A 288,358-nucleotide genomic window follows, 5' to 3' on the forward strand; every position below is an offset into this window, starting at 1 on the left:
TTTTTCGGTTCCGTTCCGGTTCGGGTTCAGCGTGCTCAAAAAATAACGGTGCGGGTTCGGGTTCAGTTCCGGAAAAAATACCGGTTCAGTTCCGGTTTTCGGTTCGGTTCGGTTCTGGCTCGACACCCTGCCTTATTGTAACAAGCACAAAAAGTAATACCGAGGAAAGAAGTACACCTCATTTACGGGAATCTGCTTCGCGGGAAAACGTGCAAAGGCACCGTCTACGCCGCGCTGCCGGGAGATACGCACAAGCTGGTTATACCAATTTCCTCATGTATGAGACGGCAGAAGAGGTTACAAGCCTCGCTTTACGAAAAGAATCATACCATCCTTCTAGCAAGAGGCATCGGAAAAACCAGGCAGGTGGTCAACGTTTATGAGTAAACCAACGTGCCCTAATACGTGTGGTGCCGTGGCGCATAGTACCGGTATTTCTTACGTAAAAAGAGAAACGAATGTATTATCCTTGTGAAAAATGTTGAACACGGTATAGACGTCTGCCCGGAAATGGAAGACAAAGTATGCCGCTCTCGAGTTTTGAAGAACGCACAAAAGGCCACAAATGTAACCCATAGTGTGTCCTGTGTGGGACGATCACCACACAGGAGACAATATGCGTAAGAAACGCTCAAAACACAGTTGCTCCAACAGAACACAGGATGCTGGAGTGACCATCGATAATACGGAGCCGGCCAAAATTTGCGCGCAGTTGAGTTCAACAGCGATCGTTTTTCTGGTCAAAGGGGAGGTGGTGTGGAAGACGAAAAAAGGTGACAGATTGTTCGAGCTGTTTCCTCCGTCTGATCATTTATCATACGAGTGTAGACAACGACACTGGCACCAACTGCAACTGTCGAGATGGAAGTCAAGACGTCGGAACCATAGCACCCATGACCGAAAAAAGTCAAGATTGACATACCGAGGCATCACACACAAGACCCCGGAAAAAAACAGGTGAGCTTGGGTAGCGAGGCCTCCCATAGCTTGACTGCGCAGAACTCAAACAAAAAGGCTAGGAACAAAGCTCTTTTGAAACAGGTATACAATTCGCAGCAGTACAAACTCCCCAAAATTAAACGTGCTGAACGTAGCAGTTTGAAGGTTTGAAGGTTTATTCAATAAACGTTTGGTTTACAAAATGCGTATGCGCGCAAAATGCCCAGTCTATGGAGCGAAAGCAAGCCCCGTAACAAAGCGTCCCTCCAAATCGCAAGCACTACTGCCAAAGTTGGGTGGTGCAAATACACTAAGCTTCCCACAGGTCCCACTAGCTTCAGGCTTGTGTGGCATCGACAAAGAGTCAGGCAGAATATCCACAACGAATCCTATATGGTCCCCAAATAGGACAGAGAAATGGGACGCAGAAGCATCAAAACAATTCGGGGAGAGGCTGAGGGAAATGCTCACAACTAAATTTCAGGCCGCGGTCTGGAAATTTGCCCAAACCATAGGCGCGCACATCACAGCATCCAACGCCACGATAAAAGCGATTGAAGGCACATCACAGTCACTGCGACTTACTGTAGTGAGAGTAGGGGCGGGTCTGATGCAAACCTCCAAGCCTCAGGCCAGACCTATGTATTCGGAAAGCAATAAACCAGTGTGGAAAATTCTTGTCTTAAGAAATACGGCACCAAATTATGAAAAGGACCTAATTTGGCAGTGGAAGTGTGGGTACAACCGAAAACAGGGAAGATACCCTGATTTGTAGACAAAAGAATAGCGGGAGAGGCGACAGACGTGACATGGCTTCAGAAAACGATGTACGGGAAGAACATACGACGCACATAAAATATAATACACCTCGACATACACCAGGCGCCGCCATAAAAGATGAGCAAAATTATTTTGTGCCTAATAAGCTTTTTGTGCCTGCCCAACGCAGCGCTAGTAGTAAACCAAGAGTTTAAAAAATAGGTATATTAGTCCTTTTTGGTAAAATGACATGTCATCACCCCGCTACAAAGGGGACACCAATAGCAATCAATCAATCAATCAATCAACTGGGCACCATAAAAATTCAAGGCATACAAGCGACGCGTATGTTCAGAAACAAATATATGCAATTGTCGAATCCATTTAAAAATATGCACACTCCACCAGAGCCTGAATATTTATGCTTACTCCAAAACTGCATGCTCACAGAGGTATACAACTCATTTTTCTGTGGGCGCAGGTTTTTTTTTAAATACCGTAACCATTAGAGTATTCGTTTCCTAGTCGGGCCAGTTGAAAGAACCAATCGACTCGCCCGCGAAACCACAAACCGAGTCCCTGCAACCACATCCAACTTCAAAGAGATCTGCTCCCGGTGAAAACAACACTCAAAGGTTCCCGATACAACCCTGAAGCTTACCTAATTGTTCGCTCACCCCTTAAAAAAGCCCAACTCTTACTGGGGAAGGCATAAACAGGTACCGCCCTGCCACCGCACTATTGGCCACTTATTAACGGAAAACACTCCGACGGGGATGAAAAGAACAGGCTGCGGTGAAGAAGTCTCACCTATTCCGAGAGTGCGGCTAAGAATCAGCACAAGATATTATAGAACGTTGATCCTAGGAAGAGCATACCAAACATCGCGTTCATCAAGCAGCACTACCGCAAGGAAGACCGACGGGCTCCGGACTTTGACCCGATATCGAGCACAGCTGACATCGCTTCCGCAAAGGAACCCATGACAAGCTATATAGTGGAGTACTATACCGAGGGAAACAAGCGTTTAAGAAATATAAACGAAACTTCCTGTCTATGAGTCGTTCTTGGCTGCGGCAACATACGAGAGTAGAGGTAACGGACGGCATTCTCTTAAAATAAGAAACTCCAATGACTTTTCAATACTATTGTCCTATGAATAGAAAATATTGTCCAGTTGAACACCTGTAAGGGTATAGAAAACTCTGCAGGGTGCGTTCATCGGCGCACCGGACACAGTATGTCGCTGGTGATACCTTCTCGGCTGGGCAGCAACTGAGTGGAGCTGGCCGCCGATGTGTGTGTAGCAAGCCGCTTGTGCACTTGACCTACAGCTCTGCTGCTCTCGTGACTTCAGCACCACACGGGCGTGAGGGGCAAAACCCGACGGAGAGCCCAACTGCTCCTACTATCACCGTTACTGTGTCCGTCATTAGTCAGGCTGTGCGCACAGTTCGGCTCTCTATAGTAGTGCGGTGTTTTTAACGCGATAACGTTATTAGGGTCATTTTTCGACTCCACCGTGGCTCCTAGAAGTCCGCTATCAGCCGTACTCATCAAGCGTCCACGGAAGTACGTCATCGCAGTCACCCAGAAGCTGCGACTGGGGCTGCAAGATTCGAGGGCTCCGCTGAAGCTGTAATGTGGGGCTACGGCAACAGAAGTTTGGGAAGGAGGAGTTATACAACGTCGGATACGTCAAGAAAGGAAAGGACACGCGTTTTCACCAGGTGCCGCGCCTTGGCGGTGAAGTTTGTTTCATGACCAGTCGGGGTAGCATGTTCAGCAGACCGTCTTCAGCCATTCCCGCAACTTCTACCATCACACCATAGCCTGTTTGCACCAGGAGATCAAAAATATAAATTTCCGCTAATTCACGCCTCGAAGTAACTCGTGGGTTACGAGGCGTGTTGTAGTGGAAGTCTAGGGTAGAGTTTTTAACCACTTTAGGACCTTTGACGTGCGCCGAAATCTCGACACACTGGCGCTTTCGTTGTCTGCTTTTATCAGAAAAACGGCCACCGCATCCGGGAATCGAACCAGCATCCTTGGGCTCATCAGCGCAACGCCTTACCCACTGAGCCACCACGCTGTGTTTTTCACCGGTATTTATGCCGGCAGTGGGTGACCTTACTAAAACGGGGACGAAGAATTAACGCCGGTCTCTCAGAAATTAAGGAAGGCAGAGATTATGAGCCAAAAATAGCTAAAATACCGCCCACTATATAGCGTCGAATGACAAAGTTTTCAAAATAGTTTTCGGTATTCCCACAGTCATGTATCCGCTGCAGGCTCGGTTTGGTAAACGAAAGATTGCGCCACACTGCCAAGTGAAAAATCCCCCTAAAAATTGGTACGAATATCCTCCCACAGGACACCCAGGTGAGAATGCTCGGCGGGGTTCTTGACTAGCGGGTAGTTCCCAACTCAAAATGGCCTAAAAAAGATAACCTTTAATCAATAACTGCCCCCAAGCAAAACATCCAACAAAAAGAAGAGCAAGAAAAAGAGAAACAAAAGGATAAGACATGTGCAACCACTGATCATCACCAGAATATTGCAGAGCCTGCCATGCTACAAATTTACCCGCACCAAAGAAAGTGAAAGAAACGGCACCATTTGGACTGCATATAAGGCAATTCACAACATCGCAAATTCGACCGTGAGACGAACTGACCAAGGGGGGACCACCAGGGTAGCAGGATGAACCTGCATAGACGGGTGCAGAAGAAGGGGACGGCTCGATGGAGAGAGGAAATAACAGTATTCGGAGCAAAGAACGTACTCGGGAAGCGCAGGACAACATCGGGTGAAGGTCGATGGGAGAGGCCATCGTCCGAAGTAGGATGTTGGTGATGATGGCAATGAATAGGTCCTCAGCTAGTGTCTTCCCAACTCATTTCAAGAAATCGAAGAAGCACTCTCCTGGCACCAAGAAAGCGGATGTAAAAACAAAATTCGGGGGGGGGGGGGCCATCATACACCCTTGGAAAAGAAACAGGCACCACAAAACGGGCGCCCCCAAACGGGAAAGAAAAGACAAGCACCCTCCCCCCTTCATGAATGGAAACCACTGCACGCCATAATAGACATGGCACCAATCCAGCGACCCCGCCTAAAAAATATGGATACCCTCGTACACAAGTAGGGGCGGCATGGCAGGCTCAAGGTCATTCGGGGAAAGTTTAGCTATCATGTGATCACAGTATACACCGACTCCAGAATGTACCAGAGCGCGAGGCCCCAGTTGTCGCAGTTGACCACACTGGCAACTTTGGGACTGCATGACTGCAAGCGTAACATCATTAAAGACTCATAGACGACATTAAACAGCTTTTTGGAGCAGAATACCAAGTGCTTCGGTAAGATATTTCCATCCATAGTGCAGAAGGCTAACGTCACCTGTACAGCCGCATCCAATGGCCTGGAAGCAAACGACGCAGTATGCAATAGGCACACGAAGTCACGTACCGTGCTCCTTGTAACCACGACTACCATTCTGCCTCTTCGCAAACCGTTAAGAACGAATCCTCGTCCTACCCCTAGTAAAGCAATTTTTCCCCTTGCTACAACGAGGTCTCAACGGCGAAGAATCCCAAACTCTGTGGACGAAAACATTCGCAGTTATCTTAAAGTATATGTGCGTTCAGGTGTTCGGTGGCAACATCAGACTAACATAGAACTCCGCTAAAACAGGGGAAACGTCCACCCTCTTGCGCGCCACATAGCCATGTCCAAGGTTATGGCCAGGGGAGAACAACTCAAAAATAACATATTCCCCTTCTGTGAGGCATGTGAGGGAGATTTAATCAGCTCGTTACCTCAAAATCAGAGCGAGTTGATTTGGAAGGCAAGGGAAGGAGCTGCTGCATCTGGTGCCGTAGACAAAGTTCCACCTCTGAGCTCTCTTTACCTCGTTTTCGTAAACGACCACTATTTCTTCCTGAACAAAGATCGTTTCTCTCTCTCCCTCCTTCTCTCTCTCTTTCTCTTTGAAAAAAAAAAAACAAAGTTGTTCAGCACAGGCTAGATACCACAGAGTAAGAATTTCGATACACTGACCCTCACTCCTCTGCGCTGCTTCTGACCACCACTTCTTATTTGAAAGCTTTCACGATCACATTTTAAGGTACAAAAGCCCAGAGAGCCGTTGCCTCTCCTGTGACACGGCGATTAAAAACCCTGGTTGCTAGTACTTCGCTTTTCGATAACTTTTCGGGCTCTGAAGCATAGATCGAAAAGGCTGGAGCTGCGTACGAACGCGCTCCTTAGGAGTCGAAGTATCGCTATCGTGCCTTACATCTTAGGATACAAACGTAGATGTCTCGGAACATTTTTTTGAACATGGTTTCCAGAAAAGGCTGTGCACTGTTTTACTTCAAAGCATGCCCTATGTAAGACGTCGCATGGAATGAAAATTGATCAGCCAGATTGTGTACTTTCTGTTTCAGGCATCGCGTCTCCTTGACAAGGCGTGCTTTCTCTTTAAAATTTGTGTAACTGATAGCGACCGCTAGTGACTTGTCCGGCTTGTGAATTAGCAAAAGGGATGTGAAACAAGTTAAGGCAAAAGTGTATACAACAAGTAAATAGGATTTCCTTTCCAATGGCGTTCCACCTATCACAAATAAAATGCGAACACTAACCATAGGAACAAGAAATCAACATCAAACAACACAAACACGCACACATTTGATGTTGCTTGGCTGTGAGATGTTGACAATGTGCTCGACATGATTTCGAACATGTTGAACTAAGCATACTGAACGCAAACACTTACTGCTGTAGCTGTTCATCAACTACTGTCAGTTGCTGAATAGTGGGAACCTGATTACAGAAATCGTCAAGTCCCTCCAAGCAGACAAAATTGAACAGCTTCAGGGAACTGCAAAAGGGAAAAAAATAAGAATTACATGACGCTGTGCGGGAAAGATTGCAATGTAAACACACGCAGCCACACAAGTACAGGCGAGTGAGGTATAAATCCGGGCAACAACCCCACATACACTTTTAATGAAGTTGATAATTTCTATTTTTAGCACCGCGTTTCGATGTCATGTATTATGAAAAGTAAATATTGTTAAGGGACTCGCCGCTCTTCCGAGCCAGCAAAGTATATGCAGCGCTGGATACTGCGCTGCCAGACAGGAGGAATAGCAGCGAGTTGTAAGCGCGAGACGATTGGTGCGTGCGAATCGCATGCGCATGATCGTTACGACTGTCGCCACGACTAGTCGTACGCGTGAATTTGAGACACATGGCCCGATGCGCGCGGGCGATGCGTCGTCGGCGCCGCTCCGCCCACTGTTTTCGCTCCATGGTCAACTACGACGATCGCTGAGCTGAATTTGCAGATTCCGCGCGTCTTTCGCAAGAAATGGATAAAGCAGGCGTTCGTGAAGCGTTTTCTGCCTTCGGAAGCAGTACGCGCACACGGCGGCCGCACCTGCCAGCTCGGCACACTCAGCGGCTCGAACCGGCGCTGACCACGGTAGCAACCGCTTGTTGCTGCTCTTCCGAATTAATCTGATCACTAAGAAGAAGTTCCACATGAGAGAAAGAGTGTGTTAGTGTGGTGAAAAATTTTGCTAGGGATTGTTATCAGGGCTTATTTTAAAAGCTGCGATCAGATATCTGCCGCGATGCAAAGCCTACACTGACAGGCGCCGGAGATCCGGTCGCCGTGGCGCGCGGTGCGCCAAGCGGCCGAGAGATAACGCTACCTTCGCGGAAGCATCGAAACAAGCTACGTAGATGACTTAGTCACCCATAGCTCAAACGGCATTTATAGCTGAAATAAAGTTCCACATGCGAGAAAGGGCATGATAGCGTGGTGAAAAGTTGTGTTACGGATTGTCATTCGCAGTTCCACAGACAGCGGCGATCAAATATCCTCCAGGATGCTAAGCCTAAAGTTCTCATCACCCGAGCCAACCCGAGCAACGCAAACCGGTTGCGGGCTCAGCGGTATGGTCCCTAGAAATTCAGCGGGCTCTCATTGGCTGTGGCCTCACGAGGATCGCAACGATGACACGACTGCATCTGGATTGCCAGTCGCACGTCGTGAGCCTCCTCCGACCAGCGAACGACGCCAAAAGAGGTCCTAACGATCAATCGTAACGATCAGTCGCACGGGAATCGTGTGCACCGGTCGTACATGTGTCTCGCGCTTTAAGGTCCATCACTGCGTTCTCTGGGCCCCCAACTCCCTCTGGTGTAACGCTGGGCTAGAGAAAAAGCAGGTGAAACAAAAGGAGACGCGGCCCTTGTGGCCATTGCACAATACTATTTGTCGCTACACACAAGCCCCACTCTCAAAATTCCAAGCTGCTAGCATCACCTCTTATCAAATACGATAAGCTAGCGTTTTCGTTAGAACGAACGGTACCCAAATGACCCCGGAAGTATTTCAACTACGGGGCGAAAAGCGCGACCGAGCTGTTACCATCGCGCTGATACGGCACCCTGCCACAGGCGGAACAAAAGTTGGCAGGAGCATGCACGGCAATTGATAAGTAGCGGTCAGGTTACATTTAGGAGCCGCTCAACGACAGGAGACTACAAATAATGGAAGTCAAGTGATGAAAAGGTGTTGATTCACACAAATAATTTCTAAAGTGGCAAAAGCAGTATTGACATCAATTATGAAGAATAGGATGAATTGGGGGAATAAACGACTAATTTGTGATTCACTGTAACTACTATGCAGGTAAGATTAGGAATAATGTACTTTTATTTACGTAGACTGGGTAGTATAAGCTGTGTAAGATGTATTTGTAAGTCATGAGTGGCATCAAATATATAGCAAAAAAGTAAAGATAAATAAAATTGAGCGAAAGGTTTTCGGATTGCTGTTATATCCACATTAAGATGGGCTAAGCCAGAGTTTCGTGGATTATCCTGTAAGCAGGGCTGGAATGACATGAATAAAAATTTAGGACCGTGAATTGCGTGGCGGTTTTCTCAACCGCTAACACGCGCAACTCCAATAGTACGCCAGGCTTTCCCCTTAGAAGCTCGAAGGAGACGTTGGTGTCTCAAGAGACATTGGCTTCCTTTTGAAATCGCGATATATGCCCTTTGCAAAATACAATCAGGCATAGCGGACAAGCGGAAGGCCAGTAGAGCAACATTGCACGCGGGCATAATGAAGGAAACAGAGCCATTGTACCGGCTGCTCGGCTAAGCGCGCTCACGCATCGCCTAAGCTCAGATTTCACGGACTCGCAGTACTGGGAAACTGGATGCGTCACGGGGCTGTCTTTCATATCACCGGGTGGGACACCAACCTCTTTGGTATACCGCGTTTGAACGACGAGCGCATCGGTGCCGTTTGCAGAGACGCAGCAGTGAGTCGGCATGACTCCTGGAGAACTCGTAACCGCATGTAGTGATAAAATAAAAAGAGCAAGCAAAAGCTCAGAAACCCATCCGATCAGACTGAACGCCGAGGTGACTACGAGTGGCTTTAAGAGAGCGCCGCGCAAAACCCTATGATGGAGCCGCGTTTCCTTTATCATGGCCAACGTTTGCGAATGACCGCAGTATTGTCGTCAAGAAAGTTCGCGTATGTACTATGTTGCCAACTTTTCTGAAAAGGGTCTATGCTTATTAAGAGCATAAACGCAGCCATCAATTTTAATGCCGGATAGCAAACAACGCCGCACCGCTAGGGATCCAAATACGTTCTACATCTCTTAGCCCGCCATTCTGGCACTGGGTCCGCCACGTCAGTGGATAAAAAGGCATCAAGCGGCGTACATGTATGGACCCTTCAAGACATCCGAATTCGAGCGCGTAATTGCCCTTCTAAAAACAGGGTGTGAGTCAGAAGAGGCAGAGACATGGTTGTGGTTTTACACAACAGATGTTATCTCTTTGGCCGGAAAATTTAGCGACTGCGGCAAGCAAAAACGGCAGGGTAACAATTCAGGGCATACAGCATGAATTTTTTTTGGCAATAAGCCATACAGCATAGAGCTCAGTGTTCGTTAAAGTACCACAAATAAAGCTTAAAAACCCCATGATGAATAATAAGCCATCTGGGCCGGACGGGAACCCCCCCCACCCTCCCTTGTGTTCCTGGTGCAGATTAGGTTCAATTGCAGCCCCTCTCGAAAAGTGGGTTTATGTCACCTGAAGCCCTCTTTTCAATTATCTTTCACGAGTCATTCCAGTTCATCCCAGGAATGCCATTGGAAGACCACATGAAAGGGAGCAAAGTCGTGTTGCGCAAAAGCGTCGTAGTCAAACCCAGTAGATTTCAGCCTAGATAACGAGCGTGTGCGTGAGGTTTCAGCCTGTGTAGAGGTTTACAAGTGCTTCGCCGGATATCTACTTTCGTAGGGTACGGTATCGGCCATTTGTAATTATTTTTTTCCACCGCTCTTTACAAAAACTGAGAGGCATGATTGTTGCGGCCAATTAGGCTCAACATTGCTGCACGGACGTCAAATTAACATGCAGTGGAGTGCCCTGCTATCGCGGCTGCTTTTCTAGTAGAGGCAAAAAGTGACAACGTCCCTGTGTTCGAGAATTATGCGATCGTTAAAGGCCACAAGTGGTCCACAGTAATCCGGGGACAACCCCTACGCCACGCCGACTCATTGCAGCGAAGACGCCCCCGGTGTTTGCACTTTAAACTAACTGACCAAAATTCTAGATTTTTTCCACGCATTAATCGCCACTTTAAGATTAAGATTTATAGTGGAATGAAGTCAAGAACCATGTGTTGCAGAAGAAAGGAGTCCGAAGCTGCCGTAAAGAAAGAATAACTCTATTTGAATCACACTGAAATGCTGGCCACTACAATAATGGAGCCCGAAAGTTCCTCTTTTTCCTCCTTCTTTCCTCACTAGCGTCCTGCGGCACAACGGAATTCAACATCCTCCCCTCCCTACAAAAAATTGAGCCCAAGCTCCTGGTGTTCTCCGTACAGCCTTTGACTTAAATGCTACATCACGGTACGCCTAAAACACTTCAAATCGACCTCGTCAAATGGAGAAAAACGTTCAGTAACCCATCTACTATTTTCCCCCGAGAAGTGCAACAGGGTTTGTAGTTGGGCAAGTTGGTACATAACTTTAACAAAACAGCGCGAAGCACGGGACAAAGGGAAGATGAAAACAAAACAAGCGCTGACTATCAACTGTTTATTTGAAAGCAAAGAACGAAATATGTAGTTCGACAAATGTAGTATCTTACGAAGATACAAGGGTCAGCGCACGCGCGAAATTTGTGAAGCGTTTGCGATACACAAAAGAGGAACCTCGTGTGTAAGCACCCCTTCAGTAGCTCTCCTGGAAAAAGAAAAATCATACTTGTCAAGATAGCGTCTTCCATTGAATGTGACTTTCCCTCTGTTAGCAAATAGCCTAATTCATTCACTGATCATGCGCGCGGCTACTCTTTGATAACATTTCGCCTATATATTTCGTTCTTTGCTTTCAAATAAACAGTTGATAGTCAGAGCTTGTTTTGTCGTCATCTTCCCTTTGTCCCGTGCTTCGCGCTGTTTTGTTAAAGAGAAGTGCAACTTTCACAAACTTCCTTCAATCACTGGTGCTGGCTCCAAGCCGGATGAGTTGCAGTTTGGTCGCTTACGACAGTCCCCCTGAATCAGTCATATACACCCACTTCTGTACTCGCTGCTTTTCATCCGTAGCCACTGCTTGTGATGTGCACAGTTGAGGTTCACTCTGTCTTCTGCAGCTTCAGTACAAAATCTTTGAGGCGAGGAACCGTAGTCTGATCTTTTAATTGCTAGGACCGAATGTCGCTTCTTTGTACCTCGTTCCAATTCGTATTGTGCCATGGGCGGTAAATTTCTACATCGAAATATTACGCAGCTGCAATCTTGGCTCCCTTTTTGTCAAAATCATTGGGGCCGGCTACTCTTAGGCTGAACTTCTGAAGATGGCGTACCTTGGCTGCAGCAAATTCTCGTGAGTTCCTTACGTTTCGACTGGGGCTCTGTCGCCCTAGCTGGTCGCTCCTGGTATTGAGCGCTTTCAGAATTACGCATGCGTATGTGAAAAGCTGGACGCCGTTTTCGCCGAGTCTATTTTTTGCTGGCGTTGCCTTGCGAGTGTTTTGAAGGTATGCTCCTTTTGTTGTCGTCATCTAGCGGGTTCGCTTTAATACTTCCGATACTTTCAAGATCAGAATCTCCCAACTTCGCCCACTCTCTCGTAGTTGGTCGTCGCCCGCAGCATGCATACGTTTGATGCAACACTCGCTGAACCGAGTAAAGTGGACCCTGAAACATCCGAGTTAACGGCCCGAGTTAACGGCAACTAATCGATTATCTCTGGGATGACGCCCAACCTCTCCCGTCATTACCTTCCATTGATGGTCAGCTCCGAGCAGCAGGCTAATCCAAGAAACTTCCGCCATGCCTGGCTGAAGAAGCTTGTCCGCAATTGGCTGACCGGTAGCTTCGCTAGATAAAACAAAATCAATCTCCAGTAGTACGTGCAAGATGTCCTTGCAAACGAAAAGAACTTAGATGACTTCCATAGAGAAACGTTCATCGCTGTGCTGATTACGGGCGACCAGTTCCACTAGACGGCAGTTCTTCGCTGGTGAAGTATTCTGACCCAAGATGTTGAGTTGCAGGCTGGTCTTCCTAAGCTCCCGTAAACCAAGGTTACACGAGACATCTCCGATGAAAGAGCGGTGACTTCCCCCATCCACGATGTCACGGACGTACTCATATTTCCGACCCCCATAAATCCAGAGCCGACAAGTCTGCAGCAGTATTTCTGTATTTAGAATGGGTAGATTGCTGCAGTAAAGGCTACTGGCATCCAACTTCCTCGCGTTATCAGTACTGTCAGTTCCTCTGGGCTGCCAAGTATGTTCGCACACCGATGTTACATGTCGCCCGTTGCAGTCTCCGCACTTGACAGAACGACGACATTCTTAAGGAAAATGTCCTTTCAAGGTACACCGAAAGCATCGTCCGTCAGCTGCCAACTTCTTCATTCGATCCTTATCAGTAATGTTGCAGCCGCGTAGCTGCGTGGGGTGCTGGCCGGCGTCGCAAAGCAGACACTTGAACTCGCCTGAGGCACTGTAATTTAGCACCGCAGCCGTTGGCGGCATGCCCAAACCTTCCTTTTCATGTTATGCTTCAGGCCGAGCGTGTTCCTTTTTGCTTCAACCACACTCCGTTCTCGGCACTCTACTTCACTCATAAGGGGGGTCAAAAGCGCTTCAAGCTCGCTGTCCAAGGGCGCCGGTGGCATGGCTGCTCCGCTGACGGAGGACTCTCCCCCTTGAAGGCTTGACCTGTGCAAACTGTGCGCTTTCTGTCGGTGATAAGCAACTACGATGTCTGATAGCAAGGCTCTCAGTAGCACATCAGTCATCATCGAAGAGTACGTGGCAGAAGAACCCTTCCGAGCCGCAAGTCCTCGAATTCGACACTGCACATGGTCCGGCAGTCTCCGTAGTACGCCGATATCATTGGAGGACACCACTGAAGGAAGGGCTCGAAGCTGCGCGAAATGCTCCCGCACAATGCGGCGGGTGTCACCGAAGCGCTGCGGAAGAATTTCCACGGCGGCTGGATAACAATCTTCCGTCGGTTGCAGCCCGACAATGGATGCAGTAGCTGACCCACCCAGCAGCGACCGAAGGTAATGAAATTTCTCTCTTGTTCAGGCTGGGGTTTTCGCGGACGGCTGCTATGAACTGCGTCCAAAAGCTCAGCCACTGGCATAACTCGCCGTTGAAGGTTTGCAGCTGCAGCGTCGGGGGCTCTACGGAGCCGCCATGCCGATGACGTTGGTCACTCTCAGAATACATTACAGGAGCTGGGGTTGCCGATCCGGGCAGGCATTGACCACTCCGAAGCGATTTCTCCTTAGTTTTAAGCTGAACAGCATTCCTTTGGCGGCATCCTCATATCTCATTATTGCTTCGAACTCCGTTGCGAACTCTTCATAGGGTATAGTGTCTTCCAGCTGGGCGTTTAGCTCACTCAAGTCATCATTGTTAAACTGCAGCTGTTCTATGAGTGAACCCAACGTTTGCACATTCGCGGTCTCCAGCACCGTCTTAGCTTCATTTATGAGCCTGGTGTTTTGCTGCCTTCGAGCCATCCCCTTTTCTTTCAGCGTGTGCATGCTGCATTGCCTCTGCCTCAGTCCGTTTGGTACTTGATCTGCCAACTCGTAGCTCCGACTTCGTTCCCCGGTTTCGGCACCGTATGTTGCGGAAGAACAGAGTCCGAAGCTGCCGCAAAGAAATGATAACTGTATTTGAATCACACTGAAATGCTTGTCACTACGATGATGGAGTCCGACAGCTCCTCTTCTTCCTCCTTCTCTCCTCAGTAGCGTCCCAGAATCATGTCCTTTTCTTCATCTCGCTTACGGTTCTATGTGCGACCCAACAAAATTGAACACCGTGCAGGGTTCTTCCTGAGAACCAGTTTCATTGGTAAGAACTTGGCTCTGCAAAAATATAATGAATACACAGGCATCGAAGAGGCAGTCGACACTGTGGCGTGCTGAAGCACTCGTCGGAAAATGGACTGCTGCGGTGTGTGCTGTGCAAAGGTTTATCAAACCGTGCAATTCTTTCTGCAGCTGTCGAATTGGGTCGGGAATGCTGGCGATTAAAGAAAAACATTTTATTCTAGATCCTACATGGCGATTCGCTCTAACCATCAATAAGCACATATTCGCGACATACAAAAGAAAGGGAAAGAAACCCTCGCTTTGCTTCCAAACCGAGATAACACAGATGGGTGAGGCCACACAGTGAAAAAAAGCTAAGTAAATGGCTCGGGGCCTTACCCCGTCTAAGGGTGATAGACGTGGTGCTCAAGTAAAACGGTATTCCAAACAACGAAACCTCGGTCATCTGTCGTGAGAGGAAACATGCGGACGACTTTGGGCCGATGCGCCCTCGTGGTGTGCCGGAGTGTCCATCGGTGGAAAACTCAGATAAGTTGGCCAGCGCGTCCTGGAAGTATGTAGTATCTGAAGTACCGCAGCAGAAGCTGCTCGCTTAGTACGCAGTGACAAATAGGGGACCGAACCGACACAAGATACCTAAGTGGTATTTCGCGACTCTCCTTCAGTGGTTGTAGCACTCAGCATTCACGAGCTGCTGGTACATTGCAGGCACTCGAGCGAGCTGGCGGGCCTCCGCTTTGTGGAGGTACCCTTGGACGTTGGCGTTGAGGTCTTCGTATTGTACGTGCAGTAGCAGGGCGTTCAGCATCGTTTGCGGCTGTCTTCCGTAGAAAATATACTGACGGTGTCATTGTCGTAGTCTTCGGAAAAGCTGTGTTGTACGCAAATTTGACACCAGGGAGAAGTCCATCCCACGTTGGTGCTCAACGTCTAAGAATATGCACAGCATAACCGCAATGGTCTTCTTCGGATGTTAGGTTAGTCTGTTCGTTTAGCGGTGGTACGCCGTGGTTCCTCTGTGATCCGGGTTCGTATAGGGTAAGACTCACTGCTTTAACATCGAAGTGAGTGCTATTCTGTGTCCGTGATTAGGGTTTCACGGGCTCCACACCATCGCACGACTTAGTGGATGAAGAATTCGACAACTTCTCGTGCAGTCCACTTCGGCAGAGCGGCGGTCTCTGCGTAGCACGTCATGTAACTATGTAGGGAGTGGGTATAGAAGGTGCATTCGGGTGTGTCGGAAGAGTCTCGATTGGACTGCGGTCTGCTGCAGGAGTCGGATGGATCTCGTCGACGGGGTTTCGCTTCGGTGGTGGTGACGGGAGCTCCTTACGGAGTGGAAGGCGTTGGATTCAGGACAAGGCAGTAGCGTTTCAGCTTGATTTTCCCGAGCGTCTATGCTGTTCCGAGGTGTCCTGAACTGGTTCATCATGGCATGCTTCCAAGATTTTGTCGTGAATGCCACGGGGGAGGATGGAATGCATTTGGGTCTTGTTGTATCGTCGCAGTTTTTATTCTCAACTACAGAAATGCGTAGGCAGAATGCAAAGAAGTTGCGTTCAAAAGCCATTGGCACGGAGGCTGTGTTCTTCTGGGTTGTCGATCATGCATATGCGGAGTCAGCCCGCCGCGGCGCGGCTAGGCCGTTTTCCGTCATCATGCCTGAAAACATAGCCTTTTTTCCTTATCCTGTGGCGGCTGCTCGACCTGGCTGCAGGACAGGCAGTCGGGGACCAAATGCTTTTTTTTCCGAACAATGATGAGATCCAATTTCTGCTGGCGGAGGCTCCATCGTCCGAGGCGGCATAAGCGGGTCTTCAAAATTTAGAGCCCCCATACTGGATGGTGGTATGTGAACTGCCTAAATCGCCTCTCTTAGCTGTACGCGTAAGAAGGATAAATTGCCCATATTAGGGCGAAGCGCTCTTCTTCAGTGGCCGAATAATTCATTTTTTATACACTGGGGCTGGCACATTCGATTAATTGTGCTCAGCCATTGTGGTTTTCGACGAGGACAGCAATCGAGACTACCTCACTGGCGTGTGTGCGTATTTCAGTCTCGGCGTTTTCGTGGAAATAGACAAGCAGTGGCGTTATTTTCTGGAGCTTTTCGAGCTTCGCAACGCGTCCTTCTGCATTTCCTTCCAAAGAAATGAACGTGTTTTTAGTCAGGCGCGTGAGGGCAATGGTGGGTGTTCCGAAGCTTCTGTAGAAGAATCGATAGTATGAGCACTGTTCAACGAATCTTCACGCGCATTTTTTCTGATTGGGTGTTGCGAAGTATTCAATTGCTGAGGTTTTGCCGGCAGTACTCAGTCGGTGTTGACATGGCCCAACACCTTACGTTTCACACGAACTGGCTCTTTTCAGGCGAGAGCGTTTATGCCAATATTTTAATGACCTCCGGTACCAACTCAAACTTTAGCCGAGAAGTTGAAATTAGGAGGATGACGAAGTCGGTCGATGATGATATTGATTTTGAAGATGGCTCGTTGATCGAAGGCGCACAGCTGACAACGATCTGCTACACGATATTTACACTTTATTACAATATTTACAAAGAAGTTACAACTGCCATCGCAGAGTTGAGCTAGAGACGAACTCGGGACGAGCCCGCATCACGCGGGGCTCACTCCTCCCTTATACAACCAACACCTTCGTTTTATTAAAAAACGCGCCTCCAAGGAATGCGGAACCAAAGAGACAGAGAAGGACACATAATGGGAATATCTGGCCATTCATAGGCCACACAGCCGCCACAGGCGGAGCTCATAATTAGGCAATTGGCCCACCTCTTGTTCCAAACCCCTTTCCCATTCCCACGCAAACTTGACGTCAATACTCGGAAACGATTCGCACCCCAAGACGCGAGACGGAAAACAAAGAAACTACCGAAGTCTGAGGCGTTGTTACACCGATTTCGGAAGTGGCCCCAGATGGCCCGACAAGGCCTACACTCCCCGAACCCCACATGCCAACAAACGCCTGCGGCGTGGCGCCGCTTGTTTACCAAAGGTGCCGCCGCCGCACTATGCCCGTTTCCGCGGCCGACGGTTCTGAAAATTTATGTCCAGTTGTCGCTCCGTTTCCGGTCATCTCCGAATCGCCCATTGCAAAACAAAACAGAGCATGTTACAGTTTCAAAGAAAGCCGTCGCCACCGCCGCCGCCGCAGCCGCTTTGACGTTTCGCGTTTTCGTGACGAGTCCACCCAGCGATTTATGACCCGGCCGCTGCGCTGTCGTCCCCGTTCCCGCGTGGACACTCAACGCGTCCGGTGCGGAACCCCATGGCCCCCGCCCCTCGCATGCTTCTGAGAGTTAGGGCCAACTGTTGCCGCCGAAGCGCTAAGCGGTGTCCGCCGTCCCGAGAGAAAGAAAAAAATTACGCCCATCTTCCCGCGAGGGAACCCTGATGTGATGCGACGCATCAGGGGGGTTCAATTGGCGTTTCCATTGGGTTGGTTCTCTAAATCGCGTGAAACGTGTTGTGAACGCGTATGATGCATTCCATGACATTCGGGTGTTCTCATACGCGGTAAGATGGGCGTAATTTTACTTTTAATGCACATGCATACGCGACATGAGAGAGTACACGTGTTTTAGCGGCACTGGCCGGTACCACCACCAAGATATTTATTGCATTTCAGAATTATAGCTTTATGGTCCATAAAGTGGACCGTCAACGGTTGCCGTAGCAATGCTCGGATCTTGGTGGTATTGGATTGCGTCAGTCAACTTCAAAGGGACTGCCGCTTCCATCACGTCTTCATCGGAAGAACTTGCACGGAGGTATCGTCAAGCAAAGTCAAGTCAAGTGCGACCGCGAGCGCTGGACTGATCCGGCGCCGTGCGCTCCCCCGCTTATATTCCCGCTTTTGAAAGGAGAGGAGCCAAGGGGGGGGGGGGGAATCGCGCGCATGCGCACACATGCGCGCACTCAGAGCAGCGAAGCGCACACGCGCAGCTGTTATGATAATGAGACGGAGTGAGAGTGCGCACACATGCGCGCACCCAGAGCAGCGAAGCGCACACGCGCAACTGTTATGATAATCAGACGGAGTGAGAGTGTTGCGCACAGCTGTCGGAGAGAATAACGGAGGAGAGTTGCGGATGTGCAGTGAGCGTGCGGACAACGCCGCGACGACAAGGGAGGGACAAGGACATACCCGAGAACAACAGATGCGTCGCATCTAAAAAATGCACTCGAAGAAAGGGCTTCCATCTGCGGCGCGTCGCGACCCTCAGCCCCTCTAGGCCGGCTAGTTGACAAGTACTCAGTCCGAGCCTCTACGAAAATGAAAGAAAAAAAACATTCCCGGCCAGTCTGAGGAATTAGGCGAAGCAACCCCCAAACTTAACACGAGGGTTCGTCGAAGCTTCATGCACGGACGACGTAATCGCCGCGGTAGTCGAGGCAGCTGTGCCACTTTGGCTGGCTAGCACAGTATGTAGAACTTGTTAGAATGTCCCTGGGGCCGTGCGCAGCCCAAACGACATCACCCTGGATTTATAGAGTCCACCTGGCTTTTTGAAGGCAGTCTTCTCACTGTTTCTCTCGTCCACATCAATTGGCCAGCACCAAAATTTCCGGTTCATCAATGAGATATACTTCGAGTGGCAAAGATAGCCGAGAGAGACATCGATCCGTGGGTGAGGGAACACCTTTTTACGGGCTCGGTATGTGGGCGTCTCCTGTCGTCGTCGTCGTCGTATCTTGTGCCCTGTGGTCAAGGTACTAAAACACCGCTTCACTCGTTTTCTAAACACGGGGGCAGTCGCTAGAACGTAACGCCTACTAAAAGAACACAGCGGGGCACTTGTTTTCCCATGTCACGCTCAAGCGCGCTTCGTGCTTCAAAGACGCTAGACTTTAGCAGCAAAGGTGCATACCTACAGGCCAAAAGGTTTCACCGGAGAGCGCGAAAACGCCAAGGCACCAAGAATGCACTTGTACACTGAACGCTTCGCCCGTCCCCAGGTTTCACGTTAGCGGAGATGGGCCCCGATTTTTCGTGTCAGTGTGCCATCTTTTGTGTTTACAAGCACAACTTGGCATCCCAGTAACATTTGAATGGTATAACGGTGTCCTAGTCGAGCATGTCCAAGTTGTGTGCCGATCGGTAAGGCGACTGCTGCGTTGCCCAAGAGACACCTCTGGTTCTCTAAAAGACGCGTCACATAAAGCTGCGCAGACCACGAAAAACGTGGCTTGTAGTGGTATACTGATGCCCTCCGGTATTTTGTGTCCTTTGTGGTAGTGCCGGCTGCCGCGCTTGGTTAGGCTCTAAATTTCAGCGTCGAAATTCGCGATAACTTTGTGGAGTTTTTTTGCTTCAAGCACGCAATACCTCCAAAGACAGACTCGAATTTACAGAAGCAAGCTTTGGTCGTTCTTCGTGATAGCGTCGCTCTGATCAGCAGTAGCTCGAGTGCAGAAGGCGCCCATCAGGCTTTCAATGGAGCTAGGGTAACGTGGTCGTCAGACATCCTTGGAGTAGTTCGTTCTTGGGGGCTTTGTTTGGACGTCACGGAGGGATTGGCGCATAAACTAATCGACTTGTGCAGCAAATTTAAAATTGCACCGTTATCAATCAAAAAGGCCTACCAAGAATCACTTCACGGGAGCACTTAGGAAGTATAACGGAAGCAGCGGGGTTCGTGGTTCAATTTCTGGTGGCACGTGACGTGTATGTTCCACTTGGCGTGACGCGGGGACCTCCTGCTTTGCAGAAGTGCAGACCATCCCTGCTGGTCATAACTTTCTTCTGCTCCGTCGCTAGTGATGTGGTCATGACTTAGTAGTAGGCGCCCGTTTTCACGAGTGCGACTGCATCAAAACTTCCAATGGATGACAAAGTCTCAAGGCTTTGGCCTGCGCCGCGGCCTGCTAACGTGACATACCCTGGTGACAGTCGGTCTCGGTGGATCGGTGCAGTTTTGCTATTTATGGAATCGTCATATCTAGTACGCGATCCTTCGTGGGGCTGTGGTCATGCTCGGCGGTCGCGTCTTTGTTAGATTGGGGCGTCGGGTGGTGCGCGCGACGCCATTCGCAGTCTTGCGTGCGCAATTTTGTCTTTGGGGTTTTCCGTGTTTGCTGTGAAGACCTAACTTTACCTCCAGAAGTTGCTGCTTAAAGTTGCCTTTTCCTGCGCTGGGGAGTTTCCACCTGCGGAGTCACCATTGCTGCGGCGGTCCGGTGATTGATATGGAAAAGGCGATGGCGAGCAGTTAAAACGTGCTGGGCCTCTGTTACTGCGGTTGCATAATTTCCATATCGCTGGGGTGCTGTCTATGTAACTAACGCGTTGCCTAGTCGCGGAAACCTTGGGGCCGAGATGCCTGTACGGCTAGCGTAGGTTGATGTGGCCGGCTTCTCCGCTGTGGTAGCACAGCGAACGAGGGTCGGCAGCTCGCAACACATCTGTCTTTCTGGGGATCAGTGTTTCACCATAGGTAAGGTGGTAGAACGGGCCCTGCTGACGAGTAGCACCGGGTGGGCGCGGGCGGCAAACACAGCTGCGTACGCCATAGCTAGCGCCTCGCGGGGTGCTTCCGGCGACCCTGAAGTGACCAGTGTTTGTTGCAGTTGTTCCCTGATTACGTGAAATTAGGGAAGCGATTTGGGGTTTCGGTGTCGCTGGTAAAAAACTTTTCGCAGCTTCTCTGACTACAGCGCGGATGGTCTCGGTAAGTGTATCGGGGCTAGCAGCCCTATTCGGGAAAGAGGAGACAGGCAGCAGCGTTCCGCGTCATGGCTGACCGGAACTGGGTTCTGAGCTTTAATTACATTATGAACGCCATGATGACAATGATCGACCATACCCCAGCGGGGGGATTCAACATTCTCCCACAGCCGCAGTTCACACGTCTGCCGCTAGAAAGTTGAGGCACCAACCACACCATGACACTGAACTTGCTGGTAGTTGACCAGGTGCGCCATCGTCTAGATCAAACGCTCGCGTTGCAAGAAACGACTGGGACTGATGTCAGTAGCAAGCACGTGTAGCTCTGTTGATGATCGCCGAAGTACCCAGATGTTGGTGAATTTTTCATCCGCTCGAAATTGCTCAAAATGGTTTCGACCTTGCTTTTCTATTGTCCGCAAAATCACAAATACACAAGCAGTAAAACCCCAGTCCTAACTTCTGCGTTCAGTCCGTACTGTAGATCCTTGTATACGGTCGTAAAGGTGTGTCCTAAAGCCGGCGGTCCTAAAGCCGGCGTCTCAATCTCAGAAGCGCTGACAGTGGCCAACTTGACGTGTGGCTGAACCACACCTTGTGCCCGGCTTCTGCAGCGAACGAATAGTTTGATTGATTGTAGGGTTTAACGCTCCGACGCAACGCAGGCGATGAGACGCGCCGTAGGAGAGGGCTCCGGAATAATTTTGACCACCTGGGGATCTTTAACGTGCGCCGAAGTCTCGTACCGCGAACGAATAGCGAAGACGGCCTCTAAAGGCTGTACACGGGTTGGCTGTGGTGCGGTGTGGCCTGAGTTGACTACCCTTTTGCTGAATAGTCTTGGGCGTGCCATTAGTTGCCCCTGTTTTCTTTTCGGTGGACTCCGCTTCTATGATTTCCGCGATGGCCGTCAACGCAAAATATGGTTCTGCTTTTTTTCGGTCAAGCTTCGCTGTTTTCCCAATTTCAGCAGCAGTCATGAACAGCGGTGGTTCAGGTTTTTCAACCGCAACGACATGAAACACCTCATACTGGCCCACTGGTGCAACCTCCCGCACTTCCACGATTGAAGCTAGCGGGGTATCAAGAAGTTCCGCAAAGGATTCGCTCTTCGTGAAGTCTGGAACGAAGATGTACTCGAACTCCCATTATGAGAGCTCAATGCGTGGCCCTTCAGAAGCCGTCCATACGTTTAGTTCAACAGGGTTCGTTTGCATTTCCGGAAGATCGTTTTTCGATGACAAATTCTTGCAGTTTCTTGTAGCATCCTCGTGTTGTGTCGGCTGGTACGGAAATGCACTTGCGGTGTCGGTACAACTTACATCCAAAACTCTGGTTCGTGGATTGGTAGGACGATGGTCAAGCTTGATTCGGCATTTTAGTGTAATTCGTTTTACCTAGGGCAGCAATATTTTCTTTCGGCAAGTTATGTAATGAGTAAGGAGTCCTTTTCGCAGTGAAAGCTCTCGGTGTATAAATCAGCATGCTCTACTTCCTCCTCAAGTTCGTCATGGACTAGTTACATTATGTCCGAATCCGATTTTCTTAGGTTTATCCGTTTTAGTTTGATAATTTCGAGGCTCATTTCAAGTTTACAGGTAGCGGGTAACGGAGTAGTGATTCGGTCAATATCGGTAAGAGCAGCCACGAATTCTGAACGGGCCTTGTTTCGCAATGACAAAGAGCGTCCAGCTCACCAGCTTGCTCTTCGGTAGCAGTAGTCTTTCTGGCAAGCATATTGAACTGCACGGAGCGTGGCTTGTCTCCGTCGGTGAGACATTGCGGTTGGTCTTCGCAGTCGGTGTCGGTAGCGTGTGGGTAGTATCAGTTCGGTCACAGCCAGCCATGGAGCCAGCTGGCTCAGGGTGAGTCGGCGGAGAACGGTTCTGGGTCTCGCACGCCTGCAGCCACTGGCATTCCTGCTGCTCTTCCCGTCGGTCCCTGTTTTTCTGCCCTGGTTTCGGCCACAAATATTAGGGCAAGAGGGGGACAGGTAGCAGAGTTCAGTGTCGTGGCTGACCGGAACGGTCTGCTGACCTTTAATGACGTGATTATGAACACGATGATGATGATCGAGCATACCCCAGCTGGGGATGCAACAATCCCCATTACCGGTCATCCGAAACCACCGCATTCACTTGGCGGTCGCAATGGCACGTGCGAATTTCAAGCGCCTTGTCCACTGGGGCCAGCTCAAACGTGACCAGTTGGGAAAATACAGAAAAAAAACAGATGTTTGTATTTGCAACCAAGATGAAATTAAAAACAAAAACAAGCGGAACTTTTTCTCTGAACGTTGTTGTAATGCGACTATTCGTCAAAGAGGAAACTGGTTTCTGAAATCAATTTTTTGACGTCAAATCGTGCGTTTTGAGAGTGGAAGCTCGGCTGGTACTTTTGTGATGCAGCATTTAACAAATATACTCCTTTCAGTGTTAACGGATAACTTCGCAGGGCACTTCTGTATTGATTTTAATGCCACAAGTCTTCGTGATTTGAATGCAAAATGCAGCGATTATAAAAATATTTCACTGCCGCACCCTGTTTGTAGTGCCGTGAGGTTCACCTGCCAAGCGGCACGAATCAGGGTAATTGTTATTTTATTTTTACACACTGCAGCCCAAAGGCCTATCGCACGAGTGGGTAGGCACAACGCATAAGATAAAAACAAGGCAAGCCCACAAACACCATTATACAATATTATTCCAATGATCTCTAGTTCGTACACAAATCCATCATATGAGAGAGAACGGGTTTAGCCGGGGAGAGCATTTAATTTTTTTTATTGTATAGGGAAATCGTACTGAACTTAAAAATATTAATGCAGGCAAAATAGGGGATAATGTTGAGGGGGTGGCAGCTTCGCGTTGTGGATCTTTCAGCGAGGATGACGTAATGATTATCAGAAAGGCGACAGTGGGAGTTGATAACGCGATAAAGAAACTCCAGTGATTCGGTATTGCGACGCACAGCTAGAGGTGTTAGCCCTAAGGAATGAAGTGTTGTTTCCTTCTGGCATGGCGCCCGGTCATCCTTGAAGTCGTCGCACTTGGATGCTGCTCTGGCGACCCGGTTCAAATGCAATTAGAACTAAATGTGTTTATATTGATATTTGATTTATTTATTTTCTCTTTACAAAGGACCATTTTGGTTTTCAGGGTAGCTTTTTGGGTTTAAGGACATATCTCAGGCATTTCTTTAATAAATATGCGGAGTCTTATAGATCTGTGTGCAATTTTCTTTTTAAAACTTCATATTTTCCGGAAAAGAAATATTTTTTTTTTCATGGCCCTCAAAATTTTATGAAAATTTACATCTCTACCTCCGAAAATAAATCGGCTACAATTTCCTGTTGGGTAAGGGGCGGCATGGACGAACCAAGGTGAAAGCTCTGGGTTAACCTTTAGTGTAGAAACTTTATGAACAATCCTCGCTGCACCGATTATAATCTTATCGGTGCCGGTCACCACGCGGTTGCAGCTCTCGCTCTAGCTGATTCATCTTCCTCCATCCGCCATCTTGCAGAACAGAACCACCATTGCATCACCGGGACGTCTCGGCCCTTGGTCTCTCCTTATTTTATATGGGGCCGATAAACCTGGGAAGGAGTACCTGTGTGATTCGGAGTCGTCCGAAATTTGGCCTATTAGAAGGAGGACCCCCCAATGCCGACGACGTACCGTTGTGATGGAAGGAACGACGGTGGTGCTAACCAAAGCCGAACGGCAGGATGGGACGGCAGACGCCGATGCACCCTCAGCTCCAACTACTGCCCAAGGGGTCGAGGCAGAGATTTCAGAAAGGGTGAGTGGAATGTCTCAGAGCATCGCGAAACAAAATACATGCTATCTTTTCGCACGAACAGAGGGCCAATCAGTCTATGATGCACCCTCATGAACTGAAGACCAAAATAGAACAAGAAAGGGTAATTCCTCAAAGACTGTGCACAGACGCAGGAGAAACATTAGTCTTGTCCCTGACAGGCAGTGACGTCAGCGATGTGTTAGAAACCTTTCTGCAAGAGTTACAAAAAACTTAAGTGAGATTGAGAATGCAAATCGCACCGTTTATCGACATTGAGCATATAGGCCAGGAATTCGCTACCAACATCGAATACGAAGACAAAATTATTTACGTTATGTGCCGAATATATTACCAATTGAAAGGAAGAAAATGTGACGTCCTGAAGCAAAGCTAGATCTTCGAGTGATTAAATTTATCAACAAGCTTCATAATGTTTGACAATGACAGAACGATTATATGACCCAGATGATTTGAAGAACTCCCAAGAAGCCTCTATGACAGAAACTCCGCGTGCGTCACAGCTCCTACTGCAAGTAGAGCGTGATAATGCGACAGCTCTGTTGGTTTCACGTCATCTTCAGGCATAAGACGCCTTGGTATCGTGTGCCTTCCAGAGTCGGCCGACGTGACCACGAGCAAGTCGGACATCTCATCGACTCCTATGACGTCGGCGCAAGCTGTGTATCGGGAGTGCTTCTGAACTGAGGTCATGGACGTACCCCCTGGAGAACTAAACGGGAAGAATGAGAGACAGGTGTTGGCAACTAAAAGACAATCGATGGTCGACGCTGAACAGTGGGGTGCTGACCATCATGAGAAATCCCAAGAGGATTGCTGTTGCATGCATCCTACAACACAGACGACGGGTTTGCGGCAAGCGCCCTTCTAAGACACGGAATGCATCACACAATGATAGTCCAACCAGGAAAATGCAAACATTCAGAAAGAAGCATCAAGGAGCGAAGAAGGTGTTTTCATGCCAAGATGTATATGAATTGGTTGAATACATATCCGAGTTCAGAGGCGTCGAAGATCTACTTCGAATTTCCGCCTGGGTACGTCGTGTGCACCGAATCTACCGACATATGCTCCGATGACGGCCCCTGCTGCAGCTTCGCCCACCGATTGCCTCAAATTATCCGGCAGGAACGAACGAACTTAAGGCACCTACTGGACGCGGACTGACAACGGCTTCCGTGGGGGCGGGGAAGATGCACAGATGATGATAATCTTATCGGTGCCGGTCACAACGCGGGAGCAGCTCTTGCCCCAGCTGCTTCATCTTCCTCCATCTGCCATTTCAGATTACAACCACCATCGCATCACCGGGATGTCTCGGCCCTTGACCTCTCCTCTTATTTTATACCTAGCATAAAAAACCACAGATTATTTTCTTCGCTAATTTCTGCGTATACAAGGCGATAAAAATCCTTTCATCTCCTTGAGGAAGATCGCGGCACCTTTCTTCGGGAAGGTTCGTTCGTGTTTCGTGGAAAAATGTGTCTTGTTCAATTCGACACGGTAGTAAACGCCCTATGAATCTTGCTCCGAAATTCAGCCAAGTTGGTTAGAAGGCCCACACGGTTCTCGAACGAAGTTGAAGCACCTTCTAAAAAAAGAAAACGCGCCAGAGGGTTTTGTCTTCGTCCCACCTGTTGGAAGTCCTGACCCGTTCGACCTTCGGCTGGCACCTTTCTTGGTCATCATCAGAAGATCCCCACTAAAATCCCCACGCAGCAGCAGACCTACAGGAGTGCTGGCACCATACCTGCGTCGTTCTTGTAACCGGTCACGATGTCTTCTTTTTCCGGCAGCAGTCTTAGCTCGGGTTAGGTTACCTTGCTGACGCTGGCTCGAACCAGCTGGCTTTGCTTGGCGACTTGTGATGGTTTAGGATGGATGTACCCAGCACCTCACCAGGTGCCACTCGACCGAATACGAGGCAGACTTCCCTAAGGAACACACGTTTACCAGCGCAAACTTGTTCTGCCCTGAGAACTCAAAGAATGCTAACGGGGCAAGGGAGGAATGCATAAAATGGCGCGCACAGATTTGCGTTCTCGAACCAATCCTGCGGCGCTTGACCTGCGTGCATTATTTCCGCCGTGTTATTCGAACTCGAACAACCTACTTACATCGCGAACATTTGTGATCAAAGAACACTCTGGTGTAGCGATGACCGAACGAAACAATTTCCTATGACATTAACATATCCTGCGCCGCATAAAAATGAAATATGGGAACACATCCTGCGCTTTGAAGGTTGATAACAAAACTTGGCACCTGCAGACGCTGGCCCAAAAGTAAACAAACCAGAAAATATGGTTCGCCGCAATATTTACGTCACCATCGCCTCACCAAACCGATCAGTCGGGTTTGTGAACAAACCAGAAAATATGGTTCGCGGCAATATTAACGTCCCTATCGCTTTACCAAACCGATCAGTCGGGTTTGCTAAATTTAACGATTGGAACACCGTGTCACACTTACGTAAACTGGCTGATATTCTAGTTCGTCATGCAATGACGTACGCGTCAGCTGTATGGATCCCCAGTAAGACTGCACTAATAAAAACATCAAAATCGGGAAGAACCATGCTGTGCGTTGTATTTTTAAGATTCTTCACGTCACAACAGCGTAACTTTTTTGAGCCGTGGTACCCAACGGTAAGAGTTATTACGGGGCAGAAAAATTGTTTCTCACTACGTCATAGCGCCACCATCACGCATCCCATAGCGAGGACATCTTTCGGCTACCCTAGCCACCTTTACGCACAGTAATTAGGTCCGATTTTAGGCAAAAAGCTATATTGTTTCTTGTTCTTGTATCGCCCCACTTTGGTATATGAATAAAGGGCTAACAAGGGCTTTTGTGGTGTTTTTATAGGGCCTGCAAATGGCTATTTGTGCGATTATATACGCTTTTTTTAGAGCTACCGCATATACCAACCATATTTACCCTCACGTTTTGCTTTTGAGTGCAGTGCTGATCGTAATTCGTGTTAACCGACAGAATTGATTGTGCGAGGATATTGTGGACTTCAAGCAACTCCTCTAGGCCAACTAACTCCGGGACAATAACCATAGTGTGAGGAAGTACTTGTAACTTTCCGTTTTTGAAGGACATTTCTCGTCAAAGAAGACGGCCAATCTCTAAGGTGGGGCTATGTGCAACGGAAAAAGGAGGTAGAAGAGGAGAGGATTCCGGCCGGGAAAACAGACGGTGGGTGTTCCGGCTTTGCCCTGTGGTGGTCGTGAGAAAGCAAGAGGGCAGCTGCGAACAGACAGACAGACTAATGTTTTTATTTGGGATGGCTCGAGCCCGCAGGGTTAAAGAATGGGGTTAATAATGTCCGGCCATGGCTGCTTCACAAACGAAGTGCCCCAACGCGGCCAATGTAGCTTGGTGCCGATCACGTGGCTTGATCCAGTCCTCATAGGAGAGGACCCAGGCGGGACGATATTTTGCGCGAAGCCGATCTAATGCACCGCAGTCCCAGATGAGATGGTGGATTGTGGGGGTCACGTTTGTTTTGCAGGCGAAGTATCGCACTGGTCTAGGAAACGCAGGAGCGCTACTACTGTTTGGGAGCTTTCCATTGTGGGATGTTGGTTGGGGTGGGTAATTCCGCCATCGAAAAACCACGTCGTCTGTCAGGGAAATGACAGCACGGACCAGCACCCCACGACCCGACCACGTTCCAGAAAGTTCCGCCGGCCCGCCGACGAAGCTCCAGCCAACCTGCACCCTCCCGAGCAGCTCGCCCAACTTGTGAGACAACATTTTTCCAAATTAATTTCCGTTAGAACGGACTTGTGGTTTTTCAACAGTCGGTTTCGCTATTAGTTAGCGGTACTGTATATTTGTTTCCTCCGTCGGCCATCTCTGCGTCCTGGTTCCTTGACCCGACCTGATAACGTGTGCCGTCTTAGTTTTATCATGGTCCATTGTTCAGTCTCATGGCCAATTTGTCTTCCGGCCACCGTTGCGCGAGTGGTATTCTCTTAAACCTCATGAGGTAGGCGTCTAGATCATCTTGACGATTGTCAAACGGGGGAATGAAGTTGTGTGGGCTTATGAAAATAGGCGCCGGTGCTGCCGCTAATGCGCTCGCTTCGTCACTCTGCCGATTGTCCGTGGCCCCTGCCTGCAGTCGTAACTTGAGCTGAAAGTTAGCATGCTCCAACTCTGCAGCGGCATTGTTAACTTCGCTTTCTCCTACCCTCTCAGCTCTCATGCGAGCTTGCTCTTCCCTCACCCATTCACGAAGCTCAGTCCTTGAGACCCAGTTGGGTACCAAGCGTGACTAGTTTTTTAGATCCATGTCACGTCTCACACTCTCCAATCCCTCCTGCTGCTGATGTTAGCTCTTCGGGTTGATAACGTTGATAAAGAGTCCTATCGCAGATGCCAGAAGTGATGAAATATAGGCTCTTTACTGTCATCAGCGTTACGGGCGGGGGAATCATGAGACGAACCCCTCGAGGACACCGACGCCAACACCGGCGTATGTACCATCTGCCTCGAGGGTCACCAGCTGTTGGGCTGAGTATGTGTTTTACTGGGGACGCTCTCACAGTCATCGGCAGAATGACGCCGGGGGACTCTCAGAGTTACCGGAAGGTTAAATTGGCTGTTCTCCACCGATTTGTATTCATTGCTCAGGGCAATAATGAGAAGTTCCGCCATTCAATAGCCGAATACGAAGAAACTGGACTTAAGTTCGCTTCCCTCCTGTCAGAATATTTTGATATGTGGATGGAGACGCCGGGCGTACCAAAAACATTTGAGAGCCCACGCGACAAAATGATAGCCGAGCAGTTGCTGAAGTGCTCCAGCCAGGAACTTCTGTTCATTAAAGAAGGAGACTGCCAGACTATTAAAGAAAATAGCAGAGGTTTCGGATCCTTTCCTGGAAACCCAGTCTCTAAAGAACTTGGGGAAGTTCGAAGAAGGCACTTAGCTAAACGCAGACTCGAGTCATACTGATGGGGCTACAAAGAAAAAAACGGCTTGCTTTATTTGCGGCAGACTCGGACATCGTGTTTGTCGCATGTTGGAACAACATATTCATTGCTTTAAGTGTCGCAAGGCTGGCCATAAAGCTGGAAACTGCCAATCGAGGGATCCTACAGATAAAGTCAGCGCTTGCACTGTAGACATGAACTGTGTGCGGCGAATCCGGTTTCCTAGTTCTAGCGCAAGTTTCCGCAAAGACGCGGCAAGTGGGAAGCGTTCCATTCTCCAGAAATTAGCCAAAGGCCTGTTGTTGGCAAGTGACTTGGTCCTGGGTAACATCCCCGGTGCTAGAGATCCATACAATCCCGACCCGAACTGCACGCAACAATTACAGGAAGATGTGGTTAAGAAGCTACGTGTACACCGCCGTAAGCATATGGACACCGGAGAGAACAAGCCACCGGAGGTAGTCTGTCGTCAAACCTGATAGCTCAACAACGAAAGACATCACATTCGATGAGGTGCCCAGAGAGGAGACGAAGACAAGGCAATGTGAAGATAGAACTCTGTGTAGTTGCTTCAAAAGGCAGGGCAAAGAGATAACATCTCTAAGAGGAAGCACCTACTGTTTGTCTACATAACAGCTTGCTCTACCGACGAGGCCACCTGTCATCAGGTCAACAGTACAAAGAACTGCTAGTTCCAAAGCAATTCCGAGACGCTGTCCTCCCGATAGCCCACAACAACATTAAACCCCGCCACAAAGGCATTCGAAAGACAACAAACACAATTCCTCATGCATTATAGAGGCCAAATATCTACGCTGATATTAAAAGATTCGTAAGATCGTGCAGTGTTTCCCAGCGGACCGCTCAAAATCGTGAAGTTAGTGTTGTGCTTATGCGGAAGACGGCTACTTCTGCGACAGCGTTGCCGTCCTACTGCAAGAGTTCCCGCTGCTATTGTTAGAGCGCTAATCCACAGTGCAGTTCATTAGGTAAGTGACAACGTTGATACCAATTTCCTCAATAGAGTGTGAACATCCACGTGTGTTAATTCCCAACTAGTGTTTTTATCTTGTTGGTGAAGTAGTGAGGGCGTGAAAGTGTGTCTTCGCCAACAACTCCCTAAGGAGGGGAGAGATGTGAAGAAGTACCCGTAACTTTCCGTTTTTGAAAACCATTTCGTCAAAGAAGACGGCCAATCTCTAAGGTGGGGCTATGTGCCACGGGAAAAGAAGGTAGAAAAGGGGAGGAATTGGGCCGGGGAAACCTACAGGGGCTGTTCCGGCCTTGCCCTGCGGTGGTCGTGAGAAAGCAAGAGGGCAGCCTGCGGACGAAACACCGCTGTTCAGCTACCGGGTGCGCGGCCGTGGTCCTCCTGCGACGGCCTAGAAGGCCAGGGCCGGGGAAATGACAGCACGAACCAGCGCCCCACGAACCGACCACATTGCAGAAAGTTCCGCCGGCGCGCCGACGAAGCTCCAGCCAACCTGCACCCTCCCGAGAAGCTCGTCCAGCCTGTGAGACTATTAACGTTTTTCAACTTGACTTCCGTGAGAAGGAACTTGTGTTTTTTGAACAGTCAGTTTCGCTATTAGTTAGCGGCCCTTGTGTATTTGTTCTCCTCTGTCTCCCATTTCCGCGTGATCGTTCTTTGACCCGGCCTGATAAAGTGTGCCGTCTTTTTCCATGCTCCGGTGTCTAGTCTCATCGTTCTCCCGTCCGTAACGCTGGTGACCGTTAGGAGCCTGTATTGCATCACAGATAGTAGCAGTGGAATGAGACGTTCATTCCCAATTACAAGAGACAATTTTTCCAGCGTTATCTCAGTGGACCTTACACTACGTTCTGCCTGTCACAAATATTCATTACAGGGTCACGAAATACCCGTACGGTAAAAAAAACTCCACCTTATCGGTTGGGACGCCTTCCGCAAAATACGGAACGCAGAACGTACCTCATCTGATGTTAGGAGCAACCATTCCATCACAGATGTCTGACATTCCGGAATGGACAGACCAACTGTGAACGGATGCTAAGCAGGTTACTAAAGAAATACCAGCAGATGCAGGCCTTTATCAAGTCGATGCAAAGCTCCTTCACATGTGGGAGGCCAAGCAGAGTTTGCACCAAACACTTCGGAAACAAACTAATCGCAACCTCAGGCGGCTCCTCGCTACTCTCAATTGCGACATTGAAGATTACATAAATCAATTAAGACGTCAAAATTGGCACAGCCCGTGGGATCGAATGGAACATGAAATTGGACTGTAAAAGACCTTGAATATACTACGCTGTCTCATCGACCCCGACCATAGTAAAGCCAACACAAAGAAACAACCTCAACGTACTTCTATACAAACTTAAGGGTTCCGACACCGAGCTAATCAAGATAATTAAAGGTGGATACTTCAGAGGCTCCACAAGTGAGGTCCTCCCTTGCTACACGGGACAGGAAAATGATCTCCTTGATCGACCCATCAGAGTAAGCGAAGTCCGAGGGGCGATCTTAACCCTACGGACTTGCTCATCGTCAGGTCCAAATGGCATCACCCGTGAAATGCTCCGAAATCTGGAAGATGAATCAGTTGAAGCCCTCACCCGCTATATGAACGTGTGCTGGGAGCTGGGCCAAATACCCGGCATGTGGAAAACGGCAAAGGTGATTATGATCCCCAAGCCAGGAAAGAAACTGCAGCTCGAAAATCTCAAACCGATTTCGCTCACGTTTTGTGTAGGGAAATTAATGGAACACATCATACTCAACAGGCTCAACAGCTTCATGGAGGACAACGGTCTTTTTCCACACACGATGATCAGCTTTCGACCAAACCTCTCTGCGGAAGATGTGATGCGTCGCCTCAAATACGATGTCATCGATGGGGTACACTGCTCCCCCTTGACCTCACAAAGACCTTTGACAACGTCAAACACTAGGCTATCCTCACTAACCTAAGCAAACTCGGCGTCCGGAAAAGAGTCTACGACTACATCAGCAACTTCGTTTCAGACCGCACAGCTACCCTCGCTGTTGGGGGAATGAACCGGAGGCGGAAACGCCGCAAGGCTCTGTCCTCTCCCCTTTTCTTTTCAACGTCGCCATGATTGGTCGTCCCAAAATTTTAAACCGAATTGAAAGCCTTCAACCTAGCCTTTATGCAGACGATGTTACGCTTTGGGCCCCCGGAGGCAGTGACGCTCACATTCAGGACACGCTACAACAGGCAATTGAAGCAGTCCAAGATTACACCGGCCCTCGCGGTCTCAACTGCTCTCCGCAAAAATCAGAGCTTTTTACTATATCGACCAACCAGGCGAGGGCGATGCATAGATAAGACCCCTCCGAAAGTCCAACTCTTCACTCGTGGTGGAACACAACGAATCCCCATAGTGACAAGCATACGGGTGGCTACGGTCTTTTCGGTACAGAGCGGTACGGTACAGGGCGTTTCGGTACGGTCTTTTCGGTGCACGGACCTTTCGGGACACGGGTGTTTCGGGACACGGGCGTTTCGGGAAACGGGCGTTTCGGGACACGGGTGTTTCGGTACAAAGACGAATTCCGGCGAGCGCTGCACTCTAAGAAATCGGGGGAGGAGTTGAAGAGTCCAACCGTCATTGTACTCTTGCAAGCGTTGGTGGACTCCCCTCGAAAGCTGCGGGGAGTTGGATGCAATGCCCGCTCCCCATGAGGAGGAGAGCAAAACTGACCGCGTACTCTTCTCGTGCGCGGCGGAGTGCAGCCCCAGTTCTGCTCCCGCACCAGTGAAGAGTAAACCTGCGCATCGTCTCCCATCTCCAGTACGAAGAGTGGAATTGCAATTTCATTCTTGTCCAGTGCGGGAGTAAGCATGGAGATGCACTCCTGCCATCTGCGCACACCAACTCATCAGCGATGTTTTATTTGCATACGAATATATTATATAAAGCGGTTGTGTAAAAAGCGCCCGATTACTTCTGCCGCGCATTCTAAACGTGCAAGAATATGAATTCGTGTAACGATTGCTCGCAGCGTTCAGTGGCGGCAGGCGGCAAACCGAAGGAACTAATCTACGGACCGCTGCAGACGGTCGCTTTGAAAGAGTTTGATAAACGTACGCTTGTCCCGCGCCTAGTCGAGCTAAAAAAACGGATTGTAAATCTGAGATCGATTGATAAAAATGGTGTTGTATGAAGTGAAGTCCGCGCTCTTCTGATAGCTCAAGCTGCAAGCGCAACACGAACCCGACCCAACAACCGTGGCTAGTGTCGCCGAGATAGGCATGTACATACGATAGCTTTTATTAGGTTAAATAATGGAAATCCGTATACATAACTGGTATTAACAGCAATATGGGGCCTATCTGCAAGATCGGAGTGTGAGGAACAGGCGATACCACTGCGAGGGCATCTCAAATACACCCTCTACGGTGAAAACTATCTCGTCGGTTGACGAGCGACGATGAAAGCGTACACACCGATCGGTTGCTGGAACTCAAGCGCCTTTGTTAAGCAAAGAAAAATGATGACCCCCCCCCCCTCCCGCGGCCGCGCAGGCGTGGATCACGATACGTAACGCGTTATACATCCGGGGGATCAGGTAACGCGAACCGCCCGGGCAAGCGTGAGAAAGGGCGACTTACAGGCCGCGCCAGACCGTGATGTCAATGTGCTACGAACGAAGTGGGGTTTCAAGCTGACGCTTCGTGCAACATGGGAAGCTGGACCTGCCCTTATCGTCATACTTGCTTCGACACAGTATACGACGCGTGTTGGCTAACTGCTGGCCTCTTGTGCGTCAGCGCGACATCATGCACACGCAAGTCGTATATTCGTTCATTCGTGCGTGCGTGGTACTAGTTTTTCTTTCGGGCGAACATCACAGCGGCGACAGCGCTGAGGCCGATTTCGGAACTATGCGCACTGTGTAGCTATGCGCGCTCTATGGCCGGACTGTATCCGCGGCCGTCGCAGGCTTCGCGCCTTGAGCTTGGGATGTTTCGCAGCTGTTACGACCTTGGATTTACCTACCGGACGAAGAAACGCTGGCGGGAAGTAGAGGTAAGCCATTAGTTAACCTCGTATTCTTGTCTTGTGTATTTAACGAAGCAGAGTTACTCTCGGTACTTCGGTCCGCGGAAGCGGTTAGTCCTAACGTTTTCGTGACTGATTTTGACCGTTGCTTAGTTTTGAAGGGCGGCTTTTGTACCCGTGTGCAAACAGCGTTGATTCTTGCACCGTTTGAATCCCTGTGATTCGTGAAGTGTTGGTATCCTTGCGGAATGTTTTCGCAGGTAGGAAGCATGGTCGCGCGAGTAGTCGCAGCGCTACGCTGTACTCTTAGCTCGGCGGCTAGGGTTAGAGTGGCGGTCGTGCAGTAGCTGTTGCTACCTGCGCGGCTCCAAAGAATTGCGTACAATAGGCTGAGTGATAGGAGCGCGTCTAGCGCGTGGTAGTTACTAAATTACAATAATTATAGTGACCGCCGCGCGTACAGCAGCAGACTGAAATGCTGTTCAGACAAGATTTTTTACGTTTTGCTTGAGGGCAGGTTGGACGGAAATTGGACTTTTCGGGGCGTACTCACCGCACTGTTAAGGGGTAATTACATGCGTCTAAGGCGATGAGCGACGCGAGAAACCTCACTCAGTGTGTACGGCAAACAGGTATTGTGTGCGACACAGACAAGCGAAATTTTTTTACACAGGCCGCTGACGGCGGCGGCGGCGGCAGGCGACGGGCCCTCGCCGTCGCGGGTTTATTCCCGGACAGAAGCAGCCCACAAGCGAGCGGCAGCAACGTCGACGAAGGGCATTGGCAGCAATGCATTACTTTTTTTCGTTTGTCGCTGTCGCCCACACTGTTTGTTGTACCCATTACATTACTTTTTTCGCGTCGGTTGTCGCCGTCGCTCGAGCGTTCTGATCGTTCAATAACGAGCCTATTGGTTCTCATCAAATGTTGCGATCTGCAGCGTGCATGCAACGAAGCGTACTCGAGAATGAAGAAAACAGTAGCTATATGACCCATAGCAACTTTTCCCCGCTAGTCTTGTGAACGTATAATTGGCCCTACGTTGCAGTCGGCTGAGGACAAAATCCAATGCAAATTATTCAGGGATTATAACCTTATAAAAAGAGTTATGTTTCCGTAAATTTTGTGCAATGTATTTATACCTGGAACGATAGCGGGGTAAACAGTTGAAGCTACGGACACGTAAGCACTAATGGGTTTGGGGCGCAGTGCGTAGGCAGACAGCTGTAGGGTGCGCTGTCTGACATGACATTGGCCAAGTGGTACAATGAGCGTGGTGGCATCCATGGTCACCACATCCGCATCTAGATTGGTTACTGCGCCAAGCAGTATGGCATTCCAATACGGGTTAACTGCGTGCTCTCGGCGCAAAAACTAATCACCCAAAAACTTCATTTAACGTTGTCAAACTCGTTAATATTTTTTTTCATTGTAGAACTTATCTTTGCTGTCCCCCTTTTTCTGTCTATGTAGGAACCACGGGAAGACGCTACTTGCCCGAAGATTTTTTTTTTTTGAGGGAGAGAGGGAGAGATCCCCGAGGCTTCAGCAGCAGTGGCCGTCGCATTCAAGACACTTCTCCTCACACCCTTGGACATCGTGGATGGGTTCCCATTGCTGCTGTCTGTGTTTTGGCCGTTCATTGTGTAATACGCTTCAAAGGCGAAGCGCACCTTCTTGCTTCTGTAGACGTTACTTTGGCTCAAGCACGGTGCCCTGGTCGGTACTGTTCTGAAGGCCGCCACCAACATTATGAAGCAGTCAGCTCGAACGTGTTTGTTTTTAAAGGGGTCCTGAAATGCCTTCCGCCGATGCATGGATATACATGTAACCAAATAAAGCAATGTATTAGCAATCTCCTCCTGCAAGAATTTTGTTAAAGCGATGAGTATTAGCTGAGAAATCGTAAATCAAAAACCGCGAATTATCGTCGCGCCGTCTTTCCTCCTCCTTTCAACTGTTTCTTCGCTGTTGGCCTCCCCTCCCATGATGCTCCGCTCCTCAGAGGTGACGTACTTCCGCTATTGCGCTCCCACAGACTGCCGTCTGCTACGGGCCAGCTCTTTCGGCTTTTTCATCTCTGTAGACACCATGGACACAGGCTGGAAAAGCGAACGAATGACCTCGCCGCATGTGTGCGGCCTGGCCTTGCCCTTTCGCGGTGTACGTAGGTGCAGTTGGTATCGGCGGCGAACTCGCAGCCGCGTGGGGAGAATCGTGCGCTCGTTCCCTTTGGTGCACCGCGCACTGTTTATCCAAAAAGCGCGGTCTCAGATGTGGCCTCGCTGGTGCCGGGTGTTATTTTGCGGTGGTTGTAATTCCTACTACCGGCGGCATGTGAAAAAAGACATTTTCAACCGACACAGAACCCGTGCACAAAACGCGCCGGATCGGATCGCTTTATCAGCGGCGATGAACGTGAAGGCGAAGAGCATGAAGGCGAAGAGCAAACCAACGCTGCACTCGATCAGCGAGAACCCGTGTTCTGACAAGCTGCACCCGTGTGTTGCATTCAACACTCACGGGAAAGCGTTTGTTTGCACTTGTTTGGATAGTCGTAAAATGTCCAAACACTCCGGCACTCCGCTAGCAGATCAGCCGGCGAGACATTTCGGAAAACATTTGACAGATGGCGCCGTATGCATTAGTGTGTCGCTACGCAAAACTGATGAGACGCTCTACTAAAACTCCCATCGCGGTGTCACGTAGCGGGACGCAAAAATTTAGCGTTTAGCGTATGCAAAGGCCACAAACGCTGTACTAAAACTCTATTAGCAGCAAAATAGCGTGCGTATGTGAAACCGCTTGCGTTTACAAAGCTGCACGCCGAGCGCGTACGTTTCAAACCTAGTGACATCGTTTAAATACACTGGCAAGCACAGTGTAACGTAGTTAGATATCAACCGTATGCTCAGGCGACAAGCAAGAGCTTGTTTTATGTGGGGCGGAGATTGCGCATAAAGGCCCCTTCGCACTTGCGACGAAAGCGAGTGAGAGCGGCAGGAATTCCGTCGCTTTGTCGCGCGACGATCGTTTTTGTCGAATGGTCGGGACAAATTTTGGTTGCGCGACAGAATTCCCGTCGCTTTCGCTCGCTTTCGTCGCAAGCGGGAATGGAAAGTTCTGCCGCTGCCGTCTGCTACGCAGCTCGGAGGTAACCGCGCGATCTGCTCGGGCCGGATGAACGCGCACACTCCCGCACGGCAGCGCCCCAAGCGGCAGACGGCCGCGTACATCGCTCCCGGCGCTCGCCTGGAGCCCGCCCTCGGCACACTAGCCAGTATATTTCAGGCACTATAATGGAGGAAAGATTTTTTGCTTCCGATGAACCTAGTTCTTTGCCCCTGTGTTTTTAAATACGTGAAGTGGTTAGCACGTCGTCCTCACGCAGCTCTGTATCGTCGTAGCATCGCTGATTGTCCGAACGAAGCTTGCAGCTAAGCCAATTCAGCGACCGAAGCTGTGTGTGTGTGTGTGCATCGCCTCCTGTGTGTTGTGGACGCGTTCGTTTCGCGATGAAATGCGACATTGTACTTCTGCGGGTGGATAGTGCTTCCCATGGTCTGGATTATCTTTCTCGAACGACGTACCACTCAACCTCGCATGGGGTATGTGCAGTGTGCCTGGCTAAAAGCCTTCTGGCTCGCGCGCCAGAGTTGTGACTTGCTGCTCGTCCCCGCAAACCGGGTGTGTGGTGAGTGCCGAATTTACGACGGGCAGGAGGAGGCAACTCATCGTCTGTCAATCGCGGTTCAGACTTGCAACGCATGTTGTGACGTTGCGTTCGTTCGAAACGCATCTCTGGATTGTTTTGAAGTTGAATAAAATGTACGCGTCAAACCCGGGCATTCGGCTCAGGGCGTTCTCTGCGATTGCACCAAAGAAGTGCCACGGGACTTTCTTTATGGTACGTACTCACGTAAGATAAAATCCACGTCGTGTTATGGCCGTGTTGCATTCAATACAAACGGCTAAGCGGTTGTTTACACTTGTTTCGTTTGTCGTAAAATGTCAAAGCACTCCGGCACTCCGCTGGCAGATCAGCCGGCGAGCCGACGCTGAGCAGACGACTCATCTCTTTGCCGGAAGTGCGTGAAAAAGCCGCCCAATAGCAGGATGTCTAGCTCATGACGAACATCTGGGAATCGATGATGTAGACATGTGAAGATGGCGGCGTTCAAAAACACGAAGGAAAGGGTGAGAAAAAAGCGACAAACTTTGCAACAAAAGTGTGAGCTTTCCGCTGCGCGTAAAAGAGTAATACTTGGCACAGGTGACGTTGGCGACCCAATCTAGCGATTGCGCTAGTTCATTTAGTGTGCTCAAAATGCCTTTCAGGGCCCCTTTAATACCAAGTTATGCCTTTTTAAATCTTACTAGCGCATCCTCATTTGAGAACCACCCGCCTAAAAAAACCCAGTGGGAATGTTTCCTGCGGTTTCCTATTGTACCACCAAAATATATCTGTTGCAAAGTTGCCGTGTCAATGGCTTTGTATCTTTGTGTTGATTGCACCTTGTAATGCGTTAATAGTAATCCACGCTGAATTGTTTTAGTCCCAGATTTTTCTTTCGCAAAATTTATTTGTAAATATTTTTTATGTGTGCTAAATAAGAGCTGGCTTTTCCAGTCCACGTGAAGCACTCACTGATGTACTAAGGCCATTTTGTTTTATGTTAATACTGTTAACTATTCTCCCACTGCTGTATTTGTACTGACGCTTTTCGTGCTAATGCCAGTACCTTTTTATTTGTGGATGTTAATGTCATTTTTATCGTCATAATTTAACGTTTGTATTTCAGTGTTTTCAATTGCTTTGCTGCATTTTTATTTGCATATTTTTCTTGGATGTATGCTAAATAGGCGCTACGTCTCCTGTGTGCATGTGGAGTAGGAACCGTTTTTATGCCGTGATATTTTAATTCCCAATAAATTGCATTTTGTGTTAAATTGCAGAATGAACCGATTGTGGTATTTTGAAAAATAAAGTCTGAGCTTGTTTTTTCTTTTTTTTTCCATGTTTCAAAACAGCTTGTCCTGTTTTGTTTGCTTGTAACTGCCTATAGTACCATCGTGGGGAAGGGGGGGGGGGGTCTAGTAGCAGGCGGAGCGAAAGCACGTTGCCTCGCGGGGAATAGCAGAACGCTCTTGAGGCGTAACGAGATGCTTTCCAAGACAGAGTAGTAGTACCCGTCTGCAGTATCCGGGAACGCCGCCAATAGAGCTTATTCACGCCTAAAGGGAGTGACGGAACGCTGCCTTGGAGATGGCATTGCAATTCCCACACAGGGTTCAAGTACTCCGCTTCGAAAGCAGCAAGTAAATCCCACGGGGAGTGTTTCGCCTCTCGTTCGGCCGCCACGCGCTACTCCTCGGAAGAGTCGCCCAATGCTTCTAAAGGGAGTGAAATATGGGACAAAAGTTTTTACTCCTAGACAGAGAGCCCAGCACTCCTCGAGTTCTTAGAGTGTGTAGGTTGCGCGCGTTGTTTACGTGGTGGTTGCAAGCACGCAGTTTGTACCTAATTATCACAGATGTTCTTGTTCGCAGTTCTGCGTTAGTTTACGCCAGCAGTCGGTCATGCAGCCTTGCCAAAAAACTTCTGTTTATTTGTTGAATATTAGCTGGAATATTTGTAGCATTTATAAAACCTAATTGTTCATTATTCTTTTTTTAGCGACTGATTATCACCAGTATTTTATATAACAAATCAGTGACAGTATCGCCGTGTTTCCTCGCTCGTTTTTTGTCGACTTATTATCAATTTTTTTTTCAAAAATCAGTGAGCGTAACTATTTTCTTTTTGCACTTTGTGGAGTCCCTACGACAACGGCTGCTTAAATGAGTGCTACCTCACCAATGAAGGAACCTGTGATTTTATAAATGACGGTTTTATAAATGGCAATTTTATAATGACGAAGAGGTTGCAATTTCTTGGCATTCTGCAATTGCGTGCGTTGCTTTCTTCTGATAACGCAAGTACTAGAGGCGTTATTAGCAATGCATCACGGAAGGCACCTATTGTAACTTGCCGCACGCTTCCGTCCCGACTTATTCGTAGCTTGCAGGGACTGCGGCGGGTTTATTGTGTTTATGAATCAAAAGTTGGAAATGCTGTGTAAAGACGTTGTCAGCACTCTGCAATGTTTTCTGCAACATACTTAGAGTTATTCACCTTCGCAAGGACTGATCATCTGTAATTCTTAGCGTTTTGCCGCACAGCATAATTCCCATAATATGGTCGCGAGATCTGAGACCAATGTCACCTGCAGCTCCCCATCATCAGTACTTTTTTTAGCCGCACAACCAGTAAAACGATGTTCCCAGAAGCAGGTATCGTATATAAAAAAAACATGGTATATTTAAAACATGGTATATAAAAACATGGTATATAAAAAACAAGTGCCGACTGCAACAGGCATTCTGCAGGTTATAATGAGCCACTGCAAGTCAAATCGCATGGGTTGATGTAAGTGAAAAATCCAGTGTAAAATTTTAGCGCTCCTATTCCGACTGATAATTTGTTTCTAACAGCACTGTTAAACCATTTCATTATTATTAAACAGACAGTTGTTAACTTAGTTTAACAGCACGAGAGAGCGCTTAGTGCGTAAGGAATATTTTCCACAGCAATCATGCACATCAAAGCAGCGTCCCTGAATGGGACCGACGTTGGATCGCGGCTCATTGGTACCTCTGAATGTTCACATTCGGTACATTTGTGAGAAAGAACTTCGCTACTCCAAAAAATTTAAAAGAATGCCCAAGTAATTGAATAATCGATTCAAAGAACATTTATGCCAAAAGTAAACAAATGGAAGGGGATCGAGGAACTATCCTCAACAAATATTTACAGGAGAAATCGCTTGAAAAGTATGCGGATTCACAATCACAAATAAGAGCACAGATGTTTTTAAAAAAAACAGATCCTAAAGATCCTGTCCAAAGGCAAATCAAAACAAAAACAAACTGATATGTTCGCACACTGAAAACTCCTTAAAACCAGTTAATTTTTATTCTGCACCGAGATTTCGGACCCTGGACCCTGCAGTGGGCGTAGACAAACTGATGATGACAATGAAAACTGCGTCAGGCCGACATATAGTAACGTATTTTAAAGAGCCTCTATATATCAGTTTCCATGCCTGTTTTGCTATATGCAAAACTTGAGCAACCGACAGTGTCAGGTGAACGTTAATGTGGGCAGTTCTCATGGTACATCAGGCAATAAATCATCAGTAGTTCATTATTTGTATAGTACAATTGAACGGCTCCTCTCTGTCATCATAAAGAAGAACATTTGTCGTTTTTCTGCGCTAGATGTTGCTCGCGCACGTATTCGTCTGAAAATAATTGCATTGGCCTAAATGAACATTTGTCGTTTTTCTGCGCTAGATGTTGCTCGCGCACGTATTCGTCTGAAAATAATTGCATTGGCCTAAATGTTTTTGATGCTTACCTTTACGACGTGGGATGCGTCAAACGTTTTCTTGCCTGCCTATTACTTTCGGAAACCACGAGGCTTTTATTGCCTAAAAATCCGGCCTCTAGTGATTATGCTTTTACAATTGAACTCTTTACGTGTCAGAAAGAGAATTTTGCTTTGTCGTTCATTCTAAACATAACAATCAAGTGGAATAATTTTCCATTAGACATCAAACAGTCACCGATACAAATGAGTTTTAAAAGCTACTAAACATAAGTGATGGTGCGTAAGCCATTCTTTCTTTCGTCTCAAATTTTTTTTCCTCTTGGTACTGCAACATGGTTACAAAAATTGTTCTTTGGCTACAGTGCCTACAGTGCAACAAGTATATATCTGTTGGTGCCTTGTCCTAATTGTTTCTCTAGACTACTCAGCCCTCTTGCACGTTTATTTGTGATGTTATAGTTGACTGGAAGAAAAGAAACATCGCTTGTGAATTGTGTACCGAGATTACTTTCCTGTTCGTGTTTTCTCATTTTCCATCCTCTACACTTCTAATTAACAATAATTATAGAACGAAAATATCGAACTTTCCGTTTTATTTTATTTATTACAGTTTTCTTTCAGGTCGGTAATGCGTGGATTTTGTGTTTTACCACCCGCAATATTTAATACCCTCCTGAGAGAGGGCCTAGATTGGTATCCTGATTAAACAGTACTGATTTGTTGGGCCATTACTTTGTAACCGGTGACCTAATGATTTCAATTATACGTGACCCGTAGCGAGCCGACCCTCCTGTTGCCAGTCAGTAGCGGCTGTCTTTTCGTTCTGGCTGCTTGGAGTGTTATTATGAATGTGGTCCTGTAGCTGGTGCATCAGCTTTATGGGTGCACGCTGTATTTGCGAAAATTAAAACCAGCAGTCGGTATATGCCGACGTGATTTCAAGAGACGGAGGAAAATTTATCTCTTAATTGTACGAACCTTGGAGCCTCGCATTTCAGAAACAGCTGCGTTAGCCGCTCGTTTCACCTCTGCGCTTAAATTACTTGTGAATCTACCTGATCTAATCTACAAAAACAAGATAATTGCACCGACGTTCTCAGACTAACACAGCGAAGTTACTTACTTGTTTCCCGATGTCGTCAAGTTTCCGCCTGCGTCAAAACTAACGCTGGCAATGCCTTGGATCCAATCCTTAAGCATTTCCGACAGCCGCTCCTGTGAGTAAAGAGCTGGCGTGAAGTGCCATGGATATGGGAAGGCGGTAGAGCTTTTTTACATAAAAACAAGCAAAAAAATAGTAACTCTCTTGCTACAAAGTGTGATGGTGGAAGAAGCCCAAAAAAATTGTCATGTTACAAACTTTCATCAGGGCGTGTAATTGAAGTGCTGGCGTCATCATGGGTTTCGTTTGGTGCGTAAGGTGTCAACGCTTTTTCTAAATAAAAAAATCTGGTACTGTATACATTTTCCCTAGACCGTACCCTATGTATAAAGCCAACGTGTAGAATAACTGTGTAATACGTTTCCGCACTGAATTGCCATTGCTCAATACCAGCGTGTCCCAAAATGTAGAAGTTTCGTCGAAGAAAAACTCAAAGAATTTCGGGTATTACTTATGAACAAAATTATTTGAAAGCAATCATGCCCAACCGTTTTCCTATTTGAAAACTTTTTTGGGTCAGTGTGTATTGCTCTATGTTGCATTTTTTTCTTGAAAATTCATAATTACAGCCACATAATTTACAATAAGTAGCTTTAGGCCCCTAGTAATATGGTTCATATTTGCACGAAACAGGACTCATCAAGTTCAAACATTGTGGAAAAACTGTGGAAGCTTAATAAAGAGTATATTTTCACCTTCTTGATATTTACGCGCTTTTGTTACAGCTTTACGAAGTCTTTCTTTCTCATGGCAAATAATTGAACAGCACCTGCAAAAGGCCTCTAAACCAGCAGCCTTTTAGCAAGCCGGGAGTACGTTAAACGCATTGTATAAGTTGGTTGTAAAGTCAATACGGAACGCCTGCGCTGACAATTTTCAACCTACTTTTTCGCAGCCATTATGATAGAAACGGTTTGGATGGCAGCGTTTACTTCGGACAACCAGCCCCACCTATTTTTTGACGTCTCCTATGACGACAGTTCGGCGTGTTAAAAATCAGTTTAGTAAATTCTCGACTTATTCATTATAAAGGGACAATGAGGCCAAAACCGAAGTAAGTCTTACTGTATAAATTGACATCTCCGGAAAACGAAAGCACCAGTCTAGAGTTCTGTACCTCGAAAATAATCGCATAAATATTCAAAATTGAAGCTATCAGTCGTTCAGCAGCGATGACGTAAACGCCGACTAAGTGGATGTGCCAAGAGTAACGTGACTAACAGCGGAACGAGAACAGCGTGCACGAGGTCTCAAAGAAACAAATAAAATCTGACTTTCCGCATTCACATTCATACCTGATGAAGAATGATAAATGTACAGGTAGAGTTCAAGCCGTGTCGACAGCAGCAAGATGCCGCGCCGCCACGCCGATGGGGGTTGCGATGGTTATTCTAGGTTCGGGGTAGCCATATGCCTGTTATCTGCTTGTTTATATCATGACGGCAAGTAGCACGTCGGTGTTCTACGGTTCTGCTCTTCTGTGGACAGTAGTTCACATCTGATAGAAGAAGTGTTTTCCTCCCTCACGTAGCGCTCTATCCCCGAACTAGGTAAGTTTCCCACCCAGGCCGGCAGAGAAGCTGTGTGTGTGTTGTTTTCGCGTTCGCTTCTCGATGAAATGCGACGGCGGGCTCCTGCGGTGGGACTGTGCTTACTACGTTGGAATTATCCCTAGCGACGTTTAAACACGCACCGGGCATGTAGAGTGTGCGCGAAATGTTTTTTAAACCTTCTTGGCTTGCGGTGGAGTGGAGTGACTTGTTCGGCCCCGTAAATTACAATAAGCGAGCGCTACCCTTACGACGAACGAGAGGCAACCGATCACAAGGTAATTTCGCGGTTCAGCCTCAAAAGTGCATGCCGCTATGATGTGTTTGTTCGAAAACATTTATTGATTGACTTAAAGTTTAATAAAATGTGTGCGTCAAACCGGGTCGGTTGATTAATGGAATATTACGCTGCTATGCTTCCACTACTGTGAGTACTTACGTCAAATGACATTTCTGCCATTTCATACTGGCGCCGAGGCGTTTGTTAGTGGTTTGGGCGCTCGTAAAAGGTCTGGGCACACTTCTGGGAGATGGGCTAATAGGAAAATCGCTTTGCAAAACACCCAACAGATGCAGCAATGAGCTATACCGTATCGCGACGAAAACTGACGAAACCTTCTACTAAACCGCGAGCCGCCGATGTAGCGGGCCGCACACATTTAGCGTAATACGCTGTTACAAGTGAAACTAACGGATGGCGCCCCACTGCTAAGCCTCGTGCATCGAAGCGACTAAAACACCACTATCCACAACGAGAATACAAATCAAATGAGTGCACCTGTCGTTGTCCGCGCTGCGGTTGCGCTGTCCGCAACACGTTTTTTTGGTACAGTAAGCGGCCGCGCGGCAAGCGTCCCGTGTGGCATTGAGATTGTCGCCCAGACAATGGAAGGTTACGGAAGCGTGGGGCGGGCAAGTTGTTTTGCCGTACACTGTAAACGCAAACTAGCCGGAAATGGAGTTTTAATCAAGTAATGTGCCCTGGAAAGTACCCATAGCAAAAAATGTACTCCCTAGGCATGATCTAAAAATGTGGACGAACCTCCATGGTAGTACCGTTGCCCATCCGGGTAGCAAAAGGGAGGATTCAGAACGACTTAACACCATTTGTGAGATGGCGTTCGGTTCCTTGTAAACTACCACGTCCACAATAAACTCCCCATCGGAGGTAATCATCTCAAGAGGGCGGTCGCCATGTTAGTCTTGTGTCTTCCGTGTATCAGCACTTCAACCGTGGCCTAATGCCAATTAGAACGAGTAAGCAGGACGCGATGGTTGCACACAGCTACAAAACCGATACCGTACGTATACCCGTATAGATGCTTCAACCAGCGCGATCACAGGCAGACAGCGCGGCCGTGTTGTTTCAATCTGTTTATTTTGGCGATAGGTGTTGTCAAACTCTTCTGCTAACGAAGAGACAGTTCTCGCCGTTGCAAACAATTGCAATGTTCATCTGTTTCGCTTGCTTGCGCATATATAGACGATATAAATTCTCGTGCCAGCGCGCCAACGCACCCGACTGCAGCGACTCAACTTGCCCTGGCGGCACGACTTACTGCCCGGATGTAAACAACCTCCGTGCTATCAATGCAGCGCGGCCGGTGACTTGGTGCGGCCGGAGCTTCAAGCGCCTCGCCTTGGGCCATCATTTTTTCTTATTTGAGAAGGACTAGTAGTGCCATTTGGTGGAAAGATTTTTATGTGCCCCTGTCACACGACGAACGGCCGCTAACAGCATTTGGATACGGCGACAGCTGTGGACAGCTCGCTGGTAAGTGGTCTGTCATCAGTCAATGCGTTTGTCAAACGTTTGGATAGGGTTAACTGCGAAATACCCGTGCCGCACACAGCACGTACACGCACGGACAAAGAAAAAAGCGCTCACTCGTTTTATTTTACTTGTTTGTGGGTTTTGGGGTATGAATTCGCATTCTTTTGTAAGCCGGTTTGTAACAGGGCATTCGAGATAAAATCGCTTGTCCCGCGCGGCGTCGTTTCAAAGCAACGTGACGGTTACTTCATGCTGGCGAAAATCAGCGCAGTCAGACGGAAGCGGGAAGGAACGTAGAGAGGTCGAGAAAGAGGGCGCTCATATTTAAAAGAAAGCGTAATGCAAGACGAGAAAAGGAACGCAACCCGCCTGCATTTCTCCGAACTTCAGGACAGAGCCGCACACGGGTACGTTGCCACAAACTCGAGCGTACGACGTCTAAAAGTACCGTATATTTTTTTCATTTTTTATTGTACAGGGCCTAATTCTTGTTAAGTCGTCCGATTTATTCAGTTCAGTTCTATTTGCCCCTAGAAAACGCTGGAATTTGTCGAACGAAGCGGCGGTAACGCAATCACTCGCCGGCAAGAAAATACCAAAATAAAAAATTGGCCGCGTATCTGCTCCTTTCGTTGCAAATGCCGTCAAAAGACGATAGTCTTTATCGGCTTTTGCGAAGTAAATGCCCCCCTTCGCTTTCCCGCTCACCTCTCATGTTGTTCCTCTTGCGTCGCGCTCCTCTCAAGGTAAAGACGCCAAAGGTTTGCTTAAATCATTTTAAATTTCCCGCGTTCCACTGCTCCAAACCGGGTGTCTCGATGCGAACGCTGCCGTACGGCGAAGACGCGCGTTAATCGAGGCGCCCTACTTCAGCGTTTATAGAACCGTGTTTCCCTACTCCACGTGCGTTGCAAGCAGAACGTGGAACCTACCTAGTGGAGCTTGCGTAACTGTTGCCGGTTGATTTCTTATAATGGCCCCAGAAGCTATAGTGGTGCGGGCGACAGCAGGCGACGGCGGAGTGAATTCTTTTTCTGCAGTTGATGAAGTATTTAATTTCGAAAATTCAAGCATGTTTGATTTTTTTATAAAGGAACACTGCAAATATCACTTCTGTATTGATTCGTTGTCTCATATTTGCGTAATGCCTTGTTCTTCTTCAACAATGTTGACAAGTATGAACATTCCACCGGACATAGACGGGTAGATTTAGCTGTGACTATATAAGACTATTGCGCAGGCATTGTTTTGCTTTGGCCGGGTGGCTGAATCGGGTCACAGACAGCCAGACGGACAGACATACAGACATACAGACAGACCAAAATTTCTGGGTTTAAGTAGCCCAAGAAAGACTATCGTCTTTAAAACTCCGCTGCTCAGCTTTCACCGAAGCTCAGTTCTGTCGAGGGGGCGAGCGTAGCTTTGCCAGTGCTAAGGCGTGTCGATGATTCTAGAAGGGAGAAAGGCAAGTGGTGCGCTCGTCGGCGGCGTGCGCGTTGCGGTGGTTGCGGGTTGTGCCCTTTATCTCCGCGAAGTGCGCAGTTATAAAAAAAGAGACTCGCGCCGAAGCAAGTTAGCTACGTTTGGGCGTCGTTCACAGGTAGCCGAATCGCCTCCGACAGCGGTGCATCGTCTGGCCTGGTAGGTGAATATTGTGGGACTCTGTCTCTCATATGCATCGAACTGTTCGTGTTCTTTTTAGTTAACTGCTCTACTTTGTAATATCTATTTGTCAACGCTCCTGATTGTACGTTTTGTATTTGAACTGTTGCTGGCATTTGTATTCATTCTAAGTTACCTCTTACGTTCCTGTCCTCGTGCTTGTACCGTGTTTTGCCTGTCCAAATATAAGTCTTTGTGTTGTTTTCGTTCAAGGCTCTGACTCATTCTTACCGCTCTGGTCGGTAAGAATGAGTATTGAAATGAGTAAGAATTTTACGTGTGGAGCATTTTTTTTTTCTTTTTTGCTTTTTCAGGCAGATGTTCCTTTGACTCCCTGCCTGCATTCCGTGAACGCGGAAGTTGGCCTCCACATCGATGGCCAGCGTGTCTTGACTGCATCATCTTTACTGGGAGGACTGTGTAGTCTGTTTGCATCGTTCTGGGTTTTGAACATTCAATATCCCGAGAAGGCACACAGAGCTCTAACGTTTGTGGAACATGCCATTTTGGACCTTGCCAGCACCAAACAACGTGTGAAGGATTTAGAACTAATTAACTTTTATCGCATCAATATCGCTCACTAATATTTTATTTGTTTTCAATCCTGTAATCATTGGATAGTAGTCAAAAAGAATTCCGTATTATGTTTATGACTTTTTCTTTTTTTCTTTTTTTTTTACTGAAAAGAGGATATTTGATGGGCCGTTCTGTATGCTGATAATACAGCTATCTTTTAGTGAAGCAATAATTTTAACAAATTAATTTAAGTTGAAACAATTATCTAAATAATGTTGGCAACAGGTGCGAAATGAATCAACAAAAATTATCCGAAAAACGTGAATTTCATGGCTTTTTGTTCTCACTCCAAAGAAGCTGTCGCGATAGCACCCATTCTGTTCTATATCATTGCAATTAACCCGTCAGTCTCGGTCACTTTTCTTGGCGCATTTGTGTCTTTATCAAAACGCACTGGTATTTTGTGCAGCATATTTTTTGTTCTTTATATTACTCATTTATCCATAGCCATATCACTGCTGTCTGTCTCCTGCATCATTTATCTCTTGTGCCTTTACCACCTACAAAGTGCTCGTTACCTTTCAGTATCAAATCTCTGCACAGCTCTCGCTCATTTCACCACCAATTGAAAAATTGTTTTGTTGTTGTAAACCACTGCAACCATTTTTTCTTCACTGTGTACTGAGTACTGATGCGTACTGATAAGTTCTGATAAGTTCTGACGCGTTCTAGATCCTCTAGTATTATATAATGATTTCACTTACCATGCGGTTGTGTTTGTGCTGATCTCGTTTTTCGTGTATTTCCAGTTCTTGCATTAATATTGTTTCTACAATTTGTTCAACTAGAACACTGCTCTCGCTCATTTCACCACCAACTGAAAACTTTTTTTGTTGTTGTAAACCAGTGGAACCATTTTTTTCACTTTGTGTACTGAGTACTGATGCGTACTGATAAGTTCTGATAAGTACCGACGCGTTCTCCGCTAGTATTATATAATGATTTCACTTACCATGCGGTTGTGTTTGCGCCTATCTTTATTTTTCGCGTATTTCCAGTTCTTCTAGTAATATTGTTTCTACGGTTTATTCAACTAGCATCGTATTGCTGTCTTCCATTTCTAACTGGCGTGTTATTTAGCAATGTACCATTTGTGCTTTCTTATAGGAGGTCGCCTTAAGTTTTTATTTCGGAACCTACTTGTATACACCATGTACCATGTAAACTTGTCTGCGAAAGTTCGTTTGAAATAAACGTGAAATCGAGAAAAACCGTGTGAAATCAGTACTCCCGCAGGGAACTAGAAATTCTCCCTTGTGGCCTCGAAAAACTCCTTTCGGAAGGCCTACAAAACTCCCCAAGCTTTGTAAAACTCCATGCAAAAGAAGTAAATGCTTCCCTTGAACCTCCTAAAAACGCCCCTAAAATAACATCAACCGCCTAAGAATTCCATAAACATCACTTAAAAACGCCCTTTAAAAGTAAAGAATACTCCATTTTGAACTCCTTAAATTCTCCCGGACATTCCTTAACACTCCCTAAATACCTCCTTTCTATCACCTAAAAACGCCCTGTTTTGAGGAGGTAAACAAAACCTCCCTGTTCCATGTAGTAAAAAAACTCCTACAAGGAGGATCACTAGAGGACAGGCGAAAAAGAACCTCTAGGGAGTATATGGGAGGCAAAAAAGTTTAGAGTGTATGCGCCGAGTGCGCGACTAGTAGCTCCTCCGGCAGCGATGGTCCACTAGGTAGGTTTCAGTTTTCCTGCTAGACCACACGGCTGCTTCTCTTGCTTCCGGAAACCGTTGACGGCACGCGAAAGGTTATGAAATGGCGCGGGCAATAAAATTAGTTTTTTAATTGCTAACTTCTAAGCATTACAAGACTTTCACCACCGAAGAAACGCTGACAGGAATTCGGAGCAGTTGGACGTTTGTCTGAAGCCAACTTGCTATTTGACTTGAGTGTCCCATTACCACTACGGCGCGCAGACCGCAAGTCAAAGTTGCAATGAAAGTTTGGGGCATCAAACATTTTAGAAATAAATAGCCTTGAAATACGTTTCCAGGTATTCCTGTGCGACCACAGTAATTGTAAAACCACTGGGAAAAGGGTACGTGGCATTTATCCTCTAAACGAAAAAGAGATAAACTTTGGTTGACACCCTTTTCTGCGTGTCACATTACAATGATAACGAGCAACGTTAACGCAGGCATGCAAGCGTTGAACTTATAAGTCTAGTCCCGTATTTGCTTGGGAACATAACCATCTGAGAGAAACATCATTTCCTTGAACTCGCGATTGCTTCCTGCCTCTCATTTGAGGCGAGAGATGAGGGACGTTCAGAGACGACTGGTTTAGGGGAGGAACTGAATGTTAAGTGGCTGTTACTTCTTCAAATCGGAGTTTAGAAGAAAGATGAGAAGACGGAGAATTGAAGCGCTAGGACAATGGGACAAGTGAGTGGGACACAGAGGGCGAGTGGGACAAGTGCCTTGTGTGTTCCACTCGCTTGTCCCATTGTCCTAGCGCTTCAATTCTCCGTCATGTTATACCAACAGGCCCAAACCAGCACCCTCGTGAAAGATGAGAAACCCTCATTTGTATTCATGAAGCTGTATTTTAAGTACGTGACTGATACGTAGGCGGCCGCCTTTATAACAACATAATGCACACGGCACTGGTGCTTTAAAGCAGTCCTCTTAGCATAATATGTTACGTGTCCCGCTGTAACCTATTAGAACCATAAAGCCGCTAGAGAAGACAGCCCAAGCTGCAAGCAAGTCAACAAAATTAAAACTATTCCACTCAACCTGAAAGTTGTCAAAACTGCAGAGCCGTGATTCGCCATAGGGTCCGGGGCACACTTATCCGCTCATTACTACCACCGCTCAGGCTCTACGCCTTCGTGTCTCACTCATGTCTTAATGAAAAGAACAGAGGTTTGTCCCATATAATGTAATTTTCCCGAATTTGCTTTGCTCGCCCGCCCTCCACCTGAACAGCAGGATAGGGAGTTCTGGTGTTTCATTGATAAGCAGTATATATACCTTTACCAGTCAAGTAAACATTTGAATCCGCGCCAGCTGAAAACTCCTAGTCTAAATAAAAGGAATGACTGGCACCGCCAGGAATCGAGCCTGGACCTCACAGGAGAAACAGAGTGGGAGCCCGTCGTTTAACCGACTAAACTGCGCCAACAGGTGGCGACGGGGAGACGGACGGTGTACTCAACTAGCCCAGCGGCCCGTCTACCACCTACGCTCATTCAAAGCCCTCGTGTGAAGTTGAAGCCACTGAATGTATGATAACGGCGTTCACGTGGTTTGTATTAGAAGCGAACTGAACAGTGTCTGGGGAAAAAGTCAGGGCCTTGCACCGACGCAGAAATCAAGAGTGAGGTGGACAGCTAGAGGGATGACGCGATAACCACGCGATCCGTACTTCTCATAACCCCTCACCAGACGCTCCTCTCCGTTTTCTTTCCGCCGTCGCTGCTGCGTTCTGACAACGCTCCCGCAAAACCCAGGTAACGGCTTCAAGAGTCTCTGGTTTTACAGCTTCACAGTCTAACCACCTCACAGCGGATATTGGAGCCAATATTTGCGCTTGCGTTCATGCGCACGTTCTGGTGTCTTACTGCGTCATTTCGAAGGCGTGGTTTTTTTTTTTTTTTCTTCCGCGGCAACATTTTTCGCTTAAAGGGACACTGAAGTGATATGTAAACATTGCGGGATTACTTGCGCAAATTGTAGTCCGGGGTCCCCGGGCCAGGTTACGACCAGTCTGGGCGCGTTTACGCGCTTTTATTTAGTAGAAAACTTAATTCGAAAATGCTGTCCTCCTCTCTTTACGCTCGCCCATTTTCTGCGGCGTTTTCGTGTGACGTCGAGAGGAGCCGAGCTCGCGATTGGCTGAGCTATCTGCACGGCTCCCCGGCCTTCAGACAGTCAGTCGGCCCAGCGTTTCGTCCGCCGGACGCCGACGGGTCGTCGCAATTCGTTCGCTCAGTTGAAACGAAGCCAGGACACGTTTGTGAATGGAAGAATGGGCCTTTCTTTACTTGGTTAGTTTGTACACTGTATCTAGCTCCAAGTCAAGGTCGCTTCACACAAGCACACATGCGACGCTTCGCTGACTGGTACGCCCGTAGGAAAATATAAGGCCTCTTGAAGGCGGGAGAAGACTCAGCGAAGTCAATATAGGTACTAAGGAAATAAAATAAACTGATATTTTTACCGTACAGCGTAAAAATAGGGTGCGGGACGCACTTTTTTGCGCTGGGCGAACAAGCACAGCGGTCAGCAGCACGAATACGCATCTGCGAACGCTTTTCCGTCTACGAAATGCAATTGCTAGACGTGAGCTATTGCGGAAACTCGGGGGACGCTTACTGCACGAGCACAATACAACAAATAGTCACCTAAGCTGCTTGAAATGCCAAAACTAAATAAAAATGTAAACTTGTTGTACAATATATACCTTATATTACGATGGTCGTCGCAGCCCGTCTCGTGGCCGAGTTGTCTAAGGCTTCAGGTGTGTCGCCGCGGAGTGCTTTGCAAGTCACGAGTTCGAGTCCCCGCGGGTACGTGCTTTTTTTTTTTTTGTAAGTTAACTTTTTTGTTTTCTGCCGATGTTTTCTACATTGAGTTCACCTTTGTTTGGGCCGCAACGTTCATGGCTCCACGAACTAGTTCACAGAACGCGCGCAGGCTGGCACTGGCGCGCTAGCGAGTTCTCGTTGGCGTGCTGTCCATAAGCACCGACTGCTTGCGGGCAGTGGGCACAGGCCAGAATGAACAGACCCTTGGCCTGGTGGCCTGGTGCGAACACGCATTTTACGGTACAGGCATGAGTGAGGCAAGCTCCAAATAGGGGGGGGGGGGTGAAAGCGCATGACATTTGTGCGTCTGCGGGTACTCGGAGGGCATCCATGCACTGCGTAGGCCTCGGCTAGTGAATGCTACGATTCCAAGCCGTCCTGGGAGGCTTATCTTTATGCATTTTTACAGCTGACAACATGGCAGAAGCGCGGTACGATGATTACTGAGTTATTGAGAATGCCCATCCAACAACGCCACAGGTTGTGTTTTACAGAACCGAAACCGAAACCGAAACTTGTTTGGTTGCTCACCTTGGGCATCGTCCAATCACGGTCCCGCTCCTCCCAACGTCACAGCTTTAGTTGGTGCGGCCGCCGCAAACCGCGCATGGTAGTTTTTCTTCTTTGGCGCTTTATAAAATAATTACCGATTTGTCAACCGGATAAACGATGAAAAGTGGGCTAATTTGAGCCAGTCTACGCAGTGCAAGCAAAAACGGGAGCTTGCCAAATTCACTTCAGTGTCCCTTTAAAAGCGTTAAACCCAACCCAACGAACATTCCTAACTAGATGAACGCGAAGACTGCTTGTTAAGTGCATATATTTTGCCTCAAATATATCTGCAGGTTTCTTTGCGGTCACTAAAGGGGCCATGCATGACGAGTGCCAGCACGTGCCCGAGGTTTAAGCAGTTCTACTTACATGAAAACGCTTCTTTATTATATTTCTAACTTTCGGACGGAAGGTAGAATGGAGGGACAACAGAACCTCGGTTTGGGTGCGTGATGCCGCGAGGCTCAGTCTTGGTAAGTCCTGCCGCGTGAGTGCGTTGGCCAGATAGCGTGAAAGCGGACGAGCAGCGACGGCAAGCCGGGCCCCTAAACTGTTGTCGCTTAAAATCCCAGCATACCAGAACCATAAGTCGTCGTTCCAGAAAACGGGAAAAGCTCGGAACACCATCGCAGGAGAGAGGAACCTTCGTGCTGCGAAAGGTTTTTACGGAACTATTGTTTACCAGCTATTGCAGCAGCAAGAGGACGGAGCAGGACGTAACTCAGCATGCAATCCATTTATGCTCACTTAATTTATTATTTTGGTTCACGTCACCTTATTCAAGGAAGGCAACTTGGTTACTTCTGAAGTTTTTATTTCTAATGCATTTCGAAATATACGTATATTTTCTAATAAAACAACTCGGCGTGACGGAACAAAATGAATAGTTGAGGTAGAAATTTTGGACATAAAAAATTTTGATTTTGATAGCCTCGAAACTCGTTTCCGATGCTCGTTTGATAGCCTCGAAACTCGTTTGCAGTAATTTCAAAACGGCTCTGCACACTCCATAGAATTTTTTTAGAGGCGAAGCACATTAGGGGCTCGGGCTGTTGTCATCTCCTGTCGTCGTGTCCTGTAGTCACGGTACCAAAACACCACGACATTCATTTTTCAGCGCCACGCTCTAGAACGTAATGCGCATAAAATAAACGTATAGAATAATACAAGTTCAAAACAAACTAACCTGATTTAAAGATTTGTGGAATGCTCAATGTTCCATTCAGCAATCGTCAAGCACAAGCAAAAGCTGTTTGTAAACGCTTTGTAATTTGTGTTCCAAAAAACACAGAAATCAAACTGCGTTGTGCGTCAATTCAAGTGTTTGATTTGAAGTGTGCTGAAGTACAGCAGGTTTTATCTACTACACCTCGAGATGTCATTTCTTTCCTTTCCGTACGCCTTCTAGTACTGAGGAAATTGGCAGCCTCTACGCGACGACGGTAGAAATTTATAGCATGTCGCATGCAGCAAGCCATATAAATAACGGGTACATTTTTCATACAGAAAGTGTCTTGCCGGAGGATGTTTTACAACTCTTACACTAGAATTTAGCTAGCAGCTTGGAAAGGCATTCCAGCGTTTCTTTCAAAAGAAGGCGAAGTGATTAGATGACAATCTGTTATGTAGTCGTGTGTACCAACACAGCAGCCATCTTGCCCTGTCTTATTGCCATTATATTTGCAATAAAACCTTCGCTCCCATAGTTTGCACGAGTCTCCAAAGCATTAATTTGTTTCAAACCTGCGTACGGTCACCTCGCATAGAAAATTGGTGGCATCAGCCAACCCCGTACCTGAAGACACACATGCAATGTTTTTAACACGAAATTGTTTTATGCCGTAGTCCACCAAGATCTATCTGACGTCATATCCGTCACGGAAATGACATCACCAGAAGAAATTCGATTGACGCCGTTGCGCGGCGATTCGAGCCACAATGTCTTGCGCCGCAACGGGAGGTACGAAACGCGTCATTGATCTATGAACAGACGCGTCAATAGGACAACAAAGCGGCCCTATATCATTCCTTCTAGATGGTGCTGCCATCTAGGAAATGCGAAGCGAAGTAGTGCATCATGACGCTAATGAGCGCCGACAGTTGGCGCCTCGATGCGAGCGCCTACGTGTACGTGGGGTGCGCAGCGTAAGCTGCGGAGAAGCCGACTTGCAGATATCGCGCTCGTGAAACGGTCCGCGCTGCTTTTTTTCGCTGCAGCGGACCGTGTGTTCACCAAACAATTCGCTGACAACCCGTTCGGTTTCGTTCGCAGGGACGGTTTCGTTCGCAGGGAATGCTACGGCGCGAGAAATCCAGTGTCTAACGTTGATGCGTATAACGATGCCATACCGACGAAATATAATAGCGGTGTGCAAGTTCATGTAGATACGTAATATACACTCAACTGCTCCTGCAAAGCCACATTTCGCTTCCGTGCCAGCGCCTTGTCTTGTCCATCTTTCTTTCATGCTGTTTTAGCGCTGTTATTCTCGGTCAAGTTTGTACCAACAAGCTCGCACTACCACGTTTTCTCACTTTCGTGTTTTACCGGTTCCTATAGAAGAGGCCACCCCCACACTTTACGTGCATTCTTGCGGCTTTAGGAGACATTAGAGAGGAATAACCTCTTTTCACTATTTTTACTGCACCCCACAATCTAATTACGTCTCCTAAGCCATTTCTCCAAAGGGTGGTGCGTACACCAGCGTCTAGGCGTGCATTAGTATGCTGTCGTGTAGAATTGGTCATAACCTCAGGAGCCTCCCCAAAACCTTTTGGGCGATTTTGCCATCCGGGGAACTGGCTGCGAAGCCTGCGACACTTGCCTGCGCCAACGCCTCATTCCCCTTATCTGCTAGAGGAGATGGCTCTTCGATGTAAAGTCGGTATTAACAGGCGGCGAGTTTTCTGCGCATTTAGAGCTTTTCGGCATGCTCTAGGTCGTCCAGAAAGTACAGGCTACCGCTTGAATACAGAGATAAGGCTTATGTGACCGTCGACTGGTTTAGTGGAAGCCCAGAATCTCAGGTCAGGTTTTGTGAAAAGAAAATCCTAGGTTAGAACGAATGCTTCTTAGAATAAAAATGCAAAACCTTCTTTTCTGAGCTAAAGCTGTATAATGAGTGCATAACTAACATTTCAGCGGCCGAATATATAAGAGCGGAAGTCACAGTCCCCTGGTGCGTTAGAGCTTCCCTCTTTGCAGTGCACCGTACCATGTCCCTCTGCAACCAATTCGAAGCGAAAACCGCTAAAGAAGACAGCATATTCTGGAAGTAAGTGGAAAAGAAAAGTACCACAGAAATACCATGTGCCGAAGTTCGCGGCGACGGCTGGAACACCCACCACCATCGTAACACTGAGGACCCTTCGTTCTACAATACGGTTCCGCCTAACTGTTGTGGGTCAGATACAGGAGCTGCAAGAGGATGCTACATGACCTAACTCTGTATGCGTATGTAGCTTTCATATTCAAATAATTTATTTGTCCACTCGCGTAAGCTTCGTCAAGGATGGTAACTTGGTAACTTTTGTTCTTATTTTTTGCAGTGTGTAATATACGGAGATTCTGAAATAAAAAAACTACACCATCTCACCGAAGGGAACTATGTGGTGATGCAAAGCAGAATTGTTCGCGTCCATTCAGCTCATCGGACGGTGCAGCGTGTCTCAACCGAAGCAGCAACTGATGAACTGGTGCGCGGACCGGGTTTATTATATAGAGCAGATGGAGTGGAGAGGAGGAGATGATAGGGGAGACGCGCATGCGCACTTATCGCGCAGATGGCGTGTTGCCATTATGTTGAGTGATCTGGTGTTTAGTAGCGCCAGAGGGAATTCCACGTCCAGGTCCACACCGGTTGCATAGGCACCCAAATACTGTTGTGTTACGGTGAGTAGGCGGTGATGCTCGAGGCGCCGAAACTCGTCCATCATGTTCTTGTCGATGTTGTCGTCTCCGTGGTAGAATCGGTAGTCTCCGTCAGCGTTGCTGAGGTAAGGGTTGTTGACGTTGGTGCACCGGCTGAGAGCAACGTACACGCCCTCGTCTTCACAGCTTTGTCTTCTTCTCCTTCTTCTTCAGCGGTTCCCCTACAGCAAGATGACGACGGTGGTTGAACGTGAAGCTATCTCGTGATGGATTCTTTGGTTGACCAATCCCTAGGGGCATCCTGCCAAAATCATCACCAGAAGCGCTGCTGACGGGGCGAGAGCAACGTATACGCTCTCCTCTTCGCAGCTTTGTCTTCTTCGTCTTCAGCGGTTCCCCTACGGGAAGATGACGGCGGTGGTTAAACACGAAGCTATCTCGTGATGGATTCTTTGTTTGGCCAGTCCCCGGGGGCATCCTACCACAATCATCATCAGAGTCGCTGCGGACAGGACGCGGGACATCCCCCCGAGCAAGAGAGGCTAACATCCTCCTCTAAAGTTTTCAGTTCGTCGTTTCTATTGACGTTCAGCTTCGCGTGCCTTCGTTGTATCAGTAGCTTCTTGACGTAGTTTGAATGAGTCAAGGACTTAAGGCGCGTTCGTAGCACTTGCTCCTGTCTCAGTTTTGTAGCGCAGTGGGAAGAGCGCCGCGTACCTCCCGTTGCGGCCAGGGAGTCATGAGATCGAAACCGGCGCCGATAACTATTTCTTTTTTATATAGTGTAGGGGGAGAGGAATGGACAACGGACGGACGCCGGACATAGCCCCGAGCAAGAGATGCTTTGCATTTAAAACGCCTTCCGATTTGGCTACTAATGGGACCCAAGGTATGTACCACGGAGGTCGCCCGTGTTATTATAAAGGATTAGTGTACAACCATAGATTGCATCTGCCGGTGTTCATCACCCCTGATGTTTTCGACTTCAGCTGATCTGTTCGGTGCAGTGTTTGTCGCGGAGTAAACTTCACTATAGAAATTTGTAGTAATAGTGCGGCGCGGCAGGCAGTGAGTTCATTTGGTCGACACTCATTATCTGGTGCCTTCTATGACTGCCGATAGGTAGCGTGTATTTTTCCTTTTTTTTCATACTTTCACGCTTTTCAACGCTGTAATCTTCTTTTGGTTACATGCCAGTCACCCTAGTTATTCCTACAGAAAGTCTCATAGCGATAACGAGCTTTCTACTCACGTAGTTGCACCTGTTTATATTTCCCCTCTAGCACTCTCTGCACGCTGGATCACTCGTATCCATTTCGGAGGTGGCACACATTTGCGAGGTTAACTGAAATCATTGAGCTTTGGAGGTCAAAGTGCTCTACGTTCGTCTCACATGCCCAGTGATTCCGGTTACAAACCAACCTATCATAAATGATATGAATTTTGTTTCGATCAGTATTCGTTACGACATAATAAAATGTCACTGAGACATATGGCTTTAGTTGGAGCCTTCGCTAACCCGATTTGTATCCTTTGAGCAGTCCACCATTAGCTTTGAGCCATGAACCTAGTATTTTCGACACACGTAGCTAAATAATTGCTTCGCATTAAAGCCTCCGAGGCACGGCATCTGTCTAACCACTACGGAAGGCAAAATAAGCAAAGCTTCTCTCTCTCCCTACCTTATTTATCTACGAGAAGAGCTGTAAATGTTTGTACAAGCTGAAAATTTGAAACGCCTGACTAATGCCAGTTATACTGGCAGGTACGTATGAAAAACAAAAAGCCCGCCAGAGCATGGAAGAATAATGCATTCCATTGGTGAAGAAGATAATTTATCTAAGGTCATTGGTACAGCGTATTGAGAGTATTGGTGCAGAGTACGAAATGAAACGGAACACCCAAACAGGCCCTTCGTAAGGCCTCTGCTTGTTATTCCCCAGGTCTGCCGCATCCTCACACCAGTTTTTACGATAAAACTCCACAGCTTCATTAGGAAAATATATAAATAAAATCCCCATGTATTACTTCTCAAGGATACGAAAACGATGAAACAAAATTTCGCAATAATATCAATGACTATAAGAAAACCATATTCCTAACCCCTCAAGCTCACATTGGTACCCACGCTGTCCAAGTCGTGCACCTAATTTGATTTAACAGAGCCACGAAGCAACGTTACAATGAATTCACTCTTGGCAGATCTCTAATATGAATATTGCCGACTCAATTCATCATTCTGTGACATTCCGAAACTGGCCTCTCTCACGATCAACGAAATTGGCTTTACTTTTTCTACACAAGCGAACCTCCAGCACCTCATTGACTGTCAATCAATTTTCTTGCGACCATCTCTTGTATCGAAGGCGCAAGCGCCCAACCAACATACAAATAAAAAAAACTTCATTAAAAAAATCTCAGTCAATTCATTAGATATTGTTCCCCCAAAGTGGCCTCGTACAACCCGTAATCGTGACGCGCAATGAACCCTCACCTCACTGATACCACATTAATTTGAAAATTCTCGATCCCGTCTGCTCTTCCACTTTAAACACTTTGAGCTTGTGGCCTTTTTTCTTCCAAGCAAGGTGACAGAACTGACTATATTCCCATCCCGCAAAAGGAACTGTACTTAATTATTTTGACCTTAACACGAAAAAACGACATTGCAAAGATCTAGAAAGTGGTGAAGAAAAACATGGGCATGCGTTTCTGTCCGTCTTCGTGTGAGGTTAACTCATTTGAATAAAAGAGGGAACATAATAAAATTCCGATTAACAGTCATGTGAGAAGCACGCATGGGTATTGCCTAAAAAGTCTCTGATGATCAGAATCTGCCGAAGTGCGTCCAAAATTTGCGTGTATTGCAGGGCTTGGAAAAAAATGCGCGTCAGTACGCTCAAACTAAAGTCTACTTCTGTTTTCTTTAAAAAAGTATGTATACGTTTGCGTTATTCTTTACTTTGGAAGACTATTTGCAGGCATTGCTAACGTAGGCACATGTATTAAAAAGAAAACCCTTGCTTCCAACGTGGTGCCTTGAAGATGACTCAAAATTATTGTATTTATTGTGAGAATGAAGCGCGGTGTGTCGCTCCAAAGGAACACGGTGTTTATGTGGAGAGGTACAAATTCATTATGCGATGTGATGAACCATAACGTTGGCTGTATGCAGGAGCTGTTACCAGAAAACGATGTGCACAGTCTGCCAAAAAACTAAGAATAAAGTGCAGTACAATACACATCTCTCTACATAGTGACAAAAACTTGGTTACCTTAAATTGCCTTTCATCTGCTTCGATGTGTATCATACGCAAGGCCGACGTTGCCGCGTCTACAATGTCGTCCACAAATTCAACCAAATTTAACTCTGCCAGGTGCTTTAGGGATCCCCACATCCACATAAAAGATAGCATGTTCTTAGGCTGCGTTTTGCTGCGAAATAAAACAAAAAAGTTTGGTTAACGAAAGAACGTAAATATATCACGTGCTTGAAACTAGACGCTTATGCGTCTCATTGCGCCAATGACGCCACAGCACCCGAAGCTCTAAATAGCTCTACTTAAAACGCTTTATTTTCTGCTGACACAAATAGAAACTATAGGCACAATATCCGCGCAATCACCGCTCTAGCAAGGCGAGATTTCACATCATGGGGGTTAAGCGCGTCATTTCTTGACTGAAAGAGGCCATGGCCACTATCGTGGGCTCTCTCCGCAACATTGAATTTGCTTAAGTGTCAGTCCCCTTCTCAAAATGCCCACATCTATGGTTATAACCACACAAGCCACTGGCGCGCACCCGAAGAAGAGCCATAGCGTAATGCCATGATAACGAAAGCCCAGACTAAAATACACTGTAAGCGGTCTACATTACAACACGTTATCAATGGACAATGTAGCCAAAAAAGGTGGTTGTCTATAATACAAAACAAGCAGGCTGTGCTGCATGTATCATGCCAGCCTTTGGTTACGCCTTGCCTCAGTCACCTTCAGCCCCGTGGACCATATGCGATAATATATGAAGACATTGTAACCCCTTTTCTGCAGCCCTAGATTGCGCTATGGCAACTTTTATTATTAGACGAACGCTGTGCATGCAGTGACCTGTTCTTTTTTGCGTGTACATTCCTTACATTTGTTACCCACCAGAGCTGATGTTGATGTTAGTACTGCCCTATTTACCACCAGGAACTATCATTTAAGCGGTATTTTGTCTTTTTTCTTGTTCTCAAGTTGTTGAGGGGTTCACTGAGGTACCCGAATAAAACGCTTCAACGCCGTTAACAACTAGTACTCCACAGGTTACCTCAACATAGATATTTTATTTCAATAACTATCCTGTAAGATGTCGCCAGTTTTTTTTTTGTTTTTTTTAACACGGCTCATTTCTTGTGCCACACAAATAACGTAACTTTAGATTTTAGCGTGGTTTTCTCTCCTCGTGTTTTGCGTCCTTTTTCGCTGGTTGCCGTTCCTTCGATATGTACCAACTGGCGCAGCAAGCTGCACTCATTCCTCCTCCTGACTAGTTCCTCCTCAGGTGCAGTAAACCTATTGTCCATGGTCATGCAGAATACGTGCTCCAAAGAAATGTTACTATTGCAAAAAAGTGGAAAAGTATGCAAACATCCAGCGTCTGATATTTTGAGAGGGCAGTAGTTTCAAATGTATCCGGCCTATCAAAGGGGAAAATATAACAAACAATTGGTGCCGTTTGTACTGGTAGGCTGGAGAGAAACAGCAGAACTTGCTCCCCCTGTCTCTCCGTCGGAGACCCGGCTGTTTATCAGCAGCAGCAGCCCAATTCGTATACTGCAGGGCAGAGGCCCCTCCCGTCGACCTCAAACCACCCCTGTCTCGTGCTTCTCAAGTTCATTTTTGGCACCGAATTCGCCTATTTCGTGCCTCCATCAAGTGATTGACCTTTTTTTCTAGGCAGTCTTTCCGTGTCCACCCTGTTACCCTCGTTGTCCACCGGGTGTGATTTTGCCGAACAACGTAGCCAGCCCAACTCCACTCCTTTTTACTTATATAAACTGTGATATCTTCCCTAGTTAGTCGCCTGATCCAGGAAGCCCGATTCCTGTCTCTAAGTTTTACTATGTTCAATTGTCATTCCATGGCGCGCTTGAGTCGACGTAAGTTTTCTTTCAAGTTGTTTAGTAAAGCGCAAAGTTGTCAAGCTTAGGCCTTTACGTGCCATATTTTTCCGAACTTGCTCCCTAAAGTTTTTTGCTGGTAGTACACAGTCGTTTCGTGCGCAAGGTTTGGCATTTCTCCCAACGTGGACCGCTAACCCGCTGCCAAAGACAAACTCTATGCCCATGCTACGAACCCAACTAAAATGGTGTGCGCCCAGAATGCCATGATAGGCGCCTGTTTAATAACGCGAGGGACCCTAGTTCGTTTCCGACCACGGGAAGCGTGTTTTTTCTATCCCATTGGCTGCGCATATTATTTTTGCACGGCAACACACGGGCGAAATGCCTTGTGTTGCCGTGCCTTGCGTGCTGATTATACGGCCCTTCTGGTGTGGGTGAAGAACACCTATTGACGGACTTATAACAGAGCGGCACCTTGGAGAGAGTCCTCCCTATTCTACAGTTGCCGATTCACCGTTCCACTTTAGTACAAATTTGGGAATCCCATTTAGTTCTAGTTTTGACCGCTGTGCGAGCCAGCTGAACGAGTTCTCGTGGAGCTGGGAGGTCCAGGCAGCCGAGAAGGGCAGCCTCCCACTGTTCCAATTTATGGTAGCCATTAGAGGGAAGAAATCGTATCTCTGGTATGCCCGTACCATTTGGTAGGCATCCGCCATGACGCTGCAGTAATAAATACGGTCAGTAAAAGAAGAAGAGAAGTGCTACACGACGGTCGATCATAGTATGGTATTCGTAAAAGAAGAAGAATTTAACGGTGTGCCTTGTCTAGACCGTTGATGGGGTCAGGTATCGACGACGATTGCGTGTGTAGTCGATGCAGCTGTCTTTAAATGATAATAGTAGATAGCTGTATGGCTTTAGGTATTCTCGGTTTACGCCGGGTGCCCGGTAGATGAGTGCGCGGGCGGCCGAGTTAGCAACCGACCTCCCTGGTTAACCCTGGTCAAGTAGAGCCCAAACGAGATACCGGAATATGGGGTGTTTCTCCCGACAAGCTCTGAGAAGCATTTTCTGAGCTATGATGCGTACAACCCCGCTCAAAATTTCAACAGGCTCCTCGCTATAGGCGGGTCGTTGGAAGATACAAAAGTGATCGCTACTTTTTTCGCGTGCAACGCACTTGGGCCTTAGCAAGGGGCCGCCCACTTGAATTCCCTCCTGAATTCCCCCTGTGGTGTACCATCCCCCCTATGGATGGCCCGGAACGTCCACGTAAAACACTCTGACTTATGCTCTTGCAGATTATGCACCCGCTATTCCCCCCAAGCGTATTCTGGTTACTTTCACTTTAATTTGCCTCATGGGCAACGACAATGCACGAATGAATCTGTTACAAATTTTTAAATACCAGCTAGAAATGTCCAGAATGGTAATGATTACAGAGCATCTCGATACAATTCACAGGCAATAGACTATTCTCGGCTGGGGAAAATTACCATGGTGCTGAAACTATTGCTGCAACTTGAGAATTACAGTTCCCTAACACTTTTCACGTGTTTTTACGAAGGGGATGTGCTGTTTTGAAACAATCTATGTGAAACATGACACAAGCAAATTTCAAGAACCATTTCAACTTAACCAATAAAGACGTTAGGCATGAAGTATACTATAACTAAAATTCAAAAAATCCGCACAAGTACGAAGAAAGTTTCTTCCTGCGGTAGCAGGAAGAATACTTTTGTGAATGTGAAACATGACACAAGCAAATTCAAAAAATTTCAACTTGACCAATAACGACGTTAGGCATGAAGTATACCATAACTAAAATGGCAAAAATCCGCACAAGTACGAAGAAAGTTTCTTCCGGCGGTAACAGAAAGAATACTTTTCGGACATATCTTCCTTTGGTTTTTAGAATGCACCTCAAACTTGTCTAAAATCCCCAAACGGACGAAACGTACATGACCATTTGAGTCGAATCACCAAATAAAAACTTGTCGCGTGCTTAAAAGAAGGGGTACAGGTGTTATTAAGAAACAGGCATCAGCAGGAAGAATATAATTTCGAATAAAGAGTGCACCAAAGGCAATTTTGTATGCTTCATTGCGATAAAAATGAGAAAAACGTGATATGACCTATTTTGGGCCCCAGATGATTAGTTTAAAAAGTTCACAATTATCAATGTACTTTTCTAAGGTGTCAACTTACTCTTTGCGGAAGGCATTGGCGGCGTTTTTGAGCATATACCACATCGTCACCTTGTCCGCGGCCTCCTGCAAACAAAAAGAAACGCGTTTTTTGCTATTAGGTCGTACCCCATATGCACGAGTAAAATCGTTGGGTAACACACCACCCAAAGAAAATGAGGGTGTCCAAAAATCTGCTTTATTGGAACGCTGTCATGGCACTCGCTAGGAATATAACCTTGGAGAAGTTATGTGCTTAGGACGGGCGGCACCCCGCAGCAAAGTTATTACCCATAAAATAGGCACGGATAGTACAGCAATCACATAACAACCTCCGTAACCCCAAAACGAAGTGGCGGAGCCGACCTCATGATTGTACCAATTATCTTCAGAATATCGTGCAGCCTCACGTGAGCACGATAAAGTTGACAATCATCAACAGAACAGTAAATAAGGCACTTTGAACCTCCCGAATTTCACGGCCAATAAGTGTTGCCCTCATATTGGGCCTCTGTGAGAAAATGGAAGACGTCATTGCAATTACACTAAAAAAAGCTCCTCTCAAACCGAACTCATTATGCGCCATCGCATTTAAGATAGGCAGCACTCCGTGAAAAAAAATATTTGGTGCCATAATGGAGATCTCACCGATCTAGAAACTCCATATGACAGCTCTTTCTAGAAATAACAAAGACACGAAGCTACAAAAAGAAAGGCTCAAGTTCCTTCGAGGAAAGGTCAACCCGTTAAAGTGCAGCGTACACCTACGTTGCAAACAACGAAAGTGCGAAAGCAACATTTGTAATATAAAACTGCCGTGGCCACAGCAAGACCATCCAAATTTGAAGGATGGACGACAAAACTGGAACGTCGTTGTGGCAAAAAATCGCAGAATTATTAACTCGCCGAACAAACATGAAAATAATGACGAAAATGCAATTAGATTCTTGGTTTCACGCAAAATAGCGAAACAAGTGGGAAAAATTCTCTCATCAACAATGAAAAACGTTCATGACATGCAGTGAGCACCCGGACACAGCCCAACAATAAGCACATAAACTCGCATGTTATGCTGCTTGCTCGGACGAATACCACACTAACCACCTCTATAAATATCGTTCATGCCTAGAAACCCGATCCTTCTCGACCTACATGAAGGCTCAGCTTCAAATAATTGCCAACTTGCTCAGAATAAACGAACACATAAATCTACAAGTAAGCTTTGGTGGTTAACATTTGGTTGCTAAGATCAGACAATATCCTTAATACAAGATACATTCCGTAAAACACACCTTTGTAAACGCAACCAGGTCATACTGAAGGATATTCGCATGGATAATAACTCAAGCATTACATTTTCCACTTCAGCCCAGACATGAGAAACAGCTTTCACATGTTCGTAATGTCATGATTAGCGTGAGTTGATTTCGAAATCAGCAGAGAGAGGGGCCGCTTTTCCAACACTGCACTTTGGGTTCCGCTCTTGAGTTGCCAACCTTCTCCTCAACGCATTTTCCCAAACTGCTACTACTCCTTCATCACAATTGTCTTTTGTCTCGATGTATCGCCGAATAAGCCAAATTAATCAATCACAGCATTTATTAATATACACTTTGTACCTATAGTACTGTCGGATTCTTGTTCAAACTGATCAACACCCTGGAGCCACAATCTTTTACACACCATGACATCCAATACGAGCGTGAATGGCCTTATTGTCTTTTGCAGGGCGATTAAGGATTTTAAGGCTATAGTCTTGACCTTTCACTACCAGTTCATGGGAAGCGTGAATCAGAAATGTAGCAACTCCGTAGCAAATCTCTCCCTCAAAGTAGAAATAGTGCGTTTCGGCGTCTAAACTTTGTTAATAAAGGCAAAAAAGTTCGCAGGAAAAAGAAGTTTTTAATATTGCGGAAGAAATACCTGGCTGATCCTCGCCTGTTTCGCGTTCGCATCTGGTCCCCAAAAATCGTTCTGAAGCTGCTCAATGGGTCGCATCAATTGTTCGTCGCCAACGCTACATTGTACATTGTTGGGGAGCACGCGCCGGTTCAGCAAGGTGTGGGTACGAGCGAGTTGGTAATCTATTATAACTTTGTAGAGCCCAGCAAAGAGAATACAGGAGGAGGGATACAAGGACGAGCGCATTGTGGTTTCTGTCATTGTAGGCACTTCACCAGGCTCATTTTCGTCCTCATAGTCAGCTGCATCGCCCACAGCTCTCTTCAACAATGTAGGCGTCAGAAAGCATTCCGGTAACGGAAACATTGGCCTCTCACAGCGTAAACTGGCCGTTCACGACCGTGTTTGGCGCCTAGTAGCAGCTAAGCGTTCGGACAACAAAGACCTTATTTATTTTATTTATTTTATTTAGACAATACTGCAGGCCAGGATTAGGCCCAAGCAGGAGTAGTAAAGTGATTACATAATATATCAGCCAAAAGTGATTATACAATCTCAAGAAACATCAACAAAAGTGACAGACAGAATATTACTACACATGAAAAAGCTGCTCAATTGATGCATGCACATTCGGTGAAGTAAAGAGAGTGGCAGGGAGATTATTCCATTCAAATATTGTTCGCGGGAAAAATGAATATTTATAGGCGCTTGTGCTTGTGCGGGCGAACACGGGGGTAAATTTAAAAGGGTGGTATTGCCTCTTAGGGCGGGAGGAAAGAGGGGCAAGGTATAATGATGCGTCAAGGCGCAGTTTGCGGTTCTAAAGATCGGCGACAAATTTTAGTCGATTGCTTCTACTCCGAGATTCTAGCGTTGGAATTCCGTTGCTCTGCATGAGTGTGGTAGGGGAATCATGTCTTTGATAGCGGTTATAGATGAAGCGAACAGCTTGCCTTTGAATTTGCTCGAGTTTGCCAATATATTTTTTTGTATGCGGATCCCAGACCACCGATGCGTACTCAAGGCGCGATCGAATTAATGTGTTCTAAGCCAACAATTTGATGTTGGGAGGAGAGTACTTAAGTTTATGTTTTATGAGTCGCAGTTTCCTTCTAGCCGAAGTGCAAATATTATCAACATAAGTCGACGTGGAGAGATTGCCAGTAATTGTCACACCGAGGTACTTAAAGCTACTTGTTAAGCTGACAGGGGCGTTCTTAATTGTGTACTAGTATTCCAGGATTTTTTTTTGTTAGTTATACGCTTGAACACTGTTTTGTCGGGGTTAAGTGTCATGCTCCATTTTTCGCACCATGTGAGCACGCCATCGAGACTTTCGTTTAGAGAAACCTGATCGTTAACGTTTTTAATACTTTTGAATAGCAAGCAGTCGTCTCCAAATAGCTGGATATGAACATCCTGGTATATACAAGTTGTCATATCGTTTACATAAATCAAGAACAGTAGGGGCCCGAGTACGCTTCCTTGGAGAACTCCGGAAATAACGGGGAGGGTATCAGAGTGAAAATCATTTAGGTCAACAAATTGTTCGTGCTGTGCAAGGTACGATATAATCCATTTAAGAAGCGTGCAAGGAAAACCGAGTTTGTTTAGCTTAAATATCAGTCCAGAGTGAGAGATTTTGTCAAAAGCTTTGCTAAAGTCAAGGAAAATTACGTCAATTTGGCCTGATGCATCTATGGTAGAAGAAAAGGAATGGATAGTGGAAATTAGTTGAGTAGTGCACGACAAACCCTTGCGGAAGCCGTGCTGGTTGGGGAGAGAATGTTGCGCTTATCTAAGAAATCAACTATGTAGTTAGCGATTACGTGTTCCATGAGTTTACAAGAAGAGCTTATCATAGATATAGGCTCGGTAATTTGGCAGCAATGCGTTGTCCCCTTTTTTAATCACCGGTACAACACGAGCGATGCGCCAGTCTGAACGGACAACGCCAGTTGAAAAAGACAAACGAAAAATAGCAACCAGAAAGCGAGCTAATGATTCAGCGTAGCGGCGCAGAAAGGCGTTAGGAATGTTATCCGGGCCAAACGAGCATTTTGAATCTAAGTTTAGAAGCATCGAGAAAACGCCTTCAAATCTTATGAATTCTGCGCTCATATCAACCATGTTAAAACCTAATGTGTTATCAGATGCCTGCAGCGCACTTTGCCATGCGTCTCCTCTGTCAACAGTTTGAGATATCCGCGGTTCCCTGAAAAATTATTTATTCAGATACCCTAAAGGCCCCGAAGGGCATTACATAGGGGGGGGGGGGTGAACAAAGCATGGGATACATTTCAATTCAAGAGCAAACAGTCAATATCCGATATAAAGGGGGACAAATAAATGGCGCCTATGAGAGGTAAATTCCCCGCACGAATAGGTTACGACAAAACCAATAATTACATTATATATATATATATATATATATATATATATATATATATATATATATATATATATATAACACCGAAATAAGGGTTGGCAGTCAAGAACACCTCGGAAAGCAAAGGGGAGGTTGTGTTAGCTCATTGAAACAGATAAAGAATTTGGAAAGAAAGAAAGAAAGCGAAGAAAAAATGCCCGCCAGGTGGGATCCGAACCCACGACCTCCAGAATACCGGTCTGGTGCGATAACCACTACGCTACCGGCGGGGCGATTTTCTCCCCCGCTTTCTGGGGTATTGACCACTGGGGTATTGGTTGACCACTCTCGACATGTCTACGACATGTCGAGAGTGGTCAACCAAGCACAGGAACAAAATTACATCGACATAAATACCCCAGAAAGCGGGGGAGAAAATCGCCCCGCCGGTAGCGTAGTGGTTATCGCACCAGACCGGTATTCTGGAGGTCGTGGGTTCGGATCCCACCTGGCGGGCATTTTTTCTTCGCTTTCTTTCTTTCTTTCCAAATTCTTTATCTGTTTCAATGAGCTAACACAACCTCCCCTTTGCTTTCCGAGGTGTTCTTGACTGCCAACCCTTATTTCTGTGTTATTTCTACGAGTCCCACATTTCCTATTCTGATTCGCTATATATATATATATATACGTAGCGAATCAGAGTAGGAAATGAGGGGCTCGTTGAAACTTGCACAAAAATAAGAGTTGGCAGTCAAGAAAACCTCGGAACGTAAAGAGGAGGATGTGGTAGGTCATTGAAACAGATAAAGAATTTGGAAAGAAAGAAAGAAAGTAGAGAAGAAATGCCCGCCAGGTGGGATCCGAACCCACGACCTCCAGAATACCAGTCTGGTGCAATAACCACTATGCTACCGGCGGGGCAATTTTCGCCTCCACATTCTGGGGTATTTATTTTTAAGTATTTTTGTTTTCTGTGCTTTGTTTTCTATGCCAGCGCCACTCGGACTACTCGGGGTGAAGGGGACCTTTTTAACCCCTGGACCGTGACTTGAGTGTCTACGACATGTCGCGAGTGGTCGACCAGCGTTGAACCCTCTTAAGCTTCCTATGGCACCAAGACTGCCAGAACAGAGGCCCTCGCTATGCATGTAGCGAATCCGAATAGGAAATGAGGGGCTCGTTGAAAATAACACAGAAATAAGAGTTGGCAGTCAAGAAAACCTTGGAAAGCGAAGGGAAGGATGTGGTAGGTCATTGAAACAGATAAAGAATTTGGAAAGAAAGAAAGAAAGTGGAGAAAAAATGCCCACCAGGTGGGATGCGAACCCACGACCTCCAGAATACCGGCCTGGTGCAATAACCACTACGCTACCGGCGGGGCGATTTTCCCCTCCACATTCTGGGGTATTTATGTTTAAGTATTTTTGTTTCCTGTGCTTGGGGGTGGTAGCCAGCGCCACTCGGACTACTCGTGGTGAAGGGGACCTTCTTTTTAACCCCCGGGCCATGACACGAGTGTCTACGACATGTCATGCTCGACCAGCGTTGAACCCTCTTAAGCTTCCTATGGCACCAAGACTACCAGAACATAGGCCCTCGCTATGCATGTAGCGAATCAAAATAGGATGTGAGTGGCTCGTTGAAAGTAAGACAGAAATAAGGGTTGGCAGTCAAGAAAACCTCGGAAAGCATAGGGGAGGATGTGGTAGGTAATTGAAACAGATAAAGAATTTGGAAAGAAAGAAAGAAAGAAAGAAAGAAAGAAAGTGGAGAAAAAATGCCCGCAAGGTGGGATCCGAACCCACAAAAATACTTAACCATAAATACCCCAAATATGGAGGGGAAGATTGCCCCGCCAGTAGCGTAGTGGTTATCGCACCAGACCGGTATTCTGGAGGTCGTGGAGCTCTCACGCGACAAGCCTGTGCTCCCGGGGAGCCCGTGGCCAGCGTGGCGGCAACGTATAAGTAGGATTTCGCTCTGTTTTCCCGCATCAAAGATTTTATCCGTGAAGAGGTGGCCCGCCAACTGTATCTGCTCCTCTGCACCGCAGTTGCACCTTCTCCACTGGCGCCTACACTCGGGAATATGATGCGGGAACAAGTAGCTAGCGCATTACCACCAGCCGAACAAACCGCACCAGACGATGCCCCTACGACCATGGCGTCGGTTGCGGTCACAGCTAACGAGAATGTCTGCCGGGCATGCTACCACTCAGAGGGCGTGGAAAGAACCTCCATGTGGCTGTTGGAAATGTCTGTCCTTCCGTTTGTAACCGCCCTTGAATAATTGCCCTCTTCTGCGTACCTCAGTTGCCGCTGCGAAACATTAAGGATTCAGGTGAGCCATCAAATTCGCTACTTCAGTCTTAGCTTCCCGGTGGTAGCAATCGCGTCTCCGAAATCGAGGCATCGACGGGCCCCCGTCTCGTCGGGAATGATATTAAAAGACATAATAAAGGAGACGCCGACCCCAAGAGAAAAAAAGGAATGACGTTTAGGCCACCCGACCCGGAGCGTTGTTGACCCTGAATATGCAGGGTTGAGACCGGACGGCTAGCAGCCACTGGACAAATTAAAAAAACAAGCCTTATAACGCAATCGCGTTAAAATATATACTGAGGAACAAGCTCCACGTTAACTCCTTTCCTTGCTCCTATATCACAGACACGAAAAGTACAACAGGAAGGGGACCATATGTTTGATATATTTGAGAGTAAGTTCAATAAAACTGTAGATATGATCCTCCTAATTGTGGCTAGTATGTGTCCATAAATATTTTCGTTTCTCGTGTTTTATTTTACGTTTAGGTTTGTTAAATTTTGCCGATGTCAGTACGTACAATAAAGCATGCTAATACGTGGGATGCTCAATGCATTTGCTGCCGCATACATGCACTTATTCGAACAGCAGACGACCATTTGGAAATTAGAGAAATCAGCACTCCTTTCGTTTTCTGGAATACACGGCATTTTTTCCCAGCGGTCGCACGCCACGTAGCGTGCCGATCCGCAAATGCGCACATGGTTTTGTTCTGATAATTCCTTCTTGGGTACTATGTGCTTTGTGCACGTCAGCGCTGGAAGCAGCTCATCTGGGTACTGCGCTCGGCTTTTATTCGCCAATTCATGATACAGAAACGTTGCAAGGTATCTTCCTAATATTTTAAATATACCGACATTTGTAGCTACTAGAGTAGTTATATTTATAACTCCGACAGTGTAAGTATAAAATTCAGCCAAAAAAATACACATGCGCGTTTTATTAATTTAAAATATTACAATAAACCACGCACGTGCTTCTGTTCGGCTAAATTTTGAAGCCATCTCAATAAGGTGTTATTGAAAATCGCTGTGCATTTTTTTTGTTTTTATCAGAGAGAAAATGTCGCCAACGCTGCCGGGTTGCGCCACGTGTCGCCAGAAAACTGTAGTGCACGAGGCCCATCTGTCAGTGGTGTAATAAAGTTTAAGCAAAACCGCGCACTGTGGTGGTCGCAGCGTGTTCCAGGTGCTGATGAACCTGGAATTACATGTTTCTCTTTTGCTACGTTTAATTTAGTTGCCTAATGAGCGGTAACGAATAGTGTATTGCTGATTCATTCGAAATTGCGACCCGTTGCAACTACCAATCAGTACAGGTTACTATACAGATAACTAAAAGCTAAAAACACTTCACATAGAAAGAAAAATGTTACAAAAACTCTGCCTCGCGCTATAGCAACAATAACTTCGATCATTAAAACGTGAGTGCGTTCACTTCGTGCTCAAATAGGCCTTCAATGTTGCTAGAAGATGCATGCGAACAGATGCATGCAAGTGGCTGTTGCCGATTACTAGTTCCGTATGAAGTGCGAGTAGCCCACGGGAGCTGTATCGATTCTTCTCAGTGGATCATTCTCAGCCCAGCCATCTATCTAGATAAAAATTCTGAATAAAACGCTGACAAACTCAATCGTGTAAGTTTGTCAGGTTGAATCAGTAGATAAATTATTGCAGAAGCAATGCCAAGAGCCTACCACACGACACATGTGGTCGTACGCCGTAGCCCATATAGCGCTGTGTTAGGCACGAAGAAGCGCAAATCAGCACAGAAAAATTGGGAAACAACAACTTTGCATGCATTATCCGATGCGCAGACCTTTTAAGACCAAAAACAGTATCTGGATCCGCATTGCAACACCGGCAAGGACACCTGCTTGTTGAACTTTAACAATGCAAAATCTGATTGTTACGGTATGTTAAACATCTGTGAAGAATATTCTACTAAAACGAGGTACTAACATATTGCGACCTGCATACGAGGGGAAAGATATTTATCACCGCATACGTATAAAAGGCGCCACAGGAGTTTTCCAACGAACAAATCTTGGGTGAAAATTTGTATCATTCATTGCAAGTATCATATGATTCTAACACATGTTGAGACATTTTTAGAGAACAATAAAACAGTCACACCGCAGAACGTTTTCGAGGTTGTTACTCACGGTTGCAAGTGTCTGTCCTGCTAATTTCCATTCAGAAGCGCCTTGTGTTATCCCGTAACAGGCCATCATGGACGGATTGACAAACACGGGCTCGCTCAGGGGTACGGTTGAGAGTCCTTCACCTGGAATAAACACTTCTGTGAAAAAGCGAAACTACCCATGGCATGCTTTGTGGTATTGTGCACGCACTGCAGAAACAAAAAATTGCTCACGTGTACCTAGAAGGAACAGCTCGAGCACTTCAAACTTGTAACCAAAGGGGAAACGCCGCAAAGTTGTGTAGATAGGGCTTCCTTGACTGCATAGTTTTGTTTTCAGATAACCTGCTGTCTGGGCTTCTTGTCTCTACTTTTGTCAGAGCTCTTCAGGGCAGTTTTGCCGAGCACTCGTCAGTGGTCCCTGATTTGTCGTTCTTTTTTAAAGGTGATGTGTTTCCGCGGGAGCATGTTTAGCATGGCTGATTCGTATGACTAAATTCCGTTGACTGTGCGGACGGATAGCACGAAAAAAAAAACTACTCTATAACTAACGTACTCATGCTCACAAAAAAGCACTACGAGCACCTAGGTTGCATGAGGAGTCATCTTTTATTCAGGAAAACGAATTCGCTGTGCGTTTGGTTGAAACGTTGGCTTCTTTTGCTGCCTTGCTGCTCCTTTTGGGCGATGGTGTTTTACACCTTTCGACCTTTACAAGTTCCTCGGTATATAATTTAGGACAGCCCTTGTTGGGTAATAACAGAACTTCTTCGGGAGCATTTCGAAGAAATCTTTATTTTCGATCTTCTTAGAGCTCCCAGTGCGACTAGGCGGCACAGGATAACCTGTCGACGAGGGAGGAGGACGCGAAGGGAAGTTCGATGTTTAACAGATGGCAATTAAAAATGGTAAGGAAACGTTGCTAGTGAGAAGAGTCGAGAGCTTGTGGAATTGAAGACAAATTTTTGAAAAGGAGCGGCAAAAGTGTCGATAAATTAGTAACCCACATCTGTAGCTTCAGATATAAAATCATGATTCAAGCTGGGCGAGCGCATTAATCACAAAACACGCCCCAAGAAAGCCATCTTTCCCTGACGACGACGAGGATGATAATGGTTGGGTGAAAGAAAAAGCACGCCTCCCATGGTCGGAATAGAGAATAAGTCCCTCGTGTGGTGAAGACATCGTCTATCTGACAGCGTCATTCCGACACGGCCGCAGCGGTGTGGTATTGGAGAGGGGTGCATTGACGTGCAAAATTACAGCAACATCATGCACACCTCAGTCGTACAAAGAGGATGGTAGAACGTCAAGCCTTTTTTACGCGAAATTGATTGGTGAAGGGTCAAATCAAAGCCACAGTGTGCAGAAGTCGAAACTGCGTGCATTTCAAAGTCAAGGGTCGACGAATCAAAGTTTAGAACGACTGAAAGTCGAAGTCGAAACTCAGGCAACAGCGGAGAAATCCTTGGCGAAAAAACTTTGCGCTAATCCATGGTCGTTATTAGAAGGATGGGTGCCCATTTGTATATCCCCACAAAAATATGTTTTCTTGGCACAAGTTAGTCAAGACGCCATTATCGAGCACCACAACCTTATCTGTGACATTTCAGTGCGCAGCGTGGGAAAATATTACTAAGAATTCCAAATTTCTTTTTCTAGTCTTACGAATACGTGTAGCTTTTCGTGGCATTCAGGAACTCAGTCAGTCATGAGTGGAATGAGGATCTCTAAAATAAACTTCAATGATTTTTCAAATACAGTAGCCAACCGTTTTTGGCATATGCCTCCAAGCATGGCCTCTGGTAACGGTCTGGCTACATGCATGATTTAATATTTAATTTTTATTAACCTAATTTACATTTTGATCTTTTCGCTTTTGCACAAATGCATCAGCGGAAAATGGTTTCTTCTCATTGCTTGTGCCATTTTTGCAAAACAGTGCCAAAGCATATCAAACAGCTCCGTTGAGGCTAGAATTGTGGTACAGCAAAAAAAAAATATTTCTGATGAGAAGAGCGAATGCCGCTTTTTGTCACAGTACGTTTGTGTAAGTAGACTAAATCCTGTATGCGCTGGCACAAAACTTGAAAATAAAACAGTGATAATTGCTTTCCATGGGAGTTCTCCTCAGGCCGCCGAACTGTGCCCTTGCAATGACAGTTCAGGCAGTTTTTCCCAGAAAGATGAAGAGAATGATGCCTGCCGTCATTGCCACAACAAAACCACAAAATCTAAGACCCGTGTCAAGGGAGACAATCATCAACGAAATGTTTCTAAGACTGGTATTCTGGTAGTTAGTTAATGGTGACGTTTGCTACTGTACAACCGCACGTGGCGAAACCTAGTGAAGTTTAGGCGAGGCACAACTTGCACAAATGAAAATAACTGCTCCTTTATCCCCACAGTATGTGGCGTATCACTACACTGCACGAAATGGGGAGTATATTCTTTATTTAGTGATTATTGCACCAGCAGTGCGGAATGGTGTGAAAGATTTTGCTAAAGTGGTGATACTTTTGTTACCTACACCCACTATCAACATGCCACAACGTCCGAACACTTCGCCCTTTCTCTCACCCTAATGTCTTCCAAGCCTCGCCCTTCACTTCTCACCATCCTCCCTCCCGCTGCTCATGTATAGAAGCCACATACAAAAATTCGGTGCCTGGTACGTGATCTCCTTATATACTTATGAGAGGCAAGGCAAATTGTAGTCCATCGCCCTATGAAGAAAGCTGGTGCATCTGAGTTTGTTTTGTGGGCGCGTGTAGAGTAAAAAAGAGACAGAGGGGGAATCACATTGCAGAATTTGAGCAAACACTAGAGAACAAAAATATGTTAAATCTTGCCCTTCAAACATCTGCCACAAAGCAACTGCTACAAAACGCCAGGCATAAGAGGAACAAAAAACTGCGGAGTTAAGTATTTTAACAGTGAAACATTTATCATGAATGGGACGGCTTTACTACATGTTCGGAATTATCATGAGGCACGTGTTTGTGTGATCAAGCATTCGACACCATTTGGGAGGTAGCCCGCGACAAGCTAGCTAGGTAGCGGTACAATAGTTCTGCAATCCGACGCCATATAAGACACCTGTGCCCGAGGGGGGGGAGGGGGGGGCAGGTCGTGTTGCCGGTTTTATGCACTAAACAGCTTGCGGACCATCCGCCACCGCTTCGGCAGCTTTAGTACTCGCGTCCTGGCTTTTGGCGGGTCTCATCTCCTGTAACCACCCGCTGCCGACTACACTCATTACCCACCCGCTGCCGGCTACAGCAGATGATACGAACCCAAGTGCACGCGCTGCCGGTGCACTTGTGCACTTGGGTTTCTATAATCTGGTTCGCTTCAATTGCCCACCTTCGGCGCAGAGCCGACAGGTGTGGCTTTGGCATCCCAAGTGCAACCCCACCGTCCCTTCCTCTTGCACTTCTCTCTGCCCGACTTCGTCTTTTTCACATACTACTCTTCGCTTCAAAGAACACTTTTCTGGATGGCTGGCATGACACGCAGATTATCCACATATAAGTTGTTTGAAGGCAGGCTTTGTTCTGTGTGTTGCTGCCCCAAATAATTTACAAGCTCTACTTGGGTAGTACACCATTTGCGTGTCCGAGAAATTCTTCGTAGCTCAGTCTCGCAAATATACGTTATGAGGAGGAGCATCTGGCCACTTAGGATTAGTTGCTTTCACAGGACACAGATACCCATTAAAGGTGCAATATGCATATATTCCACGAGTGGTTTATCATCACTTGTATAACTTGTCAATGGTGTAAACATCCCGCCAGTAGGTAATGGTCTTCTCAAACTGCCTTAAGCGATGCGCTAACGCGATGCTCTGCAATCTGCTGTTGTGAAGATATTCCTTTTGTTGGTTCGGTATAGCTCTACATCATTGAACCCGTATGATTCAAATCAGTTAAAACAGATACCAAAGCTCATTTTTACCTTTACGCCCAAAAAAACAAGTATATAAAAATACCGTGTGTGCAACAATATATCATGACCTAATTCTACTAACCCGCAGCCCAATTCGCATGAGTCGTTCGATTAAGTATTCCTATGCACTGCAGTGCGAGCTTAATGTCCCAGAAAGCATACTCTGGAATTGTAGCAAGGTAACGTGCAGAAAAAGATCTATCCTGCATCTTACCAGCTTCGAGTGAAAACAACTAGGCTATACGGACCAAGATAAAATTTTGGCGGTCCCGTGGACCACCGCAATCAATCCGCCGCATAGAAAGTATGCGGAAAATGGGCTAATACCCGATGCATGCAAAAATGGATCTTTCAGGTGATTACGCTTTATTATTCGCCTTTAGTACAACAATATTATTTGTCGATCGCTGACTTTTGACGTAAAATGTGTCAAAATATAACGCATTTCAAATATTTCCTGTCTTTGGCGACAGCTGTGTGACGTATTTTCTACCAAGAAAAAACTTGATGGTTGCTACCATCTTCTGTTAGGCTGCGATATAGTGTTAGATGAAAATATGCTACACACTTTGATGATGAAATGGTCTTAAGAACCTGCATGCAGCTGACTCAAAAAACTGTTTCATAGAGGTGTCTTGTCCACTTCAGCTTACCTTTCGGTGGTTTTAACCAGGTCACCTCTACTGAACCAGGGGCGGGAAAGGTACTTGCAGCGACCTTACTGCTGTTTAGAGCAAAAGGAGTTAGCGCGGTCGCACTGGTGTCACTGCAAACCAATTACAAAAAAAGAATATTTAGCCTGTTTCGAAAGACAGAACTATCATTCATAAAAGCTTCAAGGACTTTCATTGTATATTATACACTTCTTGTACGAGCACATTCCTTTAGTAGTAAGATGGTATGTTTACATCATGAGTGGGTGTGTTGTTCCCAAACCATTAACGCTCTGTGCTGTATTGTCTTGACATTTTACTTCCGTTCACAAGATCGAGAAAAACATCCTGTAGGGGCCAATAGGAAACAACGCGGCGATGCTGTATCATCCATACAAAATGAATGTATACCAGTCAAATGACCAGCCTGCAAGCTGCAAGCCTGCCCTGTTAATTTCGCGCACTCTGTACTCTTGGGTAAATGAGTATAGACGCTGGTGCTTCATAGGCTACGCAGATTAAACTGTATCTGTCAGTGCATCTTCTCTCTATATTTCTCTCTATCTACCTTTATACCCCCCCCCCCCCACTGTAGTTAGAAAAAAAACTGTATATGTGTGCCTTTGAAATCTCCCGAGATATTGAGGCACTGGGACACCAGTCAGATGCGGTGGCACCCGAAATTCAAGGGTCACTAGTCCCGCAATTATGGTAACCAACGAATTACCTACTCATTGGTGAGAAGCAACATATCAGTTGGTTTCTTCTCGCCTACTGTATACTGGCATCTGTGCTAGTACAAAGAACAGTGCTGTGCCTTCATGTTGATTTTTTAAATGTAATTGTTATGGAGCATAAGCGTGTTTTCTAAGCTAGAGTTTACGTTAAACGAAATTTCTATGCCACGTTGGTCAAGAAACTACGGGCGATTTCAAATACCAGAAAACAGATTGCGAAATCATTAAAAAATTTTCAATACAGCTAATTTGGCAGTTGCGCTGCTTAGGTGGCGTATGTGTGTATGTCGTCAGGTACGTGGTCCTTTTGTGAATATTAAAGATATTTGCTATTACAAACGCATGGCGAAATCATTAGCAATGTGGGAAACCACCATTCCAGCATAACAGGCAAATTTTGGGCTGAACGTTTGCTTTTCTCGTACTTATAATTTTTTGCCGTATTTCTGATCAAGCAGAGGGGAGCATAACTCCCGATAATGATATTTTCCGTAATAAGACAACGGATATTCTTCAGTTGCTCTAAGGAGCGCACAAAGAATAGCGCCAGAAGAGTTCTGTGGAATGTGATGTCCGGCAGCTATACGGCACTTTGTATAGTAGTCCAGATGAACTTCTTTTATTGACCCGCATCTGTTCGAATAAAAATGGTGTTTCAGAGTTAGTTTTCGTACTGTATTAAGCGGCGTTTCTGTGTTGGTTTGATGGCCGGTGCAAATAAAAATGTGCTATAAATATTGTTGCTGTGGGCGAACGATTGATGACTTTGTTGAAATACACAAAATAATAAATAGCTTTCACGAACAGAATGTTGAGTAAGGGTTATTTTGTCGGATTTTTACTTCTATTTGGAAGTTCAAAAATTTAGTACGCGCTGGAGGCGGTGTTGGAGTTGGCGTCGCCGTGAGGAGCAGAGAATGGTTCTGACTGGACAGCGAAGTGCTTCAAAGCATGATATTTTTGGAGAACTGAGTCCAATTCAGATGCATGAAATAAATCAGATATTCCTGTAATGGCTAGAAAAACTGGGCATCTTTTTTTCTAGAAAAAGTTGCTACAAAATATGTCAGATAACGCACAGCGAACGTGTACGCAGATCATATTCCATATCGAAAATGAGGCAGACCCTGTTGAGGCACAGATCGAAACGATCCATATCCCCAGTGACAGTGCACTTTTATTGGGAAGTTGTATAACCAACAGAGCAGCCTTATTTTAAGTTCCCACGTATAAGCTAGGATTATAAAATCGAAATTATTGAATAGAATTTTGATAAATAATTATATACCCAATAATAGGTATTTATTTACTTCAAATTAAACTAATTTAGGCAGCAACATCCGCCAGCTGACATGTGAAAGTTATATACAAGCTTTCATAGAATTGCGTTGATGTCCAGCAACAAAGTTTCACTATTTACTCAAATTCTGTTTAGGTGGATTTTCCTCATTGTGAAAGAAACTAATCATTTCCCGGTGATATTAAGGACATTTGGTTCGCGCTGCTGGGAAACGCGTTCGCATGCGCTGAGACACGAGGAAAGTCAGGAGTGCAGCTGCGGATGCGGAACAGCGTTAGGAGGTATTTTCCGGCGGACCTCATATTAAACACACTCCCCACTACCATATCAGTGCAGGAAACCACCTTTATTGGCAGGGCGAAACTCGCAGAAGCACTGAACGGCCTCGAACAGGACAACTATGTTTACGCATTCACGGCCGAGAAAAAGCATTTGAATGTCGTCGGAAATTGTCTTGCTGTGTCTCTGGCGTGTGTTTAAGTTTGAAAGTTTGGAAGTTTGGACCTCTCTTGCCTTTTTTTCTTCTCGTGTGCACTGCGCTGCTTGATCCTGGCCGCTCCTGCTCTGACGTCGCTGTGGTGGCAAGGAGGAGCACCCTCAGAATTTCAGAAAGACGTCAGAAGGTGAGCCGGTCCATCGCTACCAACACGTCTCAACAGCCTGTGAGGGCGCCGCAGCCAAACTGCTCAAACTGTTCCCGCAGCGTCGAGAACAGATAGGTGCGAAAGAGTTTTCCCGGATAGCCGATACGCCTGCACTAACAGCTAAAGGGGATGCAGAAAGCGAAAGGCTGCGGGGTATGGTGGGTCTATGACCTGAGTTAAGCGAATTACAGCGTGAGGACAATAAAATACGACAAGTGCGAGAGATGAGCTACATGGTAAAACAGAATAAAAATTCCACACGCGCGTTCGTCCACACGCTGTTTGGCACGACGGTAGTAATACCATGGGAAATCTTGCTTAAACTCTACTGTAAAGAAAAGATCGGAACCTTGACGTAATGGCAATGTAAACATCTTACAAGCTTCGCGCTTTACATCGATTTCCATAGATAGTGGGAACTCGCCGTTCCGTATAGAAGAACGACAGCGATAATTAGCTCTGCGGCATTGAACATCAAATGATCTTGAGGCGCAATGAGTATCGCATAAAATGCAGTGACGAAATCGTTTATAAGCAAACGTTTTATTTTACTGACGTCTTGGAGTAAGCAGTACCTCGGCAAGCGTGCGGTTTATTACGGTCAACCAGTTCATTACGCGTTTCTGCATCACATTGGAGTAGGTTTTTGTACAACTTGAAGCTTCCAAGGCGAAGAAAGACTTGCTGCACTTGAGTATCTTTTCAGGAAAATGATTGACAACTCGGTTAAAACGCCGAACACATGAAATAAATGGGTCATGACTCACAATTTCTCGCATCATTATAGACCAAATAGAAGACCCTAGCGTCTCATCGGGATTGAGGACGTATATAAATGTGGCTGGTTTGAGGGGTTTTCGGCGAAGCGGGTTGCGCACGTGTACTTGGGGTCTTAAGAAAGTGTTTGTCAGGAGGTCGCAGGGCCTCTACACGTTGAATATTTGACTGCTTGAATTGCCCTGTGAACTGTATCCTAGGCAAAATATTCCCTAAAAGCCATGAAGCCTACTTTGAGATTGCACAAGAAACACAAGTAGAAAAAGCACCCCAAACATGATGGGCTAATGGCAAGAACGAAGGTTGGTTAGACCCCTAAAAGTCGCCCCTTCGGCGCACAAGCTGTTCCAGACTTCTTGAGCATGTCAGTAAGAAGCAGGGATGAAGGCGCTGGTAAACGAAGAGAAAGGTTGCATAACGCACTATTTCTAAAAGCCTAAAAGCACGTGCATGGGTACCTGCTGTGATCTAGATTACTACAATTTAGTGTGAAAAATAAGTTTCTGTAACGTAAGAACACGGTCACCCGAAACGCTATGTACAGTTTATCATTGTGGCATAGGGTTGTTTATAACACGACCGAGTTCATTTTTAAAATAGCTTCGTTTTGAATCCAGAGGTTGTGCTAAGAATGTGTGCCCGGAATTAATGGTATTCGAGTTTTTTTTTACTTTGTATTTTTGTGTGTTCTCGTTTCAGGCATTCTTTCGAAATCAGTCGAGGGAGTCTTTCCATGGGTAAGAAATTCTGTCTTGGCGCCTTAATATTAAAGCAGTTTCGACATAGTCTCTCAAAGTTTCAGTTGCTCAATTCGATCTCCTAATGAGCCCTGAAAAACCCGATACATGTAGGTTGCGCGCTGTTAACGGTATTTGATATTGTGGGAGTAACTATGAAAAGAAGATGATCATCAGTTCTAGAAATTTCAAATATGCCATGCCTGGGACCGTGTTCAGTGTTCCAGAAGTCAAGTTGGCTTCCAATGTGCATAAATGTTTCAAACCATAACCAGTACACATTCCTTACACTTATTAGTAGGAGTGGCGGCTGCAAACATTGTGCTCTGGTATTTTTTACGCTAATGGCCTTTTTTTAACAATGAATGCATGTATGACGTAAAGCTGAAAAGCACTTGTAATAACTAGAAGGAAGCTCACACGAATGCGCAAGACTTGGAGGTGGCGGGCCTGTACACAACTTGAAAGATCATCGCGACGACGGTATAGGTCCACGATTGCAGGCGATTTGCTTCTCCATCGCTGCCGCACTGACCTTTACTCCATCATTGTTACTATAAGTGTGAGCTGTCTTCATTTTTTTGAAAGCGATAATCATTGGACATCACTTTGGAGGAGCGTACGGAATAGAATGAACACTGAAGTCTTGTTTCCAACAATTGTTGTTATGACTACTGCGTGCGTTGGAGTTTTTTGGCCTATCTTGGCCAATCTCCCTAAGTCGATGTGCTTGTCTTGAGTAACGTCTGCCGTGGACACACGAGCGCTCGACGTTTCTTGTTTCTATCTTGCAAGCGTTCGCCTCAATCATGGCCAATCTCCACAATTGGCTAAGCTTGGCTTAACAAACGTGCGCAGGGGACTCTGGGCGCCACTGCGACGAACACCGACACGAGCGCTCGGAATTTGGTTACTATCAGTTCCACCCGAGTAGTGCAGAAGCCTTTATAGGCGGGCCAAATAAATCTCTCTCTCTCTCTCTCTCTCTCTCTCTCTCTCTCTCTCTCTCTCTCTTCCTCTTTCTCTCTCTCTCTCTCTCTCTCTTCCTCTTTCTCTCTCTCTCTCTCTCTCTCTCTCTCTCTCTCTCTCTCTTCCTCTTTCTCTGTCTTGGTTTTGTTAACGGCCTGGCGGTCACCCCGAGGACCGGGGTCACGTGCACTCTGCATTTTCTTGATATTTTTAACTGCGGACACGGAAGTCGAACGATTTGCTATACAGCTTCGCTGTTAAAACGACGGCGAGCAGTGAATGACGCAATAAGCAACGCATTTTCACACTGCCAGGCTGTATTATTTGGATATAATCCGAGCACATTTCCCTAATACTAAAATTAAGATGCCTGGCGTAGTATACAGACCAAGAATGTATACTGCCACGCCGCCATGGCAGCTATTTCAACGATTGATCAGCTGCACAGCAAGGAAAGTAGTAAAAGTGTGTCGTTTTGAATATAAGGATGTCCCGCATATGAAAATTACTAGAAGTGGTTTGCTTTTAGGTGGTAATTGATGATGTCACGCAATGCTTCCTTAGGGTTCAGACATAGCAATATATAAGTAATCTGCATGAAACTCACAAATGTGAAGTTTGAAATAAAAAGCTAGATATAATTTCAGTAGAGCCAATTAGTAGCTGGTGCAAAAAGGAGTTAACAAAAAATCGATACTTTCGTCTCACAAGCAATGCGGAAATGCTTGCAGGCTTCAGGATATTTTGAACCTATCACCGTATCAGAAAGAAGCACCTTTTTTTGTTTTTTTGCGTTCGCATATTTTCCCGAAGAATCTTCGTCATCTAGGAACCGATGCCGTATGCAGAAGTTCGGTCTTTTTTGTGCAAATTAAGGTGTCGATTATCCAGTTGGTCTTTTTGTGCCGCCTTTGAAAATTTGTTCTTCTTTGGCCCCGATAAATAAGTTACATATGGCTTTAGATGTGATATACGAACCATTGTATTATATTTGTACAATTATTACTGTATCTTTGCTTTACGACTTCGCCAGTTTTTATACTCTCACTACTGCTGGCCCTTTGTTTTCATAACAGTGATATTTAGAATTGTAGGTTTACCGTGGATTACGATGTACGTTAAACTAATATGCAAGGATTCATTTATTACGCGTTAAATTTACTAGGTGACAACACCTCGACCAACAGCGTATTTATGCCCTTGTAACAATGTACCTGGAAACCACCTTAGCGGCCTTGTAACATCTAGAATCATTTTCCTGGGAAATTAAAACTAAAGTAGTATGACACCCACTGTTGTCATCAATGAAAAGGGTGAGACCCGTCCTCTGCCACTCGTGATATGAAAGTCCTAATGTATAATGGTATTTGTGTGTTTTTACCCCGCCACTAAGGGTGCCCGAAGGTCACAAAACTCTATAATAGTCATTTTAGTCTCCGCGCCGTTTATCGCGTATTTTATCATTCAAGTGCGCCATGAGAAACCGGGCCCAAAAGGCAAGAGGCCGATCCCGGAAAGGAAAGCAACACATTATAGACTGCCACCATCAGTGTCTCGTGCTCGCGGATCGCGTACTAGAAACAAATAGGGTATTACCGAAATTCATTATGTTCATTTGACACTGATATAAGTGGGCGTCCTTAGCGCTGAGAACCAGTTGGGCTTGTTGGTACATAGTTAAAATGGTTGCAGCGCAGAAACGACGACGGACGAGTAAGGAACAGACGGGACGAGCGCTAAATTTCCTAACTTTACTATAATATCCCCTTATATATTTTTTTCCCTTGCAAACCGCCAGGTGTAGCGTTCAAAGCACAATCGTATTTCTGGCGTGGTTTCTTTTTCCTGAGCAGGTAGGACACAGCAGAAGCTATTTCCACTGTAGGCGGCAGGCGGAAGAGGCGCTGTAAAAGGAATGTTTCCTCCTGGCATATTCTTTGTCACCGAGGAAAGTTAGCGCTCGTCCCGTCTGTTCCTTACTCGTCCGTCGTCGTTTCTGCGCTGCAACCATTTTAATTTTAGTCCTTAGCGCACTTGGGGTCTCATGGAAGTATTTGTGACGAGGCTGCAGGGACTTTACACTTCGTTACAAAAATGCAGTTCGTCCCCTTCAAAAAGCTGTTGCCAGCAATGCGTTCTGAAAGAGTTTTGAAGACGGCTTTAAAGGTGCCAAAATTATAGCACAAGAGTGTACACATAGGCATTCCGAACAGTAGCATGGTGGCGGTTTCAGGAATGTTTCGGCAAGCGGAGGCGACATAAGCTGTAATACAGCGGCTATGGCGGGTGCAATGCGCCGAGCCAGTCCTATGATATCAGCGGTTACCTTGCTTTCATTAAAAACTATTTTTTCGAGATACGGTTTCTCAAGTTGTAGATGTCTGTTAAATTAAAGTACTATATATGTCGACTTGATTTCTATGCTCCTGCTTTGCCTCCCACTTGATAACTGTTGTTTGTCCAAATGATAAGGCTTATGTTCACCTTTCCATACTACCAATAGATGGTAATGATGTTAGGAATGGATACCACAGAAGGTATGATTAAGACGCTGCCCTTTCAGGGTCGAAATTAGAAGGCGGTCAGGTTCTGAAAGGTCAAGTAGGAACGGCGACTTTAAGAGATGGATTTATTGTGATGCGGCGCTTTGTCGGAAAGACTACAGCCAAGTGAGGCCCGTCCACTCTTTTCAAAATTCAAGCAGAAATAGCTCGCATGCAAGCAACTTGCCTCGATCCGGTTGTATCAGCGACGTTAAAATTTGTGCTTGCCCCACAATGTGAAATAAACCATGGCAAAAATTGCAGGTAGCTAAAATAAAAGTGGTTACACGCAAGTGGTGCGACAGATAGGCAGGGCAAACTAAAACGTTCCTCACAAAGTACAAGATGCCTAATCCCACGGTGTTCCCGTAATATCCCCTTATATATTTTTTTCCCTTGCAAACCGCCAGGTGTAGCGTTCAAAGCACAATCGTATTTCTGGCGTGGTTTCTTTTTCCTGAGCAGGTAGGACACAGCAGAAGCTATTTCCACTGTAGGCGGCCGGCGGAAGAGGCGCTGTAAAAGGAATGTTTCCTCCTGGCATATTCTTTGTCACCGATTGAAGGCAATGGGTCGGAACAGGGTTCAACTTTTACAAGCCATTCCTAAAGTCAACGAGAGGATTACGTGCCCACCTCGAGTAATAACCCACATAGCAGAACGCTAACACGAATGCGCGACCGACACCGACCTAAGCCTTACAAAAAACAACCTAGCCAGATATACGGCCGCACCACGACATCATGAATTTTAACGCCCTACGTGAGTACACATAGCCAGAGGAGGGGAAACAGGCGAGAGAAGACTAAAGCAGAAGGCATGTTCCAACGGTGGTAAGCGTAACATTGCTTCCTTGAAGTGATGAAACAATAGCGCGTTTTTTTCTCCCTATCGTGGGCTTACGATGCGTTCGCCCTTTACCTTGCAGAAGAGAAATTGTACTGCCTGTCCGCAAGACGAGGACAAAGCATCTCACCACAGCATCTCCATTATTTTGACACTTTTATTAGGAAGCTCTGTGACCCAAAGAAGTATTTGGAGTGCCAGATTCTACGGAGCACCTTCGCTGCTCCAACGTGGTCTACATGAGCAAATAATAGCGTTGTAGCCCTCACTCACAATCGTACAATGTAGTAAAACTCCGAACTTTCTGATCACCTCAACGCCTTTCGTTTGACCAATAAGCATACAATATGTATGTGCATTAACATTTGGACCACGCCCATCATTGTGCATAGTGAGCTCCTTTTGGCTAGCTCCAACAAACAGGTTCAGTGTACGAACCCCATGGGGCTCGTAAGCAAAATGCGTTCATTTTCCAGTTGCGTTGGTGGCGCTCACGTTGGTGGCACTCACAGCTCGCAGTCGTTAGAGTTCCTCTTTATAGCTCCCGCAGGGAGCTAAGAGTTGCGCTACCGCCCGCCATCTTGTTATCCGAATTGCTTTGGGAAAACCGCCCGACGCGAGTGTAGGAGCCTCGCCGCCCGGCGGCCGACGCGCGGTGTTGGCGCTTCGGTCGGCGGCGCCTTTTGGCGGCGATCATGGAGGAAAGGCGGCGACGCTGGATTCCGGCGATGGCGCTCACGCTGCTGCTACTACTGCTCCCGGGCGGGGAGAGGTGCCGCCCGCGTCGGTGGCTGCGGCGGCGCCGTAGCGGGGGCTTCCCTGCGCAGCTTTGATAACCGGAGTGACGTCATCACGGCGGCGCGTGGAAAGGGGTCGCGCAACATTTAGCTCCCTGCGGGAGCTATGTAGAGGAACTCTAAGAGTCGTCAGCCTCTAGTTTTTAACCACGGTATTTTGGGGATTTCATTTCTTTTCGGTTTTGGAGCAGAATTCCAAATGAGAATAGATGATAAAACCGACCTACGAATTCGCACGCGTGCCGCAAAACTCAGTTGAGTATTCACTTTGGGAGAGTTCCCTGTTGGATACGTAGATAATCTGTGGTAGCTCAGTAAATATATATTGTAATAAAAATTGTAACACCATTTTATATATATTTGTGTTGGGTCTGCCACACTTTGCAATGTGTCCTTTTCTCTCGTTTAAAATATTGATAATGCCATTTTCGGTTACCTAAGCAGTACAGCGCATATAACTTATTAATTGCATTGTAGCCAGCTTTCTCTATCATGCTACAAAAGCCATTGTAGTTTTGTGTAACGCGTAGACGACAAAAAGCGTGTGGTTTATTGCAATATGCATCCGCAAATAGGGCCACAGCTTACTTGCTGTCCCAGGTGACCGTAACTTTTGACTGTGCTCTTTCCAGAGTGACCGTGTGGTATCGGTAGGCCATCCATGGTCGGATTTTCTCTGCTGGAAGAAGCTGAAATGACCAATGAAAGTGCAATGTTAAGTCCATCAGCTGGTAACTAAATAGCTATTTTAATCACAATATTATTTTCTTCCGGAATATGTACAACAGCTTTTGTTCGAATTAGGTATATCCATTCTGCCAGAACTACTCTGTGATAAGCCTGGGTTTGTGAAAAGCCTTTGCTCGCAGTAACAATTGCCGAATTCAGCATGATATGATCAGTACACGTTGTAGAGCTGATGAATTAAATTCTAAGGTGTGACGTTTGCTAAAAATTTCTAGTTTGCCCTGTCTATCTGTTTCACCACTTGCGTGTAGCCACTTGTATTTTAGCTACCTGCGAATCTTGCCATGGGTTATTTCGCAGTGTGGGGCAAGCACAAATTTTAACCGAACAAAATTTTAGATTTTGAAATACTTCTATTAGAACCCTCATGGTGTTCACATCTACCTGCTGAGATTCATGTTGCCATCAAGGGATACTTCTTATACCTAAGCAAAAGCACGGGAGTATATTTCGAGGGAAAAGCACAGGTTCTTTGTTATTCAGTGGTGAGTGTGGCTTGCAGCTGTGCCAATAACCATACCAGGGCACTTGGAGACGGAACAAATGCGCACTTTAAAGGAAACACAGTGCGCATCAAAACACATGACTACAGAATGATTACTTCCACGAGCCTATTACAAGTCAAGTTTCCATCAAATTTACACAACCATAAGGACTACCAGTTCTTAAGAAAATACAAAGAAAAGTCCACACGAAACGTTCGCCGTGATGAGCTGCCGGCCGAAGGGCATCGTGGGTTCTTGTGACGATGCCGGACGAGGTGCGACGGGTCTACGATGAAGGCGTGTTGCCTGCCGGGACGTCGATGACGAAGGCGCACCGTTGTCCTTGTAGCAGCGACCTCCTCGGTACGCGCTCACGACCTGGCGCCAGGCCGCAGTATTCAGCGAGCACCAGGCGGCAATCGGCCGCTGCCTGCAAACGACGAGCAGCAGGCACCTGGTCGTCCAAGTGCGGGGCACGCCAGCCAAAGTTGAGCGCCTTCACGAGTCAGGATGCCAAGGTGCCAGGTAGACCCCTTTCGAGCCAGCCTCCCGAAAACCCAAGGAACATTTGGTCTTCCGCCCGGCTGTCGCCATCTTGGAACCTGCCCCGTCCCCTCCTCCGGGCGTTCTCCCGTTCCAGCCAGGTATTTGCTTGCTCCTGTCTTGTGGCTGCCTGCTATTGTCCCACGAAATACTCTAATGTTGCCTGCCACTTCTTTCTTCTCGACGCTAACATAATAAGGGCAATCTCCGCTGCCCACATTCGCTTCATTAGAACTGCGTGGGCATGTTCCCGACACGTTGTCTCGGTCAAAACAATCGCCTCACATTACATATGGCCACCAAAAAGTTAAAAAAGAACTGCAGAGGAAGCTAAAAAACACTTCTGGATAATCGCACAGGCGTATCCATTTCACAGAGTTGTCATTTACAAAGCGAGCACCATCACGCACTTACGGAGGATATAATTACGGACAAGTGCGCACAAAAAGTATTTTTTGTTCCCCCAAGCACTTCTCACCTAAAAGTGTACTACACCCGTGGCGATTACAAAAGAGCATGTAGTGCGACAGGCTATTACCACCTCAAGCCCTTAGACGGCTCTAGTGCCTCAACACACAGCTTGTTTTCTGGGCCTACGTCGTCGGAATCTTGAACTGACAGCGGGGTTTCTGTTACTAAACTTCTTGGACTAGGAGGACTCTGGAAGCTACTCGTTCTGAAAGCTACTCGTTCTGCCATTGGAAGCTACTCGTTCTGAGCCGCTATCGATTAGCGGTCTGTGTCCAAAGGGTGTATTCACAGCTATTTCTTTTGCGACTGCCATCTTGAAAGCTTGGCGCGAACGAACGAACCTCCGGACCCGGGCTTGTACTCCCGGCCAATAAAAAGCGTTCGAAACCGGACGTGTAGTGTTTTTCACGCCGAAGTGCCCACCCGTTAGAATCTTGCCTGCCTGGCTCACTATTTGGGCGCGGAACTGTCAGGGAACTACAACTCGCTGAAAAATGTTTTTGTTCGTTTTGCACTGCCTCCAGCGACGTCCGTTCTTTACATTGAAACTGTTGCCACTCAATCTCTTGCGGGCTATTCCCTTGTGTCCTCTTTACACATACGCAGAGTTTCATCGTTTGATTATTTATTGTGAAGCTCCTGCGTGGTCATAAGATGGCGCTTAAGACCCCTGTTAGGCTTGAGAACATGGCGCTGTCCTCCAACACTGGGTTGGGATCTGAGGCATCGCGTCCACCGGCAACATTGCCTATGATGATGTCTTATATGGTGGTGGCCATGCACTTGGCGATTTCCTTTCCTCAGAAAAAAAACGCGATGATATTTCTACCAGTACACCTTGGATATCGACACTACTTCCGTTCGCTAGGCGCAACGTGGTTCTTGCGCCATTTAGTGCCGAATATAGAACAAGACACCAACGGACCACCCGAGCGTTTCTTTTGGTATCCCTCAACAGAGAAATTTCTTTCCAGAGACATCCCCTTCTGTCACTGGAAGTCGCAGCAGTCTGAATTTATTCTGTACTACCATGCCGGTAGCTGTCACTCCTTGATCCTACCGGGAACAGGACTACTTATCAGGAGCTCCCTCCATCCTGTCCTTCAAAGACACGCGTTTGCATTATGTTGGTGAAATGAGCAAGCTGCCGTTTTCTTTTCCTGAGCGTTTTTACGGCAACAGTTGACGTCAACCAGAACAATGCGGTTGCTTCGACCTCGAGTGGCACGCTAGTATCTGTGCCCTGTTTTGCCACGTAGAAAGCAGCGGGGGGTCTAAGCTCCGTTCGTAATGTTCCTCCCCTTTTTTGACGACCCAGTGTCCTGCTGTCTGTTAAACCACATCAGATTGTCTCGATGCTGGGCCTCGAGGAACTGACCGGCAGCTGTATCATTTCCGAAATTTTCTTGCAGCAACGTTCCGGTAGGAACACTGTTAATGAGCTGTAGCATTTAGTCAAAAACTTTTCTCTGACTATCATGTCTCACACTCCGTCATAGTGTTCAGTCGTGGCGGATGTATATACCCCATTGTCGAAGAAACTAATTTGGTAGCAAACGGCTTCGCCGTCTCACCGTCTTACAGCTCACATTGGCGGAATCTTTCCCGGTATCCTTCTGCGAAACGGGAGCGTTGCAGTAGCGCCTGTTTGGTCTTATACTAGCCCATGGAGTCCTGAAGAGAAAGTAAAGCCTTAAGGGCTTCTCTTACTACACACATGTTAAGGGCTATGGCATTTTTCTTCTTTGGCCAACACTGTCCCGTGCAAATCCGCTCAAAGCTCTTTCTGTAAACATGCAAGTTGTCACGAGCTTCAATGAAGATGCGGTTTAAGTTATGCGGATTTACGTCAAACACGGTGCTTTCCACGGTGCCGCGTCAATAGAAGTCCCCCCTACCACCTCTACTCTCCATAACGGACAGCACGCGGGTGGTCGTCCAAGGGAGGGGCACGTCAAAGCTGCGGGCCTTCACGAGTCAGGAGCCGCGCCGCGACCACGGGGTGCCAAGGTGCAAGGCAGACCCCTTCGAGCCCGCTCGGAACCCCGACGAACGTTGAGTCTTCCGCCTGCCTGTTGCCTTCGAACCTGTTCCGCTATCGAGGCATTGTCCCGTTCCAGCCAGACTTTTCCTTGCTTCTGCCTACTGTGCGCCTTTTATTGGACGACGACATCCATTCGTCTGGTTTGCTATTTCTTCTCGGTGCTACAGCAATAACGGCTATCTCCGCGGCCCGCATTCGCACCACGAGAACGGCGTGGGCTTGTTCCCGCCACGTTGTCGTCGTCGTCGAAATGAGGGCCTCACATCACATTGATTTGTCAACATTTATCTACCAATTATTCTTTCGTAATGCTCTCACTTAATTTCTCTACGCATTTAGAGCAGTTCCAACCTAGCTTTTTCTGGGGTTTAGTTGAAGGCTACCACACTTGAATCCTGCTCATGTCACAGAAGTCACGGTCTATCTAGTCGTCAAACTTTGCTCACTCACAGCATCATATAACGGCGACTCATGTACTTGTTTTCTCGCCGGAATCGCTCCCCTCGGTGTATTTTCTACCATTGTGAAAAGCAGAATGCGGATTTGAGTTTTTTTTAGGCTACCCGGGGATATCTGTCCTGAGCCTTAGGTAGTCTGAACCGTCCTTAAATTTTCATCCGCCCATACGCTGATGGTTTCATTAACAGGGCTGACAGTTTAAATATAATTTTTGAAATAGATACGCACATCGTTATAAATGCGTTAAGGTCAATACACTGGCATTGCCTACAGCGATTTACAAAAAGGCTGGTTCTCTGTGGAAAAAGGTGAGCTTGGGCGGATTGGTATGAGGTAAGTGACAATCCGTCGACGCAAAAGTATAACTAAATAAGGCCCTGATACCAGTGGGAACATCCAATCTGGCACATGCAACAACACAGCCTTCTCTTCAGCGAAAAGATAGAAAGGCGAAACGAAAGCCTGAAGTAGATTTGGCCGGAATATATGTACACCTCTGGAGGCTTCTCTGAATGTGCAGGTGGTGACATAGCAATAGCATGTTGTTTTTACCGCACTACAAAACACCCGAGAAAAAACGCTGTTCTTAAAAACCCGTTAGTCGGGCACATGACGCGTAAAAATACGGGAAATGATGCCGTACTAAAAAGGTCTGAAGGTCTGACTCGTCAAGAGGTTTAGCAGCGCATTCAAAAATTGATGCACAAGCAAGCTGCAATTTGGATTGTTATCCGTTTACAATTGTCGTAATCCCACAAATCAAGTTGGCCGCGTTTTCTGTACGGCGTATGAACGTGCGCTGACAGCCAATGAACAGTCAAGGGCTTCATCCTTTCTTTGTCAAACAAAAAAATGGGGAAAGCAGCGATATCTTGACCCCCTCGGATATAAAGGAAGGCAGTTCAGATCTCCTCTTTGAGCAGGTTAGGTTAGAGCCCATTCTAGGCGAAGCGGAAAATAATGACTTGGCAAGGTTCATTCCTGAGTTTGAGGGTGTCTTTTCTGATCGGCCCTGAAAGACTACAATAACTTAGTGCTCATTGAGTTAACAAGTGAGGAGCCGATACGTAGCAAGGCATACCGCTGTACTCCCGCACCCAAACAAATAATAGCTGATGAGGGTAAGCGCACGGGTGACATTGGGGTCATTCTTCGAGAGAGAGGGATCCAACATCCCCTCTTACCCATAAAGGATCCCAGGCGTTGCGGTGATAACCGGCGTCTCAACGTGATAACACGACACCAGGCGTAATTGATTCTGAACCTCGAGGACAGGGATAAACCGTATGAAATCGGATTTACAGTTCCACGATTGACCTCGTGCTAGGATATTTGCAAGTGCCCCTTTCTTTCTAAGCGACCGAGTTGATACGCTGCTTTCGTTTTCCTGTTCGTACATTTCCTTCCCTCCTGGTGAGCTTCCGACTCAAAAATGTTTCTCGAAGCTTCTTTGTATCCTGTCTGAGTGCGCACTCTCTTACCTGGAAGATGTCGCCATCTTCCATTAGGATGACCACATCTCTGGATATGGAGCATATGAATCACACCTGTCGTACTGAACAGGCTTAAAGACGCAGGCCTAAGGGTCACCTAGCTTCCGCCGAAGTAGCGTATCTAGGGCTTGTGGAGGGGCGCGTATGACGCCGACCGTAAGAAATCATAGTATCCGCATTCCGGAACTTTTGCGACGAACCAACGAGTCCGAGCTAAGTGTGTTTCTGGATTGGGCTGCCTATTACGAGCGTTATGTGAAAGATTACTCCACACTTCCTACCTTTTACCTGACGCACTTAGAAAGACTCAGCCAGAAAAGGTGAAATGGAACGCAAAGAAAGGGGACGCTTTCCAAATGCTGACACGAGCCTCGAGCGATGAGCCAGAAGTAATGGTGCCAGACTTTTCAAAAGGTTTCGTGATTCAGTATGATGAGAGTGATCGGGGCATGAGAGCTGTATTAAGCCAATAGGACACGAACCGCCGGGAACCAACAGTTTTGTACCTGAGTCGTGAGCTACCTTGCACAGAAGGGGCTTAAAGTGCATTCGCAAAGGGACTCGTCTTCATAGTGTGGGCCGTAAAGAAGGGGCCTGATATGTAGCCGGCTCCCAGTTTGTTTTAGAGAATGACTATTACCCGCTAACACGGCTAAATAAGTCGTCTAAAGGCGGTCGTGGGCCAAAGTATAGTACGATACTCCAGAAGCCCAATGTTGTCATTCATTTTAAGAGAGGAAAGCTGAACGCTAACGCAGACCCACTAAGCCGTGTGGTGTAAAGAACGTTGCCTTCCACCTCCCCGTGACTTCCGTTTCCTTCCTTCGCGATCAGCTGTTAGCTTAGCAGAGAGTTGGGAGTAAATTTGCTGCCCTTCTTTGCTGCCTCAGTGGACTATTTTCCCTACGACAGGATTTGAGGAATCATCATTAGTTTGTGATAATTTCATATCGTGTGTTAAATTCATCCCATAGGTTGTGTTAAGAATACTGCGCTCCACATGTGTATCTCGGTGTAGAGGGTATAAAAGGGGGATAGACACTTGGCTAGGAGGGATAATTTTGTTTTTTTGGATGACATGTTCTTACGGACGACAAAATGGGCTTACTTGCCCTAGGCGTTGCCTGTTCAAGGTTGGTATCTTGCAAGCTTCAGAACGATCAACGACCGGTGCTGAGAAACGAGACCGAAGAACCGGGGAAGCTCGTCCAGGCACCAGGACCGGACTGCGGAGTACAGTGATCCGGTCCTGTGGGGTGGGGCCTGGCCGTGGGAAGGAGTGTGGAGCCACCTAACCTCTGGAACACTAGACGGTAGCCTTGGTGGTCGTGGTGCACTGTCTGGCGGCGGGGGTGCTGATGTGCCAGAAGTTTCGACACAGGTTCACTTTGCCAGATAACGCGCCAAACGCTTGGGCTGCAGCTCGCACCGCTGTCAAACTACCCGCGGCAGAAATTGACCAATATGCCTCGCAGCATCGCCGAGAAATCATATCCCCCTTCCCCTCTTTGGCGGGTCGTCTTAAACAACTCCCTCTCGTTCATTCGTCGAATTCACACCGCGGCCAGCGGAGAGTACCGATTAGAGGTATTTGAACTGCTCGTAGATGAAACGGACCCCCGCGTTGTAAAAGCCGGAGGCGCTGGAATGGTGGGGTGGGAGCATTGATCGACGTAGACACCGAGCTGAGATGCGCTCTCGCTTTCGTACGAGCCATGCAATGACCTTGTACATATATAAATGCTGCTTTCTTTACGTGTCCTCGACAGCTTCATTGCGCAGTTATGCGCCCAACTGGTAGCTAGCTGAGCAACCTGGCGACATCACAACAGGCCGCATACCCATTTTTTAAAAACCACCCTTCAGTTCTTAAGAAAAGGAATGGCCATAATCTGGAAACCATAAGCAATTTGGACGTCGTTGTTTATAGCTGAGATAGAAAATAATATATGTTGAAGACGTTAGCTATGAACTCTTAGAGAAGGTAAAAAGGTAAAACTGTCGGCACGTCCTATCTTTGCCTGTGGGAGCGGAACCTGCTTACCATTTAACTTCCTTTTTTGTAGCGTACACAATCTAACATCACAAGCTGCTGAAGTGTTGAGTTTTCTGGATTGAATAATGGACCATGTTAAAATAAAATGAAATGTAGATTAGGGTGCTTAAGATGCTCATCAAATGTTCGATAAGAGAACACCACTATGATAAAGCAGCTAAATCGGCATTTTCAAGTTATAAGTCGGCGGAGCTTCAAGTAACGCGTTTGCAAAATAGTCATTGTACAAATATTCATAGTCAACTGAACAAAATTTTCGGCAATAATTGACGACCTGAGGTATTACAGATTCATGGGTAGGAGTGGTATAGAGATACATTATAATAAATCTAAAAAAACTAACAAAACCAGAATAAAGGCGAAAAACAATGACACAGTGGTTAAAACCTAATGTAAAAAGCGAGAACAGTGACACCCATGCCTATATTTTGGAATCAATTCGAAAGGCTATAAAAACCAGAAGCTTATGAGATACAAACTAACAGTTATTACTAATGACTTTTGTAATGCGCACTTAGAGACGAATCTTCTAATAAACACGGAGGAAAAGAATTGCGAAAAAATTGTATGCCAAGTCAGCAACGTTTGACGAGGGAGGTGTACTGAAGTACATTGCTTTTTTAAAGGCGTTACAAGCGCTGCAGAAAAGGAGCTTAAGAAACGGAATGGAACCAACGCCGCTGGTTACGATGAAATACAGCAGAGGCACTCTATGGCGGATGTTGTGGTTTGAGTGAAGTCAATCGAATTTACACTTATTGAACCTGTGAACGTGTGCCAGTTCCATGCAAAAATGCGATCTGTAACGCTGTTAATTTGATTGATTGTAGGGTTTAACGCGCCGACGCAACGCAGGCGATGAGGCGCGCCGTAGAGGAGGGCTCCGGATTAATGTTGACCAACTTGGGATCTTTAAAGTGCGCCGAAATCTCGTACACACGCGCCACACGGGCGCTTTTGCTTTTAGCCTCGATCAGAAAAGCGGCCGCCGTGGCCGCGAATCGCACCCGCGTCCGTGTGCTCAGCAGCGCAACGCCCAGGCCCCTGAGCCATCGCGGCGGGTCAACGCTGTTGATTTAAATGGTGAACCAGGCTCATCTCACTTGCGCGGAATAGGGCGACGTCTTTTATGCCATGCACACTGTCGGGTGAGCGGGTATGCTCGCGAGTACTTCGAGCTAGATTGTGGGTATTGCGCCTGTGAGGAACTGGGAGTGTTCGACGGCATCTGTGTTTTCACTGGCGGAACTTCATGTCTCGAAGTCGGGGGTCCACTGTTGGATGACCTACTTGCTGGCGTCGAGGCATTGCGAATAAAAAGGAGTGTGTAGTGGCGCAATCTAACACATGAATCTAGCCACAAGGTCTTTGACCCAATCGGAGATTATTTGTCATTGGGTCCCGGAAGTGTCTAACCATGTTGTAGGGGCAGAACTGAAACCGCTTAAGGACATTTAATAGCTTTTTTATAAGTAGCGAAACACGTTTCACCAACTCCTAAAAAGTGCCCCTTTTCATCTTGCTGATGGTTAAACTTACGCTTTGAGTTGTTCAGGCTGCTGCCGTACCAGTTCTGGTAACTAGCTCCCGTAAACCAGCCCAGCACACGATGCAAAATTACACACAGAAACTGACTAGGAAAACTGCGAATAATATTACAGGCGCGTTCATTTGTCTACACATGTACTCTACGTTTGTATATGCTATCTTTTTCAAGGGCAACATCAGACTGTGCACTTCAGGCTAGCGTGCGTGCTCTATTCGGTCAGCGCGGAACCACGTGAGCATAAATGTATTTATAAGAGGGTGAAACTGCGGTCGTGGGGGTACGTTCAATCGCTCAGGCACGCGCGAAGAGCCACATGTCCCCCCTTTGCGCTCTATGTTTATATGCCGTGAGCACTGCGTCCTGCATAGCGTCCGCGTGGTGCCATGCATTCCATTTCCATCACGGCCCCTGTGTTTTGTTATAAAACGTATTTGGGACCATTGCCGGCTTTTCTGGACACATATGTTGACGCCAGCTGCTGGAGCGCAATCAGAAAGATACCTAAGTAACGCTACTACGTTAAGAAATTCTGGCGGAGTAGTGCCTTTCTGTCAGTGCCTCTCGCGCTGTCAGAACATTAGTCTAAAGAAAGAAACCACTTCACCAATGCTTCTGGTGATATCAGACCACAGTTCATTGCGGTGTTTCGAATACTTGCGCGCGTTTCCCATACATGTTTACAAATATGCGCTTCTTCATTGATTTCTGTTGAATAACAATGAAAACATCTGTGGACGAGCAATGACTTTACGATGCAATGGGTTAATCCACAGATTTGTCTGGAAAATGTATTTGCACCTAGCAAACAGAATTATAAAAGACAACAAAGTGGTTTGACCAAGCAGGGCAAAAAATTGGTAACGAGCAAACGTTTTCACCAACATATTATTACTACGTATTGTGGGCTTACCGGTTTCAGGACGAGGTGACATAGTAGATGTTAGCTAATTTAAACCAGTACTGTTCGGTTACCACGTGCAACCAACCTACTACAATCTGTCGCATCCTTCTGCCGTACCTATGCATGATAGGTACGGCAAAAGACTACCAACGTTTGGGGCATTCGTGTATCTTATTGAAATAATCTACATGGGCTTAGGAAGAATATAAACTTTTCTCTTACTGAAGAGAAAACCTTGAGCTGGTCGTCGGTTGTGGTCTGCATGAAGAAGTGGTCTTTCACGAACGTCTGTAATCAGGAACAATTACTTTTGCAGACGGAAAAGTATCATGCCTAAATGTCGCTGCAGTTTTTATAAATGTTTTTGAATGCTATAGACCAATTCCACAGATGGTGCATACTGTACCTTCAGTGCCTCAAGAAACACGTTCCTTCCGAGCACTAGTGAGACCATCCGTAAGGCGAGAACTTCCTGTATAGAGCAAAATAGAAAGATAGCACACCTCACATTTTGAACGAGAAGTGATTACCAGCAGGGAATTTCTATATGGCACATGAAACAAAAAATCACACATCTCCACGCCGTGCATGATGCCGAGGGTGCGAAGCACTGGGACGCAAGTTGTGTATTGCCTCTGTGATGAGAGTCCGAGCGTACTGATGCACTCTGAGTTTTAAATGGTTTTGATGCGCAGAAAATGCACTGTAAATTACAAGCGCCATTCGCCTCCCAGTGCTTTGCACCTTCGGCATCGTTCACGGCGTGGAAATGTGTGATTTTGTGGTCCGAATTGGGCTGAATTGACACGAATTGCCGCGCATTATTGCAATAATGAATGGACAAATGTGTATTCAGTGTATATGTAGTGTTTTTTGACGGTATTGGTGATACGTTGTGACGAATTTCGGGTTGCGTTTCCCCTTCATGATCACTGCCTTGTGATCGGTGAAGTGCAGAGACAGTGGTTCTTCGAGCCGGGCTAGATTGCAGTTGGCAAAGACGAGAGAGAGAGAGAAACAACATTTATTCAGGCCTGCGTAAACCCGGTGGGTTACCTACTGGCGCTACTCGCCGGACCCCGTACAAGGGGTGGTGGAAAGTCGCACTTTCGGCTGCTGGCGTTCGATGGCCGCGAGCGCGAGCTCGGCAGCCATCTTTTGGAGTTCGTAGTTGACGCTGGTGACCGCGTCCCTCACGCTTGGTGGGAGGGGATCATCGTCCTCCTCCGTTGTTGTTGTCGGTGGTTGATTGAGGCAACCCCACAGCACGTGCTGCATGGTCGCACGAGCGCTCCCGCACAGCGCACACTCGTCCGTTGGGTATAGTTCCGGGCACACGTGCTTGGCGACCACGGGCGTTCATATCGCCCGCGTTTGGAGCTGTCGCACGAGCACCTCTTCCCTCCTGGTGAGTTTACGGTGTGGCGGCGGGAAAGCGCGCCTAGTCTCTCTGTACCACGCAAGCACATCCTTGTAGGAGCTGACCGGGATTGCCTCCTCTTCTTCCCTGTAGTAGTCTTCCGCGTTCGATGGAGTAGGAGGAGGGGGCAGACTCGCCTCGGCCGCAGCCGCCGCCCGAGCCGCCGCCGCACCCGCCGCACCCGCCGCACATGCAACCCGCCTCGCCGGTGGGGTGAGCCCCGCCGCATAGCTTGCAGCGGGGGTTGCATTCCCGCTCGTGCGCGGGGCCCGGGTTAGACGCTCCGCACGCAAAGCATATCTTAGTGTTTGGGTAAGGGCACACGTCCGCGCGGTGCCCCAACCTGCCGCAGCACCGGCACACTTCGTAGTGCTGCCTGTATAGACTGCATTTGGTGATTGCCACTCCGAACTTTATTGTATTTGGTACCTTGGTGCCCTCGAAGGCTACGATCACCGTGGTGGTATTGCCTATTCTGTGCGCTTCGAGCGCCGTTGGATTCTCCTCGCTGACTATAATTTCCTGCAGGTCCTGCTCCGTATACACGGTCGGAATGCCCCTGATGACTCCTTTCACGGTGCCCTCGGGTGCCGGTGCGTACGCGAATACTTCGTGCATCCTGCCCGCTATCCTGAGCGAGCTGATGCTCGAGTACTTCTGAGCTCTCTGCTCGTTCGGGGTGCTAATGACTATAATATTCTGCGAGTCGTTGGTGCAGATCGCGTCCTCCCTAGACTCTTGCAACGTGGTACCCACCATCTCGAAGATGGCCTCGATGAGTAGCGGTGCCGCCGTGCGAGCTACGTTAAGCCCGCCACGTGGCCGGAGTATTACCCTAAAATCACCCTTCGGTAGCTCGCGCGGCATGCGCGCTGCCTTCGTTAGCCTGGCCGCGACCTGCCTAACGAACTTTGCCTGATTCTTAACGGGGGCTGCGGCGGGCGCGTGAACGGACGCGACCGCGGCCGCGGAAGCGGCAGAAGAAGAAGTGGGGCCCGACTTACCGCCGGCCGCTTCCTCCCCGGTCGTCCGCCGCCGCATCCTTCGCCTCGCTTCCTGCCATCTGCCTTCTCCGCCCTCCTTCGGTGTTGGATCCTCGCCGGCAACTGTGACCGACATCCTCCCTTGCGTGTAGTTGACTTGCATCGTTGGCGCTTGCCGGTGGTTGCCGTCCCTCTCGAACTCGGGAACCTGGGTGGTTGTAGTAGCGGCGGTGGTGATGGTAGTAATAGTAGCATTGGTGTCCTCGATGTCGGTGTCCATGGAGGTGGACATCTCTCCTTCCAGGATGGTCTCCGTCTTCGCCGCAGCGGCCGTCAGGGAGGCGCCAGAAAGAAGATCGGTTTGCGCCAGTGGAATGGGTGCGCTAGCGGCCACAGCCGCATCATACGCACTGTCCAGCGTGGGGCACGTGCCGTCGGGCGCGAGGCTCGTGCCGTCGAGCATGGGGCCACCTCAGCGCTCTGCTCACGTGCTGCAAGCAGCCGGCGAAGCTCCTAGGCCTAACCCACCGAGTGGGCTAGAACTTGCCCGGTAAAGCGTCTACTCACGTGAAACGTCCGGGATTCGGTGTCGAGGTGTGCACTAGACAACCGCGCACTCAGAAATCACGCGTACATGAGCCTGAGATGAAAAAGACCATTGAAAAAGTCAAATTCACCAGAGACCGATGTGAGCGCATCTTCACTTTCCTCGCCCCCTGGCGGGGAAACTGGCAAAGACGAGGTCTATGCACGTTTACCTGATGGTCGTCGGTTGATTCCGGAACGCGCTTATGTACGCACTCCACCGCAGCACCCTCTCTTGTAGCCTTCTCTGTAGTTTTAATTGTATTTGCAACTGCTCCTTTTCCGGGAATTATCGTTGACAGTTTATGGTTCTTGCTTTGTTTTTGCGTTTTGTACCCTTTGAAAGTCGCGCCCTCTGCTACTGCAGTTTGCGGAGCTTCCCCCAGATGGCGCGCGGACGGTGCTACAGTGTGCGCTGCTCTCGATAGCTGGCTTACAATGATTTTTGATTGATTGCAGGGTTTAACGCGCCGACGCAACGCAGGCGATGAGGCGCGCCGTAGTGGAGGGCTCCGGATTAATTTTGACCACCTGGGGATCTTTAACGTGCGCCGAAATCTCGTACACACGGGCGTTTTTGCTTTTCGCCTCCATCAGAAAAGCGGCCGCCGCGGCCGGGAATCGAACCCGCGACCTCGTGGCTTACAATACTGTGCGCACGGAGAACTGCAGGCAAAGGTACGGACATTGCGAGGTCCTAAAGTGCTTCGCACTTAAAAAGGTGTACTCTTGAAAGGTATAAACGACACCCATTGTGCAAACCAAGTTATAAGAAACACCCAAACATGAGGTCATCGATTGGCTAGACCGCATATTCTCCGCTTTTGTATTTCAGCCATTCCTGCAATCAAATTATTACACTTTTTCTCACCTGGTTAGCTTTGGGTTAATGACTTTAAAAAGCAGCAGTGTTTTCCGGCTGTTCACGTCGGAAAAGTTCATTAATTCAACAGCGCTAAGTCGGGGCAGAGCTGAAATCGCGAAAATATTTGCTACTATGTAAACTGACTCGCCTTAGCACTCCTTAGCTTATCCCAGTTTTTATGACGTACGACAAGAATGGATTGAAAAAAGTGTTGAACTGAGAGTATTTGAGTTAGTACGTCTTCGCAGTTCTTCACTATTTTCTTATTGCGAGAGAGAGTTCTTCTTTGAAGTGTAGCGAGATCGATGAGATAGTGACAAAAGCATGCTGCAATCCGGGACGTACCCCGTCAACAAATTTATGCCACAGTAGGAGTATGTAAATTTAGTTATGAAATAGCGATCTAGGGTGTACACACGAAATAGACGAAAAGTCCAAACATCCAACTAACACGATGGTATCGCTGAGAAACGTGCAACATCATTGAAGTAGGAACACTGCAAAAATACATTAAATATTAACAGCGTCGATACATTCCCTGCCAACAAGTCTAAGAGGGCAGGGGAAGAAAATGTACCGTGAAATCGGAAGGAAAACGGCAGGCTCAACTAATGCTTTAAAGCGCAGATAATAGCTTTGGCTTGGTGGAAATAAATGCATCAGGCGGTTTTTGTACCTGTACTTCCAGGTATTTGTGCGGCGGAGTCTGTTCCCAACTACAGTGCGCTGTTTCGGACACAATTTTATCTCTGCATTCGGGCCAAAACTACATTTCAATGACAGCTTTCTAGTTTTTCTTATGCCTTCTGCCCTGTACTTGTTGCGCATATGCTTTCTCTCTTTCAACAATTATCTCAAGTAAATGAGCAAAGGACGTTTCTTAAGAACAGTTTCGCATCCGCAATGGCAAAGACTAGGGAACAACGTAGCAACTACGATGAAGCGGGTTCCAGTCGTCGTTGCCACCTTCGGTTGTTATGTAAGCATGGTCATCGTCCTACTGGCCTGTGTCACGCTGAATGAAACCCACCTCGGTGCGCCGTCTGGAGCTGCAATTCTAAACAGGTGGTGGCAGAATGGCTGACAAGCCCCTTTTGTAGATGATGAAGTAACTTCGTACAATACCAGCGACGTCACTTTTTGGTTAAGCCTTGTCAAGCAGTCAAGGCCAATAGTTAAAACGTAACTAACAGCTTTGTCACTTTCGGAACTGTGGTGTTCGGTGAGATTTATTACCGTTGTGGTAGCAGTTCACAAGTGACAAAGCAAATTACCATTCCAAAAATGCGAAAGTAGTCATGCAAAAGAAAAATGCGGAAGAATATAAAGCTCTGCTATATAACGAGCCCCTTAAATTCGGCTGCAGTACTGTGCACAAACGCATTGCTGGGACATTTGTTTTCGGCAGCAGCATACGTAGCATTATAGAGTACAGCCCGGTTATCGCGAACGCATCGGGAAACACAAATCAGTTATATCCGTTTTTCGCTATATCTAAATATAAAACATGTGTGCAAACGGAAACGGGAAGCGAAATTTGCTTTTTAATTGCGAATGCACTTTATAAGCGAACCCAAACCATCCACCACCGGCGGCGGCGGCGTCGGCGTCCGCAGTGCTCCTCTATATTTAAAAAAGAAACAGCATCCGGCGCCAGGTTTCGATCCGAGGACTTTGCGGCCGTAGCGCGACGCTCTACCGACCAAGCCACGGACGCGACGGTGATATTGTCAGTAACGCGCCTTATATCTTTAATGCATTCAAACTACGTCGTCAGTGGCGTGCGTTGGCGACTCAGCGGCGTTATAGCGGCTTGATAACTGCGTGGTGTACACGTGATACTACAAACCCGATGGAAGAGATGGAAGAGAAGGCGGCGAGGCGGTGGGCTGCGGGGGCCGAGCGCAAGCGCCGCAAGCGGGCCGACAACCGTCAATTCGCACTTTCACATTCTCCCCCTCGGGGAAACGCGGGGGAATTTTTTTTATTGCCGGGAATTTATTAAAACCGGGTTCGCTCTAAGTTGGCTATAGTGTAGTATCAAAGTTTGAAGCCCCAAAGGCCCTTTGAAAGCGAAGCTGTCTATGCCTCAGTGATGACGTCCGTCGTTACTCTAAAACGCACACAGGAAAGCCGACTTACGCAGCGAAAGCTTCAAGAAAAACTCTGGGACCATCTCTCTAATGTGAAACCTGGGGAGGGGCGAAGCATGCAGTGTGCGCGGTTGTTTCCCACAGAAATCCCTGGTAATGGGCAATGAGAGACAGCACACGATTTTGTTTTAACTATATACACGCGTACATTTATTATATACGAAATGCAACGGCGTAGACAATCCCAGTCAATATGCATAATGTATTTCTTGGGGTCTTCCCACTCGCCCTAATGCTCCTGGTGTGGACGAGGCTCTCGCGCTTGGAAGCCATACATCGTGCTCAATTCAGATAGAGGTATAGAGCTCTGCTGTAAAAGACTCGTGCCTCTGAAGCACGAAGCGTTCTCGCCGGAAAAGAGTGTGCCGGTGTTTTAGTACCGTGACTACAGGACACGACGACAGGAGACGCCGACGGCCCCAGCCCCTAAGGGGCTTCGCCCCTTAAAATGTAGAAAGCAAACTAAAGGAATGACGAAGTCGGGCTGCCCGCCGGAACAAACGACGACCAGCAGAACGCCCTAATGTCAATTGGTCTGCGTGGATTATGTACACCAGGTAACAGCTCAAAGCTTCGGTGAAGCCGACGGAGAGTAGGTCACCGCGGCTGACGACTACCGCTGTCGGCTAGTACACTTGATGGGGTGTGGTCAAAGAATGCTTCCTGAAACAGCTAGAGACGTTCGCCTGGCAGGCACATGAGCAATAATTGTGGTACCGTCGCTGTAGAGTACAATACTGCCGCTGAGACACTGGGTTTTGCCATACATTGGCGCACACGCAGTCCTCTCGACTTCCGCTTGCCTACCAGGCTGCCGTGGGCTGGAAGGTCCGTCGGTAGCTGTACATTGCTTCTCTATTTTTACGGAAAATCTTGGCGTTTCGTTCCTACTCATCTTCCGCCTCTCGTATGCTCAGCTCTTCTTCCACTTCGTCTGCCACCAGTAGCCACTGGCGCGCGCTTGGTGCGTCTGGTTTCCCACTGGCAATTTTTATTGCCTCTATGAAGAGAATCTCATGACATCACCCTGCGCACGAGGAAGTTGCCGGGTGACAACACGAGCACTCTTCAACTTTTACTCGCAAGAATGGGCAGGGGTACTAAAAAACGCAAAGGTAATGCGCCGAATATTGACGGGGCCTAAATCGGTGCTGCAATCTGTCCCTACGTTCTCTAAACCCTTGATGTATTGGACGGTGAATGAACACTACTGGAACTACAGGCTCCATTTAAGTACCCGGTTGTTCGAGTTCTTGGCAGACTGGTGGTACTAGAGAGGCTGAAGCTGCGTTTGCAGGAAGAATTACTTCCCACTTATGTGGATGTTGCACTTTCGGACGACCCCCACAAGCGCTGAGCATTCGCGGTCAATGGTGCCCGCAAACTTCTTGATCTCATTTGCCCATCTGACATTCTGCCGCCCACTGCCACGCTTGCCTTGTCTAGGGATCCACTCTGTTACCCTAAATAACCAACGGTATCTTGCCTTCGCACTACATGCCCTGCCCACGCCCATTTCTTCTTAATTTTTACTAATATGTCCTTACATGCGTTTGTTCTCAGACCCACTACGCTCTTCTTGTCCCTTAATGTTACACCTATCATGCTCAGTTCCATTTTCGCTGAGTCGTCCCGGAATAAAGTTGAATCCTTTTAGTAAGCCCCCAAGTCTCTGCATCGTGGGTGAGTACCGGTAATAGGAAGATGTCCTACATTTTCTTTTTCAGGGACAATTGCAGGCTGCCGTTCATTATCTGCGAATGCCTGCAGAATGCACTCCACACCAATCTTATCCTTCTAATTATCTCTGTCTCATGGTTTGGATCCGGGGTCACAATTTGGCCTGAGTAGATATATTCGCTTACCACTTACACTGCCTCGCCACCTATCTCAAACCGCTGTGCTCTGCTGAGGCTATTGAGCATTACTTTAGTTTTCGGCCTATAAATCTTTAGGCCCACTATTCAACCCTGCTTGTCCAGTGTGGTAATCACGCTTTGCAATTCGTCCCCCTAGTTACTTAGCAAGGCAACATCATCAAATCTCAGGTTCTCCATTAACTCTTACCGCCACCTCTTCCCAATTCAAAGTTCTGAATACCGCTTGTAAACAAGCTTTGAATAATACTGAAAAAAAAACCGCACAATGCGGGTTCCTAAATCTACCACGATGAAAGTTCTCATCCTGTAGACACCCCGAAGAAAGGGTCCGGAAGGGAATGGCGCAGCCGATGAAGATCCACGAACAGTAACATACCCTGCTTCCTTTTCATGACTGCCACACTTCCCTCCCCACAAAATATTGAGCGCACCTCGTCATCCTTCACCTGGGATAACCATCCTTCCCGTGCCACACGGGATATTAACGCGGAAGAATCGGAAACTCTGCGCACGATACAAACCAACCCATATATCCTTAAGTCGAAATGAGCGAAGGTGTTAAGTGGGAATCGTGCGACATTATCCTTAAACTTTGATAAACACGGGAAGCACCTACTTTCTTTGAACAGCCTGGTCCTATTGCAGAATATACACAGTTGTAAAAATTCAAACACCGCATATTACTCATACAGCGACGCATACGAGGCCGTCTTCGCCCGCTTTTCACCTCAAAATCAGTATCAGCTCATACTGCGCCCTGGACTTTGGGTTCTACCCTTGGAGTCTTCCTGCTGTTTACCCCCTGTTCCCAAGCATCCAATAAATCTTGATCAATTAAGGTCTCCCTCTTTCTGTCTCTGCGGGTTCTTGTTATAACAATATAGTGAGGGGACACGACGCTAGAAACACTGCGAAGGCCACAACCTTTCACGCACACATCTTACACGACAAAAGAGTCGCTGGCCTTTGCTAATTATGGCTCTCCTCGCTTAACTGCAGTTGTTGCAAACCATAACTGGTGAATGCACGATCTTCAATCCAAAACCCTCCTTCCTCTCCGAAGTGACGCTATAGCGGCGTACATCTTTACGCCTGCCACTATTTTTGTGCTCATGTTCGTGCGCATTATTTTCACGTCCCTCTTCTTCCCTTTCGACTTCTTTAGTAGACCTATGCTCAGCCAGCCGTTCCTTCCTTCTTTCATCCTTGTATCCCGCAGTTTACTGTTATCAATTTTTCGGGGTATATACTCAGACTTTTAAATTCTTCTCGTACGTTCTGCGTTTTGCTCTTCAAGATGTTAGGAAGAGTCTTGTTGCGACTCGAATTGTTATGTCATGGCTAGTTTATGGCCGTAGCGGTAGCGGTTCCCAAGTAAAGCAGACGACCATTTCAAGTTGATGTATATGTGCAAACGGTAAAACGAAAACATACAAAGCGGACGACGAAGTTGGGCTCAACGCGTGAACAAACTACTATACCAGCAAAATGTTCTTGTGCCGATTGGTATGCAGGATAACCTATACGAGGCAATACACCGCCGTTTGGCGGCAGCGGTAGACAGTAGAAGTTAGAGTTCCTGTATATGCTCCCTACGGGTGCAGAGTTGCGCATAGGTCCGCCATCTTGACCTCCGAGCATCGAAAGCAGCGTGGGAAAGCCAACCGTCGGGCTTGAAGGAGTCGTGCGCACCGCGCGAGGGGAGCGTGAGCGCGCCCCGACGTCGCTGCTTTTTCTTTTTTCTTTTTGTAACGCGCGCTTTGCTTTATTATTAGGGGTGTTTTCCTATAACGCATATCCTAATATCGGGAAGATATGGCTTTGCAAAATGTTCCGAAATTTCCCTCCAGGTCTTAACAAACATATATGTGCTACTATAAATTTAACGAAGACGTGACTCGTTTTGCTCAATAAACCTCCATACTGGTTAGATGCCTGGTATAGAATCAGCACGCGCGTATATACACACTGGGTTATTTGGAACTCAACCTACAGTTTTTGCAGTCTATAGTGCATGCCGGCAAACTTTCATGCCTTGACAACGTAAAGTGATGTGACCAGGCATCTAACCAGTATGGAGGTTTATTGAGCAAAACGAGTCACGTCTTCGTTAAATTTATAGTAACACGTATATGTTTGTTAAGACCTGGAGGGATCTTTCGGAACATTTTGCACGGCCATTCGATATTCAGATATGCGTTATAGGAAAACTGCACTCAAGAGGAGGAGGAGGAGTATGGGGAGGAGCGGAAAACTTTGTTTAACAATTAAATCGATCTGGTTAGCCTGGGGAGGGGCCAACCATGCAGTGTATAATGGTATCCAAAAATTGCAGGTCTCTCTCTTGCCACACGGCGTGTTTCAACCCTTCCAGGCGCGAAGAACAAATCCTATTCTACTCGGGATGGCGTTCTATGATTTGAAGAAAATTACTTTTACTCTCTTGTCCTGGACAGAGGACCCGGCCCACTAACCAGATCGATTTAATTGTTAAACAAAGTTTTCCCCTCCTCCTCTTGAGTGCAGTTTTCCTATAACGCATATCCGAATATCGGGAAGATATGGCTGTGCAATATAGAGCTAGGCGTCAGCTTCTCATGTAAGCATTCGAACAAAAGGAACAGTCAGCTGCTAATAGCCGACAACAGTGAAAATGGAAGACCAAAACAAATTCTAGGCCTTCAGGGCTGTCGGCTTGAATGCGTACTGAAGTTGTGCAACAAAGATACTCTTCATGTACTAGCGTGCTGCGGCTTGTCGCTCTCGCGCTACGAACTACGAATGCGACATGGCAGCGGCTCAAAATGTACGAAAGACGCCGACAGCAGAGGGCAGCAGCGGCGTTGCAGCCGCATCGCCGTCTTCTCTGCGGTGCGTGGATGCTTTTTGTGCACGTGACGGCGATCAGCGAATAGGGTCGTGAGCGGCGAATGGAAATCAAAGGCGCAACTCTGCTCCCGTAGGCAGCATATACAGGAACTCTAGTAGAAGTCACCGTCGATGAAGACTACCGCGGTCAGCCAGTGCGGTTGAGCCGGCGTGGCCCAGAGAGATTTCTTGGTACAATCACGGTGCCACGGCGCCGACACTTTAGTAATGAAAAGTGGCTCCGGCGTGGGACACAAACGTAGCTAGAGGTATCAGCACCAGTAGGGTCGACTGGTCGTGGAGCCCAGGGTCTTGGCTATGAATCGGCGCACCCGTAGCCCACTCGAATGTCGCTGGTCCGTAGGTTACCGTGGGTGAGACAATCCGCAGGTAGCCTTCCACCACTTCTAGATCATACTTTAACACTCCCGTGCATCGTTGTTCCTCTTCTTCCCTCTCTCGTATCGTAACCCGTGCTGATGCGCACCTCTTACTTTTCGTCTGTCACCCATAGCCACTGGCACGTGCTTGCTACCTGTCCTTTCCGCGATTTGTTGCGGTGTTTCTTGTGATGAAAGGCACCTAAGGTCAGGAACTAACATGAAGAGGTTACCTGCGGAAGTAGCATACCGACTCAACACTCCAGAGTGTATTGTCTTGAGTATCTCGATTGTACCTGCCTCCTCAAGAACCGGAGAACAAGCCAACTTTCCCGAAGGAGATTGGTTGCGTATCAAAATATAAAATAAAAAAGCCACTATACTAATAAAAAGGCGGTACCTGAGCCAACTGCAGCATGTTGTGTTCAGAGGGAGCCTGCCCCTTGCCATGTTAGAAAGAAGAATACGTGGCGCCTTAAGCGGAGGAATTCGCATATCGGCACGGATGGCGGATAAACTGTATCATTGCGCACGTTGTGGCGAAGCTAGTTTCAGCGACTATGACGTCGTCACCCCATGGTGGTTAGCCAATCCCGCGTTGAATTTTCCATTCGGGCTCCATTATTCAGGTAGTAAAGATTCAGGGGCGAAGCATCTTAGGGGCTTTGGCTCTGGACGTCTCATGTCTTCGTCTCTGTCGTCGTCTCATGTCCTGGTCGATGTAGTCACGGTATTAAAACAGCGGGACGCTCGTTTACCCCTCGCGCTATTCAATTTACGAAAACACCCGGATACTCGTTTACGCCTCTGCCTACAACGTAACGAGTGCTAAAAGTACAGACAGCGACGCTCGTTTTTTAACGTTTATGCTTTGTGCTTCTAGCAGACCAGTATACCTGTACCCCCATATGTATCTCCGTTGTCAAAAATGCCAAGACGCCAAGAATACGCTTATACACGGCATGCCTCGCCCCTCACCAGGTTTCACTTTAGTAAAGAAGGCCCGGGATTTTTTTATTTCAAATAATATCCGCGAGCCCTAGTTTATTAGGAGTGCTGGCTTGGAGGGCGTCTTCTATCACCGATACACGGCGCGGGCCACTTTTTGAAGCGAAGCTCAGGCTGGAATTTTCACCGTTGTATTTAAAGGGGTCCTGAAATACCTTTTGCCGATGCATGGATGTACATGTAATCATATAAAGCAATGTATTAGCAATCTCCTCCCGCAATAAATTTGTTAAAGCGATGAGTATTAGCTGAGAAATCGTAAATCAAAAACCGCGCATTATCGTCGCGCCGCGTTTCCTCCTCCTTTCGCTGTTGACGGCGCGCGAGCCTTCCCTCCCATGATGCTGCGCTCCTCAGCGGTGACGTACTTCCGCTATGGTGCTCCTCATACTGCCGTCTGCTACGGGCAAGCTTTGTTGACACCATGAATCTCGCACTCCGCTCAAGGCTGGAAAAGCGAACGAAAAATCTGGCCGCATGTGTGCGGCGGCCTGGCCTTTCCCTTTCGCGTTGTACGTTGCTGCAGTTGCTATCGGCGGCGAACTCGCAGCCGCTCGGGGAGGATCGTGCGCTCGGTCAGTTTCATGCACCGCGCACTGTTTATCCAAAAAGCGCCGTATTTATCCAAAAGCGCCGGGTCTTTATTTGCGGCGGTGGTAATTCCTGCCTGCGGCATGTGAAAAAGACATTTTAAACCGATACAGAACCCGTGCACAAAACGCTTAAATCATGTGACCAGTTCAGCTTGGGGCGACGCGTGGTGGAGAGCGGCAACGTTGGGAAAACATGCACCGGCGCGGCTCTGAGCTTTCTAGCGCTCGAGCGAGCGCCATTTCTTTGACAATCTCAAACATCGGTTGCCTTGGCAACAAGGCACAAACCACTCCAGAAGTCAGTTACGGTTGCGTGATCCCGGTTCAGCTCGGGGCCCCACCTCGAGTCATGTGGGCACTGCAGGCGTACCACTCACTCCCATTGGGAAGTGCGAGATGCGTTTGGCATTACAGGAGGCGATGGTGTGTGTGTTGTGGACGCCTTTGTTTCGCGGTGAAATGCGACGTTGTGCTTCTGCGGGTGGATAGTGCTTCCCATGGTCTGGAATATCTTTCTCGAGAGACGTACGACTCAACCTCGCATGGGGTATGTGCAGTGTGCGTGGCTAGAAGCCATCTTGGCTTGTGCGCCAGAGTTAAGTTCGTCCCCGCAAACCGCGCGCGAGGTGAGTGCCGAATTTACGACGGGCAGGAGGAGGCAACCCATCGTCTGTCAATCGCGGTTCAGTCTTGCAACGCATGTTAAGACGTTGTGTTCGTTCGAAACGCATCTATGAATTGTTTTGAAGTTGAATAAAATGTATCCGTCAAACCCGGGCATTCGGCTCAGGGCGTTCTCTGCGATTGCACGAAAGAAGTGCCACGGGGCTTCAACGCTTTCTTTATGGAACGTACTCAGGTAAGAGAATATCCATGTCGTGTTATGGCCGTGTTGAATTCAATACGAACGGTTAGGCGTTTGTTTACACTTGTTTCGTTTGTCGTAAAGTGTCCAAGCACTCCGGCACTCCGCTGGCAGATCAGCCGGCGAGCCGACGCTGAGCAGACGACTCATCTCTTTGGCGGAAGTGCGTGAAAAAGCCGCCCAATAGCAGCATGTCTACCTCATGACGAACATATGGGAATCGATGATGTTGACATGTGAAGATGGCGACGTCCAAAAACACGAAGGGAAGGTTGAGAGAAAAGCGACAAACTTTGCAACAAAAGTGTGAGCTTTCCGCTGCGCGTAAAAGAGTAATACTTGGCACAGATGACGTTGAGTATCCAATCTAACGATTGCGCTACTTCATTTAGTGTGCTCAAAACGCCTTTCAGGGCCCCTTTAATTACCGAAAATACTGTTCCATCGATGCTCATATCCGATAAAAGATTGTAAGATGCCAAAGGAGAGGAGAGCTCTTGAGTTGCCGCTGACAACCGTCAGGAGCTGGAAGGTATTGAAGGAGCGGTATACAATTTTTTTACTGATTAACTGTTGGTAATTCGGCAAAGGTGATGACAGCTACTTAAAGGTGCTCAGCTGCGGTTTACAATTAATTTGTAGGGATTCGACGTTAATATACAGTGTCTAAAGTTGCCCGCGAAAAAATTTTAGCATTGTCAATGAACAGGTTACGCTGGAGGAATTTCCGAGATATAAAAACCGCATATCGCGGTCGTTTTACTATTTACCAAAATAACTGCTTGCATCAGCTCTCGTCGCTTTCATTGAATATAATATAAACTGGCAACTTACCCATACTTCAGAATCAGGGCTGGCTGCTTGCTGCATACATTTGTCGAGGTAGGGCTTTAGCGCAAGAAACTGTAAGGCAATAAAGGATCTCAAATAAAATTGAAACTTTTCTCAGTTCTATATGAAGTTAAAAACATCGCTTGAATGTGTAAAGCACATGATAATACATGATGCATTATTCTGAACAGTTCCCACTCGCTTAGGTAAGGAAAGACAAGTTCTTCACGTAAATTTTCTTTTGTCTGGTTCCCCCCAAAAGAAAAAAGTGGTGTGACCAAGAGAGCTGCACTGCCACTTATCACGTAAAGCGCCAGTACGACTTAAAAATTCATAAGGCTAGACAAGAGCTTGCTACGGTGGCTCCGACAGCTGTGCAAGTGGTGTACTACCTATAGTCGGACATTGCGGAAGGGACAGATTTGGTTTTGTAGATACAAGCCTGGCTTCGTTTATGTATTTATTACAGAAAATCTTGACGCAGCATTTTAAAATAAATCTCAGTGTTCCTATTATCAACAAACCTTTCAGCGCTGGCTATGTATATTGCAAGCTTTGGGTTCCGGTATTGCAGTCAACTCGTTGAACTCGGTAAAAGCGTCATCCGGCGATTCCCGTATTAGTGCGGAAGCTGACTTTTCGACCACTTTTTTATCTTCGGGTACTTGCGTGGTCGTGCTCAGAGCTAGGACTTTGAAGGAGCACCTGTGCGCTCGCAATCTTGATTGTGGACTATACCTGAGCCGTCACCATCATGTTGCCGCTTTTAGACCGCAAACCGCAAGAGGCCACACAATCAGTCTACCATAATCAGTGGAAGAGTAAGAAGAGATTCGAAAACACCTCGTGTGAAGTAATGAATGCGGAAAAACAAAGACCGGGTAGCCTGCAATGAGAACTCAATAAATGTGGGCCCTCCAAAATAGGCGGTGACAGACCAAGTGTAAAGAGCACCTTTATGGGAACAAGCAAAGTCGTGTACCAAAAAAATAGTACGTCAACTACTCTAAATGTTAGGATGCTGCTGCCATGGACGTCCAACAGAGCCCCAGTAACACTAAGCAAACAATTCTGCTTCATGACCATTACTGAAAAAATAAAAGCCCAAATTCAGCCCAGTTCACAATATAGATTAGATTAAAGTTTTTCAGAAGAAAAATGACTACTAAGTAAGCTTGCGCTTTTTACCAGTCCGTATAAAACCTCTAGAAGGATCGGTACCGGCGCGTACTTTCAAAGCAGACAGAATGGCGGATGAAGAACTGCGCTAAATGAAATCCCCAGTTGGTGGGCCCCAACTCTCCAGTATTTTGAGCATGCAGACTACATAGTAAATGATTCAAAGCCTTCCCTATTAGGTTGGCGAGCTAGTCAATATTAGCGCATTAGTAATGGTAGGAAACCCGAAACCCGAAGCGAGGAAAATAAACGAGGAAAACACAACAAATCAAACTTAGTCAATGAAAGAAATACTATTTATACTAGCGGTTTCTTCAACACCTATCACAACATTAATCACGATAATGAAAAAAACTACATAAAACAACTGCTTGCCCTCCACTCACGAAAACCCAACGACGCATCACATTTTCGTTTAAAATACCATATTACCTTCCGTAAAATAGGAACGCTGAAAAGTATGAAGAAAAAAGTCACATATAAAATAAAACAACCGGCTTGGCCAGTGAAAACCCATTGCACATTCTGAACTAATTTCCCACAGATGCAATTTTTAGATTCTGTGGTAACTCATTCCATGTTACATTGAGCAACAAAAATTTTTGGTCGCGTGTGGACGGATAAAAAATTGCACAATTTTTTGTCGTCATTGGTTCTTGTAAAGTGCGGATAGAAATAATAACATGGTATTACGAGAGAAATAAGTGGGCTATAGCAAAATAATTCACAGACTACAAAGCACCCGGTCATGCACAAATGGGGTATATTTCTGGTGTTCGTGCGATTTCAGCAGCTGAATAAACCATTGCTTCATTTAATGTCCATGCCCTGTGTCGTGAGGTTGCGCAACATGTTTATATTTTCATGTAGCCAAAGACGACGCAGTTGTCTCTAAAGGAAAAAGGTTGATTGGAAGGAACTTGTGCTCGCTCATCTAACAACTCAAAGAATACACAGCCGGCGAAACAGCGTCAACAAAGCGACGTGCGTAGGCGAGTGCCGTCGAATCGTATTTCGCGGCGTCTATCTGCGGGCATTTATCGTTCGGCGTGCGTGTTTCTCGAACCGTCATATTACATCGAGAACACTGTAGAACAAAGAAGGATATTCTAGGCTAGTGACGGAAGGGCTAAACATTCTCCCTACCAAAAGAGGTAACCAGTGCGGCGTAAGAAAGAAAGAATGGAACAAGCGCTTCGCTTGGCAAACAGATAACACCGCCCGGAGTATAAATAAGCAAATGGAAAGCATAGTCTGCCGCATTGCCCCCCCCCCCCCCCCTGTAAAATTCTATCACTTCGATGCTAAAATAAAACGACAGTCGTAAGAAACAAAAGTCCGTCATCTTGCGTAGTAAGGCTTTAGGTGAACAACGTGGCCGACTCGGAGCCGCGTGCGTCGTCGTGATGTTCTTGAATCACCATCGGGGATCACCTCGTAGGTAAGTTGGCCAACAAGTTGTAGAATCTGGTAGGATTCTAAATGCCGTCGCAGAAGCTTCTCACTGAGTCTGCGCCGTCTAATGGCAATCCAAACCCACACATGATCCCTAGGGTGGCACTCGGCATCTGGGCCTCGGAGGTGCGTAGTCTCCGGCATCAACCAGCTGCTGGTTCGTTGTACGAACTGGAGCGAGCGGGCGGGACTCCCCCGCAGGCTGAAGGTGTCCTTGCACGTCATCGTTGGGGTCGTCGTCTTCTACGTGCGGAAGCATGGCGTCAAGAATCGTAGTGGGCCGTTCTGTGTAGACAAACTTGAGAGGTGCCATCTGCGTAGTTTCCTGGCGTGACATGCTGAAAAACTGCGTCCCAAGTCCTATGTTCAACGTCGACGTACATAGCATATTCGCAATCGTCTTGTTCAGACGTTCCGTTAGTCCATTCGTTTGGGGGTGGTACGCCGTCGGTTTTCTGTGATCCGTGGTGCTGTAGCCTAAGATTCCTTGCATAAGCTCCTGAGTAAAGCCTCTTCCGCGGTTGGACTTGAGGAGTTGTCTGCCGCAGCACAACTTGTTTTATGAAGAACCTCCCAACTTGTGCAGCCCCCTCGGAAAAGCGGCGGTCTATGCGCAGCGCATCAAATAGTCTGTCGCAACGACAATCCCCTTCTCGTATCGTGACGTCGGGGAACAGGCCCACAAGGTATATTCCAATCTGTTGAAAGGGCCTCGATGGGACGATGATTGGCTACAGAAATCTCGCGGGTCTCGTCGGTGGCATTTTTCGTCACTGGCAGTCACAGCAGTTCCGTACGTAGTGGGACACATCAGTTGTAATGTGGGGCCAGTGGTACGTCTCCTTGATTTTTCCAATAGCGTGTAATGTGCCCAGATACTCGGAAGACGGCTCGTCGTGGCACGCTTCCAAAATTTCGTGATGCAGCACACCTGCGGGGATGGCAAGAAGAACATTCGTTCATGTTCCGGGTTTGAAATATTCCTTCACAAGAACGGAGTTTTGAGGCTGAATGCTGGTGAGTTGTGTTTGAAAGCCTTGGCATGACAACGTTGCGCCTTTCTAGGTATTCGATCATGAAGCGTAACTCAGGGTCGGCGTTCTGCTGGGCGGCTGGGTCGTTGTCCGTCACAACTCCGAAGAACGCGTTCTTTTCATCGGAGTCTTGTCGTGGGGGGTTGACGGCAGCACGAGACAGGCAGTCGTCGTCGGGTGTGTTTTCTGTCGGATTTATAGACGATTGTAACGTTGAATTCTTACTGGTGCAAGCTCCACCACCCAAGACGGCCAGAGTGGTCCTTCAAATGGGCGAGCCAACACACGGCATGATGGTCTGTCACAACCTCGAATGGACTACCATACACGTATTGGCTAAATTTTAAAGTGGCCTATATAATAGAGCGGCACCCTTCTCAGAGGCTTACTGGTTTTTCTCTTCTTCTGACAGACCACCGCTGGCATAGGCGGTTACGGTTTCGCTCACTCTGTTATGCCGCGGGTAGCTTGTACCGATTCTCCGTCGCCATCGGCGGTTTCGAAACCCTTCCGGACCCTAAAGCAATCCCTTTGTTAGGCCCGCCTCAAAATTGGTGTCCCCGCAAAAGTCGTTGCTGCCTAAAGTTTCCTTAAGCTTCGTCCACCGTACGCCTCCGTGCCCGACATTCCTTACAAAGGTAAGGTCCAGAGCAGTGTTGCGGAATGGGCATCCCCATTCCATTCCAATTCCACTCCGAGGAATTAAAACTTGCCGTGATTCCATTCCTTTCAATTCCTCAGAATTACAGAATTGTGCCCATTCCCATTCCTGGAATGGCCGGGCAGTTCAATTCCATTCCTTTAATTCCTCAACGTAAAAACTGCCTCAGATGCTCTATCGAGTTATCGAGGAACGCAACAGCAGCAGCGGCGGTAGCAGCGGCGGCACAGTCAGCTCGGCACTCAGTTCTTCTGTATTATTTCAGACGCTGTATTCCATGCTTCTGGCCGCCACGGAGAAATCAAGATACTTCGTTTGTCGACCCGGCTGCTGAAGAAAAGAGCAAGTGATCTGGGAAGACTGCTGCGACTGCGCAGTGCGAACTTCACTACCACTTCAGCGAGCCCGGCCCTTATAAAAGAGACAGCACTCGACGTCCCCGGCATTTGGGCAGCAGCGGCGGCACAGTCAGCTCGGCACTCAGTTCTTCTGTATTATTTCAGGCGCTGTATTCCATGCTTCTGGCCGCCACGGGGAAATCAAGATAGTTCGCTTGTCGACCCGGCTGCTGAAGAAAAGAGCAAGTGATCTGGGAAGACTGCTGCGACTGCGCAGTGCGAACTTCACTACCACTTCAGCGAGCCCGGCCCTTATAAAAGAGACAGCACTCGACGTCCCCGGCATTTGGGCAGCAGCGGCGGCACAGTCAGCTCGGCACTCAGTTCTTCTGTATTTCAGGTTTGTGATTATTTTAATTGCACACTTCAAGCTTTCGATTGTATTTTGTGCTGCTGAGCTGCTGCCCAAGAGAGTGTCAAAATGAGTGATGACAACTTTTGCTTCGACTGCGACTTGGCTATTGGTTCTGACGATGCTTGCGTGGTGTGTAACGAATTTCTATGCACCTATCACTTCGGAATTTGTTCTGGCCTGTCAGAAAAACGTACAAGTCAAGGGGGGATGCCGCTCGAAAGCAGTGGCGGTGCCCTTTTTGTAGAGGGGCGAAACAAAAGAGGGCGATTGATAGCGTCACAGCAGCATCAATCGCAGAGCTGCAGGAAAAGGTGAAGCAGGTTCAAGAAACGGTCACTGCTATCGAGGCAAGCGTACCAATGGTGTCCGATAAGTACGACTCCGTTCTGGCAAAGCTAACCGAAAACGAAAGGGATGTAGCAGAAGTGAAGCGGCGAGTTGATCGAGTTCAGGCGGAGCAAGGTGGCGAGGCCATCAGTGATGTAAAAAAAAGACATCAATGAACTTGAGTGGCACAACCGGAAATTTAATCTCGAAATCCATGGCATCCCAAAGAGTGAAAACGAAGACGTTCTTTCTAAGGTGAACGAACTAGCTACAACACTGCAGCTTCCCCAGCTCGAGATAAATGACGTCACGGCCGCTTACCGCCTGCCTTCGAAGCCCGATAAAACACCCGGTGTTATCGTTTGCTTTACTCCGCAGACAGTACGTGACGACTGGTTTGAAGCTAGAAAAAAGCTGAAAACGGCTGACAGCGACGTGTACATCCAGGAAAACCTCACGAAGCAGACTAGAAAGCTGTTGTGGGAAACTAAGCAGTGGGCACGTGAAAGCGACTTCCAGTTTGTGTGGCACAGCAATGGAAAGGTTCTTGTGAGGCGAACAGAGGGCGACAAAGCGATTGTTGTCAAGTCCCAAAGGTCTCTTGAAACTATAGAATAAGTCCCGACCACGACACGAATAACATAAGGCGTTCATATGCAACCTATGTACGTCACACCGAACGAGCTATGCGCGCACCTTGGTAATGACTACTTATCAGGTTTAAAAATTTTTCACTTAAATGCTCAATCTGTTAGAAATAAACACGAGTCCTTAGACATATTTTTCAGTCAAATTGATTTTGAGTTTGACATAATTATGCTGTCAGAAACATGGTTCGCTGATGGTGATGATGTTTTCACAATGCCAGGATATAACGCATTTTTTTTAAACCGCCCAACTCGGCGCGGCGGTGGCGTAGCAATATTAGTCAAGAACGAGTACCGCTGTGAACTTCTTAAAACATTTACTTGCCCACATAACGACTATGAAGTGTTATCACTGAACAGGAACAAGTACGTCATTTCTGTTGTATATCGCCCTCCCTCTGGATCACACACAGCTTTTCTCTCGTATTTAGAAAATCTATTCCGGTTTTCCGCTCAGAATAAGCTTGAGACAATCTGTGGCGGTGACTTTAATATAGATTTGATATGTAATAGTCCTATAAAAAATGAACTAACCTGGTTGTACCAAAGCTTCGGTTTAACTAGTGTCATCGACCACCCAACCAGAGTAAGCACTAACTCTTCGACCCTGCTTGATTTTTTTCTTGTGGGTTCTCATGTTACAAATATTAAAGCTGCAGTCATAGCCTGTGATTTGAGTGATCACCTTTCCATATTTATGGCTGTCAAACAATCTAAAAAGTCTCAAAAATCGGCGTCTTTCGTAAGAAACATTTCTTCTACAAATTTGATTAGCTTTCGAGAGCAATTGCCCACAACCGACTGGACAGACGTTCTTTCAAATGAAGATGCGTCGTCAGCCTTTGAATCCTTCCTAGGAAAATTCAAATCACTTTATGACGAAAACTTTCCATATAAGCGGATAAAGACGCCTTGCAAAATTCGCAAACCTTGGATGACGCCTGATCTCTTAGGTAAAATTAAAGTAAAATGCTGCATGTATAATGAATTTCTCACCGATCGTGACACTGATCTACTTAAGAAGTTAAAAAAATATCGCAACAAAATTAACAAAGAAATAGCGAAGGCTAGGAATAATTACTACAATACCCTTTTTGAGAAATGCAGCGGTGATTCTGCTGCTACTTGGAGGAACCTCAATTCAATTTTCAACGTTTCTAAATCACCCACGGTAGTAACCGAAGTTACGATGGATGGCAAGCAGGTTAAAGGAAGTGCTCTTGCGAATGCTTTGAATGACCATCTTGTAAATATGACTTTTACAACAATTACAGGCGACAGTTCTAAGTACATGAATCCTCCATGCTTAGATACAATATATATTACTCCTGTAACCGAGCAAGAAGTTTTCTCAGCAATTATGCAACTCAATAATAGTAATTCTTCCGATCCATTTGATATGCAAACACATCCCATAAAACTTGTTGCGGATATGATTGCTACTCCATTAATGCATATATTTATTATTTGTTTTTCTAGCGGAACTTTCCCCTCTTCTCTGCAGATAGCGAAGGTTGTCGTTATTTATAAAAAAAGGCGACAAGAACAATCTTGGCAATTACAGACCTATTTCTATTTTGCCCATCTTTTCGAAGGTATTATAAAAACTTCTGCATTGTAGACTTGCCTCTTTTACAGATAGACAGCACACACTAACAAAATCCCAGTATGGATTTCGAAAAAACTATTCCACCGAACTTGCACTTCTGGACCAAGAAGAATTCATTCTTAAAGCTATTGAAGACAAGAAATTAGTTCTTGGAATTTTTGTAGATTTCTCCAAGGCATTCGATTCCCTTAATAGGAAAGTCTTGTTGCAAAAATTGGAATCATATGGTATACGTGGCATAGCGCACAATATCATCGAGTCATATTTAAGTAATCGTACCCAATATGTTTCAATAAATAATCACCATTCCTCAAAAAAAGAGACTGTGTTCGGAGTCCCCCAGGGGAGTAAATTAGGACCTTACCTATTCAACATTTATATCTATGACGTTGTTCAAATCGATCCTTCAGTTAAGTTCGTAATTTACGCAGATGATACAAGTCTATTCATTTCAGATACTAACTGTGAAGTTTTGTTTAAACGAGGAAATGAAATTTTGCTTAAGCTTGGTGAATGGGCATCGTGCAACGGACTAGCTATAAACACTGAAAAGACCAAAGCTGTTGTATTCCGAGCAAAAAACAAACAGCTGCATCAAAATCAAACTCTTTTCCTGAACGGCTCCCCCATTGAAACAGTAAGTAGTTTTAAGACGCTAGGAGTAACATTTTCTGAAAATATACTTTGGGACTTACATACAAATCAAGTAGTCACTAAACTATCACGTGTCACAGGTGCACTTTACCGTCACCGAGACTTGCTTCCAATGAAAACTAGACTCTTACTATATAAATCACTGTTCTTACCATACATTGAATACTGCTTTCTTGTATGGGGTACCACTACTTCTACAAATATACATAAACTTACTAGATTACAGAATAGAATAATAAGAAATATTTCAAACGTCGTCTCTGACCACCCCGTGCGTCCTCTGATAGAAAAACTTCACCTGATTAGCATCCCAAACTTCTATGATTACCGTCTCTGCAAGAAGCTAATTACAGAAAGAAATAAAGGTACAAATAGCCTGGTTATTATGTCTAAATTATTTAAAAAAGTTCATGCACGTGTTACGAGACATCCGGAGTTATGGTCGGTCTCTTTCAACAGAACCACTTACGGAGACAATATGCTACGAAGCAGAATTCCGGTATTGCTAAACGGCCTTCACAGATTGGGGAAGGACATAGATACTTTATCTGTTAAACAAGTGTTTGAGCTATACCTTCATGATGAATTATTTTGAACTTTCTAATAATTTCTTGTGTCATACGCCTGATTTTATTAAATAAATTGTGTGTTTACTGGAAGATCGATGCCGACGTATAAGTATGAAAAATTGTATTGGTCTTTCTTGCATTCGTATGTAGGTGTAAACACTTGTTACACTTCTGACTTCCAATCATTCGGGTTACATCGGAATTTTGGCATGCATATCAAGTTTATTTTACATTTGCGTGTGTATGTATCTACTGTATCTGCGCGTAACTATGTATTTATAAAATGTTGAAAAATTGACAGCATATTCTTTTGTCTATGGTTGACAACAACATGCTCTTGTATGTACTGTGCTCAATGTTGTCCATGTTACAGGAGGCAGGAGCCTCCTCAAGCTACCGTTGGGTGGCTTTTTCTCCCACCTCCTTGTGTACCAAAAAGCGTGAAATAAGTGCAGACTTGAAAAAAAAAAGAATCTGACGTTATCATAGGCGTTGAAAACTGCAAAAGTATGCAAACTGTGCCACTTGTCACCGATTTGGGAGGTGGTAGCAGCTTCTTACGTATCTCGTGCAGAACCACTACCCTTCTAATGCAAACAATTACTACCCCTTCCTAACGAAAGTAGAGTAAAGTGCGAAAGCTGTCTCCTCTTCCTTGTGCCGTCGTGTTTAAGCGCTGTCAACCCTTTATGAAAGCTAGAAGTTCATCCAAATTTCGCTGAAAGTGCATTCAACCGATCGCCAAATATTCAAACACCCAAATTGAAAGCTAACAACGAACCCATGCGACGATTTCTCGACCCCAAGTAACGCATCTACGAACGATCTAGATGTACACGGTTACGTGGTTTATGAGATAGAAATATACTATTGCACTGTGTCTTCAGTATCCACTGGTGTGAAGTATTATTTAACACTGTCCTTTTTCGCGATTTTCAAGTAACCATTTTGACACAATGGAAGCCCGGTTTCAGAGAGAGAGATAGGAAGACTTTATGTGCGGTCCCCGGTTTCACGCACGCGCCGTGCGTCCGGAGATGTTATCAGAACTTTTCGGTACAGCAACCGGTATATGTGGAAATGTCATAATTTCTTTTCACCGAAAGCCATCGGTCCCACTAAGAAAGCTTTCGTGCCAAAGAGCATAATAATTAGCTGGATCCCGCCACATTTTTGCTGTTTGCATGCTCGCATGTTTTAACGGTTTGTTCTTGCGCGACGCGAGGTGAATCAGCTATTACGTTATTGTCCATTAGCGTTGCACAGTCTGTCGCGTGCTTCCTTGCTATCTGCTTTGTGTAGCGTCATACCACCATGATTAGTATGCTGTGGATAACTCACAGGCATGTCACGCGGAGCTTTCTCACACGTACACGCATAAATGCTTACTTGAATGATTTCAATTGAATTTACAGCATTGAGCACTAATGCTACTGTACCAACGCGAGAGACGGGAATGCAGCATCACGGAACACCGTTAACAGTTTTACATTCACATTAGGAAAGTCACCACCGCTTCTACGTTGACCTCTATTTCGCTTGTTTATTGCCCTGCCACTACCTCAGCGCAATCCGTTCAATACACGGCATTATTTATGACCCCCTCATTTAAAGTGACAGAGCCATATCCTGACGAGAGCCCTGGAAAAATAACGAAGTATGGTCAGGCAGTTTGTTTCCGTGAACCCGTAACCAATATGCACGAGGATCTGATCAAATTTTTTTAATAAGGCATCCCTACCTGAATAGTGCCGATGCTCCAACTATCACGCCGACGACTAAGGCTTCAGTAATCAGGTATGTTTGTACCGCGGGCGCAAAGGCCACATGCACAGAAACACAGCAATCAAACCACGAGCCAATTTGGAGCAACTGGAGGAGAAGGCTGCACTTTCGCATCGAAGCAAAGCACGGTGTCGCACTGCTGAGAGCTGTCAAAGCACTCGCTAACAATGGTGCTGCTGGAGCCGGAAATGTAGGAACAAACGCCCTTTGGCCGCCGTGTCTTCTGCATTATCGTATTTTATATTTAGTGCAATCGTTTATCCCAGCTGCCCACTACCGTACCAGAGCGTGGAGGTAGAAAGCTCAGTAACACATCCGAAGCGCGCTTCTGATGCATATGTCGGGTGTCAGGCACACAGGGCCCTCACCCACAATTTTCTTTTTGCTGCCTCGGTTTTGATTTGCAGGAGCGTCGGGGCCGCACTGCAAAAGACGGAGAGAGGGTCCACAGGTTGGCGCAGTATTCCCAGGAGATGCCTACCAGGTCGGCTTAAAGCTACAACGCTCTTCATTGCGCGCCGGGCACGGAGGGTGGGAGGAAAGCGCCAAGGAGACTCGTTGCTTTATGCTTCATGCACCAACGGTTATATTTCTAGCTCCGAGATTTCGCAGCATCAGCTTGATGTGAGAAACACGGCGGCTTCGGATGCGCGCTGATCGTATTCCCCACCCCCTGCTTCTTGATGATATATCCCCGCTTTCTGGCCTGGGCACACGGCGCCACCGGTGCCACAGACGGTTGTACAGAGAAAGTTATGCCTCAAGAGGCACGAAGAGGCGACCTAACGTCGTAACCGGCCCGGCGGCCAGACGCGCTTGCGCTGCTCGAAGTTCAATTTCACCAGCGCTGCCGCAGGCTGCGCAGGTTTGGTTACTTAAGATGCCGAGTACGCATTCTCGTTTTCTTCGCCGGTGCTCCGTTTGAGATATACCGATGCAGTCGTCGTTACAGACTAATTAAGTAGCCAGAAGGTGCTAGCGATGGGGACGTCATCGTCGAAAAATCACCATTCCATTCCCATTCCATTCCGGGAAAAATGCGATAAGTTCCATTCCCAATCCATTCCACCAACCATTGTCCTAATTCCATTCCATCTCAAAAAGGTGGAATGATTCCGGAGTGATTCCAATTCCGGAGTGGTAACTCCGCAACACTGGTCCAGGGTGGTGTCTACGCTTACGCTGTTTCCCATGCGTGTGGGGCACCCGGGATCCGTCACGAGTGTGAGGATCTCCGGTCGAGAGTCCAACCAAGCTGTCTCCCTTTGATCAATCCCTTCCTGTACCCCCATGCCGCGTGCGGTACAAAAACGCCCGTCCTTCGCCACGTCGCAGTCAATTACGGATAAGAAATTATGTTTCCGGATTAGAATACTGGTTCTGCCCGCTCGGGAACGTGTGAGGATGTAAAAACACCAAAACTGGAGGTAAACGAACTTACCAATTTTGAGCATCCTCTAGAGAAGCAATTTTAGTTTCGTTGAAAAAAGCAAAGTCTATTTTTTCAAACCATAATGAGGTCGACCAGCCAATGATTCATTTCATGTGTAGTTAGATTTATCACATGCAATGTGACAAGCGTGACTGCTCTCTGGTGTGGTGTCGTGGTATGAAAAATTAGGAAGAACTGGCCCAGACAGAACTGGCGTCCCAGAAACTCGTAAACTCTTGCTAACAATTTCTTGTTTTTTAAAAGCGTGAAATGAGTTGACCAAGCAAAAACACTAGCCTTTTTCATCCATTCATGTTTCGGCAGAGAAAGTGTTGGTATTTAATATAAACGAAATGCTTTTATTGGCACTAGGAGTGCTTACATGAGATAATCATCCCGCCCAGGAACAAACCTTTAAAATGATCGAGGTAGGGGTAGCGGGAACACTATACTTCCTTCGAATTCTTCGTGATGGTCTTCCTCGATACGGCATAAAAACCGCATGGTGAGAAACTTAAACTAGTCGACTACTTCATATACCACATGTTTTACCACATGTAAAGTACCAGATCTTACATTCCCAGAATAAAGAATGAACATGGCCATAGCACTCATAGTATTCTCTCCAAGAACGCTTGCAGAAAGTTTCTGTCGCATCTCGTACGAACAAAAAGAGAAACGCCTCTACGGCTTTTTAACCGGCTTTTATTTTTATACATCAATGTCCCATAAGGCTACCCCACCCAACCTCACCCCCCAAAAAAAGTTCATAGTTGAGCACTGCCACGGAAAACACAAGATGTATTCTCTGCACATGAACTCTTGAAGAACGAAGGACATGTGCAGTTTCCACACGCTGCCAGTGTAGAACAAACGTTTTTGTTGATGTTCCTACCTACATGGCCATAGGAACTTGGGAGTTTGGCCAGGTTTCGGGAGCTATGAGGGACAATGTATCTGCCTAACGAATAGTAGAAAACTAACAATTTAAAGCCTGACATCTGTATACGAATTCAACCTGCAGAAACGTGACCAAAGTGAATTATGCTAGGCCAGCTGCAGACCCGCCGTGCAGAATAATGATCGGAACGAAGCAACGGCGTGTGCCCGTCTGCTTGGGGACGCCATTACTGCGTAATGGGCAAAAAATAAAATCGAACAAAATGACGTATAAACGTAAGTTATCTTCGTGATGTTCTTTTCCCCGGGGCTTCTCCTCCAGGCTGGCGTAGCGCTGAGGATCTGACCCCGGGTATCCTCAACCGACGAACTCAGCCTCCGATACAAAACTGTACATTTATTTACAGCCCGGCGGGCGACTAAAAAACAGGACTCGCGCGGAGCTCGAAGACGACGGGCCGAGCTCTCCTGCGCCCGGACCGCGTCTCTCCGTCTTCATTTTCCATTCCTCCTGAAGCTGAGGGCCGGGGAAGAAGGAAAAGCCAGTCGTCTTCGTCGGTGGCCATCCCATGTGGTGGCGGTTAGGACATCTGGTGCGAACAGGCACGGTGTTTGTCGGAATGCGCGGCGTTCGAAAGCGCCGTGCAACACGTGCTTTCCGTTTCCGCGCTGCTCGCCCCCGGGCCCGCGCCAGTTCGTGCGTCGAAGCGCCCGACAGCGTAGTAGCAGAAAAACCACGGTTGAAGTAATTAGCAATCAGCAGATAAGGTAAACAGAAGGCGGTGCAACTGCGATGATGTAGAAAAGAAGTTTTTTAGCACCACGAGGTTCTCGCCTTTAAATAAGTAAGCCCAGTAAGGGGCCCGGGGGAATATTTAGACTTCCCGCTGCTTGTGGCATTTTTTAAATTTTGGCTGTATTTGAGCGAAGTTGGTAATACTTCGCGACCGTATACCTGTAGTTGATTGTGTGGTCTGGCTAACTGGAAAAAGGAGGCAAATATTAAAGAATTTGCGAGAAAATACAGCGTTCGTTGTTCTATTCTGCTACATCAAAGTTTATAATATATATATATATATATATATATACAGGGTGATCAAAGTTAAGTCGACAGGTTTTTTATAAATTAGCCGCTGAGCTGTACGAGAAGAACACCTCTGCTGTAAGGTTACGTACCCAGGGGGACACAGATTGAGGTGGTAAATATTGATGTCGGTGGCTTAATTAACTAAAATTGCATAATTAACTTTTTAGTGACTGCAGAAAACCAACATGTTTATATTGAAAAGTTGGGCGCAATCGTGTTTCTACACACTTTCATTTGGCAGAATTTTTCTAGCGCATCTGTAATTCGAGATATCGAATTGCGAAATTTAATTGCCGTTTGCGTGATTACGCATGCAAGGCGGTGGCAGCCGGCGCAAAGCTCCTCCCTTTCGTGACGTACCTGCTGCGTACGAAGTTTAGTTTGACAACGGGGTGGAGGCATAGGCAAAAGCGATAAGTGGCACACTTATTGCTTTTATCGTCTTGGCTTTTGAAGTCAAAGAACAGCAGTGTGGTGTGACATGCGCAGTGACCTTTACCGGGTTACAGCTGGGAGCGGAAGATAATTTTACGGCACATTTTCAGTGCGGTTTGAAACCGCTGTGGGAAATTATCTTGTCAGAGTGTTAGCTTCTTGACCGTGGCCTGATGCTTTATTAGCGCTGCCCGTCGAACGACAATCAAGAAAAGCGTTGAGACCCGCTATGTTGCAATGGCTGCTTCCATCGGCACAAGGTATTCAACAGAAACAAACGTTGACGTGGTACTTGCAATGGCCAAGACGGATGGAAACGCCCTGTTAGCGGCGCGGCTGTACGGGGCTCGGTACCCACACCGTCCACTTCCGTCTAGGTCAACGTTTACAACCACGTTCCGGCGATTTTGCACAACAGGCTCTGTCCACCGTCAGCGTCAGAAGAGTGACACCGTCATCAATGAAGATTTCGAAATTGATGTTCTTGCGTGTGTAACGTCTATGCCAGAAATCAGCATCCGACAGATTGCCAACGAGTCAGGACGCAGCTTCGGAACAGTCGCAAGAGTGCTAAAAAAGCATGGGTTGCATCCGTACCATGTTTGCCTTCACCAGGACCTAAGTGAGGCAGACTTCGAAAGGCGGCTGGACTTCTGCAATTGGGGCCTCATCAAAATTGAAGAAGAGAGTGACTTCCTACAAAGAGTAATGTGGACAGACGAGGCTCGGTTTTGCCGGAATGGCACCGTAAATGTTCACAACGCCCATTATTGGTCACAACAGAACCCACACTGGCTGCGACAAGACAAGCACCAAGTTCGCTGGAGTGTGAATGTGTGGTGTGGCATACTAGGAGACAGGATTATTGGACCCTACTTTTTTGAGGGCAACCTCGACAGCAAAAAGTACACCCAAGAAATTCTTAGTATTGTCGTCGACAACTTTGCCTGCGATCTTTCCTTAAATGACTTGCAAAAGGTATGGTTCCAGCATGACGGAGCTCCACCGCATTTCTCCACCTCTGCAAAAAGATGGTTGGACCGCCATTTTTCAGGACAGTGGATTGGGCGCGGAGGAGCGATGTTTTGGCCACCAAGATCCCCTGACCTTTCTCCGCTCGACTTTTTTCTTTGGGGCTACGTGAAAGATCAAGTGTTCGCAACGGAGCCAATTGACATCAACGATATGAAGAACAGGATAACATCTGCCTGTGCGAGCATCCGACCAGAAGTACTGCGCAGAGTTACCCAGTCAATGCGAGAGCGGTTTATGTTTTGCATTGCTGTCGAAGGGAAGCACTTCGAACATTATTTAAAGCACTGATACATTAATAGGTTTCCATAAAGACCCGGCAGTGGTGGGTGAGAACAACGACTTTTAAATAGTGCTACACCAATATTAGCTGGCCACTTCGATGACGCGAATGGTTGATCGACAAAAAACTACGACGTAATTTTGTCTCGGGCTGTCAGCTGGACTCATTAGCGCTGGAACAACTACTGTAAATAGCTCATGTAAATAGTTTATTGCTCATCCGCCTCTTCATTCTTGTCCCAATGCCACAGCAAAGAATTCATTAGCGTAGGCAATACCTTTGTTGATTTCAATAAAGATTTCAATGTTGAGAATTGAACACTGAATTTATTTTGCCTATCCCAAGTTAGCGATGTGACCGCTCATCTAGATACCATCACGCATGCGCAAAGCCTCCTCCTTCTCCCCCACACCGCCTTCAGCGCTGGATCCCTTATCTCGGTATTGCAGTTGCTACCATCAAGACATGCCGATCGGTTCCGTGTTTTGATAGCGGTTCGAAGAACTGCAGCTTGCGATTACGCAAGCGGTGTCAGTTATCACATTTGCCTATGCCTCCACCCCGTCGTCAAACTAAACTTCGTACGCAGCAGGTACGTCACGAAAGGGAGGAGCTTTGCGCCGGCTGCCACCGCCTTGCATGCGTAATCACGCAAACAGCAATGAAATTTCGCAATTCGATATCTCGAATTACAGATGCGCTAGAAAAATTCTGCCAAATGAAACTGTGTAGAAACACCATTGCGCCCAACTTTTCAATATAAACATGTCTGTTTACTGCAGTCACTAAAAAGTTAATTATGCAATTTTAGTTAATTAAGCCACCGACATCAATATTTATCACGTCATTCTGTGTCCCCCTGGGCGCGTAGCCTTACAGCAGAGGTGGTCTTCACGTACAACTAAGCATCTAATTTTAAAAAAACCTGTCGACTTAACTTTGATCACCCTGTATATATATATATATATATATATATATATATATATATATATATATATATATATATATTGTAACGAGAAGAGTTAACGCTGCACAACAATATTAGATGCCGAAGCGCCATTTGCCCGATCGGGTATGCCCTGAGGATTATCATGAAGACGACGAAGGCCCGACTCGGACGTTCACGCTCACGAGCTGATACCGGCTGGACCTACGCTCGGCCCGTTGCCTTACGCTACGCCTCAAATAAACCCACACGATCAACTACCATTGTGACTGCTATTCCCCTTTACAAGTGGTGGAGGTCAAGGGTCTCGGTTCCACACTGGAGCTTCGCAACCGGACACTGCCCGAGATGAACCACCGAGAGACCAGCCAGCACCCTGCGCCGTCGGGCGCACCCGTGATCTGCTCTTGCGCGATGCGACAGCGGGACCCAACCATATTCACTGGCGAGGACGACACTGATGCCGAAGACTGGCTGTCGTCCTATGAGCGTGTGAGTGCCTACAACAAATGGAATGATCCGACTAAGCTGCATAACGTGTTTTACGCCCTCGATAAGCTCGCCCGGCGGTGGTACGCGAACAATGAATCAGACATTTCTACCTGGTCTGCCTTCCGCACCCGCTTTGTGGCAGCATTCGGCCGCCCAGCTGTACGCCAGCTCCATGCCGAGCAGCAGTTGCGTGTACGCGGCCAACAAGCTGGGGAAACATTCACCAGCTACATCGAGGACGTGGTTGACTTGTGCAAGCGGGTCGACCCGTCGATGACGGAAACGGACAAGGTCAGGCACGTCCTTAAAGGAGTGGACGATGACGCGTTCCAGATGCTGCTGTCCAAGGATCCCCAAACGATAGCCGACGTCGTACGTTTGTGTCAGAGCTTTGACGAGCTTCGAAAGCAACGGGCCCTAACTCGGCAAGCTTGCGCTCAAGCCGAGCCCCTGTCGAGTTTGGCTGCGACCTACACAAACGACCCGACGCTGTTCACCCGGATAAAGGATTTTATTCGGGAAGAGGTGGCTCGCCAGGTGTCCCTCCTGCCGTACACCACGGAACTGTCGTCCCCTCTAGCTCCTGCACTGAGGCACGTGGTACAAGAAGAGGTCGCTGAGGCGCTACCAACTGCCCACTACCAGGCGCCGGTCGCCGGTCCCATAACGTACGCCGAAGCTGCATGGAGGTCACCTCTGCGGCCTGCTGCTTCGGTCAACCCTCGAGTGATGCACCCGCCTGCTCCACCAGCCCAGCCTGGTGTGCCACTGCGTCCGTTGCAGACCACTCTGATTCCGAATGTCGTGCCGGCGAGTCGTCTTCAAACGGCTGTGGGTAGCCCTCCTCCCACGCGCACGTGGCGTACGCAGGACAATCGTCCTATATGCTTTGTATGCGGAATCGCTGGACATGTAGCTCGCTACTGCCGCCGTCGTACGCCGCCTCCGAACACCTTCCAACAGGCTCCGTACTACGACCCCCCTTACGCCCAGCCGTATATTGTTCCGCAGCCAATGTATCCAGTCGCCTCTGATCCGCCGCTGACGTCGCTGCCGCCTGACCGCTCTACTACGTCCACCAACCGCCGATCTCCTTCTCCACGTCGTCGCTCGCTGTCGCCTATGCGGCGCCGCTCTGCCAGCACTGGGGAGGAAAACTAACAGCCGCAGTTCCCGAGGCAAGAGCTGCGTCGCCCTCGAAAGCTAAAAGTCCTCACGTTCCGCCCGAAAATGTTATTGATGTATTTGTTGAAGGTATCCCCACTACTGCCCTAATCGACACTGGGGCTGCTGTTTCTGTCGTTCACGCCGACCTATGCCGCTCAATTCGAAAGGTTCTGACGCCACTTTCCGGACTATCCTTGCGCACCGCCAGTGCACAACAGATTATGCCCATAGCAGCATGCACGGCCCGTGTCGTTATTCAGAATATTCTCTACACCGTTGAATTTGTCGTGTTGCCGTCTTGCTCTCATGATGTAATCCTGGGTTGGGACTTTTTGTCGCGCCATCATGCCGTCATACGTGTCACCTGCCGAAGTCGAGTTTTCGCCTCTCTTGGAAGATTCTTTCTGTGCTCCTAACGCCAAGGTGGTCATCGCCGAAGACACTGTCGTCCAACCCCGTTCTTCCGTTCTTGTTCCTCTTTGCTGCACATCTATTCCTGAGGCCACGGTGCTTTTTACGCCGTCCGACATTTTCTTCCGCCGCAGATGTGTTCCGCTACCCCTCGCCCTTTTGACGATTCGCAATGGCGCGAGTGCAATGATGATTACGAACCAGTCGACGACTTCGTACGCCCTTTTACAAGGCGAAACACTCGGCTTTGTAGAGCCGGTCGATCCCCGTCTTGTTACGGAGCTTCTTGATGATGCGCCCCATCTCCAAGTCGACGAGCTGAGCGCTACTACGCCATGCACACGGGACGAAACATGTCCCGAGATTTTCTGCCGCTCAATCGACGAAAATTTGGACGCCACCCAACGAGCGCAGCTTACTGCACTTCTGAGCCAGTTTTCTTCGTCTTTCGATAGTGGGCAAAGTTCTCTTGGCCGTACGTCCGTTGTGAGCCACGCCATCGATACTGGCTCGCATGCCCCGCTTCGACAACGGCCGTATCGTGTATCACCGGCAGAGCGACGCACCATTGAAGACCACGTGAATGACATGCTTCAGCGTGACATTATTCGTCCCTCCAAGAGTCCCTGGGCGTCACCCGTGGTTCTTGTGAAAAAGAAGGATGGGTCCATTCGGTTTTGCGTCGACTACCGCCGTTTGAACACCATAACTCGCAAGGACGTGTATCCCCTCCCCCGCATCGACGACGCCCTCGACTGTTTACAGGGAGCAGAATACTTCTCGTCGCTAGACCTTCGCTCCGGGTACTGGCAGGTCCCGATGGCGGAAGCAGATCGAGAGAAAACTGCTTTTGTTACCCCTGACGGTCTTTATGAATTTAATGTATTGCCGTTCGGGCTTTGCAACGCTCCTGCCACCTTCGAGCGAATGATGGACAGTATTTTGAGCGGACTAAAGTGGAAGACGTGTCTTTGCTATCTGGACGACGTCGTTGTTTTCTCTTCGGACTTCAAAACGCACATCGGCCGCCTGCGGCAAGTTTTTACCTGCCTTGCAAGAGCTGGGCTGCAGCTGAATCTGAAAAAGTGTCGTTTTGCTGCGCGGAAACTGACGATCCTGGGACACGTCGTTTCGAAGGACGGCATCCTCCCAGATGATACGAAGCTGAGAGCCGTAGCCGAATTTCCGAAGCCGACCTCTATAAAGGCGCTTCGGAGCTTTATCGGTCTTTGCTCGTATTTTAGACGCTTCGTACGCAACTTCGCCAGCATAATTTCGCCTTTAACTCAGCTCCTCGGTGGTGCCAGTGACATATCTGCATGGTCACCCTCCTGCGACGAAGCATTTGCGACGCTACGGCGCCTAGTCACATCCCCGCCGATACTGCGGCACTTCGACCCGTCCGCCCCAACCGAGGTCCACACTGATGCTAGTGGGATCGGCCTCGGTGCCGTGCTTGCCCAACGAAAGCCCGGTTTTGACGAGTACGTCGTAGCATACGCGAGCCGTACGCTGACGAAAGCCGAGTCGAACTACTCTGTAACAGAGAAGGAGTGCTTGGCGATAATTTGGGCACTGGGCAAGTTCCGCCCGTACTTATATGGTCGCCCATTCGATGTCGTCACCGATCATCATGCGCTCTGTTGGCTCTCCTCCCTCAAGGATCCATCGGGTCGTCTTGGTCGGTGGGCTCTTCGACTGCAAGAATACGACATCCGGGTCATTTACCGTTCAGGTCGCAAGCACTCTGACGCTGATGCTCTTTCACGCTCACCAGTGCCTGCTGAAGTTTCCTGCCTTGCCTCAAGTGGCAGTGACTTACGTCTGTCGCCTCTTGCAGTCAGCAACATGTCAACCGAGCAACGCAAGGACCCGTGGATTACTTCTCTTATTGAGATGCTCTCCGGTACATCGCCTGCCGGGGGATCTCGGGCCCTACGCCGGCAGGTTTCTCACTTTGCCCTCCGTGACGAGCTACTCTACCGCCGCAACTACTGCTCCGACGGCCGAAAGTGGCTGCTGGTGATACCCCGTCATTTGCGCAGCGACATATGCACCTCATTTCACGCTGATCCAAGTTGCGGTCATGCTGGCGTACTAAAGACCTATGAGCGTCTTCGCCTGCGATACTACTGGCGTGGCATGTATACCTTCGTGCGCAAGTACGTGCGCTCTTGCCCTGAATGTCAACGCCGAAAATCGCCGCCGCCCCGCCTCGCCGGTCCTTTGCAGCCACTACCATGCCCAGCAAAGCCATTCGAACGTGTGGGCATCGACCTGTATGGCCCACTTCCGTCTACTGCAGCCGGAAACCGATGGATCATTGTCGCCGTGGATCACCTTACTCGGTACGCCGAAACAGATGCTCTTCCGGCCGCCACGGCTCGCGACGTAGCGTCTTTCCTGCTTCGCCGCTTTGTTCTTCGACACGGGGCACCTCAGGAGCTTCTCAGTGACCGAGGGCGGGTTTTCTTGTCTGAGGTTATTGAAGCACTGCTCTCTGAGTGCCACGTCGTTCATCGGACTACGACATCATACCATCCACAAACGAACGGGATCACGGAACGCTTCAATCGCACCCTTGGTGACATGCTCTCCATGTACGTGTCTGCCAACCAATCGAAGTGGGACCTCGCACTCCCGTTTGTAACATTTGCTTACAATACGGCAACGCAGACGACCACGGGATTCTCGCCGTTTTTCTTGTTGTATGGACGAGAGCCGTCCTGCACAATCGACACGATACTCCCCTACAAGCCCGACGCAACAGAATTTACGCCGATTTCAAATCTTGCTCGTCGCGCCGAGGAATGCCGTCGACTGGCCCGTTCGTTTACATCGACCGATCAGCAGCGCCAAAAGCATCGTCACGACGAATGCGTCAAAGATCGCAGTTTTGATCCCGGCTCCCTTGTGTGGCTTTGGGTGCCCTGCTCAACACCCGGTCTCTCGCCAAAACTTACCACCAAGTACCATGGCCCGTACAGAGTCATTGAGCGGACTTCGCCCGTCAATTACCTTGTGGAACCAGTTGCACAAACTACAGATAATCGCCGCCGAGGGCGTGAAATTGTTCACGTGGATCGGTTAAAGCCATACTACGACCCTCTAGTTTTGTCGGGCCCTTGAGTAGCCAGGATGGCTCCTTTTGCACCGGGGGCAATTGTAACGAGAAGAGTTAACGCTGCACAACAATATTAGATGCCGAAGCGCCATTTGCCCGATCGGGTATGCCCTGAGGATTATCATGGAGACGACGAAGGCCCGACTCGGACGTTCACGCTCACGAGCTGATACCGGCTGGACCTACGCTCGGCCCGTTGCCTTACGCTACGCCTCAAATAAACCCACACGATCAACTACCATTGTGACTGCTATTCCCCTTTACAATATATATATATATATATATAGAATAAGGGTTGGCAGTCAAGAAAACCTCGGAAAGCAAAGGGGGAATGCGTTACGTCATAAAAGAAATGAAGAATTTTTTGAGTCAGAAAGAAAGTGGTGAAAGAAAGTGCTGAAAGAGTGGCGAAGGCCACTCTCATACAACGTGGGTTCGGATCCCACCCGGCGGGAATTTTGTCACCATTTTCTTTCTGACTCAAAAAATTCTTCATTTCTTTCTATGACGTAACGCATTCCCCCCCTTTGCTTTTCGAGGTTTTCTTGACTGTCAACCCTTATTTGGTCTTAAGTCACTGAGCCCCTCATTTCCCATTTCTGATTCGTTCTATATATATATATATATATATATATATATATATATATATATATATATATATATATATACAGGGTGTCCCAGCTATCATGCACCAAGATTTAAAAAAAGAGAAATTGCGTAACTCGAAGAAAACCTAGTGCATAATGTTTGCAGTACTGTGAAGAAGCGGAGAGTAATTTTTTCGTTAATGAGACTTAATTAATTAATTTTAATTAATCTTCTAACTCGAGAAATACTGCCGTAATCACTAAAGTGTCAATGAGGCACTTGTAGGTAACCGCGAGGGGCATCTAACTGCGCTATTTTCAGCAATGAACTAATTGCGTACACATTTATTTTGACTGATAAAGGAAACCCGCGAAATATGAAAAATACCACGTGACGACGCTTACGCGCGCATTGTAAAGCAGCGTCCCCAAACAAAGCTGATTGAAAGCAACTGCTTCGCGTGTTACCCGCCCGACGAGACAGCGCATCACCTTGATAATAGCATGCATGAAAGGAGCAGCAGCAGCAAGATTCGCGGGACGCGTGTGCAGATAAGGAACAAAATCGGTCGCGATTTCTTCTTTCTTTCTTTTGTCCATTTCATTCTGGCTAACTCAGAGGCAGCCTGTTTGGGGGCGTTGCTTTACGGTGCGCGCGGAGGCGCCGTCACGTGGTATTTTTCATATTTCGCGGGTTTCCTTTATCAGTCAGAATAAATGTGTACGCAATTAGTTCATCGCTGCAAATACCGCAGTTAGATGCCCCTCGTGGTTATCTTCAAGTGCCTCATTGACACTTTAGTGATTAGGATAGTATTTCTCGAGTTAGATAATTAATTACAATTAGTTAATTAAGTCTCATTAAAGAAAAAAATACTGTCCGCTTCTTCACAGTACTGCAAACATTATACACCTGGTTTCTGTCGAGTTACGCCTTTACTCTTTTTTTAAATCTTGGTGCATGATAGCTGGGACACCCTGTATATATATATATATGTCAGAAGATGATGCAATGGGCCCGGTGAAAATACCGTAGAGCGAACAGACGCACGGGTACCAAACAAACTTTATTGACATTTCGGCCTGGGACAGGCCTTCGTCAGACGAAGGCCTGTCTTCGTCAGACGATTCTGACGAAGGCCTGTCCCAGGCCGAAACGTCAATAACGTTTGTTTGTTACCCGTTCGTCTTTCGCTCTGCGGTATATATACATATATATATAAAAAATATATATATATTGTACAGACGTGAAACATTGCGAAGGAAAACCTCAGGGCAAGGTGACCGGCCAATCCACTACCAAACAAAGGAAGACGGCGGCCGACTGGATGCGAAGGAAGAAGAAGCGGGGAGCGCGTTCTGGCAGAGAATAAACATGGTGTCTTGAGAATCGGTCGCAGGTTCATGACAAGTGGCGTAGCTGACAAGTTTTCAAGCCCCGAGGCGACCCAGCCCCCGGACCTGCTCTCCCTCGCGGCGATCCAGCCGCAGGGACGGCCCTCGGCAGCGGCCAAGGCCTGGCACGCCTTCCAGCCCTACTGCCCGAGGTTATCGGTGGAGCCGTAGTCCCGCCGCCAGCGCGAACGCCAGCAACGCCCAGCCCCCATGTGAGCCAGCCTTGGGCGCGACCTTCCCCAGCGGCCGACGTCTTCTTGACTCGCCACTGCGCCCGCCGTTCGCGCCGTGATTTCTGCAGTTTGGATTCTCCTTCGTAAGCGAGCAACCTCTCCCGATGACGACCACTGCTGCGAACGCTAGCCACCCTTTTAAATGCAGAGAATTTCAGTAACTCACGATGTCACCCGCGTTGACGTCCGTAGGCGTCCGTAGTCGTAGTCCGCACCCCTCCACCTACACTATATAAAACAAATACTATCCGGCGCCTGGTTTCGATCCTTCGACCCTGCGGGAGGAACGCAATGTACATGGCGCCACAAAGGCGACACAGAATGGGAGGCTACGAACGCACCTTATATCCTTGACTCATTCAAATTACTGCTGACGAGCGCTCTCTCGTCATCAGTTGCCACAAGTGCAACAACATTAACGTAACGCAAACTACTTAACGTCGTGCGCCCCCGGAAATGCTCTGCATTTGATCGTGTCCCTCGCGAGGGGGATGTTTGACGCTACCTCTTGCAAGACCGAGTGCAACCGCCGAGAACAAGGTCCCACGAGCGGCGCGCGCGCCGTGGACTGGTGGCGCCATCTGTCAGCTGCGACGCGAACTACCATCAAGGCAGTCAGAAAACCGAACGCGCGAAATACAAACTGGGCTTTTTTGGACTGCCCAGGCCCTCAAAAAGATGTGTCAGCAGCTCCGCGATACCATTCCGAGCCCGTTTGCATCGCCCGCCCACACGGGAGTCCCCGTCTTCAGAGGGTTCAAGGACGATGCTGTTTCTTGGGTAAAGCTTACCGACGCCCTTGCTACCCATCACGCCTGGCCAGATCACACCAAACTGTTTGTTGCACAAGAACGCCTGCGTGACGCTGCCCTATCGTGGCACCTTTACGAAGGCCACTCTCACCCCACTTGGGAAAGCTGGAGCGGGGCATTAATCGCGGCGTTCAGTGGATTGTCAACCAACTACGACTCTCGCTTCATGGAAATGCGTGTCCGGTTGCAAGGCCCTAGCGAGAACGTCGCGGTCTACATCTACAACAAGCTCCGCCTTCTCGCAGGCTGCGACTTCGCCTGGGCGTCTCCTGTTGCGAGGCGGTACGTCATAGATGGCCTGGCCGACCCCGTTCTAGCTGCATTCTTGACTGTGCAGCCACCGGATTTGAGCCCACAAGCCTTTGTCCCTCTGGCTGTGCGACTGCAACAGGGAGCAACGCTGCCGGCACAGGAACCTCACCTGCAAGCCTCGACGCAGACCCTGTCGAAAACTTTTGACCCTGGCCCTGACTTGCGTGATATGGTGGTGAAGGAGGAGGCAACCAGCAAGGTGACCACAATTGGGACTGAAGAAGGAGCCCCGCGTGCCGAGTTTCCGTACCAAGCCGATGACCTGCCTGCGGTTTCCTCTCTGCTGACGCCGGCCTTTCTCGCCTGTGAGCCACCGTCGCCGTGTGGCACGAACTATTCCAGGGAGCTGATCTTATCCTCAGGGGCTGGAAAAACGACAATCGAGAACCAAACCCCGAACAACTCATCCCCTCATGCTTCCCAGGCAGCACAGGACTGTTAGGCCTAAAACAGGCCGGTGTACTTTGGCCGGTGATTTTCTGTCCGGCCGTTTTCTGGCAGCCATGTTCGGCCTATGTCCAAATGTGGGCCTTTTGGCCGTATACGGCCGTACTCCCATGGCTGTCCAACGGCCAGTGTCCGTCGGCCAGTCGACCGGCTTACGGTCATACGGCCAGATTCCAGCCGTAGGGCTCCGGCCATTGCAAAGCAACCCGTGTACAGCCGAAGTACGGCCGCCTGAGGACAGCCGAGATGCGGTCGTCGGACTCCAGCTGGACTAAAGCTACCGGAAATACGGCCGTGCTACGGGAATTGGAGTTCAGCCACAGTACGTTAACTGTACTGAGGCCGGTCACTGCATGTCGCGCAAGCAGATGACTCATTCGCGCAGTGCAGAAGCAGCACAAACCCAGCATTTTGGGTCCAATGCAGCCACATCAAAGTGAGCTCGCGCGCAACCACCAGCCGTCAAGCTTTCAGCGGAGCCTTGCTTAATTACCAGCCTCAGTTGACAGCAAAATTCATTTATTAAACAGTGCTCACAAATTGTCGTTCCTTTAATTGCTGTGCCTCTTTTACTGCCGAACACAAAAAATATTCAGTTCTTTGTAGAGCTTGAATAGATGTATTCTCCAGGTCCTGATATCCTCTGTGGGGCGGCTTACCTGTAATAAACGGGGAAAGGGGAGGGGGGGGGCGGCGGCGGAGGGCGCATACTTTAGTGGGTTGAATTTCAGACAGATAAATAGCGCCGCTTTTAGCCAATTTCTTTTAGGGCAATATTCCGGAACACTTTCATGCTATGACTACATAAACTACTTTTATAACAGTTGCTTGACCAATTTTGATGTATATAAAACCGGCGTGAATGCCTTTACGAAGCGTTTTGGTTCTCAACAAAACACTCAGGAGCATTTAATATAACTCCTTCACAAAAAAGTATGTCCAGTTTTTTCTCATTTTTCTTGCAAAGACATTTTCTACTCGATCAACTTTTCTGATGATCTTGCGCAGGGCTGATCCTAAGAAGGAGCGAACAGGTACTTTCACTTTCAATCTATTTTAATGTTGTTTTCATGAGTATACGTACACACCACTTAATAGTCCAAAAGAACTTAATTTTCTTCTAATGTCGTACTACGTTCAAAAAATTCTAGACGCGTTGCGAATGACGCCCTGCTTCAGGTGGCTGCAGTTGTATCCCTCTGTGTTCCCGCAAGGAAAGGCTTAAAATTACAGTTACATAATTTGTTTCAAACCAATAACATAGCAATGGTAGCATGCATACAGGAAACATTGCATACTGCAACGAATGGGGCAATAGATATTTTATTGGTCAAGGTTGAATGCGTAGGGTTCCCAACCCGTCGGAGGCAAATTTGCGCCTCTTGAAGTTTATTTATTTATTAATTTATTTATTTATTTATTTATTGTTTGTTTATTTATTTATTTATTTATTTATTTATTTATTTATTTATTTATTTATTTATTTATTTATTTGCTGCCTGCTTGCCTTTGCATGCATTACAGAAGGGAGATACATAACACTAAGCATTAAATATGAGACAAAATAACAAAATAATTCTACAAAGCGCGGTGAAAATCGTCAATATAAAGAGTTATTGCAATCATACGTGGACGATAATTACACTACAGTATTGATGTAAAATAAAATGAATCGCGCAAGGCGTCACCTTTAAAGGAAAGTTAATAATTTGCTTTAAGCTAGCGGTCTCACTTTGCGATATGTAGAATGGCGCTTGGTCATACTTCTCCCCTTCTACTCTAGTTTTCGAATGATAGATATTACGAAAAAAGTTCAACCTGTCGTTTCGTCTGTGATCTTTCACGTCCTGTCATTTCAGTTTACTTTTACTTTCTCTCATGCTAAGTTGAGCGTGCAAATTACCTAATACGAATCGCACTGACATATTCTGTATGTTTTCAAGCGTATCAACCAGCTCTTTGGTGTAGGGATCCACGAAAACACATGCGTACTCCAAGATTGAGCGCACATGAGTGAAATACGGTTGTTCTTCTCAGTTAGATGGATGTTCACTGAAATTTCGTCTCAGAAAGCCAAAAACATATGCAGCCGTAACTTTTATGGTGTGAACCTGCCTATTTAACCTCTAACCACTCCCTAAATAAACTACTAGGTATTTATAGTCCTCGGCCGTTGTCACAGCAGCATAATTTACGGTATACGTATTCAATTGGAATGAGGGTTTTCTTGTAAAGGTGCCGTTAACACACTGTTTAACATCTAAAAACTTTTCTGAATCAGTACACCAGGATGTTATTTAATTCTAATAAAGCTGCAGGTATACGGATTCACGTTCATTCGCTATAGTCCGGTAAACTACACAGTACTTTTGAACAAAGCTATAGGGCCAATAGTAATAGCAATGCGAAAACCGATTCATTCAGTTCATAGGATAAAATGTACTACGCAGAAGGTGATATGGAACACCATCATTTGCTTTTTTGCTGTCCAAGAATATACAGTCAACCACTTTAAGCTAATCTATTCCAAGAGCCAAATCTTGCGTGAACTCAACAATCTGCGTTGAGCAAGAAAATCCTGACAAAATCCGTGTTTGCTAGGATGCTGGCGATTATGTTTAACCAAATGAGTCATATCCCAGGAGTAGCTAAGCTCACCTTGAAACATCGGAACTAAATTAACAGCTAGGCTTCGTCAGTGACAAGGCTCTGCTGTTATCGCAAATTTAAAATATTTTTTTTTCTAAACAGGCAGTCTTAAAATTCCATCAAGTAACAGTGCAGGGCATGAAGTTGATCCTACCAATGCACGAGCGAGTCTCTTCTACGTTCATCACCAACAACATAGTGCAACATTGCTTGTTGCAGTTTAATTGTAAGCAGAATAACTTGCGCTTTTGCCCGCACTTGCCTTTCTTTGGTAAGGAGTCCTTGACATGGTGGCGGTTTAGCTCCTGCGTGGTGGCCGCTTGCTCGACGCCCTTGAAGGCCAGTTATTTTGCTGAACCATCTCCATCTCGGATCGCACTTCTGTGCCGGGTCGATGTCTCCAATGCTCTCCATTTCTTGAGGGGGCGAATAGCCTCGAGCTGATGCGTCGACGAAGCCGGCGGCAGAGGCGTGGTAGCGACGATGCCTGGCGAGGCTTAGCTCACCCGTCGGTGTGGCACAGTCTTTTTGTGGCAATAAATGACATTTCGATGGCCTAAAAGGTTCCCTGCTAATTTCCAGTGAGTCCTTGCACCTTGCCCGTTCACCGAGAACACTCATTACTGTTTGACAAACGATGTTCGTTCATTTAAAACGTAGAAACATGGAGCGGATGAAAAACGCGTCCCCGTCGTTCGGCTCCCTAACGGCTTTTTCTCCCCCCAGGAAAACACCGGTCGGTCTCCTTCCAAACACGTCTGTGCATGAATTCTCGGCGCCCAGGCGCGTGCCGTTGTTCGGCTGTATGCCGTTTGCCGAAAAAATGACGTATAACCAGATACCTAACGTAGGCCGGTCTCCTCTTGAACATCGGTTGCCAAATATTCTGTGGCCATTCGCTGGCCGTAATTCGGCCGAGGACAGCTAACCGAATGGAAAACGTATATTCTGGGGCCGTGCGTCGGCCGGTATCCTTCATAACACTGGTTGCCTGAAGAAAACGAATATTCTACCGCCGGACGCGCGGTTCACCGTTGAAACAATGAATGCACGGCAGCCGCTCTCCGGCCGGTCTCCTTTCGAACACCAACTGCCGCAAGAATACGCATATTCTGTGGCCGGTCGCTTGCCGTGCTTCGGCCGATTACCGCTTCCCGAAGAAAAAACGGATGCCCTAAGGCCGTACTTCGGCCGTTCTCTTTCTCAACATCGGCAGCCGTAAGAGAACTGAATATCTGGCAGCCGGTTAGCTGCCGCTGTGCGTCCAGACACGGGCGGACGGAAAAATACCGAAGCGCTGGTTGCCGAATGTTGGCCGTTTCAAGCATGATCAGTGGCTACCAGAACCTGGATGCTGGCCGGACATGCCAGAAAGCAGCCATAGACGGGCCGGTCTTGGGGCGGTATACCGACAGAACAGTACGCGACGAAGGGGCACGCGACAGAAGAGCACCGCCATAACAGCCCGGCGTCAAAAGAGCACGGCGTCAGAAGGGCACAGCGTCAAAAGCGCACACGACAGAAAAGCACAGCGACAAATAAGCACATCGACAAAAGCGCACACGACAAAATAGCACGGCGACAAAACAGCACACGACAAAACAGCACACCGTAAGGGCACAGCTCTGAAACAGTTGGGTGCGGTGGCGTCTGACGTAGTACACTGGCGGGGCGGGCTTGGGCCGGGTAGCACGCATTTTCTCTGTCCCGGGCCGGGCTCGGGCTTGAACCAAAATTTTCGGGCCGTGCCAGCCCGAGCCGCCCTGGCCATCCCTGAGGCCCGGCAATCCTGTGCCGCAATTTATAAATTGTTCACAAGAAAAAAGATTTTTGTTGATCTTTCAGGTTAAGTGATAACAAAAAGAAGCGAAGTGTGAATTCATTACGGCGCTGTTAGAGATAAAAGGCGATTGCGCTTAGAAAGCCTTTAAATCAGTAAAAAATATATGGGACCCATCAGCATAGTGGCAGAGAGTGAGCCAGAAAACGACGACACTCTAATCACATAGTACAACATGATTCTCTTTTCCCTTTTCTTTTCAAGCAAACACAAACAGAACAAACGTGGCCTAAACATTGGACTATGTGCAGAGTCTGAAGGACCAATTTTTGAAGCAAAGCCCGTGATTTCTTCCGGAAGAATTTTTTCAAAAACATGAAAAGAGGCAAAAAAGAACAGAAGCGCCGATAAAATATTGCTGCCAACGCAACTAGAGGAAAATACTAAAATGAAGTAGTGAAACCGGACGCATCGTCAGCTGAAATTTCAGCAAATAATGGAACAGCGAAAGCTGCAGTGTCTGCTGAAGAATTTCGGTATTGCAAAAAAATCCACTTGCTCCGAATCATTTAAAGTATCCTCGGTGTGTCTTTATTTCGAAGACTGGGAAACGAAGTGGCTAATAAAGTTCATGACTACTGAAAGAACAGTTTCTAAGTGAGAATATTGAAGTTGTACAAAGTTCGGTCCAAGTTTAATGGAAATTTAAATCAAAATTAGTCGTATTCGCTTTGTGCTTGCGCTTTTTAAGCTAACAGCAAACTTCTTCGAGTTCATGTTTATAGCCTGTCAGACTAGGGAGGGCATTTAGCAAGTCTGGTGGAGTCGTGCTTTATCCAATTCTGCCGGGCTCGGATCTGGCTCGGGCCCCCATTTTAGAAGTTTGCTGGGCCCAGGCCATGTCTCTATCGGGCAGGTTCGGGCCGGGCCTAGAAATTGCGGCCCGGGTAGTGCTCTAGTTAGGCCAGAGCTCGGGCCCGGGACGGTCCAAAAGGACGAGCCGGCCCGGCACGCGGACTGTTCTTGGGCCGGGCAGCTCGCATTCTCTCGGGCCCGGGCGGGGCTTGGGCTTGAACGAAAACACTTTTTGGGCCGAGCCGGCCCGGGCAGACCCTGAATTCCGGCAGTCGTGTGCCGCAAATTTAGACTGTTGACAACAAAAATATTCGGCTCATTGATCGTTTGGGTGAAATGAAAACAAAAAAAGCGAAGTGCTGGCAGTCTGTCACCGTGGCGATGCTAAAACATAACGAAATGACGTATTGCGCTTAGAAAGCCTTCAAGCCAACGAAGGAAAACGTATGCTTCATCAGCATAATGGGAGAGAACGGATCAGAAAACGAGAGCACTCTTGTAGTAAAGTACATGATTGTCTCTTTTCTCTGTTTTTCAAACTAGAAAAAAAAACAAATGTGACCTGGACATTGCACTTTGTGCAGACCATAACACCAAAGATTAGCTAACGTACCCTTGGGTCTTTCTTAAAGCTTTTTATAGATATGTCTTTTTGCCCATAAAGCGAGTTTTAAGTAGAAAACTTTGTGAGCATGGCAGGAACTTAGGTCTACTTGGATAGACACCTGGTGCAAACCGACAACGAACCTTGGCAAATTAAATTGAGAGAAGTACAAGTTAAACTAGCTCTCGACAGAGTGTGCTAGCGTCAAAAACAAGTAAGGAAAGAGTTCTTTGGGAAACGAATTGAATAAAATAACGAAACGTGGAATATCTGTCGAAGAAATGCATAAATAAAAATATCCACTTTTCTCAGCATCATTTAAGCAATCCTCATTGTGCTTTAAGTTCAGAGACTGTCGCAAATGCAGCGCCTGTTTTACCAAAATTTTCCGTAAGGATGCATTATTTAGGTTAGGATATTTGTGTTGTACAGATATAGATCTAATTATTGAACAAGTGTAAATTCAATATACTCCCTCTAGGCTTATTTTAGGCTAAAAAGACCAAACTTTGAGGGCTCATGTTTGGGGTCTGGTGGACTCGGGCTGAGCTTAAAAAACAGTGCGCGGGCTCGGGTTTCTTTTATTAAATGCTGTCGGGCTCGGGCAGGGCTCGGACTTTTGTCTTAATGTTTTGTCGGGCTAGGGCCTGGCCCTGGCCGGCCATGTCTCTACCAGGCGGGGTCGGGCCAGGTCTAGAAATTCCGGCCCCCGCACTGGTCTAGTCTCTGTCATCCAACGATTGCTGCCCTCTCCCACACGACCCGAGAATTACGCGGTCGTTTGAGGCACGCGTTCGCTCAATTTGCTTTTTTTGTTGTTTTTGTTTTCAACACCTCAATTCACGGGTACGACAGGGGCACGCGCGCCGGCTCAAACAGCGGCCATGTTGATTTACTCGCACCATTCGTTCACCGGTACTACACAACACCCGGTTGCGGACAAAATGGGGCCGGAAAAAATGGTCCCGGACAAATGGTCCCGGAACAATTGGCTCCGAAACAAATGGCCCCGGAACTAATGGTTCAGGAACGAATAGCCCAGGAACAAGTGGTCCCAACTTCAAAGTAGGAAAAAATGATCCCACCACTGCACCTATGCATGACCGCCTCTATGAAAGAAGGAGGGAGGGGGTCAGTGTATTTATATTTATATGTCTGTATTTGTGGATAATGTATTTTGCATCTGTCTATATACAGGATGATCAAAGTTAAGTCGACATTTATTTTTAAAATTAGACGCTTAGATATACGTGAATACCACCGCTACAGCGAGGTTATGCACCAAGGGGACACACAGTGAGGTGTTAACTATAGATGTCCGTGGCTTAATTAACCTAAATTGTTTAACTAACTTTTTAGCGGCTGCAGTAAGCAGGAATGTTTGTATTGAAAATTTAGAGGCAATCGTGTTTCCACGAAGTTTCATTTGACAGAATTCTTTTAGCGCATTCGTACTCTGAGATGTCGAACCGTGAAGTTTAATTGCCGTTCGCATGATTACGCATGCAAGACAGTGAAGACCAGCGCAAAGCTCCTCCCTTTTTTGACGCGCCTGCTGTGTACGGTGTTTAGTTTCGCAACGAGGTGGAGGCACAAGAAAATGTGATAACTCGCACCCTCTCAGTCTTGGCTGGAGTTATATCAATCTGGAGTTCTCAGAGCTGCAATCGAAACAGAACAAAGGGAGGAGCTTTGCGCCGGTCGTCACTGTCTAGCATGCGTAATCGTGCGAACGGTAATTAAAATTCGCAGTTCGAAATCTCGGAGTACGGATGCGCTAGAAGAATTCTGCCAAATGAAACTACATGGAACTTCTGAATACAAGCATGCCTGCTTACTGCAGCCACAAAAAAGTTAATTATTCAATTTTAGTTAATTAAGCCACCGACATCAAAATTTACCAGCTCATTTTGTGTTCCCCTGGACGCATAACCTCACTGTAGAGGTGGTCTCCACGTAAAATTAAACGCCTAAAAAATAACCTGTCGACTTAACTTTCATCACCCTGTATAATATATTTGCTAAGGCTGAATTTACTATCAGTTAAATGCTGCATACAAATTTGTCGTCGTACGTGCATGTTGTGCCATGCTTCCTTTGCTTGTGTTCTTGCGTTTAATAAAGCTTGTGAAGCGAGTCCCACTTGAGCCTGTGCGGGGAGCCTTTTTACAGTGGCAGTAATATTTAGGTCATGTGGAGTATCGAAAATGTGAGTGGGCCGGTATTGCTGAATATCAAACAACATAGATCTGTACTAGTGCATCACGCTCGCCGATTTATCGCTATTTCAAAAAGAATTTTACATTATGAATGGTATATTTCGTTAGCAAGGCTGCGTTACGACGTTCTCCACATGAAAGGCTTGAATATCTGCTTGAACGGCTTGAACGACGTTCTCTTTAATAAAGGCTTGAACGACGTTCTCCACATGAAAGGCTTGAATATCTGCAGTTCGGATTAAGCGAAGTGGCGCTAGTAAAGATTTTGGATCTTGATAATTTGGCAGCTTGCAGCTTAGATACTTTTGTTTTTCTCTATAAATATGCAATGTAGCTATTATTACGCCTCGTATCTTGCTGCAAGGTTTAGAAGACTGCTGCTAACATGATTTGTTAATTTCGCCGGCGTGTTGCGGGTGCGTAACATTTGCTAAGGGCAGCAGGTGAGCCCATCGAAACTGGTCACCCACCATCAAGAACAAACTTTATTGTTCGGAATTGCATTTGAGCACAAATATATACAGTTTATTTGCGCATATACGAAACACATCTTTTCGCTCGTCTTTCTGACGGCTTTACTTTCCCAGAAATTGCGAGAAACAAAGACAGTCACTTGTCATAGTCCAATGGAAAGCCAACGATTGATGCAGGTTGATGCACCACGAAGCCAGACTTGTCTTTTTGGGACGCCCCTTAAAAAGCCAGATCAAACAGGAAGGAGCGGGCGAGGGGGAGTGTAAGTGGTTCGCTTCGGTAGAATATTTCTTTGGCTTCAGCTGGCCCTCGTTGCCCTCTTTAGAAGAAATTTGTCATGGTGCTGAATGTCGTGATAGCCACGTTGGACCAGCGGCCCAGCGGATGGTGCGTGAGGTAGTCGTAATCAGGCATGCCTTTGTCTCGGAACACTGCCTGTCACCAACCTCTCTCATTCGCGGCAGTTCCTCGCGACAAGTGCGCCTTCCTGGAACACGGCCGGACTCAAAAACTGTCTTCCTGAGTCGTGGCCTCCGCGATTTGCTGCCGGCGGAGCAACGGCGCGCCGCCGGCAGCCGATGGCGGAGGCCGTGCCTGAGTGAGAAAGGCGCGTGGAGTCTGGCCGTGCCTGGACGTAGTTGCTGTTAGTGTAGTTGCTGTGACAAGGAAAACCTCGGAGAGGGGTGCGAAGAACTAGCGAAAATATATAATTAGTGGATGTAACGGTTTAACCGTTATAATAGCGTAAGTAGAAATAAACTGTAGTGCGGAATTTTAATAAATACAAAGTAAATAAATAAAGAAATAAATAAATAATACGAAAGAAATACAAACAGGAAAAAATATTACAGACTAAAGAAATAAAAATGTATTTTCAAACATCTACAACAAAGAATGAAATGAAAAGCCAACGGCGGAAACACAGATAAAAATAACAACAGGTCAACTCTGTTACGCCATGCATTTGCATTTGCGCAAAAATGCATAATCAAAAGATGCGATGGTTTACTAACAGCTTTTCTTACAAAAAACATCTACAACAAAGAATGAAATGAAAAGCCAACGGTGGAAACACAGATAAAAATAACAACAGGTCAACTCTGTTACGCCATGCATTTGCATTTGCGCAAAAATGCATACTGAAAAGATGCGATGGTTTACTAACAGCTTTTCTTACAAAAGGCGATACACCACTCCAGCAAGATGCAACAAATTTAAACAAAGAGCCAACGTAAGGTTTTGTGGAATCATTTTGCCCAATGAAGTGCCCAGGACCATTTCTTCCGGGGCCATAAGTTCCGGGACCATTTGTTCCTACTTTGAAGTTCGGACCATTTGTTCCGAGACTGTCACGCGTCTCACGCGGCGGAGAAATGAGGCTCAACTTGATTCATTTGATGACCACACAATATATTTACAGAACCAAAACCTCAAACGAACGCGAACATAACACACTCACAAGCATATCACACTATACAAAAAAAACAGGCACAACCTCACACTACCAAAAATCTACTCCTAAAGTCACTATAACACATTAACTGCATCTGTCACATTCACACAAATCCTACCGCCGGTACCACGGTGCGATGCAGATGACGTGGCCCAGTGGGTTGGTTGGCTTCCGCGTCGCCGAACGTCGCCGAACGTCGCGATGGCCCGTTCTGGTGCGTCGTGGTCCGGCGGACCGCGGTGCAATGACTCGGCTTCGCTGAGCAGCGCGCTCAGCAGGGGGCCAGCAGAGCGAAGCTGCTGGTAATCGGTGGTCTTGAGCTGCCCGCTGCCAGACGGTGCGGTGCCGCTGGTGCGTCGTGGGGCACTGCTCGACGGGTCGCCGGCGGTGCGATGCCGCCGGTCAGCAGGAGGCCAGCAGAGCGAAGCCGCTGGTAATCAGTGGTTCCGGGCAGCCCGCTGCCAAACGGTGCGATGCCGCTGGTGCGTTGTGCAGGCACGGTCCGAACTTCCCACCGTTCCTCCAAAGAACCCGTTCCACTCTCTCTACTCCAACTTTGTTCTCTTCCTCTTCACCTCGCATTCTCTCTGTGAGGATCCTATTCGCTGGTCCAGCCAACCTCCTCCCCCTCTTAATCACTCTGTGTATGTCCTGCATTGGTTTCTTCCAAATCCTTCTTGCCATCCCGTACTCTGATTTTCTTTCTCTTCGTATTTTCTTCCGTCATCTTCTTCATGGGCCAATCCCCCTCCGGGTATGGGTTCTTACCACATGACAGAGACCATAAGTTGTTTTTACGGCAAGCAAATCAGCTAAGGCATTTGTGCGGTGTTCACTGCGGTATAATGCGTTCTTAATGATATTTGCTGAAAATAAAAGGCACTCTCCCTTTACAAAGAAGGCAGCTTTACAAACATTCACTGTCCCCAAAATTGCAGAAAATCTTATTAAAAGTTTTAAGTAAACTGCGTTGTCAGGATAAACTGAATTTTCATACACTGTTGTCCCTAGTTTATTCACCAGACAAGCCTACGATATTGTCGTGGAGGAAGAACGGACCTTTTTGAAAGCACAGGCACGCATTGTACGTCCCCGCGCACGCCCTGTAATACCCGTTTGTTGCTGTTGTGTCGGGGGGGCGTGGGGGGTGGGGGAGGGAGCGGCAGGTCATTGTATAGTCTCGCGCAGGGATGGCACTACCCGTTTGTTCCTCTTGGGTGCAACAAAAGCCGGCCCCCACTCGTTTTCACTGAGGAGAGGGCGCAGTTGAGGTTACACGGACGGGGGCAAATGCTGACGTGCTATTTGAGAGGATGGATTGTGAACACGAGCGCAAATAGCGCGGTTAGAGGGGGATTCTTAGACTGGCACAGGGCCTTCGGGTTGTTTCGTGGTCCACCCACCGCAATGTCCGTGCACCGAAATGTCCACCCCAAAACGTCCTGCACCGACATGTCCTGATTGTCCTTCTACACCGAAATCTCCGGACACCGGCTGAAGCCCCCCCCTCCTTCTTGCTTGTTTTTCCAGTCATTTTCATCACTTTAATTAGCGGGCACGACATACCCATGTTCGCCAGCTCAAGCAGCGGCTGTGTTGATTTACTCGCGTCATATCATTCGCTTTCTTTTTTTGTGCGGATTCCGTGACCCCCGAGGGGGACACTGGGACTCGTTGCGGCTGCACTGATGATGTAGACGAGATTAAACTCTCCGGCTCATTATCTCATGATTGTTTGTGCCATCACTCGTTTATTACAAGTTTGTTGGCGTATTGCAAGGCGATAACTACTCTCTGGCAACCCGCCAGCTATCGGCTCAAGCCGGCTGGCCTCTCTGGTCAACGTCTTCGGCTACACTCCCATTTTCCCATCTCATCATGTTTTTCCCCTCCAAAAGATGACAACCCACGCCAATGCAATGACGACCGTCACTGGCCCGCGGGGCGCCCGGAACTCCTTCCTTGGAATTTGGGTTCGTCGACCTTTCCCCTCGAGCCGAGGTGAAGTTGTCGAGTGTTAAGTGTCCTGTACAATAGCGTCTCAACTGTTTCTCTCCGGATCTTCGGCCACCACCTACACTCCCTCCGCCCCCCCCCCCCCCTCTCATCTGCGGCATTCCTGGCAGAAAAAACCTAAAGAGACTTTCGCAGGCACTACGAAAGCATATACGCCCAGACTAAAACAAAACAAGCTGACACATTTCAGCTTTATAGCAGCGTGACTGGAGGCAGTTGGTCCAATGAAGTTTTGAACGCCAAAGAACAAACTTACAAAAATTACTTAACCAAATAAAAAGTGTGCATCTTAGATATTCAAAAATTAACGAAGACTGAAACAGAAAATCCCGGAAAATAACAATGAAAACTTGATTGAAATCGCGAAGTTATAATTGCGCGTATTTTGAAACAATAGCTTCTGCGATTTTTTAACGAGGATCGCTCGTAGATCCTTTTTCATTGGTTGAACTTTCTTTTAAACGATATTTCAACAGGCCGTGGCGCTATATTGCTCAGCTGTTGTCGCAGGTTGCTCAAAGCTTTGCTAAAAAAAATACGGCAATAAGTCGTTACAAGAAACCAGTAAAAAAAATACACGATGATACTGTCACTGATTTGCTATATAAATTAAGTCCCTCGAAAAAAAGAAATAAAGAACAATATTGACTGAAAGCTTCAAATATGTCGGCTCATATTCCACAATTAAATGTACATTTTTCGAAAGGCCGCATAACCATCCGCTGGCCTAAAATAACACCGAATTGCGAGCAAGAACATCTCTAATAAATAGTTCAGAATGGCGTGCTTTCTGCATGGAATTATACTCCAAGCCGCTCTAACATCTGAATAAGTAGAATTTAAAGAAACGAATCGTAAGCGCACACTTTCTTCATTTAAACCAGAGAAAGCTTGGTGTTTCAGCCGTCTTCCTCATTAAATGACTTTGATTATTTTTTGTGTCCTGGAGCGGTGTTTGCATTAGCATTTGAAAGGCAGCAACTGAAACAAGGCATACATTTTTGCCATGTTAAGAAAAATGCATGCAACTATCCCGCAGAAGCCTAAAGAGCTAAGACCTTCATAGTTATAAATTCAACAAATTAAGAACACAAGATTGCTGTCGAAATACCAACTTTAAATGCAGTAAGCGTGAATATAATACAACAACCTCGCTTATCTTTTGTCCATCCGCGCAAAAGGCGCTTCTCTAGATGTGTACGATTTAATTCAACGAAACGTCTTGACAGAATCCTCCTTCTACAAAACGCCGTTCGCTAAGAAATGCATTATTTGGTAGCGGTTTATTTCAGCGCGTTAACTGATTGTAGGTTTACTTGTTTAAAGACACCGCTATGGTTTTATGCACACGGTGGAAGGGTTTCGCCTTGAATGTCAGCTGTGCAAGAATAATTTGCGTTGAATTGAATAACTACATTGCTTCCCGCAGTGTCTGCGTATATACTGTTTAGTTTGCAACCTGCTACACTGAATGTCATTTATGGTAGGTTGGAGCCATTGATCTGATTCTGTTTTATTCGCTATCGCTGTCCTGTACCTTAAGCCAATCATTGGTCTCTACTTCATCGTACTAGGTTATGTGTATTTGCTCGATGTTTTTTTAGGGGCTCGGGCTTTCTGCGTCTCCTGTCATTGTCGTCATTGTAGTCACGGTGCTAAAACACCGCAACACTCGTTTTAAAACGACTTGCGCTAGAAAGTGACATCACCATGGGGAAAAGCGCGTACTAAAACAACCCACCGGGACACTCGTTTTCCAACGCCTCGCTCTAGAACGCTTCCTGCTTCAAAGAAACGAGACTTTTTCAGCAAAGCTGTATACCTCTAGGCTCTACCCCTCAACGGTTTCATCTCCGTGGGCATAAAAGCCAAGCTGCCAAGAATACACGTATACACTGCATGCTTTGCCCCTCCCCAGGTTTCACGTGAGTGGAGATGGTACAGGATTTTTTTTTTCTTTCGCAAACACTGTTCGCTACTATGTTCAAACTTTGTGTGGTGGTTGCTATAACTTCTTATCCTCGTATCTAGCAATCTTGAATTTTCCAATTTTTTACAAGGTACACATTCGAGGGAACATCGTATTGTTTATAGTGTAAATATTTCGACACTGTAGGTTTACGCAGTGCCATGTATTGAATCCTTGGTCCCAGTCAAGCTATGTTTAAAGCTTTTGTGCCTAGGAACCCATCTAGGTCTTTTAGAAAATAGGTAGGTAGCTAGGTTAACTGGTTTATTCAGAGGAAGGGTTGGAAGCCAGTAAACCCCGGCTACTCCATGTCGCTGAACGAAGGGCCATAGACCCACTTTAAGAAATCACAAGTATACGACAACGTCCACAAGGTTCCTGAGGTTTAGTTGGTCTTTCTGGGTTCGTATTTAGGAATTCGCGAGGAAAGGCTTAAACTATGCGTTATTAGTTTGAAGGGATACCTGTTGAGTTAAAGAATGCATAGAAGGCACGGACAACCTTATTTTGACGTCCAGCGTGAGGTCATATACCTAACAGTATCTGGACCCACCCCAATATGGTTAGCTACTGCTATTGTTTGTGGTACAGTTCATGTTTTAGCCTGGAGTATATTGGGCAGTATAAAATAACACGTTGGAAAAATCTTCCTTGTGCTCTCCGCATGCGTGGAATGGTGAATTTTCAGTCATTTTAACAGCAAAACTGGTTAGGCCGAGCTTTGTCCGCCAGTCTCACCAAAAAACATCGAAGCCTGAGAAATAACTGTGGCTCGGGAGGGCATGAAACCACAGACCAGAAACGCCATGAAACCGGAAACCTTACACTGTGTAACCCCAAAGGCCCGAAGGGTGGCACGGTTGTAGCGGCGACAGTGAACAACACAATAACAATAATTGGAACGAAAAAAATCCCCGGCCACCTCCACTAACATGAAACCTGAGGTGGGTGGTGCATGCAGTGTATAAGACTATAAGTGTATTTTGGCGCCTTGGCGTTTTTGCCAATGGAGATGAAACCACTGGGGGTAGAGAAATACAGCTTTGCGTAAAAGTGTCTTGTCTTTGAAGCACGAAGCTCTCTTGCGCGAGGCGTAAACTAGTGCCCCGGTGTTTTTTTTGGTACGCATTACGAAGCGCTCCAGCGCGAGGGGTAAATAAGTGTCCCGGTTTTTTATTACGCATTACGTTCTAGCGCGAGTCGTAAACGACTTTTCCTGTGTTTTAGCACCATGACTACGTGAGCCGACGAGTACGACGACGAAGACGACGACAGGAGACGCCAACATCCCCATCCCCCAAAGGGCCCCTGCCCGCGGTCGGTGTCGAACCTGGGATCAACGCGTTAGGGATACTGATTGAGCATCGCATTCCAGGCGCACCGCATTTCCTTGGGGTTCGTAGCGTGGGCGTTGACTTCAGACTCGGCCGCCAGTTCTAGCGCGGGCGGCCCACTTTGGGAAAGATGTGGAAGCCTGCGGACGAAACGTTCCGGGCCTGCCAGTCTTGGAGACCTTTCAGTGGCAAATTGGAAAATAAATGTGAGACGCAACAGACTGGTCTCCGACGAAGGAAGGGGGCCGCCAGCTCTGCTTTTTCTCTTGCAGTGCAAGCTGCGTCATTTTTTAAACAAGAAAAAATGTGTAGGCAACGCCAAGTCGCATAACGTGGAAAAGAGCTTCCACATATTGTGGCACCTCTACATTCAACCGGAACTGCAAGGGTGGAAACTATTTGAATAGAATCGAAAGAACTGTGATACGCAGAGACTTCCAAAAAGTTTTGTGAGGGGGTCTCAAGGGAACCGCTTGTTATTATTATTATTAATTTTATTATTATTATACTCTAATATTACCAACAAAAATTGAAGGGCTACTTCAAAAGAGATTAGTGTAAGGGACCGTTTCTATAAACCTTGATCTATAAAGTCCAACCTTTCGTCTTTTCTTTTTGAATTTTTTGGTTCTATACAAGTTTGTTTTCTCTCGGTGTCTGAATAGTTTTACCAAATGACGGCAATGGCCTTTGCCGCTTTCATTTCAAACATCCTACATAATGTAAAAATTAAAGCCGGAACATGTTTTTCGAAAAAGAGTAGCGGAAGGTAAAGAGAAACCCCGCAGCGTAAGAGTGTAAGAGAGTATCTACAGAGTATCTTGCGCCCTCTATAATGTTTGTATACGCTTTAAAATCTAAACAATTGTCCAGTTAAGAATTCCATAAAATCGTGCCCTTCTGTCGCTGTGCTGTTTTGACGCTGTGCTGTTTTGTCGGTGTGCTCTTCCGTCGCATGCGCTTTTGACGCCGTGCTGTTTTGTCGCGTGCTGTTTTGTCGCGTGCTCTTTTGACGCCGTGCTGCTATGTCGGTGCTCTTCTGTCGCGTGCCCTTTCGTCGTGTGCTGTTTTGACGGCGCCCCCTTGTGGCACACTTTCTGTGCCGCCTGGGTTCTGAGATCTCTGCTAAGAAACAAGCTGACCTTTTAGTTCTGCCCGAGGAGAATGAATGCAAAGACATGCCACCGAAAATCAGCCACGACGCTGCACCAAGCCTTCCAACGGGTTATGAAGGGCGTGAAGCACACAAAGATGCAGCTGTCGCAGACGAGCACATTTCAGCGACAGTTTTTGAAGCAGACCACGACGAACCTGCAGGAGGCAAGGACACTGAAACTAATGCAGAGTCGCTTTTCAAACAAAACAATGACCAAATCTACAATAGAGGCAAGACCAACCTGACCGACACCTACTGCAAGGACCGTATGACGCGCCTGTTCAGCGCACAGGACAGTTTTCTGGAAGTCATCATGGATTCCCCGTCAACAAAGGTCAATGTAGCCCAGGCACAAGCCCGAAAGGACAAGATGAAGAGCCGCGAGAGCCCAGGACCCATACCAACAATTTGCTGGGGGGCGTCTTCGCAGTGTGGCCGAGTGTAGAGACGTGAAATATTGCGAACGAAAACCTCAGGGCAAGGTCACCTGCCAATCCACTACCAAACAAGGGACGACGGCGGCCGACTGGAAGCGAAGGAAGAAGAAGCGAATAAACATGGCGTCTTGAGAATCGGTCGCAGGTTCATGACAATATATATATATATATATATATATATATATATATATATATATATATATATATATATATATATATATATATATATATATATATATATATATATATATATATGTAGCGAATCAGAATAGGAAATGAGGGGCTCGTTGAAAGTAAGACCGAAATAAGGGTTGGCAGTCAAGAAAACCTCGGAAAGCAAAGGGGAGGATGTGGTAGGTAATTGAAACAGATAAAGAATTTGGAAAGAAAGAAAGAAAGTGGAGAAAAAATGCCCGCCTGGTGGGATCCGAACCCACGACCTCCAGAATACCGGTCTGGTGCGACCGGTATTCTGGAGGTCGTGGGTTCGGAGATTTGCTTTTGGTATGCTGCTCGTACATCGCGATGAACGGCTTTAATATACATGTCGAGGCATGCATCGCGCTGCTTGGGAGGGGTCCAGTGCTTATGGCTAGGTAATGTAGTTCGGGCTTCGTTGGTTGGGGGACGGTCATAGAAGTACTCTCGCAGTCTCATATTCCTCGCGAAGTTATCCAAGTCTTTAAAAAAAGCCCAGTTTGTATTTCGCGCGTTCGGTTTTCTGACTGCCTTTATGGTAGTTCGCGTCGCAGCTGACAGATGGCGCCACCAGTCCACGGCGCGCGCACCACTCGTGGGACCTTGTTCTCGGCGGTTGCACTCGGTCTTGCAAGAGGTAGCGTCAAACATCCCCCTCGCGAGGGGCACGATCAAATGCAGAGTATTTCCGGGGGCGCACGACGTTAAGTAGTTTGCGTTACGTTAATTTTGTTGCACTTGTGGCAACTGCTGACGAGAGAGCGCTCGTCAGCAGTAATTTGAATGAGTCAAGGATATAAGGCGCGTTCGTAGCCTCCCATTCTGTGTCGGCTTTGTGGCGCAGTGGGTAGAGCACCATGTACATTGCGTTCCGCCCGCAGGGTTGAGGGATCGAAACCAGGCGCCGGATAGTATTGTTTTTTATATAGTGTAGGGGGAGGGGTGCGGACTACGACTACGGACGCCTACGGACGTCAACGCGGGTGACATCGTGAGTTACTGAAATGCTCTGCATTTAAAAGTTGAAATTCGTCGAAACCGCCAGTTTCCGGGCAAAAATTCAGACCTTTTGACAGGGCGCTCATCTGATCTGGTGACAGAGTAATACTAGAGAGGTTCATCACATTTCCAGTGAGATTTTTGTTAGCGTTGATAGCCTTCTTCTTTGGACCTTCTTCGTTCCGCGTGACAAATTTTTTTGCCCTTGTCAAACACGTGCACGGGCATATCTTGTTTTGACCCCTCTTTCACCCTTGTTGCCACGGGTGAGGGGGGAATTACCTTGTTATTAGATGCGACGGCATCTCATTCACTCGCCTTGTCCCTCCATACGGCGTTGTCGTTGTCCGTCCACACCCCTACCCCATTCTTCTCGCCGCGCGAGCTGCGCTCTCCGCCGCTCACCCCCTCTCCTTTCCGATAGTGAACACTCTCTCGCGAGGGGCATTGGATTGGATTCGATTGGATTGGCTTGGCTTGGCTTGACTTGGCTTGGCTTGGATTGGATTGGATTAAAGTGGATTGTGTTGGATTGTGTTGCGTCATAGCCGCACCACGTTGCTTCATAGCTGCGGCAGAGGGTTCACGGCACGTTTCACGCGACGGGAGAATCAACCTAACGGAAACAACAACGGAACCCCCTATGCGTCGCATCTACACAGGGGTTCCCGCGAGGGGAGGTGGGAGTAATTTTTTTTCTGTTTGGTTCTTCTCGCTTTCTTTCCAATGTTCGTACCGGGTGACTGTGTGTTATTATCCTTTTATAATTGTTTTCTGCTCTCTTCATTATTTTTCTACCAACGAACCATGATCCAATTGTAGAAACTCTCCCTTCTCTTACCTTGCCCTCAGCCTTGCTACATTTTCTGTATATATATAACTCTGAAACGAAATTATTCTGTACTCTGAAGAAAGGAAGTTCTCTTCCTGAAACGTCAGTAAACTTATTTCTATTTTCTAGGTCTTTCTGTTGTGTCTCTGTCTCTACTAACCTGATATTTTTGCGCTCTGATGTGAGCTTTTATCTTTTAAGACTATATTATATATATAAATATATATATATATATATATATATATATATATATATATATATATATATATATATATATATATATATATATATATTATTTATATATATATATTGAGAGGGATTGAAGAGACAGGTGCAGGAGGACGTTTATTGGGAAGCGTCGCAACCACCGCGGACTCGGAACCAGCCTCCGATGACGATGATCTTCGCAAGAGGAGGGTTGGTAGGATGGTGATGAGGATGATTATGAAATGAAGAACATGAAGCACAGGATGGTGCCCACAATATACGAGCCGGTCACTGTAAATACGACGCGATGCTCAGAACATTACTTTCCCCTCCGTTTGAAAGCGGCCTCCTGGCCGCGGTTCGTCAAGAGGAGCGACGCACGAAAGGCATGAGTCGTGAGACGTGCACTATTTATGTGCCACGGTAGCGACGATCGACAGGAGCACTGCATGGAGTGACGCGGTAGTTCACGAGCGAAGTTTCTTCTAAGATGGTGTACGGGCCTGTGAAACGATGAAGAAATTTTTCGCAGAGCCCAGGTTTGCGTGTGGGCGTCCACAGTAGCACCTCGTCACCAGGGCGGGAGCGGATGGTGCGGTGACTGGAGTCGTAGCGGTCCTTGCGATCTCCTTGGCTGGCTTCCGTATTGAGTCTAGCAAGCCGACGGTAGTAGTTGAGGCGGGAGATGAACTCCTCGTGTAACGGGCTGGAGTTATGCACAGGAGCACTAAATACACTGGCGTCCAGCATGAATGAGGGATCGTGGCCGTAGTCGAGCAAGAAGGGTGAGTAACCAGTAGTCTTTTGAACTGCCGTGTTGTATGCAGAAGTAACGAATGGTAGAATTGTGTCCCAGTTGGTGGGGTCAGGCCGGATGTACATAGAAATCATTTCAGAAAGAGTCCGGTGGAAGAGTTCAGACAGACCGTTCGTCTGCGGATGGTAAGCGGAAGTGGTCTTATGAACTGTGTTTGCAGTGCGGAGAACTTCTTCAACAGTGCTGGAGAGAAACATCTTGCCGCGATCGCTCAAAAGAACACGGGGCGCGCCATGGCGCAACACTATGGCACGCAAGAAGTCTGCTACCTCGGCTGCACCACCAGAGCGAATGGGCGCTGTTTCTGCGTAGCGGGTTAAATGGTCTACAGCGGTTATAATCCACCGGAAGCCGGAAGCCGTGCAAGGCAAAGGTCCGTAGACATCTATGCCAACGGTGTCAAAGGGCTCCGAAGGGCAAGGAAGCGGCTGTAGAAGTCCAGCAGGCGGAGATGTTGGCTTTTTCCGCTTCTGGCAAGACAGGCACGAAGCGATGTAGCGGGCAACGTAGGTGGAGAGGCCAGGCCAGAAGAAACGAGAGCGGACGTGGTCGTAAGTTTTGTGGAAGCCTAAGTGAATCGCTGATGCATCGTCGTGGAGGGCTTCTAATATTTGCTGTCGAATAGTGCGTGGTGCGACGGGGACCCATCTGTTGCCCGACGAGTGGTGATTGGAACGGTACAAAACACCATTCAAAAAAATTCCCCGCATTTCCCCGAGGGGAAGAATGTAAAACTGCGAATGCACGAGTTGAATTTAGTCCAGAGTTTGACGGAATACCGTCTGGTCAGGTAAAAGCATGGTTGTGACGATGAAACGTAGGTCACTAACCAAGTCAAAGAAGCAGTTTGACGTTTCGGTACCCCTACGGGTACCTTGATCACAATGAGCATGTGCGTGGAAAACGAAGCTATATATTGGGCATGAGGCGTCGCAATGAGGTGGCATAGATACGGTGCAGATTGCCGTCTGTTCTGTTGATAGTGTCGGCCGTCGTCTGAATGATGAGGGATTCGAGCAGCAATCGGGAAGACAGACTGCGCTCGGTTGTCAGAACTTTCGCCTCGTCCCAGTCGACCACGTGTCCCGTTTTCTCACAGTGCTCCGCCAGTGCGCTTGTTCTTGCATGGCCCTTGTTTACGTCGTTCCGGTGCTGCGTTAATCTTCTGTGAAGATTGCCCGTTTCGCCAATGTACACTGATATATAGCTTCGTTTTCCTCGCACATGCTCATTGTGATCAAGGTACCCGTAGGGGTACCGAAACGTCAAACCGCTTCTTTGACTTGGTCAGTGACCTACGTTTCATCGTCACAACCACGAGTTGAATTTTCGCGGTTCGGTAATGTTCGCGAAAGAGAGATCACACACACACACACAACTACAAAGAAAGAAAGATGCATTTATTCACAGACACCTATTTGTGTTGTCGTTCTACTTGATTGCTAGAGCGGATCTCATCTTTGAAATTTCGTGTCAGTACTCCTTTAAGCGGGTGCATTAGCCCTTCCCACGCCCGATTCCTGGCCAATCCCCCACGTGGGTATGTGCCATGTCAGCGGCCAGGCAGCGCGCGCCCATCTCCCCCCGTTGCCAAGGAAGACGAGGAGATTCCTGGCCAATCCCCCACGTGGGTATGTGCCATGTCAGCGGCCAGGCAGCGCGCGTTCATCTCCCCCCGTTGCCAAGGAAGACGAGGAGCGCGCGCACCCGCAGCTGTTGCTATGCGGACGGCGGCGGACGATTCAGGCTCGCTTAAGAAGTGCATTCGCACTTAAAACAAACTGCTGCAGCTGCCGACGCACCCGACTGTTCTGGGGTTGGATTGAGCCGGTAAGCCGATCGATTACAGTGCGGCAGTATGTGTCTGCTCGTTGAAGAGGAGGCAAATGAGACAGGCTGTTATTAAATGCTGCGTGGTTGACAGGTGTGATAGGGAGGGCGGTATCGGGTGACGATGACGCGGAAACCATAGACGACTCAAGATGGCACCGAGAAAGTGCGTCCGCGTCGAGGTGCTTTTTCCCGGACTTGTAAGTGACGGTGAACTCATATTCCTGAAGTCGTAGAACCCAGCGTCCGAGGCGTGTCTGCAACCAGCATAACGAGTGTCTGCAACCAGCATAACGCATGGTGGTCAGTCACTACTGTGAAGTGGCGTCCGTAGAGATATGGTCGAAATTTCTGGACGGCCCAAACCACAGCGAGACACTCCTGCTCAGTGATGGTGTAATTTTTCTCCGCAGGACTTAGGGAACGACTGGCGTAAGAACTAACGCGCTCTCGATCGTTACCATCTGACTGCAGTAGAACAGCCCCAAGTCCGTGGCCACTGGCTTCCGTGTGGAGAATTACAGGTCTGGACTCGTCAAACTGGCAGAGGACCGGCCCAGAGGTCAGCGCGGTCTTCAGCTGCTGGAAAGCTCGTTCACAATCATCCGTCCAGGCGAAGGAAGTTCCAGAGTTAAGGAGTGTGTTGAGGGGCGAAGCTATGGAAGCGAAATTCTGGACAAAGCGCCGAAAGTAAGACGCCAGACCAAGAAAGCTACGCAGAGATTTTTGCTCCTGGGGCCGGGGGAAGTTAACCACAGCAGCAATCTTGTCTGGGTCGGGCTGAATCCCGTCGTGGCTGATGACGTGTTCGAGAACTTTTATGCTTCGAGTGGCAAAACGGCACTTTTTGGTGTTGAGCTGAAGGCCAGCATTGGCAAGGCATGTTAGTACCTCATCCAGCCGTTGGAGGTGTTCAAGAAAGGTTGAAGAAAAAATAGCGATATCGACGAGGTAACATAGACACGTTTTCCATTTAAGGCCCCGGAGAACAGTGTCGATCATCCGCTCAAAAGTTTCTGGAGCGTTACATAGCCCGAAGGGCATCACATTAAACTCATATAGTACATCCGGGGTGGCGAACGCTGTCTTTTCTTTATCCGCCTCATGCATTGGAATTTGCCAATAACCAGATCGAAGATCGATACTTGAAAAAATATTTCGCTCCTTGTAAACAGTCCAAGGCATCATCGATTCGAGGCATCGGATAAACATCTTTTCTTGTGATTCGGTTCAGTGTGCGATAATCAATACAAAATCGAACGGACCCGTCTTTTTTCTTCACTAAGATAACAGGAGATGACCGAGGAGTGTTAGATGGACGAATAATTTTGCGCTCTAGCATGTCGGCGACGTTTTCATTAATCACTTTCCACTCCGAAGAAGAGACGCGGTATGGCCGGCGGCGAATGATCTGTGACCCGTCTGTTGCAATTCGATGAGTAGCTACGGATGTTTGACCGAGTGTGATACTCTGAGAATCGAATAGTGATTTGTGCCTTTGTAGGAGGTCCAGCAAAGAATTAGCTTGTTCCGGGGAGAGGTCGGAGCTGATAGTGGCGGATAAAGCACGTTGTGGCGGGTCAGAGGGCGAAGTCGACACTGACGGAATACAGCAGAGGGGAAAAACAGACAGCTTCAGATTGAGCAGTGGTAGCGATAGTAGTGCCTTTCCGTAAGAGGATTGCCTCAGGGCTAGTGTTCATGGCAACGAGCGCGGCAGACCCTTGCGTAAAGCGCACCAGACAGGTGGCTATTACGATGCCGCGTGGGAGAAGCCGAGAGCGGGGCACGATGAGCACGTCACCATCAGAACACTTGCCACCACGAACAAAAATTGTCGTATCATATCCAGGACTCAGAAGGTAATCCGCACTAGCCACCAAGCACTGCTCTTGGATATCCGAAGTGTTCATACGGTCTGTAGTGGTGATTTCAATGTCCGGGTACTGGCAACAGATGACAGCGGAGGCGGATGAGAGAAAGTCCCACCCTAGAATGAGTTCGTGAGAGCAACTGGACAAGACTGCACACTCAACGTAGTGCCGAATTCCCTCAATAAATACACGTACGGTGCAGTATCCGGATGGCTCGAACACAGCTTGGTTAGCACCGCACAAAGTAGTTCCAGTAAAGGGGTTCTAACTTTCCTGAGCCGCGAACACAAATTTTTACTAATGACTGATATACTGGCTCTAGTGTCTATGAGGGCATCAACATCAAATCCTTCAACTTGTACGTGCAATGTATTCGACGGTTGCGCTGGAGGAGTTTTTGCCTTTTCGACGAATGCAGTTTCCCCAAAAAAACTGCAGGCTGTAGTTTTCCGGATGGTGGTCCAAGGCGTGAGACGCAGGGCGAAGAGGTGATACAGAGCGGCGATATGGAGAGGGAGATCGCCGCCGTGAAGGACGATCACGCTGAGGCGTGTCCACAGGGGATGGAGGTGGGGAGGAGCGGCGAGGGGGTGAAACAGGTGTGGTGTACCGGGTGCCATAAGAAAAGGTCACGTCGCGTTCAAATGGTGCATACCCTCGTCGCTAATCTTGCTGACGTCGCCTGCAGAAACGGGCAATGTGTCCCCGAATCCCGCAGTAATAACAGACAGGGCGATCGGTCGAGAAAGCCTGGCGGCGGGGTCGCATGTTGGCGTAATAATAGTTCCGGAACGTAGGTGCTGGAGAGATCGCTGTCAAATGCTCATGAGCCAGCGAAGCTTCTTGGTGCAAGGGTGGCTTTGAGGCGATCGCCGAGTACGACAGAGCGGGAGTGGTAGGAATATGAGACGAGGTTGGCAACCGACTGCTCATGGATGCCAACTCCTCCTTGACAAGGTCGCGCAACTGAGGTCCATCCTTCCGAAAGAGATCCCGTGGAAGGGTAGGCTGGTCATGGAGCTGCAGCTCTTCACGGATGATCTCGCGGATTAGAGCCCCTAATTCCAAGTCTCCATGCGGCTGAGTAGCCCGGGCGTCCTGTGGCAAGCGAATCGACTGCCGTTCGTCAAGGCGTTGACACGTTTCGCGCACATCGCTGATGCTTTTAGGATGTTGAGCCACCAATGCATTGAATGCAAATGAAGAGATGCCTTTGAGAAGGTGGCGTACCTTGTCGGCCTCTGGCATGCTTTCGTCAGCGCGGCGACACAGGGCAAGGACGTCCTCGATGTATGAGGCATACGTCTCTTCAAGGTGTTGGATACGACCAGACGGCTTCCTTTTGGCCACGTCCGAACGATTGGTTGGAGATCCGAAGGCCTTACGCAGCTTCTAGGCAAAGCTGGCCCAGTCATCAATGTCGGCTTCATTGTTGAAAAACCATGTTTCTGTAGCTTCCTTTAGAGAAAAAGATACGTTATGCTGCTTGGCCGTATCATCCCAGCGGTTAAATGCGCTGACTCGAACGTAGATGTCGAGCCAGTCATCGACGTCCTCACCGCGGGACCCGTAGAAAAACGGTGGGTCGCGCTGCCGGGTGGTCAAGGCAAACGCCAGAGGCGGGGCAGCAGCGCCAGAGGGGTTGCTCCCGGTTTCACGCTGCATGGCTTGAGCCAGTAAACGGCGACCGGAACGGAGCTCCAGGGGTGCTATCAGAAGGCGTAGAGGACAGGATCGAAGTCGACCTCCATCACTTGAGAGGGCCTGAAGAGACAGATGCAGGAGGACGTTTATTGGGAAGCGTCGCAACCGCCGCGGACCCGGAACCAGCCTCCGATGACGATGATCTTCGCAAGAGGAGGGTTGGTAGGATGGTGATGAGGATGATTATGAAAGGGAAAAGACACAGGACGGTGCCCACAATATACGAGCCAGTCACTGCAAATACGATGCGATGCTCAGAACATGCTCACAATATATATGCTGTGGGATGACAGTGTTACGTAGGACGGGCATGCTAATCCCCCGCCTAGGTACGTGCCGTGTGAGGCGGCACAGCAGAGGACGAGGAAGGAGCGCGTTAGCTAGCGGCTCGTGTGCTCTGTTCTTGGTCGCCATATTGCTTGCCACCAACCGGTGCTCTCTGTATGTTCCCCTGACAAATTAGGCATCTCGCCTAATAAATACTTTTGCCCCTGCGCCTTCGCCAAGACAACTTCCCTGCGCCCTGTTTGAAAGGATGCAAGAAATAAGAGTTGGCAGTCAAGAAAACATCGGAAAGAAAAGGAGAGGATGTGGTAGGTCCTACGTACCCCATGACCTACCGCATGACCTACCACATCCTCCCCTTTGCTCTCCGAGGTTTTCGTGACTGCCAACGGTTATTTGTGGTATTTTCAACGAGCCCCTCATTTCCCATTATGATTCGCTATATATATATATATATATATATATATATACTTGAGAAAATGGTAGACGCACGATTAAAAACAAAAACAGTGGTTTACTGACGTTTCGACTGCGGGACCAGTCTTCATCTTGAGTATATATATATATATATATATATATATATATATATATATATATATATATATTGAAAGGCGAAGATTCGAGGCAGCCTTTGATTCAGGCGATCGGGGCTGAAGAACACCAGATCACACGATGATGATGATAATCTACAAAATGAAGAAGTGGCGGAGGCCACTGTGTGATGATGGGGATTTACAGGTGATGCATAGAAATGCGCCCTTGGGAGGGGATTGGCCCTCACACTAGTTCGTCCCTCCAAGCGATGCAGCCACCTGACTCAATCTGTCCCCACACTATTTTCTCCCTCTTCGCGAAGGCAGGCGCCCGGCTGCACTCTACCGTGTAACGCGGCGAATGAAGGGTTTCAAACGAGAAACGTGCACGATTTCAGTGCCACGGCAGCGGCGGTCCGTGGAGGCACAGTTAGGAGTGATGCGGTAGTTGACGGGCGAAGTTTCTTGTAGAACGGTGTACGGGCCGAGAAAGCGATGAAGAAATTTTTCGCTGCGTCCGGGGACCTGAACAGGAGTCCATAGCAAGACCTCGTCACCAGGGTGAAAGTGAACCACTCTGTGGGAAGCATCATAGCGGTGCTTGCGGTCTTGTTGGCAAGCTTGGGTGCGCAGACGAGCTTGGTGACGGCAGTGATCCACACGGGCGACGAACTGTTCAGGTAACGACTTTGAAGCAGGGGGGGGGGGGGGCGCCAGGAAGAAGCTTGAATCGAGTATGAGTGACGGTTGGCGGCCGAATACAAGGAAAAATGGAGAGTAACGGGTGGTGCTTTGAATAGCAGTATTATAGGCAAACGTTACGAATGGCAGAATGGTATTCCCATTGCTGTGGTCAGGTTGAATGTACATAGAAAGCTTGCCTGATAGGGTGCGATGAAAGCGCTCGGTGAGACCGTTTGTTTGCGGATGATAGCTTGAGGTCGTCTTGTGAACAGTACTGGCGGCTTTTAGGACGTCGGGGACAATTTGGGCGAGAAATGGCTTCCCTCGATCACTCAAAAGGTTACGAGGGGCGCCATGACGCAGAAGGACCACCTGTGAAAAGAATTCTGCCATCTCTGAAGCGCAGCCGGTACGGACAGGTGCCGTTTCCGAATATCGCGTTAGGTGATCAACGGCTGTTACAATCCAACGGTACCCTCGGGAGGTAGCAGGTAGGGGTCCATACAAATCAATTTCGACTGTATGAAAAGCTGCTTCAGGGCAGGCAAGCGGCTGCAGTGGTCCAACAGGAGGCAACGTAGAGCGTTTTCACTGCTGGCAAGGGACGCATGAAGCGACGTATCGAGCGACAGCAGAAGACAGGCCAGGCCAGAAGAAACGCATGCGGACACGATCGTAAGTCTTCTGGAAGCCCAAGTGACCGGCGGTAGCATCATCGTGTAGAGCAGCCAAAATGTGCGAGCGAAGTGATCGGGGCACGACGGGAACCCATTTTGGACCATATGGTTGATGAGTGGACCGGTATAATGCGCCATCGATCAGCTTAAAGTGGCTCAGCTGGCGGCACAAGCGACTGTTGGGAGGGTGTGAGGTTCCGGTGATGCGGTCCATTAGCGTACGGCAGTAGGTGTCTGAGCGCTGACGGTCCACAAAATCGGAGTGGCTCTGGACATCCACGGCGTCGAAGGCTGCTGCTATAGTGGGATGTGCGCGTAGCGAAAACACGCTTCCGGAACATGGGAGCAATGGGCAGCGTGAAAGGGCATCTGCGTCTAGGTGTTTCTTTCCGGACTTGTACGTGATGGTAAAGTCATACTCTTGTAAGCTAAGAATCCAGCGGCCGAGACGGCCGGAGAGGTTCTTCAGGGACGACAACCAGCAGAGTGCATGGTGATCCGTCACAATACTGAAAGGGCGGCCGTATAGGTACGGGCAAAATTTCTGTATTGACCAAACAACGGCAAGACACTCCTGCTCAGTGATAGAATAGTTTTTCTCAGCAGGCGTCAGTGAGCGACTGGCATATGCGACCACCCGTTCTCGATTTTGGGAATCGGGCTGCAAAAGTACAGCCCCAATTCCACGCCCACTGGCGTCTGTATGAAGAATGCAGGGTTTTTGCTCGTTGAAGTGGCTGAGGTGAGAGCGGCTTTGAGCCGTTCAAATGCCTCTTCGCATTCGTCAGACCACTTGAAAGGGGTGCCACGTTTTAAAAGCTTGTTGAGGGGAAAGGTGATGGTCGCGAAGTCCCTAACAAAGCGACGAAAATATGACGCCAGTCCAAGAAAACTCCGAAGTGCTTTCTGATGTAGAGGGCGGGGAAAGTTAAGTACAGCAGCAATCTTGTCCGGGTCGGGCCGAATACCATCCTTGTTGACCACGTGGCCCAAAACTTTGATACTTTTGCAAGCCAAATGACATTTCTTCGTGTTGAGCTGCAGACCTGCTGTCGCAAGGCATGCGAGGACTTGGTCGAGGCGCTTAAGATGTTCAGTAAAACTCGTTGAAAAAATGATGATATCGTCCAGATAGCACAAGCATGTTTTCCATTTTAAACCACGGAGCACGTTGTCTATCATTCGCTCGAATGTGGCAGGAGCGTTACACAATCCAAAGGGCATCACGTTAAACTCATACAGGCCATCCGGAGTTGCAAATGCTGTCTTCTCTTTGTCGTCATCATGCATGGGAATCTGCCAATAACCGGAGCGGAGATCAAGGCTGGAAAAATACTCCGCTCCTTGCAAACAGTCCAACGCGTCGTCGATTCGGGGCATCGGATAGACGTCCTTGCGGGTGATCTTGTTGAGGGCACGATAGTCTACGCAAAAACGCGCCGATCCATCGTTCTTGCGCACCAAAACGACTGGGGAGGACCAGGGGCTAGAAGACGGGCGAATTATATCGCGGCGAAGCATGTCCTCAACTTGTTCACTGATATCCTGACGTTCAGAGGAGGACACAAGGTAGGGTCGACGGTGGACAATGCTGTTGCCATCTGTGTGGATCCGGTGAGTGGCTGTTGAAGTAGTTCCTAGCGAAGTAGCATAGCAATCAAAGGACGATTTGTGTTTGCTCAATAGGTCGAGTAAAGAGTTCTTCTCCGTTGGTAAGAGATCGGAGCTGATTGTGGCTTCAAGAGCGTCGAGAGGCGCTACTGTACTGCCAGGACGGGACCCTGATGGTAGGCAGGAGAGTGGGACAACAGAGAGAGCAGCCGTGTCCACAACAGTCGCTACAGTGGCGCCTTCCGGAATGAGGATTGCTTCGGAAGAGGTATTGGTTGCAGCTAGTAGGGCCGTCCCGTGTGAGAAGCGGACCAGACAAGTAGGAATGAGGACACCCTTGGGAAGAAACCTTGCGATTGGACTAGTAAGGACGTCCCCTTCACGGATGGTGTCGGAACGAACCGAAAAAATTTTCTCTTCACCATGGGCGATGTCAATTGCAACACTAGCAACAAGGCGATGAGGCGTGATCTGCTCAACGCTGGAGTACCCAGTCTCTGAAAGATGTATTTCCGGTCGATGACACGATATTACAGCACCCGCTGAGCTGATAAAGTCCCACCCTAAAATAAGTTCGTGGGCGCAGGGAAAGATAACTGCGCACTGAATGTGAAGCCAAATACCGTCTATAAAAACACGCACAGTGCAGGTCCCAGATGGCTGAATCATATCGTCGTTGGCCCCACACAATAAAGGTCCGGTGTACGGAGTTCGAACTTTTCGGAGACGCGCACACAAATCTTCGTTTATAACTGATACAGCAGCTCCGGTATCGACGAGGGCAGTGACATTAATACCTTCTACAACCACTGACAACATGTTCCATGGACGTTGCGGGGAATTTTCAAATTTTTCGTGTAAAGCAGTTTTCCCCCGAAAAACTGCAGGACTTAGTTTTCCGGCGGGTGGTTGGGATCATGCGATACCGGGCGAAGGGGTGACACTTCCCGGCGGAATGGTGATGGGGAACGGCACCGCGGGTTTCGAGAGTTGCGAGTAGGGTCAGCCGAGACAGGTGGAGAAGACGGACGACGTGTTGGCGGCGAATAATCGCGTTGGCGGTACCCATAACTAAAACGCGTGTTGTCACGCTCATAAGTGTCATATCCACGTCGTTCGTCTTGTTGACGCCGGCGGCAGAAGCGGGAGATATGGCCGCGGATGCCGCAGTAATAGCAAACCGGGCAACCAAAAGGTGCGTCTTGGCGGGGTGATCGCCACATGGGGTAGGGAGAGCGCGGTCCCAGCACCGGAGGGACGGCTGCGACGCAGCCAGCAGCATGTGGAGACATGACCGGCGCCAGAGGCAGGGGTGGTCGCGCCGCTACGTCAGAGTACGATGGCATCATTACTGGAGCAGGAGCAGGAGGAGAAGAGGGAACAGGCATTGCCGCAAGTTCTTCTCTAACGACCTCTCGGAGGCAGGTCGCAGGTGGACCGGAATGGACACCAGGGGCACAAGCAGCACCATAATCGCGGAGCTCTTCCCGGATAATAGCGCGTATAAGAGTCCGCAGGTTATCGTCTCCAAGGTATTGCGGTAGAGCGGTCTCCTGCTGGAGACGGATAGACTGCATCTCATCCAGCCTCCGGAAAATTGTTGTCACATCAGCCACGGTGGCTGGGTTTTGAAGGGCCAAAGCCATGAAAGCGAAATGGCCGATGCCCTTAATGATGTGACGCACCTGATCCGCTTCCGTCATGTCCGTGTCAACCCGGCGGCATAAGGAAAGGATATCCAGGACGTCCTGGATATACGCAGTGTACGTTTCCTGAGCCTGCTGGACGCGGGTCTCCAGTGCCTTCTTTGCGCCGTCGGAGCGAGCTGCGGGAGTGCCGAAACTGCGGCGCGGCTGTGCGGTGAAATCAGCCCAGTCGGTGATCGAGGCTTTGTTGTTAAAAAACCACGCTTTGGCCACTTTATCCAGATAGAAATTCACATTTGCGAGCTTGGCGCTGTCGTCCCAGCGATTAAACGAGCTAACTCGGTTGTAATCATCCAGCCATTCCTCGACGTCCTCGCCGCGAAGCCCGGAAAAGAAGGGGGGGTCGCGCTGGCGGATGGCCACGAAGCACGGTGGAACGGCCGAACCGGCAGCGTTGGATGGTTCCGCTGTCATTGGCATGGCCTCCTGCTGTAGGCGACGACCCGAACGGAGCTCCAGGGGTGCACTCAGAGAGGTAGCCCAAGGGATCCAGTCGCACACTCCACCACTTGAAAGGCGAAGATTCGAGGCAGCCTTTTATTCAGGCGATCGGGGCCGAAGAACACCAGATCACACGATGATGATGATAATCAAATGAAGAAGTGGCGGAGGCCACTGTGTGATGATGGGGATTTAAAGGTGATGCATAGAAATGCGCCCTTGTGAGGGGATTGGCCCTCACACTAGTTCGTCCCTCCAAGCGATGCAGCCACCTGACTCAATCTGTCCCCACACTATTTTCTCCCTCTTCGCGAAGGCAGGCGCCCGTCGCCATCAGTCCTCACACTATATATATATATATATATATATATATATATATATATATACGGAAAGAAGTCCTTGAATGTACCGCAAAGCTCCGAGTGAGTTGCACACGCGCATACCCCCTTCTATTCTGTGAATACTGACCTCCGCAGTCGGAATGCTTCAAACTATACGGGCTGTTGCTGTTTACGAGTTTTCTCTCTTGCACACAGTTCAGTAACCTTGTAATTCCACCTACAAGACGCCCCTCTCGTCCCCGATGTTCCCGGAAGCCTCCATTGAGGTCGCCCGGCCCCACCGCAGCCCAGCTTAAGCCGTTCCCTCCTGTTTTTTCCGACTCTCGCGTAGTCTTCCCTCTTTCTCTACGGCGGGGTCCTGTCACAAGAACGACACCTCCCTTTCTCTCTCACTATTTCGCTCCTTTCAACCGACCGTTGACCTACTCTGCTGTCCTCCTTCCGGCCCCGCTTTTAACAACCTCCCCCCTTTCTCTCCAACTCAATCTGTAACTATAAAACAGTGTGCCAGAGATGAGCCCTGATGCCTTGAAAAAGACAAGTCTCCTTGTCGAAACGTTGGCAGAGGTCTGAGGCCGCTACCTTCTCCAAAGTATAATTTCTATAGATATATATATATATATATATATATATATATATACATGGAGGAAAGAAAAGGTTAGGAGAGGCCCTGACGTCACATTTGTGAAGCCGAGTCCCGCCATGACTTGAGCCCACGGAGCCCAGCACTCTATCCCATCATCCTTTGCTATCTCCGGTTTGATTTGACTAACATGGCGTCGCCCTGCCCTCCCGCTTCGAAGCGAAAACAGCTTCGTCGCTAATTCCTCGGTGCGATGTCATGTTCTAAGCTGTTGATTTCGCCTTCAATTTGCCCATTCTAACCCTCACCCGAAGTTTCAATCGAAAAACGGCTTTCGTTTTTGAGATAGAAGGACGATTTTTCAGCTCTTAAGCCAAGCAAAGTAGCGTTTGTCGTCGTCATAGCAACAGGCTCGCGGGATGGCGAACGCAGACGGGAGCATTGTTTGGGGTGGTACATCACTGCGGTCTTTGCGCGCTACGTCTCAGCAGCGATAGATTTCACTTCACTTCACAACGAAGGAACACACAGTGAGCAAAGAACGAACTGTGGCTCTCGCCAACGCTGAGCGAAGGGGATTTTCCCGGCAGGTCGCCGGCAGCGGCAGCGGCTCGCTCCGCCGATCTCGACGCGACGTAAGCACCCTTCGGCCGTGGTATGAGTTAGGGCCGCCTCTGATGGCGGAGTTTTCAAACTGGCCTAATCTAAAAACGTTTGTCGTAGCGACTGCGCTGGTTTGCAAGCGTAGCGAGACAGCCACATACCAAGCGCCTTAAAAATTTGTTCGTTCTATTTGCCCAAATTTGGCCGCCGCAGTTGTAAACAAGTAAGCAACATTGTCCATGGGCTCAAGAAAAATGACATCATTTCCTCTACACTTTTCGCAATGCATTGGGATGCTAGGGGCCTCTCCTGAGTATTCTTTCCTCCATGTATATATATATATATATATATATATATATATATATATATATATATATATATATATATATATATATATGAAGATGGTAGAGAACACAAGAGAAGAAAAACTTCGAACAAGGTAAAAGCACGATTGTGGCCTACGTTTCAGCAAAGAGAACTTGCTTTCCTCAGGGCCCTGAGGAAAGCAAGTTCTCTTTGCTGAAACGTAGGCCACAATCGTGCGTTTACCTTATTCGAAGTTTTTCTTCTCTTATGTATATATATATATATATACATATATATATATATATATATATATATATATATATATATATATAGTCTGGAAACAAAACCTCACACAGAGCGCGAACAAATAAGGTACGTAGAGACAGAGACACGCGAGAAAGACATTAAACATAAAAATAAAAGTTTACTGACATATTATGAAGAGGAATTCCTTAATTCCTTCCCAGCATGAGCCCCCTTCCTGGAAAGGAAGTCCTATTCCTGAAACGTCAGTAAACTTTTGTTTTTATTTTTAATGTCTTTTCCTGTGTCTGTCTACTTACCTTAATATATATATATATATATATATATGTATATATATATATATATATATTATGTGACGGGGATGTGGTATGCGTCAGTGTCTGTGCTAGAGAGAGGGTCTGATGAGAGCTCAGCAGCTAGAAGAAGTTGACGACGATCGATTTCGGCTTGGTTCGTGCGTGAATCTGGACACTCTGCTCTGGCTTCCCCTTGTAAATACCTTTGGTTAATACAATACCTTGCCCGTAACATTTTTGGTGTGAGGTGCGGGGTACGACACGCACAGCACGGAGCTCTGCAGCGGACGGCAAGTTCCCCGACCAACGATGGCGCCCGAGGGAGCTACCGCGACTGCATCCCCATTCATCGTTATCTCAAAGCAGCGTGACCCGGGCGCGTTCTGCGGCACAGATGATGTTGACCTTGAAGACTGGCTGAAGACGTATGAGCGCATTAGCGCTCAGAAGAGTTGGGATCCCACCATCATGCTTGCGAACGTGGATAACTCTCTGAGGGGAGCGGCGAGGACTTGGCTTTGAACTAACAAAGAGACGGTAGCAAGTTGGGACGACTGTAAATCCAAGCGGCGCGAGCTGTTCGGGAACCCTGTAGACCGTCAAACCGCCGCGAAGAAGGCACTGGCTTCCCGTGTACAGATTCCTACCGAGCCTTATGTGGCGGACATTCTGGACGTGCTATCCTTGTGCCAGAAAGCTGACGACGAAATGGCGGAAGCGGACAAAGTCGGACATATCCTCAAGGGAATAGCGGACGACGCTTTCAATTTACTCATCTGCAAGGACTGCACAACCGTGCAATCAGTCATCAAGGAATGTCGCCGGTTTGAGCAGGCAATAGGACGTCGCCTGACTACTAATTTTACCCGACTTCCAAACACCGCTCCAATGTCGTCATGCGAGGATCGTTGTCCTACCGAACATCGACCCCCGGAGACTGACATGAGCCCAGCTACGACGGGAAGTCTGACCAGGCTTATAAGACGAGAGCTCGAGGCTATGGCCCCCACGACGCTTCCCCAATCGGAAACTTGCCTTCCGTCCATCCCTCTGATCCAAGCGGTCGTTCGGGAAGAAGAAGCCAAGCTCGCCTTTCAGCCGGTTTGCGCTGTGAGAGGCCCAGGCGTTCACGCGCCTCGCATTTCCTCGAGTTATGGCGGCCGCAATGAATATAAACCGTCCACCTATCGTACGCTACCTTTCGGAATGGAGGACACCCGACGACAAGCCGATTTGCTTCCACTGCCGCCGAGTCGGGCATGTTGCACGGTACTGCCAGAGGCGTTCACCATTCTCATTCCGGCAAGACCTTTCAAGCTACACGCACCCTGATCAGATGCCTCGTCGCTTTACTCCGCCGCAACCAGTAGACGTCAACGCTCCGTTCCGCCGATACAGCCGATCGCCGCCACCGCAACGCCATCAGTCCCGTTCGCCACAGCCCCGGCGTCCACTCTCACCGACGCGGTATAACGACTCCCGTCCGGAAAACTAAATGATGCAGCTCTCAGAGGTGATGCTGCATGTCCGACGACCACCGAAAATCCTCTGTTGACGCTTTGTACACGGAAAAATTTATTGGAGATTCGACGATGTGGCCGTTACCGCCTTGATTGACGCGGGTGCACATATGTCGATTATGAACTCAGAGCTTCGCCGCCGCCTTCGCAAGGTGCTTACGCCCCCCACTTCACGTGTTGTACGAGTCGCTGACGGAAGTACGCCCACTGTCGCCGGGATGTGTGCAGCGCGTGTAACTATAGCTGGCCGACAAACCGTCGTGTTGTTCACTGTGCTAGACCAATGCCCTCACGACGTTATTCTTGGCCTCGATTTTCTCGCGGACGACTCAGCACTCATCGATTGTTCGGCTGGAGTCCTTCACTTAGAGCTGCCTTCTTATCACGGCCACGACGACGTCCGCAGGAAGCACTTCTGTTCCTCAGCCGACGTTCGTTTACCGCCCCTAGCCACTACACTCGTGTCCTTGCAACTGCCCCCCCTTGTCCCTGATGGTGATTACCTCGCTTCGCCTCTTGCTGACGTACTCTTCGCGCGTAAAGTGATGACGCCGCACGCTGTCGTAATGGTTTTGGATGGTCGGGTCCGTCTGCCGTTCACAAATTTTGGCTATACACCACCGGTTATCCCAAAGGGAATGTCGCTAGCTACACCATGTACAATTTCACAGTGCGAGGTGAATGCATTAGCCGATGACACTGGCCTAGACTGTAAGCGCGAGGCCAAGCCCACTTCACCTCTGCCGCTCGATCTCGAACCCATCATAGCCTCTGATCTGCCAACTGTACACGCAAGGCAACTTCGTGATTTATTGTCATCGTTTAGAGACATTTTTGACCTTGACGATCGCCCTCTGGGACAGGCCACTGCTGTTCAGCATCGCATCCACACAGGGGATGCCAATCCCGTACGCAGACGGCCTTACCGGGTGTCCATGACGGAACGCCAAGCCATTCAAGCGGAAGTGGACAAGATGCTTCGCAAAGACATTATTGAGCCTTCCACTAGTCCATGGGCATCCCCGTTATCCTGGTCAAGAAGAAGAATGGTACATGGCGCTTTTGCGTAAACTATCGTCACCTCAACAAGGTTACTACTAAAGACGTGTACCCCCTTCCTCGCATTGACGACGCGTTGGATTGCCTCCACGGGGCCAAGTACTTCCCTTCCATTGATCTCCGAACTGGATATTGGCAGATTGCCATTGATGAGCTCGATCACGAAAAAACAGCTTTCGTAACGCCGAATGGTCTTTATCAATTCAAAGTAATACCCTTCGGCTTATGTAATGCGCCAGCCACGTTCGAGAGGATGATGGACTCCCTGCTCCATGGCTTTAATTGATCTACTTGTCTCTGTTACCTTGATGACGTCATTGTTTTCTCGCCCACGTTTAAAAGCCATTTGGAACGACTTGCGGCGATCCTTGACGTTTTCCGACGAGCAGGACTACAGCTGAATTCCAAGAAGTGCTGCTTCGGGTGACGCGAGATCACAGTACTCGGCCATCTAGTTGACGCCACTGGAGTCCGCCCCGACCCTGAAAAGGTTCGGGCTGTCAGAGAGTTCTCTCAACCTCGCTCGCCAAAAGACGTCCGAAGCTTCGTAGGCTTGTGTTCGTACTTCATTAGAAATTAGCCGCTTCATTAGAAATTTCGCGACTATCGCCCAGCCGCTCACTGATCTCCTTCGCAAGAACGCTACCTTCTCGTGGGGCCCAAAACAAACGGAAGCCTTCAAAACGCTCACAAACATACTCGCTGCTTCTCCCATTCTGGGACATTTCGACGCGGCGGCACCCACTGAAGTCCGTACAGATGCGAGTGGACACGGCATTGGCGCTGTTTTACGCAAACGGTGACCAAATCATTGCTTACGCCCACCGTCTTCTCTCGTCGTCAGAGCGGAACTACGCTATCACGGAGCGCGAATGTCTTGCTCTTGTATGGGTGGTAGGAAAATTCCGTCCCTACCTCTACGGGAGGCCGTTCACAGTTGTCACCGACCACCACGCCCTTTGCTGGCTCTCCTCCTTAAAGGACCCCACAGGCCGCTGGGGGCGTTTGGTTTTGACCTTACAAGAATACTGCTTTACTGTCCCCTACAAATCTGGTCATACACACCAAGATGCGGACTGCTTGTCCCGGCATCCCGTCGATCCACCTGGTTCCTCTGGCCAGGACTCCGACGCCTGTGTCCTGGCTATTTCTGATTTGATTCATATTGAGGATGAACAGTGTCGTGACAACACCTTACGAGCCATCATAGACAATCTGCGCTCATCGGCACACGATCCTTCGCTGCAGGCGTACCTAGTACAAGATGGGGTGCTTTACCGCAGCAACGTCCGCCCTGACAGCCCTGCTTTGCTCCTGGTTGTTCCGCAACACCTTAAAAGGTCCGTGCTCCATCATCTGCACGATGCACCTACTGCAGGCCATCTAGGTCTGACACGCACCTATGACCGCGTCAGGCGGCGCTTCTTCTGGCCTGGCCTATATAGGTCGGTTCGACGCTACGTCAGTGCTTGCGACGCCTGCCAACGACGGAAAATGTTAACAACGGCACCGGCTGGTCCCTTACAGTCCCTCGACGTGCCGAGGGAACCGTTCTACCCCCCGCACGGGGCACCTTGAGCAATCTTGGTGACGGTACTGGCGATACCGCGGACCCCGAGCCCCCAAACATAAGCTGGATTCAACCGTGGCGATGTGTTAATAGGTGGAGGGTTAGAAGCCACGAACGGTGGCCGTCGGAGCCCAGGTCAAGCTCCGGCGGATGGGCTCCCTGTCTGTTTACCAGGCAGGGAGCTCCGGGACCTCTTTGGCTACCAGGGTAAGGTCAAAGAAGAAAGTACCCCAGTCTCCCTGCTTTTATACTATGCTATATGGCATTTTCAAACCACCCCCCCAAACGTGATCGGCCCCCTAAAAGGGGCCGCACCGAAGTATCGTTGCCCCCATTGCCATCTTTAACATTTCCTGAACCAGATCATTACTCTCGATTTCTTGTCATGGAATCCCTCAATCCAACCCACCCTCTTGCATCTCAGTCAGTCTTCTTGATCGCCAAGTATCTTGAAGCCATAATAGGAAAATCGTATAAATGCAAAAAACAAAGACCTGGTGAACTCCTAATCGAAATAAATGACAAGCAGCAGTCCACAAAGCTTCTAGCTCAGACAAAACTGGCTGATCTAGACATCAGGGTCACACCCCATCGGAGCCTCAACAGCTCGCAGGGCGTGATATCAGAGACAGATCTCTTGAACGAAACCGATGCGGATCTCCTTGCCGGCTTGAAGGATCAGGGCGTCACTGCCGTGAGACGCATCACCATCCGCAGAGACGACAAGGAGATTCCCACCAAGCACATTATCTTTACCTTTGACCACGCAGTTCTTCCACAACACATAAATGCAGGTTTTATCCGTTGCTCCATCCGTCCGTACATCCCGAACCCGCGGCGCTGTTTTAAGTGCCAGCGGTTCGGGCACGGTACGAACTCTTGCCGTGGCCGAACGACGTGTGCAAAATGCGCGGCGCACGATCATCCGAGCGAGAACTGCCCATCCGAAACCCTCACTTGTGTAAACTGCGGGGGGCCGCATGCAGCATACTCCCGCAAGTGCGAAAAATTCCAACTAGAAAAAAAGATCATAAACATTAAGGTCACTGAGAACATCACCTTTCCAGAGGCGAGAAAGAGGTTCGCCTCTTTCCCTCTGGGGAGGTACGCCGACGCAGCTCGCCGGGGGGCGGAGCGGCGTCTGGTTTCCACAGGGACCCAGTTCAGCGTGTCTGACCTGGTTCCTCCCCCACCCCCCCCTGGGTTGCCTCTGGCAGCCCAACCCGCCACCACGCCGCTTGCTGAGGCAGCAGCGGTTGTGGTGGCAACATCTTCCGTCGGGACCGGTGCCGCTCCTGCCTCTGTCTCCCCATCCTCCAGTGCGTTGGAGGGTACCGAGGTGATGGACACCACGGGCCCCGCACCGGCTCCCACCGCCACCGCACCGCCCGTGCTACCTCCGGCGCCCCGGACGCCCTCGGCGATGGCGGCTCAAACGAAGGGCTCCCGAGGGGGGGCCAAGTCCGGGGGGCCCGGTCCGTCGGGCACCCCTCGGACATCCGACGACGAGATGGACGTCGGGCCGTTCCTGCCTGCAACGCAGCGCAAGGAACGCATCCCGACGCCAAAGCCTCCCGACAAGCCAAAAAAGGCGAGAGTCACAGCCCCGAAAGACGACACATAAACAAACACACACACTCCAGTAGCTCTCACACTAAATAATGGGAAGAGAAAACATAATTCAATGGAACTGTAGAGGCCTTCTTAAAAATCTTGATGTATACGAACTACTGCATGCTAATCAGCCAAGTGTAATGTGTGTTCAGGAAACACATTTGAATTCCAAGCACACAAATTTCTTGAATAGTTACATGGTCTTCAGAAAGGACAGGGATGGCTGCACACACTCTTCTGGCGGTGTGGCCATAATTGCCCGGAAATCCTTAGCCTGCCACCCTGTCACTCTGAACACTGTCCTCGAGGCTGTAGCAATCCGTACGATAATATTTAATAGATTGATAACGGTATGCTCCATTTACATTCCTCCTGATTTTGCACTTCTGAGCTCTGATTTCGAGGCACTGGTTGACCAGCTGCCCGAACCATACATACTAACAGGCGACCTTAATGCGCACAACTCTCTTTGGGGCTCATCCAGGACGGATGCCCGAGGTCGCCTGATAGAGAAGTTTCTTACATCCTCCGGAGCGTGCCTTTTCAACAAAAACAGCCTACATACAAATAACTTAGGACACAATACATACTCGCATCTTGACTTGGCGATTGGTTCCGCAGTTCTCTTTCCATGTCTTGAGTGGGGTGTGGGCACGGACCCATATGGTAGTGACCATTTCCCCACTTCATTAACGTATATAGGTACAGGCCCGAGCAGTCCATCTTCCCATAAAAGGTTTAATGAAGCAAGAGCTAACTGGAATACATTTACAGAGACATCCAAACTACACCACACATCCATAGGACACCTACACGTTGAAGAAGCTACCCAACTGCTCACGGCGCACATCCTCGACGCCGCCGAAAAGTCCATTCCCCACGCCTCTGGTGCCCCGCGCAACCAGCGGAGGCCGTGGTGGAATGAGGACTGCAGGCGGGCACGAGAGGCCCAGAACAAGGCGTGGGGTGTCCTTCGTCGGTACCCCACGTCGGGTAACCTCATTTTGTTCAAACGGGCCAAGGCGTTAGGAAAACGTGTGCGTCGTGAGGCAAAACGAGAGAGTTGGCGTTCCTTCATAACATCAATAAACTCATACACAGACACACGCAAGGTATGGACACGTATACGCAAACTCAAAGGACAACATACACACAGCCTGCCCCTGGTCAGTACAACAGGGGACACACTGGAAGACCAGGCTGACACACTCGCACAACACTTCCAACACGTGTCCAGTTCAGCACACTGCACGAACACTTTCTTGAAGTATAAAGCCTCTTGTGAAAAGAAGTCCCTACACGACAACAACAAATCACAGACTTCTTACAACTCCCTGTTTTCACTACATGAGCTGAGGGCTGCTCTGAGCACGTGTAAACCCTCAGCTCCAGGCCCAGACAACATTACATACACAATGATACAACACCTACACGCAGACGCACTTGAAGCACTTCTACATCTATATAATAAAATATGGCTTTCGGGGCACATTCCACACTCTTGGAGGGAGGCCATTGTAGTGGCTTTCTTGAAGGAGGGAAAGGACCCGTCGTCCCCCTCAAGCTACCGTCCTATAGCCTTGACGAGCTGTCTGTGCAAGCTCTTCGAGAAGATGATCAATCGCAGGCTCGTGTACTTCCTCGAGTACAATGGTCTTCTCGAGAGCTGCCAGGCAGGCTTTAGGGTGGGGCGATCGACAAACGATCAACTGCTTGCACTTGACTCATACATCAAGGATGCCTTCGTGCATAAGCAGTACTGCTTAGCTGTCTTTTTCGACCTCGAGAAGACCTACGACACCGCTTGGCGTTATGGGATCCTTAGTGACTTTAGGTCATTCGGTGTTTCGGGTAATATGTTGAACACCCTTGTTAGTTATTTGTCGGAGAGAGCGTTCAGAGTAAGAGTTGGTTGTGCACTTTCAAAGGTTCACATCCAAGAAAATGGCATGCCGCAAGGTGGCGTGTTGAGTTGCACTCTCTTTATCGTAAAGATGAACTCTTTTGGTAAGGCACTGCCACCAACAATCTCTTATTCTATGTATGTAGACGACGTGCAAATATCTTAAATCATGTAATATGGCAATATGCGAACGTCAAGTCCAGCTTGGTGTCAAGAAGCTTGCCGGGTGGGCAGACAAGAATGGGTTTAAATTGAATCCTGCAAAAAGCTCTTGCGTAGTGTTCTCCAGGAAGCGCGGGGTCCATCCGGACTCAGACATTACTCTGAATGGCGTGTCGCTTCCTGTGAACAAGGAGCACAAGTTCTTAGGTGTTGTGTTGGACCAGAAGCTCACATTCATTCCACACATCAAGAAACTTAAACATAAATGTCTGAAAACAATTAATATACTTAAGGTTCTCTCCCATCAATCGTATGGTTCCGACAAAGAACTCCTACTACGGCTCTATGCTGCTTTGGTTGGGTCTCGTTTAGACTATGGCAGTGTGGTATATGGGTCGGCGACTAAAACAGCGTTGCGAATGCTTGACCCAGTGCTACACTTGGGGCTGCGGCTTGCGTCGGGTGCTTTTCGCACTAGCCCTGTCGAGAGTCTGTATGCCGAGTGTAATAAGTGGAGCCTTGAGAACCAACGGACGTACATGGACTTACTTTATGCTTTTAAAATTTCATCGATGAATAACCATCCTTTTTATCCTATCTTTAACGACACATCCACATCTGTGCTTTTTGTAAATCGCCCATGCGTTCCTCTGCCCTTTTCACTTAGAGTGAGAGAGCGAGCCTCGGATCTGAGCGCTTCGTTTTTAGATGTGTACAGATCATCCTTTTCAGACATTTTACCTCCTTGGAAAGTTCGTCCTGTTTCCTCCGACCTTTCTTTTATGAAACTTGACAAAAATCGGGTACCGCGAGCTGCAATACTGCAGCACTTTCTTTCTCTGCAGTTTAAATACCCACTTGCAGAATTTTACAGTGACGCGTCTAAAACCTCGACTATGGTCTCCTGCGCTGCTCATGGTCCGAATTTCTGTGCAGCCAGAACCATGAGCGTCCACACGACAATTTTTTCAGCAGAGGCGTATGGGATTTTGCTGATTGTACGACACATACTTGAAAATCAAATTCCAAATTCTATCATCTACACAGATTCCTTGAGTGTTGTTCGCGCACTGTCATCGCATACACCCCCCAAAAACCCCATAGTTAATCTTGTATTTAACACTATCATGTCTGTGTATGCAAAGAAGCATCAGCTGCTCCTCTGCTGGGTTCCAGGACACGCTGGAATCGCTGGGAATGAGTTGGCAGACGAGAGGGCTGCTGCTGCTGCACTCGGGAACACTGTAGACATAACAACCGTACCCTACACAGACCTCAAGCCACACATAAGACAACACCTGCGGAGAACATGGCAAACACACTGGGACGAACAGACAGACAACAAACTACACGTAATAAAGCCACACTTGGGACGGTACACAGCTGACTCACGCAACAGACACACGGAAGTCGCCTTGGGTAGGCTGCGGATAGGGCACACCCATGCGACGCACTCGTATCTGCTGACGGGATCTTCTAGACCCCAGTGCAGCAGGTGCGGAGATGCCCTATGCGTAGTGCACATACTAATCACATGCAAGGCACTTCACGCAACACGACACAAACACTTCAGAGAACTCTACAGACAACATATTCCCCTACATCCATGGTTTTTTCTAGGTGATGATGCCATTGTTTCAGTGAAACGTGTGTTTGAGTATTTGTCAGAAGTCAAGTTTCTAAACCTCATTTCCTATCATGCATAATGAAATCTGGCCCTATACACCAGCCATGCCCATTGCCGTTTTCTGATTTTACTTTTGTTTTTGCTGACTTTACGTAGTGGTTAAGGTTTCACACATATATGACTATTGTTTTGGCGCTCTTTGCCCTAGTTGGCCTTGCGCCATAAACATCCAACCATCATCATCGAACCGTTCTACCGTGTAGGGATGGACCTCCTTTGTCCCTTTCCTTTCTCAACCTCCGGGAACAAGTGGGTGGCCGTGGCAACGAACTATGCTACCCGTTTTGCTACTACCCGGGCGCTACCTACATGTTGTTCAACTGATGTCGCTGACTTCCTCCTTCACGACGTCATTTTACACCACGGCGCTCCACGTCAACTTCTCACCGACCGGGAACGATACTTTTTATCCAAAGTGGTCGCTGATCTCCTTCGTTTGAGTTCCACGACACACAAGCTCACCACTTCATACCATCAGCAAACCAATGGACTTACGGAACGTTTTAACTGCACCCTTACGGACAGGGCGTCTATGTATGTCTCCGTGGATCACAAAGATTCGGACTTGGCGTTGCCGTATGTGACTTTTGCGTACAACTCCTCGCGCCACGATACGGCTGGTTTTTCACCCTTTTATCTCCTCTATGGACGTGAGCCCACTTTGCCGCTTGACACCTTGATGCCCTCATCGATCACTCCACCGACCGAATATGCATTCTAAGCTATTTCTAGAGCAACTCTAGCCCGTGAGGTCGCCCGCGCCCGCCTTTCGGCCTCCCAGGTTTCGCAGAAAACACGTTATGACCTTAAGCACCGCACCGTCTATTATCCTCCGGGAACGCTCGTATTCTTATGGTCTCCTTCTCGCCGCGTGGGCCTCTCTGAAAAGCTTCTTCCACCTTATCATGGCCCTTACAAGGTCCTCTGGCAGGTCACCGATGTGACGTATGAGATCAGTCCTGTTGCAGCGTCCACATCGTCTTCCACGCCGAATACCGACATCGTGCATGTACTGCGGCTGAAGCCCTACAATTCTCCCAGCTTGGACGCAACACCTTAGTCAGCACCGCCTCGGTGCTTTCCCGACCGGGGGGCTATGTGACGGCGATGCTCGGCTATGTACTGAGCCGACGGGTATGCGTCAGTGTCTGGGCTGGAGAGAGGGTCTGATGAGAGCTCAGTAGCTAGAAGAGGAAGTCGACGACGATCGCTCTCGACTTGGTTCGTGCGTGAATCTGGACATCTGCTCTGGCTTCCCCTTGTAAATACCTTTGGTTAATACAATAACTTCCACGTAACAATATATATATATATATATATATATATATATATATATATATATATATATATGTGTGTGTGTGTGTATAAATACGATAGAGAAGTAAAACTGAAAAACAACATTTATTCTAACGTTTCGACCGGGGGCCGGTCTTCTTCAAAGATGAAAAAGACCGGCCCCCGGTCTCCTTTGAAATTGACCGGCCCCCGGTTGAAACGTTAAAATAAATGTGATGTTTTTCAGTTTGACTTCTCTATCGTACAGCTAACCTCATAGCCAGGAACCTTTTCTCTTAACTATATATATAAATATATATATATATATATATATATATATAGAGAGAGAGAGAGAGAGATAAAACTTACAAAGCACGACAATATAGTATAATAGTATAAGTAAAGAGTAGAATACACAGCAAGCCCAATAACAAACAAGGTTTACTTACGTAGCGGCAACGGGACTTGCCTTCATCTAAGTAGTTACATAATTTTGCTGTCACAAACATTTGCAACACATTTCTAATATAGCTTTGCAGAAAACTGTGAGAAGGAGCGGAAGATGTTTCGGAGACGGAGAGTATGCATGCAGTCGGGCTATGCCTATTTACAACAACAACAAAAAAAGGAGAGAGAGCGAGAGACACAAAGGGGTCGTATTAATAAAGCAGCGCTCAAGGTTGCACCATGACGGGGCAACGTACGTGGCGTGGGCTGCAAGTTCAGAAAGTGCGGAAAACTGGACAATCGCGGTTTCAAAATGAAGGAAAGAGTATGCAGTAAGGTATTCAGAGGGTGGGGAGACTGGTTGGGGCGGAAGCGAAGAAGGGTGTGCCTCCCGCGGATGGAGAGAATACATACAGGGCACAAAAAAGCATTTCACAGGAGCTAGCAACTGAACAGGAAATAGGTAGGGTCCATAGATCACAAAGGGTTTAACATTCCTAAGTGGTGGTGGGAACGCGGCCTCCTTCCTAAGGACAAATGGCATTGTTGAGCCGCATTAGGCTAATAAAGCTGCTGTATTTGGAGAGTTTCTGCGAATTCTGATGGGGAACTTAAGGGTAGGTTTGAAGATTATATGAGGCCATCAATTTTAATCTAGGGATAAGCACGGTAGTTTTCCGTAACTTTCGTTAATACCAAGCGTCGCTGACCTAAACTCATAAATCAGTTAAGATTCCCGAACCTCGCAGTCGTTGGGGGTTTTGAAAGCGGATTCTAAAACTGTTGCTTTAAAATGTTCAAATGTATGCCCGAGACTGTTCACAAGTCTTGACAGGGGCAAGAAAGGGCAGCTTTTTGCATTAGAGTGGTAATTATTCAACCGTATTCGGAATGGGCGTTCCAGTTTGGCCGATATATTGTTACCTACAAACAGTGCACTCTAGAAGTATATACGACATTATTGGAGTCACAGTTAAAGTTACCTTTTATATTTACGTAGTAGTCTGAAGCCGTGCTGGTGCTGCGCTGTGTAGTCGTCATGTGTGGGCATACTTTACTTCGCAGTATATTACAGGGCATGCAGCCAGTAGTTTCCGGTCGGTTGATACGAGAGTTAGTAAGAAAGTCGCCTGAATTCTTATTACGCTGGTAGACAACGCGTGGTGGTTTGGGTAATATGCTTTTTAAGCGGTTACTTTGCATTAGGATATTGTGATGTTTTTTTTAAATGCGACGCATCTCTTGCTCTGAGGCATGTCCCTCCTGCGTCGGCGTTGTCCGGCGTCCGCACGCCAGCTGCGCATGCGCGACTCTCCTCCCGTCTTCTCTCCGACAGCTGTGCGCGCAACGCTCTCAGTCCGCCTCATTATCATAACCAACAGCTGTGTGCGCGCGCTTGGATCGCTTCGCTCCGCTCCCGTCGCGCAAGCGTGCGCATGTGCGACTCTCCTCCGTTGTCTCCTCTCCTTGAGGCGCTGCGAATATAAAGCGGGTATCACGCTGCGGTGGTTCAGTCAGCGCTCTCTCTCGTTCGACTTCCCGTCAGTTTGCTTGACGACTGCGTGCTTGACTTGATTCTTCCGATGAAGACGTGATGGAAGCGACGGTCCCTTCATGAAAAGTAAAATTACTCCCATCTTCCCGCGTATGAGAAAACCCACATGTGATGGAATGCATCATACGCGTTCACAACACGTTTCACCAGATTTAGAGAATCAACCCAATGGAAACGCCAATTGAACCCCCCGATGCGTCGTATCACACCAGGGTTCCCTCGCGGGAACATGGGCGTAATTTTAGTAGGGTTGACCTTCTTGGAGCGGAGGATGAGTGGGTTAAAACTAAGTTAGTTTGCGGGTTACCGTTCGGGGCTTCTTTCTTACAGATTTCGTTACGGTCAAATTGGTTGGCTCACACAATAGCGTCGTCGATAACTTGTTCCGGGTATTTTTTATTCAGGAGGGTGGTCTTGAGTTCTCGACAGTTTGAGTCAAAGCCGGCTTGGTTTGGACAAGTTCTCCTAAATCATTGGGATTGGCTGTAAGGTATTGCTGTCTTGCAGTGTCTGACATGGCTACTTGGGAAGTGCAAATACTGCCGCGTGTCTGTCGGTTTTCTATACAGTTTAGTTTGAAGCCGACCTTGGGAGGTATTAACGGTGACGTCCAGAAAGTTTACAGTGTGTTCGGAATAGGAATGAGCAAGGGAAATACTAGGATGGGCTAGGTTAAATGCCTCAATGAAAGTGAAGAGATCCACGTCACCGTGTTGCCAGATCATGAATATGCCATAAATATACCTTTTATAGTACAGTGGCTTTAAATTTTGGGTGTCAAGAAAGCTTGATTCCAGGTGAGCCATAAAGATATTGGCGTAGTTAGGTCCGATTCGAGTTCCCATTGACGTTCCGCTGACTTACACCTAATGAACTCCGTCGAACTCAAAATTGTTAAGTTCCTACCATGACCTACCATATCATCCCCTTTGCTTTCCGGGGTTTTCTTTACTTCCAAACTTTATTTCTGTCTTATTTTCAACGAACCCCTCATTTCCTATTCTGATTCGCTACATGCATAGCGAGGGCCTCTGTTCTGGCAGTCTTGGTGCCATAGAAAGCTTAAGAGGGTTCAAGGCTGGTCGACCACTCTCGACATGTCGTAGACACTCGAGTCACGGCCCGGGGCTTAAAAAGAAGGTCCCCTTCACCCCGAGAAGTCAGAGTAGCGCTGGCTACCACCCCCAAGCACAGGAAAAAATTACATTGACATAAGTACCCCAAAAAGTGGAGGGGAAAAATAGCCCCGCCGGTAGCATAGTGCTTATCGCACCAGACCGGTATTCTGGTGGTCGTGGGTTCTGATCCCACCTGGCGGGCATTTTTTCTCCACTTTCTTTCTTTCTTTCCAAATTCTTTATCTGTTTCAATGACCTACCATATTCTCCCTTTTGCTTTCCGAGGCTTTCTCTGCTGCCAAACTTTATTTCTGTCTTATTTTCAACGAGCCCCTCATTTCCAATTCCGATTCACTACATGCATAGCGAGGGCCTCTGTTCTGGTAGTCTTGGTGCCATAGGAAGCTTAAGAGGGTTCAAGGCTGGTCGACCACTCTCGACATGTCGTAGACACTCGAGTCACGGCCCGGGGGTTAAATAGAAGGTCCCCTTCACCCCGAGAAGTCAGAGTGGCGCTGGCTACCACCCCCAAGCACAGGAAAAAATTACATTGACATAAGTACCCCAAAAAGTGAAGGGGAAAAATAGCCCCGCCGTTAGCGTAGTGCTTATCGCACCAGACCGGTATTCTGGAGGTCGTGGGTTCTGATCCCACCTGGCGGGCATTTTTTCTCCACTTTCTTTCTTTCCAAATTCTTTATCTGTTTCAATGACCTACCATATCCTCCCCTTTGCTTTCCGAGGTTTTCTTTACTGCCAAACTTAATTTCTGTCTTATTTTCAACGAGCCCCTCATTTCCTATTCTGATTCGCTACATGCATAGCGAGGGCCTCTGTTCTGGCAGTCTTGGTGCCATAGGAAGCTTAAGAGGGTTCAACGCTGGTCGGCCACTCTCGACATGTCGTAGACATTCGAGTCACGGCCCGGGGGTTAAAAAGAAGGTCCCCTTCACCCCGAGAAGTCAGAGTGGCGCTGGCTACCACCCCCAAGCACAGGAAAAAATTACATTGACATAAGTACCCCAGAAAGTGGAGGAGAAAAATAGCCCCGCCGGTAGCGTAGTGGTTATCGCACCAGACCGGCATTCTGGAGGTCGTGGGTCCGGATCCCACCTGGCGGGCATTATTTCTCCACTTTCTTTCTTTCTTTCCAAATTCTTTATTTGTTTCAATGACCTACCATATCCTCCCCTTTCCTTTCCGAGGTTTTCTTTACTGCCAAACTTTATTTCTGTCTTATTTTCAACGAGCCCCTTATTTCCTATTCTGATTCGCTATATATATATATATATATATATATATATATATATATATATATATATATATATATATATATATAGGAAAGCAAGTTCTCTTTGCTGAAACGTAGGCCACAATCGTGCTTTTACCTTGTTCGAAGTTTTTCTTCTCTTGTGTTCTCTACCATCTTCAAAGTTCTACTACTCCCTATATATATATATATATATATATATATATATATATATATATATAGAGAGAGAGAGAGAGAGAGAGAGAGATACGGGACGAGGGACTCGGTAAAGATACATATCAAGGTTGCAGTCGTCATTGCCAGTGCTATTCGGCTTTTTTTGAAAATATTTAATAGGGCCGAATGACGTGTGCTTGTCACGTTTCTTTGATTCATTGATAAATAAGCGAAAATATAAGTCGAGAAAAAATCCGCCGTTTTTCCGGGAGCGGGACTCGAACCCACATCTCCGCATAACCGGTGCGGTGCGTTCGCCATTACGCTATCCCCACAGCGGCTTCTCTCTCGACGTTAAAGCGGGGGTTTATATTTACAAGAGCTCTGAGGCCGGTCGACTAGCGCCGCCCCTCGACTACCGCGGGAGACGCAGAACGTCTTCTTTCCCAGCGGCCGCCACGTAGAACGTGGTCGGAGGTCGGGGTTAGCAATTGGCATATCCGAACTGCTGGAGCCAGTGCCTCGTAATGCATGTAGCAGAACAGAGAGATACGGGACGAGGGACTCGGTAAAGATACATATCAAGGTTGCAGTCGTCATTGCCAGTGCTCTTCGGCTTTTTTCGAAAATATTTAATAGGGCCGAATGACGTGTGCTTGTCACGTTTCTTTGATTCATTGATAAATAAGCGAAAATATAAGTCGAGAAAAAATCCGCCGTTTTTCCGGGAGCGGGACTCGAACCCACATCTCCGCATAACCGGTGCGGTGCGTTCGCCATTACGCTATCCCCACAGCGGCTTCTCTCTCGACTTTAAAGCGGGGTTTATATTTACAAGAGCTCTGAGGCCGGTCAACTAGCGCCGCCCCTCGACTACCACGGGAGACGTAGAACGTCTTCTTTCCGTCTTCTATATATATATATATATATATATATATATATATATATATATATATATATATATATATATATATATATATAGGGAGTAGTAGAACTTTGAAGATGGTAGAGAACACAAGAGAAGAAAAACTTCGAACAAGGTAAAAGCACGATTGTGGCCTACGTTTCAGCAAAAAGAACTTGCTTTCCTCAGGGCAATCTCTCGCCTGGCAGGCACGGTTTATATAGGGGTAGGACCCCAGGTGATAGGGGAGGGAAATTGAGCAAGCTGATTGGTTTGGGAGTGTGGCGGGGAGAGATTGAGGGGCCAAGAAGGTTGTCTAGTTTAAGCCGTGAAGTAGGTCACACGGAAGTCAGCTGGTGGTTGATATTCGTGGAATTTTTGGAGAGAAAGGATGAGAGGGTGTTTATTGACCCGCCGCGGGGTATAGGGAAAGGATCTCGGAACCGCCGGAAGCAGACCAGGCGGTGAGAGTTGGGTCCTTATCAGAAACTATCTGCAAGCCTCAGGTCAAAAGAAAAGATAGAGATGGGGGGAAAACTAACTAAGTCAAGGAAAAAAGAAAACAAAGGGAGAACAAAATCAGGGAGGGAAACCACATAGACTCACACACAAAAGAAAAAGCAATGACCCGGCAACTGAAATGGCACGTGTCACCCACGGCAACATTCCTGGAACAGGCCTGTCCTGAAACTCAAAAACGAAAAGATAAAGTTAGAGTGACGTACGGGGCCCAAGACCACGCGAAGTAAAAAAAAAATTGAATTCCAAAAGCAAAGGTTGGAGGGATGAGGGCGAGTATTAAGCTAGACGCTAAGTAAAAAATATATATATATATATATATAAAAAAATAAAAAAGGAAATTAGGGGACCAGGTGACCAGCAGGGTGAACGTTCATAGTCTTTGGATGAGGTATATGCACGAAAATGCCTAATGCTGTATTCCCGGTGAATATCGCAAGGATTCCAAGTTGCCCTTAGACGCATTAATTCCAGCAGGTTCCATGGAGTTGAATTTGTGAATTAGGTAGGATTCTCGGCATTTCCTGTCCCTAGGAGACTTAAAATTTGACTGAAGTATATATAACTTAAGGTCATCAAAATTGTGGCCTGGTTGGTTGAAATGCTGCGCTACAGCTATGGAGGATTTGCTAAGAGTATCTGCCCGGTGACCATTAAGCCGTAGGCTCATAGGTTGACTCGTTTCGCCTATATACTGTTTGTGGCACATTGAGCATTCCAACATATACACAATGTTGGATGAAGTGCACGTAAAACTTGAATTAATCTTGTGGACATAATTACTGGCTGTGCTTTTTACAACGCAGTCTGTTTGCAGGTGCCTACAAGTCTTGCATCTGGGGCGGGAGCAGCTGGCTATGACTGGTTGCTTTGAAGGCCCTGTTTTAGCATGCACTAAAATATCTTTTAGATTCCTGTTTCTCCGGTAGGTAACCCTTGGTGCTTCCGGGAAAGTCTTTTTAAGTCGGTCGTTACTGGCTAAAATGGGGTAGTACTTCCGCAGTATATTGTTTACGCTTATTGTTTAGCGTAAACAATATACTGCGGAAGTACTACCCCATTTTAGCCAGTAACGACCGACTTAAAAAGACTTTCCCGGAAGCACCAAGGGTTACCTACCGGAGAAACAGGAATCTAAAAGATATTTTAGTGCATGCTAAAACAGGGCCTTCAAAGCAACCAGTCATAGCCAGCTGCTCCCGCCCCAGATGCAAGACTTGTAGGCACCTGCAAACAGACTGCGTTGTAAAAAGCACAGCCAGTAATTATGTCCACAAGATTAATTCAAGTTTTACGTGCACTTCATCCAACATTGTGTATATGTTGGAATGCTCAATGTGACACAAACAGTATATAGGCGAAACGAGTCAACCTATGAGCCTACTTAATGGTCACCGGGCAGATACTCTTAGCAAATCCTCCATAGCTGTAGCGCAGCATTTCAACCAACCAGGCCACAATTTTGATGACCTTAAGTTATCTATACTTCAGTCAAATTTTAAGTCTCCTAGGGACAGGAAATACCGAGAATCCTACCTAATTCACAAATTCAACTCCATGGAACCTGCTGGAATTAATGCGTCTAAGGGCAACTTGGAATCCTTGCGATATTCACCGGGAATACAGCATTAGGCATTTTCGTGCATATACCTCATCCAAAGACTATGACCGTTCACCCTGCTGGTCACCTGGTCACCTAATTTTCTTTTTTATTTTTTTATTTATATATATAAATATTTTTTTTTACTTAGCGTCTAGCTTAATACTCGCCCTCATCCCTCCAACCTTTGCTTTTGGAATTCAATTTTTTTTTTTACTTCTCGTGGTCTTGTGCCCCGTACGTCACTCTAACTTTATCTTTTCGTTTTTGAGTTTCAGGACAGGCCTGTTCCAGGAATGTTGCCGTGGGTGACACGTGCCATTTCAGTTGCCGGGTCATTGCTTTTTCTTTTGTGTGTGGGTCTATGTGGTTTCCCTCCCTGATTTTGTTCTCCCTTTGTTTTCTTTTTTCCTTGACCTAGTTAGTTTTCCCCCCATCTCTATCTTTTCTTTTGACCTGAGGCTTGCAGATAATGTCTGATAAGGACACCACCCTCACCGCCTGGTCTGCTTCCGGCGGTTCCGAGATCCTTTCCCTATACCCCGCGGTGGGTCAATAAACACCCTCTCATCCTTTCTCTCCAAAAATTCCACGAATATCAACCACCAGCTGACTTCCGTGTGACCTACTTCACGGCTTAAACTAGACAACCTTCTTGGCCCCTCAATCTCTCCCCCGCCACACTCCCAAACCAATCAGCTTGCTCAATTTCCCTTCCATCTTTCCCTCCCCTTTCACCTGGGGTCCTACCCCTATATAAACCGTGCCTGCCAGGCGAGAGATTGCCCTGAGGAAAGCAAGTTCTTTTTGCTGGAACGTAGGCCACAATCGTGCTTTTACCTTGTTCGAAGTTTTTCTTCTCTTATATATATATATATATATATATATATATATATATATATAAGGCCGGTCCTTCGGCCGAAACGTTATTAAATCTGTTCTCTTTTTTTACCGTGGTCGAAACAATTTTTGTATATATATATATATATATATATATATATATATATATATATATATCATTCGAGAAAGTTAGAGGACGCGCCAATTAAGTCAAACAGCGTTCACCAGTCGGCACGGAGCCTCTATATTGAAAATGGCACGCCTCTAGCACACGTCTCCTGGAGTGCGTCTATTAGTTAGGGGTTCAGGTTATATCTTCTTTTAAGAGGTGTTTAGCAGCACTATCTAAGCTGTCGCTCGTAAACAAGACTCTGCAAGTCTTCATACTTCTTACCTCATCACGCTGCTGTGTGTCAAGCATAATGCAGATAATATTGACGCCTGCAGTTCCGAACCACGTCTTGGGTGCAGAGGAATAAGGTTCCAATGGATGTATGAGAAACTGCAAGAAAAAAGGCAAAACTAAGAAACTCTAAAAGGCTCAAATTACAAAAAGGTATTCTATTCAGGTAGGTCTTACCTTGCACGCTGTTCACATTCGATTATAAGCCAATAGCTTAAGGTAAATTCGACGTTCCTTGACAAAATTGAAGTATTATAGTACAACTTATTAACACGCAATATAGCGAACGAGAATCTTGTCATTCGACCCAAGAACAACATTGAAGGATCAAAGGCGACGGATGCTTCAAAAACGAAGGGCTTATATCGAGATGGCCTCAACATCTGCAAACTCGAGCGTATCGGTGTCCACTTAGTTTCCCGCCAGAGTTTGTGAAGTCCACTTTTGCCGGTGGCGTAGAAATTAAAACCAACAAACAACGTAGCAAGATCACCAGGCGCTATTTGGCGAGATTGTCAAGGTTCAATTGAAGTTTACAAAAAAAATTAGTTCCCTGCCACTCTGTGAAGAAGGATGACCTGCAAAGCTGGGCGCAGTCCACGAAGTGCACGAAAAAACAGGTCTATCGTAATTTCCGATGAAGCATACATCCTAGCCTATTAGCAGAATGAACCTCTGAAGGATCCAAGCTTTGTTCTTGCAGATGAACATGAACTGCCTGTGTGGCTCCCGCGTCGTAAGCGTCTTTCTGTTTTTGCAATGCCGGTCCACTTTAAATCACGTCCCAGCCAACCGAACTGCGTGACATGGCATTTTTTACGTCCATAGATCACAATACGGGTTTTGCGTCGGTAATCTGAACATAGCCTAACACACAATCTTAATCCGCTCTACCCCTAAGGACTCCGGAAAGGTCCCACTGGGCCGTTTAACGTCCGCGTTTAAATCCCGTACTAGCACAACAGACATGTCATCCATTAATACGGGCAAGAAACCTACAGCTGCACGTGCACGCATCTCTTCCTCTACTATTCTTCACTACAAACCTGCGCAGGCATAAACCGGCAACCGGTCATGTGCACGTGCTTAGAAGTGACAGACGCCGCGACGGCGGGTTTCGTTCGTTTTAGGAGGCAGCCCTTTGGCAGCCGTTACCTGGGCTTCGCGGGAGCGACGTTTGTTTATGTCCGCCTGACCGAGTGAGCGATCGTAGCAGCGACGAAGGAAAGAAAACGGAGAGGAGCGTCTAGCGAAGGATGAAGTGGAGTACGACACGTGCGGCTACGGCGTCATCTCTCTCACTGCCTGTCCCTCACACATTTCATGTGTCGCCACCGAGGACCGCCTTCCTCCGGACACTTTCCCCAGACGATGTTGCATTCTCCGCTAATCCAAACCGCGTGACGTTTTCGCGGGAGGTTCAAGCACTATATGCAACAACATGCTCGCTGCTCCCTTGTTCGGGGATAATACGAACCACGTGACATTTGCGCGGGAGGTTAAAACACGATTTGCAAGATGCTGGCCGGCGGCGGCGGCGCACTGCGAGGTAGCAGCAGAGTAGCGCACGCCGCCGTACGCTCGTTGATAACGCGAACACTTTCCGAGACGCAGCGGAAATGCGCCGTGACCGAGAAGACTGCAGGTCGCGCTGCGCACAAATTTCATGTTATGGAGTGTAGTAACCGTCAGTGCATTTTTTACGCCAATCCATGCTTAAGTTTATTTTTCGCAATCATCTGATCACCCCATACCGCCGTTAGCTGCCGACCGCGCAACTTGCCAAAGGGGCATCGGTGGAAGCGAGGGGGAAAATAGTTCCGAAAGAGGTGTCAGCGGAGTTGAGGAGGAGCCCCGGAGTGGGGCCGAGTAAATCGATGACACCGGAATGAAAACTGGGGAGGGGGGGGGGGGGGTTAGACATATACCGCTTTGCAGTAAAATGAGACCGTGTGGGAGAGGAAACGCACTCCTCTGAGACTCAGAGGACAGTCGGCAACGGCGTTGCATTTGTGAGTGGTCACACTAAAACGTTCATAATGTGAGAACGGCTACGTACGTTTTCCCACATTGTTTGCTCCACTTCTTTCTGTATTCGTAATCATATAGCCTGGTCTAGTACATTTTCTGGATTAATAGACTTTCGTCATCACCGTGAATTAGATCAGCTTCAGGGTCGCAGTTGCCCGAGTAAACTGTTCTCCTGTTTATAGGACTGGCCGTAGACCTTATCACGTTAGACAGACCGCTTTACAAATTCTATTGATGGAACGAGACATCAGGCCGTTTGACACATTCCTTGGGCGAACCCATTGATGGTCACAGGTCGCCATAGCGATGCTCTCGTCTTTGCTGGCCTACGAAGGAACTACGTCGCAGACTGGCTGGACTAGTACACCGGTGTGGAACAATTCGCCGGTTGGTCTGTTTTTAGCAATGAAATGTTATGTTCGAAATTAGGGAAGGGGGGGGGGGGGCGAGACGTTCTTTTCATAGCAGAAAAAACCAGTAAGTGCACTGCATTTACCTAGCTACTACTCCACATCTTCGGCTCGATGCGCTCGTTCGGAGAGGGGTTGAGAAGTAGAATTCGCATTCACAACTCGCCAAAGAAATGCCTGCGTCCGAAATCTAGGGCGTTTTCGGTATTTGCGGAAGCGTAAACCATACCTTGTGAGAGAGACAAGGTGCGTCACCTTCTGAAGGATTCACGTCATTTGCGTTATGGGGACCAAGCCCCTCAAATCGGGGTGAGAAGGCGCTAGCGACGTCCTCCTTGGTGGGGCGAGGGCGATCCTCGCGCGCCTCCCTCCTCTCCCTACGAGGCGACGGGGGATGCGCGCAGGAGACTCCCCGAGAGACCGCCCTTGAGACGCGCAGCGGTCGCACGGTACGTAAACGCCCTTCGGCTACTTTTGGCCGTATCTTGCATTGGCCGTTGTTTCCCACTTCCGTGGGTCACGGCACCCACCGTGTCGATTTGCGCATGCCTCGATTTGCGTCAGTGCGTTTATCTAGGATGCCCGGCGAGTCTCCGCGGGCATATTCCACTCATTGGTGGGTTGCCCCCGCGTCCGCGATGTGACGGCTTGCGCCGTCTGAGGTCAGCGGACGAGCGCCGATGCCGCCCGGTCGAGTCCAGTGGCTTGAAATGTGTAGCGGCCACAGAGCCCCCTTCCCCTACGTCAGCGAGCGTTGCGGCCGGCCAACGGGCTCACGCTGACGGCTGTATGCCCCAGGGGCTAGGTGCGTAGTGCAGTGTAGCGTTTGTATCGTGGTTTCCCGCGTAATAAACCCCTGTACTATGAAATATCTCGCTTCCCGGTGAAGTGACTGACAACGTACACACGCGGCGAGAGTCGTGGCTCACTCTCGAACCCGTTGTGGGCAGAGTCTCTCGGCAGGACAAGTTCGGTACTGCGCGAGAGGAGTGAGAATAACGATGGCGCGTTATTCCATTGTTCTATTATTCCTTAATGATAAGGATTAAGAATAGAAGGAGATGCCCACAGCATTTAACGCCCTTTGCAATTCAACTTGCGATGACCACCAGCGATGTGCAGTGACCTGTCAGCGTCCTGCACGCAGGCGTCTCAACGCTGCAACCCGACACTTTGAAATCCCGGACTAGCGCATCGCGAGAAGAACCACCATTCATAAAAAACAGAAGAAATGGAGCTCGCCGGGCTCTCCACGTAACCTTTGTAGAAAAAGTGCCTCTCAGTTTTCATTTCTTATTTTATTTTATTCCTCTATACTGCAGCCAGCTAAGAGGTATTGCAGAAGTGCTTAAAATACAGAGCGGAGTATGGAAGGGGAACACTTGAAAGGCAAGAGAAAGAAAAAAGGAACGCTCATACACACCTATACACTTATTGTAATTTTTGCACTCTAGAAAAAACACCGTGCATTTCCGTTGAATTCAAAAATTCCCAGTCTGGTAGACGCCAAGGAAGATGTGAAATAAACGTTTAATCGAAAAAATATGTTGTTGGGTTGACCGCATGAAACAAGATAACTGTCATTGTACAGTGAATGGGTGGGCCCTGTAGGAAGCTTGTGCACACACAAACAAAACAAAGTGAAGAATTTGTGTTTAAACACGAGCTTCAATATACATCAGAAATTGATTTATCGATAAGGTCCTAATGCTACCCTGAAGCAAGTTCCACTGATTTGTAATTCTTAAAAAAAAAACACTTGAAATGATTGAGGTTGCAATGAAAAAGGTGAGATTTAAGGCATGATTGCTTACGAGACTTGTGGCTTACTGCTCTCGCCAACTTGTTGACATTTATTTCTTGAAGCGCGCATTCCCAAACCCTGCCGCATAGTTACGTTAGAAATTAGGCTGATACCGGAAGGGAAGTTAAACGCAAGGGTAACAAGAATAACAACAGAAAATACAGATTGGAAGTATACAAGTACTCATGGAGGTATTCTGGCCGTCACTCAGAGCTTCGCCGTTAAGCAGGAATGAGGAAGTAGAGTGGCTACTTGGGAGAACTGATGTTCACAATTTACGATGATTGCTTTTGTATAAACAGTGTAATTGTCTCCGAAAAAAAAAATATTTATGTCTTCATTGCAGCAAATGGTTTTTAAACTATGTGAAACTTGTTTACGCTTTCGGTTTTATAAGGGTTATTGGTACATCTCAGCCTTCGTACTAGGTTCTTGGTACTCCTCTGTCCATTTGAGATGTAGTTGAACGAAGCAATGAATGCAAGATGTCGCACTTTGAAAGCACGTCACAAGAGTTTCAACGTCACTAGTACTGTTCAAGAATTCGAATGGGGAAAATAATCACTAATGGGTGCATTCAAAAGTGTAGTATCTTTAGCACAATTAAAATCTGGGAAACTGTGAAAGAGTGCAAGGCTTTACGCAAAGGATAGGACAGAGTCGGGATGACCGCCTTATCATTGACTATACCTTCTGTAGTTGAACATAAAACCTCACCAACGGACGCTGTCAGAGAAGGCCCCTCAATTCCGGGTGCATACACATATTTTTATTTATTTATTTACTCAGGTTACCCCTAAAAGCCCTCTACAAGAGGGTATTACATAGGAAGGGGGGGGGGAGGCGGCAATACAACATGGTGTGAAAACAACAAAAAAGCAGTACAACGAGATACAATACAACTTGACAACCGCCACAAAACGCAAAGCATGGCGTTATACAATAGTTTAAAAGAGAAACAAAAAACAACAAAAGCAACAAAACAAAAATTAAACCAAAATTAGTCACCGCAGTGCGCATGAGATCTAAAAACTTAGCTGAGTCTTTCTCGGTGGATATGTGTGCGGGCAAACTGTTCCACTCAATAATAGTGCGCGGGATGAAGGACTGTGCGAAACGAAGTGAGCGAGATAGCGGGCGCTTAACTTTGTTAGGATGATCACGGCGTAGAAAGATGGAACAGGGGGGTTAAAAAAACTGTCATATAATGATGGGTGATCGTAAAGTTTGTGGAAAAGTGATAAGCGCGCATATTTCCGACGAAGCGCCAAATCCTATAGTTCGGCGCGGTTTTTCAAGTTAGCGACACTGGAATAGGAAGAATAATCTGAGTAAATGAAACGAGCAGCACGGTTTTGCAAGGATTAATTCTTTGATACGATGTATGCTGGATGAGGGTCCCAAAAGCACTGGCGTATTCTATTTTAGGCGAATTAGAGTGGTAAAAGCAAGCTTTTTTATCTGCAATAGAAACTGTTTAAGATTTCGTTTCAATAACCCGAGAGACCGGTTAGCAGCTGCAAGAGTGAGTTCTATATGATGGTGCTATGATAGATCCGATTGAAAGAGGAGGACGAGATACTTGTAGGTATATTTTAACTCAAGTGTCATGTTATTCAACGAGTATTAACTAGGAAAACGGGTAGCAGCGTTAGTAAAGGACATATACTTTGTTTTAGAAACATTTAAAGACATAAGCCAAGTTGAACACCAGTGATTAATTTTGTTAAGGTCAGGTTGCAAAGCTAAGTGGTCAGAATCAGAAGAAATGTTACGGTATATTACGCAGTCATCCTGTCATCCAGTCATCCGGTATATTACGCAGTCATAGTAATGAATGCATCGATATTGCGGCTATGAATATACCGAGAAAGATTGTTTATTGGCTCGACGGAGGGGCCAGTGCTGGAGAGCAAGCACCAACCAGCAGAGGACGCTTACGTATATAAACTTTGCACCACACAGATTCGTCATCTGAAGCCGAAGGATAAACAGTAAACATCCAGTGTGACACAACACCGCCATTGACCTTCCGTCGATCATAGTGAACACGGCATAACCGGGTGGAGTTATGTCAGGGTCATACACGCGTACATTGCATTTTATTTTTATTTTCACTTTCATTTATTTCATTTATTTCGTGCGTTTTGATACACGAGTAGGCGGGAGAAAAAGTCAGTATTTCGTCACCAGTTGAAGCCAATATTCAGTTACACCTACTATGTTTGGGGAAAACGTGGACATTAGCAGACAATGCTTGGAAACGTCGCTTCCAAGAAACGTCGCTTCCCCTAATGCGAAAACAATTGGTATGATGGAGGCAACATCCCTGTAGTATAAAGATATTAGGTTAAGCAATCTGCCCGCGCTGCTGCAGCCTAGCCCACTGATGATCCAGAGAATTTATGGTCTACGGTGGTGGCGTAGATGAATGGCAGCTGACGATTGGCTGCTCGAATCTGTGTTGCGCATTGAACACAATGGCCCCGAAGTCACAGGACACACCACAGTAGCCACGCGGGCATGTGACAGAGGAGTCCATACGGCAACGGTCGATGCTGTCGCTGAAGTTTTCAAAGAACAATAAGACAGCTGTGGTGTGTACTTGCTCGAAGAACGTGGGTACACAGGAGGGCTAATTCGGGACTGCCAAAGATCCAGCGAGAATTAGGCCATTTTCACCTGCAAACTCTGCTCACAATACTGCCAACTTGACTGATTTGCAGAGGCCGCTTCACTCAATCCTTTGCGTGTGACAGCCATCGACAGAATCCCACATGTATCTCAACCATAGCACACCCCAATGGCCTCAACTGCCCGCTTACTAATGCATTCTCGCCCGTGTCAGCTACACTGCCGCATTAGTTCCCGCTTTGTCGAGGACCTCGACCAGAGAAGCACCAGTTCGATTTGCTTACGATGGAGATAGAATCCGCTTTACCTACGGTGCGCATGAGGTACTTACGCTTTGGTATATTGTAATTACAAATTTTTGTGTGTTTATTTCTAAACCCTCTCATGCTTTGTATTCGCCTTCATGCATCTGTTCCACTCAGGTTACCGCTAGCTGGTCAGAGTTTTTCCTACCGGCGGGTTGTAAAGACGTCTGATGCACAGAAAGGAGTCATTCGGGACCATGTTTAGAGACAGGTGGTTACTAGCGTTGCCAGCTAGCGACTGACTAAACTTTGTAGCCCTGACTACTTAATGCTGGCATATACCTGTAAGCGCTAATTATGTTCTGACGAACCAAAACCGTCTTCAAGCCATCAATAAGGTGCGCCAAGTAGTCGAGCGTAAGTGGCGACTGTTACGTATGCGGGGCACTGCGCATGCACCTTTGAGATGAAGTTCTAGCAACGGAACAGCGGCATTGGCTACGGCTAAATATATGCCTCACGATGCAACTTCTCTTGTGTTAGTGCCTCTAGCTTACGTCGAATATAATCGGTGCGCTTGTCTTCCTCTTTCTTTGTGTTGGCCCTGTCGTCTGCACAATCCTTGACCCGCAATGTCCGCCTGCTGCGTATTGTAACCGCCCAAACAGCCAAATACAGCCTTGCAATGTGTTCTGTGATGGCTGCAGTGTGGCATGCGCTCGCGCGGCACGGCTGTCGATCGGCGACAACACGCAGCCCTATCATGGGCAGTCCTGTTAAAACATTGGGATGAGAGAAGCTTCATATTCTAACTTTCTCATTTACTGTTCGGCCAGTAGCCCTGGGGCAAAAACTTGCACATTTTTCTTTTCGCTCCCTTTGTCGCCGCCCTGTCTTCCGCGCGGAAAGGGGAGCCGACGGGTCTCCCACCACATGGACAAAGCGAGATTATCGGGTGAAGTTCTATGGCACACATGGTTGCTAAGATAAGTATACATCGTGCATTGCCACGGTAACCAGTAGCGCTCCTCATGCTAGCGTTCGAGTTCCTGATTTCCCTATAGTGGGATAACATGCTTGGGCTAAGTTTACGCGGTCCCACAGTCTTTGGCATTTGTATTTGGGATGCTAGGATCTGTCAGCGGCGCACGTCCAGTTCCGAGTGCCCCGTGTTGTCAAGAAATCGCCCTTCTGTTTTCAGCAGAAGACGGCGCTATGGTAAAACAATAAAATACTTAATGGCGATGATGGTTGAAACGTGAAGCCTTCTTGCGTGCGAGGATGCAAGTGGGAAATGCAAAATTCAAAGCGTCAACTATCAAAGTGAAAACTGCCTGACAGTAGAAATTAAAGCGAAAACTATCAGAGTGCAAGCTGCCCGCGAGAAAAATTTAAACTCCGACGACGCCAAAGGCATCCTTCTGTAGCGAGCCAAGCGCCCACACCACCCACATAGGTCGTGTCGGAAAGGCGCAACCGGGTATACGTCGCCTTCATAACGAGAGGTACCCATGTTTTATTTCGAATATGGAAGCGTTTTTTAATTGTGTTATTGTAATCATCATCGACATGTGCACTGCTACTCTGGAAAGGTATCACGCGCAGCGAGGTTTGGTTCCGCAATGGCCATCAGTAAGACCGAAAAAGCTTCGCTTTAAAAAAATTGGCTCCAATCTACGCTGTGAAGCTGGTTGGAAAGCAAAGCTTTGCGCAGGCACCGAAACAATTAGGTATGTGAGCTTAGTTATCCTAATTTATACCGATTTAAACTTAGTTTAGTAAGATTGCGAATTGTGAGAAAGCTGAGGGAGCTGTTATAATCGCTATTTATCCCAACCAGTTGCTCCTTTCACCTTTTCTAATACTTAATAAAACAACCGAATCGGTAGTATTCGGTACTCACGAATTTTAAAAACGGAGTCCCATTCGTGGCAAGCAGTGCGCAAAAGACAGCGTTTCTCTAGCGGCCACATTTTTGTATGTAGTTTCTACATTGTGTTTTCCTGCCCTGCAAACCAATTAACGTATAACGTATCTTTGCCGTACGAACACGTAATTCCGTCGGGTGCGGGTTACCCAGGAGGTAATGTCGAACAAGTTAATCAAGTCGTGCGAAGGAAGCGCTCACAACGCGAACGCGAAGCTGCGCCAAAACAGGCCCAAAACAGCTTTAGCTTAAGCAGACGACAAAGCAGTACCGTCGACGCACACGCCGGTGACCAGACATTATAAAGATGATGAACCCCTGCTTCAAACAACGGCGATAGAAGTAGGGCTTTCTGTGTCCGAAATCAAATGACCGAAGGTCAAAGCTTAAGCCGCTGAGATCAGACATGCAATGTGCGTGCGAATAAAAGTCAATGTTCAACGAGTCAAAGTTGATTGATTGATTGATTGATTGATTGATTGATTGATTGATTGATTGATTGATTGATTGATTGATTGATTGATTGATTGATTGATTGATTGATTGATTGATTGATTGATTGCAGGGTTTAACGTGCCTACGCAACGCAGGCGATGAGGCGCGCCGTAGTGGAGGGCTCCGGATTAATTTTGATCACCTTGGGATCTTTAACGTGCGCCGAAATCTCATACACACGGGCGTTCTTGCTTTTCGCCTCCATCAGAAAAGCGGCCGCCGCGGCCGGGAATCGAACCCGCGACCTCGTGCACTGCAGCGCAACGCCTTAGCCACTGAGCCACCGCGGCGGGTGAAGTTAAAGTCCAAATATTCTGCGGTGCAATGTCAAAACTTTGACAATCAGAACGTAATCGCTGACGAGAAAGCTTCGCCTTCAACCGCCCTCTTAGTTTTAGGCAGGGCTTGCTAATTTATAACAGCAGGTTTGTTGAGGTGTGATGACACGTAGCGACGTATTTGGACACCGTTCGAAAGTAAGAACTTCAAAGCGGTAACGAAGTTCGCAAGCGAGCAAAGAAACATTCTGACATTTTTGATAATGGAGGCACGAAATATAAAACGAAAGACATTTTGCAGAAACTTGACGTAGAATCTTTGAATAAATGACTAAGCGCCTGTGCCCTCACCGATACCCATGCATGTTTGAAAATGTGTGCTTAAAGAAGACATAAAACAGTAATAATGCCGCACGAACATGAAGTGCCCTTTAAACATGTATTTTAAAATCATACACAGGAGCGATTGCTGAAACTTCGGTCATTTACGTATTACCTAAGCCGTCTCAATTACAATTGCTATTTGTGCATAATTTATTGGGTAATCAGATTTTATTCTATAAAGAGTTTAACGATAAATCAGTGCACCACCTGCTTACGGCGCAATAGCAAGAGCTGTCATGTAACCGGACGCGCTAAGAGTTGCGGTACGATTGGACAATATTTGCGTTTTTAATATGCGTCGACGTGCACATGTTTTCTTTCAGCAACAAATTTATTTACAGGACCTGTATTTTCGAATGTTGTCCCTCCCTGGCGTTGTCGCGGGACTTTTGCGTAATTCTGGGAAAGGTAAACTAGAATATGGGTAAAAGCACCAAAGGTGGCCACTGGAGCCTTCGTCAAGCTTCGCTGTTCCGGTCCAATTATTCTTGCCAGTGAGGGAGTCCTGGTATTCTACTGGATGCCAAGGTAACCCCAGCCAAATCTATCCCGATCCCTGCGTTTATTCAACTTTGCATGTATACACAACCCGAATCTTTTCCGGTGAGAGTGACAAAACGGGTCGCAATAGACCAATGCTTCATCCCTTGTTTTTCGTTGTTCTCACCAACCAAGGAAAAATCCTACACGTTTCGAGGTGACGCAAAGCTTTTTCTCTCACGAATCCTGTATGTCACACCAAAAACCCACTGCGAGAAGGACAACATTCCCAGACGACGGTGATGATCGGGGTTGAGGAGAAAGAAAACGATTCCTATGGTCGGAATCAAGCTGGGTTTCTTGCGCTATGAAGCCGACGTACAACCCATTGCGACACTTGAACGCGATTGAAGCAGTTCCAGATGGGTGCATGTACGTGTAAAATCACACAGACAAGCTGAACATGAACCCTTTCTACTGACGACGACAATAGTTGAACGCGGAGCGTTCTTCGCAAAAAATCGAATTCCTAGAGGTCAAACTCAAAGCTGCTCCGACTAAAAGTCTTAATTCCATGCGAGTCAAAGTCAAATCTGTACGAGTCAAAGTCTGAACCGTCCCGAGTCAGTTCGACCATGACGACAACGAAGAGACCCCTCAAGAGATGATTTTAACCATGCAGACGAAAGGCACCGGCATAACGAGTAAATCTATGTTTATTATACAAATATTCCGCCAAAGTATGGTTGGAAAAGGACAAGCCGCTTGCAATAGTCGTGCATAGCTGGAAAAAATAATAACTACAAAAAAATAAAAGTTAGTGCCCTTCCACTCTGTGAAGAAGGATGACCTGCAAAGCTAGACGCAGTGCACGAAACAAAACACGTTTATCGTAATTCGCGATAGAGCGTACTTTTTAGCCAACTAAGCTGAGTGAACCTCTGAAGGATACACGCTTCGTTCTTGCAGATAAACATGCAACTGCTTGAGTCCCTCCCGCCTCGTAACCATCTGAATGCTGTGTAACGGCCGGGTTCAGACTCTTGCCGCAATTCCCGTAATAACTTTAAGCATCCCGTTATTTCACGTCACAGCCAACCAAACTTCATGGCATGCCATTTTTTACGCCCATAGATCACGATACTGCTTTTGCGTCGGTAGCCTGAATATAAGCTACACAGAAACCCAATCCACTCTACCACAAAGGACTCCGGAAAGGTCCCATTGGGCCTTTTAACGTCCGCGTTTAAACCTCGCACCAGTACAACAAACTTGCCTTGCCATCCGTGAGCAAAGGCACGAAACGCGAAGCTGCGCGTGCATGCCCTCGTCCTGCCTCCCACTACACGCCTTGAGCGTTGCGATCGCTGCGCCGCCTGCCGCCGCTTCACCGCGGCGCTTGCGGGATGTCCGGAGCGCAGCTGATAACGGCGCGTGTAGTGTTTTGGTTCTCTTCGCTTCTTTTTGCCTTTCCGCGCCTTAAACATCTTTTTATCGTGATGTCTGTAAGCAAATTGTACGTTTAGGGCACTTTAAAAAACAGCTGCGTCCTGAGTGCTCCAACACCAACAAGAGCTAACCGGGGACGCTTTACTGCGCGCTTCTTCGCCGCTCTTACGGGCGTCGGCGACAGCAGCGGCATATCATCATGGTAACCTCGGAATATCTCAGGCGCAAGTGAATTCTATTGACGCCTCGTTTACACCTGATATTGGCCCAGTGAGATGTAGGTTTCGTTTTGCAGCGCGGACAACGAATTCGGCCTTGTTTTGAAAGTATACGTCGTCCAAAAATATCATTCGGGGAGGTAATTACCTAATATACCTGGCAATAACTTGTGCCTTTTATAGAAATATAGGCCACGCGAACATGTTAAGTAAATTCCAAGTCTATGGGCCGTTAAATATGTGCCCACTCCCGCCTGATAGAACGGACCAAGGAGAATTAATGAAACCACGGAAAAATAAATGGTCTGCCAAGTCTGGAAGCATTATAATAGCTCGTGCGAGAATGAAAAAAAAACAGTGCAGCTTCGCAAATCCTAGAGACGTTTGTCTTACCTTAAGCAAGGTTGAACTCACTAGACCAACTAAATGCGGAAGGCACTGATGTTTTCCAAGACAGGGAGGAGGCGGAGGGGGCTCTTAACTATCGTTGTGTACAAATGCGGAGTGAAATCAAGGAAAGACCGTTTTAGTAAATCACACACAAGCTGCGCGTTCCCCTTTATTTTGTTTTTCGACTTTAACGAACAGGGGATCACTCGGCGGACACATTTTTTGAAGTACAGTAAGGAAGTTCACAAGCGATAAAAGGTGTCGGATTGAGTGTGGTATCTGATAAGGCCGCCTGATTTCACTTCTGTGCTGAATTCTGCAGGCTCCCTGTGTCATATGATGATGTTTCGAAAAAGCGTATAGTCATGGCCGCGGATATAAGAGGAGGATATATGTAACCGATGACTGTTTGGGGAAGCTCACCTCGCGACAAGATGACCCAGCCGTAAATTCTTTGGGCTGACTCCCACATGTAACTTTCCAGTATCAATATTACTTATCGCGTAGAATGTCCGTGATATTTATGCCACATTGGCTTGTTCAGGGTACTGATCAATATTCGAGATATTAATTAAGCGTAACTGGCGGGCTGTCAGGTATGAGTGCTCCGCTAGATTAAACCACACGAAACCGATTTATATCCCAGTGTATAGCCGTAGAATGAGCACCTGAACGAACGCTGCTTACGGAGTTACTGTTAGTCAATTTCAGGGCAGTGAAATTTCAATCAGATCCATGATCCATGCATATATGCCGAATTCGTGATGCCGGCTTGTGACACACACCTGGCGCTTATGCGGACCAAATGTGCCACAGTAAGATCGCGTCAAAAGCATTTACACTCTCGTAAATGCACCACGTTCGCGAACAGAGTGACTGCTTTACATAAATATGTATTTCCAACGCATACAAATGCAAAAAATATCACTCGCGAACGTGCCTCAAAAGTAACGGCGACAGTGGGGCGCGGGCCGGCAACTCCCGCGACTGCTTTCGAAACGGGCCGCTAGGGGGTTTTCAGTGGCGCCCCTAGAGGCAGCGCTCGAGGCGTATTCTTCACTACAAACCTGCGCACGCGTAAACCGGCAACCGCTCATGTGCGCCTCCTTAGAAGCGACAGACGCCGCCGAAAATATCCCCTGAAAGCCCTCTGAAGAAGTAATATTGGCTCACGCCGGTGTTCCAAGCGGGCAATTTGATGTTCATCCGGGAGGGATTCGTCTCTACTCGACGAGCTGAACTTGAGGGGGTAACGGCGGCGCCAGCAGTTTTCGGTTTTTTTGCGCCCATTCGCGCTTGTGAACGGGCCAATGATTTAACTCTTGCTAGCCTTCCTTGAAACAAACTGAGGGTATTCGATTCATAACGTTATAAAACATGGGTGCCCTTGATCTATATTCTCGAGTACAAACATGTGGCTGTCAGTTTTCTTCCCCCTGGTATACATCTACCTGTTTGTGTAAGATGTCTGCGTAACAAATCAACCCACACCCAAACCACTCTATTAAGGTGCACAGCCGACTGACTAGCTGCACTGAGCCATGTAATTTTGTCATCTACATTTGCCACCAGCACAACCCGCATTTCATCGGTAGCGGCATGAATGCTAGGTGTGCGTGCACGCCCCCTTTTCCTACCCGCGAACCGTGCACGCATAAGCCGGCAGCATAGTTAGGCGTGAAACACGCCGGCAAAAATGTCGCTAGGAAGGCCTTTCCAGCTGAAAAAAAAACATACGGGCTCATGCTGGCGTTCCAACTGGGAAAGTTTTTCTACCGGGAGGGATTCGCAGCTACTTGAAGAAGTGGACTTTGAGCGAAACGGCGACGGCGGGTTCCGGTCCTTTTAGAGCCCAGCCCTTCGTCAGCCGGTGCCTGGGCTTCGCGGGAGCGGTGTCTCTTAAAGTCCATGTACCCGAGTGCGCGAAAGTCGCAGTGACGAAAGAGAGAAAACCGAGAGTAGGGTCTTGAGATGTGTGAAGTAGAGTACGACACCTGTGGATACGGCGTCATCTCGCGAACCCCCTATCCCTCACACAAGTCTCGTGCGTCACCACGAAGGAGCGCCCTCCCCCTGAAACTTTCCCCAGACGCTGTTCCATTCTCTTCTAACCCAAACGAAGTGATGTTTGGCGGGAGGTTCAAGCACGATATGCAATACTATTCTCGCTGTTCCCTTGTGCGGGGCTAATCCAAACCAAGTGATATTTGCGCGGGAGGTTTAAACGCGGCGGCGCATTGCGAGGTAGCAGCCGAGTAGCGCACGCCGCCGTACGTTTGCTGATCACGTGAACACTTCCTGAGATGCAGCAGAAATGCGCTGTGACCGAGAAGACTGCAGCTCGCGCTGCTCACAAATTTTGCATTACCGAGTGTAGTAATTATCAGTGCATTTGTTTACGCCGATTCATGCTTCTGTTTGTTTTTCGCAATCATCGGATCACCGCACTACCACCGTTAGCTGCCGACTGCGCAACTCACCAAAAAGGGCATCGGTGGAGGCGAGGGGGAAAATTGTGGGGAAAGAGCTGTTAGCGGTGTTGAGGAGGAGCCCCAGATTGGCGCCGAGTAAATTGATGACACCGGAATGAAAACTGGGGCGGTTAGACATATACTGCTTTGCAGTAATAACAAGTACGCAACACGCAAAACACTCTAGGGGACATACATCATTACCCCCGACAACAACAACTACTATAAAAATCTAGCAGCTCCGCAAGCTGCACGCGACACGCGCAATGTCCTCAAACATCGTTACCCTCGAGAACAACTACTACAAACAAAAAAAATTTCCCCGCACCTCCCCGAAGGGAATCGTGCAGAAATGCGAATGCATTGGGTGCACCGATGAGTGTGTTGCGAGTAATGGCGTAATTAATGACGAGAGTGTGAACGTAATCATTTATTCATCAGCACTTCTTTGTGTTATCGTTGTACCTGACGGCCACAATCACTGCCGTGTGATCGCTAAAGTGCACGGTCAAAGGGTCTTTGAGAAGCATACGCGCGTCACAGTTTCGCATAAAGACTAGATCAATGCAACTCCCGTGAATGGTAGTGGGGCACGTGTCGAAGCCGGCAGAGAGACAATGCGTAGAGTGCCTGGTCTGCATGTACTCGACCAGCCACTCGCCACTCTTCTTGCGCACGTCAACGTTGAAGTCGCCAACCAAGACTATGGGATCAGAGGGTTTGGAGCGCACGCGCACACTTTCCATAGCCGCGTCCAGCTGCGCGGCAACGGCGTCTCGAGCGAGGTTGGGCGCGAGGTACACGGTCACCACAAAGACTCCGTCTCCGGTGTAGGCAAGGGTGTACAAGTCCTTGTACGGAGACGTGTCTCGAACGGGAGATGTGGCAACGGCGTGCGATATCAAGTTCCCTCGGGCGTGTCCTCTCCCCTTGCCCTCCGCTACTCCCGCCCGAGCTACCACCTATTAAATATCATCATCACGGCGCTTGAAGACGAAGAGCAAGGAGACTGCTCCTTCGCGCGAGCGCGTGCTACTTCTACTTCTTCATTAAACGTTCGTTGTTCCATGCCGTCACTGGTCTCGCTCGTCTGAACAAATGGTGCCGTGACCAGGATTCTACCTCCACGCCAACAACAGACGTCTACCTGCGACTGAGCAGCAGAGAAGGAAACGGCGGCGGAGCAGCGGACCGACCTGGATAGCGCGACGAGACCGGAGTGGCCAGCAGAGGCATCGGAACGGCTAACAAGTAAGGCGTCATCATAAACCGCGGAGAAATGAACAAAGAAGTGATAACGAAGAAAAGGAAGGCGCTTCGCTGCCAGATCACGCAGCTTATCAACGCAGCCGAGCAGCAAGTTAATGAAGCAGCCAGCAGAGAACAGCTACTCGCGACTCAGGCGCAGATCAAAGGGATAAGCGAAAGCCTCAAGAGTGCCAACGAGCAAATGGAGAAATATCTGACCGAAGAAACAGCCGATGCCGAATTTGAAAGAGTAATAGAGTATGACATGAAAATAACCGCAATTTCGTCTACCATCGAGTTCAGAATTAGAGAGCCTGTACAAATGGAATTAAATAGCAGCGCAAGGCAGGTGGTAGCACCAAGTACCACTCAAGACGCAACGGAGCTAGTTAAACTGCCCAAGCTGGAAATGATAAAGTTTGGCGGAAGAGCTTTGGAGTGGCACCGCTTCTGGGCTCAGTATGAGTCAGCGGTTCACCTCAGACCTAATATGACCAAGGGACAAAAATTCAATTATTTGTTAGCATCTGTCACCGGAAAAGCAGCGGCTGCCATAGAAGGGCTCCAGTATTCCGCAGAAGACAATTACGATGAAGCGATAAAAATATTACAAGAAACGTTCGGAAATCGAGAACAATCGGTGGAGCTGCACATGAGTGAGCTGTTGAACTTAGACACAGTAAGATCGGCACATGAAACGGACGATCTCCGCAGGCTTGTGCAGAGAGTACAGATCAACACATTGGCACTGAAGTCACTGAAGGTGGAACCCGAGAGTTACGCACCGATGTTGTTGCCAGTGTTAAAAAGAGCGATTCCATCGGAGTTATCAGTCCAGTTCAAGTCAAAAGAAGCCATAAGGAGCAGCTCAGCCACGGAAGTTAGCGCGCAAAACCACTCAACGGGAAAAGAGTACGCTGAAACGTTGGACAGGCTGATGACATTTCTACGGGAGCAGTTATGCTTTCGGGAACAAACAGAGCGTGAACAGGAGAAGACAGCTGCGAAAGCCAAAGATGGCATCAGGCAGCTGCGCACAACTTCCAGCTTCTACAGCTCAGCGGATAGAATCTGCCTGTTCTGCAAGCAGAAAACCCATGCGACTGAGGACTGTCGTAAGAGCATTCCAATGACTGAAAAGAAGGCCATTCTCACAGAGAATAGAGCATGCTTCAGGTGCACCCGACCGAATCACACTGCACGGATCTGTAGAGCATGAGTGAACTGCAAGCAATGCAAATGACGACATGCTACGTCTGTGTGTAGAACAGTGCGACAAGAAAAGACGGTGCAGGTTGAAGCACAGCAAGCGAAGGCGACGACGTCTACTCTGCACGCTACTGATAATATACAGCATGGTTCTGTGCTTTTGCAGACGGCTGTGGCATGGATAGGGGGACACACGTCTGGCAGACATTGCCGTTTGCTGTTGGACAGCGGAAGTCAGCGGTCATTCATTGAAACTGGATTGGCAAAAGAAATTGGCGCAAAAGTGATACGTCAGGAAAGGCTAACAATCGGTTCATTCGGAGGAGACGAGAAAATCAAGTACATGGACGTAGTTCAAGTGACTATAGCACCCCGAGACAAGCAAACAGAAACAGTAATCGAAGCTCTACAGGTTGACGTGATTTCGCACAGTAGGCTTCCTGCTCCCAATCAGAACATCAACGAAAAAATGGAACAACTGCAGCTACGAGTAGCGGACGACAGGACCAAGACGACGGCCACAGATGCGATAGGACTACTAGTTGGCTCCGATTATTATTGGGAGTTTCTCACTGGTAGAACACATCAACTTGAAGGTAGACTGATGGCAGTCGAAACGACCTTAGGTTGGGTAGTGCAAGGTCCTTCGGAGAAAAGTAAAACGAGACTAACGCAAACCCAATCAGTCATGGTTCTGAAAGTTGAAGCTGCGGAAACAGAACTTCAACAAGACCTACAGAAGTTCTGGAGCCTGGAATCATTTGGCATCACAAAACCCAGTTGCAATACTAAAGAAAGCGAAATTATAGAAGAATTCGAGCGGAAGATAGAGCAGCTAGAGGGTCGCTATCAAGTCAGCTTGCCGTGGAAGGAGAACGTTAATCTAGAAACCAACAAGGAAAACGCCATGAAAAGACTGTTACATGTTACGAAAAGGATAAAGAAAAACGAAGTAATGCTGCGTCGCTAAGATCATGCGATCTCCGAATATGTGACATTGGGAGTCGCTGAAAAGGTTCAAGAATCCTCGGAACCTCTCGCTGGGCTATGTTACTACATGCCACATCACGCGGTTATTCGCGATGACAGAGCCACGACGAAAGTTCGCGTAGTATTCGACGCCTCTTCACACACGCAGAAGGGTATGTCGTTAAACGACAACCTGGAGGCAGGACCTAACTTCAATGAAGACATGCTGTCGTTGCTCATCAATTTCCGCAAAGAAAAGGTGGCCCTAGTTGGAGATGTAGAGAAAGCGTTCCTGCAGATCTCTATACATGAAGAGGACAGGGATACGTTGAGATTTCTGTGGTGGAAGCACGACGCTGACGGAAACCTACTGAACGAGATTCAAACCTGGCGCATGACTAGAGTCACGTTTGGAACAACGCCCAGCACGTTTCTTCTTGCCGCAACAATCAAGCACCACCTGAAACAAGCGTCTGAAAGGTATCCCGAGACGACAGAAATCCTTCGAAAGGCGATCTACGTGGATGATGTAATCCTTGGGGCAGCAACGTTTGAGAGTGCGGTCAAGCGGTACACAGAGACCAAACAAGTGTTCAAGGAAGCTGCGATGAATTTGAGAAAATGGACATCCAATGAAAAAAGACTTAACCAAATTATCGATGAAAACAAAAAGGATGATGATCATGTGAAGATTCGCTCGAAAGGACATACGATGCTTCTTGGATTGATGTGGAAGCATGCAAAGGACGTGATATCATTTCCTGTGGAGAAATGGGCTTCCTTACCAGACGACACATGCTCGACCAAAAGGACAGTATTACAAGCAGCAGCCAAGATATTCGACCCGCTTGGTTTGTTATCCCCGTTCACGATCCGCGCCAAGATAGGCTTTCAAAGACTATGGAAAACTGACGTCACGTGGGATGATCCACTCCCTAAACAAGAATGCGACGAGTGGAGGAGACTGATGTCGGATGCGGAGGAACTGCAATTGTTAGAAATTCCACGATGTTACGCAAGCAAGGACCAAGTAGTGGAATCGTACAAGCTTCATGTATTTGCCGATGCGAGCCCAGCAGCATACGGAGCGGCAGCATACATAGTAATGATGTACAACGATGGCACGAAAGAATCTAAGCTACTGACAGCGAAAAGCCGCGTAGCTCCAATTAAAGAGTTGAGTTTGGCAAGACTTGAACTGATGGCAGCAACGTTAGCATCAAGGCTTAAAGAATACATAACGAGTCACTTCAGCGAAGCAATTCAAGATATAGCCTGCTGGACCGACTCGATGATTGTTCTTTATTGGATTAAGGGGACAAGCAAAAGAGATTCATTCGCCACCAACAGAGTCGCAGAAATAAGAGCAAAGACATATCAAGCAAGCTGGTCTTTTGTTCAAGGCGAAGACAATCCGGCGGACCTACTAACACGTGGAATAAGCGCAAAATCGTTGATGGAATCAAACATCTGGTGGCACGGACCTAAATGGCTGACCTCAGATCAGCAGGGAAAAGCAAACATGATAAGTACGAAAATGACGATGGATTACCCGCCCGAAGTACACTGCCATAAATGCACAGGTATGACTGAAAGCAAACCAATCATGGACGTCGAAAATTATTCATCATATGGGCGGCTTCTACGAGTGACTGCATGGGTATTCAGGTTCGTAAACAACGCCAAAAAAGAATATCGTAAAGGGCCGTTGACTGCGAAAGAGGTGACAACTGCGGAGACATACTGGATACGACAAACTCAAGGGTTAATCTGGAGACAAAGTGGCGGTAGTGCGACAAGCGTGAAGACATTTAAAATCAGTGGACAGGAAGTCTACTTGGACGATGAAGGACTCATCAGACTAACAGGACGCTTGCAATACAGCCAAGTGTCAAGCCGGCATGTCGTTGTACTGCCAAAGGACGCAATTTTCACGAATTTGCTGATACGTCACGTTCACCAACTTGTGTTACACGGCGGCGTTCAAGCAACACTCGCGCAGCTACGCACCAAGTTCTGGATTTTGCAAGGTCGCCAGGCCGTGAAGCGAGTTCTAAACAAATGCATGGTCTGCAAGAAGCACAACACCAGGCCGGCCAGTCAGCCAATGCCTCCACTACCGGCGGACAGGGTCAACGAATCACTACCGTTTCAAGTCACAGGGCTTGACTTCGCAGGTACGCTTTATGCGAAGTACAAAGACGAGATTATAAGGCAATACGTGGTAGTTTTCACCTGCGCGGTAACGAGAGGAGTGCACTTGGAGGTGTCCAATGACATGTCTACGAGCAGTTTTTTGCAGGCTTTCAGGCGCTTCACAGTCCGAAGGGGTATTCCTGCCATAATCTACTCGGACAACGCAAGAACCTTTAAAAGAGCTGAGAAGGAGATCAACAGAATGCTCGAAACTATCAGGCAACAACAAGTGAAGGATTACTGTAGTTTTCGAAGCATACAGTGGAAAACGATAGCCGAGTGCGCCCCGTGGTGGGGAGGTTTTTATGAGCGCCTGATTCGAAGCCTGAAGACGTCGATGAGAAAAATAATATCAAGAAAGACAGCTTCAGTGGAGGAGCTGCGAACAATTGTCGCCGAAGTGGAAGGAGCTCTTAACAATCGCCCTTTGACTTACGTGTATGGCGAGCCCAATGAGCCCATGCCACTAACGCCGGCAGTCATCATAGGTGGACGGCAAAAGCTACACGATGGACAAGCGAAGACACACGGAGTAGATGTTGAAGAGGAATGGAAAAGTCGATGCCGACTCGTAAGAGCTTGGTGGAAGAGATGGCATCAAGAGTACGTAAAAGAAATAGGAGCGACTGTCAAGGCCAAGGCACGCCACGCTAAAGCACTGTCCGTAGGAGATGTGGTGCTAACTGAAGACCGGGGCCCAAGGACGTTTTGGAAAATGTGCCGAATTGAGAAAGCGACGGAGTGACGAGGGCTTGCCTCCTTCGGACGGGAAACAAAGAACTTTTCAGAAGATCGGCGAATCACATCTATCCCTTGGAGGGCTGCTTCAAATGACCCGCCAAAATGCAGCGTGATTCAACTTGGCCGGGCGGGAGCTTGTTAAATATCATCATCACGGCGCTTGAAGACGAAGAGCAAGGAGACTGCTCCTTCGCGCGAGCGCGTGCTACTTCTACTTCTTCATTAAACGTTCGTTGTTCCATGCCGTCACTGGTCTCGCTCGTCTGAACACCACCTGCTCCGGTTGCTAGGCGTGCCACAGCTGTTGCTAGGGGCGAGGAGGAGCGCGGAGAGATAACACCTGCGGGCGCACGCCGACGGAGCACGACAACCCCCGCCTAAGAAATGCATTCGCATTTACGACGTCGACGACGACGAAGGCAGAACTACGAGGCGCGCGCTCACGTGCGCTCGCGCTGGAGGAATGCAGGCGCACGCCGGCCAACGGAGCAAGACAACCCCCGGCAAATAAATGCATTCGCATTTAAAAAATACTCTCAACTCGTTAGCTACAAGTGATGCCAGAAAAACCAGGAGGAGGCAGATATCTTAACCCGAGGCAACAAACAAATTACGAAGGCGGGGCGCGGCCCAAGAAACACTCTACGAGGCAAACGTCTTAACCCCAGGCGTGGCAATGTGTAACCGCGAGCGGAAAGTCACGGCGGACGGAAAGTCACGGCGAAGTCGAGTCGGCTTCGCCGGGCAGCCGCTTACGTTTTCCGGGGATCCGAGGTGCGGAGGCAGGTCGGCCTTGAGACCCGCGACGACGAGGCGAACTCGATCCCGTAGATGAGGCGCTGGTCGTTCCGCCGCGGGCCTACCGACGGACATCCGCTAAAACCGCGTCACCCCCAGACCCTTCCCAGCGTATTGCACGTTCAAAAATCTCCAGCCGACTTCCCCCCGCGACCGCTTGCTCCGGCCGCCGGTCTGAACCGCAAACCTGCTCTGTCGTCGTCCCCATTGTTCCTCTTTTCCTCCTTCCTGGGGCCTTCGCCCACTCGCCACCATCTCACGCGGGCGTCCGAGCGCGCGATCGTAACGTCACCCCTCGCACCTGATCGCGCGCTTGAATGTTGCAGCCCGCTTTGTCCTCGTAGCAGGCACATCGAAAGAAATGAAGCAAGCACAAAGCCGAAGGGGTTGCCCCGGATCCCGCAGCGTGACGCAGAGGCCCGCATGTCGGCCGCCCGAATGTAAAAAATGGAGGGCCTGGCCTGCAGTTTGTGACAACGGAACAGAAGTGTGGCATTACGATATTAACAACGGAACGGTAGGGTGGGCCAGGCGCCTGCTCTGTTTCCTGGAGGTAAGGACCCTCCAGCGCGCACATAAATATCTGGCATTGTGTTACCTTTGAGAACGCGACGCACTTCAAACCGTGCCTTGTGCCCCCTGCCGAGAAGTGGAACACGGGGCTTGGGTGCATGAAATCGACCGCGGAAGCAGAAGTGTGCTCACTGTGCTCGCAACGGAAGGCACTGACAGGCTACGAGAGTTTCACGCTGGAATGAGGTTGTGTTTGTTGACCTCGGAAAACGATTAACAGCTGATTGTCGGTACGCAGCGAATCAATGAAAACAGACAGATTTTGCAGTAGGAGCTCTGCATGATTATTGGGCATTTCTTTTCCGCCGTGTGCAGTCGTGAAGTTTGCGAAACAAGTTTTTCGGCTCTCTGTTGTCGACGACACTAATAATTCTACGGTTCAAGTGTCGGTGTTCCCGCACCGTCACGTCCATGGCATTCACCAATGTTTAGGAACAAAGTTCAATAACCCAACTACGCATTTGTGCCATTTGTCTAAATTCGGATGGCGCGCATCGAGCATGAGCGGCTCGAGAAAATTGCCGGGGAAACACCAGCTTGCGTTGGCCCGCCATATTGGCAGCGTGACTTGCCGCTGGATCACCGCCGCTCAGCGACGCCTCCGCTCGCCACTTCGCTCTACGACTACTACTATGTGATTCACGTGAAAAGGGAAGGATATTGAGCCCATATGGGGGCTCACCTGCATACAACCCAGTGCGGGGGGGAGGGGGAGGAGGGGGGATAAAAGAGAGAAGAGAAAGAGGGTGGTAAAGCAGATAGGTAAGCTAGAAAAGGAAAACGTGGGGCCTCTACGCAAAACTAAGCGAAGCAGCAGCAGCAATGGCGCGGACAGCAGTCTGCCGTCTACAGGCGCTTGGTGAGTCCGGCGGCCTCAAGGTAAAGCAGGAGGTGTCGGAATACGTCACGGCGGGTGCCGTAAGGGCGCTTCTGGTCAAAAGGTCCAATGAGTCAAGAGGTCCAATAGTCACGTTACAGCCGAGTCAAGAGGTACAACGAGTCAAAAGGTCCAATTTGGGTCAAAAAGTACAACGCGTCAAGAGGTCCAACGCGTCGAAAGGTCCAACGCGTCGAAAGGTCCAACGAGCCTCCTTCAGCTCACTTTATAAAATCGCTGGATCCAATGAAATGTCCTAGTAATATTTGGCTTAAGTTTTGCGGGTTTAGATTGCGATAAATTGGGGCTTGTGATGGTTACTGGTTGTTCTAGCTATTGTGACGATTCTGTTATATACGACTGCTATATGGTTGTTGGCGAAAAGTAGACAGACTGCTAATAATACCCTACTTACACGGGCGCAGTTAACCACGGTTAAGCGAACCGCGGTTAGACAAAACCGCAGTTTGCTGCGTTACACGGCAGACGAAACTGCGGTTATCCTGCTAACCATGGTTAACGCCAACTGAGCTTGGCCACCTCAGTTAAGTCACGCTAACCGCAGTTGCCGCAGTGCTCAAAATCACGCAAGTCAGTTCGGACGCAAGTCGCGGCGCATCAGTGGAGGTGGAAAAAAAATAAAAAATCACCTGGCGTTCGGAGGAGACGAAGGTTCTCATATAGCGGGCGCCCCAAAGCTGTGCCCAAGAGCGGTTTCGTTCTTTGCGTCGCTCTCGCAAGCAGCGCGACTGCCCGTCAAGCGGCTCGTTTCCCGATCCAACCGATCAACTACGACAAAAGCCGTGTTAAATTTGTAAATTCCGCGCGCCGTCCGCCAACAAAAAAAAAAAGATAAATCAGGCAATCGTGAAGCGTTTTCAGCACTCGGAAACGATCGGCGCGCACGTCGGCCGTGCCTGCAAACACGCCGGCGCGCCTGCCCGCACGGCACTGCAAGCGGCTCGAACCGGCCCAGACCACGGCAGCAACAGCTTACCGCCGCTCTTCGAAATCAATCTGATCGCGGAAGAGAACTTCCACATGCGAGAAAATGGACGTTAGTGCGGTGAAAAATTCTGCTATGGATTGTAATTCGCAGTTGTAGAGATAGCGGCGGTCAAATATCCACCGCGATGCTAAGCCTGAAGTTCCCAACACCGAGCAGACCTGAGCAAACCAAGCCGGTTGCGAGCTGTTGGGGAAGCCCCTCTCCTCCCCGCGCGCGACTGCATTGCGTTTAGGTCTGAAGCGACTGCTTTGAATATATTTCCTTTTGTATTCGCTGCTTCTCTTTTGTTTTTTATCGTGAAGTTAAAAGTGTGGTCATTTATTTTTGTTACGCTCACAACCAAGTGACCGCGGTCACCACACTTGGAAGTTCGCGTGTAACAGCCAAAATCGCAGTTTGTGATAACCGCGGTTAAAGTTAAGTAACCACGGTTAAGCTTAACTGTGGTTACTTCCGCCGTGTAACTTGGGTATAACGGTTCCTGGTGACGGTTACTAACTGCTTGAGAGACATATTTTGGTCTTTAAAATTTTAGGGTCTGTGTTCCAGCATACGCGTTCTATAACATATTATACTAATTCTATAGAAATTCTCACTTCAGCATCTTACGTTCAGCCTTCCAGTTTAGTATCTCAGTACTCTTAATCGACAATACTCCCTTGCATAACTCTGACCAGTCCTTGGATCTCGTGCGTTCTGTTTTTTTAAACGTGACTAGCAATCGGGGCCCCTCTCAAAGGTTGCCGAATGCTGTAGTCCCCAAACCGAATTATTATTCTTTCAACGCGTAGCACAGAATACGCGTTTCTTCGTCCCTGTAAAGTAAAATATTTCAGCTTCCATCTAGTAACTTCCTGTTGCAAATATTAGAGAAAGAAGAGGTGGCTATCGGCAGCTGCCCACCAATATCACCATCATTGCCTCCATTAAACGGAATCCCTCACGTCCCGCGGTCCTCGCCTCGGTTCTTTAACAAAATGGTGCCGTGACCAGGATCAAAGGATAACACAGTTGAAGACCTGAGTGCGCACCGCCCCACAACGATGACGTGAGTGACCGCAACGATGGGACTGAACTGTTACCGCTGACCATTGACCGCAAGCGTCCAAAAGAAAACTTAAGGAATTGAGGACGAGCCAAACGTGCATGTACCGAATCCCACGCCCTCAACCATTTTCCCGATTCTTGACGGACGCCTCGTGGAAACCAGCGAAAGTCAACGACAACGGCTTCAAACTTTCACCTCACCGATTCTTGGCGAAAGCCTTTTGGAGACTAACGGACAACTGCTTCAATTACACCGACCATGACCGTTCTCGACGACCAACCGACACTAACGACGCCGAGCGCGGGCATGGAGTCTCTGTATGAACGACGAACCCTTATCCGAAACGACACAATTGCACTGATTAAGGACATCAGGACAGAGATAAATGCCGAAGCCCCATCGATTCGGAAGCTGATTTTGCTCAAGAAAAGCCTAATCGAAACACTCGCGATTATAAAGCAGCTGGACGGCAGGATTGAAGAACTTGTCGCCCTGGATGCTTTAGAGAGAGAATGTGAAGCATCATACGAATTCGAAGACTCTATCCTGCTGACAAAATTTAGAATGGACTGATTGTTCCCGGAATTGCAAAAGCACTCGACTACACTGTAAAAATAGCCCCGGAGGAAGAGTACGGTACCGTAAACATTAACGAATCGGCTTTGCAGAACGGCGACCTTCTAAACAGAAACAGTTATTTGACGACGCCATTGAGAGAAACTCATCAGGAACCAAAAGTCACCCAACCAGCTGCTTTCTTACAAGGAATTATCAAATCAACTGGCGAAGTAAAGGCAGCCACTTCTGTTGATTGCTCAGACAATTTCGCTCCCAACGATGAAGTTTACCAAACTAGTCATAAGAGTAACGACAACGCAGTGGGGGCATCTGACCAGTCGCCTTGTCCGTGCAGTCCTCCCGAGGCGGGGAGATCAGCGCGCCAGGAACGACTTAGTGAAAGCCCACAAAAACCACAGGTTAAGAAAGGAGCACATCTCATAAATATCGACAACCTAAAGAAAACCTAGGCTCATCGATGGAGACAACTGATAGATGTTATCACAGCAGCACAGCTTCCACGGGGATTGTTTGGGCCAAGGCACAACGTGCAGATCTTAAGACCCTGGTGTCAAAACGTAAAAAGCGAATAAAGCTGGACCCACGAAAAGCAGGTACAAGTACCACAAAGACGGGTCCACGGAACTACATGAAAAATTGCCGACTGAAGGGGACAACGAGGAAGAAAGAAAAAGCCCCGTGTAAGAGGATCGCTGCCCGCATAACACGAGCCAACCGATACCAGATATCCTCCAAGCAAAGAAAAGCGATCCGACGCGCATGTCTCGAGACGCCTGCACGTGCATTGACAAGTTATCCAGGACAAGCAATGGTCGAGACAAGCCACTTGTCCTGGCCCAACTCCACAAAGTGCAGGTATCACCGACGCACCAAGCATCGGTGGAAGCAAAAGTACAGGCTAGCAAGGGGCGGCTACAACGGACAGGACATCGCTTGGTATCGTGGACTGATAAACGAACTTGAACTTCAGCCTGTTGGGGCGACAAAGGCATTAACGCGGAACAAAGGCAGTAACGCGGAAATTTAAACATCTTCCTGTGCTAATCGCGCGCCCGGGAGGATGTTGCAAATATTAGAGAAAGAAGAGGTGGCTATCGGCAGCTGCCCACCAATATCACCATCATTGTACAGTTCCATCCTCCATTAAACGGAATCCCTCACGTCCCGCGGTCCTCGCCTCGGTTCTTTAACAAAACCCTGTGAATTAGCTACTCTTTCAGCGCTATGCTAATTATTTTACTGAAGAAAGGTATAGTGAGGGATTTTTATTGAAACAGAAACGCACAGTTACAGGAACCATTCATTGCACAGTTTAATGATATTGAAATGGAATGAGATGTTGTCCGCAACAATCAAGTTAACACAAACGTCGAAGAAGCGCCCTACAAAGTCACGTGCATGGTCGAGCGTCGTCGACTAAAATGTAGCGGTGTTTGCCCAGTGAGCATCTGATTTTCAGCGTTATTATATCCCGAACCATCAAACTGTATAGGAAACATTGTCTATCAAAGAACCGTTTGATACACAAAAGTATCGACTAAAAGTATCTTCATATTAAATAAGGTCGCCCGGAGCGGTGCACAATAAACAGAGGAAACCTCGGGTCAGCTTTAAAAAGCTGAAATAGCCTGGCGCGGATAGGCGCTGGGAAAAAAAAGGCTTTTCGACATTACACCGCGACTAGAAGCCCAAACGTGGCAACCCTATCGATATAGTTGATGTCCTGGAAGGTCGGGGCATTTGCCGAGATATAGGAGGAAAAAAGGGCCATCTCTTCACGCAATTTCTCATTCCTTCCTCGGACTTGCCGCGATGGCGCCTTTGCCACAGCAAGGGGGTCCCTCAATAGGCCTTGAATCCGGTTTTGTGACGCGACCTGCGCGACTTGGAGGAACTGAATGAATTCAGCGAGGGCTGGGTGGTGAGCACTTAGCCGACTGTGGAGGCCATTATGCCACCCCTCTACCATGTTCGTGGTGCGGGGACCTTGGTCCTCAAACTGCCCCCAGTCATCCTTCACAACCTGGTTTGATAGCCAAAACCCCTCTACATAGTTCACAAACTGCTGCAGCCGTGCAGCCTGTAGTGGTGCCAGCGGTGTTCGCGCTGTGATGAGGTCCACCGCGAATTCCACGCGGAAGCTGTCTGGGATGAACGGCAGGTGCCGCACCATCCGCAGCCACTCGTTGACCGATGGGTCGCTGTTGCAGAGGCCCCGAAGTGCGAGCTCACCTCGCTTCGTGTTTATAGCCTTTGCAAAGTGGAAAGCACAGCCCTTGATCTGGAAAAAAAAGCAAAAACACCAAGTCCAGTTCACGCTTATGCTCTAAATTTAATGGGGCTAAATTTAAAACGGTAGTTTTCACTTTTCGAGCATGCATTGAAAAACGGTCAAAGCGTACTAGTTTCACCAATCAACTGGAGGTAGAAAGCGCGAAAAGCATGATTGAAACAACGAAAAAAAAATTTCTGCGTTTAAGTAGCCAAAGACTATCGTCTTTAAGAAACATCCCCCTCGCGAGGGGCACGATCAAATGCAGAGCATTTCCGCGGGGGGCGCGCCTGCAACTCCTATGGGTTACGTATTGGTTGTTGTTGTAATTGTTGTCTTCCAGCGTAGACATTGTCGATGAAGTCGATGGTGAAACGTGAAACGTGCCGTGAACTCCCTGCCGCGGCTATGACGCAACGTGGCGCGGCTATGACGCAACACAATCCACTTTAATCCAATCCAAATCCAAACCAATCCAAGCCAAGCCAAGCCAAGCCAAGCCACGCCAATCCAAGCCAATCCAATCCAATGCCCCTCGCGAGAGAGTGTTATAGCGCCGAAATCGCGTCACCACACGAACACGTGATGTTGACGTCACGATCACGCCACAGATGTTAGCGACCGGAGCACGCGCGAACGACATGTGTTTTAAGCGCGAACCGACCGCGGCGAGAGAGCGCCATGCGAGCGCCCCCACCTGTTCTTGCGCGCGAACCGACTGTTGCTCAGCGCGAACCCAGCGCGGCGAGAGAGGGTGTTGCGCACGTCCCCACCTGTTGTGCGCCCGAACCGAACGCGGCGAGAGAGGGTGTTGCGAGCGGAGAGAAGGCGAGGAGGACGCGGGGGAGAGGGCGCACCTGTGGCCGACGGTTGAATGAGTCAAAGATATAAGGCGCGTCCGTAACCTTCCATTCTGTGTCGGCTTTGTGGCGCAGTGGGTAGAGCGCCATGTACCTTGCGTTCCGCCCGCAGAGTCGTGGGATCGAAACCTGGTGCCGGTAAGTATTATTTTTAAATGCAGAGCATTTCAGTAACTCACGGTGTCAACCGCATTGACGTCCGTAGTCGTAGTCCGCATCGCTCCCCCTACACTATATAAAAAAATAATACTTACCGGCGCCAGGTTTCGATCCCACGACTCTGCGGGCGGAACGCAAAGTACATGGTGTACTACCCACTGCGACACAAAGCCGACACAGAATGAAATGTTACGGACGCGCCTTATATCCTTGACTCATTCAACCGTCGGCCACAGGTGCGCCCTCTCCCCCGCGTCCTCCTCCCCTTCTCTCCGCTCGCAACGCCCTCTCCCGCCGCGTTCGGTTCGGGCGCACAACAGGTGGGGACGTGCGCAACACCCTCTCTCGCCGCGTTGGGTTCGCGCTGAGCAACAGTCGGTTCGCGCGCAAGAACAGGTGGGGGCGCTCGCATCGCGCTCTCTCGCCGTGGTCGGTTCGCGCATATGTCGTTCGCGCGCGCTCCGGTCGCTAACATCTGTGGCGTGATCGTGACTTCAACATCACGCGTTCGTGTGGTGGCGCGATTTCGGCGCTATAACACTCTCTCGCGAGGGGCATTGGATTGGATTCGATTGGATTGACTTGGTTTGGCTTGGCTTGGATTGGATTGGCTTGGATTTGGATTTGATTGGAATAAAGTGGATTGTGTTGGATTGTGTTGCGTCATAGCCGCGCCACGTTGCGTCATAGCCGCTCCACGTTGCGTCATAGCCGCGGCAGGGGGTTCACGGCACGTTTCACGTTTCACCATCGACTTCATCGACAATGTCTACGCTGGAAGACAACAATTACAACAATAACAACCAATACGTAATCCATACGACTTGCACGCGCGCCCCCCGCGGAAATGCTCTGCATTTGATCGTGCCCCTCGCGAGGGGGATGTTTACTTTAAACATCGTGAGGTACAAAACATCCCCCCGTTTGTAGAAAATGTTCAGTACACCCGTGTAAAGTAGTATAATATACCAACAAAGTTGGGGGTCTTTTTATATAGTGTAGGGGGAGCGATGCGGACTACGACTACGGACGTCAACGCGGGTGACATCGTGAGTTACTGAAATGCTCTGCATTTAAAGAAATACTAATAGTCTTCAGTATACATGGAGTGCACATCGCGGGACTGTTATAAAGCGAACACGATGTCGGCGCACTTTCGCAGTTTTACTGCGCACACCATGTGCGAGACGGAAATTTCCTTGCCGACACGAGAGCCACAAATGAAGCACTTTCCGTAGGAATATTAACTTCGATGAAATCGGTTAGTTTCGAAAAAAAACGACGATCGCTTGTTCGCGCTAGCAGTGTCACGTCCTGTACAGTTCATACGCTCAAATACAATGTGCAAAATTTGAAATACTGACCAGAGCTAAGCAGCGCACTAGGCACTTAAAAGGTTACTCAGGTGGTCACCCGAAGAAATAAAAAGGAAAAGAACAGTAGATAAAAAATGGAAGGGGGAAGGTAAACAAAATACGACATTTCCACTTTAAATTATTGGCAGTAGAATCTTGCAATGGAATAATGTAGTACTTTGCTGACCTGTGTCTGCTTTAATATATTCTTACACCATAGCTTAAAGGCATATTGGCGCGTCTGCTGACCGATTTGTGGCCCGCTGCTGCTTTAACCAATAACTACTCACTATTAACCAATAACTTTGCCTTTGCTTTAAGGCACTGGCAAAATTTAGGTTGAGTTTGAAGCCAAAAAAAAGCTGCTTATATAACACTGTCTGGAATCTACGTACAGATACAATGGGGTTTTTTTTACGCTGAAAAAAGGAAGGACCTACCTTTGGTGTACTAGAAGACGTGCCAAGCACACTCTTTGTTGCCATGATTACTGCTGCCTCGTAATCGAAAATCCACGTGGTAGTGGTCGCAAGGGCCCCCAGGGACCCAAACCTTCGCATCATGGCATCTTTCAAACATGTCAGCAGCACCTCATACGCACGTACGTGCAATGCCTGCGTGAGCGCGTACACGACTGGTTGCCCTTCGCCGTTGACGACCGCATGAAGGGTGTAGAGCTGGCCCGTGTTGTGAAACTCATTTGGGTTGTACTTGAATTTGCCGTCTCCGAGCACATACTCGGCGTTTTCCAGCGCATCCAAGTCTTTGTCTGCGAAGCATATAAGCATCCGCCGCCCTTCAGTGTTGTCTTGAAACCGGAGGAAGGGGCTCATGTCATAGGTGATCTGCAGCTATGGCAGAATCGCGTCCACTGAGTTGCCTTTCAGCACGCAGAATTGACGATTTCTCGGAAAAGCACGGCACTTTGCTGCGAAGCCGTAACCAGTAACCACTTCTTTCCTAATGGCCTCGTGGACTTCGGAACTCTGCTCACTAAATCTGTCCTCGACAGATACGACTGCTTGATCAGACTCGCGCGGGCGCTTCCGGCTCTGTCGGATGTCCGTACGTACTTCCATCATGTACCGACTGACAAGTACTTTGGCCGCTGGGCCGTCGTTTTCCGGCTGGCAGCTGTGGGGTGTGGTTGGGTAGTGTGGGTCTGTCGTCATTTCTCCGTTCTCAAGAGTGATATGTGCACGGGAATCTTTTCGCCAGATTCTTTTTTTACTCAGTCGGTGACAGCTGAGGCATCTGTAGTATTTCACTGCTGGGTTTCTAGGGTTGACTCCCTTGAAAGAAAACTCCAAGACGGCGTTGTTCCATCTGCGACTCTCATACTGTATAACCGGCCACTTGGAACGGTGGTTAGATGGTACAAACGAAAACAATCCAAAGTTTCGCGACATGGCATCGGAGGGTACGGTCATGGCTTGGCAAGGAACAAGCAGGGTTGTGACCGGCGTTGTGACCAGCGTGAGGCCTTTACCGAGCCCAGGATGATTGCTCAAGCGCCTCTAGTTTTTTTCAATTTCCAGCAACGTTGGCGCCGCCGCGCGCCTTTATTCCGAAGCTGTTTGTAGATGATCGGAGTCCCGGGCGAAGGCAGCCAGAGCGTTCGGCAACGTGGGGATGAGAACGCAAAAGCAAAAAGCAATCAAATGTACAGTGAGCAGCAGTATAGAAATCGCTCAGTGCCGGGAAAAGTCAGCGTTCATACTTTTCGTAGAGATAAAGCCCGAAAGGTTTGGATAACTATGCTCCGCATTGGAAAAGGTGTCAGCAACACAATGGCGTTTGCAGTAGTCACTTCACGAAAGGTGACTTCTTCTGGAGCAAAATCTGTAAGTTTAGTTCGCTCTCTCGTTATTGATGGTGTGGTTTTCGTGCAAGTTGAGTGTGTCGTTTATTAATAGATCGTCTGCAGCCTCTGAAACCGCGGTTGAAGAAAGGCGCCTTGCCGCCACATAACATTCCTTTGCGCATGCACGAGAAGAAAGTGAAGCGAAGAACAAACAGGAGAACGTCATTGTTCTTTCATTAACGTGCTGGTTTCTCTTAATAAATGCTGCGTTCCAGTTGCATTTCGTCTTTGTTGGGTTGTTTGTGCTTCGTTCTCTTTTCAGCATGTATGTGTGATTGCTATTTTGAATTTGTTGCTTTTTTTCTTTCTCAAACCCCCAAAGGAATGGACGATGTAGGTATTTTTAATAAATAAATGCACTTGGGACTGTGGCACAGCTGATGTGACAGGCCCTTCCGTAGAGGCGTCAGCGTTTGATATTTAGTTTCGGTATTTTTATTACCTGTAACCTGCATAAACGCCGTTGAAGCTTTCTTTGTAAAAACAGCCAAAAAAATTATTATTTACTCGCATTATTCGCTCTTAACCGAACACAATTGCGTAAGTGGGAATAACAAAACGCTGTGCTCGGTTGCGTCTACCGAGCTCTGCTTGACGCCTAATAAATATTCGTAAAGTGTGCTTGAACAATTCTACGAGCATGGATGGAAGTGTAGCATCCTTTATAGAACCTGCAGTTGCAACAAACGTTCACGCAGTGCGGTTTGCACCTTGCGGTGATTTGTTACAGCTTGGACCTCTCGACTCGTTGGACCTTATGACTCGCCTCAGCCGCGTCAAGAGGTCCACAGTGAGTCAAAAGGTCCAAAGAGACAAAAGGTCCAACGCGTCAAAAGGTCCATTATTGGACCTTTTGACGCGTTGGACCTCTTTACTCATTGTACCTCTTGACTCGGAAGCTTTACCTCGAGTAAATTGATTTTGTTATGACGAGGGATTACGGTATATTTTTGTGGAACGTTGAATATAGATGTTTTGATCAAACCGGGGTGTATCCTTGACATACGCAATGTCCATTTCTGGTGTCTCCGGGATATCTATGGCACGCAATACTATTTGCTAAATAGTGCTCCTCGAAAATTTTGATCGCCTCATTTTATGGATGCTTGTTTCTATTATATTACCATATACACAGGACGATAAAATCTCTCGCAGTATTTCTACTTTTTCAATGCAACAATACCAATTTCTTAAAAGTAGCCTATATTACACAGCGAAACGCTTAGTGATTGCAGAAGGGCGTTATTGTAGGTTTTGATCCGTTTAAGCAGAGTAAATAACGGCTATTTGCCTTTCACATGAAGTCTAAGTCTATGGGAATGCACAAACGTTTTGGCTGCTAATTTCGTGTTCGGCGATGTCCGAATGTTTATAGTTTCTATTGGCGGGTAACGTTAGCTTAAGGTTAGTCTAACACTAGAGCAAGCAGAGCCACCTCGCTCTGTGCCAGCGTGCAGCGGGCATTGGGTATGCAGGGAGAGAGTGTGTTGCTATATCTGCGCCTTCACAGCTGCTCTGCTTAAAAATGGCGTTTTTAAAACACGCGGCTTGAAAAGCCGAGTTCGCAGTGCGAGTAAAGTCGAAAAAGCCCTGAGGCACCAACTGTCACAATTTGCACAATTGACGATTTTAATTAGTTTACAATTATTTCTAAAGCAAAAAAAAGCTGTAAACACTGCAAATTTTTAACTATGTGTATGTTCCATTGAGGAACGTTGTGGGCTCCCGTTATATTTTTAAATATAACTAGAGTTACTTAGGAGTTGGAAGCTAGTGGTGAGACTGCACCCGTCCTGTCCCTTTTGTATTGTCTCGTCTCACACGCGCAGTTTTTCCACCTTTAAAATTAATGGACACCCTTTTCTCCCCAACTAGGGGATCGCATGCCTTACACGCACCAACACTACCAAAGTAGAAAATTTGCATTCATCACGAATATTGTGTGCAACAATATTTAAAATCAGTTCGCCTGTTAACAAAAGAAAATATTTGCACATCGGCTTTATTGTAGCGAGAAGACGCCTGTCACTGGTAATCCCTTTACTCTTCAGGAAAACCTATGCCTTCACTGGGTATATCACCTTTATAAAAGGCGTTCCTTTTGAGAAGTAGTGCTTGCAGGGCGTCTTATCAAAGATTGTACATGTTTGCCACTTAACCGGTTGCAATTGTGAAAGTGTGCCTGCTGAAGCACACGTCACTGGCTCCCCTTCCCAATGAACCAACCTGAGCCATCGTCCGGCCTGGTACAACCTTAAAGGGGCACTGACACAAAATTTTGAAGGCGAGATAACTTCGGAGGTAGATTCGTGTGAACACATATACATCATCTGCAAAATATCAGCGGCGAATACAGCCTAGAACATATTTAAAGTCAATTTTTAAAGTGTGCGTAACGCAACCGCGCAGCCAGCAGAGGACCACGCGCAATCGACATCCCGCGGATATTTTGTAAATAAACAACATCCAAACACGTCACGAGTTTGTGTTTGCCGCTTCCGCACTGCCGGCATTTTTCGCCGGCTCGCCCGGCTCGCCGCTCCAATCGGAGGGCCGGAGGGCGGAGCTTCTGCTCTCGAGAACGAACGACCCGATCGTTGGCGGCGGAGGCGCTGTGATTTCGTCAGCACATCGGGCAGCTGGCCGCGACCAAAGTTCTACAGCGATTCCAGGCACTCTGTTTCTATTACTTGTTATTTACATTGGACGCGAAAACGCGCCGGAGACACGAAAAGCCCACTGAGCGAGCCGCACGGTCGCTGTGCAGGCGGCGGCCACCGCCGCGAAGTGGCCCAGGCCGGCGCAGGTAGCTCGAGTGATAGCTTGTTACCGCTGCACGAAATTTTGTACCCAAGTGGCAGCTTATGAGAAAGGAGTTAATGATGCGATGGCGGGTTGCATTAAAAATTGTCATCTGCACCGCTTACGAGAGCGGCAATCGAATATCCGCCGCAGTGCTAAGCCTAACACATCTGTAGGCGGACCTGTAGGCAGACCGGCCGGCTGCTCCCAGCGCGCGTCTTGCCACCCACTGTCTCGAGCGTCGCGCGTCGTTCTTTAGCCGCGGTAGCATTTGCACTCAGAGTCACAGCGCCTGCGTCACGTCCACGGTCGCTTTTTAATTAAGCGGCTCACAAGATCAGTACGTGGGGGCATTCACAGAAACTGCCGGCGATACGGATTCGACAGTGCTACGGCAGCTCTGCTCTGTGATATCCCTCCGACGGTCACGTGGTCAGCTTTGTTCACATAAAATCCATCGGTTCGCGGCACCCGCTGAAACCGAAATTGCGACTGGCCGCATTGAAAATGCCTCTGATTAAACAACCGTCGCACGCTGAAGCAAATGAGGTTTCTACAGGTGATAAGTAGGTCACTAGCTACTTATCGCAACAAAAAAAAACAAGATGCAAAATTTTTGTGTCAGTGCCGAGAAGCAAGCATGAAAAAACTTTGCAGTCAACCTTTGAAACGCATTACCCGTTCTTTTCTCTAAATTTGAAGGCAGGCACTGTCACCGCCCTGAATCAGACACAGATGCTGTGCAGGAGGCAGCAACTTACCTTTGCTTTTGCTGATCCGTACAATTGTTGGTGCGGAGTATTGCACACAGTGGAGGCAACCAACTTCAATAAATATTTTTTCAACCCGATAGCCCACTTTTATTCGCAATTATAACAAGCACAAAATGGATGAATTCAGGAATTTGTGCGAATAAAGGTGGTAACAAAATATGGTATAAGTTGTGTTAATCATTAAAATATGCCAATAAATTTTTAATGAAAAAGTTCCCTATAAGTGCTTATGTGGCCATGAAGAATCGTCACCCCAGATAATCAACAACTTTCGATAAACGTGAGTCCGACCAGCAATATACGCAAGCACTAATATTTACGCACCTGACCCAACACCGTGGTGCACATGTCGTGATCTTGGCTAACTTTCTTCAGAATACCAAGTCCGAAGCTGTTCTGAGCAGTGTTCTCGGCGGTGACCAAATCTGGGGGAATTTCAAGTAGAACATCTTCAGTGACTAAACATCAATTCACATTCTAGGGGGCTACTGGTTTCCTGTAATGTAGACTTTAGGATTACAAAGAGGCTCGCTAATCCTCCATCATTGCCACATTACCACGAGGCGCTAATAAACCAGAGAACAGAGCGACCAGCATAGGAGGAAAACCAACACCAATAAAAGCAAGCAAACATGTAAGAATATCCCTGTGTACCATTAAAATACGTTCCCCGTAGTCAAGTATGTTTTACGCATTACGGTGTGTCCAGTTAGTTCTCTAAGCTGGCACAAATATACCAGGACACAAAAAGGGTCTACTTCAGGGCTTTAGTGCATCATATAGTGTAAAGGAACCCTGCAACACTTTTCGTGCAGTGCAAGTAAACCTGCGCAATGGTTAGATTGCACTGCCAGGAATACCTGAGGCAAATATTACACGTGCACGTGAAGCGGTAAGCGCGCAAATCGCCGTGAAAGACGCAAAAAACCAACCGCGTTCTCTTCAATTCTCATTATGCACCCCTGGCATGGCCTAAACGACGTCATTTGGGCCATGGCTGTCCTATTGGCTGTCGCTGGTCAACTTCGCGGCTTATTTCTCGCATTTCATACGACGATCCGCCGTCGACGGCGCCATGTACCAACCTCTTCTATGACAACTTGTACGCATACTTTTGGTGTTTCTTTTGTGTTTTGAGTGCGCGTGGAGTTTGAGTGACGGACTCAATACTTTCCTTTCAACGATGCCACTCGACAACAAACGTTTATTGCTTCAAAAATGCCCTAACAGACCCCTCCACGCTGGGGCGAAAAGGAGAAAACTCGCCGGCCTGTGATATACCGAAGACTTCCAATCAGAACGCCGCGAGCAGCACCCCTCTCCGGGAGAGAGCGCGCAGCTTTCGTCGCGTTGTCCGTGGTCGAGTTGAGAGGGAACAATTATGCGCGATTTCTCATCACGCGTAGTTTCGGCTATAGTGAACGGATTTTCATAATTTTTGCGGGAGGAGTTGGCTGGGACAGTAGACTTTACCTCAAAATACATTACGAATAGTCGATGGCGCGTGTTGCAGGGTCCCTTTAAAAACAGCGCGGAAGAAGGCACTAAAGAAGGAACAGGCGACACCAGCGCTGCGAACAACTGTGCGCATTTAAATTCGCAGAAAATAGACATGAAAAGCAAAGGGAAGAGACGGAAAGAAAAAATAAAAGATGAAATAAACTTTTGAAATAAACGGTGACAGCAACATATTAGTTATTCTGGCAACACTTTTATCCGCCGCGTGACGATTTGTAGACGACTAGTCACGTAGGTAAGCGATTTTCTTATCCAGCAGTGACACGTATGGTTCGCTGATGCAATCGCTCCCTTTCCTGTTGATTTGGTGGGGTTCGAAGATCTCCCTCTCCTTCGCCCGCGGTAAGTGGTGAGTGTCAGCGCTTGTGTCGTCTGTTCCTTCTTTAGTCCCATCTTCCGCACTGTTTCTAAACGATACCAGGACAGAGCGCCATCCAATAGCCGCTAATAGGCGACCAAGTAGCAAGAGCCTAAACGCAGGCCATCACAAATTATAGCGAATGTTACAAGCGTCAAAATGTTACAATCTCCAGTGGAGCTGCCAATTAGGCTTTGTAGTAAAACGGGCGGAAAGGAAAAAGCCCCACCACCAGTTGCGACAAGATTGAAAAAATGGGCTGACATGTGCAGATTGACATAGAGCGATATAAAAAAAAACTGATTGCAATTATACAACATTGGCTGGCTTTGTTAAGTCTTCCATTACGTTGCCCGGGCGTAGGTCTCTTAGCACGCATGCCATGCTATGGCAAAGATTCCGCACCGACAAACGACCGACTACTGCCTGATCGAATGAGAGCCAACTTTTCCTGCCATATGCAAGTTCCCAGTTATGCCACCACCTTTGTGATAACATATGTGGTCAGCTTCTTGCAACTTTGTAATTAGGTTACTTGTTTACTAGCTGTGTAGATGCCCTTTGTTTACGTGCAAGGATGTTTCGTTACAAATATTTTTTGACTGCAGCCCTTTGGTGCAGTTTGTCACGACACAGGAAAAGCTTTTGATACAAGCGGAATTGCTCAGTAAAATGGTAAAAAATCATAATACGTCAATAAATTGATCACAAAGATCTTCGAATTATCTCGACCTCTGCCTTCAAGACAATTGAAAGTGCTTGAGGCTTTGAATGTGTGCCTCAATATAGTGCTGTGCGTACTGCATCTGTTCTGCAGTAGTGCGAGTGTCGAACAACCGTACCCCGCACGTAGAGGGCTTTGAACCCCACGACCAGCGACTCAAAAAATGAAAACAACGTGTTTTCCCACTACTCCCTACGTGGTATTACAATGAATAAGTTTGAGTTTAAGTTCTACACATCACTGAAATGTTGCCTATTACTTGTGCAGGACAAACAAACGCCAGGAATTCTGCAGTTTTGATTCCCCAGAATTTACCTAAGGACACTGGCATGGAAGCGGCCAGCTGCGAATATTTTAGGGGGCAATGATTTCGTTAGGTCTACCGTTCTTCCACGATGAAAAAAGATGTTATCCTCGCAATGGAATGTCTGCCTTAGTGTGAGGCCGTCATAAACATTGGTGAGGCCTAGGTAGGCCATCGGGAAACCAGACTCAAGAGGAGCTCAACCAGCCGGTATGTGCGCGGTGAGTGGCTTAATACGAGTTCATCATGACGGCTTGATCATATTGATTTGGCACCGTGGCATCCTGCATCTCATGCAGCGCGGACGGTGCGTCGTGCTGCATATTCCACTTGTCTGCAAGCAATCTGCCGACGCCGAATGTCTCATGCGTTTGCCCTGTATTTTCGACAGCCTGCCGTTAAGAAAACCATGCACGGGCCCCCACGCATGGCGAACCGGGCCGCCGCTGCCTCTTCCTAAGTACAAAGCACAGAAGGCTGTTTTCCGCTACACACTACAACCAAACCAAATCAATGGACACTCCAAACTTGTAACAGACATCTCTCTTTTCTCAGGAAAGTGCTCAGCCATCTTCCATATAATGCAGGTGTACGAAGACCGCTTTCCTTTCACTACAAATGTTCGTGAGCCGCCCCTGACGAAAAGCGCCAAATTTACAAAACAAACGACGAATCTGCCATACCTCCTAATGTGACTTTAGTAATGGCCACAATATAATACCGAGGAAGTACAGCAGGTGGTAGAACACCACTTAATAGCAGTTTATGGGAGACCCTTGGTGTTCCCCGTCACAGTCATTACAAAGGTGGGACATTATGGTTGCGTGGATGGCAGCAAGTCCCACCAACTGACAAATACGTGCATCTATTGCCTGTAATGGCCGATTCTCTCCAGAAACGTGCCCACGCTATTTGCGTTTTTAGTAAAGACATTAAAAGCTGATATTTCCATAGATAGGCAATGAGAGTGCTTTTAATGCAAATGCAACCGCGAAAAAACCGCTTCCCTTGGACCTGTTGCCTTTCACTGTATTTTCCACCTCTGCTGGATATCGCGCTAGTCATCAGCGAGAAGTGAAGAAGAGACTGATGAATGGAAGATGAGTGCTGGGAATTAAAGGCCATAATCACCGAGAACAAGAGGAAAAACGCAAATGAGTGGGAAAGGAGCGAAAACAAACGCTGAGAGCGAAGCGGGCCGCGGCAGCAGACGTCTGGAGAACCAGTGCAATATCCACCCTGCTGCCGACCGAAACTTGAACTTTGGTGCCCCGGCGGCATCGGATCGTCTAAAACTCTTGTGACGTTAACCGTCGCGAGGCCACCACATGAGCGTAATACCGGCGTAGCGGCTGACAACCGTGGGAACCCGGGTGCGAGGTTGGGAAGTGTTCGCACGGCGGCTGCTGAGAGACACTGCACCTCAAACCACCGGCGCGAAAAGTTGACAAGTGCGGTACCCCAACGGCGTCGCACCACCGACCGGTTGCGTCTCCGCCATATCAACACTGACATGCCCGTGTGACCAATAGTGTCAAGCAATGGTTTTTCTAACATAACAGGCTGATTTTGATTAAGCTTTGTTTAGGACACGAGTAATAGGTTTTGAGGAACATATAAGTATCAATTTTTAAGGCTTTCGGGACATTTTGCATTGTATGATTTTTTTTTCTATTCCTTACGTCTATTATTCTCATGTTCCCTAATGGGATTTACTACATTGTATTTGTTTAGTTTACCGTGTTAATTTCTGGGGTTTATACTTTGCTCAATTTGCAAATATTCTCTTCGTCATTCATTGCATGTGTCGCGCCAAGTGACAATATTTGGCGAGACTGGCTGGACTGCCACACATTCTATCACTGATTTTGTTGAGGTACAGATAGAACAAGAAACGTCGGTCACCTTCGCTGTCACAATACGGTTCAGAAAAAGGAAACCGTTAGAGTGTGCAAAAGGGAAAAATGAGCTTTCTGAGTAGAGGGCAGAGCAATGAACGAAACGAAGCGAAGACGAGACAAACACAAGCGCTTACTAACAACCAGAAGATTTATTGCATCGGGGCGGCAGCTTTATACATGCTGGTCGACCAACAAAAGCAACAAGGACGAAAAGAAGGGCAGGGAAAAAGGAAAAAGAGAAAGCCGCACCAAACTGATTCCTAAAAAACGCACAGCACTGGTTACAGGAGGCACCTGTCAGGTTTTCAGATAGTGAATCTCTTTCTCGATGAGCACGACGCTCGGTGTACTGACACAATCTTCACCGTGCTGTACAATGCGAAAAGCCTTGTAAATTTCGCGCGCCTTCTGCTCCCGACAACGGCCCAATATACGGCATTTATCAAACAAAGGCTTGCAGCCACAACTGTTCCAGTGTGCAGCAAGGTGCCCGCCAACAGACCGATTGAGCGCACTGGCGTGTTCACAGAAACGGTCGTTAATGCAACGCCCCGTCTGACCTATGTAGCACTTTTTCCAATTCAGTGGGATGCTGTACACAACTTGAGATTTACGCTCAACATAAGGCCGAGCATGTTTCTTTTCGCAAGTCTTGGCTGGACTGTGCTTGTGATTAACATTTGTGCACAGGCGTGAAAGTTTGTTCGGCGCGGTGAAAACAACGCGAACTCCGGCTATACCAACTACTTTCTTGATATTGTGCGAAAGCTTATGTACATAAGGGATCGCAGCCGTGCTGTTTCGGGCCACATCGGGCGGTTCCCGACTGGCTTTGTTGGCAGTAGTCATCTCACGAAGAAGTGAATCTGCCACACCCGCCTCGACCAACCTACAGACCTGGGAATTGAAGCTTGCCTCCACTTAGTGCTCGCATGACCGTCTAAGGCCGTTTAATGTGGCAGATAGGCTCGAAGGTTCTTTTAAGTGCGAAGCACTTCTTAGTCGGGCCTACTCCTTCCACCGCCGTCCGTCGCCCGCAGGTGTTATCGCGCCCTCCTCTCCTTAGCAACGGCGCGGTAGCGGAGGAAGGCGGCTATAGCAACGGTGCAGTGACGTCACTACACCATGTGATGGCGCGCGCTCTCGCCGTGACGTCACGCGCTCGCGCCTCCCTCCCCTTCCGCGCGCCGTGACGTCACGCGCTCGCGCCTCCTCTCCCCTCGCTCGGCTGCCGCTGCGCCGTTGCGCGCGTTCGCTGCCCTCTCCCCTTCGCTCGCCGCGCTCGCCCCGCGCCTACTCTCTCTCAGTCACCTGGCTCGGCGCGGCACACTCCCCTATATATGCAGCAATAAACGGCCAGACCTCCGTGGGTCGGCTCGCGCGTGCTCTCTCGCTCGGCTCCTGTAGTCGCGCGCGCGTCTTCGTCGAGATCGTTCGTTCGCTAGTTCAGCATTCCCTCACGTGACTGTGCCTTCTCTCCCTTAAAGGGACACTGAAGTGAATTTGTCAAGCTCCCGTTTTTGCTTGCACTGCGTAGACTGGCTCAAATTAGCCCACTTTTCATCGTTTATCCGGTTGACAAATCGGTAATTATTTTACAAAGCGCCAAAGAAGAAAAACTACCATGCGCGGTTTGCGGCGGCCGAACCAACTAAGGCTGTGACGTTGGGAGGAGCGGGACCGTGATTGGACGATGCCCAAGGTGAGCAACCAAACAAGTTTCGGTTTCGGTTTCGGTTCTGTAAAACACAACCTGTGGCGTTGTTGGATGGGCATTCTCAATAACTCAGTAATAATCGTACCGCGCTTCTGCCACGTTGTCAGCTGTAAAAATGCATAAAGATAAGCCTCCCAGGACGGCTTGGAATCGTAGCATTCACTAGCCGAGGCCTACGTAGTGCATGGACGCCGTCCGCGTACCCGCAGACGCACAAATGTCACGCGCTTTTCCCCCCCTATTTGGAGCTTGCCTAACTCATGCCTGTACCGTAAAATGCGTGTTCGCACCAGGCCAAGGGTCTGTTCATTCTGGCCTGTGCCCACTGCCCGCAAGCAGTCGGTGCTTATGGACAGCACGCCAACGAGAACTCGCTAGCGCGCCAGTGCCAGCCTGCGCGCGTTCTGTGAACTAGTTCGTGGAGCCATGAACGTTGCGGCCCAAACAAAGGTGAACTCAATGTAGAAAACATCGGCAGAAAACAAAAAAGTTAACTAACAAAAAAAAAAAAAAAACACGTACCCACGGGGACTCGAACTCGTGACTTGCAAAACACTCGGCGGCGACATACGTGTAGCCTTAGACAACTCGGCCACGAGACAGGCTGCGCCGACCATGGTAATATAAGGCATATATTGTACAACAAGTTTACATTTTTATTTGGTTTTGGCATTTCAAGCAGCTTAGGTGACTATTTGTTGTATTGTGCTCGTGCAGTAAGCGTCCCCCTAGTTTCCACACTAGCTCACGTCTAGCAATTGCATTTCGTAGACGGAAAAGCGTTCGCAGATGCGTAGTCGTGCTGCTGACCGCTGTGCTTGTTCGCCCAGCGCAAAAAAGTGCTTCCCGCACCCTATTTTTACGCTGTACGGTAAAAATATCAGTTGATTTTATTTCCTTAGTACCTATATTGACTTCGCTGACTCTTCTCCCGCCTTCAAGAGACCTTATATTTTCCTACTGGCGTACCAGTCAGCGAAGCGTCGCATGTGCGCTTGTGCAGCGCTAGAGTGAAGCGACCTTGACTTGGAGCGAGATACAGTGTACAATCTAACCAAGTAAAGAAAGGCAGATTCTACCATTCACAAACGTGTCCTGGCTTCGTTTCAACTGAGCGAACGAATTGCGACGACCCGTCGGCGTCCGGCGGACGAAACGCTGGGCCGACTGACTCTGTCTGAAGGCCGGGGAGCCGTGCAGATAGCGCAGCCAATTGCGAGCTCGGCTCCTCTCGACGTCACACGAAAACGCCGCAGAAAATGGGCGAGCGTAAAGAGAGGAGGACAGCATTTTCGAATTAAGTTTTCTACTAAATAAAAGCGCGTAAACGCGCCCAGAGTGATCGTAACATGGCCTGGGGACCCCGGACTACAATTTGCGCAAGTAATCCCGCAATGTTTACATATCACTTCAGTGTCCCTTTAACTCCGGCAGGCGCTTCGCAGTTGCGGTGCGCTGCGGACCGCATAGCATCACCCCGTGCTTCGCACTTCCTCATACTCCCCTTCGGGGAAATGCGGGGGAATTTTTTGTAGGCCCAGTCATAGAGCTGTCAAGTTCAGGGCAGCAGGCTGCTGGGACCAAGCATCGCCGATGTGCTAAGTTCTTCACAAAAAAAAAAGACACTGTGTAGAGTACTTACGGCTTTGTTCGCAAAACAAGGTTCCCTGTGCTATCCACCCACAACCAATATTGACGTTTTGTAGCGTGAGCTACTGGTTGAGGTTGAACCGTTTCGCGTGGCTCCTGTACAGCTGTGTTGCGCACGCGCGAGCCGCCACCACGGTGACTGGATTGGATTGGATTGGTTAAAACTGGATTGAATTGGATTGAATTGAATTGAATTTTATTGGATTGGATTGGATTGGATTGGATTGGATTGAATTGAATTGAATTGAATTGAATTGGATTGGATTGGATTAAATTGGGTTGTATTGTTTTGGACTTGTCTGGAAATCGTTTTAGCAGCAGTAAGCAAGATAATCAGCTAATCCTAGACAACCAGGAAACCTAAGAATAAGCATCTGAACCCTTCGGCAGGAATTGAAACAAGGTCTGCTGAAAAATAAAGCCTTCTTCTTTCAAAAAAAAAAAAAAAAAAACCTTAGCTCACGCTACGTATATCCTGGCATAGCCGAGCTAAGCCACTGCCAATTTTTTTACACCAAAGCAAACACATGGAATGATTGGTGACCGATTTCCGCGATTAAGCGCAGTGACGAAGGAAAGAGCGCCTGCTAATAACGTCTTAGTGGTGAAGAAAGAAATAGGTAGTTACTGTGTTACACTTCTCAGAGATAGTGTCCCCAACATAGCGCTATTTAAGAGCCCTTCGTCAGACGAATGTCCCTGTCTCACCGGGAACGTTACTTTCGTTGTTTTGCTAGTTAGCTCGGCAAAATATCTCCGGAAAGCAAAGATTCAAGCATCTAGACTGTACTGCTGTTGCGTTCTGGTGGGCAAATCTCTGGATGAACCTCTTTTCGGTCGCATATAGTCGTACGCCCACTTTTATACACCTAATGTTAGTAAACGTGCACGCCACCGGTTGTGCATTCGGTAGGGGGTAAAAAACTCGATCCAAATGATTTCAAAAGGCTGGCCCGTGCGTAGTGTTTTTTTCCAGGTTTGCCTTTAGACACATATTCGCTGCGCACGAGCTCCACAGGAAGTCTTGCTGCTAGATTGCGGTGTCCCGTACAGCGCCTACTTCGAACAAATAGTCAGTAGCCCTGCCTTGAGGACGTAGCCATGGAGGAGGGAGAGTATTTTGTGCCAACGCTTTATAAAAACGTGGCTGCGCATTCGCTCGCTGCGGACACTTGTAGAGCGGCAACAGTCTCCCGCCCATCGTTCTGACGCCCTTCTACCTCTTCTGTCTGCAATACGACGCCCGCCCCTTAAGCCCTTCCTCGTCCGCCCCGTTTCTCCCACTATAATCATGGTGTAGGGTTTGATCAAGTCACTTCAATTTTCCGCGATCCAGTGGTCGCGTGCCATCAATGAGAATTTTCGTTACTGTGAAACTTAGAATATCGTCACAGATTGTAAGCATTGGAACAAGCTCCTTCTGTACTTTTGTGTCGAAATACTGTTTTTAACACGTTATTATTTTTTTACTATCGCAACTACTAGGTGAACATCAATTTCAATTTGAAAGAACAAAAATTAGGAGCACTTAGGTATTGATGTGTTGCTCAAATATGGCTAGTGTTTTATTTTTCCTGGATGGGGACAAATATTAGGTATGTTACCAGATTTTGTTAATTGGAACCAGTACTATCTATAAAGTCCACTTTTCAGAAAAATATTTCTTCTGGTTGGGTGCCTGATTCGGGGGACTGACAGACAGACAGACAGACAGACAGACAGACAGACAGACAGACAGACAGACAGACACGCACGACAAACAGAAATAAAGACAAACCAATCATATCGGCTTAAAGTAGCCCAAGAAAGATTGTCCTAGTTGAAGGATTGTCGTGGTTGAAAAAATTATCGTGATGGGCTGCCAGGTCCCACACCTTTCATCTGTTATAATTGCACAAACTTCAATAAATCTTATCACCATTATAACTAGGGCGAAATGTGGTAATGTCGCAACACAAGACAATTGCAAAAATGCGATATTGCAAGATCTCTAAGCGTACGCGCTTTCAACTATGCCGACTACTACTGTCCGCTTATTTGTATGTATGTATACTCAAAAAATTTATCTTAATCTGAATTTTTTGTCTCGTGCCTTCAAAACTGGCTCATTATGCGCTCTCATTATCAGGAGCTAAGTCCGCGGCGACCATAAGTATCTTTAACACGCACCAATTTTCTGGTCGAAGGAGTCGCCAACATCCAGGTGTCCGAAGGCATCTTCTACAAACGGTAACATACGCATCGCTTCTTCCGCTGAAGTGCCGTAAATCCAACACTGTAAAAAAAATGCACTCGCCATTTGTACAAGTGCGGCACGCGCACACACAGCTGGCTGGCGCCGCATCTTTTCAAAGTGGTACGACTTGTGCCGCGCCTCGGCCAGATGGCGCCACGGGTCCCACGACCGAGAGAAGACGCAGTGAAACATCCCCCTCGCGAGGGGCACGATCAAATGCAGAGCATTTCCGCGGGCGCACGACGTTAAGTAGTTTGCGTTACGTTAATGTTGTTGCACTTGTGGCAACTGCTGACGAGAGAGCGCTCGTCAGCAGTAATTTGAATGAGTCAACGATACAAGGCGCGTTCGTAGCGTCCCATTCTGTGTCGGCTTTGTGGCGCAGTGGGTAGAGCACCATGTACATTGCGTTCCGCCCGCAGGGTCGAGGGAACGAAACCGGGCGCCGGATAGTATTTTTTTATATAGTAGGGAGGGTGCGGACTACGGACGTCAACGCGGGTGACATCGTGAGTTACTGAAATGCTCTGCATTTAAAAGGAGGTAAGAGTTCGCATTCTTGAAGGCAAGCATTTGCATTCGGGTTAAAATCTTAGGAAGAAAACGGCTGGGAAACAATGAAGAATTAAAAGCAATACTTGAGAGCTGGGAATACTAATTTATAAAGCCCTATACTGGGCTACGAGTTAAACAAGCGACGGTCCCGGATGTTAGCGCGGCTGTGAATTTTGAAAGGACATTGTGCTTAACGCATGATATCCACCTGCTTTTTAAGTGCAAATGCACTTCTTAAGCGAGCCTGAAGCGTCCGCCGCCGTCCGCATTCCGCCGCCGTCCGCATAGCAACAGCAGCGGGTGCGCGCGCTCCTCGTCTTCCTTGGCAACGGGGGGAGATGGGCGCGCGCTGCCTGGCCGCTGACATGGCACATACCCACGTGGGGGATTGGCCAGGAATCTCCTCGTCTTCTTTGGCAACGGGGGGACATGGGCGCGCGCTGCCTGGCCGCTGACATGGCACACACCCACGTGGGGGATTGGCCAGGAATCGGGCGTGAGAAGGGCTAATGCACCCGCTTAAAGGAGTACTGACACGAAATTTCAAAGCTGAGATCCGCTCTAGCAATCAAGTACAACGACAACACAAATAGGTGTCTGTGAATAAATGCATCTTTCTTCCTTTGTAGTTGTGTGTGTGTGTGTGATCTCTCTTTCGCGAACATTACCGAACCGCGCAAATTCAACTCCTGCATTCGCACCTTCACATTCTTCCCCTCGGGGAAATGCGGGGAATTTTTTCTAACGCAGTTTGTCATGCCAGCATTAATTTACAAGCAGAATAAGTGTAAACAATTACTGAAATGGCTCTCGTAATATTCAAAATACTTGCAGCAAGGCGTGCTTCGCCTCGCGCGGACGAACAGCCGGCTGCGGTGATGAGGCGCAATGGCAACTTACGTTGTCGTCGTTAACTTGTACCCGGGTATCGTTCACGTCTCCCCGACACAATTCAATTCGACGCAACGGAAAGACACAAATAATAAACGCAAGAGAGACTACGATTTATCAAGAAAATACGGTTTTACTACAAGGACTGTTAGGTAAAAGTATAGAAATTTTCTCACAATGATAACCGAATCGAACAATCAAGATTTCCCAACACTTCCACATACATTTTACACACAGTTGAACGTTTTCCAAAACGCATTTAGCAGTTGAATAGATTTTTGGTATAAAAATTCGCGTTATAGCTCATCGGCTGTGTGAATTTTAAGGCATGAAGAAACGCAGCTGTGCAGTGATGTTTCGCCATTGGATATTCAATATGGGCTCTTTAAAAAAAGGCATGTTCGCTGCTCACACGTTGCGTTGAAAGTAGATTTTAATTTTACTATGATACTAGAAACGATGATGTCACTGCTCATGTTTGAAGAAATATGATTGGAGAGCATGCGAACGCAGTCTTAGAATAACTGCGAAAATTGTGGAAACAACGGCAAACTACCACCATCTCTACTTTTTTTCTCAGAACTGTTCCTCTTGTCACTGAGAATCCGCGTCCCATTCTACTGGCGCTAGCGATTGTTTTCCGGGGGTTCGTTGAACTGTAGAGGATTAATTTGAACATAATAGAGTTCTGAACAGTCAATGCTGCCCTGTGACGTAAATAACGATCTCAAACTGCCACCGAAAGCGAAGCTCGAGGAAAGACATTTCATAAAGACGCGGATATTGAATACAGGCATTAAAAATACAGCTTTATAGAAATTTATGACCACTTCGGCACAAACGCGAAAATAGGCATGAATAGGCACCATAAAAACGCCATTAAAGCCCTTCTTAACCACCAGTACATGCTAACATTTCAAAAAGACGCGATAGGGGCACAAGGACCCGAATTCACATGTTCGTAAAATCCGGTCTCTATTGATTACCTTATGATTGGATAGCCACCCTATGTTCCGCTGAGGTACACCACGGCTCAATGGCGTGTCGTGCCCGTTCAAAATAGGCCGATGGTGCTCGACGCTAAAGCTCGGTGGTGAGAAAGCTTCGTATATTTCATGAAAGCTTTCCTTACCACCCTCACAATGATATGCCACAATGCCTGTCGACTCGATTTCAGCAATATGTAGATGAAGTAGCGACGTTCGTTAGTTCAAACACTTCCTGTTTCTTGTCTATGGGTGCGCGCACCTTTTTTAGCTCATGTACGTCTTTAAGGAAGCTACCACCAGAGGGCTGACACAGATGAACACGCCTCGTTTCGGCTCTCGGTTTTCGACTCTGCTTCGAAGAATCTATGTGATCTATGCTTTATTCACTAAAAACCACCACGAGAGCATGTGTAACGTGAACAGACACCGTCTAATACTATGGTGAGCCAACTAGACAAACCAAACCTGTGATTATCGCCCATGACAGCTTGGCCACCACGCCGGTTCCTCTAGGCCTACTTTGCGGCCTAGCCACCACGACTCGTCGTAGCAATGCCGGCTACCCGCACGACGAAAAAAAGCCCCCACCTACGCTGCCGCAAGCCAAAAGAATGAAAACCGACTCTTCCAACGGGCGGTGCACACAGCTACGCCAATTCATGGATCACAGTACTTAAGAAACGAAGCAAAACGCAAGCTAACAGCACGCCGCAGTCGACGCAAAACGACATACAATGTACGATGATAGCGGCGCCGGGCTGCGCCACTGAAGCGCAGCCTCCTCGCCTGCCCTCAAACATGGCATGATCGCCTACGGGCGCGGAAAAGGGATCCATGTACCATCCCTGACAACCAACGTATTTACTGCAGCCTTCGCACACGAACGCAACCTCCTTCTCCTCCCGAAATTCTTCTTCAAACCTTAGGTGACTCTCCTCCTCCAAAGCGTTCCGAACGTCCTCGTCGCCAGCGCACCGGACAAGCACGTGCCTCAGCAAAATAGAATCCCTACAAGTCTCCACCCGCCTACTTGAGTTCTCCGCGTATATGAAGCCACCCCTGGTTCAGCCGCGGTGTTATTCACGGCCTCTACCCAGCGGTCACCGAAGAAAACCCTTTGGGGTACTTTTAAAGATATGAACCAGCTTAGCTTCATACCTGCATAATGTTTAAAAAAGGTCAGCACTACTCCCACTCCGAACGAACTTTGTTCCGTTGGACGTGAAAGTGGCCTGGGTTGATTTCGTGCCGCCACTTAAGCTGATCGGTGTGTAGTGCACTTCGACATCGGGCCACATGTGCACCACTCCCGACCATCCGCAGTACGCGCCCGAACTGCGAACAACCCAACCCACTACCAAGTCACTCGTGTGATGCGAAGCGCCCGCTGCGCCCCTAATCTCCAAATACTTCTCATTTCTTGGAACTGATGTTTTTTGTTCAGCGTTGGCTCTGATAAGAAAGCTTTAAGATGTCCGTTTGGCAATACCAACATCAAATATACCTCCATAAAGGTGCTCCTGAGCTAATACTTTTCAATTTAATCTACGTAGAAGAACAGTTCCCAAAATAAACTCCGACCGTCGTTATATATCCGCTATGAAATTGCTCTGTGAAGCGATAGATGACCTGCAAACCAACGCGTGTGTTTCGCAATGCGAGCATGAAATTCGAAATGCTTGCTTGGCTTCGCTCTTGAACCAAAACAATGACCTCACTTCTTTTGATAGCCCAAGAATTTTTCGCAAGGAAAGCATCGTAGATTGTTTCAAATGAATAGTGCACGAACGATGCCGGAATCCATGAGCGCTACTTAAAACACCGGGCTGAGAAAGACGCCTTTCACTTTATTGCATGCGAAGTCAAGACGGCGTTTGGCGATACACTCGTATGCGAGCCCAAGGTCTTTGAACAATTAAAAAATGCAGAAATCCTCGGTTTGCAAAGCAGGAGGAGGAACGTTTCGGCTTCATGGACGGCGTAATGTGATAGAGTAGAGATATAACAAAAGAAGAGGAAAACCACCAATAGCCTAACATGCAGTAGCATTATATTCAGATAAAGTTACACATGACATGTTTAAATTGGAGCTGGTGTGATGCGGCCTTTGGAAAGAGTACTTGGAAGTCAGGCGTTCGAGTTCTGTACAATAAGCAAAACGCAAGCTAACAGCACGCCGCAGTCGAAGCAAAACGACGTACAATGTACGATGATAGCGGCGCCGGGCTGCGCCCCTGAAGCGCAGCCTCCTCGCCTGCCCTAAAACATGGCATGGTCGCCTACGGGCGGAGAAGGGCTCCATGTACCATCCCTGGCAACCAACGTATTTACTGCACCCTCCTCCGCAGTTTAGTCGTAAGCAACTCCCTAAAGATACCCTGTGGAATTTTTCAAATGTATCAACCACGATTCACGGTGCTTGGGCAAATCAGTTCAGGACGTCAGATTTTTGATCAGCACCTAAATCTGCAGAACCCCGGTTTTCCTAATAATGTCATCGTATAGATACTGATAAAAATTTGTTGGTCTTGGTCCAGGCGTCCACGTTTGACTTGTCATAGTTCCACACATATACAAGCAGCAATCGCCAACGACCGGTCGCCTTACCAGAGACGGAACATGCAGGTGCGCTGGGCAGAGGTGGTCTCTCCCAATCTTCAGATTCTTCACATCTCCTTCCTCTTCACTGGCATGACCGCCACGCATGCACACCGTTCCGTCAAAATGCCTCGAAAGCTCGAAATGTCACGTTGGAATATTCTCCACTGGATGGACCAACTGCCGAATCATCTCCGGAGGCAGTTTACTAATTTGGAGTGACCTCGGATAATTTTTGGGATTTTACGGACAAAAGTCGTTTCCCACCGCTGGAGACCGACCGATGCCTTACACCGGATCCTACCCGCCGGGAAGCGCCGGCCCCGTTTAAGACCCTACCATGCGATACCAACTGATTTAAGGAATGCGTGTACAACATCCCGGTACAACATCCCAAGGTGCCCAGTGTGAAAGGACGTATGTCCCGACGCTCTGCATTTCATCGCCAGTCAAGAGCTCTCTTCACGTCTGTGCTTCGAGTGCTACGGGTCATCCTTTTCGCCATCGCACCAGGAGCCCATCGAGGTGACACTCGACACGGTAGCGTGTTTCAAGGCCGTTTTACGGCCACCCTTTCGCCGCCGGCGACGGCTTCGCTAAGCCTACACCATGGAACCGCCGGGGACGACCGCCGGCCAGGTTGCGCCGACACCACCGCCATCTGATGACTACAGACAACAACAGGCGACGCCGATTCAAGCAGAAATGCCGCCGAGTTTACCACACCAACAAGAACGGCAAGCACGTGCCGATCTCGAAGCAACTCCTGGCGCGAGCTCTGAGGCTTGCCGCGAAGGGCCACACCAGCATCGCCGAGAACGCTCGAGGAAAGACAAGCAACGCTATGGGAGGAGCCGCAGCGCTCGCCGCAACTGCCACGACAGGAGGGGCTCTTCGAGCGCCTCAGACAGCAGTACAACGGGAAAAAGAACGCGCCGCGGCCTCCTGACGCATTCGGCTCAAGAAAATGAATCGGCCATCTCAAGTGACGAAGACGGCATGGAAACATACGTGGCGAAAGAGCGCGCCGAGAAATGCGGCCATGATGTTACAGTGCCTGACCCAACAATGGAAGTCACCGGTGCACATCTCAAGAACTCCGTGCTCACCACTGCATCACAGGCGGACTGGCCTGCAACCGATTTTAACGTGTGCGACGGTGACGGTGTTGACACCGGAGGAGCCTACCAGGTTCAACAACGGCGTAAACGTAAGCAACTAAATCCTTATTCTGAACCTCCCGTGGAAACGTATGTCCTAGTCATACGCCCGCGCGCCCACGAGAATCTCAGCACTTTACCAACTAGGGACCTCCACTTCGCACTCATCTCCGCAGCACCCGCAGAGAATGTTACAAAACCTATGACGTACAGAGTTCATCCTGCGTCGAACACAATCACGGTGCTGGTCCATGACAAAAAACAAGCCGATGCCCTACTCAAACTGACGAACCTCGAAATTCGGGGTAAAAAGGTTGCTGTGCAAGTCTACCAGGCTCCCGGACGAGATATGTGCCGTGGAGTGATCTATAACATCGACTGCAAAGAAAGCAAGGCTGAACTTAAGGCGGCGTTGTCGTGCAACCGTCAGAGAATACTTGACGCACGCCCAATGGGCAGCCGTGGAGCATGCCTGTTGACGTTTGAGGGGCGACGCCCACCTAGATCTGTGATTTATTACGGCCGCATTTCTCGAGTCACGCTCTACGAACCCAAATCGGTCGTATGCAGTCGCTGTCATCGGTTCGGCCACAAGAAAGACGTGTGCCCTCACCAGGAAGTATGTGACACATGCGGCAAGAACCACGGAAACGATACCCCTGCCGTCACTAAATGCAAGGAAGCAAATATAATGACCTGCCGCAACTGTAAGAAGCAGGGACATGTGGCTACCGACCCAAAATGTCCGACTAAAATTAAGGCTGATGCTGAACTAGCCGCAAAGCGCCGACCTCGGTCACAGACCCGAGGGAACAGATACGGTCCCCTTCGATCACCAAGCGGTGGCAGAACACCCGGACAATGCGATGCGGACTTATCAGATCATGCCTCAAAGAGCGTACCACTACAGCGCTGCCGTCATCAGCAAATGGCGCAGCGCGCAGACAGCAGCAACGTTCGAGCAACTCGCAACCGGCGCATGTTGAGCGTAAACGGCATGTCTCCTACGCCGCGGCGACCACAACACCCAGCCAGATCGAAGAGACTGCAAAGACATCAACTAGTGCTACAAAGGAACAACCTTCACTGAAGGGCATCCTGCAAGAGGAAGCCACTATTCAGGCCGAGTTGGAAAAGCTCGCGCAGGAAGCAGCTGACCTTCGACGACGACTCGAAGAAACGGAAGCGCGCCATACCGCCCTCCTCAAGCGACTCCGCGCTGCACGGCGGGAACAGCCGTACACCGGGCGACCACCTGCACAGGAGGATTCCGCTACGGCAGCGATGCAGCCAACGGGCCTGGCACAGCTGCTTCATCAACTGTTTCAACCGCTTCTTCAAGCCCAAGAAAAGCACTACCAAGCACAAGAGCAACACTTCCGTCGTCAACATGAACTCCTTCAGCGGCTTGTCACGTCCCACGCTTAGCTACGCGGCCTCGGACCTGCCGCCCGGCATTCACCCTCACCTGGTGTTCGTGAGACTGTCAGGGACAGGGTACGTGACCTTCGATCAATCTACGGACTCGACAAATACTGTTAACTGGACATGCCTCCGCCACTTATAGTGCAATGGAACTGTCACGGACTCCGCCGTAAAATCTCCGCTTTTAGGCTTTACCTTCAATCCCTCCCACACCCTCCATCTATCATACTCCTTCAGGAAACCCACGGTGTATACAACATTGCAGGGTACGATTCATTCATACAGCCCAGTATACCGACTCGCCGCGATCCCAATCCTCGTACCTATGTTGTGACATATGTCCTCCGCACATTACCAACTCACCAGGTAGATGTTTCCGCATACAACTCTATTGTGTCGGAATCGGTCCTTACTATCACTCAATTTCCTGGATGCTCTATCCCACTAGTTGTCATGAATTCGTATTGGCTTCCTAAGGCGAGACCCGCTTTGGGGTGGTTAGGTAAGATCCTTCGCTCCTACCGCGATCATGCTGTTATTTGGGCTGGGGATTTTAACGCTCACCATCCTAATTGGCTCTACACATACACCTCACCATCAGGTCAACTGCTAAGGCGGGTCACTCAGCAACTCCGATTTTCTCTGCTTAATGATCTAACCAGCCCTACACGACAAGGCAATAGTTGCCAAAGAGATACGATTCCTGATCTCACTTGGGCAATAGGCTTGCCTTCGGCTATATGGGAAGTCCAGGATAATTCTCTAGGCAGCGATCATCACATTATTCACACAACTGTACCCTTGAATGGTGCTTCAATTCCGTCACCGCGAAGTGCTCACCTCACTAATTGGAATGGTTTCCGGGAATCAATCGATACGGCTGCCATATCTGATTTAAGCACCTGGAATTCTGCAATTCTCGACGCCTATGGCCATAACACCAAGCTTATTGCTCTTTCTGACACACGTCCGGCTGTTGATACACATCTTTTACGCCTTTGGGATCAGCGTCATGCGCTTATGCGCCGATGGAAGCGTAATAAGCGCAATCGCCCCCTCAAAGCACGCATCGATGCTCTCACAATCGAGGCTCTAGAATATGCGCGCACTCTTGAAACATCCAACTGGCTGTCCTTCTGTGACTCTCTGAGTGGAACACTGCATACAACTCGGATTTGGCAACTTATCCGTTCCATGTCCGGGCAGGCACGGCGATCCACGCACATCACATCGTTGCGGTTGCAGACAGGTCTTAGCTTGGCTGATTTGGCTGACGAACTTCAAGCTTCCTTCTTTCCTTTTCCTTCTTTGCCTCCGCCGCCTCATCCTGTCACTTGTCCCACTCAAGAACCTATTGACGCAGATTTTACATTCGCTGAACTCCGCGCTGCACTCACCGATTGCAAACGACACACAACACCAGGACCGGACCTGATTACATACTCCCACTTAAGGAACCTTCCGGACTCCGCTCTAGAAACTCTTCTAAATTTCATCAATGAAGCATGGCGAACAGGCTGTATCCCCCCTGAGTGGAAGACTGCTAACATCCGCCCTATTCCAAAACCAGGCAAATCACTTGCTTTGAACAGTCTACGCCCAATTTCACTTACGTCCTGTGTTGGAAAACTGACGGAGCGTATGGTCCTGCATCGTCTCACTTGGCTTCTTGAACATAGCCAATTCTTTGACTGGACTATGACTGGTTTCCGCGCTCACAGGTCAACACAGGATACAATGCTGCGAATCCAACAAGAGGTGTACGCATATCCGAGCGCAGCCCAACTTAGAGCAATCGTGAGTCTAGACTTCCAAAAGGCGTTTGATGCAGTTTCGCACTCTGCAATTCTTGAACAAATCCGGATACTTACGCCTAGCTCCCGACTGTACAACTACATCCACAATTTTCTGACCACACGACTACACTCTTTGGTGTTAGAGGATTACCGCCAAACCCCCTGGACTCCTACCAGAGGAGTTCCTCAGGGATCTGTCCTTTCCCCTACTCTGTTCAATTTAGCACTTCGCCCCCTGCCTCGTATGCTACATTCCGTTCCTAATCTCTCGTTTGGACTGTACGCTGATGACACAACCCTTTGGTGTTCTACCGGAAGCCCAGCTGCACTGTCCGACACACTTCAGGCTGGAATTGATGCGGTCCACTCGTTCGGGTCAAGCGTAGGTCTCACACTATCTCCGCAGAAGTCTGAGTACCTTGTGGTCACTGATGAGCGTTTGCGGGCTAAAGCTAGCGACCAACGCTCTCAACTAGAACTCGTGATTGATGACATTCCTTTTCCACGTAAGGCCTGGCTGCGCGTCCTCGGCTTCGACCTACAGGATAATGGGAAGGCCTTAAAGTGGCTCAATCGATGTAAGGCTCAAATTACCCAACTAACTCACATAATCGGCAGGCTGACCCGACGTCGCCAAGGCCTACGAGAACACGATATTACGCGACTTGTGAACTCTCTAATATATACTCGCGTTCTTTACGCACTGTCGTACGTAAAATTAACGTCATCGCAACGATCCCAGCTTGAGCGGCTCCTCCGGCCTGCCACCCGCTTGGCTCTAGGGGTACCTAGATATACCCCCCTCGCTAAGTTGGAGGCTGCTCAGCCGTTCGCATCATTGTCAGATCAAGTTGATCTTCATTTGGCGGCACAACACACTCGTCTCCAGCTTACTTGGCATGGGCGTCTTCTCCTATCCTCACTTCATTACGAGGTAGCTTCGTTACCCGAAATTACAGCGACATACCCCCCTTGGTATCCACTCCCTCGCATAAAAGTTCCTACCATTCCAATCAATGTATCCGCAACCTCGCATGCAGGACGTCGTCGAGCTCGAATATGCACTCTTCGCTACCGCTATGGTGATCTAGCAACAGTGACGTACACAGATGCCTCCTTCTCATCCAAAGACGCACGCGGGGTCACAGTAGTTGTTCCTCCTACCCACCCGCCCTTGCAGAAAAGATACTCGGCCGTTCCTTCCGTCCTGTCTCTAGAGGCTCAAGCAATAACTGACGCAATCTTATCGATAGCCACTCCTGGTAACCACGTGATCCTCAGCGACAGTCAGGATGCTCTGCGCTTGTTCCAGGAGCAGACGCTTCCCATCAATATTATGCATGCACTCCACACTCATCTGGCCAAACACACTGGTACTAGCTACGTGCTGGACTGGGTTCCTGGTCACGCAGGCGTTCCGGGCAACGAGCTGGCGCATCAGCTCTCCCGTGCTCCGTCCCAACCGGGAGACTCGGAGACGCCCTGGCCAAATCCTTTCCACCCACCCACGCAAGCGCGACAAGCCCGTCTCCATCGACGCCAGACTGTGCAACAGTTAATCAGGGATAGGCAGACTATTCCGTCTCCCTCTCACCTGTTACCCCGGGCAGATGCTTGTCTTATCCGGCAAGCTCAAACGGACAGCCTTCCAACTCCGCACATACTGCATCGACTACAAGGCCACCGCAGCCCTGCGCGGTGCTCCAAGTGCTCTGGCTTTCCCAATACGCCGCATGTTCTTTGGGACTGTTCTGGTTCACAACCATCACTCGCAATTCATCTTAAATCCCTTACACCTCCTCCCTCTTCTCTCCAAGACTGGCTCGCGCCACCGGAGGGAACAGACCGAGTGGCCTGGTGGCGAGCTTTGGTGGCTCACGTTCGTCAGGTTCTCCCGTCTGTATAGATAATTTTGTTCCTTTCAGAACCCCGGACTTTGGGGGTCTTTTTCTTTGTTTTTTGTGTGTCAATAAAGTTTACCAACAACAACAACATCCCAATAATTGTGAGCCACAGATCTGTATTATCGGAGCGGATGGAATTCTCCAACTCAGTTAAGTGGTACATCTGGCTCTGCACGGACTACTAAGCCTAACAGCAGGTCTCACACCAGAAGAAACAGCAGGCATGACGACGAAAATCAAGCCTTCCAAGAATACCCTGGTAACCACTAGCGACGCCGCTACCGCCATCAGGAAGCTACACTGTAAAAACAATCCGTAATTTTACGGACAAACTACGGACCAGATGGCCGTAATAACACAGAGCCGTGTTCCGTTTCATGCAAAACAAAGAAAACACCCGTAATTTAACCGAAGTGTGCTCCGTCCCTCAGTATGCGGATGCTCTCTCCGTTACACGTTAAACGGAATCTTCTTCTGCTTTGCAAAATACGGGCGTTTCCTCTGTATGACGCAGAACAGAAACAGATCAGTTGATTAATAACTGCAAAAAATATATTGTGTCGATCGTCCGGAATCGATAGAGAAGCGAAAACTGCGCCCCGACAACATTTGTGGCGTAATGAATGCGGCTCTGTTTCGTTAGTGCCTAAAGTGTAGTAAACGTGAGGACCATGAGGCCCATACCGCTCAACACGAGGGCTGTATCTTGTCTTTACGACGCTCCGGCGACGTCGCTGCCCCGGACCTGCAAACTGCACATGCGTGTGTGACCGGCACACTTGTAGAAAATATAAGGTCATTTGCGTGCAGAAGCAGAGTTGCGGAAGGTAATTTAGTTATTAAGGAATCAATTTCGCCGAAGTATTTAGCCTAAAGCTTAAAACCAAAGCACAGCAAGCACTATTCATGCAGTGCGAAATCACAGTCGCAGCCAGTCAAACACATTTTTCCGAGCACTTTCTCGAAACAGCGGAGTTGATGGCGATCAACTATTGTGGGGGCTTCGCGGAACCTTACTGCGGAAGCGCTATTTAAGAAATCGCACTTTATCAGCCAGGAAATCTGTAAGCCAGCTAGTAAACACCAATGTATGGCACACTCAGGGTGGGCATCCATGTAGTATACAGGTTGTTCTGCGCAAGTGCAGCGTTCGTGCGGTGGTGCGGAGCGTCGTGCCCATTCCGTCAACGTCGCGGGTTCGATTCCTCGTCGAAGTATTTTTTTTCTTTTCTGAAGGTTCCATCAATTACGGAAAGACGTGCTTTGTGAAGACGTGCTTTGTGGAACGAAGTGATTGTTTTGTTACGGCCTTTCCGTACTACGGAATGTCCGTTCTTAAAATTATTGTCGTTGTCTAAATTACGGAAATGTGTCCGGCAACAGAGTGTTTTAGCATATCGTTATCGCGTTTGCGTTACCGTTTACCGGGTTTCCGGGAGTCGACTGCGCATGCGCGAGAGTTACCGTGAACGGTAACTTACCGGCACAGGCTTTACCGCCGCTAGCGAGCTTCCTGAGCAGACGAAGTATACCTTCGCGTATTGATTACAGCAAATGCAGTGCGGTCGGCGCTTTATGCTTGGTACGGCCGAATAAAGTAATCTTACTTGATGCTGTTTATTACGTGTTTCTCGCTAAATAATGCTCAGGAAAGCGACAATCGACCATTTTTCTCAGATGGGTGAGCAAAATGGCCGTCCCTACTGGTTCTAAGCCTTGCCCGCCTCAAATAGTTCAGATAGGTTTCTGAGCTCGCAAAGTGCTTTTAGGCCTCCAAACTTGTGCTAGGCAAGGTAGTGTAGGTTATTGAGTAATTGCTACGACATATTTTACTCATTTCTTGCCTAAATAATTAGCGCGGGGGCAAATTCTATTTCACCTTGATTCTAACTCTCCTCAGTAGATGGTGCCACCAACTCGTTTTCTTTTTAAAGCTCTACAGATGATGGCTACACTATTCTCAAAACAACTACAGTTAGTGTGAATACTTTACCTCAAAAGTGAAATATTCAAGTTACTTTAAACGAATGCAAATAGATATGAGCAAGAAAATTATGAGTGCTTTGCTTTGAGACTAGTTCATCAGATGTCGCTACCTGCGCCTCGGCGGCCGGAATACGCAAACCGCAAACGGTGCGCTAAAACTTGCCCTACCGTTTTCAGCGGTAACGGAAACTCAGGCTTCCGGTAACACGGTAAACGGTAACGCAAACACGGTAACGATATGCTTTACCAGCAGCTTTCTCCGTAAAATTGGCCATTTTTTTACAGTGTACTTAAGTTACTCACCCAAGCTTCAGTCAAGTGAATCACGCTGTCAACGTTTATGCCCTAGCGGCTGGTGAAGCGTGCAAAGGGGCTATCGACCAAGTGGAACGCGGAACGGACCCAGCAACCCTGAAGCAGCTCCTCATACTGCCACAAGGATATAGCATTCTGCCCACAGGAATGATGCGCAATACCACAGAAGCGACTATCATGTTTTCAGGAACCTTCATACCCCTCACGGTCAGCATAGGTAGCGTAACCTTCAAGAGGCTATTGACCGTCTCGAAAATAAGGACACAGCACTTATGTAGTAAAGAAAATAACCGCGCTTATGGACCATGATGAAGTTGAGCGCGATTACTTTGACGCATTGGCTTACCGGGGACCTTATATCGTGTCATCAACCACCTGTGCTCCGTCTCGAACTCTCGGAAGGCGCCTGGCATAACAGTCACTAACAACGGCACATCAGGCAAGCGAATTCGCCCTCGTTCATTTCCCGGCAATCCATCGAGGCGACTCCTCTGACGTCCTCTCACATATATCGACTTCAGAAGTTACCCTAGCAACGTTGCAGGTTGCCACATGTAGGCGTGAGCCACCTGAACTGCACAGTCTTGGAAATCATTTCCAGGCAATGTTTTGCGACCACACGAACTTGTACGACGTGGAGCAGCGAGATGAGGATTTGATTTTTACGTCCATCACACAGAGAAAACCTAGAGAGAATGCATTATACCGTTTCCTAAACATCGCGGCGTCAGCAAACTCTACTTGTATTAACGTGGGGCCTAAAGTTGTCATCAGACTTACACTATAGAATCAGTTTCGGCATGGTATGTGAACGTCTTATCATCGAGAAGTAATTTATCAAAACGAATTTTGAATGAGGCATTACATTGTTGGCCATGCAAGTAGTTATTTTTCTTCCATCCGAACTCGAGCTGAGTTGTCTCCGCGAATCGAGATAGGCGAGCATTTCAGCTTAGGTGAGGAGGAGAGAACATTAGATTTATCTCTAAAGTAGGTGAACTTCGAAATAATCGGTCGAATTTCACCTGGTTCAAAGCTACCGAGGCGCATGCGCGTTCTATGCCCGAGCTTTCTATGTTCAGGCCTAGCCTTTCGGAACATGGGGGCGTTATATGTAATTCAGGTTCTGCCCATGTTTTACATTTTTTCTCTGCAATTCCAAAGAAAACTAGTAGTTTTGAATGGCGCAGACGGTTTTCCGCGTCATCACACTCACAGCTACCGTTTTGATTTCACAGTTTAGCTTGTTGAGGCAGGAACTGGAGCTTGGAACGAAGCTACCGACATACGACTGATTCGCGTCATCGCTTTTTTTAACGCGTCGATACGTGAGGACAGACGGTTCACTATTTCCTCAAGGTTATTTTAGGCGTGTCGAATCGCCTTCAGTTCAGCTACTATTGCGATTTGCGTGACTTCCATGTTTGAGAAGACATGTGCCAGAGACTGGATAGTTGGAGGTGAGTCATCACCTTCGGGTCCGGAGTTTACTTCCACGTCGCCTGACAGCAGGAGCAAGAGGCATACAACGTGAATGTTTGCAGAGAAACAACAAAAATACGAGCACAGAACTACGTGCCAGCTATCCAGAAAACCAGGGGGACACGACACCGCAAGTAGGAAGTGGTCACTTGAACGAAAACAAGCCGCTTTGGGCCGGTAACTGACCTGCACAAGACAGGGCATTGTAACCACACTGGCGGCAGTGGCGTGCCCCGACTGGCTCCGGGACGGACGCTCCTTAATTAAGTAGTACTCCGTCACTCCCTGTTGTTGGCTGCTGCCATGCAGACGGGGCTCAGGATTGACGCTGGCTGCGGCGGGTTTGTTGAGGGAGGCTTTCGCTGTTGCGTCCGTTGGTGAAACTCGAAGAAGGCTAGGCTCGCGCAGGTGTGTGTTCAGGGGGAAGTTTTGGTCGGCGATGGGCACCGGCGTTGGCGTAAAAGATCCATACGAGTAGGGCTTGCACAACCACAGTCGCGATGGTGGCGTGGCCCAGAATGCAAGCCCCGCTAACAGTTGGAATTCAAACTCCGCATTAAGTTCTCCACCTTCTTCAGGGATGTTTCGATCGGTTTGCATAAATATTCAACATCGCCAACGAAGATGCCAACCGTCTCATTCAGCTTCTGCATTCCCCTCGAAAGCAAGTTTCACGTTATCTTTTTTCGCTGCCACTGTAAGTGTTGAGCTGCTGCGGCCGAAATTCTGGCCAGGCGGGGGTATAATGTTTTCTGTTTTCCATAGCACGTCCCTGTCAAGAAAAAAAACATGATCCTAAGCTTCCACTCGTTGCCCCAATGATAGAAGGCCCCATCACAGTTCTAGCTGTCAAGCCAGCTATTCGCTTCTAGGAACATGTGGTCGTCAAAGGATCACGACATGCTGAACCAATAGCAGAAAACTTCCCATTTGCAAGCCCAACTGGCTCGCGATTGAAGATATCACGGGCGTGGGTGGTGTTACTAAGGGCTTGAATGCAGGCCGAAATGGCCGCAGGCTGTGGCTGGATCGGCGGGCAGGTGTCTCGGTCCACCGGAAGCCAACCAGAAGCAAAGGAGCCTTACGGATGGTAGTGTTAGGGCTGCTATCTGGCACACTCCAATTAACTATCATGAGTTGAGATCTTCCCCAGGTTCAAGAAGTTTTTTAATAAGCGAAGCACAGGGTCTGTAAAAATAAATTAGTAATTTGTATTATTGAAGGGCACTTACCTTTGCGCCACAGAAATCTTTCCGCAAGTGAATAGAAAAAGCTACCCATGCGAGCTTGTGGAGCGGCATCGGTATTGATTCTTTGAAATGGTAAACTTTTCGAGCTCCCGCCCTGCATGGCCAACATAATGAAATCGTTATCGGAAGTGCATGACCCGAGCACGAACACTAAATATTCTTAAAACGCAGTTCGAGAGAGCAATGGAAAGCTTAACATTTTCTGCACAATTTACCCGAAATTTCAAATGGTTTATAAACTCAATGCCTTGCGATATCTACCTCAGCTCATTCTATTGGACGGTGACATTCTGAACCTGAGTCACTATCTAGGTTTTAAGTTGCCTGACAATTCAATTTTTTTGGCATTGTCTACGTTTCTTGAACTAAGTTAACTGACGAGAAAAAACATTTCGTCCTTTTACAAGTCATGTATAAGTCGTCCGGCCATTCCTACTCACGAGTAAGGGGGGAACAAGCCTCGGCCACCTTTTTAACTCCAAATTGCTGAACGTACGAGTGGTGTCAAGACTGCTCAAGGGTGGGCCACTCATGATGAGGGAGCTGACACACTACAGTAGCCGACCAAGCCATCTCCACGATAACCGGCAACACTTATTATTGGCCGCTATTAATGCAAGAAGACTTGCGGCTGGGTCAGTCGGTTCACAACATATGTTGCAACAATGCTAAGACGGGAGACCCCACACAGCGCGCGTGTTTTCCCCTCTTCACTTTGTTCTCTGTTAGGGCATGTCACGTTATGCTGCTAACACTATTCGCTTTCGGTAAAAACCCGCAAATGGCCACTCAATTACAGGTACCTTTCGCTCGTCGCCCAGTCACTAGTCGCTGCAGAACAAGCCATAGACTGGTACCCGTAGCCAATTGTCTTCAATGATTAAAAGAAAAGGTCCGTTGATGTATTAAGCCACCGTGTCATGCAGTATTTGATTATGCTGTACATTCACACACGGTTCCGCAGGGCCTTTGAAATTTTAGGTGTAAGCGTTCTCAAAAAAACTGATCAATGTTTTTTGTCTTATTACCGGATGAAACAAACACAACATCACCCCACAGTCATGGCAGAGTGGAAGCCGAAAGGCACCAAATATGACTGATTGCTTAGTCGTTAGTGAAGAAACAAACAAAGGGAGTGGGCACTGAAATTGTTTCAGGCCGCTCAGGAGCACAGGTGTGGCTCTGATTTAAAACACACTATGAGGATGGTATGTCTAACAGGCAGTGCGAAGTTCTCAGAACCTTTTCAAGGTGGTACTTCCGGCTGTGAGAACGCCCATGTCGGCTTGCATTGCATTAAAACACCGATGTCTGAACAGAGCTACTGAATACCAAGCCTTAAGGCATCTGCCCAAGGTGTACCCAAGACGCTGCTCCATGGTTGTATTCTAGTATGCTGGTGTGCTTTCGCGGCGCAGGTAGGTGTCGAACACAATTAAAACAGATCCTCCGCATTATAAAGCGCTTCGCGACACACCAGTCTGGCTTAAAAGAACATGACCTTAGACACCTCACTCACACCCTCCTCATTTCACGAGTCATGTATGCCTATCCTTACCTCAATATTACTAAAAAGCAACAACAAATCCTTTGAATATTTAATAGAGAAAGTCTACGACTCATTACCGGCCTACTCACTTACACTAGAATCCATGACCTTTACGACTGCAGTAACATGCCTACATACGCCGACAGGGCATACGCACTCCGTAACTCGCATGTACAACGACTGTCCACCTCACGGTACGGACGACACATCCTTGAAGCCATTGGCCACAATACCTCGCAGCTGCCAGACATTGGCAACACATCAGAACCATGGACCACCCTATCATTAACGGATCCTAAACCCGATCCCCAACCACAAAACAAGCGGAAATCTGCAAAACAACACCAGAAACGGTCTTGCCACCCTAATACACTCAGCATCTACACTGACGCATCTAAAACAGAATCCAGCACAACTTCGGCGTGGCAAATACCGGCATTTAACTTCAATAGCGTTCATTCCTTGCCACCAGATACCACCATTAAAGGGGCATAACTAGAAAGTATCATCCTCTCACTTCGTCACATTGTTCATAACATATCTTTTTCCATGTACAAACTTATACGCATTCACATAGATAGTCGGGAAGCTTTCCTGGAATGTCGCCATCAACTATCATACAGCCTACGAGTTAAGAAGATCCAAGAACTCAAGAGCATCCTTCAGCGCTCGTCCTGTTTTTGCTCTTCTCTGTGTTTCGTCTTCTGCGCTGTTTAGTCACCATGTCGCAACACCAACTCGCCCAACTTTCCATCCTGCTGCATCCTTCATCAACAGAACATCGACGTCACCATCACGTGGGTGCCCGGCCATGCCGGAATCCCCGGAAATGAGACGGCCCATTTGGCGGCACGTGCATCGTGCACAACCGTGCCCCAAGCCAGCTGGACGCCTTCGGACTGCGATTATGACCCTGACGAGCACCGGACCGCCATCAAACAACAACGGAAAGCCTTTCTCGCCTCCCTGGTCACCCACACTCCCATTCCCAAGTCCTATTCTCGCTCTCAACAAGTCCGCCTCAGACAGCTAATGACACTTACCAACCTTTCCCCTGCAAAACGACAACAGTTTTTTCATTCGTCACCTAATCAAGGCATGTGTATCCCCTGTGAAATTCCGAACACCACTGAACACATTATTTGGACATGCCCTCAATTTCAAACTGAAATACAGGTTCTCCTAGACACCCTTCCCGCTAACTTACGACCAAATTCCATAAATGATCTCCTGCGTCCGTCCTACCCACCTAATTTAGCGAAGGCAGTGTGGGACACTCTCCTGCATTTCAGATCCCGACCCACTATTTTTCCCTTGCTATTTCCCACCCATACCCGTCGTGAACCTTAACTTATCGCTACCCCTAAGGGGGTCTGATGCACTAGCAAGAGACCCCCCGGGTGTTTTTTCTACATTTCAATAAACGTTGAAAAAAAAATTAAATGCCTCGAACAATTACTACAAGCAATATATTAAGAATGGAACGGAAGTACCTGTATTGACCCTACCTACACGCAAGAATCTATTCGACGTTCGGATGGACGGAGTTCCTGTTAATGCCCTTATTGACACGGTAGCCTATTCCATTTAAAACGCTAATCTCAGCCGCCGTCTACATGAAGATGTTACGCCTGCCCCAGTCCATGTCATGCGCGTTTACGATGGAAGCATGCCGGTCGAATCTAGGCTACGAAAAGCACGTGTGGCTATCGGATTTCTGTTCGGCGTATCATTCCAGAGAAGTGCCCTCAAGACCTTATTCTCGAATTTGTCATACCATGTTGCCCTCATCAACTGATGCAGTAGTTTGTTTAGTGCTGTCTCATTTATCCAAGACATCGGAGCTCCAATTCCCGGCAGTTGGTTCTGATTGTAAATAATTTGTAGATAAATAAGCTTTGCGCACAACTTGTACACACTCTACCGTTGCACTAGGCGGCAATATTTTTATTGCAGAACAGCGGGCAATTGGTCACCAGTCTATTTCCGGTTTCATTATTAGATTCTTCATTTACGGGAAGTCTTTGTTACAGGGCGTTTGAGCTATTGTAGGAAAAAAAAACAGTTTGAAAAAAGAAAACGTGTTCTGTAATTACAGCAATCCTAGCACAATATTCAAAAGCGCGTAAATGTTCAGAAAGTGGTCCGGTATTTTCGATTAAGGGAAAAGTGCATCGGTTTCTTAAAGTCGAAAGGTATCTTGGGGATCAACGTGCCACTCTTGTGACGTCTTCGCGTTTTAAACTTTCAGGAATTTTTCAGGACTCATTCTAGTAACGTTTCCTAGGGAAAAAAACTGAAGTCCATCTTTGTCCTACTTGTGCCAGTAGATAAAAGGCCCTACGTGATCATTTCTGTTCATTTTAAATCGATTTGTACTCGTCGTCCTTATAACTTCGCTCAGATTTTTGGCGCAAATAATTTCACCTGGGAAGGAACCTGTTGTAAATAGATTTTTCAAGAAAGTTTTCTTCTAAAGTTACTTGTGCACTTCCTTTTTGGCACATTTATTTTTTGTTTTGTTTGCGCAAGAGAATGGTTGCGGGTTCTAGTGCTCGTTGTGAAAAAGGAAAATGGTTTATCTGTGTAAACATTCTCTAGTGCTGATGTGCGAGCAAGTTCAACAATCTCTGCTTGCTGCGAAAGATGTCTCTTCCTGGCAATGTGCAGCATGTGTCATAAGCCAAACGCTGACTGTCTCGTGCACAGGGCACCCTTGATGATAGCCCACGCTGAGGGAAAATAATGACTTCAACCTAAAAACACAATTGCCATAAGCTACAGCACAGACCTTTTGTGCCAAAATGAATTTTACCGCCAAAACCAGTTTACGATGACCTCCAGAAAAGGCGTAGGCGTTCATGCCTTATGGACATTTCAATTAGTAGTCGCGGGTACATTGGTGTGCGTGTCATGACTATAGGCACTCATTCCCGGGGGTACTAATATTTGCGCTGCATGCGGTAATGCATCCTCTGTGCGTCATGTGTCTGCCTAAAGGGGTTTGCACAGTTTCATATAGCAATTGCTGGGGAGAAGTTGCGCAGGAGTTTTGACTTAAGCCCGGTTACTTTTTTGTTGCTGTTGGTTACAATCGCCACGCAGCGCATGCCATATTTTCTGCATTTTATTCCTGCGCGGCTTGGAAGGATAGTATTCCTTGCACACTTTGACCAGAATTCCACTTTCTGCAGAGACAACAGGGCCCTGCATCCACGTAGGAAACGGTTGTGGATTCTCGGGTGTTACGCATTACGCGTTTTTTTCGAGGGTTATTGAAACGTATTCGGCGACACGGTAACGTGATAGCTTAAATAAAAGGCGCCGGCTACGGGGGGAGGGCTGGGGAGCCCGAACCCCTCCCGTGTTTTCAAGGGGAGCAGAGACCCCCACCCCCGATTTCGACCCCTACCCCCTTCTCCCCAAAGTTCTATTACCAGTGCGGTACCAGTTGCGGTATATTGGGCCGCTTCTACCTTTTAACTTGGCATTCTATTTTTGCTAAATGCTTACTGAATCATCATTGGTTCCAACTTGCAGAGCTCATTTTATTACTTTCCATTTCTTCCTTCAAATCCTACCGTAGAGGACAACTGCCCTAGAGGCACCAGCCGCAGTTGCGTCATCCGCATTTCCTTTTTTTACTGTTTACTGTGAGCGGCGTGTACACACCAAATACATTTAAATAGACATAACCATATTATTATTCATAGAGAAGGACGGAGCCTCCCAACCATATTCGTCTCGCATTAGCGGCAGCCTTTGCTCAGGGAATACGTTGGTGTACGTTCACCTCGCTTTAAATTGCTTTGCGTGCTTTTTTGAGCCTTATAAAAGGCTGCAGTCTTCAGTGAGCCATTTGGGAGAGTTTCTCAACAGCGGCCTGTCAAATCTACGTGCGTGTGCTGTCCTTGTAGTGCTACTCTTTCCAGTGGCCAATCCGGACGACTCATCCTAACGAGGCTCTTCAAATAATTTACGTTTCTTAGCGATGAAGACATCCTCACTTGCGCGCAGAGGTCATACACATATTTATTCATTCAGTAGTGAAAATAAGACCAATCCGCTTTCACCTAGAACTAGAATGAGATTATCAGTTTGACACGACAATTTTTACACCCGGGCTTGAGGCGCGCCGTAGTGGAGGGCTCCGGATTAATTTGGACCACGTGTGTAGCGTTTAACGCGCCGACGCAACGCAGGCGATGAGGCGCGCCGTAGTGGAGGGCTCCGGATTAATTTGGACCACCTGGGGATCTTTAACGTGCGCCGAAATCTCGTACGCACGGGCGTTTTTGCTTTTCGCCTCCATCAGAAAAGCGGCCGCCTCGGCCGGGAATCGAACCCGCGACCTCGTGCTCAGCAGCGCAACGCCTTGGCCACCGCGGCGGGTTTGTCGTGCACCTAAACCTCGACATACGGTACATATATACCATGATGTAGCATCCATTTCATCATCACCATCATCATCATCATCTTATGATTATCATGGTCTGCAAGTATGTATCAGGATGTCGAACCGGAACCGAACCGAACCGAAAACCGGAACTGAACCGCTATTTTTGGCGGAACTGGACCCGAACCCAAACAGTTATTTTTTGAGCACGCTGAAACCGAACCGGAACTGAACAGAAAAAAATAAATACTGGTTACCGGTTCATGCCGAAACGGTTCGACCCTCCGTTGTTGATATTACACAGTCAACGCAATTCAGGCCTTTTTTACTGCAAAACAGTATATGTCTAACCACACCAGTTTTCATTACGGTGTTATCGATTTACTCGGCACCGCTCCGGGGCTTCTCCTCACCACCGCTGACACCTTTCACAACTATTTTCCCCCTCGCCTCCACCGACGCCCCTTTTGCATTTGCGCTGTCGGCAGCTAACGGCGGTGTGCGGTTATCAGATGATTGCGAAAAATAAACTGAAGCACGGATAGGCGTAAACAATGCGCTGACGGTTACTACACTCCGTAACATGAAATTTGTGCGCAGCGCGAGCTGCAGTTTTCTCAGTCACGGCCCATTTCCGCTGCGTCTCAGGAAGTGTTCACGTTATCCGCGAGCGTAGCGCGGCGTGCGCTACTATGCTGCTACCTCGCAGTGCGCCGCCGCCACCGGCCAGCATCTTGCAAATTGTGTTTGAACCTCCCGCGCAAATGTCACGTGGTTCGGATTAGCCCCGCACAAGGGAGCAGCGAGCATGTTGTTGCATATCATGCTTGAACCTCCCGCGCAAACGTCACGTGGTTGGGTTAGCGGAGAATGGAACAGCGTCTGGGGAAAGTGTCCGGAGGAGGGCGCTCCTTGGTGGAGACACATGAAACATGTGTGACGGAAAGGCAGTGAGAGATGACGCCGTAGCCGCACGTGTCGTACTCCACTTCACCCTTCGCTACACTCTTAGCCAAAATGGGAGAAAATAAGACTAACTGCAGCAATTACGCCTCGCGAGGAACATTTAGTCCCCAAAAGACCAAACGCGCCAAGATTAGGGCCGTGTGCAAAATGAAGGGACCAAACGTTGGTCCCTCGACGCGAATGGGACCAACGGAAAGACTAACAGCGCCCTTTGCTCCCGCAACGTTGCTGTTGCTCCCCCTGGAGGGGGCCCTCCGACTTAATTCTACTTGTTCGGCGGCCAGCGGGGACGGACGTGCGAAAGGTGAGCTGCGGCGGCGACCGCTTTTCCCCATTCGCCCTTTTTTTGAAGTTCGTGAGCTTGCATCGTAGCGTCAGAGTGCCAGCTATTTTTTAAAACCAACGCCAGTCAATTCGCTGTGCGTTACTGCCGGCGGCGACCTAATTTTTATTTGTTTCGGTCAATATTTACCCAATTTTTTGCTTAACCCTAAAATAGTAAAAATGCAATTTCTCTTTAAACAAGTGGCCCAACCGCATAAATAACCGTCCCAGCAGGAGCAGCGTACAAAAATGAAGCTAACCGCTAACTTCTTTTCTGTTGAAATTGCAGTTTTAATACATTTATAGCCAGAAATGTCAAAGCGTGGTGAACACGTGGCCGAGAATCTTGAAGGGCTCTAACTTTTTAGGCAAACATATGAACACTAAAATAACAACATGGTGCTGTTAGGACACAAGAATTACTCGCAGACATATTAAATTTTAAATGAAAACGTGATATTTTAAGCAGGAAAATTACAAGAAGTCTGGCAGAACGCCGGAACTGCAACGGACGCGTACACTCTGAGGCTGAGTAGGGCAAAAATAGTTGCACCCTCGTAACCGCAACTACGTCCAGAATAAAACTAGACAAAAACGGTTGAAATCTGATGTAAATTGGCTGAGTAAGGCATTTTTTTCCATAATTTGCGGAACCCGAACTTGTAATCTGCCGGACCACAGCAGAACGGCAAAATAAAGTCTTCCTCGAAGGCGCGGTCTGACCGCCGTAATAAAAATCCTCTGACAAAATCGTAGAATCTTTATGTATCTCACGGCAAGGTTTTTTTTTTTTAGAATGCAGTGTCATCTAATGGCCCCTTTTCCAGTACCGGCCCTCCTTGTGGCCGCCACGGCGAACCTAACTGGCAGTAACGCGCCCCCCCCCCCCCCCCCAAAATTGTTTGGCTTTCGGGGAACTCGTTCACGAAACATTCTGGTCCTGCAGTCCTTCCCGCACCCACCCGTCACCCGTGCCTTTCACATGAATTTCACAGTAGCAGGCGCACGCTCGCGTGACTCATCTAACGTGGCCGAAAGCTTCCTTCACTTTTTTTCATTTTCGTTGCTCCCTCACTGGTGCAGCCAAGCGCTCGCAGCGTGGTCAGCCTCAAACATTTTTGCCCCTTTTCTTTGAAAGCCTTTTTTTGTGTGCACGTACGAACTCACTGTGAACTGTCCGCAAAGAGGAAATAAAAACGTGCAGCCATAGCCACTCCCCATGCAGAAAGCTGAGAGGACGCCGTTTTGTTTGTTTCGCCCGAGGCTATTTCTTACACATTGTTAAATTTATTAAACATTGAGAAAATTTGGCTCTTAATACATTTTCGAAATAAAAACGCATTCTTCGACACCGACATCACAGCCAGAAATCAATAATGACCTTGTTCTATACAAACCCGCACCATCAGCGCAGGAAAGCAGGTTTTCTTCCAATAAATAAATATTCCTTCTTGTTTTCTTTTTATTTTTGATTGCAGTCAAACCATTTTGATTTAGAGCTGGTGCTGACAGGAAGCGTCTCTTTCCCTACATGTCTTGTGAAAGAGAGGGAAGAGGCCCTTGTTTCGTGCTACGTAAGCCTCTGAGAATGATAGCGAACCTGCATGCGAGAAATGAGCAATCTTTCTATTTTCTGTTGCCCTTATACAGTGGTTCAATGCGTTGAGTGAGGGGAGCATGAGTCCCCAGGTTCTATTGCTGGTTTGAGTGGCGTCTTTTCTGCTGGAGTCGGAAAAATAACAATGTCTGAGTTTCGCTTGTTAACTACCGTGGCCATGGTCTTAATTAATCCGTATAGTTTTTTACTCAGTGCAATTCACAGGCCACATTTGGCTGCACTACATAAAACGTTGATTTTGCTTCTTTTTGCTTTTTGAGGTACTTTTTACGGATGCTTGTTAGGGCTGCTGAATAACACTTGTTTTGTTGCCCTATTTATTTCCTGCAGGAGCGTGACGACATACGCCCATTGCCGACAGCGTCACGGAGGATGGCTGTCTCCTCTCAACGGACAAGTACCTCAAGACAAGTGGAGCACGCTTGCGCCAAGGACAGCAGCCATGTATACCCGGAATAGCCCAATACTGGGCGCATCGCCTCAATAAGGTGTGCCGTACAGGCCTTCGAAATAGAGACTCCAACGTCAAGATTAGAGTACGGTTTACTTTTGTTGTGTATGTTGCTCACACAGTGTTGCAATAAAAAGCTTGAAAGTAACATTTTCTTTGTCGTGAGTACTTTGTCGTGAACAAGTGGCCAAGAAATACTGCTTCTTGTCTCTTGTGTTTACTCCTGTCTTCTGAATTGTCGGTCTAATGGAACGACAGTCACTCATGGAGTACTTGCACGAGCCAGCACATCGTCTTTTAGTATGCACGGTTAATCCAGAGGGGAGCATTTGCAGGGATGAACATTTAGTCTTGAAAGCATCAATTGGTCTAGGAAGAGTAATGGGAAAGATTAACGATTGATACTCAGAGGACCAACGGTTGGTCTCCAGTCGACTAACAGGGGTGACTAACAGTTGATCTGCAAGGGACCAACAGTTAGTCTTTATGGCGGACCAACAGTTGAACCATCAAGGGACTAAGTGTAGAGGGACTAACAGTTGGTACCCTTGCCGTTAGTCCCAAAAAGGACTAATTCTAGTGGCAACGCAGTTAGTCCCCAAAAGGACTAACGCCGATGCCCCGTTAGTCCTTTTTGGCTAAGAGTGTAGACGCTCCTCTCCGTTTTCTTTCCTTCGTCGCTGCTACGATCGCTCACTCGTTTAGGCGGACACGGCTGCAAAAGGGCTGCCCCCTAAAACGACCGAAACCCGCCGTCGTGGCGTTTGTCACTTCTAAGCACGCGCACATGACCGGTTGCCGGTTTATGCGTGCGCAGGATAGTGAAGAATAGTAGGAAGGAGGAGGGGAGGCGTGCACGCGCAGCTGTAGGTTTCATGCCCTTACTAATAGATGACATGTCTGTTGTGCTAGCACGGGATTTAAACGCGGACGTTAAACGGCCCAGTGGGACCTTTCCTGAGTCCTTAGTGGTAGAGCGGATTGGGTTTGTGTGTTAGGCTATGTTCAGACTACCGACGCAAAACCCGTACTGTGATCTACGGACGTAAAAAATGCCATGTCATGCAGTTTGGTTGGCTGGGGCGCGAAATAACGTCATTCTTTAAAGTGATTACGACAGTTGCGGCAACAGTCTGAACCCGGCATTACAAAAACAGTAAGATGCTTACGACGCGGGAGCGACAAAGGCACTTCATTTTTGGATCCTTCAAAGGTTCATTCAGCTTGGATCCTTCAAAGGTTCATTCAGCTAATTGGCTAGGAAGTATGCTTCATCAGAAATTGCGATAAACGTTTTGTTTCGTGCACTCCGTGGACTGCGCCCAGCTTTGCAGGTCATCCTTCTTTGAAGCAGAGGAACGAAAGAGCGCAGTCGATCGCAGACAAACGGAGTGGAAGAATGCATGCCAAGGGAGTATGCGAAATAGTCAGCGGCGTGTCCCGTTTTCCTTTCTCTCTGTAATCGTGAAGTTCAAGCTGCTTTCCACCACTTCAAGGGGAAAGCTGCGGGTCTGAATTGGCAGTATTGAATTGGCAGTAATTTGCCGCACAAAGCGCGCGAGGAGAGAACATTGACCTATTGTGACTACCCGCCGCGGTGGCTCAGTGGCTAAGGCGTGTCGCTGCTGAGCACGAGGTCGCGGGTTCGATTCCCGGCCGCTGCGGCCGCTTTTCTGATGGAGCGAAAAGCAAGAACGCCCGTGTGCACGATGAAGATCCCCAGGTGGTCAAAATTAATCCGGAGTCCTCCACTACGGCGCGCCTGATCGCCTGCGTTGCGTCGGCGCGTAAACCCTACAATCAATGAACCTATTGTGACTGATTAACAAAGAAATCGCATTTCGTTACCTTTTTTTTTTTTTTGTTCTACCTTCACGAACGTTTGCGCGAAAGTTCGAAGCCCGAAGAGCTGTAAGAAGTTCCGTGAATAAAACAACTGGAACCGAACGATTATACAAGCTCCTTCTATTTCTCTTCCAACGGGGGCAATCGCTGGCTGCCACTCCGTAGCCTGTAGTGAACTTGCGGTAGTCAAGGCCAGATCGGAATCGCTGTTCTGGCGTCATGCAGTTCAGGGGCAATAGATATATGGTGCTTAACGTGAACAAACGAATGACAGCCTCGCAAGCGCTCGGGGAAGCACTTGGTCAGCGCGTGCATCCGAGTTGTACCAGTTGTACACGTTTTGTACGCACGCAGATCTGAGCTGCAGACTGCACACACACACTGCGCAAGTCAGCAGCAAGGGCCTCGCCACTTTCTAGCACACTTAAAGAAAATCGAAACCAAAACTGAACTACGCACTTACTCTTTGTTCGCTAATTAGAGCTTAATCTGTTAAAATTACCTCAATTATCATTTTCAGAGCTCTTTCTAGGCTGCATCGAAGACTATCTACACCTGAAAAACGACGTGCTGCGGTCAAGAACGTGTCGTGTTACTTTTTTCCAGTGTTATCCGGTGTACCACAGACGTACGTTCTTCCCCCTTGAAATGGTCTGTGCACAAAGACACACGTGCGGCAAGAGCGGCTTGCCTATTGTAATATTTCCAGCGAAACTTCAAGTTTGTACCTAAGAAGTTTTAAAAACGCTGTACATTATAACATTAGGCCATCCCTTGAATAGGCCTATGAAGTAGGGGATCCGCTTACTAAGACAAATATAGACAAGATAAACCTTGTCCAAAAACGGCCTGCCAGCTTTGTCACACCAAATTATTAATTAATGGTTACAAGCGCCACAATTGTTGGTGGCCTTGTATGAAAGACATTGGCAATACCTAGGAGAATAGTAAGGTTAAAATTTCAACATTACATTCGAAGTAAAAACCCAAGAAATAACTAAACCAAATTTCCAAAGGAGCATCACTACTTCACTGCTACACGCGGCCAACCAAGAAAAATTAGTCCGTATCAGTGCCGTAATACTGTTCGTAAGTATATTCGTTTTTCCAAACGCAATTGGTAACTGGAATTCTCAACATTGCGACGTGGTTAAAGGAAATAATTCTGATACTACCATTGGTGGCTTTGGTTACCAGCATGCAGTAGCCATGCAACTTTCATTATCCTTTTTATAACATACACTTGTTTCACTGTAAATGTTTTATTTTTTTTTTTTGTGATCGCACGACAATTCTTAGTTCTAAACTTACCTACGATAATACCATATTGGTATGTAGGAATTTGTAATAAACAAATATAAACAAGAATATTTAAATAAACACTAATATATAAATACATAAACTTCCGGTTCTTCCGAGACCAGTGTCTTTGCTATGTAAACTTTGACGTTTACAAGCGCACCACACTGCTAACATTTCTGCCTGGTCGATTAGCATTCTTTTTTTTTCGATCATTCCCGCTCATTTAACCATTTGGAAACGTTATCGAATTTTGGGTTACGTAAGGAGCTTTCTTTTTACGTGAAGCTCTTTTATGGATGGGCAAAAGTTCCCAGCGAAGGTTTTGATTGATTGATTGATTGATTGATTGATTGATTGATTGATTGATTGATTGATTGATTGATTGATTGATTGATTGATTGATTGATTGATTGTAGGGTTTAACGCGCCGACTCAACGCAGGCGATGAGGCGCGCCGTAGTGGAGGGCTCTGGATTAATTTTGACCACCTGGGGATGTTTAACGTGCACTGAAATCTCGTACACACGGGCGTTTTTGCTTTTCGCCTCCATGAGAAAAGCGGCCGCCGCGGCCGGGAATCGAACCCCAGCGAAGGTTTGAATTTCTATGGAGCAATTCCACCAGGCCCATTCCGTAACTCTTGGGCGAAAGCAAAGTTTTTGAAGCGATGGGAGCAGTTCTCGACGACAACCACTTTTCTTTTGCCTAGGTTTCTTTACGAGCCATCTCGTGATGTCAGCTGTAGCCTACTCCGTAAGAATCGACCCATTGTCAATACTTTTTCAAGAATCTCTACCCATGCTGTTTCAACATTGCCTCCGCCGAAACCAAATGTCAATCAATACTGCGGGCTCACTTTTTGTGTTTGTATACGTTGTGCTTGGGCCATGTAACGCGACGTAAGCCATTGAGAAATGAGCACGCGCTGAATGCTTCTTCCTGTTTTTCGTTAATACACCATTGTAAACAGGGAGAGCCAAGCGCTCCTCTTGCTTATTTTTATTTTGATTCTGCCTGTGAAACAACATGCTGTCAATATTTTTTGCGTTTTCTTCTTTCTCGTGTACGCGTTCTACGAGAAGCGTCGAACGCAATGGAATGTGTTAAGCAAGGGTTAGCTGCTGTGGACGCTTCTCGCGGGCGGACGACATCCGCGTGATTGAGCTTTCGCTGGCCGCTAGCCGAGACCGCGGTTTCGACTACCTATCCATGGAACAATTTTGAGCTAAAGCTCTTATATAAGCACCCCATCGAGCCCACACAACGTGCGCACGAATTCTCCCTGAATTATTCGCAAATACTGAGTAACGGACCTAGAAAAATACAAAATAACGCCGGTGGCAAGCCGAGCAAACGCGCATAGACGGTTTACAGCACGGCGCCCCTTGCGCGGCCACGTCGGCGTCATACGCCATGGCTGGCCTTCTAGAACGCGTTTCATGCCTTGGCCTTCGCTGATGCACGGCGCCATCGGTGAGTTCTAAATTGTTTTCGGTAGTTGCTGTGAAGGCGGACTTTGCGTCCGACTAGGTAGTATGTGTCAACCTTCACAGACTATTTCATCACGAGAAATCGCATAGAAATGTCATCTCAGCGCTGTTTAAATTACCGTCCATCGCAAAGTATCCTGCTGAGGCGTTGTCCCATCCTAAAAAAGACCGATTGCTTTATAGTTTTAACTTCTACGTACTCTCTAACAGACGTAAAAACTAATAGCTGTAACATTCCGCAGTATGACAGAATTTGGCATGTATATTATTATTGTCGAAGGCTTTTTTTGGAAGGCTGCGGAAGGCCGTGAAACAATCACCCTGCATGGGTGTGGAAGTTGCATTTTTCTGCATCACCGCTTTATGTTTCGGCGTGCGATGAAAAAGCTGCAGCCCCCATCGTCAATTACCATTCAGGGCAGAAATTTGGGCTAGTTGGTGATGGGACTTCGACATGGTAAAAAAGCGCACTGAAACGAGGACACAAGAAAAAGGCGGTGACACGGGACGAGCGCTAGACATCAACTATGGCTTTATTCACAAGAAAGGCTATATATACACACATGCGTATATATACACACATGCGTTTCTGCGCATTTGTATGTGTGTATATATAGCCTTTCTTGTGAATAAAGCCATAGTTGATGTCTAGCGCTCGTCCCGTGTCACCGCCTTTTTCTTGTGTCCTCGTTTCAGTGCGCTTTTTTACCATGTCGAAGTCAATTACCAGCTGACGCGGACCCGATATACCTGCTGTGTTATCAGCTGTTACCCGTTCCGTGTGCGCTAACGATCGTCTGTGTAAACAAAGATGTCGGAACTGCCGCATAGCTCTTTCAGTAGACCAAAAAATCGCTTATGGGTGGCACTTAACGGGAAACGCGCTCGTGTGAAAATGGCCAGTACTACTCAGTGCGTATAGTAAAGTTTTTCAACGCTCCAATTAAGTGAGCAAGCCTTTTCAGCTCATCAAAAGTTTATGCCTGCGCGGACAAATATTGCAGTAGACGCGAATTTTTTTCTGTGAACACAAGAGCTGTTTAAGCTTTTATGTTCCGCCTTAGAGGGTTCCCAAAAAACTGAGCCCGTCCGAGCACACGTCAGCATACACCTCGCGAGGAGCGCCTGGCGAGGCTTGCGCGTGGGTTCGCACCACGTGAGGAGCTCGCAAAAACCAGCAAGAAAAATATACGATCTCGCGCCTCCCGAGGAGGGCCCGGCGTAACCTTCGAGAACACTCTGCCCAGCTTTCGGGGCGGGATCTCTCCGTGCTCTTCCACTCGCCAGTTCACTCGCGTTCGCGAACGAAGTGTGGAGGAGCACTGACGCCAAATTCGTAAAGCGGGTTGCCGCGGTTCCTAGAGCATGCCAACGCCGTCCACTCTGGGAGAAAGCCAGCGGTCAAAATGATTTGGGCCTGCCAGTCATGGAGAAATGTTGGCGGCAAGTTCTGAAACCTAGGGGAGGTAAAAATCCGACGAAGGGAGAGGCGCCGCGAGCTCTGTTGTTTCTCAAACCATGCACCACCACTTGTGGAGGCTGCGCCGGTTTTTGTATTATGCTTCACAAAATTGATTTGGTAACACAGTGGACGGGACAATTTTAGGTTGGTCCTTCAGTTATTATTTGTAATTATCTCTTCGTGGAGTAATATTTTTAAAATTTGCTAGAACAAGTTTCATTTATTCCCGACTTATTGGTTCCACTGCCATAAACATACGTGCTTGCCGCCTATTGGAACGCTACGTAGGATTTAACTGCAGATAACTAAGGCGTAAACTTCCCTTTTGCGGCAGATTTCCGGTTATGTCGCTGCGTCAGTATATGCCGAAATGTAACGCATAGTTTCATTGAACGGCTAGCAAAACTTCCCCAACCAAATGTCGGGATCAAGATGTTAGCGGTACAGGTGTCTTCGAGGATGACGTCCCAAGGTGCGTGATGCTCGCTGAGGGCGTGTACAAAGAACATAGGTCCTGAGACACAGTTGACATCAATAAATGCAGAGTTTTTTTGCTGCTTTTTGACACACGTCTTCGAATTTGTAATGAGCATGACACGCCTGGTCTACGGAGGTGTTCGGAACTGTGAGGACTTGTAGCGGCGGCGAGGGCATCCGCATGTTTCCGTATTTTGAAGCGCTTAACCGAAAGTTCTGTGCCATGTGTCGGCGACTTACATAAGCTACGACTACATCGACAGCATTAAATTATAGCTTTTTTTTTTATATTATACGGACGACCCACTTCTCAACGCCCAAGAAACGCCGGAAACCGAAACTCACGAGCGGTAAAGGCCAGTCTGGCAGCCGGAGCGCTAGCTTCATCTCTTTTAGGCTAGCTTAACTGCACACTGTAAACGATCTATACAGCACATTAATGGGGAATTAATTCAGCACAAAGCGGGGTTGTGGCGTCGGAGCAAATAAAAACAAGACAAACAAGCAAGAACACATGTAGCACGCGGAATCACCGAGCAAGGGCATGTCACTATCTTTAAGTCCTGGCACGGGTGGAATACTGCTAGAAAAAAAAGCCCCTGCAAGCACTGTTACTACCATTTCATGCACCTCAGATTTGTCGGCGTGGGGATGGTGAGCACGCAAAGGGTATTGCCGTGCAGACTTTGTCGGCTGCCTGAGTCTAAAGGCCATCTCTCTCACAGGGATTTCCCGCAAAAGTGAAATGTGAGAAAAGTTCGCGCGACAGCACACCGAGAAATTTAAACGTGTTCCTTTTTTATCAAGAAAAATTGGCACCTCACTTACCATGAATATTCTTTGGCTAAGGGTGAATTGGCAATTACACGGAAGTCCTTGGAAGTGTTGACGGTCAATTCCACCTTCGCCATCCAGTTGTCATTCTCGAAGCTTGGAAAAGCCAGGTGGGCTTGCCGGGGCTGCAAATTCATCCGAATGAATCTGCGCGGAGAAAGGCATTGCCTGAAATGCTGTGCTGCAATATTGCAAGTATGTTTGTGCCCTTGCGGTGCTAACGCTAACCTATATTTTGAGGCAGCGTTAACGGAAGCACAGTGGAACTCTTTCACAAACAGAACGATTAAAAACTAACTGAAGAAGTATAATCCAACAGAAAACACTCACTATTCAAAAACAACTGTTTATTTTCGCAGCCATTAGAATTTGCAGTTTAAATTACAAATTGTAATACAAAGATGCCACAACAAGAAGGTACAATTTTAAGTGTTTTTTTGTTTCCAGTAAAGGCCATCTGGTTTCATTACTGGCTAAGGCTGTGTCGCCTCGTATGTTTGGGCTGCTTGTATTGAAATCTCGGTGCAGGTTCAGCCAAAATATTTTGGAGGACAATTAGTGAAGTGATTATTGGACTATAGACACCCCTTCGCCGCATAAAAACGCGGACTTTACTAACGCGTCCAGTGTGGGGTTGGGCTTACTACGGCACCGCACACCTATCGATTCTTTGTAAACACTCCTCTTCTGAAGTATGGCACGAGCTTTATATTTTTACAGCAGCTGCGCTTGTCTCTAGACATTAATTCACTGCTCGCTACCGGCGCCTGTGAGGTAACGGTTTTTTAAAGACTTCAGCGCAAACATGTTAGTATTTCAGTTTGTCTGCACTCCCATCCTTCTGCCGCTCGGCCATACAGCGGGAGAATTCTTCAACAAGAGCTTTATATAAAGAAAACGTTTTCGCGCTATTTAATCAGGCGGCAATTGTTTTACATACCAACATTGTTTAGAAAAAGAAAACATTAGTCTTATATGAGGCAAAACATCAGTAAATAAATGCATAGAGTTAATACTACTGACTCTAGAGGAAAAGCTGCCCGGCCAACCCGTGCATTGAAAGCGTGTAACACCCGGGCGCAGCCATGATACCACCCCCACAGCGTTGCCCGCTGTCTTTTTGCCTACTAGAGTTGGTGGCAGTAGTGGGTATTCACCTAGTAACCAGCGCATTCCTTCATGGCAGCCACCATTGCTGTGAATGCGTCGTGAAAACTTTGCTGTGCAGAAACGTTGTGTGAAGTCTTTCCTGTAGTAGGTAGCGAACTTTTGTGCCATGCTGCCGCATTAGATGCAGTTTTGCATTCTCCGCAACTGAGAAGGGTAGCGCGTAGATTAGCGGGTACTTCGTACGCTCGGAGAGGTAGCTTTTGCGGGTGTGTCAGGGGAGTTCAGTCGTCGCTTCGGAGTTGAGCGGACGTGTTTTTTCGTGCTCCTGTGCTTCGGAGGGGCTTCATTTCGGCGGCCCGTTGCAAGAGCGGGCCGTTGGATGTCGCCCGGCTTTCGCTTTGCTGGTGTGGGCGGTCAAGTGCCAGCTCCCGCCCCGCACAGTACCCGTCTCCAAAGCGGTCGGGACCGCCGCAGACTTCGCTGTTCGTCGCACCAAGCTCTCCTCCGCGCTTCACCGTTCCCTTCGACGTTTCTCGTCTCCCGGACGCAGCATTACGCCAGCCAACAGTGTTGGTGGTGTGTTGTGTGCGACGGCATCGACCACAGTGGAACTACTCTTCTCTACTCTTTCCTCACCTTTCTAATCTTTACTTTTCTCTCTCCTATCTTATTTCGCCTACTATTCCCGCTTCCGGACTGTGTTAAATGCAGGTGAGCTCCCATGAGAGCTTAATAATATCCCCAGTCCATTTATTTCCCTTCTTCCTTTAAAAAGAAATCACTTCCCCCTGATTCCTTTTTTCCCCTGATTGCTTTTTTCCCTGATTTTTTTCCTGGTGGCTTCCCCCGTATTCGCGCATGCGCTGTTTCTCATTTTGTGTGCGGCAAAAGAGTTCAGTTGATATGCAGCGCTAGTCCTGTGTAGTCTTTTCTTTGATGTCCCGTCTGTACAGCGCTATTTTAACATGTTTCACACGCCTCCCCCCCCCCCCCCCTGTATGCGTCAGCTGATTGTTTTCGCAATCTATCGAGTTGCTCTTTACAACTACTTGCTTTTCTAGCGAATGGAAGTTCGAACTGGACAACGCTTCCAAGAAATGCATGTAAATGAAAATCGTATTTGTGACTGCACTTTATGCTAAACAAACATGCTTTCTGTGCCTGTGCCGGTGCCTGTCTACGAGGCCCCTGCAGCACGTGTGTTAAATTTTTTCTCCAGTTGAAATGCTTTTAGGTAGTGGCCCTTGCATTAGCTTAGATTCAATAACCGTGAAATACCCAAGCCTAATATTACTATGTTATGTGCATCATGAAACTCACTCAAGACATTTTCCCTTTTTATAGGTACACTTAGTTTTTCATTGATTGAATGCTTGGGGACGTCACACAAGGTACATGATTAATGTTGTCAGGTTACATTAGGTCGCAGTTAATCTATTTAATAGCAGCTTAAACAAAATCTCAACAAAAGCAAACCAGAGACTAGAAGATATCATGTAGAACCTGCATTTCCATTCTGGGTTTGTGGAACTATAGCTTTCAGTACTTCCAACTACAAAGAAAGTAGTGCAAGTGTTCATTAGTCGCTGCAGGGCTCTTTACCCTTTAAAATTTTATGCCTCCTCTCCCAGAATAGAGAAAGAGGAAAATTGTGTGAGGAACTATTTCCAGCAAAGCTATGGCAGGTTTAAAGCCAATAAACAGACAGGGTTAAAAGCCAGAAAACCTTTTTGAAGAAAAAACAATTTCATGATAAAAAAAACTTAAGCACTGGAGAAGAGGAGAACAAAATAAACAAATACAAGCAGAGGCAGCATAAAAGAGCAAAAAATGAACAAAGCAAATGCAATTCTACGAGGCAGTTAGTCACGAAATCTTACCACGAAGGAGCAGACACTTCACGAGAAATTTTAAAAAATTATAATTTATGTACCCTATTTACATATAGTACACAGAAAATCAGACATATTTCAGTGGTTTTAGACAAGATGGAGCTGAAGTAGCCAAATCAGTTCTTGCCTTGAAGAAGCAGATTGAAGTGATTGAGAAAAACAGTCACAGGTGCTGTAAGGATGTTACCAGCATGCAGCATCCTTCGTTTGCCCATTTTGTCATTTTGCCTGCTTTTTTATGCCGATCGTTTTTTCGACCATTGTGCTGTCTTTGTACTGGCCATTTCCACGCCAGGTTTTTTTTTTTCTCCGTATTTTTCATCCTTTATTTTATGCCCGTCCTTTCCTTTCCTTTCAAGTTTCCTGTTCCCATTTCCACATGTAGCACAGCCAGCTGGACAGTTCTTCTTTCCTTGGTTAACCTCCCTAGCTTTCTTCTAGTTTCTTCCTTTCTTTGAAGTCGCACATTAGGTCATCTTAGCCTTGCTCTTACCATCACAAACTTCCCTAGATGTCTGGTGATATTACTGGTGGTTAAATAAAATTTGTTGGATGAGAATTGCTTGTACATATGACCCTCTTGCTTTTTCTGTGTTTATTTTTGCTTGTTCTGGCAGCCAAAGAGTAATGTACGTATGAAAAGTAACTTGTGCGCAAGATTTTATTGGGCTCAGCTTGCACAAATAACTTCTCACGCCTCAAACAAAACCGGTGGAAGGATGAGAAGGCAAGGCTGGCAATGTCAAATTTCTTTTTTTCGTTGCCGGAATTGCGACACGGAATATGTTCTATGGTGTGAAGCACATGATACACGGGCTGATGGCATTGTGATGGCCCATTATTTTAAGTGCGAATGCACTTCTTAAGCGACCCTGAATCACGCGTCCACCGCCGTCCGTCCGTCCGCACCACATACCCACTTAGGGCGATTGGCCAAGAAGAGTTCCTAATTTCTTTAGCACATACCCATTTAGGGCGATTGGCCAAGAAGAAGAAGGGCGGCGAGTGGTTGATGGAATACATCCTCGCCAACCACTCCATGACGTGCCTACCGCTAGAGGCTCCCACCACCATCAACGGCAGCTACATCGACCTGGCCTTTGCGAGGAACTGTCTGATACGCGCGGTCTTGCAAAAACTCTTGACCGTACATTTCAGTGACCACAAGGCGGTCATAATGACCGTCAACTACAACGACAACACCAACAAGTGCTGAATAAAGAATACTGTCGTTTCACTTCACTTGCGTGTGTGTGTGATCTCCTCGAACATACACTTTAATTCACCAAGATTTCCAGAGAACGACTAACGGGGTGTGTGAATCCCCACTTGATCACGCGGGGGTGTTAAATGCAACTAACGGGCCAATGCCAACACAGTTCAACATAACTCCCCCTCATAGCATCACCCGTGCATTCGCACTTCCCCATGCTCCCCTTCGGGGAAATGCGGGTGATTTTTTTTGATAAGCGTTCCACTACTTCCTGACGTGACAAGATTCTGGATCCTGTGGAACATAGAGTAAGGAATTAACCTGAACGAAAAAATGGCTGCGGCTGCCTGAGCTAACCCTGGTTAAGCGATATCTTGGCATAGCCTAGTTAAGTTTTGGTTTCACTCGGTAAACCTTTGATTTAGCTCGAATGATTGTACTATTCATCGAAAGCTTGACTGTCTGCATCTGTTGTACCGCGTCTGACGTTATTTAAAATCCAGACAGCGACTTCCTTACTTCGTAAATCTATAGAATCCTTCCTGCCGCAATCCTTTCCTTCATTATGAATGACGTATGCTTCATAGATCTGACTGTCGGGCTGCCTTTTATATGATCTTGCATCATGCGTGTCGTGTCCCCGCCTCTTGCCTTTTTCCACGTGTTAGATTGCGAAACTGTATCAGCAGTGCCCACTTTGTGGTCAATGCACTTGCATAGTTGCGGTGTTTGTTGTGCTTTGGTGTGTTCACTTTTCCTATCGTGACTCCGCCTCGTCTTCCATCTTCCCCGGTATATATCGCAGCCGCGAAATCAAACATCTAGAAATAAAACAGCTCTTCAACGCCGTGTGGCCTTTCCTGGTCCCGTCTTTCTGTCACTGTTTTAATTCAGTTAGTATGCACCAACAAGCCCAAACTACCATTCTAACTCGGCTAGATTTCTGTACTCTCTCGCATCAGGCGTTCTTCAGCAACACATGGCTATGTATGTATGTATGTTTTGTGCAGGTATGAGGACGGGTGTTGATAACTGCTTAAACTCCAAACAGAACAGGCGACGCGTGCACGAAGTCGCGCAAAGTTTTTACTATAACGAAGCTGCATGATTCTTTCAACGTGAGCTCTGAAGGATACATCACCACGCATTTGTACAAGTTTGAAATTGTTTATTTACATGTTTCTTTGTCGCTTACCAGTGTGCTAGTAATAGTCATCGTCATATGTACCGATGTTTTCTTGTTCCTCATGCCAAGCACTACATGCGCGGTAGCGCTCGAGGACAGCTGGGGCCTAACCTGGAGTGTATGTACACGACGCATTCGCGGCGTTCCTCGAGTATCGTCGAGATTCCGTGGAGCAGGTGTTGCGCCAGCTGTGGTGTTATTGGTTGTTAGGCAACGCGAGGCACTCCACGGGGTTTCCCCCAGTTTTTATTTTTTAGCATGCGCTCACAGCCACGTGCTCACGGGCGCTCGGCCTTTTCTCGCTTCTCTGTGTTTTTGCTGGTTTTTTGTTGTAAAGCCACAGCGTGTGCCGGAGACGCTCGGCGGCCGCCGCGGAGAAAGCCTCACGGCCGCTCTGCACTTTAGTGGTATTTTCAACGCGTTACGCGCCACAAACTACTTCCAACTACCAAAGCTCCGCTATTCAAAAATACAGAAGTTTTTTTTCCCCGACCATCTTCACTGCTCCCATGTCATGCCATTTGAAGAGTAGCGAAGACCAAATGATGTTTATGCAGGCCATGCAAACAGATTTCGATGTCCCTCTGGCGGATTGGGCACCGCCCGCTAACGGAGACGCGTGTGGTGGCAGATCACGTGGTACGGGGTATACAATTGTAATCTGGGGCATCGGGCGCACTTAAAGGAGCCATGAAGAGAAAATGCAAGTTTGTTTTATTCGGAAGATTTCGTGTTTTATAGTGCCCCCGGCGCTTGTCCGCATACAAACGATGCTTTATTCACTGACAAATTAAGCAATTTAAGTTAAAATTTTGATTTTCCCGCTAAATCGTTTGTTTTCGAGGTCTGCAATGACATCACAGGAACCGACCGCTCTGCAGCCTAGAGTTCCTTGGTTCACGAGTCGGCCGTACAGGGCAGAGACAGGTTTACGCTGGCGCCGCCATTTTGGGTTCCTCGCTCGCCGCCGGAGCATGTAATTGTGTCAAAACCGCTCTAAAATTATCGCCGCAACGCGGTTTACTGGGGAAGTCTGAATCATCTTATGTGTTTCGCGTTGCTAGGTCTCGTCGGAAACGAAAAGAACAACGCGTTGAGCACGTTGGCCCAATTGCGGCGGCACGGGACCGTTCAAAGGGTGTCTCCACCCTGTACGGCGGTGCTGACCTCCAGGTATTATAGAGTTAATACTACGGTGGCGTTCCCGCGTTTCTTTACGTTACCTGAACCTAGATAGCGCCACCATACCATGGCAAGCCTTTGGTTTGTTTTTGACCGTATTTAAACCTTACTTGTTTTTGTTCTGGGAGAAAATAATCATTCCCTGAAACAGTGCTCGCTCGACAAATATGGTCACGTAAGACACCGTTGCTTGCGTCAATCGGCCAGTGTCGTCTGAGACAACCCCAAGCCCCACAGTGCTGTGCAGCTAAACCAAGCATAGTGTGCGCAGTACCAACAGCAGTACGCATCAGTACTTCTATGTTTACATGTGCTTTCGTAACTTACACTGTTTGTCCCACCATTCTTATTGCTTCGTAAAGAATGCGCCCTAATAAGCGCAAATCTCTCGTTCGGCTAGCTTCTAAGCTCTACCTAATTTGCGTCTGCTTGTGCCGGCCTCCGCCAATCGCACAGCTGGCTCGAATGACATCATAGGTTCTGTTGCAGGAAATGAGCTGGTGGGTCGCATGGCCATTCCCTTTTTTCCTAATTATGTAGCTTATTTCAGCGAAGTTTACGTTAAAAGTGGCGTCAGTATGATTTAACGAGGCAATCTTTTGAATGAACCAAACTTGTATTTTCTCTTCATGGCTCCTTTAAGCAGCACTTGGCTGCGGGTATTTTTCGGCGCAGGATTAGGGACACGTGTAGCAAAGCGCAACCAACTGAAGAAAAAAAAATTACACCATCTTCCCGCGGGGAACCCTGATGAGGATGCGAAGCATCGTGACGGTTCCGTGTGGTTCCATTGTGTTGCCGTTATGTTGAGTGATCTGGTGTTTACTAGCGCCAGAGGGAATTCCGCGTCCGGGTCCACACCGGGGGCAAAGGCACGCAAGTACTGTTGTGTTACGGTGAGTAGGCGGTGGTTCTCGAGGCGCCGAAACTCGTCCATCATGTTCTTGTCGATGTTGTTGTCTCTGTGGTAGAATCGGTAGTCTCCGTCAGCGTTGGTAAGGTAAAGGTTGTTGACATTGGTGCACCGGCTGATAGCAATGCACACGCCCTCCTCTTAACAAAACTTGTTGCTGAGCTAGTTGGTTTTAAGGAAGACGAAAATGTGGCGCAAACAAGACGTAGACGAAAGAAACGAGGTGCGACATATACAGGCGCCAACTTCCAACTGTTTATTTGAAGCAAACCACGCGAAATTTATACGTCTTATCTAAGCAGAAACAGCAACAACAACAAAACAAAAAAACAACAAAAATCAACCTAGGTATAATCATGTTAACAAGTGTAAAAGGTGGTGACAATGGCTAAAACGGATAAGTAAAACGCTGCTGAAAGAATGACAGCAAATCTACCTCAAGAGTAATCAAGATGGTCCAATAGCGCGTGCGTGCAATCCAGGCGCAGACCAAAACGAAAAGAGGGAAGGACAGCTGCGCGTGCTAAACTACACGCTGCGGTTTAAAAATGACATTTCTTTTTCACTTAACGCTAGTGACGGCGTGCTAACACACTTGTCGCCGGCTCTTTTGATAAAAACCGCCTCGATCACCTCCCTCTCCGTTTTGTTTCTTGCTTGATCAACAAACAAAACGGAGAGGGAGGTGATCGAGGCGGTTTTTTATCAAAAGAGCGGGCGACAAGTGTGTTAGCACGCCGTCACTAGCGTTAAGTGAAAAAGAAATGTCATTTTTAAACCACAGCGTGTAGTTTAGCACGCGCAGCTGTCCTTCCCTCTTTTCGGTTTGGTGTGCGCCTGGATTGCGCGCACGCGCTATTGGACCATCTTGATTACTCTTGAGGCTGACGTAGATTTGTTGTCATTCTTTCAGCAGCGTTTTACTTATCCATTTTAGCCATTGTCACCACATTTTACACTTGTTAACATGATTATACCTAGGTTGATTTTTGTTTTTTTTTGTTTTGTTGTTGCTGTTTCTGCTTAGATGAGACGTATAAATTTCGCGTGGTTTGCTTCAAATAAACAGTTGGAAGTTGGCGCCTGTATATGTCGCACCTCGTTTCTTTCGTCTACGTCTTGTTTGCGCCACGTTTTCGTCGCCCTCCTCTTAGCAGCTTTGTCTTCTTCTTCTTCGGCGGTTCCCTTACGGGAAGATGATGACGGTGGTTGAACACGAAGCTATCTCGTGATGGATTCTTTGGTTGGCCAATCTCTAGGGGCATCCTGCCACAATCATTATCAAAGGTGCTGCGGACGGGGCGAGAGCAACGTACACGCTATCTCGTGATGGATTCTTTGGTTGGCCAATCCCTAAGGGCATCCTGCCACAATCATTATCAGATGTGCTGCGGACGGGGCGAGAGCAACGTACACGCCCTCCCCTTCACAGCTTTGTATTCTCCTTCTTCATCGGTTCCCTTACGGGAAGATGACGGTGGTTGAACGCGAAGCTATCTCGTGATGGATTCTTTGGTTGGCCAATCCCTAGGAGCATCCTGCCACAATCCGCATCAGAGGCGCTGCGGACGGGGCTGGTTGAGCTGCAAGGCGCCAGGCGCTTCCCGCCACAGCTTTCCTCCTCTAAAGTTTTCAGTTCGTCGTTTCCGTTGACGTTCAGCTTCGCGTGACTTCGTTGTATCAGTAGCTTCTTGACGTAGTTTGAATGAGTCAAGGACATAAGGCGCGTTCGTAGCACTTGATCCTGTCCCGGTTTTGTAGCGTAGTGGGAAGAGCACCGCGTACCTCCCGTTGCGGCCAGAGAGTCGTGGGATCGAAACCGGGTGCCGCTAACTATTTCTTTTTTATATAGTGTAGGGGGAGAGGTGCGGACAACGGACGGACGCCGGACATAGCCCCGAGCAAGAGATGTTTTGCATCTAAAACAGAATAGGTTTTCAGTGAATATCATCGCTGCTGTCATTCCAACAACCACACTGAAGCGTGGTGAAGTCCAAAGGCTGCTTATGTAGGCAATGCAAGGAGATGTCACTCTCTCTGGCACATGTGGCAAGCGTCACCTCACGGATACACATTTTGGTGACATGCCGTATGGCGCGGATTAGCCATTTGTAATCTCTGGCTCACATGGCATGGCAAGACACTTGCAATCTGTGACATCAGGCCTACTTTTGCAGCACTTATCTGCTCCAGTTGCTCGGTGCAGCCTTAACGGCACAAGTTAGAAACTGCATTGAACTGAAAGATCTGAAAGAACTGAAAGTGCAACGAAGATGTAAGTTTTAGCGACCATTGTCTCTGCGCCCATCTCATGCCTACTGAAGTGCCACGAAGTCCGACAGTAGCCTATGTAATCCAAGTTAGATGTTCATATCCCCCCGGCGGCGCCTTTCGGAAGGGCACGTGTGATGGCAGACCACAAATCTTGTGTTAGGCACTTGCAATTGCCGGCATCAGGAGTACTCCAGCAGCATTCGACTGATCCTGTTCTGCGCAGGCATAATGAAATTTGTTTGAAAAAGTGTAGCCAACTGACAAAAAAACGGAAGTGGTTTTAGTGACCAGTTTCGTGGCTGCATCGTGGTCCCAGGACAAGTATACCGCGCTTTTGCTGTCAAACTACCTGCACAGCATGTGTTGTATCCAGGTTGCAGATGGTGGTCACTGACGACTTTACATAGGCAGTGCGGTCCAAATAACGTCAAACCTTTTTCGATGTGATTACCAGCTTTGATTATTTCCGACATCTAGTTTTACTTAGGTGATATTTCGTTTCAAATTTATAAGCGAACCACACCGGCAGCTAAGAAAAAACAATTTTCTGACACACTGACTTCGCCAAGACACTGAAATGGCTTAAACGGGGCATTGCCTCGGGGCGGCCATTAGACGGTCATTCGAGCACTCATTGTAGGCAGGCGTCAATTCGCAGGTCTGTAGCTTGGTCGAGGCGGGCTTCCCAAGCCAAACTTTATAGTTGTGGCAGATTCCCTTCTTTGTGAGATAACTACTGCCAACAAAGCCAGTCGGAAACCATCCGATCTGGCCAGAAACAGCACGGCGGCGATCTCTTATGTACGTAAGGTTTCGCGCAATATCAAGAAAGTAGTTGGAAGAGCCGGCCTTATGTTGAGTGCAAATCTCAAGTTGTGTACGGGTGTAGCCCGAAACAACCCATTCCCGTTTGAACCCGTCCCGCTTGAACCCATTCCCCTAACGCCCTGCCCGTTTGACCGTCCCGTTTGCGCCCGTTCCCAAAACGCCCTTCCCGTTAGACCGCTTTCTGTTTCAACCCGTTCTCAAAACACCCTTCCCGTTTCAACCCGTTCCCAAAACGCCCGCCTTAAATCGTTCAGGCAAGTTTCTGAGCTCGCAGTGCGCTTTTAGGCCTTCAAAATTGTGTAGGGCTAGGTAGTGTAGGTTACTGAGCAATGACTACGACATAGTTTACTCATTTCTTGCCTAAACATTTAGCGCTGGGCAAATTCTATTTTACCTTGACTGTAACTCTACTCGGTAGATGGCGCCACCAGTATGTTTTCTTTTTAAAGTTCTACAGAATATGGCTACAGTATTCTCAAAACTACAATTATTGTGAACGCTTCACCCGAAAAGTGAAATATTCAAGCTACTTTAAACGAAAGCAAATACATGTGAGCAACAAAATTATGCGTGATTTGCTTTGAGACTAATTTATCAGATGTCGCTACTTGCGCCGCCCTGGCCGGAATACGCACCGCAAACGGTGCACATGTGCTAAAACGTGTCCTACCGTTTTCAGCGGCCTACGGAAACTCCGGCTTCCGGTAACACGGTAAACGGTAACGCAAACACGGTAACGATATGCTAAAACAATCTATGCTTTTGCTTTTCCACGTACTGTGTGCCCGCCTGAGTATTATCCGTAAAACGTACACACAACAGAATACAGCATGGGGTGTTCTTAACGCCTGGATTGAAAATGTGTGCGAACTATTTTCTTCAGGCAAAAATTTCATCTTTAGACTTCAACGGCCATTCTTTTACAGACATTTGCACATAAAGTGACAGTTAGCCACACATTAAAACGGATCGTACCACTGGCTTAGCCCAATTACCGCTTTCATAAAATACGTTTTTTTCTGTAGTTAGCTAGATCTGGTAATTATAGTATTTGGCGAGATCTTTTTCCTGCGTAGAATTAAAGCAGTAGCCCCGTAGCCCTGTACTACCCCTACGAAATTAATAGTTGCATTTATTAAAACACCCAACTTCATTCTCGGCAAGAGCTACGGACGCTACAGACTGGCACTGTGACCGCGGAAAGGTTCTATTTTGTTAATTCTCGTCCTTTCTTTTTAGATGCGATGCTCAGATCATCTCTTGTCGGCGGCCCTGTCCTTCCTGCGTGCGTCCGTTGTTGTCCGCGTGCGTCCGTTGTTGTACGCAGCCACTCTCCCCCTCTCCTCTCCGATAGCGAACACTCTCTCGCGAGGGGCATTGGCTTGGCTTGGCTTGACTTGAATTGGATTGGATTTGGATTTTGGATTAGATTTGGATTAGATTTGGATTGGATTGGATTAAAGTGGATTGTGTTGGATTGTGTTGCGTCATAGCCGCGGCACTCACTCTCTCCCCGGTCTCCTCCTCTTTGGGCGCGCTGCGCATATAACCTGTGTGCCGCTATCCGGCGGCCTTCCGGTCGACGGTTGCTCTCCGCTTGCGCTTGAACCCCCCCCCCCCCCCCCCCTCAGCGTCGCATCACACCAGGGTTCCCGCGAGGAGAGGTGGGCGTAATTTTTTTGTGTGTGTTGCATTTAAGCGCAAGTGCATTCGTATATGCAACCATAGCGACTGAAACCATCACGGCTGCCGCGAGTATGCATGAGAGCAACACGTTCTTGACCGCTCGACCAACGCAGAAGCAGGCGGAAGGGTATGGTTTCAGCTGATACATTGTACCGGGTCGGACGTAACGCAGCAACCTACGTGTTGTTTGTTAATTGGCGCCGTGTGTCGTAAAACGGACCATTACAAAAAGGTTGCAGGTTAATAGGGCATCTGCATACTTTGTTTTTTTACAGTGAAATACAATTGAAGTAACTTCAATTTAATTTTCAGGTTACGGTTGACGCAAGTAATTTTTTACTTGCGGGGGCGTCGGACGTAACTCAAAGCATCAGGTTAAAAAACAGTCGCATTAATTTCAAAAACCGCACGCCTTGGCCCGAGTCAACCGAGTAGAAACTGGGTGCGTTATTCCGGAAGGAGCTAAATGGGAAAATACGAAACGGGAAGGGCGTTTTGTACCGGGTTGAAGCGGCACGGAACAAACGAGAAGGTTCAAATGGGAACGGGTTCAAATGGGAACAGGCGAAATGGGAAAGGGCGAAAAGGGAAGGGCGTTTTGCGCCGGGTTGAAACGGGAGGGAACAAGCGGGAAGGACGAAATGGGAATGGGTTCAAACGGGAACCTCCCTTGTGTACAGCATCCCACTGAATTGGAAAAAGTGCTACATAGGTCAGACGGGGCGTTGCATTAATGACCGTTTGTGTGAAAACGCCAGTGCGCTCAATGGGTCTGTTGGTGGGCACTTCGCTGCGCACTGCAGCAGTTGTGGCTGCAAGCCTTTGTTTGATAAATTCAGTATATTTGGCCGTTATCAGGAGCAGCAGGCGCGCCAGATTTACAAGGCTTTTCGCATTGTACAGCACGGGGAAGATTGTGTCAGTACACCGAGCGTCGTGCTCATCGAGAAAGAGATTCACTATCTCAAAACCTGACAGGTGCCTCCTGTAACCAGTGCTGTGCGTTTTTTAGGAATCACTTTGGTGCGGCTTCCCCTTGTTCCTTCTCCCCTACCCCTTCTTTCTTCCTTGCTGCTTTTGGTGGTAGACCAGCATGTATAAAGCTGGCGCCCCGATGCAATAAACCATTTGGTTGTTAGTAAGCGCTTGTGTGTCTCGTCTTCGCTTCGTCCCGTTCATTGCGCTGCCCTCTACTCTGAAACCGAGAATCTAGTCAGAATTTACGACCTCATGATGCCACGACAAACCTAAAAAGGGGCGCGATCAGAAAGTGCGAAACGTTCACAGCCATCAAAAATGCACGTCTTTCACTAAATGGTAGGCATGGCTGCGCAAGTGCCTACTTTTGCTTCCTGTCGCTTTCACTACATAAGGATGCACCTTTCCCACGCTGGATAGTTCGCTGGTTTTTTCATCTAGGCGTGTGTTACAAATTATCCGAGTATCCTGGTTAGAACTATCGTCTAAAGAGCATGGGTTCTCGCTATCACTCCTGGTAAAAGTGCCAAAAATTGTATTTCGTGAAACCAACAGATTCTAACAACTAGTGCGAAGTCTGGCCTTCAGCTCTAAAAAATTGATGGCAAATTCGAAACATGAGCATCGTAAATAAAAAATACTAACTTTTAGCCACTTTTTAGATTCACTAGTTTTGAGATTGCCAGCACCCTTTTAAAAGGCTCCTACAGTGGCAGTGATTTTTGGAGTGCTCCTTTTGGGATATTTGTGAAGCACAGATAATTTTCTATCTCGTTCAGGGCAGCCCCTTTCACTACGAATTTCGTTTTCAGCCAGAACTAAGATTTTATGGACTTTGTTATTCAAAGCCATCCGCAACTCCGATCACTTGGAGATTGTCACCGACTTCATGCAGTCTCCCTAAAGATTTACGGCTAACGTTTTACCCAAGTGCAAACTATACTCAGAAATGTGTACACTCACCCGTCTGGGGATATTACGTAGGGGGAATCATCGGATGTCGAGGCCACATGCTCGAACGCCATGACGAGTCTGTACTGCTTCCCTTTTACGAGCTGTTCATCGAGGTCCACTACCAGGAAATTCTCCCCTGTTACAGGGGTCACGGTCTTAACCAGTACTCCTGCCGGATTCGGATCATCCTCGAACAGCGCCAGGCTGAAGTTTGATATTGCTCCCGGGTCCGCCTTTAGGACCACCTGCGTTGTGTTGGCTTTCGGCTCAAGGCTTACATCCACTGTGCCGGCGATACTTGCTGTGGATTCCGAAGGGGTTCCTAGTAAACCAGCATGCAAGAGAGAATTAGAAAATTTATTGCTGTATAGCTGAAATGTTATTAATGAATTGGAAGAACAGACAAGTAAGCACCCGTAATTTTATATTAAATGAAATGCTTAATACGTCTGAACTGCATTTATTTTAGTGTGACTCGTACCTACAGGCCTTGTCGGAGCATAGAACAAAGCATTTTCTTTCGAAACAGCTACATGTGATATCAAAGATTATTCTATTTTTAAAAATGCCCTTGTTGGCATTTTATATGAACACAAAACGGGTACATTATTATGGAAATAAAAGCCCTGCGCAGCATCAGATGGGAGAAATATTCTGGATAAAGCAATATACTGAACATAATGATAACTAAGACAAATATAAAAGGACGATTTTTATTATAAAACGTTTACCCTTTAGCCAAACACTTAACGACGACTTCATATTTAAAACGTTTAGCTATTACGTTTTGCCCGGCTTTTGGATCCAGTGGGTGCCCTTTCAATCTATATCGTGAAGTAGGAGCGAGCGAAAAACCGAATACAAAGAAACTTTTTAAAAGGAAAGTGTATGCCGTGAACTGGACCATAAACTAGCCCATTTCTGTAAGCATATATTAGCCATTCTAGGATTCCCACACTACAAATCAAGTAGGATCAGTTTACGAGCAACGAAGCAGCGGGACGAGCAGGAGGCCGACGGAGAAAGTTGACCCCGAACACGTGAATCATGCCTCCTGAGCACTTTTCTGGATCTGCATTAGGGCGTTAATACATCACCGCTCTGTCGGCTACTGGAGAGGCATTTACTGCCTTCGGGCCGGTACTACTGCCTGGTGCGTATCCTGGGGACTACGTACAGGAAACCCAAAAACACATGTGTATACGACGGGCCGGAACTTTGACGGTCATGGGAAAGGAAATGAAGAATGCCGTACTTGAAGCTCCGTATGTGTTCCGGCGTCGTCCGACACCTTTACTGATGGCATTAGACATGTGCTCGAGTGCCATCACACTGCTGGCAGAAGTAGTAACATTTTTTTATTATTTTTGTATCAGAGCGCTGTTTTGAGCCGGGGAAGTTTTTAGTTACTTTTATCTCATTTAGGGGTTTATTAGTGTGTGTTTGACGCAGGTTCATTTGATGGCACGCTTTTGCTTTATTAATATAGTGTATTATGTTCACGACATCTCCCATTGGGTTTAATAGTGTTTGTTACACAAATGGCTATGAACAATTGCGAACCCGTATGGTTAAGCTGCAGCATTCTTGTTCCTCCCTACCGGACACGAGAACCGTGCAACACTTATGTGATGCCCAATAGCTGAATCGTTTTTGCCAAACTAAACGTAACTGAAGAATTGGCACTTCAAACGTACAAAAACTCCGCCGTATTATCATCGAACCACTCAAACAGAAACACATTGCAAATTATTCTTACTACGCGGCTTCTGCTGAACAAATGGGGCAAAGTGGTCATCTTCTGATGCAGTGTCTACGGCGAGCGAAAGCGGTTCTTCGGTTTTGACGCTCATCAATGCTTTCCACTAGCCATAACGAAAAGAGAGCCTCTGGGTGTCTAGCACAATAACGCTACTCTAATAATTCTCAGCAACAAAGACAAGACGTCAGCCACTCAAGACCCGGGGTTACAACCCCCGTGCACCGGACCGGCAGTCGAGCGAGATCGGCTAGGATACACGGGCCCGCATAAGTAGCGGCGCCGGCCAAGCCGTCGTCGAGCAGCACGCCAAGGACGAGCATTCGATTTATCTCGACGCAGCGGAGTACCATCGAGAAGGTTTCGTCGCGGTGGCCATCA

At 47.7% G+C, this 288,358-nt stretch overlaps 2 non-coding genes across 2 annotated transcripts; one reads left to right on the forward strand and one right to left on the reverse strand.

The window, feature by feature from the left end:
* Nucleotides 1-70,126: 70,126 nt before the first annotated feature.
* On the reverse strand, nucleotides 70,127-70,199 carry Trnat-ggu (transfer RNA threonine (anticodon GGU)). Its single transcript has one exon. It is a non-coding gene; the product is annotated as a tRNA-Thr (tRNA).
* A 117,138-nt stretch (nucleotides 70,200-187,337) lies between these two features.
* Trnaa-ggc (transfer RNA alanine (anticodon GGC)) lies at nucleotides 187,338-187,410 on the forward strand. Its single transcript has one exon. It is a non-coding gene; the product is annotated as a tRNA-Ala (tRNA).
* Nucleotides 187,411-288,358: the final 100,948 nt, after the last annotated feature.

Source organism: Haemaphysalis longicornis, unplaced genomic scaffold (assembly GCF_048455015.1).
Source record: "Haemaphysalis longicornis isolate Haplotype H1 unplaced genomic scaffold, Haemaphysalis longicornis Haplotype H1 scaffold_8, whole genome shotgun sequence".
Taxonomy (NCBI): domain Eukaryota; kingdom Metazoa; phylum Arthropoda; class Arachnida; order Ixodida; family Ixodidae; genus Haemaphysalis; species Haemaphysalis longicornis.